We start from the raw sequence: 288,358 nt of genomic DNA, 5'->3' as shown, positions 1-288,358 counted from the left end.
TCTGGAGGACCCAGTTTTCCTGGGACTTACCCTTATGGGGCTACAGGGAAAACTCAAGTTATCTAGATTTTAAGCTTTGTCTTTCCTCTGTTGTGTTCTGAAAGTGCTTGTCTCTGAGATTCTCCTCTCTTAAGTCCTTTATGAAATTGCTGTAACACTAAAATTTTAATAATGTAACGAAACCCATATTTAAACAAATATCCTATTTATCTAATAATTTCCACTATTAAACTTTTGACCATTTTGTGAAACATAGCACATTGCAATAATAAGAAATTATAAGATAAGGCTTCTTTACAATGCTTAGCAACAGATTACTTAATTAAACAATAAATGAGAGCATGGTGCATGATATGGAATACCGTGTAATGACACAAATCAATGCACCAAAAACCCACACAGCATTATCCACAGCGCAGCACACTCTGATGAAGTCCCACAGTGCCCAGCACTACCTTTCACAGGTGAAGACAGACTCCAATGTGGCTCCAGGCTCTCTGACAATGACCTTCTCGCAGTACCAGTGCTGCGATTTATCGTGGGCCTCACAGCGCAACAGCACCTTCTGCAGTTTTCCAAGAGACACTGCTTCCACTTGAAACATATCAGTCTGGTGCAAGAAACAGAGAAAAGCCCCACAGAAATAACTAGGCTCCAGCAGTGACAGACACAGGCAATAATGGCAGCCCACGGACTGCTGGAGCAGCACAAGTTTTTGTAAGAGATCATGTCACTACAGTTAGCAACCAAAACGGGCTTAAGGAAAGAAAAATAAGAAAATAACTTTTTTTTTTAATCTTTAAAAATATGCTTCTGGCTATCTTTTTTCTCCCTGTCAGTTTCATTTACTCCATTTTTAGTAGCATCCAATGTAATAAATGAACAGAGCCTAGTAGGAAGGCCTCCGGTCCGTGGCTTCTCTCTTGTTTCAATACCTGCAGCTGTGAAGCGGTGGTGCGGTGGTCAGGCTGCGGCCACGTGACCTGGCAGATGCTGCTCTTCTCTGAGGCATGTGGAACAGCTGTCCTCTTTCCCTCCCCTCTTTCCCTCCTACCTTCCTTCTTTTCTTCAGTAACTTCTCTTCTGAACCTTCCTCTGTAAACATCACCCAGCACATTCTTAGGTTTGTTGTGAAAGAGCGTCCTGGAATCTCCGTTCCCAAACAGAATCAGTTTGTCAAAAAACTGACTGGCATTTCTGAAGAGACTCAGAGTCTAAAGCAAATGCTAGCACATTGCAACAAAAAGAACGGCTTCACAAATTGCTTCCATTGTTGGGGAGAATTCTTTTTTTATCATTCAATCAGCTGTAACCCACAGAGGCCCCATATGTGTCAGGGTAGGACTGCCTCACAGGGTTTCCAACGGCCGATTTTTTGAGGTAGATCGCTGTGTCTTTCTTCCAAGGTCCCTCTGGCTGGACTCCAGCCTCCGACCTTTCAGTTATCATACAAGCCTTAACCTTAACCTTCTGCACCGCCTAGGGACTCTGTTGTTTAGAAAAACCACCTGAGCAAAGCGTCACAAATATAATGAAATCTGAGAGGTTCCCCAAAATGACACTTGACAGTTACCTACCTTCATGGTAAAAATGCAAATATTTATTTGAAAAAAAAAAAAAAGTATTGTTCGTATTTTCTATATGGGATGGGTTTTCTTCATTGCTGCTGCATTGTTACCATATTCAATTTCAATTCAGCATTTGAAGATATACTGCCTAGGTCTCACTGTTGGTTCCGCATTGTCGATGGCAATCCTCTCTTGTTTAGACCAGAACAAGGCCATTCAAACCCATTACCAGTGACTCAAACCTGACTCATAGCAACCCTATAGGACAGAGTAGGACTACTCTACAGGCTTTCCAAGGCTGTAAACTTACAGAAGCAGACTGCCACATCTTTCTCTCCCAGAGCAGCTGGTGGGTCCAAACTACCAACCTTTAGGTTCACAGTTGAGCACTTAACCACTGCACCACTAGGTCTCCTTCCAAGGCCATTACTAGCCCAATAATGATGCTTCTGTAAATCACATCAGGATGGTTTGTGCAGCTTATTGGGTGTGCTTGATGGTCTCATTGTCACTATCTTGCATTACCAGTGTGCCTTTACAAAGCACATACTATGAGGTACATCACCTGTTACAGCGGATGTGCTTGATGCCCCACTTCATGTCCCAGGGCCCATTTGGGGGTTCATCTAGTGCTCTGGTTCATAGTTTAAGCATGCCATCAGCTTTGTGTCTTAATTCCTTGTGTCTCACTGCTTCTTTGCCTGAGGGCTTCTCCCGGGCAAATAATTCTAAGGGATGTTCTTCAAGGTTCTTCTGAAGGTCCCTCGCAAGAAGGAACCCTAGTAGTAACCAGCTCTTTAATATCCCTATATTGGCTTTTCTCCCTTTCCCACCTTACTTTACCCAGTCCTTTAAACCCTGGTGGTATAGTGGTTAAGTGCTACTGTTACTAACCAAAGGGTCAGCAGTTCAAATCCACCAGGCGCTCCTTGGAAACTCTATGGGCAGTTCTACTCTGTCCTATAGGGTCGCTATGAGTCTGAATCGACTCAACAGCAATGGGCTTGGCTTGGCTTACTTCCTAGGTGCTTACTAGGTAAATGATCTGCACTCAAGTCTTCATCTCATGATCTGCTTTGGGGCAAACCCAAACTAAGATACTTCATCAAGATCCAGATATATTGCCTGAATTAGCTTTATGGGTTTTTCTTGTATCTTAAAGTAATTTTAGTTTTGAAGGCAATTAAACCAGGTCTATTATGTACATCTCCCATGTGTCTGTCAGTTTGTCATACTGTGGAGGCTTGCGTGTTGCTATGATGCTGGAAGCTATGCCACTGGTATTCAAATACCAGCAGGGTCACCCATGTCAGACATGTTTTAGCTGAACTTTCAGACTAAGACAGACTAGGAAGAAGGAACCAGCAGTCAGCTTCTGAAAATATTTATCCAGCAAAAACCTGATGAATATTAGTGGTACATTATTTGATATAGTGCTGGAAAACGAGCCCCTCAGGTTGGAAGGCACTCAAAAGACGACTGGGAAAAAGCTGCTTCCTCAAAGTAGAGTAAGCCTTAATGATTAGATGGAGTCAAGCTTTCAGGACCTTCCTTTGCTGATGTGGCATGTCTCAAAATGAGAAGAAACAACTGCAAACATCCATTAATAATCAGAATGTGGAATGTACAAAGTATGAATCTAGGAAAATTGGAAGTCATTAAAATTGAAACATCAACATTGATAGCCTAGGTATTAGTGAGCTGAAATGGACTGGTATTGGTCATTCTGAATTGGGCAATTATATGGTCTCCTCTGCAGGAAACAACAACTTGAGGAGGAATGGTGTTGCATTCATCGTCAAAAAGAACATTTCAAGATGCATCCTGAAGTACAACGCAGTCAGTGATAGGATAATATCCATACACTTACAAGGAAGACCACTTAGTATGACTACCATTCAAATTTATACACCAACCACTAAGGTCAAAGATGAAGACATTGAAGATTTTTACCAACTTCTGCAGTCTGAAATTGATCAAACATGCAATCAGGATGCATTGATAATCACTGGTGATTGACACTGGAAAGTTGGAAATAAAGAAGAAGGATCAGTAGTTGGAAAACATGGCCTCGCTGATAGAAATGATGCTGGAGATCGCATGATTGAATTTTGCGAGACCAAAGTCTTCTTCACTGCAAATACCTTCTTTTACCAACACTTGTTGTTGTTGTTGTTAGGTGCCATCAAGTTGGCTCCGACATGTAGAGACCCCATGCACGACACAACGATACATTGCCTGGTGCTGCGCCATCCTCACAATTATTGCTATGCTTGAGCCCATTGTTTCAGCCATTGTGTCAATCCATCTTATTGAGGGTCTTCTTCTTTTTTCTGACCCTCTACTTTGTCAAACATGATGCCCTTCTCCAGGCACTGATTCCTCTTGATAACATGTCCAAAGTATGTGAGACGGAGTCTCACCACCCTTTCTTCTAAGGAGCTTTCAGGTTGTACTTCTTCCAAGACAGATTTGTTTGTTCTTTTGGCAGTCCATGGTATATTCAATATTCTTCACCAACATCACAATTCAAAGGCATCAGTTCTTTCATAAGAAATCTGGACATGAATAAGGAAGACAGAAGAAGAACTGGAGCATTTGAATTGTGATGCTGGCAAAGAATACTGAATATGGACTGCCAAAGGAAAAAAGAAATCTGTCTTGGAAGAAGTACAACCAGAATGCACCTTAAAAGCAAGGATGGTGAGACTACATCTTACATACTTTGGACATGTTGTCAGGAGAGATCAGTCCTTGGAGAAGGATGTCATGCTTGGTGAAGTGCAGGGTCAATGAAAAAGAGGATTGACACAGTTGCTGCAACAATGAGCTTAAGCATAATGATTGTGGGGATGGTGCAGGACTTGGCACTATTTTGTTCTGTTATACCTAGGGTCACTATGAGTCAGAACCAACTCAATGGCACCTAACAACAAGAACAACTATTCTTCTTCGGCTTTCCTTATTCATTGTCCAGCTTTCACATGCATAGGAGGTGACTGTCAGGTGCACCTTAACCCTCAATGTGATATCTTTGCTTTTCAACACTTTAAAGGGGGTCTTTTGCAGCAGATTTGCCCAATGCAATGGGTCTTGTGATTTCTTGACTGCTGCTTCCATGAGTGCTGATTGTGAGTCCAAGTAAAAAAAAATCCTTGACAACCTCGATCTTTTCTCTGTTTATCATGATGTTGCTTATTGGTCCAGTTGTGAGGATTTTGATTTCCTTTATGTTGAGTGTAATCCATCCTGATGGCTGTGGTCTTTGATCTTCATCAGTAAGTGTTTGAAGTCCTCTTCACTTTCAGCAAACAAGGTTGTGCCAGCTACACAATGTAGGTTTTTTAATGAGTCTTCCTCCAGTTCTGAAGCCCTGTTCTTCTTCATATAGTCCAGCTTCTCGGATTATTTGCTCGACATACAGATTGAATAGGTATGGTGAAAGGACACAACACTGACACACACTTTTCCTGGCTTTAAACCGTTCAGTATCCCCTTGTTCTGTTCCAACGGCTGCCTCTTGACCTATGTACAGGTTCGTCATGAGCACAATTATGTATTCTGGAATTCCCATTCTTTGCAATGTTATCCATAATTTGTTATGATCTACACAGTCGATGCCTTAGCATAGTTAATAAAACACAGGAAAACATCTTTCTGGCATTCTCTGCTTTCAGCCAGGATCCATCTGACTTCAGTAATGATATCCTTGGTTCCACATCCTCTTCTATATCCAGCCTGAATTTCTGGCAGTTCCCTGTCGATATAATGCTACAACTGCTTTTGCATGATCTTCAGCAAAATTTTACTTGCGTGTGATATTAATGATATCGTTCAATAATTTCCACATTTGGTTGGGTCATCTTTCTTGGGAATAGGCATAAATATTGATTGTCTTCAGTTGGTTGGCCAGGTAGCTGTCTTCTAAATTTATTGGCATAGAAGAGTGAGCACTTTCAGCTCTACATCAGTTTGTTGAAATATCTTAATTGGTATTTCATCAATTCCCAGAGCCTGGTTTTTCACCAATGCCGTCAGTGCAACTTGGACTTCTTCCTTCAGTACCATTGATTCCTGATCATATGCTACCTCCTGAAATGGCTGAACACTGACAGGTCCTTTTTGCTATAGTTACTCTACGGATTTCTTCCATCTTCTTTGATGCTTCCTGTGTCATTTAATATTTTCCCCATAGAATCCTTCAATATTGCAACTCAAGGCTTGAATTTTTTCTTTAGATATTTCAGCTTGAGAAATGTTAAGCGTGTTCTTCCCTTTTTGTTTTCGATCTCCAGGTCTTTGCACATGTTGCCATAATACTTTACTTTGTCTTCTCCAGCCACCCTTTGAAATCATCTGTTCAGCTCTTCTACTTTATCATTTTTTCCTTTTGTTTTAGCTGCTTGATGTTTGAAAGCAAGTTTCAGAGTCTCTTCTGACATCCATTTAGGTCTTTTGTTTCTCTCCTCTTTTTAATGACCTCTTGCTTTCTTCAGTATGATGTCCTTGATGTCATTCCACAACTCATCTGGTCTTTGGTCACAAGTGTTCAACACGTCCAATCTCTTCTTGAGATGGTCCCTAAATTCAGATGGGATATACTCAATATCGTATTTTGGCTCTCATGGACTGTTTTAATTTTCTTCAGTTCCAACTTGAACTTTTATATGAGTAATTGATGGCCTGACCCACAGTCGGCCCCTGGCCTTGTTCTGACTGATGATACTAAGCTTTTCCATCCACAGATGTAGTCAATTTGATTCCTGTATATTCTATCTGGTGAGGTCCATGTGTATAGTCACTGCTTATGTTGATGAAAAAAAGGTACTTGCAATGAAGAAGTCTTTGGTCTTGCAAAATTCAATTACGCGATCTCCAGCACTGTTTCTATCACCAAGGCCATATTTTCCAACTACCGATCCTTCTTCTTTGTTTCCAACTCTCACGTGCCAATCACCAATAATTATCAGTGCATCCTGATTTAATGTTCAGTCAATTTTAGACTGCAGAAGTTGGTAAAAATCTTCAGCTTCTCCATCTTTGGCCTTAGTCGTTGGTGTGTAAATATGAATAATAGTCATACTAATTAGTCTTCCTTGTAGGTGTATGGATATTATCCTATCACTGACAATGTTGTACTTCAGGATAGATCTTGAAATGTGCTTTTTGACAATGAATGAAACGCCATTCCTCTTCAAGTTGTTGTTTCCAGCACAGTAAACCATATAATTGTCTGATTCAAAATGACCAATAGTAGTCCATTTTAGCTCACTAATGCCTAGGATATTGATGTTTATCTGTGCCGTTTTATTTTCGACAACTCCAGTTTTCCTAGATTCATACTTTGTACTTTCCACAGTCTGATTATTAATGGATGTGTGCAGCTGTTTCTTCTCGTTTTGAGTTGTGCAATATCAGCAAAAGAACGTCTCAAAAGCTTGACTCCATTCATGTCATTAACGTTGACTCTACTTTGAGGAGGCAGCTCTTCCCCAGTTGTCTTTTGAGTGTCTTCCAACCCGAGGGGCTCATCTTCTGGCACTATATCAGACAGTGTTCCATTGCTATTTATCAGGCTTTTGCTGGCTAAGTCTTTTCAGAAGTAGACTGCTGGTTCCTTCTTCCTACTCTGTCTTAAATCTATAAGCCCAGCTAAAACCTGTCCACTATGGGTGACCCTGCTGGTATTTGAATACCGGTGGCATAGCTTCCAGCATCACAACAACTCTCAACCCCCCACAGTACGACAAAACTGACAGATGCGTGGGGGTTCATCAACATAAACAGTGGCTATACACATGGACCTCACCAGATGGAATACACAGGAATCAAATTGACTACATCTGTGGAAAGAGATGATGGAAAAGCTCAATATCATCAGTCAGAACAAGGCCAGGGGCCGAATGCAGAACAGACCATCAGTTGCTCATATGCAAGTTCAAGCTGAAACCAAAGAAAATTAGAACAGTCCACAAGAGCCAAAGTATGACCCTGAGTATATCCCATCTGAATTTAGAGACCATTTCAAGAACAGATTGGATGTGTTGAACACTAATGACTAAAGACCAGATGAGCTGTGGAACGACATCAAGGGCATCATACATGAAGAAAACAAGAGGCCATTAGAAAGATGAAAAGAAAGAAAACACCAAAATAGCTGTCAGAAGAGATCTGAAACTTGCTCTTGAATATCAAGTATCTAAGGTGAAAGGAAGAAATGATGAAGTAAAAGAGCTGAACTGACGATTTCAAAGAGCGGTTCAAGAAGACAAAGTAAAGTATTATGATGACATGTGCAAAGACCTGAAGATGGAAAACCAAATGGAAGAACACGCTTAGCATTTGTCAAGCTGAAAGAACTAAAGAAAAAATACAAGCCTCAAGTTGCAGTATTGAAGGATTCTATGGGGAAAATGTTAAACAACTCAGGAAGCACCGGAAGAAGATGGAAGGAATCCACAGAGTCACTATACCAAAAAGAATTGGTTGGCATTCAACCATTTCAGGAGGTATCACATAAGCAGGAACCAATGGTACTGAAGGAAGAAGTCCAAGCTGCACTGAAGGCATTGGTGAAAAACAAGGCTCCAGGAATTAATGGAATACCAACTGAGATGTCTCAACAAATGGATGCAACACTGGAAGTACTCACTCCCCTGTGCCAAGGAATTTGGAAGACGGCTACCTGGCCAACCGACTGGAAGAGATCTATATTTATGCCTATTTGCAAGAGCAGTGATCCCACCGAATATGGAAATTATTGAACAATATCATTAATATCATACGCAAGTAAAATTTTGCTGAAGATCATTCAAAAGCAGCTGCAGCAGCGTATCGACAGTGAACTGCCAGAAATTCATGCCAGATCCAGAAGAGGACACGGAACTAGGAATATCATTGCTGATGTCAGGTGGATCCTGGCTGAAAGCAGAGAATACAAGAAAGATGTTTGTCTGTGTTTTATTGACTATGCAGAGGCATTCAACTGTGTGGATCATAACAAATTATGGATAACACTGCAAAGAATGGGAATTCCAGAACACTTAATTGTGCTCATGAGGAACCTGTACATAGATCAAGAGGCAGTCGCTGGAACAGAACAAGGGAACACTGTGTGGTTTAACGTCTGGAAACGTGTTCATCAGGGTTGTACCCTTTCACCATACGTATACAATCTGTATGCTGAGCAAATAATTCGAAAAGCTAGTCTATATGAAGAAGAACGGGGCATCAGGACTGGAGGAAGACTCATTAACAACCTGCGTTATGCAGATGACACAACTTTGCTTGCTGAAAGTGAAGAGGACTTCAAACACTTACTAATGAAGATCAAAGACCACAGCCTTCAGTATGGATTACAACTCATCATAAAGAAAGCCAAAACCCTCACAACTAGACTAATAAACAACATCATGATAAACAGGGAAAAGACTGAAGGATTTCATTTTACTTGGATTCAGAGTCAACACTCATGGAAGCAGCAGTCAAGAAATCAAAAGACACATTTCATTGGGCAAATCTGCTACAAGAGACCTCTTTTAAAGTTTTGAAAAGCAAAGATGTCACCTTGAAGACTAAGGTGTACCTGACCCAAGCCATGGTATTTTAATCACCTCCTATGCATGTGAAAGCTGGAGGATGAGTAAGGAAAACCAAAGAATTGTGGTGTTGGCCAAGAATATGGAATATACCATGGATTGCTAAAAGAATGAACAAATTTGTCTTGGAAAAAGTTTAACTAGAATGCTCCTTTGAAGTAAGGACAGTGAGGCTATGTCTCACATACTTTGGACATGTTATCAGGAGGGCTCAGTCTCTGGAGAAGGACATCATACTTGGTAAAGTAGAGGGTCAGCGAGAAAGAGGAAGACCCTCAATAAGACGGATTGACACAGTGGTTGCAACAATGGTCTGAAGCATAATGATTGTGAGGATGGCATAAGATCAGGCAGTGTTTCATTCTGTTGTACATAGGGTTACTATGAGTTGGAATCGACTCGATGGCACCTAACAACAAAAACAACGTTATGTATGTTGCTGCCTTTTGATTACACCGCTGGACACCTTGTGGAGAAAATGACACCAAGGATCCCAATCAGTGGTTAAGACAATGCTCTGTACACTATTGGCCTCAAATAGATATGTTCATTTACTGACCGACCAGACACTCTTTTATGAAGTAGAAACACTTGAACTTCCCAGGGCAACTGAAATGGCCTAGTAACTATTTAAGGTTCAGTCTGTTAAGGGCATCTAGCCAAATCTTTGGAACATCTGTGAATATATGTAGTTTCTAAATCTTGGTACTATTTCTTAAATACAGTATCTTGCAGCTGGTGTCACACTGGTGTTTCATTAGCTCATGGTTAAAGATGCGGGTTGTGGCTGGTGTGAAATAATTCTTGAAGTTATCTGGCATTTTCGGTACATTACATTCATTACAAGCATTGAGGAAAATCATAGAAAACATACAAAATCTAACGTAAATCAGGGAAGAAAAACACTTTCATATCTCTGATTCCAAACTTCAGAACAGATACCATTAAGCCCCACATATTTACTCTTTTTTATACTCTGATTGCAACTATACCTCCCACCAAATTTTAATGTCAGTCCATATATATCCTCCCCACTCTGGTAAATTCTATACGTAGTGATGACTTCTAAAAGATTAAACATGGAAATGACTTGCAGAAGGCAATATGTAAAGAAATCTCAGCATGCCGTTGCACGTGGTACAGCACTGCTCCAAAATGTTCCATGCTAGCCAGTGGAGCCAACTCGCTCACAGCCGAGGCAGGCAGAGCCTGAACACGGACTGGAAAGTGGCTTAATGAGAGGGCCTTGGACTGATGGAAAGCTCTGAAGGTTTCAGGCCATAACTCCACCGATCACTCAGCATAATACCAATATTAGTATCATGGTATCTAAATTTTTGTTCCTGGTCAGAATTAATAAATAATTCACTTATAATAATCAGCAAAAGTTGGGCCTCATTTTATTTTTGTCTCATCCAAAGCAGAACTAATTTTCCTACTTATTCTCATGAAGATGTTGGGTAATCTGCAGTATCAAATAAAAGAAAGGCATAGGTGAACTTTGAGATCTTTGATGTTTCAAAATATTCCACGCGTAACAACAACAAAAGTTTGAGAAACAACACTCTCAAAGTGGTTTAGCAGTCTTCTTTCTTAGAATTATACCCTTGTGTTACATTATCTGATTCTTAATTTCAGACCCCCGAATAGTACCTTCTATTTATATACAACAAAATAACAACATCACAAATTAATTAGATTGATGTATATTCCACTGCAACTTCTCAAACCTCTCAAACATAAAGATACTCTTGGTTATACACAAAAGAAAGGAAATTGTGAGGAGCTTTAGTGTAAAAACAATGTAGTTACCCTGTTCAAGATGTTTTAAATAAAGGTCACTGTGTTATTATATGAAACATACTCTAACGGCCCTTATATGACCTGATCTCTTTTGTGCCTTTCATTCCTGTCTGGACATGTTCCCTGGTATCTTCTCAACTTTTTTTTTTTTTCCTTACACTGACTAATTTTTTGTATCTTTTTCTTTTTTACTAGTATTCATTACTGGTTTAGTGTGTTCCATTTTTCTTTCAAGAACAAATTCTAAAATAAAGCACATTAGGAAGTCAGGTCAAGGAAAACTCGTGTTAAAGATGTCCTAAAACCAAAGCTTGAAGAGTATCAAGCACCTCTTAAATTTAAATCATATGTGGTCATCTTCAGAGGGATTGCTAAGAACACAGAAAAGATTCACACAGACTTACCTGTCCTCTTTGAAATTTTATTGGCATGTTAGATTTGTACATGAGTCTAAGACCAGAGTCTCCTCTCTCTCCGTAGAGACACAGGTAAACTTCAGACTCCGTTTCTGCTTGCTTCACTTGCCCAGTATGAACATAAACATGGTATCTTACTACTGGCAAAGCAAAGGGGACAGACGACAAGAGCAAATCAACTACCTTGGAATTCACACAAACAGAGCCCAGATGCAAGGGTTCCCAGGCTATAGTAAAAAAATTACATGAAAATTCCTCTCTCTTCTGGAATTTCTATATCTACTGAGAGTCTTTTTCATCCGTTTATTATTAATTTTACTTCTATATATAGGAATTTTTACACTACAAATCCTCAAAGGATTTATAGTTTTATCAGAAAGAGAAATAAAAGATTTAAAAAAAGGCTATTCTCCTCCGTATGACATAAAAATTTTTTATGACATTAAAAAAAAAACCCATTGCCATTGTGTTGATTCCGACTCTTAGTGACCCCATAGGACAGAATAGAACTGCCCCATAGGACTTCCAAGGAGCACCTGGTGGGTTCGAACTGCAGATCTTTTTGGTTAGCAGCTGTAGCTCTTAACCATTATGCCACCACTATGTCACAGGAGGGCATTTTATGCCTAGTATTTCAGTAGCAAGGGTGACAGTATTATTGTACATAATGCTTAAAGTTTAAAATAACTTCAGTTTTGATGAGGACATAAATCAAAAGTGAGGTGATGGCACGAGGCGGCCACTGTATGGTCCCAGCAAAGCCAGAAGAGGGGCAGCCGTGATCCTTCTTTGCTCTCATAGCCTCAGCCTCTGTGACTGTAGCTGGGTCCTAAGAACCCAGATCTACCAGGAACTCACAGTGTGATGCTGAAAAAGTCACTTCTCAGTGGGTAAGACAACTTCTTAGAAGTAGGGAAAATATTCTGTAACTAAATAGTTCCAAAGTAAATTTAAGTGACTATAAAACAATTCATATATGTAATACATGCTACTGAAGATTAATAACACACATGGAAAAACAGCTTGTCCTTCTTTCACTACAGGAAGCTCACAGACGATACCCCCATATGCTCGGGTGCGAGATAACCACGCGTTAGCTGCAAAATCTACGGTCTTCTTACTCTTCATATGGTGCATGGTCACCTGGAATTAGAAGAAACAGTGGCCAAATTATGCGATTCCCAGTTTCTCATACAATTCAGAAATGCAGCCCAAGAATTGCTAAAATATACTGTACACTCTGATGGTGGTGGTGGTTGTTAGTAGTAGTAGTAGTAGAAGCTATTGCTTATTAGCCAGGTGTTATGCTAAGTGATTTATATTAATTATCTCTTTTAACCATCACCAATCTATATACTGAGTACTCGATACATGTTTATTAGTAACAGTGGTGTCGTTAGCTGCCATGAATTGGCCCCTGATTGATGGTGACCCCATGTGTTACTGAGTAGAACTGTGCTCCATAGGGTTTTCTTGGCTGTAATCTTTATAGAAACAGATCACCAGACCTTTCTTCCAATTATTATTAGTAGTAGTATCACACTTAATTATAGAGATGAGAGGTCAAAATTCTTAACTAATATTTGGGATTGTTGTAGTTCCTGTCTAGTACCCTCATCCAGGATGCTCAGGTTTCCTACAGACAGTACAAGAAAAACCTCGTCCAAATAATCAGCTTTTTATTATCAGAAAGTGAAATTCTATTCCAAAAATCCCGACTCCTACTCAGGTGAGCTGACCAAGCCTTTTTGGGAAGACAGATAAAAGCCTCCTTTGCCTCTCCTGGGCCCCAACCTTAATTGTCTAGCTCATCAGTAAAGGGGTTTCATAAACAAAAGGCAAAGCCTCTAATGTTGAAAGAAAGAGATCTCCAAAATCTTTGGAATCCCAAAGCTATTTTCTAAGCCCTGTCTCCCACTCATCCCATTTCCTCAGTAAAGCTCTTCAGCACTTCTAGTCTCTAGATGCCTCATTGTATAATCTCTGCATGCTTTCTCTCAGATGGCCATTTGTACCTCAGGCAGGAACATGTACAGAAAAGGATGTCCAGTGTCCTCTAACAGCAGGCACTGACACGGTCTTAATTCTTCTCTGTGGGTTTACCTCCTCTGCCAATATTCTCCCTATTTAGCACTTCCGTGCCCATCTTTAATGCCAACCAGGACTCATAATGGAGTAGTGACCAGGTGAAGTGGGGTAGAGGGTAAAGACATCACTGTGGCTGGAGCAGCCAACTTCCTCCCTGGCCTATCTTGCCTGTTGGAATTGAGACTAAGTATAATTAATAACTAACAATAATTTTTTTTAACAATAATTAGCACCATCTATATGTGTGTGTCCTACTTTGTTTCACATATATTGTTTAATTAAACATAAATTTAACCTGGATTTTTTAGAGGAGAAATTATACCCAATCAAAGTCTCAAACATTTCCTGAGAGCTAAACATGTGTGCTGTTGTTCTTAGTGGCCATTGAGTCAACCCAGTCTTGCACCATTCCCATGATCAGCTGCAGATCGGACAGTTATGCAGATTTTTGGAAGTGGATTCCAGGCCTCTCTTCCTAGCCTGTCTTAGTCTGGAAACTCTGCTGAAAGCTGTGCAGCATCATGGAAACACACAAGTCTCTGATGGCAGGTGAGAATTTTACCCCTGAACCTCCACTGCCCTGTAGTTGTGTGTTAGACACTGTGTGTTAGATAAAGAATATATTTGGATGAGAAAGGTTGAGAAAAAAAGTGCTTTTAGAAATCCTACTCTAAAATGCCACAAATCATTTTATTAGAAAAATGTGTAATATCGCTACCCACATTATATACTCAATATATATATATGTATGTATGTATTTTACATAAAGGCAAATAGTCATCAACACATGTGTTGGGCACTTAAAGTGTTTACAGTATTATACTAGGGAGGGGGCAGGTAATAATGTAAGTCATTAGTATTTTCTTTTTGAGTTAGAAATAGGAAAATATAATAAGGTTTAAATGTACTCATTCTCAGAGGTAACAGCAAATTATATATAAAGTCAAAGCTTGAAGCTCATCCTATGCCTTGTGATAACACCCTGTTTGTTACAAGGACTCTATAAGGATTAACTATGGTGTTTACAATGGATTGATGGACTATCAAATGCAAAATGCATGAATTTATCTTTGGTTCCAATAAGCTGGTACAACTTTTAAAATGTTTCAATAAACTGCTGGAGTCTTTTGAGATTAAACATTTGACTGGAGATTTTGTGAGAAGAAGTGCTTCCTGCTGTTCATTGAACTAGAAAATCCTCAAAAATTGTTTTTCTTACTGCATTTCAGAACTTGCTTTTTCCTTTCTGTGGTTCTTTCTAGAACCCAGAAATGAAGAAGTAAATGAAAAGGAATTGAAAACATTTAGAAGATGCTATAAAACATCAATAAATAAATAAATAAATATAGTGATTTCTTGCCTAGTTTACTCTCAAGACTGCCTGGAGCTCACGTGAAGCTTCCTATGGCAGAAGGTTAAAAATAACAACAAATGCACTAGAGAGGCAGTAGGGCCAAGGTGAGACCATGGCAGAGAGCTAGGAGAAAGGACTCTGGCCTTGCTTCAGCTACTAGTTTTGTGTGAACTGGCCAAGGCACCAAGCGTCTCCAGACTTTGTCTTCATCTGCCCCTCACACATGCCAAGGATTAGTCGTGAAAGATGACACTTCCCCCTCCCACTCCCTAAACACCAAGCAAGGGCTCCCTTCACTGAGCACTTACAACTTACAAAGTATTTCACACATATTCCACATATTTGTTAAGTAAACTAAATGTCTTTTATTCATTCCACAGATCTTTATTCAATACCCACTACAAGGTAGGAATTGTTCCTAGGAGTTGAGGTTATACTGTTGAATAATACAAAGTTCCTATCTCATGTGGCTCACTTTCTAGTGGAGAAAAGACAATAAACAAATAGATAAAAAAAAATATATATATAAGGTATTAGATAAGTGATGTGTTATAAAGAAAATCAAACAGGTTGTGTGATAGAAAGCAATTGAGTGTTTACTGTAGTTTGAGTGGCACAGACCACACTAGAAAGCAGAAAGCCAGTGTACCTGAGCACCATGAAAAAGGGGAATGTGGTTTGAAAAGAGGTTGCGATCATTGACGTTCTGTGTCAACTTGGCTGGACCATGATTCTCAGTGGTTTGGTGGTTATGATGTAGTTTCACAGCCGTATAATGCTGTGATCACCTCCATGATAGGAGCTAACATAATAACGAGATCACCTCCATGATGGGATCTGCTGTGAATAGCCAATCAGTTGAAAGGGAATTTCTTTGGAAGTGTGGCCTGCATCCAATATAGGTGGACTTTCTGGCAAAGCTGGTGAACTTTTGCTCACTCTGGATCCTACAGCTGGCTCCTGTTTATCCAACCTCTGGTTCTTGGGATTTAAGCTAGCCACTTACCTGCTGTCTTGCCTGCCATTCAGTCTTTACAGCCTGCTGTCTGACTTTCCAATCTTGGGTTTGCCAGCCCCTGTGGCTACATGAGTCAAGAGAAGCCTCTAGCCTGACCCATGGATTTGTGACATTCCAGCATCTGCAGCCAAGTGAGCCACTTCCTTGATATAAATCTCCCTCTGTATATGCGCTTTACTGGTTTTGCTTCTCTGGAGAACATAGCCTAAGACAACTGACTAAGTTTTCCTGTTCCTCATTCAAGAGGAAATGCCTCTTTTGAACTGCATGAAAAAAATGTGTGGCCCTCACAAACTTAGCTCTTAGCCTCTCTGAGCCTCAACTTTCCATCAGTAAGATGGGCACAACAGTAGTATCCACTCCATGGAGGACAGTCTCTAAAAAGTGTGACAGTCTCTAAAAAGCGTGGACACAGTATCTGTGCCAGGGAGGTGTTCCCTAAGTGTCATCTCTGGTCTCTTCTGGGGCCACTGCACCAGATGGCAGCATCTCTGGAACACTGGACATGACCAGGACATCACAGGGAGGTGGGGGGTTGGGTATCTCATGCCACCAAGAATGAAGAACAAGGAAAGGGTTGTATCCTTGGGACCCAGGGTCCCTGCACTGAGAAGCTCCTAGGCCAGAGGAAGATTGATGACAAGGACCTTCCCCCAGAGCTGACAGAAAGAGAAAGCCTTCCCCTAGAACTGGCACCCTGAATTTGGACTTGCAGCATCCTAGACTGAGAGAGTAAATTTCTCTTTGTTAAAGCCATCCACTTGTGGTTTTTCTGATATAGCAGCACTAGATAACTAAGACAGATCAAAGAGGCAGGCAGGAGGAGGACATGATCTGATTTTTAAGATATCACTCTGACTACTATTTGGAGGCTGGATACTAAAGGAAAAAAAGAAGACTTGTAGGATACTTGTAGTAGAAAGGAGAGAAAAAATGGTGACATGGACTAAAGCGATGGTAGTAAGATGAAGAAAAATAGTCTCAAGATACGTTTTAGAGTTAGAAACAACAGGGAATTCCTCAGGGACTGGGTTTAGGAGGCAAAGGAAAGAAAGCACTCAAGGAAAACATGTAGGTTTTGGTTTGGATAACTGGGTGGGTGGTGATGCCATCTACTCAACAGTAAGACTGGGTGAGAAGCACGTTGGGTGGGGAAACAAGAGACCTAATTATGCTTTATCTAATCTATTCACTTGATATTCACAAGAACTTGTGAGATAGTCAGGGCAAGTATTTTGGGGCCCTTTTTTAAGAAAAACTCAAGCCAATGAACACACAGATAAAGCAGTCGAGGAAATTAAGATGGTTATTTAAGACCACAATGACAAATTTAATATGCCACAAGAACCCAGAGAAAGCATCAGAAATTCAGAAGAGTAACAATATATTTTCAGAATTAGATAACTCAATAGAAAGTCAGAAGAGCAGAATTGAGGAAATGGAAGTCAGAATTAGTGAGACTGAAGACAAAATACTTGGCACCAAAATATTCAAAGAAAAATCAGATAAAAGAATTATAAAAATTGAAGAAACCCTAAGAATCATGTGGGACTTTATCAAGAGAACTAACCTACAGGTGACTGGAGTACCAGAACAGGGAGAGAGAATATAAAACAGAGAATTGTTGAAGATTTGTTGGCAGAAAACTTCCCTGATACCATGAAAGATAAGAATATATCTATCCAAGGTGCTCTTCGGACCCCACATAGGGTAGATCCCAAAAGAAAGTCGCCAAGACATATTATAATCAAACTTGCCAAAACCAAAGATAAAGAGAGAATTTTAAGAGCAGCTATGGATAAACAAAAAGTCACCTACAAAGTCAATAAGAATAAGCTTGGACTACTCGGCAGAAACCATGCAGGCAAGAAGGCAATGGAATGACATATATAAAGCATTGAAGAAAAAAAATTGTCAGCCAAGAATCATATATCCAACAAAACTGTCTCTCAAATATGAAGGTAAAATTAGGACATTTCCAGATTAACAGAAGCTTAAGGAATTTGCAAAAACCAAGCCAAAACTACAAGAAATACTAAAGGAAGTTCTTAGGTTAGAAAATCAATAATATCAGATAACAACCCAAGAGTAGAACACAGGACAGACCAACCAGATATCAGCCCAGATAGGGAAATCACCAAAAAAAAAAAAAAAAATCAAGGTGAAAAAATGCGTAAACCAGGGAAACAGTGATGTCATTATATTAAAGATGACAACATGAAATCAATAAACAGGGATTAAAAAATGTAGTCATAGGTCATACATATAGAGAGGAAGCCAAGGCGATATAAAGATATAAAAGTTTGGTTTAAACTTAGAAAAATCGGGGTAAATATTAAGGTAACCACAAAGAAGACTAAAAATCCTACACAACAAAATAAAATACAAAAAAACCCCATAAAGACTCAGCAAAAGCAAAATCAACAACAATGAAAAACAGGGTAAGGCAAAAAAATTAAGTGAAAAAAAGGAACTGTCAACAACACACAAAATGACAGCACTAAACTCATATCTGGAAACTCATATCAATCCATAGTTACACTGAGTATAAATGGACAAAATGCACCTTATATAATAAAGAGACACAGAGTGGCAGAATGGATAAAAAACACACACTCCATCTATATGCTGCCTACAAGAGACACACTTTAGACTTAAAGATACAAACTAAAACTGAAAGGATGGAAAAAATATATCAACCAAACAACAATCAAAAAAGAGCAGGAGTGGCTACGCTAATTTCTGACAAAATAGACTCTAAAATGAAATCCACCACAAAGGATAAGGAAGGACACTATATAATGGTTAAAGGGACAACATACCAGGAGGACATAACCATATTAAATATTTACATACCCAATGATAGGGCTTCAGGATACATAAAACGAACTCTAACAGCATTGAAGAGCAAGATAGACAGCTCCATAATAATAGTAGGAGACTTCAGGACACCACTTTTGGTGAAGGACAGAACATCCAGAAAGAAGTTCAATAAAGACACGGAAGATCTAAATGCCACAATCAACCAACCTGACTTCATAGAGATATACAGAACACTCCACCCAACAGCAGCCAAGTATATTTTCTTTTCCAACACACAGGGAACATTCTCTAGAATAGACCACATATCAAGTCGTAAAGTAAGCCTTAACAGAATCCAAAACACTGAAATATTACAAAGTATCTTCTCTGACCAAAAAGCCATAAAAGTAGAAAACAATAACAGAAAAAGCAGGGAAAAGAAATCAAACACATGGAAACTGAACAACACCTTGCTCAAAAGCTACTGGGTTATAAAAGAAATAAAGGATGGAATAAGGAAATTCAGAGAATCCAATGAGAATGAAAACACTTCTGTGTTAGTCATATAGTGCTGTTGTAACAGAAATACCACAGGTAGACGGCTTTAACAAAGAGAAATTTTTTTTTTTTTTTTTTTTTAGTAGGCTAGAAGTCAAAATTCAGCTCCAAGGGAAAGCTTTCTCTCTCTCGGCTCTGGAGGAAAGTCCTGTTTGTCAATCTTCCCCTGGACTAGGAGCTTCACTGCACAGGAAGCCTGAGTCCAAATGATCTGCTCTGCTTCCACTGCTTCTTTCTTGATGTTGTGCGGTCTCCCACTCTCTGCTTGCTTCCCTTTTGTTTTTATCTCTTGAGAGATAGAAGGTGGTGCAGGCCACACCCCAGGGAAACTCCCTTTACATTGGATCAGTGATGTGACCTAGTAAGGACGTTATAATCCCACCATAATCCTCTTCAATATAAAATTACAATCACAAAATGGGGGACAACCACACCACACTGGGAATTACAGCCTAACCAAGTTGATACATGCATTTTTGAGACAACATAACTCAATCCATCACAACTTCCTATCAGAACCTTTGGGACACAACTAACACAGGGCTCAGAGGTCAATTTATAGCAATAAATGCACACATCCATTAAGAAGAAAGGGCCAAAATCAAAGAATTATCCTTACAACTTGAACTAATAGAAAGAGAACAACAAAAGAAACCCTCAGGCACCAGAAGAAAGCAAATAATAAAAATTAGAGCAGAATTAAACGAAATACTGAACAGAAAAAAAAAAACTGAGTTAACAAGACCAAAAGCTGGTTCTTTGAAAAAAATAACAAAATCGATAAGTCATTGGCCAAACTGACAAAAGAAAAACAGGAGAGGAAGTAAATAACTCGAATAAGAATGAGATGCATATCAACAACAGACTGAATTGAAATTAAAAGAATCATATCAGATTACTATGAAAAACTGCATTCTAACAAATTTGAAAACCTAGAAGAAATGAATGAATTTCTAGAAACACACTAGCTACCTAAACTAACACAAACAGAGGTAGAACAACTAAATAAACCCATAACGAAAGAGGAGATTGAGAAGGTAATTTGAAAACTCCCAATTAAAAAAAAAAAAAAAGCTTTGGCCCTGAGAGCTTCACTGGAGAATTCCACCAAACTTTCAGAGAAGAGTAACACCACTACTGCTAAAGGTATTTCAGAGCATAGAAAGGGATGGAATACTCCCAAACTCACTCTATGAAGCCAGCATATCCCTGATACCAAAAACAGGTAAAGACACCACAAAAAAAGAAAATTACAAACCTATATCTCTCATGAACTTAGATGCAAAAACCCTCAAAAAAATTTAACCGATAGAATTCAACAAAATATCAAAACAATAATTCACCATGACCCACTGGGATTCATACTAGGTATGCAGGGATGGTTCAACATTAGAAAAACAATCACTGTAATCCATCATATAAATAAAACAAAAGAAAAGAACCACGTGATTTTAACAATTGGTGCAGAAAAGGCATTTGACAAAGTCCAACACCCATTCATGATAAAAAAAAAACTCTCTGGAAAATAGGAATAGAAGGAAAATTCCTCAATAAAATAAATGGCATTTATACAAAGGCAACAGCCAACATCACCCTGAATGGAGAGAGTCTGAAAGCATTCTCCTTGAGATTGGGAACCAGACAAGGATGGCTTTTGTTACCACTCTTATGCAACATTGTGCTGGAGGGTCCTAGCCAGAGCAATTAGGCTAGATAAAGAAATAAAGGGCATCCAAATTGGAAAGGAAGAAGTAAAAATATCTCTATTTGCAGATGACATGATCTTATACAGAGAAAACCCTAAAGAATCCACAAGAGAACTACTGAAACTAGTAGAAGAGTTCAGCAGAGTATCAGGATTCCTGATCCAAACTGATCCAAAAATCAGTTGGATTCCTCTACATCAAAAAAGAGACCATCAAAGAGGAAATCACCAAATCAACACCATCTACAATAACCCCCGAGAAAATAAAATACTAAGGAATGAATCTAACCAGAGATGTAAAAGACCTACACAAAGAAAACTATGAGACACTACTGCAAGAAACCAAAAGAGACCTATGTAAGTGGAAAAATATACCCTGCTCATGGATAGGAAGACTCAACATTGTAAAAATGTTATGCTACACAACGTGATCTACAGATAACAATGCAATCCCGATCCAAATTCCAATGACATCTTCTAATGAGATGGAGAAACAAATCACCAACTTCATATGTAAAGGGAAGAGGAGCTGAGTAAGTAAAGTGTTACTGGAAAAGAAGAGTGGGAAGCCTCACACTACGTGATTATAGAGCATATTATACCGTCACAGTAGTCAAAACAGCTTGGTACTGGTGCAACAACAGATACATAAACCAATAGAACAGAATTGAGAATGTAGACATAAATCCATCCACATATGAGAAGCTGATATTTGACAAAGGCCCAAAGTCTGTTAAATGGAAAAAACACAGTCTCTTTAACAAATGGTGCTGGCATAACTGGATACCCATCTGCAAAAAATTGAAACTAGACCCATACCTCACACCATGCACAAAAACTAGCAAAATAGATCAAAGACTTAAATATAAAATCTAAAACGATAAAGATCATGGAAGAAAAAATAGGGACAATGCTAGGAGCCCTAATACATGGCATAAACAGTACAGAAAACATTACTAAGAATGCACACACACCAGAATAGAAGCTAGATAACTGGGAGCTCCTAAAAATCAAACACTTATGCTCATGCAAAGACTTCACCAAAAGAGTAAAAAGATTACCTACAGACTGGGGAAAAGTTTTTGGCTATGACAACTCTGATCAGCATCTGATCTCTAAAATCTACATGATACTGTAAAACCTCAGCACCAAAAAGACAAATAACCCAATTACAAAATGGGCAAAGGATATGAACATGCACTTCACCAAAGAAGACATTCAGGCAGCTAACAGATACATGAGGAAATGCTCATGATCATTAGCCATTAAAGAAATGCAAATCAAAAGTACAATGAGATTCCATTAAGGCTGGCATTAATCCAAAAAAACACAAAATAATAAATATTGGAGAGGTTGTAGAGAGACTGGAACACTTATACACTTCAGAACTCAGTGCCATCGAAGTTGATTCCGACTCATAGCGAAACTACTGGTGGGAATGTCAAATGGTACAACCTCTTTGGAAATCAATTTGGTGCTTCCTTAAAAAGGTAGAAACAGAACTACTATATGATCCAGCAATCCCACTCCTTGGAATATATCCTAGAGAAATAAAAGCCCTCATACAAACAAATATGTGCACACCCATATTCACTGCAGCACTGTTTACAATAGCAAAAAGTTGGAAGCAACCAAGGTGCCCATCAATGGATGAATGGATAAATAAATTATGGTATATTCACATAATGGAATACTAGGCAACGACTAAGAACAATGATGAATCTGTGAAACATCTCATAACATGGAGGGATCTGGAGGGCATTATGCAGAGTGAAATTAGTCAGTTGCAAAAGAACAAATATTGTATGAGACCACGATTATAAGAACTCAAGAAATAGTTTAAACACAGAAGAAAATATTCTTTCATGGTTATGAGGGTGGAGAGGGAGGAGCAGGGGTGTTCACTAGATAGTAGACGAATTATTTTAGGTGAAGGGAAAACACACAGTACGGGAGAGGTCAGCACAACTGGATTAAACCAAAAGCAAAGAAGTTTCCTGAATAAACTGAACGCTTCGAAGGCCAGATGGGGGGATGGGGACTGTGGTTTCAGGGGACATCTAGGTCAATTGTCATAACAAAATGTATTAAGAAAACATTCTGCATCCCACTTTAGTGAGTGGCGTCTGGGGTCTTAAACGCTAGCAAGCAGCCATCTAAGATCTATCAATTGGTCTCAACCCACCTGAAGCAAAGGAGAATGAAGAACACCAAAGACACAAGGTAAATATGAGCCCAAAAGATAAAAGGGGCCACATAAACCAGGGAGTACACCAGTCTGAGACCTGAAGAACTAGACGGTGCCTGGCTACAACCTATGACTGTCCTGACAGGGAACACAACAGAGAATTCCTGATGGAGAAGGAGAACAGTGGGATGCAGGTCTCAAATTTTTGTAAAAGACCAGACTTACTGGTCTGACTGGGACTAGAGGGATCCCGGAGACCATGGTCCACGGACCTTCTGTTTGTCCAAAACTGAAACCGTTCCAGAAGCCAACCCTTCAGACAGGAATTGGTCTGGAGTATAAGACGGAAAATGGTACTGGGGAGGAGTGAGTTCCCTGGCTGAAGTAGACAACATGAGACAGAGGGGGATAGGAGCTGGTTGAATGGCCGCAGGGAATACAGGATGGAGAGGAGTGTGCTGCCTCATTAGAGGGAGAGGAGCTAGGAAGTACATGGCAAGGTGTATACACGTTTTCGTACGAGAGACTGACTTGATTTGTAAAATTTCACTTAAAGCACAATAAAAAAAAGGAAAAAAATAGGAAAAGCTTAGAGAAACAGTAATGAAACGACTGGCTAGAAATTAAACATCTTTTCAATCTTTTAACTCTAAGTCTAAAGTTTATCACCACAATTTGAAAGACTCCAAGTCAATTGCTGAAAAGAAAAATAGAAATCCTAGGATTCAAAAATGATTCTTAGCTTTACATGACAGTATTTGCTAACATGTGTTCCTGTCTTTCATTTTTTCAATGTTCAAAGTTAATTACTATATTTATTTTCAGTTATAAATACACTCATATACATAATATTCAGTTAGTATATTTAATATATAAAATTTATATTATTATTATTATTAATTATAATTATTGATCATAATATTATATATCAATACAAATATATAGTAACCACTTTATTTTCAGTCCAAACAACCTGTTACCTGGATTCAATTCAGTGATATGGGTTAATATTTTATAAAAAGATTTTGGAAGCTAGATAGCACAATTGTGAATGTGTATGAGATTGAAATCAGACTTCCAAGAGGGCCCTTCCAGTGTGCTTAAGGAAACAAATGTTTTCAAACTCTGAATTGCTTCACAGATATATCACTAGATCAACATTCCCAAGCTGCCAAAATGTCATAAAATCTAAATTAAGCAAAAAGCAGGCTTTCACACATTTTAACTTTAGGCACTGAGAGTAATTTCAATGAACAGTTATTAGAAGCCTTGCCTACCCCAAGCAACAATGTCCCATAAGTGCTCTCATTGATCATCTCAAGAAGCTTTATCATGAACAGTTTATCATGATTGATGGCAAAAACAAAACAAAACAACAAAAAATCTCATGTCCTAATAATGGCAGGCTTTAAGATTTTCTCAGTCTACGAAGGCAGCTTTTGATCATTACAGAATCAACCTTTTTTTTTTTTGAAAGTGATATTTTCTTTTAACTTTCAGATTGGATCATCATCCATTATTCCTTGTATACTAAAAAGACTCAAAGCCCTGACTTTTGCTGTATCTCTATACACAGCGTAAACTACGAGTACCATGAAAAGTCCAATGAGGCTGAGAGAAAATGTACTACTATCAAACTTCAAAGCCAGACTTTCTTAGGATAGGTAGAGGAAAAAGAAAAAGGTTGAGTTCCTGGAAATATGTTTTCATTGAAGCATACACTCATTTTCCTTTAAAAAAAAAAATGTAATGTTTAAGGAAACAGCAGTATCTTTATCCCGTAAAATCTTCAGCATTTGTCTTAATTTCCTAAATGAATAGAAAACGATTTTAGGAACACCCTCAGTAGAAACTAAACTTCATTTGCTGAGCTCCCACTGCCAATATAAAGCAGCAAATATTAGTTCTTTCACAAGAGACCATTATCATATCACTCTTGGCTTCTTAGAAACTTAAAATACCTGGATTACTTTAAGAAATTTCAATCAAGTAGTTAAATACATATCTTAAAGATAGCTGACTGGAACAGACAATGATACTTGTAATGTCTGAATTTACATATTAGAAATCAACTGAGGTTATAAAGCCTCTGTTAGGTTACTCAATCTTTCTGCTCAGAATCTGAGAGAAAGTAAGAAATTTAGCTCTTTCCATAATACTATTGGAAGAAAGATGCAAAGAGAGAGAGGCATTTTTACTAAGCTACAACAATAAAAATAAAAACTAAATAACAATCCAGTTTATAGTTGGGTATCTAAGGCTGGGTTCTTTAGAGAAACAAAACCAGTAAAGTGTAACAATGTGTATAGAGAGAGATTTATATCAAATGGCTCACACGGTTGTAGACACTGGAACGTCCCAAGTCCATGAGTCAGGCTGAAGGCCTCTCCTGATTTCTGTAGCCACACGGGCAGGCGAGCCCAAGACTGGGAAATCAGAGAGCAGGGCTCTGTGGCTCACAGACTGTAAAAACTGATGAATCCCAAGATCAGCAAGACCGCAAGTAAGCTGCCAGCTCAAGTCCCAAGAACTGGAGGTCTGAAGAACATAAGCCAGCTGCAGGATGCAGAGACGGCACAAACCACGAGAGTTGCCAGAATGACCACTTATATCCGATGCAGGCCACATGCCCAAGGAAAGTCTCTTTCAACTGATTGGCTACTCACAGCAGATCCCATCATGGGGGTGATCATAGCATAATTTGACTGCCAAACCACTGAGAATCATGGACTAGCCAAGTTGACACATAACCTTAAGCATCATAGTCTACCCCTTGTCAACTTGGCACCTGTACACATCACACATAATCTCTGAATAAAAACAATTATAAAGTCATCTTTGTGCCTAATATGATATAACGAACACACATACAACTGAAAATGCACTAGCCCTGTTTACATCTTATATTTTATAAGTGAAGAAAGCAAAAATATTTGATGCACACATACAAAGGAGAAATATTCAGAACAATTACAGTCCTTGTTTCGGCAACTGGTCACATTGTCATAACTGGTATTTAGGACTACCTTCCTCCACCACCCATTTCATATCCTCTTTGCCCTCTTTTTTTTTTTTTGCCCTCAGCAAGCACCTCAGCTGGTCATGGCTCTTTGCCTGGTGGGGTGACCCAAACCTTCATTCCTGAAGGGTTTGGGCCATTAGTAGTCATGCTGGAATTGGGTTGCTGTAGTTTTCCACTGACTTTAATCACAGGGCATGGTAGTACTTAGAGACACCCTAAGGGATCTCCAGCATTCCAGACATGCTCTTCTTTACCTCCATTATGTAATATCGATCTTGTTTCCACTTGGCAATCAGAATCAATCACACCAGCCAGTATGGTAACCCCCTTCTTTGCCTGTTGATCCAGAGGCATAAGGAGCCCAAAGTGACCAGGTGGCATTCTTAGCTTTCAGTTCAATGGAATCAGTGACATGTCTCCACATGGGAGCATTCCCACCCTTGGAACTGAGACCTCTAGAACTGCAGACCAGGGACAGAAAGCAAAAATTCTGTCAGTGGGTCCCTAGGGGTAATAGTGAGTGATGCTACTCCCGTTTTCAGCCCTCGATTCCTGGACCCATGAATCCCAGCTATTGGAGAAATAGTACCATACACTGGACACTGGTTTAGAGCACATACAGTCTCCTGGAGAACAGTGCCCCAATACTGCAAAGTATTGCCACCTAGTTGGTGACGTAATTGTGTCTTTAGAAGTCAATTCCATCATTCTATCAAACCAGCTGCTTCAGTATGATGGGAAACACAGTAAAACCAGTGAATTCCAAAAGCACAGACCCATCGCTGCACTTCTTTTGCTGGGAAGTGAATTCCTTGATCAAAGGAGATGCTGTATGGGATACCATGATGGTGGATAAGCCATTCTATAAGTCCACAGATGGTACTTTTGGCAGAAGCATTACATGCATGGAAGACAAATCCATATCCAGAGTAAGTTTCTATTCCAGTAAGAAAAAAACACTAAATTTTCCATGATGGAAGTGGTCCAATGTAATCAACTTGCCACCAGGTTGCTGGCTGATCACCTTGAGGGATGGTGCCGTATCGGGAATTCAGTGTTGGTCTCTGCTGCTGGCAGATTGGGCACTCAGCAGCGGCTGTAGCCAAGTCAGCCTTGATGAGTGAGCATCCATGTTGCTGGGCCCATGCATAATCTCCATCGCTGCCTCCATGGCCACTTGGTTCATGAGCCCATTGAGCCATGATATAAGTAGCTGGGGGAAAGAGGATGAGTGGTTTCCACAGAACACATCATCCTTTCCACTTAATTGTTAAAATCATCCTCTGCTGAGGTCACCCTTTGGTAAGCATTCGCATGAGACACAAATATCTTCACTTCTTTGGCCCATTCAGAGAGGTCTATCCACGTAACTCTTTCTCATAACTTCTTGCCTCCAACTTTCCAATCATGTTCATTCCAAGTCTCTGACTGCCCAGCCAAACCACTGGCCACAGTCCATGAATCAGCATACAATCACATATCTGGCCATTTCTCCTACCAAGCAAACTGAACAACTAGGTGCACTGCTTAAAGTTCTGACCATTGGGAGGATTTCCCTTCACCACTGTCCTTCAGGGAGGTCCCAGAAAGTGGCTGTAGTGCTGCCATTGTCCACTTTCAAGAGGTGCCTACATATCATGGAGCACAATTTGTAAACCAGGCATGAGTTTTCTCTTCTACAGTCAACTGATCATAAGGAACTCCCCATGAGGTCATGGGTGCAAACAGGGAGAGGGCAGATAATGTAACAGGAGTGGGGGCCAGGGGCATTTGGGCCACTTCCTCATGCAACTTACTTGTGCCTTCAAGTTCTGCTTAGGACTGATCTTGTGTATACCACTTCCATTTGATGATGGAATGCTGCTGTTCACATCCAACTTTATGACTCTGTAGGTCAGACAACACCCAGTTCATGACGGGCAGCTCAGGCTGCATGGTGACTTCATGGCCCATGGTTAAGCTTTCAGTCTCTACTAAGGCCCAGTAACAAGCCAAAAGCTGTTTTTCAAAAGGACAGTAGTTATCTGCAGAGAATGGCAGGGCTTTGCTCAAAAATCCTAAGTGTCTGTGCTGTGATTCACCAATAGGGGCCTACCAAAGACTCCAAAAACTTCTCCATCTGGGACTGAAACTTCAAGCACCATTGGATCAGCTGGAGCATATGGTTCAAGGGGCAGAGTGGCTTGCAAGGCAGTCTGAATCTGTTGCATAGCCTCCTCTTTTTCTGGGCCCAACACAAAACTAGCCACTTTTTCAGTCACTTGATAAATAGGCTGGAGTAGCACATCCAACTGAGGAATATGTTGCCTCAAAAATCCAAAGAGGCCACCAGGAGTTGTGCCTCCTTTCTAGTCCTGGGAGGAGCCAGATGCAATAACTTATCCTTTACATTAGAAGGAATATCTCGACATGCCCCACATCACTGAACCCCTACAAATTTCACTGAGCTGGAAGGTGCCCGAGTTTTTGTGGTATAAATTTCTCACCCTCTAGCACGCAAATGTTTTACCAATAAGTCCAGAGTCATTGACACTTCTTCTTTACTAGGTCTAATCAGCATACTGTCATCAAGGTAATGGACCAATATGACCTCTTGTGGAAGGGAAATGTGATCAAGTTCCCTGCAGACAAAACTATGACATAGGGCTGGAGAGATGATGTAGTTCAGAGATAGGCAACTGAAGGCATCTTGCTGACCTTGCCAGTTGAAGGCAAACTGCTTCTGATGGTACTTTGAAATAGACTTTGAAATAGGTATGGAGAAAAAGGCATTAGCCAGATCAATAGCTGCATATCATGTACCAGGAGATGTATTAATTTGCTCAAGCAATAAAACTACATCTGGAACAGCAGCTGCAATTGGAGTCACCACCTGGTTAAACTTTCAATAATCTACTGTCATTCTCCAAGATCCATCTGTTTTTTGCACAGGCCAAATGGGTGAGTTGAGTGGGGATGTGGTAGGAATTGCCATCTCTGCATCCTTCAAATTCTTGATGGTGGCAATAATCATTAACCCTTAATAGCCATTCCCACACATGTTCCCCAGGTCTCTCTTTGCACATATTAGAAAAGTCAAGCAGTTCTTTGGGAGTGTAGCATACCTTCTCCTGTGTCACATTTTGTACTTCCACTTTTGGGACTCACTGGGACTTAAGTCTAGTTATAGGTCTAGACGCCAAAATAGGTAGGGATGTGTTTTGAGAACATTTAGCATTGTCTTGTAAAGCATCTACCTCAAGCAATGCCCCAGGCAATGACTCAAACCCTCTTTAGATGCACCTGGGTTAATCTCATTAGATGGAGGGGCTAATAATTTTACTAGGGAGGGTGGTTTAGCAGACAAACATGGAGTAATCTCTTCAGATGGCAGTGAGAGGGCTGGTTCTGTTGTTAGGAGTGATTCAATGGAATTTAGGGGCTCAGTGTCTCCAGCTTCCTGATTATCTGCCCATATGTCCCCACCCCAAGTTTCAAGATCCCATTTCTTCACAATCAATTCCCTCAGTTTAACTTCAGACACTTCTTGAGGTTGACAATTGAGTTGGCGGAGTAATACAGCCACTTGTACAATAAGACTCTGGGTTTGTTTTTCAGCAATATCAGCTCTGTTACTACAAGAAATCAGGCCTCTTCCAAGGCACAAGTAGAAACATCAAGGTTATTTATGTAGCACTTGAGCTTTGAGTCTGAAGCCCTGAGCTCATCTCTTTCTTGCACCAGTTTATCTACTGAAGGTAGGACCAACCAACCTGCTCCCTTATTCTTCTCATTATGACAAAACTGTGGAAAGGAATTACATGTGTTCACTCAGAGCCTCATCTTTCACCAATATCTGATCTATTGGTGGTGATATTGCATATGTGTATTACCACCTCATGCCATGGATTAGCAATATCTTCTTTACTACTGGAAGCAGAGTCATCAACATCTTTACAACTAACCAGAATTGAGAACCAATTTAGAAAACTCACCCATACGGTTCTGTTTTCTAGAACTACTCTCAGTACCAAATGTCTTAGTAAAGTGTATATATATATAGAGAGAGAGATTTATATCAAGAAAATGTCTCACAGAGTTGTAGAGACTGGAATGTCCCAAGTCTGTGGGTTAGGCTGGAGGCTTCTCCTGATTCATGTAGCCACAGGGGCTGACAAACCCAAGATCAGCAGGTCAGAGAGCAAGGCTGTTACTCACACATCGAAGGTCAATGAATTCCAAGATCACCAGACAAGACCACAAGTTGTTAGTTCAAGTCCCAAGAATGGGAGGTCAGGAGAACAGGAACCAGCTGCACGATCCAGAGTGAGCAAAAGCCACAAGTTTTGCCAGAATGTTCACTTATACTCAATGCAGGCCACACACCCAAGGAAAATCCCTTAAACTGATTGGCTACTCACAGCAGATTCCATCATGGCGGTGATCACAACATAATACGACAGCCAAACCACTGAGAATCATGGCCCAGCCAAGTTGACACACAATCTTAACCATCACATTGGGCTAATTGCGGAATTAACTTTTTGAGGGTAATAAGTACATCTTAGACATGTTTGTATGCTCAAATATCTAGCAGAACCCCTTCCACCCTACCACATGGGTGTCCTAGTAATACTTGATGAGATACTTTGAGTATGAGCACAATTGTAGATGTTTTTATAAAAATCTGTGCTATTATGTATTTTAGCATCGAAGTCCAAAATGAAAGGCCTGCCTCTCCCTCCCTCCCAACACATCAAAGTATAAAAGAAAAAGTATGTTTGTACTGTCCTATCCTAAAATATAGAGTTAATTTGACTAGCATAGTCCAAGCAATACATTATAAAAGGGGAAATATTAGTTAAGATTACTGAATTGTGCTACTGAGCAAACACATACAAATGAATAAAAATTTGGACTTCTGATTTCTGGTCTGGCATATAAAGAGCTTGGAATTCATCACTGCCATCCTTACAACAGGAAAAAAGCTGAACAAACTGAAAATCAATAACTCTTCTAAGATCCATCAGAGAATTCCAATCACAGGGCAAGGCAGCTGGAGAGAAAGGCAAATACAGAGAATCACAGCTCACCACGATCAGAAGCCCAGAAGTAGCTCACCACTGAAGCCAATTCCAGTAGGAACACTTAAAAAATGTAATTGATGCATTGCTGGAGGCTCAGTGTCGATAAGCTTAAGAACTAAAAACTCTAGGACACCCAGCCTTAGTGGGGCCCCTTCATGATAAACACAGGTTCTCAGAGTAAAGATGAGAGAAAAATTCTCTTGTTCTTCCAGGAGGCAGAGGAAAAAAAGTAAACATTCTGAAATATGTGCAGAGGTCTCTGTTCTCCTTAACTAGGTCTGTCTTCAAGGGAAAATATTTTACCAGAGCCAAACCAACTTGAGTTTTATCACAGCCTAATCAGCCTGCGGGAAGGGAAATACTGAAAGCCAGTCACCTCTAACCTTCAAAATGGGGAAAGGAAAATATGGGAAATAATGGAAAGAAACATAATTGAAATGTTAAGAGATAAGAGAAAATCAAATTATATAAAAGGCTCAATTAAAACCACAGAAGGCAGAAGAAGAGTGGAAGGCAAAAAGAGAAACAAAGAAGAGGATAACAAATAGAAAACAGCTATAAATATGGTAGATATAAGTACAATTAGATTAATAGTCACTTTAAATATAAATGGTCTAAATATACCAATTAATAGACAGAAACTGTCAAAGTGAAAAAAACAAAAACAATACCTAATTTTTTTTTGTTTTTATCAATATGTTGTCTACAAGAAGCCCACTTTAAATAAAAAGACACAGACTAAAAGTAAAAAGATGGAAAAAGATATACCATGTTAATATTAACCAAAAGAAAGCTGGATCAGCTGCACTAATTTTCAGACAAAGTAGACTTCAGAGCAAGGAAAACAATCAATGAAAAGAGGGGCATTACATGATGATAAAGTAGCCATTTCCCGAGAAGATATAACCACCAACCAGTTGCCATCAAGTCAATTCCAATTCATGGCAACCCATGTGTGTCAGAGTAGAACTCGGTGGCTTATTTTTGGAAAAAGACCATCAGGCCTTTCTTCCAAGGCACCTCTGGGTAGACTCCAACCTCCAACCTTCAGCTGGAGCCAAGCGTGTTAACTGTTTGTGCCACCCAAGGACTCTCAAAAAAGAAAAAAACAGTCCTTAACCTGTATATGCCTTACAACAGATCATCAAGAATACATGAGCAAAAACTGATAGACCTCAAGGAGAAATAGATTTTTTTTACTACTATAGTTGGAAACTTCCACACCCCTCTATCAGTAACTGACAGATCCAGCAGACAGAAAATCAGTAATGACATAGTTGAAATGAAAAAAGCACCATCAATCAACCGAGTCTAATTGACATTTATAGAATACTTCATCCAACAACAACAGAATATACATTCTTCTCAAGCTCACAGGGAATAAAATCACCAAAAGAGAACACATCCTGGGCCATAAACGCAACTAAGCAAATTTAAAAGAACAGAAATCATACAAATTATGCTCTCAGACCACAATAAATATCAGTTACTAAAAATCTGTAACAGAGAGCTAGAAAATTTCAAAATATTTGGAGATTAAACAACATGGTTCTAAATAAATAGCTCAAAGAAGAATTCTCAAGAGAAATTAATAAGTATTTTGAACTAAATGAAAACATATTTGTCAAAAATTTGGGGATGCAGCAAAAGAAGCATTTAGACACCAATTTGTAGCATATAATTCATACATTAAAAAAGAAGAAAGATCTAAAATAAATAATTTTAGCTTCCACCTTTGGAAACTCAAAAAACCTATTGCCATCGAGTCAATTCCAACTCACAACAACCCTATTGGACAGAGGAGAAATGCCCCATAGAGTTTCCAAGGAGTGGCTGATGGATTTGAACTGCTGACCTTTTGGTTAGCAGCCAAGCTCTTAACCACTGTGCCACTAGGACTCCACTCAAAAAAGAGGAGTCAATTAAATCCAAAGTAAGCATAAGAAAATAAACAATAGAAATTAGAGCATAAATCATATAAAATTGAAAATAGGAAGTCAAGAGAAAATCAATGAAACCAAAAGCTGGTTCTCTGAACAGATCAATAAAATTGATAAACCTCTAACCAACCTAACCAACAAAAAAAGAGAGAGAAGATACAAATTACTAATATCAGAAATAAAGATGGGGGCCTCACTACTGATCCCACAGGCATTAAAAGATAGTAAGGAAATATCATGAACCTAAAAATTTGATAATTTAGAGAAAATAGACCAATTCCTAGAGAAAGACAATGTACCAAAATGCACACAATGAGAAAAAGATAATTTGAAGAGGCTTGTATTTATTAAAGAAGTTGAATCAATGCTTAATAATGTTCCAAAACAGAAATCACCAAGTCCAAATGGTTTCACCAGCAAATTCTAGGAAGTATTTAAGGAAAAAACGATACCAATTGCAGTGAAATGAGTTCGTTTACGTGGCCTTTTGCCTTGATTCTTTGGAAAAACAGTCTGAGAGATTTTTTTCCACTAAGCCCTGAGGAGTAACCTTCACCCTAGTTTTCTGTCCCTGAGGGTTTGTTACTTATGTCCCAGTAGATTGACATTTCCTGGGTAAGCTGTAAAAAACTTGTGGTTTGATACTTTTTGTCTGCTCCTTGGCTACAGTCTTCCCTGTGACTGGTCTATTGTATGCACCTTGCAGGGATTGCTCAATATACCTATGTGAATGAAGTGACTATAGCCTACCATGCAAATGAAGTGGCTGTGGCCTACTGAGAGGGGATTGGTCAGTTCATGGCCCTGGTGCCTTGAAATTGATCAGGAGTTTACTTATATATTCAGCAATCCCACAGAAGTTAGCAGACAGAAGAAGGAAGAAAGAAGCAGGAAAGGAGAAAACGGGAGAGGCAAGAAAAGAGAAGACAGAAAAAGCAGAGAGAGAGGAGGCAAAGAACCTTCTAAAAGAGCTGTAACACAGGTCAAGTGTTGTAATACTGAAGACGGTGAGAGGCCCAGAAGGGGCCCTGCAGCAGAGGTGGTGACAGCAGAAACTTGCTGCTAGGAAAGCAGCTAAGAGAGCTGAACAAAACTGCTACACTGGCTATGAGCTGGGTTAGTTAGCAGTGCAGAGGATGATGGCAGGAAGGCTGAATGCAGAGAGGCCTGTCTGCAGGGGGCAGAGAGGAGCCTGTCTCCAGGAGATCCAAGAGGAGCCTGGCTGAGGGGGCAGAAAGCAACTGATAAGAGCTGTCCTGCACTGAAGAAGGGAGGAAAGCACTCTCTTCTTTGAGGGAGCCTTTCAGACCTTGTCTGTGTGCCTCCTGAACTTGATCCTGAATTATAGCCTGTTGATCCTGATCCTGAGTTGTACTTGTTGCTTCTTTTATAAACCACTTAACTGTAAGTATGGTCTGTGAGTTCTGTGCAGCCACTGCAGTAGATTATTGAACCCAAAAGAGAAGTAGCGACTGCCATGGGAGGGATGGCTGGTGTCAGAATTGGTAAAAAGTTTAGAGAGTGGAGGAATGTTTGACCTCCACCTCAGAGGGATCAGCCTTGGGCTGATCTTGTTTCACATTAACCCTCCTGCAGTTAGACAGGTTCTGGCGCTACTCCTTCCATTTCACACCAATTCTCTACGATCTCTCCCAGAACACAAAAGCAGTGGGAATGCCTCCTATCATATTCTATGAGATCAGCCTTGTCCTCAAGCCAAGTCAGACATTACAAGAACAGGAACATAGATGCCAAAATCCTTAAAATATTAGCAAATCAAACCTAACAATGTATACACCATGACAAAGTGGGATTGATTCTAGGTATTCAAGGCTGGTTCAACATATGCAATTCAATTAATTTATTTCATCATATCAACAAGCTAAATAAGAAAAATCATATATCAATAATGCATAAAAATCATTTTTCAAAGTCCAACACTCATCCATAATAAAAACTCTCAGCAAACTAGGAATAGAGGGAGACTTGTTCAACTTTATAAAGAAGATCTACAAAAAAACCACAGCTAACATCATACTTAATGGTGAAAAACCAGATGTTTTTCCCCTAAGATCAGGAACAAGACAAGGTTGTCCAGTCTTATCATTCTATATTCAACATTGTAATGAAAGCCCAAGCTAGAACAATAAGAAAAAGAAATAAAACACATACTGATTGAGATGTAAGAAATAAAACTGTCTTTGTTCACAGAAGATATGATTGTCTTATGTAAAAAAGCCCAAGGAATCTAAACCAAAAAAAAAAAAAAAACTTCTGGAACTAATAAGAGATTACAGCAAGGTTGCAAGATACAAGCTTAACATAAAACAGCCAATTGTTTTCCTATATAGCAGCAATGAACAGTTGGAATTTAAAAAAAAAAAAAAACACTACGCCAGACGTTATTTTTTTGTTGTTCTATGCCACTGAGTCAATTCCAACTCACAGCAACCCTAAAGGGCAGAGTACAACAGCCCCATAGGGTTTCCAAGGAGCAGCTGGTGGATTCAAACTGCTGACCTTTTGGTTATCAGCCTGACCTCTTAACCACTTCACTACCAGGGCTCCACACCAAACATTAAAAAAAAAAAAAAAACCAAACCCACTACCGTCCAGTTGATTCCAACTCATAGAGACCCTATAGGACAGAGTAGAACTGCCCCATAGAGTTTCCAAGGAGCGCCTGGCAGATTCGAACTGCCAACCTTTTGGTTAGTAGCCATAGCAATTAACCATTATGCCACCAGGGTTTCCATACACCGAACATTAAAAAAAAAAAATTAGCACCCCCTAAAAATGAAAATTTAGATATGAATCTAACAAAATATTTTAAGATGTATATGATAAAAACTACAAAACTCTGATGAAATAATCAAAGAAGATTTAAATAAATAATGAGATAGCCTATGTTCATGAATAGAAAGACTTAATATGTTAAGATGTCAGCTCTTCCCAAAATGATCTATGTATTCAATACTTCAAGACTTCCTATAAAGCTATAATAAGCAAGACAGTGTGGTACTGGAGAAAGACTAGACAAATCAGTGTAAAGCCCAGGATTAGACCCACACAAATACAGTAAACTGATATGTGACAAAGGAACAAAGGCAATTCAATGGAAAAAGAATAGTCTTCCCAACAAATGGTGCTGGAACAACTGGACTGCTATATGCAAAAAGAAAATCAATCAAGCACGGACCTTACACTTTTCAGAAAAGTTAGCTCGAAATAGGTAATAGGTCTAAATGTAAAATGCAAAGTTATAAAACTTCCAAAAGATAACACAGGAGAAAATATAGGTGATCTTTGATTCAGCAATGAGTTTTTAGACACAACACCAAAGCACCAAAAGCACGAGCCATGAAAGAAAAAATGGATTAACTTTTTATCAGTTATTCATTAAAACGAAAAACTTCTGCTCTGCAAAAGGCATCATTTAGAAAATGAAAACACAAGCCACAGACCAAGAGAAAATATTTGCAAAACGCATACCTGATAAAGGACTTGTATACAAAATAAAGAACTCTCAAAACTCAACAATATGGGGGAAAAAAAAACAATTACAAAATGGGCAAGCAATCTAAACAGACACTTCACCAAAGAAGATACACAAATGGAAAATAAGCATATGAAAAAATGCTCATTATTATAAGGAACTGCAAAATAAAACAAAAATGAGATACCACTACACACCTATTAAAAAAAAGAACACTGACAACACCAAACTCGTTGGCAAAAAAAAAAAAAAAATTAAGAATGCAAAATGTTATAGCTACTTTGGAAGACAATTTGGAAGTTCTAACAAAGTTAAACGTAGTCTTACCCTATGATCCTGCAATCACGCTTCCTGTTATTTACCGAAATGAGTTAAAAACTTATGCCCACAAAAAACATCACATGAATGATTGTTGTTGTTGTTAGGTGCCATCCAATCGGTTCTAACTCATAGCGACCCTATGTAACATAGAACGAAACACTGCCCAGTCCTGCACCATGCTCACAATCGTTGTTATGCTTGAGTCCCCATTGTTGCGGCCATTGTGTCAATCCATCTTGTTGAGGGTCTTCCTCTTTTTCACCGATCCTTTACTTTACCAAGCATGATGTCCTTCTACAGGGACTGATCACTCCTGATAACATGTCCAAAGTATGTAACATGTACTCTTGCCATTCGTGCTTCTAAGGAACATTCTGGTTGTGCTTCTTCAAAGACAGATTTGTTCATTCTTCTGTCAGCCCATGGTATAGTCACTATTCTTCACCAATGCCATAATTCAGAGGGATCAATTCTTCTTCAGTTTTCCTTATTCACTGTCCTGCTTTTGCATGCATGTACATCAACTGAAAATACCATGGCTTGGGTCAGGCACACCTTAGTCCTTAAAGTGACATCTTTGCTTTTTTAACACTTTAAATAGGTCTTTTTAACACTTGGAAACTTTTTAACTCCTTGAAAACTCCATAGGTCATTTCTACTCTGTCCTGAAAGGCTGCTATGAGTTGGAATTGACGGCAAAGGGTTTGGTTTTTTTGAACACTTTAAAGAAGTCAGTAGATTTGCCCAATGCAATACATCCTTTAGTTTTTTGACTGCTGCTGCCATGGGCATTGATTGTGGATCCAAGTAAAATGAAATCCTTTACAACTTCAATATTTTCTCTGTTTGTCATGATGCTGCTTATTGTCTTGGTCATCTAGTGCCGCTGTAACAAATGCCACAAGTGGATGGCTTTAACAAAGAGGAATTTATTTTCCCACAGTCTGGAAGGCTAGAAATCCAAATTCAGGGCATCGACTTCCTGGGGAGTTCTTTCTCTGTTGGCTCTGGATGAAGATCCTTGTCATCAATCTTTCCCTGGACTAGGAGCTTCTCTGCAGGAACCCCAGGTCCAAAGGACTCACTCTGCCCCTCAGCACTGCTTTCTTGGTGGTAAGAGGTCCCCCTGTCTCTCTGCTCAATTCTCTCTTTTATACCTAAAAAGAGACTCTCTAAAGACACAATCCAATCTTGTAGAATGAGTCCTGACTCTAACATAACTGCTGCCCATCCCCCCTCATTAACATCATAGAGGCAGGATTTACAGCATATAGGAAAATCACATCAGATGACAAAATGGTGGACAATCAAACAATACCAGGAATCATGGCCTAGCCAAACTAATATTTGCATTTCTTGAGGGACATAATTCAACCCATGACATTCCACCCTTTGGTCCCCCAAAAATTACATCCTTGCAAAATGCAAAAATATATTCACCCCCATTATAGCATAGCAAAAGTCTTAACTCCAAGTCCCAAATCCAAAAATTTCTCTTCATCTATGAAATCTACAACACAAGTTGTCTGCTTCCAAAGGTACAATGGCAGAACAGCCACAAGCTAGACATTTCCATTACAAATGGGAGAAACTGGAGGAAAAGAAGGTATAACAGATACTAAGCAAGTCAGCAGAACACATTACATTAGCCCTCAAGGCTTTGAAAATAATCCTCTGTTCTCTGAAACAATTTACACAATGGCCCTGCCCCCTCCAGGTTCTAGGTATTGGCCACACTCTCCAGATTCTGAGTGGAGGCCCCTTGGCTCTGGGCTTCAGGTCCACCTTCCAAACCCACTGGGACAGCAACTCTGCTCCCTCTGCTTTAGGTGCACCATTCTTCTAGAAACACCAGAGGCCATGGTTCCACAACCCCAGAGGTCCTGGTTATACCTTTTCAGACTGAGGCAGCTCGGCTTCTCATGTTCCTTGTCTTTTCAGCTTCTGCTTCCTGGTTTCTTGGCATCTCAGCTCCTCAGGCCTCACACCTGCATCTGCCCTGCTGGGACAAGTGTTCCAAGCTCTGTAGCTCCACTGATAAGTGACTGGAGGCACCCTGCCCTGCCAGGAAGCCTTCTGCACACAGGCACTCAGCTCTCTTGCTCCGTGGGCCTGTAAGCCTAACTCTGCCAATACATGCCTGGAGGTACTGCACTCCACCAGGAAGCCTCCAGTGCACAGGTACTCAGCTCTCTCTCAGAGGGTTGGCTCCAGTGCCATCTCATGCTAGTCTCCTGGTTCTGCTGCTGCTGGTTCTCTGCCTCTGCCACTTCTCAGCCACTTCAGGTTCTTTGCTGCTGCTGGTTCTCTGCTGCTGCTAGTTATCTGCTGCTGCCACTCCTCTATTCATTCACAGTTTCAAAACAATTTCCACATTTTAGGTATCTGTTAGAGCAGCATCCCACTCTCAGTACCAAATTCTGTCTTAGTCATCTAGTGCTGCTACAACAGAAATACCACAAGCAGATGGCTTTTACAAAGAGGAATTTATTTTTTCACAGTCTAGTAGGTTAAAAGTCTCAATTCAGGGTATCAGCTCCAGGGGAAAACTTTCTTTCTCTATTGGCTCTGGAGGAAGGTCCTTGTCATCAATATTCCCCCAGAATAGGAGCTTCTCCATGCAGGGACCCTGGGTCCAAAGGATGCACTCTGCTCCTGGCACTGCTTTCTTGGTGGTATGAGGTCCCCCTGTCTCTCTGCTCAATTCTCCCCTTTATACCTCAGTAGAGGCTGCCTCAAGACACAATCCAATCTCGTAGATTGAGTCCTGCCTCACTAACACAACTGCCGCCCATCCCCCCTCATTAACATCATAGAGGCAGGATTTACAGCATATAGGACAATCACATCAGATGACAAAATGGTAGACAATCACACAATACCAGGAATCGTGGCACAGCCAAATTGATACAGGCATTTTTGGGGGGACAAAACTCAGTCCATGACACTTATTGATCCAGTTGTGAGGATTTTTGTTTTCTTTACATTGAGGTATAATCCATATGGAAGGCTGTAGTCTTGTTCCTAATCAGTAAGCGCTTCGAGTCCTCTTCACTTTTAACAAGCAAGGTTGTGTCATCTGCATATCGCAGGTTGTTAATGAGTCTTCCTCCAATCCTGATGCTGCATTCTTCTTTATATAGTCCAGCTTCTTGGACTATTTGCTCAGCATACAGATTGAATAAGTATGGTGAAAGGATACAACCCTGATGTATAGATTCCTCATGAGCACAATGAAGTGTTCTGGAACTCCCATTCTTCTCAATGTTATTCATAATTTGTTATGATCCACACAGCTGAATGCTTTTGCATAGTCAGTAAAACAAAGGTAAACATCTTTCTGGTATTCTCTGCTTTCAGCCAAGATCTACCTGATATCAGCTATGATATCCCTTATTCCAAGTCTTTTTCTGAATCCTGCTTGAATTTCTGGCACTTCCTTGTTGATGTACTACTGCAACTGTTTTAGAATTACCTTCAGCAAAATGTTACTTGTGTGTGATATTAATTATATTGTTCAATAATTTCTACATTCTGTTGTTTGGCCAGGTAGTGGTCTTCCAAATTCCATGGCATAGACGATTGAGCACTTCCAGGGTTGCAACCATTTATTGAAACACCTCAATTGGTATTCTGCCTATTCCTGGAGCCTTGTTTTTTGCCAATGCCTTCAGTACAGCTTGGACCTCTTCCTTCAGTACCATCGGTTCTTGATCGTGTGCTACCTCCTGAAATGTCTGAACATTGACCAATTTGTTTTGACACAATGACTCTGTGTATTCCTTCCACTGTCTTTTAATGCTTCCTGCATCATTCAATATTTCTCCCAATCTTTCAATATTGTAACTCAAGGCTTCAATTTTTTTAGCTTGAGAAAAGCTGAGCATGCTCTTCCTTTTTGGTTTTCAAACTTCAGGTCTTTGCACATTTTTATAATACTTTGTCTTCTCAAAAGCTTCTGTTCAGCTCTTTTGCTTCATCATTTCTTCTATACGCATTAGCTACTCTAAGTTCAAGAGTAACTTTCAGAGTCTCTTCTGACATCCATTTTGGTCTTATCTTTCTTTTCTGTCTTTTTAATAACCTTTTACTTCCTTCATGTATGATGTCCTTGATATCATCTCACACTCCTCTGGTCTTTGGTCATTAGTGTTCAGTGTGTCAAATATATTCTCGAGATGGTCATAAATTCAGGTGGGATATACTTACAGTCATACTTTGGATCTCATGGACTTGTTTTAACTTTCTTCAGCTTCAGCTTGAACTTGTATATGAGAAACTGATGATCTGTTCCACAGTCGGCCCTTGGCCTTGTTCTGACTGAAGATATTGTGTTGCTCCATCATCTCTTTCCACAGATGTAGTCAGTTTGAGTCCTGTGCGTTCCATTCACGAAGGTCCACATGTATAGCTGCAGTTTATCTTGCTGAAAAAGGTATTTGCAATGAAGAAGTCGTTGGTCTTGAAAAATTCTATCATGTGATCTCTGGTGTCATTTCTATCACCAAGGCCATATTTTCCAGCTACTGACCCTTCTTTGTTTCCAACATTCACACTCAAGTCACCAGTGATTATCAATGCATCTTGATTGCATTTTTTAAATCAATTTCAGACTGCAGAAGTTGGTATTAATCTTCAATTTCTTCATCTTTGGCCTTAGTGGTTGGTGCTTAAATTTGAATAATATTCATACTAACTTGACTTCATAGTAGGCATATGGATGCTTTCCTATCAATGACAGCATTGTACTTCAGGATAACCCATTGTACTTCAGGATAGATCTTATAATATTCTTCTTGACAATGAATGCAATGCAATTCCTCTTCATTTTGTCGTTCCCAGCATAGTAGACCATATGACTGTCTGACTCAGAATGGCCAATACCTGCCCATTTCTGCTCACCAATGCCTAGGATATTGGTCTCTATGTGTTCTATTTCATTTTTGACAACTTCCAATTTTCCTAGACTCATACTTCATACATTCCACAACCTGATTATTAACAGATGTTTGCAGCTGTGTCTTCTCATTTGGGGTCATGTCACATCAGGAAATGAAGTTCCCAAAAGTTTTACTCCACCTACGTCATTAAAGTCCACTCTACATTGAGGAGGCAGCTCTTCCCCAGTTGTATTTTAAGTGCCTTCCTACCTGAGGGCCTCATCTTTTGGCACTCTATCAGACAGTATCCTGCCACTACTTATAAGGTTTTTACTGGCCAGTTCTTTTAGAAGTAGATTGCCAGGTCCTTCTTCCTCATCTGTCTTAGTCTGGAAGCTCTCCTGAATCCTACCCACCATGGGTGACCTTGCTGGTATTTGAACTACCAGTGGCGTAGCTTCCAACATCACAGCAACATACGAGCCACCACAGTACAACAAACTGACAGGCAAGTGGTGACATTCTGGAAAAGGCAAAACTATAGACACAGTGAAATCAGTAGTTGCCAGAGATCCAGGTGGAAGGGATGAATATGTGGCTCACAGGGCATTTTTAGGGCAGTGAAACTATTCTCTTTGATACTGTAATCATTGAGACACGACATTACACATTTACCAAAGTCCATATGAGTATACAACATGCGGAAACCCTGATGGCACAGTGGTTAAGTACTATGGCTGCTCATCAAAAGGTCAGCAGTTCAAATCCACCAGGAGCTCCTTGGAAACTCTATGAGCAGTTCTACTCTGTCCTATAGGGTCATTGTGAGCCGGAATCGACCCAACGGCAATGGGTTTGGTTTGGTTTGGTTTATGTAACATGAAAAATGAATGCTAACATAAATTATGGACTTAGTTAAGAATAATGTATAAATACGCATTTAGTCTTTACAAACATAGCAGTAATGTAAGATGTTAATAATAGCAGAAACTGTGAGCAGGGGAAGAGGAAATATGGGTGCTTTCTGTATTTTCTTCTCAATTTTTCTGTAAATCTAAAACTGTTTTAAAAAATAAAGTCTATGAAAAAAATTGTATTGCATAGGAATAAACTTCCAGTGCAATCATGAGATATTGACAGAAAAAATAATGACTGAAGCCTAATTATCAAACAGAAGATGGTAGTCATCTACACAGAACTTTTTTCAACACACTAGAGTACTAATGCAAGACAGGTGATGAAAAATTTGTAAGCCAATGTATTTTATCAACTGACTCTACCTAAACAAGATCAAGCAACTTATGTCTGACAAATTCTAGGCTACCAAAAGGCCATTCAAACTCAAGGGAACTATTTTGGCTTTGCAAATAGAAATTTATCCTGACAATGGGGAATAAATAATTTTACATATGTAGCTATACAATATTTCATGATAATCCATGTGAACCAATGGTAACTGAAATGGGCAATCTCCAAATTACATTCTACTCTCTCCCTGTTCTGCCCTTATTCATACCTTTCCATCTTTTAAGGTCCTCCTTGTCCCCAGAGCTGTCCCAGTTCCTGCAGCGCACACCTTATCTTTCTTCTCTGAACTCTATTGCTATAAGAGCCTCTCATGCAGTCGGGCCTCGAACTGCCTTCTAAATGTATGTTTGCTTTTTGATCTAGTTTCTCCACCCAGGTTGAGAGCAGAGTCCACGGCTCATTCTAATTTTGTATCATTGCAATGATAAGGCTAAGGTCAGATCTACAAAGAGATCATCATATTCTCTTAGATAGATATCATAACTCAATAACTCATCCCAGCCGTTTCCAGGTGAAAAGTCATTTCTTTGGATCTCATGTTGACCACTTTCTCAGAACTCTTCAAAGTTCTGGAGAGTTCAAAAAAGTAGATTAGCACATAAGCTACTCATTTTTGCTACACCCAAACCAAACTCAATGCCATTGAGTCGATTCCAACTCATATTGACCATTTAGGACAGGGTAGAACTGCCCCATAGGGTTTCCAAGGCTGTAAATCTTTACGGAGGCAGGCTGCCACATCTTTCTCCCACAGAGTGGCTATCAAGTTCGAACTGCTGTTGACCTTTTGGTTAATAGCCACGCTCTTTAACCACTGCTCCATCAGGGTTCCTTTTGCTATATCCAGCAAATCATATAAATTACAAATCTTTTATGTTGTTAACTATGATCTGGTCCAGAGCAACATAAGTTATTTCCTGGTTTCTAATGTACAATATTCATTTCGTAGGATTCAAGAGATTTTACCTGAAGAATATGGTTCCCATAGTGAATTTAGTTTGGGAAATACTGTTAAACAGGTTTCTTTACCATAGGCCATTCAGGGCCTCTAATATATGCACTGTGTATCTACAAGAGAAGTATGAAGAATTCAGTGTTTCACAAGCTCATTTCAACATGGAGCCGTTTTTTGGGCAGAATCTTGTGAAAGCAGAGTCATGGCCAGGTTCTCACCTCAGGGAAAGTGGCATCTGGGCTGAAGTGAGTGAGCATTATTTGGGGAAAGTAACTTCTCTGTGTGTCTCAAACAAATATTGGTTTCTAAATACCATTTTCTACTAAAGTAAACCAGTGCTTCTTGAGAAACAGCTGATTCCAGGGCTGGAGAAGAGAAAGTACAAGATAAGCCTGAAACATCATGTTTGTACCAGGAAGTAAAGAAGTACGCAGAGAATAATGGTGACATGTCAAAATGATATAGGAGCTTGCAAGGGCTCCCACTAGCCAAATCTAGGATGATTCCAGCATCAAAATGACTTAAAAAATGTGTGTATATATTATAGACACATATAGAATGATAAAGCAATGGGGACAATGTTAACAGTTACAATGTTCGTTGCAGAATTTAGGTGAAATTGGAGTTAATAGTTCTATTCTTGTAATTTTTCTATAAATTGAAATTATTTCAAAGTTAAAAAAATAAGTAGCTGTAGGAAAACTTCCTTCTTCCACTTCACTTTGGTGGTTCAACTACATCTCTAGTTGCTCAATTCCTTTGTTGAGTGAATTAATTAATGTTCCACACACTTTGCTCTCCACAGAATTCTTTACCATTGACCAGAGGAGCCAATGACACTTCCCTGGGAATCCAGACCTGAGTGTTACCTCCTTGACAGTCTCTGCTGGGGATGTGTGTCCACCCAGCTGGAGAATCACCACACAGTGACCTTGCTCTCCCCTCAAACACTATTCTTACTCCAAGGCCACAGAGAAAAAACAAGCCATGCTGGTGACTATAGCCCAACTTTAACACATGGATAAGTCTGTTCTAAAATATTCTGACTCGTCTTTCCCAGTAATTCACTAATTATTCACTAGTATAGAATTTTTTTTTTTTATAGAATATGCAATTTTGCTAAACATTGCAGGTTCCAGGGGGTTTGCATCTTCTTCTTAAAAGGCCAGTGCTTATCTTTTCTTTTAAAAATTTTTCAGTGCTCTTGAGCAGAGAAACTTTAAAGTCAACATATAGTTTCCTCTCATTCTTCACAGCATCTAACACAGTGCAGGTTATATATTAGGTTCTTATAAAATAGTCCTTGACTAATCACTGGAATATACTGACCTGCTCCTGTGCCATAAGAATGCCAGTTTTCATTATATTCGGTATGTGCTAAGAAATGTTGCAAGATGGAAGCCAAGATGGTGGCTTAGTCAGAAGCACCATACTGTCCCTCTACAGCAAAGACCCAAGAAACCAAGTGAAATGGACTCAAATAATAATGCTGGAACCCTAAACATTGGAAAGGAAGGATAAAGAATTGAACTGAACACGAACTGGTACAGAAGCTTGAACAAATGCAGCAAAAGAGAAATGACAGAGAGGAGAGGCTCTGCCAGCCATCCCAGCTCACTGTAGCCATTTTGAGACAAAGCCAGTAGTGACCCCGGGTGAGAGGCATAGGAAGGCAACATCACAGCATTCCCATAAGAGACAGAGAAACTGTATAAACACACCCAGAGAGAAGCAAGGTGAGCAGATCACAATCCGGAAAATACAGAAAGGAGAGTGAGAATTCCAGGGATCCTGCCATCCACAAAGCAGGAAGGGAGCCAGGATCCAGAGTCAGGCATAATGATAAGTGGCAGGCCCTGACCTCTGGGGTGGGTGGCACGCTCAAGGTGGTGGATCAGCAGAGTATTGGCAGGAGGTTCCCCAGCTGACCAAACTACAACCATCTCCCCTTTCCTCAAACTTGGTTAGGGGCAGGTCCTGACTGCTGGCTGAAGGGGACAAGAAGTGCTAGGGCACTCACATCTACTAGCCAAAGAGGCACACTCCCCCTCATCCTACCTTCCTGATTGGAAGCAGCAGAGGGTCTCATGCCCCAGCCACCCTGCCAGGTCAGAGACCACAAAATAAGCCCCTCCTCCCCCTCACCAAACCCTGTCTTCTGCCCCCCTACCATTTAAAGAGTGGCAGTAAGCACCCTCCTACGTGTTCATCTGCCTGCCACTCACCCCCCATGACCCAGTGAGTGGTAATGGCTGCGTGACCACACACAAACCTGCCCATCACCCACCCCCTGCACCCAACCTAGCAAGCACTGATGACTGTACTCCCCCACTCATCCTCCACACCCACTACCCACCACTCCAGCAGCCCCATCCACTTGCTAAGCACCACTGACCACTCCTGCACCACTGGACCAACAACAGACAGTGGCCAACACCTGACCAGCCTGCCCTCACCTGCTCTGCATGACCAGCAAATAGAGACTCACACTCCTAGCCACTGCCCTACCCACCCACAAATAGGTGGTGAATGCTCCAGTGAGGCCAGACTAGTGACCAGAGTAGCATACCTGCCCCACCTGCCTGGATCTATCAAAACAAAAGAAAATGAAAAATCAGCACAAAGCAAACAAATATAAAAATCAATAAAGAAATATATTAAAACCTTACTGTCTCAAAGACAACAGACAATATTAAATCACATAAAGAAGCAGGACAAGATGGCTCAAGCAAGTGACCAAAATAAAGGGCCAGAAAACCATCCTGAGGAAGAAATGGTAAAGGAACTCCATAATAAGAAATTAAAAAGACATATATAGGGTCCACCAAGCAATTAAGAAAGAGTTCAAGGAAAATACAGACAGAACTCTAGAAGAATTCAGGAAAACAAGAACAAACTGACAAAAAGAAAATTAGAAACCATACAAAAGCAGCAACTGGAAGTCCAAAAGATCAACAATAAAATCTCAGAAATAGATACCTCAATGGAGGGACATAGGAGTAGAATTTGATTAATGGAAGACAGAATCAGCAAAATAGAGGACAAACCTCTTGATACTAATTTGTCTGAGGAACATTCAGGAAAAAAAAATGAAGAAAAATAAAGCGATCCTCAGATTTATTTAGGACACTATCAAAAGGAATAATTTCCACATGATAGGAATTTCAGAACAGCAGACAAAAAAAAAGAAAGTATAGAAAAAAACGTAGATTCGCTGGAAGAAAAAAAAAAGCTTTCCTAATATCATGAAAGACGAGAAGATATCCACCCAAGAATCTCAACGAACCCCATATAGGACAGACCCCAAAAGAAAGTCACCAAGACACATCATAATAAAACTTTCTAAAATCAAAGACAAAGAAATAAAAAGAAACTCAGGAAAAAGGAATTTTTACCTACAAAGGGGAATTCATAAGACTAAGCACTGATTTCTCAGCAGAAATCATGTTGGCAAGAAGGGAATGGAATGACATATGTAAAACCCTTAAAGGAAAAGATTGCCAGGCAAGAATTATATATCCAGGAAAACTGTCTCCCAAATGTGATGATGAAACTAGGATGTTTCCAGATAAAGTGAAATTAAGGGAATTTGTAAAAGCCAGACCAACCTTACAAGAAATATTAAAGGGAGTCCTTCAGACAGAGAACTAAGAACATCAGACAACTACCTGAGATTAAGACAAAAGACAACATCATCTAGATACTAGGCAAGATGAATAATTCTCAAAAATAGAATAATGCTACAAGACTGCAAACAGGGAACCAGAGATGTTAATGTGGAAAGGATGACAACTTCAAAATAAAAGGAAGTAATAAATTGTATAGCTACATAACTTCCTTATGGAGAGGAAGTCAAGGCGATATCAAAATATAACCGACTGTTTTAGATTTAGAAAGATAAATGTAAATTTCACGGTAACCGCACAGAAAATTAATAAGCCTACTCACTAAAATGAGTAGTGAATTTAGCACTCTATTAGACACTATCCCACTGCTACTTACAAGGTTTTCACGGGCCAGTTCTTTTAGAAGTAGATTGCCAGGTCCTTCTTCCTCATCTGTCTTAGTCTGGAAGCTCTGCTGAATCCTGCCCACTATGGGTGGCCCTGCTGGTATTTGAAATACCAGTGGCATAGCTTCCAGCATCACAGCAACACACAAGCCACCACAGTACAACAAACTGACAGACAAGTGGTGACATTCTGGAAAAGGCAAAACTATAGACACAGTGAAATCAATAGTGGCCAGAGATTCAGGGGAAAGGGATGAATAAGTGGATCACAGGGCACCAAACCAAATCAAACACGTTGTCATCGAGTCAAATCCAACTCACAACGACCCTATAGGACAGAGTAGAACTGCCCAGAGTTTTCAGGGAGTGCCTGGTGGATTTGAACTGCATTTATCAATGCATTTTGATTGTATTTTTTTTTCATCAGTTTCAGACTGCTGAAGTTGGTAAAAACCTTCATAAAATCTTCATAAACCGTAAAGACTTGGTAAACAGAAAACCAGCAACAATGAAGGAAATGAAAAGGAAAATCACAAATGGACGCAGCACAGAAAAGTGGAACAAGGAAATCATCAACACCACACACACACACACACACACACACACACACACAAACACAACAAAATGGGTTGAATGCACTAGTCAAGAGACAGAAGGTAACAGAATGAATTAAAAAAAAAAAAAAGATCCAACAATATGTTCCCTATAAGAGACACACCCTGGTCACAAAGACATAACTAGGTTTAAAATCAAAGACTGAAAAAACATATCAAGCAAACAGTAGCCAAAAGAGAGCAAGAGTGGCAATAACAGTCTCTGATAAAATAGACTTTAAATCAAAATCCATTATAAGAGACAAAGAAGGGCATTATGTAACGATTAAAGGGTCGATCAACCCAAGAGGACATAATTATAATAAATACTTACACATCCAACAACAGACCTCTAAAATACATGAAACAAACTCTTAACAGTATTGAAAAGAGAAATAGACAATGCCACAACAATAGTAGGAGACTTTAACACACACTTTCAATGAAGGACAGAACAACCAGAAAGAAACTCAACAAAAAAATACGGAAGATCTAAACACCACAATCAAGCATATACAGAACACTCCACTCAACAGCAGCACACTACACTTTCTTCTCCAGTGCACGTGAATCATTCTCCAGAATAAACTACATTTTAGGTCACAAAGCAAGCCTCAATAAATTCAAAAATATCAAAATAATACAAAGCATCTTCTCAGATCACAATGTTAAAAAATTAGAAATCAATAACAGGAACAGCAAGGAAAAAAATTGAATACATGGAAACTGAATAACATCTTGCTTAAAAACCACTGGGTAATACAAGAAATTAAAAGTGAAATTTTAAAAAAGTCTTAGAATCAAATGAAAATGAAAACACAACATGCAAAAACCTTTGCGACACAGTAAAAGCAGTGCTCAGAGGCTAAATTACAGCAATAAACACACACATCAAAAAAGGCAAAAAGGCCAAAATCAGCACTTTAGCCATACAATGCAAACAAATAGAAAAAGAGCAGCAAAAGAAGACCACAGCTATCAGACGAAAGGAAATAATAAAGATTAGAGCAGAAATAAATGAATCAAAAAACAGAAAACAATAGAAAGAATCAACAAGGCTACAACTTGATTCATTGGATCAATACCATCAACAAAGCAGGGGCCAAATTAACAAAAGAAAAGAAGATGCAAATAACCCAAACAAGAAATGAGATGGGTGACATTACAACAGAACCAACTGAAATGAAAAGGATTATAATAGAATATTATGAAAAATATTACTCCAACAAATTTGAAAACCTAGAAGAAATGTACATATTTCTAAAAACATACTACCTATTCAAACTAACACAAACTGAGGTAAAAAATCTGAACAAACCCATAACAAAAGCAGAAACTGAAAAGGTCATTAAAAAAAATCCCAATTAAAAAAAAAAAAACCCTGGCTCAACGGCATCACTGGAGAATTCTATCAAACATTCAGAGAAGAGTTGACATCAATACTACTCAAACTATTTCAGAACATAGAAAAGGAAGGAAAACTCCTGAATTCATCCCACCAAGGCTGCATAACACTGATATCAAAACCAAGCAAAGACATCACTAAAAAAGAAAATATACACCAGTATTCCTCATGAATATAAATGCAAAAATTCTAAACAAACTTCAGGTCAATAGAATTCAATAGTGTGTCAAAAAAATAATACATCATGACTGTCATGGATTGAATTGTGTTCTCCAAAATTATCTGTCATCTTAGCTGGGCCATGATTCTCAGTATTGTGTGATTATCCACCATTTTATGTGATTTTCCTACATGTTGTAAATCCTATCACTATGATGAAATGAGATGGATTAGTGGCAGTCATACTGGTGAGATATACAAGATTAGATAGTGTCTTAAGCCAATCTTTTTGAGATATAAAAGACAGAAGTGAGCAGAGAGACAGGGGCACCTCATACCACCATGAAAGCAGCACTGGCAGCAGAGGCATCCTCTGGACCTGAGGTTCCAGCACTGAGATGCTCACAGACCAAGGTAAGGCTGATGACAAGGACCTTCCTCCGGAGCTGACAGAGAGAGAAAGCCTTCCTCTGGAGCCAGTATCCTGAATTTGGACTTCCAGCCTACTGGACTGTGAGAGCATACTCTGTTAAAGCCATCCACCTGTGGTATTTCTGTTATAGCAGCACTAGATGACTAAGACAATGACCAAGTGGGTTTCATACCATGTATGCAAGGATGGTGCAACATTAGAAAGTCAATCAACGTAATCCACCACATAAATAAAACAAAGAACACGAATCACATGATCATCTCAATCGATGCAAAAAAGGCATTTGATAAAGTTCTTGATAAAAGCTTTCAGCAAAATAGGAACAGAAGGGAAATTCTCAATATAATTAAGTGCATATATACAAAACCAATGGCCTACATTATTCTCAACAGAGAGAGACTGAAAGCATTCCCCTTGAAGAAGGGAACCAGATAAAGATGCCCTTTATCACCACTCCTATTTAACATTGTGCTGGAAATCCTAGGTAGAACACTAAGGCAAGAAAGGGAAATAAATGGTATACACATTGTCAAGGAAGAGGCAAAATTATACCTATTCACAGATGAATATGACCATGTACATTGAAAATTCCAGAGACTCCACAAGAAAGTCTCAGAAACTAACAGCAAAGTGGCAGAGTACAAGATCAACATTCAAAAATCAGTTGGATTCCTCTACAGCAACAAAGAGAACTCTGAAAAGAAAATCAGGAAAACAATATTATTTATAATATCCCTCAAAAAGATAAAATATTCAGGAGTAAATCTAACTAGAGACATAAAAGACTTAACAAAACGCTATTGCAAGAAACCAAAAAAGACCTACATAAATGGAAAAACATACCATGTTCATGGATAGAAAGAATTAACATTGTGAAAATGTCAATACTACACAAAGCAATCTACGAATATAATGCAATCCAAGCTCAAATTCCAACAACACTCTTTAATGAGATGGAAAAACTAATCACCAACTTTATATGGAAAGGAAAGAGGCCCCAGATAAACAAAGCATTACTGAAGAAGAACAAAGTAGGAATCCTAACACTTCCCAATCTCAGAGCCTACTATACAGCCACAGTAATTAAAACATTCAGGGACTGGTACACTGACAGACGCATAGACCAATGGAACAAAATTGAGAGCCCAGAAGTAAATCCATCCACCTATGGACAGCTGATCTTTGACAAAAGGTTGAAGTTCATTAAATGGGTGAAGAGAAAGTCTCTTTAACAAACGGTGCTGGCAGAACTGTATGTCCATTTGCAGAAAAGTAAGATTCACACCTCGCACCTTATACAAAAACTAACGCAAAACAAATCAAAAACCTAAATATAAAACCAAGAAATGTAGAGATCACGGAAGAAGAAATAGGGACAATGTTGTTGTTAGGTGCCGTCGAGTCGATTTCGTCTCATGACAACACTATGGACAGCACGACAAAACATTGCCCAGTCCTGCGCCATTCTCACTATCGTTACTATGTTTGAGCTCATTGTTGCAGCCACTGTATCAATCCATCTCATTGAGGGTGTTCCGCTTTTTTGCTGACCTTCTACTTTACCAAACGTGATGTCATTCTCCAGGGACTGGTCAATCCTGATAATAAGTCCAAAGCATATGAGTGAGAAGAAGCCTTGCTATCCTTGCTTGTAATGAGCATTCTGGCTATGCATCTTCCAAGACAGGTTTGTCATTCTTCTGGCAGTCCATGGTATATTCAATATTCTTTGCCAACACCATAATTCAAAGGCATCAATTCTTCTTCAATCTTCTTTATTCACTGTCCACCTTTAGCAATTGAAAACACCATAGCTTAGGTCAGCTGTACCTTAGCCCTTAAAGTGACATCTTTACTTTTTAACACTTTAAAGAGATCTTTTGCAGCAGATTTTCCCAATGCAACGTGTCATTTGATTTCTTGCCACCGTTTCCATGGGTGTTGATTGTGGATCCAAATAAAATGAAATTCTTGACAAATTCAATCTTTTCTCCATTTATCATGATATTGCTTATTGGTCCAGTTGTTAGGATTTTTATTTTCTTTATGTTGAGGTGTAGTCCATACTGAAGGCTGTGATCTTTGATTTTCGCCAATAAAGCTTCAAGTCCTCTTCACTTTCAGCAAGCAAGGTTGTGTCATCTGCATATCGCAGATTGTTAATGAGCCTTCCTCCAATTCTGATGCCCCATCTTTCTTCATGTAGTCTAGCTTCTAGGATTATTTGCTCTGCATACAGATTGCAAAAGTACAGTGAAAAGATACAACCCTGATGCACACCTTTCCTGACTTCAAAACATGCAGTATCCCCTTGTTCTGTTCGAATGGCTGCCTCTGGGTCTATATACAGGTTCCTCACGAGCACAATTAAGTGTTCTAGAGTTCCCATTCTTTGCAATGTTATCTACAATTTGTTGTGATCCACACAGCTGAATGCCTTTGTGTAGTCAAGGAAACACAGGTAAACATCTTTCTGGTATTCTCTGCTTTCAGCCATGATCCAACTGACATCAGCAATGATATTCCTCATTCCACATCCTCTTCAGAATCTGGCTCAACTGGCAATTCTCTGTCAATGTACTGCTGCAACCACTCGTGAATGATCTTCAGCTAAATTGTACTCGTGTGTGATATTAATGATATTGTTTAATAACTTTTGCGTTCTGTTGGATCTCCTTTCTCTGGAATGGGTACAAATCTGGATTTCTTCCAAGCAGTTGGCCAGGCAGCTGTCTTCCAAATTTCTTGGCATAGACTAGTAAGTGCTTCCAGCGCAGCATCTGTTTGTTGAAACATCTTAATTTGTATTCTGTCAATTCCTGGAGCCTTGTTTTTCACCAGTGCCTTCAGTGCAGCTTGGACTTCTTCCTTCAGTATCATTGGTTCTTGATCATATGCTACTCCTGAAATGGTTGAATGTCAACCAGTTCTTTCTGGTGTGGTGACTCTGTGTATTCCTTCCATCTTCTTTTGATTCTTCCTGCGTCATTTAATATTTTGCCCGTAGAGATCTTCAACTAGAAATATTGCAAATAGAAGCTTGAACTTTTTCTTCAGTTCTTTCAGCTTGAGAAATGCTGAGCATGTTCTTCCCTTTTAGCTTTCCATCTCTAGGTCTTTGTACATTTCATTATAATACTTTATTTTAGAAAATAATATATTATAATACTTTACTTTGAATGAGGACAATAGGGGCTTAATATGTGGCATAAATGAATACCAACCATAACTAAAAACGCACAAACAGCACAAGATAATGTAGATAACTAGGATCTCCTAAAAATTAAACACTTATGCTCATCAAAAGATTTCACCAAAAGAGTAAAAAGAAAACTTATAGAATGGGAAAATCTTTTGCTACAACATGTCCGACAAGGGTCTAGTCTTTAAAACGTATAGAAAACTCAAAACCTCAACAACAAAAAGACAAACAGTCCAATTAAAAAATGGGCAAAGGACATGACCAGACATTTTACCAAAGAAGACATTCAGGAGGCTAAAAAACACATGAAGAGATGCTTGTGATCCTTAGCCATTAAACCAAACCAAACCAAACCCACGGCCGTCAAGTCGACTCCGACTCATAGTGACCCTATAGAACAGGGTAGAACTACCCATAGGGTTTCCAAGGCTGTAATCTTTATGGAAGCAGACTGCCACATCTTTGTCCCATGAAGCAGCTGTTTGATTTGAACTGCCAACCTTGTCGTTAGCAGCTAGGTGCTTAACCACTGTTTCACCAAGGCTTCTCGTTAGCTATTAGAGAGATGCAAATCAAAACTACAATAAGATGCCATCTCATGCAGGCAATAATGATACTGATCAGAAAAACATAAAATAACAAATGCTGGCGAGGTTGTGGGGAAACTGGCACTCTTATACACTGCTGGCAGGAAAGTAAAATGGTACAATTACTATGGAAAATGGTATGGAGCCTCTTTAAAAAGCTAGAAATAGAAATGCCATATGATCCAGCAATCCCACTCCTAGGTATATATCCTAGAGAAATAAGAGCTGTTATAAGACTAGATATATGCACATTCATGTTCATTGGAACATTATTCACAATAGCAAAAAGAAACAACCTAAGTACCCATCAATGGATGAGTGGATAAACAAACTGTGGTACATACACACAACGGAATACTACGTGTCTTAGTTATCCAGTGCTGCCAAGAAATACTCAAGTCGATGGCTTTAAGAAACAAAATTGCTTCTCTCACGGTTTAAGACTCAGCTTTAGGCACCCCATTCTCCTCATCCATCTGAGTGGCAACTCCACCCTTGGAAACACCAGGGGACATGGCTCCACCCTTTGAAATCCCTGAGGTCATGACCATACCTTTTGAGACTGAGGAAGCTCTACTTTTTGCGTACCTTGTCTCTTTAGCTTCTGTTCTCTGGTTTCTTGGCACCTGGGTTCTGGGGGGCCTCACTATCTGCCCCACTGGGACAAGTGTTCCAAAGCTCAGTAGCTCCACTGATAAGTGCCCAGAGGCACCCTACTCCACCAAGAAGCCTCCTGGTGGCAGCAGCAGAGAACTGGCAGCAGCAGAACAAGGGGACCAGCGTGAGACGGCGTTGGAGCCGACCCATAGAGCAAGAGAGCTGAGTGGCTATGTGCAGGAGGCTTCCTGGTGGAGTGGGATGCCTCCAGAGAATTATTAGTGGAGCTACTGAGCTTTGGAACACTTGCCCCAGCAGGACAGATGTGGGCATAAGGCCCCCAGAGCCCAGAGACCAAGAAACCAGAAAACAGAAGCTAAAGAGACAAGAAACCAAGCTGCCTCAGTCTCAAAAGGTATGGCCAGGATCTCCGCGGTTTCAAAGGGTGGAGCCATGGCCTCTGGTGTTTCTAAGGGTGGAGTCGCCACTCAGATGGACTAGGAGAATGGTGTGCCTAAAGCAGAGGGAGCAGAGTTGCTGTCCCAGTGGGCCTGGAAGGCAGACCTGAAGCCCAGGGCCAAGGGGCCTCCACTCAGAATCTGGAGAGTGTGGCCAATACCTAGAGTCTGGAGGGCAGGGCCATTGTGTAAATTGTCTCGGAGAACAGAGGATTATTTTCAAAGCCTTGAATGTAATGTGTTCTGTTGACTTGCTTAGTGTCTGTTATACCTTCTTTTCCTCCAGTTTCTCCCATTTGTAATGGAAATGTCTAGCTTGTGGCCGTTCTGCCATTGTACCTTTGGAAGCAGATAACTTGTATTCTAGATTTTACAGATAAAGAATTTTTGGATTTTTTACTTGGAGTTAAGACTTTTGGTATGATATTACGGGATGAATATGTTTTGCATATTGCAAGGATGTGATTTTTGGGGGGCCAAAAGGTGGAATGTCATGGATTGAATTATGTCCTCCCAAAAATGTGTGTATCAACTTGGTTAGGCCATGATTCCCAGTATTCTGTGGTTTTCCTCCATTTTGTGATTGTAATTTTATATTAAAGAGGATTAGGGTGGGATTGTACCACTCTTACCAGGTCAGATCCCTGATCAAATGTAAAGAGGGTTTCCCTAGGGTGTGGGCTGCACCACCTTTTATCTTTCAAGAGATAAAAGGAAGGAGAAGCAAGCAGAGATTGGGAACCCCATACCACCAAGAAAGAAGTGCTGGGTGCAAAGCATGGCCTTTGGGCCTGAGGTTCCTGTGCTGAAATGCTCCCAGACCAAGGGAAGACTGATGCATCCCAAGAACCTTCCTCCAGAGATGACAGAGAGAGAAAGCCTTCCCTGGAGCCTGCGCCCTGAATTCAGACTTCTAGCCTACAGGACTGTGAGAGAATAAACTTCTGTTTGTTAAAGCTATCCACTTGTGGTATTTCTGTAACAGCAGCAGTAGGTAACTAAGACAGTTATCTAGCACTGCTACGAAATACTCAAGTCAATGGCTTTAAGAAACATAAATTGCTTCTCTCACAGTTTAAGAGGCTAGAAGTCCAAATTCAGGGCACCATCTCCAGGGGAAGGCTTTCTCCCTCTGTCAGCTCTGGGGGAAGGTCCTTGTCATCCTTCCCCTGGCTAGGAGATTCTCAGTGCAGGGGCCCCAGATCCAAGAACTTGCTCCACTCCTGGCTCTTCTTTCCAGGTGGTAATGATGTCCCTCTCCTCTCTGCTTGCTTTTCTTTTTTATATTTCAAAAAGAGATTAACTCAAGATACAACTTAATCCTGTAGATTGAGTCCTGCTTCATTAACATAACTGCTTCAAACCCTGCTTCATTAGCATCATAGAGGTTAGGATTTACAACACAGAAAAATTACATCAGATCACAGAATGGTGGACAACAACGCAATACTGGGAATCATGGCCTAGACAAGTTGACACACATTTTGGAGGGGGACACAACTCAATCCATAACACTAAGCAATGATAAGGAATAATGATGAATCTGTGAAACATCTCAACGACATGAATGAATCCGAAGGACATAATGTTGAGTGAAATAAGTCAATCAGAAAAGGACAAACATTGTGTGAGACCACTATAATAGTCAAGAAAAGGTTTACACAGAAAGAAACATTTTTTGATAGAAGGGGGAGGGAGGGAAAACCACTAATTAGAGAGTAGATACATGTTAACTTTGGTGAAGGGAAAGGCAGTACACAATATGGGGGAAGTCAGCACACTATACCTAGGCAAGGGAAGACACTGAGAGCTATGCAAGAATAAAAGGCAATGACGATAAATATTATAACATATATAATCCTGCAACAACAGTAATAACAAACAAGAATTTATCAGAGGATACATAGGAAGATAAAAACAAAAAAACCCACTGCCGTCGAGTCGATTCCAACTCATAGCGACCTATAGGACAGAGTAGAACTGCACCATAGAGTTTCCAAGGAGCGCCTGGCAGATTCAAACTGCCGACCTCTTGGTTAGCAGCCATAGCACTTAATCACTATGTCACCAGGGTTTCCACATAGGTAGATAGGCACGCTGAATAGGTGTTGGAGGGCATATGGGAGTACTCCTATTTGCATATACAGGTTCGAATGTGGGTATTTCTACATAAATATTTGTATATGCTGCATGTATATTCATACACATAATAGAGCACACAAAGGGGCACAGTCATGGAAACATCCCAGACATAACAAAACACCTTTCAGGACTGAGCTACTAGGCTTGAAGGCTAGGGACCATAGTCTTGGGGGGCATCTAGGTCAACTGGTATAACATAGTCCATAAAGACAATGTTCCACATCCTACTTTGGTGGGTAGCGTCTGGGGTCTTAAAAGCTTTCGAGCAGCCATCTAAAATATTGGTCTCCTTCTGTCCAGAGAAAAGGAGGATGAAGAAAACCAAAGATTCAAGGAAACAATTAGCCCAAAGGACTAACGGACCACAGGAACCACAGCCTCTACAAGTCTGAGATCAGAAGAACTAGATGGTACCCAGCTACCACTACCCAGTGCTCTGACTGGGGTCACAACAGACGTTCACAGTTAGAGTAGGGAAAAAAATGTAAAAAAAAATTTAAATTCATAAAAAAGACTAGATTTACTGGTCTGAGAGAGACTGCAGGAACCCCGAGACTATTGTCCTTAGACACATTCCTAACTTCAAACTGAAGCCATTCCCGGAAATCACCTTTCAGCCAAATAGTAGGCAGGCCTATAAAATAATAACATCTGAGAGGAAAGTGCACCTTAGAAAAATCATCTATATGAGACCAAAAGGGCAATATCTGCTCAAAAGCAGTTATGAGTAGGCAGAAAGGGCCAGGAAAACCAGACAAATGGAAATGGGGAACTCAGGTTGGTAATGGGGAGAGAGCAGAGATTTGTGAACAATGTCACAGAACATTTTGTCTATAAACTATTGAATGGGAAACTAATTTGCTCTGTAAACTTTCACCTAAAGCATAAAACAAAAAGCTGCAATAAACAATTCAGCAAAATTAACATTTTCTCATTTACTTTCACTATATAAAAATACAATAATAAAAATCACAGATAATATTAAAGAAACATTTAAAGTAAAAAAAAAATGATAACATTTGTAGATTCTATCAGTGGTATTCAAACTTTAAACAGAAAATGTTTGTAAATAACACGTCATGCACTGTAAAGAAATAATTGACAGACATTATTTAAAGCTAGAGAGAAGAGACGTTCTAAGATTCAAACCTGGTCTTCTGACTCCATTTTAATCTACTCCTTCATCTACTGCTTCTGTATGGAAAGCTCATGGTTTCTAAGAGTACAATTGCCATCTATTTTTAAAAAAACGCCACCCTTGTGTCAGTTTGTCATACTGTGGTGACTTGTGTGTTGCTGTGATGCTGGAAGCCATGCCACTGCCATTTCAAATACCAGCAGGGTCACCCATGGTGTACAAGTTTCAGCAGAGCTTGCAGACCAACACAAACTAGGAAGAAAGGCCTGGTAATGTACTTCTGAAAACTAGCCAATGAAAACCTTATGGGTCATAACAAAACATTGTCCAATTTGCTTGCTTTGAATGTGTCATCAAGATAAATCAATCACTGGAGGAGGATATCATGTTTGGTACAGTAGAGGGCCAGTGATGGAGACAGACCCTTGGTGAGATGGACTGGCACAATAGCCACAGTAATGGACTCAAACATGCAGCAATCATGAGGATGACACAAGACCAGGCAATGTTTTGTTCTTCAGTACACAAAGTCATCATGAGTCAGAGTCGGCTTGAGGGCAGCTATCTAGCTATCTATCTTTAAAAACAAATTCGGGGTCCAAAAATAGTGGTTAAGTCCTTGGAGTCTAAAATACAATAAGACTACTTCCTAGGTGACCTCAGTCAAATTATTCAACTTTATTTAGTCTCAGTTTTTTAATCTATGAAGTAGGGATATTAATGGTACCTAAATCAGAGTTGATATTTAGCAGAAATACGATAATATTTGTAAGGCAGCTAGCATGTGGTATGCCCTCAATAAACATTTACTATTAGTATAACTATTGTTGTTATTATTGCCATAGTTAAGTAAAATAATATGAACAGGATCCCAAAGTGTACACATAAAAAAAAATTGTACACATAGAATGATTCAATTTCATTAAAAGGGAAAAATGCATATATGTGTGTGTAGGTGTGTGTGTGCATGTGTGTAAATACATGCACATACAGAGAGAGAGAGACTCACAGAAAAAAGATTTGAAGAAAATGAACCACCAGAATGATCATCTAATGACTGATGAATAACTAACTCATTTTTGTTCTTATGTTTCACTGTATTTTTTAGATTTTCTTCCATGAACACAGATTACCTGTGTAAATAAAACAATGATAAAAATGCTATTTAGAAAAAAAAAATCCACAAAAATGAATCATATTTGTTTACAGTGTTATGTTAACAAAAATATTATTTACATTATTTGCAACAATTAGGAAAATATTCTATTCTTCTCATTGCTTTAAGGAGCCTGCTTACTTCTTTTCATCATAGAATATCTATGAAACACAAAAGCAAACACATTACCTTCTGTAAGCTCCATTCAGGTTGTTCGCTAGTTCCGTCATGGCCTATCCTGATCTTATATATCTCTCCAATGCTTTTTATTTCAACCTGATTGAGATGTAAAATAGAAAAAATTAACAGAAATTTAAATTAAGCACGTTAAGAAATTCTTCTTCTTCTTCATACTAAATGCATTTTGTGTTCCTAAAAGTTGAAAAGCTCTCAGGGACCCTTTCAGACTCTAATCCTTTCAAGAAGCTATCAGTGAACCTCACAGACACAGAACATAAGGCAGAAGTTTTTTTTTTTTTTTAACCTGTGACTTGACTAAAAATGTGCGGAGGAGTCAGAGAAAAGAAGAGAATTAAGAACCCAGGTATTCTTGGTCGTCTGACTACCACTCATTTCTCACTGAAAGCCAGATCTTCTGAAGCTGAGTTTCAATGACAAAAGATGGGCTCTTCTTTTAAGAAGGAAAAGAAAGCAATTTGCATCAAAGAAAGGCTGAGTATAGTTATTTCTATGAGCTTAAGGAAAAGTACATGTGAGTCTAGAGCTTCCTTCTACTATGAAAATCCTTTCTCCTTTGATTCATAGGCTAAGAAGAAGATGTTCAGGTTCCAAGGGAAAGAAACAAACCTGACCAATAGAATCTGTGTACATTGTTTTTTGATAAAGCCCAAGAGTATTTATTAATTCAGGTAGCATTTTGGAGAACAAGCTTTGGATTCACTTTGAACTAAACTGGAATCCTACCTATTGCAAACTGAGTAAAACATGGTGTCTTTACATCTCTGGTCCTCAATTTCTTTTTCTGTTGAATGGATATAAGGCCTATCAAATAAAAGTCCCAGTTCAATAAAATAAATATTTATTAAACACGATAAACGAAGCATTACGAAAGGCAGCAGGTATACAAAGATGAAAATGACAACACAGTCCCTAACTTGAAGAAATATATAGTATGGTGAGGGAGACATACATACAAGCAGATATCTTCAATATGAGAGCCTAGGACACTGAACTGGGAGGATTAAATAAGGTAATACCCCAAAAACCTAAACCCACGGCCATGGAGTTGATTCTGACTCATGGTGATCCTGTAGGTCAGAGTAGAACTGCATCACAGGGTTTCAAAGGCTGTACCTCTTAACGAAGCTGACTGTCACATCTTTCTCCCGTGGAGTGGCTGGTGGGTTCGAACCGCTGACTTTTTGGTTAGCAGCCAAGTGCTTAGGCACTGGGTCACCAGGGTTCCTTAAGCACCTTATTATTAAATGACTTAAATAATCTCCATTATCATTATTTCTCCTATGGCTGCCTGTCTACCTCCACAGAACAGAGACGTGAATGGCACTGGCACTTTAGGTTTGACTTGCATCGTTGTGTACCTATGACTAGACCTGGAATGGGCTGGGATGGCCAGGTGACCCAGAACTCATAAGAACTACTCTTTCGCATCACTTCCATGCTTAGAAATCCTTTTTTTTTTGGCAGTAATCCCCTTTCCCCTGTAGAGTGTAAAGGGTAAAGAGGGACTATGCTAGCACTGACAGAAAGGAAGAGAACTCCCCCATAGCCAACCTCCCATCACTTTCTTATTCCCATAGCTGGTCCGAGTGCAGAACCCAGAGGCTTGCTCTTCGCACCAGAGGAATTGGGAAATAGTCCACAGTATGCAGTATGAAACCTTAGCTGGCCTTTAGATATCCTTTTGTTGTCCCAAGAATGCAAACTTCCTCTTTCTACACATTTCAAGTGAAAAATAATAACGTGATAACTGAAAAGCTGAGTTATTATGTGTCTGTGGTTTTATGCCTGTTTGCCTGTTATTTCCAGAGACCAGAGTGAACAGGACTGAGTTCTGACATGTGTTATTATCTTCTTTTTACTGAGGAGAAAACAAGATTAGTGAGGATAAGTGGCTTGTTCAATTTAGAGAACTAGCAAGTGGTAAATCTGGATTTGAACCTGTTCTTCAAGGCTCCAAGCCCCTTAGTTTTAACCAATTTACTACATTTCCTATAAATCAATAATATATGCGTGTGTGAGTGTATGTGTATATATATATGTATATATACACACACACACACATATCTTTTCTCTTTTTGTCATCAGATCACCCTGGAATTTAGAAAGAGCCGGATATTATTGCCTCCATTCTACATGTAAAGATAATGTTGCCCTGGAGAAATTAAGGTCACAGATCTAATACATGGAAATCCAGGACTCTAATCCATTTTACCTAATTTGCTGTCCAATCCTGTAGCTGTGATTCTTAACCTTGACTACACTTTAGAATCACTTGGGGAGTTTCCAAAAACCTGAGTGCCCAGGATGTACTCCACATGAATTAAACCAGAATCTCTGGAGGTGGGACCAGTGTTTTCTTAAGCTCCACAGGTAATTCCAACATGCAATCAAGATTGAGAATCTATATACCACGAATTCCAAGATTGAACCCTGGGTAAATTTTTCCAGAAAAACATGGATAGATTTAGTAGCATATAAATACATATACCACAAGGTAGATTAAGGGTAAAAGTGACTTTTTAGGGTAGACTGGGGATCTAATCATAAGATATAATGCCATTGATGGGAATCCATTCTGAGTTCTAAATAATGATTTTCAAACAATCTTTGGAAACACATACATTGCATAAGCTATGCCTGCATGTGCATTCAACCAACGTGCTCCCTCATGAGTACAGATAACTGCTTTTCTCCAGTGCCACTTAATTTAATGATTGCAAAGGAGGTCTGACAGTCTCAGGTCTAAAGATGTAAAACTATTTGGGTATTAGTGATCACAAGTTGCCACAGCCCAAAACATTGGCATGGCTTTCTGGTGATTCAAGCTGGCCTCAGCTATTCCTTATTCTGTATCCTATGATGCAGAAGGATGTCAACACTCTCCAGGGAGAACCACTGCTGTTTAACAGTGCACCACAGAACCACACAGCTGTCACACTGAGGGGGTTTGGGTGGAATTAGTGGAGTGAAGTGTAATTGTCCTAACTGAAATTCGGCCAAAGCCCTGAGGAACCAGGAGAGGCAACAAGCAGTACTCACAATAAAGCAGCCCAGAGCTCCCTCACACCAAGAAGTAAAGGAGGGAGGCATTAGAGGAGCATGGGCAGAGCTTCAAACACAGCCTACCAAGATGCCAAGAAAATAATTTGACACCCATACATCTACAGGTGTATGTGAATATACAAAAGAAGGGTTTCCATCACCAGCAAAATCTTTAGATGGCATATAATCTGGATATGATTTGAGATTAGGCTGATGGCTTGGGGAGCCAGTTTCAAACCAATAGCCTAAAACAAAGTATCTTTAAAGAAAGCACATTACTTCTATAACTTTCCTCACTTATATAAGATACATGAGAAAGAAGTATTTCCTTTGCTGATTATAATCAGCATTAAGATAATTTATGGGAATTCTAACAGACCAGAGATTTATTTTACATAAGGCACACATCACACAACACACACACATACACACACTCTCTCACACATAAACACAATCTTCTATATTATAAAGCCAAAAAACCAAACCCATTGCAGTTGAATCGATTCAGACTCACAAAGACTCTATCGGACAGAGTAGAACTGTCCAAATGAGGCCCTGGTGGATTAGAACTGCTGACCTTTTTGGTTAGGAGCTGTAGTTCTTAACCACTGTGTCACTAGTTTTCCCTCTATATTATAGAAATACCTTTAAATTACTAGAAGAATAACATTACTGCTATTTTTTTTTTACCTGAAACTCATCCTCCTGTCTTGGCAGGAAAAGCTGATCTCGGTTTTCCTTACTGAGACTTATTGGTCCAGTGGCTCCTTCATCTCCATATACCCAGAGTGTGACATTGGCTTGAGTCCCTGTATATCCCGTCAACACATACACCTTCCATTCATCTTCTGACAGAAGATTCTCACAGCTTTGGGAACGACTGATTTCTTCTGTGGGAGGGGGAAAGGCATTAGTGGCAGTTCAGATGCAAGGTCAGGCTGACAGAATCCTGTGTCTGTCTGAGCCCAAGGACATCAAACCTGGGCAGGCGCAGGGGACTGGGGAAGCAATGAACTGTTGCACCTCCTAGGAGCTGATCTGTGCCTTGTCTCCTCACAGCAAAGTTCTGGTCAACTGAAACTAAACTATGGAAGCAAATTAAATGAGAACAATAAACATCTGAAGTGCCTGGCGATCCTTCACTGTCCTCAGCACTACAACATGGCTGGGCATACTAGAGTTTGCAGTCTGTGTCCCCAGATTTTTCATAAAGGTGTCTACTTAAAGACTTTTAGATAGAACTCCTTACGGGGTGAAACTCTATAATATAAAGTAAAAGAAAGTGGCCTTAAAACACACTTTCACCTAAAAATCAAACACCTATGCTCATCTAAAGACTTCACCAAAAGAGTCAAAAGACCACCTACAGACTGGGAAAGAATTTTCAGCTATGACATCTCCGACCAGCGCCTGATCTCTAAAATCGATATGATTCTGTCAAAACTCAACCACAAAAAGACAAACAACCCAGTCAAGAAGTGGGCAAAGGATATGAACACACACTTCACTAAAGAAGATATTCAGGCAGCTAACAGATACATGAGAAAATGCTCTCGATCATTAGCCATTAGAGAAATGCAAATTAAAACTACGATGAGATTCCATCTCACTCCAACAAGGCTGGCATTAATCCAAAAAACACAAAATAATAAATGTTGGAGAGGCTGTGGAGAGATTGGAACTCTTATACACTGCTGGTGGGAATGTCAAATGATACAACCACTTTGGAAATCTATCTGGCGTTATCTTAAACAGTTAGAAATAGAACTACCATACAACCCAGAAATCCTGCTCCTCGGAATATACCCTAGAGAAATAAGAGCCTTCACACAAACAGATATATGCACACCCATGTTTATTGCAGCTCTGTTTACAATAGCAAAAAGCTGGAAGCAACCAAGGTGTCCATCAATGGATGAATGGGTAAATAAATTGTGGTATATTCACACAATGGAATACTACGCATCAGTAAAGAACAGTGATGAATCTGTGAAACATTTCATAACATGGAGGAACTTGGAAGGCATTATGCTGAGCGAAATTAGTCAGAGGCAAAAGGACAAATATTGTATAAGACCACTATTATAAGATCTTCAGAAATAGTACAAACTGAGAAAAACACATAATTTTGTGGTTACGAGAGGGGGGAGGGTGGGAGGGAGGGAGAGGGTTTTTTTTACTGATTAGTTAGTAGATAAGAACTACTTTAGGTGAAGGGAAGGACAATACTCAATACATGGAAGGTCAGCTCAACTGGACTGGACCAAAAGCAAAGAAGTTTCCGGGATAAAGTGAATACTTCAAAGGTCAGCGGAGCAAGGGTAGGGGTTTGGGGACCATGGTTTAAGGGGACTTCTAAGTCAATTGGCAAAATAATTCTATTATGAAAACATTCTGCATCCCACTTTGAAGTGTGGCATCTGGGGTCTTAAATGCTAACAAGCAGCCATCCAAGATGCATCAATTGGTCTCAACCCACCTGGAGCAAAGGAGAATGAAGAATACCAAGGTCACAAGATAACTATGAGCCCAAGAGACAGAAAGGGCCACATCAACCAGAGACTTACATCATCCTGAGACCAGAAGAACTAGATGGTGCCCGGCCACAACCGATGACTGCCCTGACAGGGAGCACAACAGAGAACCCCTGAGGGAGCAGGAGATCAGTGGGATGCAGACCCCAAATTCTCACAAAAAGACCATACTTAATGGTCTGACTGAGACTAGAGGAATTCCAGTGGTCATGGTCCCCAAACCTTCTGTTGGCACAGGACAGGAACCATTCCCGAAGACAACTCATCAGACATGGAAGGGACTGGACAGTGGGTGGGAGAGAGATGCTGATGAAGAGTGAGCTATTTGTATCAGGTGGACACTTGAGACTGTGTTGGCATCTCCTGTCTGGAGGGGAATGGGAGGGTAGAGAGGGTTGGAAGCTGGCAAAATTGTCACGAAAGGAGAGACTGGAAGGGCTGACTCATTAAGGGGAGAGAAAGTGGGAGTATGGAGTAAGGTGTATATAAACTTATATGTGACAGACTGACTTGATTTGTAAACGTTCACTTGAAGCTCAATAAAAATAAAAAAAAAGTACTTTCAAATGAGATATAAAAATGACAAACTAAGGAGAGATTAAAAAAAAATCTGAAAATATTTCTCAAAACAATGCCCTATTGGAGAGGGCAGTGGAAGGTTTGGAACTAAAGATGAAATTTTCACACCTGCAAATGGTTTCTGAGGTGCTTAGAAAAGGCGAGTCCTTGAAGGCCTGGACTACACAGCAATAGTGTTTCACAAGGGCAGCCTCCGTCAGCTAGCAGTTCCCAGACATTCATTCCTTGTTTGTAAGGAATGCTGATAAAGTCCAGAACTAAAATGATCATCTTCTTCACATTATCTTTTGCCTGGTGCCTCATTTAAAGAGATACTGGGGCTTGCAGTGCTGAGAACATCTCCCAAGCTACTCTGCATTGGTTGTCTGGAATTGCTCCAACTGGACTGTCTTAGTCATTCAGTGCTGCTATGACAGAAATACCAAAAGTGGATGGTTTTAACAAAGAGAAATTTATTTCTTCACAGTAAACTAAGCTAAAAGTCCAAATTCAGGGCATCAGCTCCTGGGGAAGGCTTTCCCTCTCTGTCGGCCTGGTCATCAATCTTCCCCCAGACAAGGAGCTTCTCCGCACAGGGACCCCAAGTTCAAAGGACATGCTCTGGTCCTGGTACTGTTTTCTTAGAGATATGAGGTGCCCAACTCTCTACTCACTTCCCTTTCCTTTTATCTCTTGTAAGATAAAAGGTGTTTCAGGCCACGCCCCAGAGAAACTCCCTTTACATTGGATCAGAGATGTGACCTTAGTAAGGGTGAAACAATCCCAGATATTCAAGCCTAATTCAGAAGAGGAAGGATATATATCATTGCTGATGTCAAATGATTCTTGGCTGAAAGCAGAGAATACCAGAAAGGTGTTTACTGTGTTTTATTTACTATGCAAAGGCATTTGACTGTGTGGATCAAAACACATTATGGATAACGTTGCAAAGAATGGGAATTTCAGAACACTTAATTGTGCTCTTGAGGAACCTGTACACAAACCAAGAGGCAGTCATTCGAATAGAACAAGGGGAGATTTAAAATCAGGAAAGGTGTGTGTCAGGATTGTATTCTTTCATCTTACTTATTCAGTCTGTATGCTGAGCAAACCATTGAGAAGCTGGAATATATGAAGAAGCACATGGCATCAGGATTGGAGGACGACTCATTACCAATATGCAGATGACACAACCTTGCTTGCTTAAAATGAAGAGGGCTTGAAGTACTTACTGAAGAAGATCAAAGACCACAGCCCTGAGTGGGGATTATACCTCAAGATAAAGCAAACAAAAATCCTCACAACTCGACCAATAAGCAACATGATGATAAACACAGAAAATATTGAAGTTGTCAAGGATTTTATTTCATTTGGATCCACAATCAACACCCATGGAAGCAGCAGTCAAGAACTCAAATGATGGAGGGCATTGGGCAAATCTTCTGGCAAAGACCTCTTTAAAATGTTAAAAAGCAAAAATGTCACTCTGAGGACTAAGGTGAGGCTGACCCAAGCCATGGTGTTTTCGGTAACCTCATATGCATCTAAAAGCTGGACGATGAATACAGAGGACAGAAGAACTGACGCCTTTGAATTGTGCTGGCAGAGTATGGAATACACCACGGACTGCAACAGGGTGAACCCGTCTGTCTGGGTAGGTGTTCGGCCAGAATGCTCCATACAAGTGAGGAGAGTGAGACGTCATCTCACATAGTTCGGACATGTCATCAGGAGAGCGACCAGTCCCTGCAGAAGGACAACATGCTTGGTAAAGTGGATAGCAAAGAAGAGGAAGACGAGATGGATCGACACAGTAGCTGCAACAATGGGCTCAAGTGTAGCAACGATTGTGAGCTTGGTGCGGGAACAGGCAGTATTTCTCTCTGATGAACACAGGGTTGCTTTGAGTTGGAACTGACTCAATAGCACCTAACAACAACAACAACAACAAAGATTTTGGTATTATGTGTTTTCAGTTTCATTTGATTGTAGAATTTTTGATTCACTTTTTGATTTCTTCTATTACCCAGTGGTATTGAAGCAAGGTATTATTCAGTTTCTGTGTTCTTTTTTTTTCCCCTTGCTCTTCCTGTTATTAATTTCTACTTTTATGGTGTTGTGATAAGAGAAGATGGTTTGTATTATCTCAATGTTTTGGATTTTGCTGAGGCTTGCTTTGTGGTCTAAGATATGGTCTATTCTGGAGAACATTCCATGTGCTTTGGAAAGGAAAGTATACTTTGTTGCTGTTGTGTGGAGTGTTTTATATATGTCTATGAGGTCAAGTGGAGCCCTGGTGGTGCAGTGGTTAAGAGCTACAGCGAGTTACGGCTGCTAACCAAAAGGTCAGCAGTCCAGATCCACCAGCCGCTCCTTGGAAACTCTACGGGGCAGTTCTACTCTGTCCCATAGGTTGCTAATTGACTCCAAAGCACTGGGTCAGATGAGGTAAGGTATGAGGTCAAGTTGGTTGATTGTGACCTTTAGCTCTTCTATATCTTTACTGAGTTTCTTTCTAGATGTAAAGTTTCCTAGTATTTATTGTGGAACTGTCAATTTCTCTTTTCAGTGCTGTCAGCTTGTTTTATGTATTTTGAAGCCCCGTCATTGGATGCATAGATATTTATTATGGTTATATCCTCATGGTGGATTGACACTTTAATCATTATATGATGCTCTTCTTTGTCCTTTTATGTTGGATTTGCCTTCAAGTCTACTTTGTCTGAGATTAGTTTTACCACTTCTACACTTTTTTGGTTGTTGTTTGCTTGATATAATTTTTCCATCCTTTGATTTTTCATATATTTATGTCTCTAAGGTTTGTCTCCTGTAGACAGCATATTGATGGGACATGTTTATTTTTATCCCTGCTTTCACTCTGTATATTTATGGGTATATGTTTTAGGCTGTGTTCTTCAGAGAAGCAAAACTACCAAAATGTATATATACGTATATAAAAAGAGACTTATATCAAGGAAATGGCTCACACAGCCCCCAGAGGCTGTATATTCCAAGTCTGTGATGTAGGAAAGAGAATTCTCCTGATTCATGTAGCTGCAGGGGTTGACGAACCCAAAATCAGAAGTCTGGAGAGCAGTGCCATTGCAGGCCATGAAGATCAAGGAATGTGAAAATCAGCAGGCAAGACCACCAGCAAACCGCCAATCCAAGTCCCAAGAACCACAGGCCAGACAAACTGGAGCAAACTGCAGCATCTGGGACAAGCAAATGCCCCAGCAAAGCAAGAAGGAAGGAAGTACGCAGAGGAGGGCAGAGAGATGAAGGCCGAGGGAGCAGTGAACCACCACAGGCCCCGCCCCCACCAGTACCACTCAGCAGATCCCATCATGGGGGTGATCACATATCAAGTTTCAACAGGGAAGTGACCACAACATTATACAACTGCCAAAACACTGAGAATCATGGCCCAGTCAAGTTGACACACAACCTTAACCATCACAGTCCACATTTCGTCAACTTTGCTCCTGTACCCATCTTCCCAAACCATACATAATCTCTGAATAAAGACAATTACAAAGGCATACTTGCACCTAATGTGATACAACTCACGCACACACAACTGAAAACACACTAGCCCTGTTCACATCTTATATTTTATAAGTGAAAAACCCCAAGGAAACAAAAATATTTGATGCAAACATACGAAGTAGAAGTACTCATAACAGTTACAGTTCTTGTTTCTGCAACTGGTCATGTGGATATAACTCGTATTTAGAACTACCTTCTTTCACCAACCATTCCATATTTCCTTTGCCCTCAGCAAGCACCTCAGCTGGTTGTGGTTCTTTCCCTGATGGGGGTGAATCAAACCTTCATTCCTAAACGCTTTGAGTCATGCCGAAATTGGGTTGCCGTAGTTTCCATTGACTTTAATCACGGGGCATGGTAGTACTAAGAGACGCACTAAGGGGTCTCCTGTATTCCAGACATACTCTTTTTTACTTCCATTATATAATATCAATCTTATTTCCTCTTGGTAATCAGGATCAAACATACCAGCCAGTATGGTAACTCCCTTCTTTGCATTTTGATACAGAGGCATAAGGAGCCCAAAGTGGCCAGGTGGCAATCTTAGCTTTCAGGTCAATGAAGACAGTGACAGGTGTCCAGGTAGGGGCATTCCTTCCTTTGGAACTAAGACCTCTAGACCTGCAAAGCATAAGGCCACAGAGACAGGAAGCAAAAACCTTGCCAGTGAGTCACTAGGGTAATAGTGAGTGATGTCACTCCCATTTCCACACCTTGATTCCTGGACCTAAAATCCTGGCTATGGGAGATACAGCACCATATTTTGGACACTGGTTTAGAGCATATACAACCTCCTAGAGAACATTGCCCCAACCCTGCAAGGTATTGCCATCTAGCTGATGCTGTAATTGTGTCTTCAGGAGACCATTCCTTTGCTTTAAAAAGCCAGCTGCTTCAAGATGATGGGAAACATGGTAAGACCAGTGAATTCCATAATCATGGGTCCGCTGTTGCACTTCATTTCCTGTGAAGTGAGGCAGTGCTGTGTGGGATACCGTGACAGTGGATAAAACATTCTGTGACTCCATGGGTGGTACCTTTGGCAGAAGCACTGCATGCAGGGAAGGCAAATCCATATCCAGAGTAAGTTTCTATTCCAGTAAGAATGAAATGCTGTCCTTTCCAAATTGAAGTGGTTCAATGTAATCAACTTGCCACCAGGCTGCTGGCTGATCACCTCGAGGGATGGTGCCATATGGAGATTCAGTGTCGATCTCTACTGCTGGCAGATTGGGCATTCAACAGTGGCTGTAGTCAAGTCAGCCTTGGTGAGTGGAAGTCCATGTTGCTGAGCCCATGCATAACCTCCATCCCTGCCACCATGGCACTTTATTCATAAGCCCATTGAGCAATGACAGAAGTAGCTGGGGAAAGAGGATAAGTGGTTTCCACAGAATGTGTCATCCTATTCACTTGATTGTTAAAATCCTCCTCTGCTGAGGTCACACTTTGGTGAGCATTCACATGAGACACAAATATTTTCACTTCTTTGGCCCATTCAGAGAGGTCTATCAACATACCTTTTCCCCATACCACCTTGTCACTAATTTTCCAATCATGTTCCTTCCAAGACCCTGAACATCCAGCCAGACCACAGGCCACAGTCCATGAATCAGTATATAATTGCACATTTCGCCATTTCTCCTACCAAGCAAAGTGAACAAGCAGGTGCACTGCTCAAAGTTCTGCCCCTTGTAAAGATACCCCCTCAACACTGTCATTCAGAGAGGTCTCATAAAGGGACTGCAGTGCTGCCACTGTCCCCTTTAGAGTGATGCCTGCATATTGTGCAGAACCATCTGTAAAACCAGACATGAGTTTTCTCTTCCTCAGTCAACTGATCATAAGGATTTTCCCATGAGGCCATAGGCACAGACTGGGAGAGGAAAGGTAACATGACAATTATGGAGACCATGGGCATTTGGGCCACTTCCTCATGAAACTTACTTGTGCCTTCTGATCCTGCTTGAGCCCAATCTTGTATATACCATTTCCATTTAATTATGGAGTGCTGTTGTGCACATCTGGCTTTATGACTCTGTGGGTCAGACAACACCCAGTTCATGATGGGCAGCTCAGGCTGCATGGTGACTTGGTGTCCCATGGTCAAGTGTGCAGTCTCTACTAAGGCCCAGTAACAAGCCAAAAGCTTTTTCTCAAAAGCAGAGTAATTATCTGCAGAAGACGGCAGGGCTTTGCTCCAAAATCCTAAGGGCTGTGCTGTGATTCACCAACAGGGGCCTGCCAAAGGCTCTAAACAGCATCTCTGTCTGCCACTGACACTTTAAGCACCATTGAATCAGCCAGATTATATGGCCCACGTGGCAAAGTGGCTTGCACAGCAGCCTGAACCTGTTGCAAAACCTTCTCTTTTTCTGGGCCCCACTCAAAACTAGCAGCTTTTCAAGCCACTTGATAAATAGGCCAGAGCAGCACACCCAAATGAGGAATACATTCCAAAGAGGCCCACTAGGGTTTGTTCCTCCTTTTTCATTGTGGGAGGAGCCAGATGAAATAACTTTTTCTCACTTTAGAAGGAATATCTTGACATGCCCCACAGCACTGGACCCCTAGAAATTTCACTGAGGTGAAAGGTGCCTGAATTTTTGTGCGATTAATTTCCCACCCTCTAGCATGCAATGGAAACCCTGGTGGTGTAGTGGTTAAGTGCTACGACTGCTAACCAAAAGGTTGGCAGTTTGAATCCACCAGGCACTCCTTGGAAACTCTGTGGGGCAGTTCTACCCTGTCCTATAGGGCCACTATGAGTTGGAATCATCTTGATGGCAACGGGTTTGGTTTTGGGTTTTAGCATGCAAATGTTTTACCAGCAAGTCCAGAGTCATTGGCACTTCTTCCTTACTGGGTCCAATCAGCATAATGTCATCAATGTAATGGACCAGTGTGACGTCTTGTGGAAGGGAGACCCAATCAAGTTCCCTGCAGACTGAATTATGACATAGGGCTGGAGAGCTGATGTAGTAGTACTGAGGTAGGCAACTAAAGGTGTATTGCTGGCCTTGCCAGCTAAAGGCAAACTGCTTCTGATGGTCCTTCAAAACAGGTATGAAGAAAAAGGCATTAGCCAGCTCAATAGTTGCATACCAGGAGGTATGCAGGTACAGGAAATGTATTAATTTGCTCAAACAATGAGACTGTATCTGGAACAGCAGCTGGAATTGGAGTCACCACCTGGTTAAGTTTTCCATAATCCACTGTCATTCTCCAAGATCAGTCTGTTCTATGGACAGGCTAAATAGGCAAGTTGAATGGGCATGTGTTGGAAATCACCACTCCTGCATCCTTCAAGTCCTTGATGGTGGCAGTAATCTCTCCAATCCCTTTGGGTTTACTATTTTCCTAGACAGGGGCAGTTCTAATGGCTTCCACTTGGCTTTTCCTACCATAATACCCTTACTTCATTTGTCAGGGATCCAATGTGGGGGTTCTGCCAGATGCGGAGTATACCTATTCCAATTATGCAATCTGGAACTGGGGAAATCACTACAGGATGGGACTGGAGACCCACTGGACCCACTGCGAGAAACATGTGAGCTAAGACTCCATTAATAACCTGACCTCCATATGCTCCCACTCTGAGTGTTGGGCTGCAGTGATGTTTTGGGTCTCCTGAAATTAGTGTCAGTTCAGAGGCAGTATCCAGTAATCCCTGAAAATTCTGACTATTTCCTTTTCCCAAATGAACAGTTACTCTCATAAAAGGCTGCAGATCACTTTGGGAAAGGCTGAGAATGAGATTAACAGTATAAATTTTTGGTAGTCTTTTGGAGTCCTTCCTCTAGGGTACCTGGCCTCCCATTCAATCAAAGGATCTGTAAACTTGCTCAAGTCTGAGAATTGACTGAGGGGGCATGCCTCCATTCTGGCGACTCAAGTTAGACTGCTGCTCACATGACCTAGAATTCATGCACTTGTACAGATCAAATAAATATTTAGTAGATTTCCCATTGGTTTCACTCCTAGGGACACCATGACTAAGTAGCCAATGCCATAAATACATATGAGTCAGACTATTCTGATTACTGCTTTGACTCTGCTGTCTATTATAGTAGCCACGCCCACCTTGTCTTTGTTGATTGAGTACCACCACTTGGCCCCTACCCACATGGTCTCCAGTCTGCCCCATTGTAGTTAGGTATCTTAATTCAGTTACGGCAGTTTCCACTGTCAAATCTGACTTACATAAAATAGCAATCATGGCAGTCTTCAAGGATGCTGGGGTCCATTCACAAATTCGTTGTTCACAGTTACGGTAAAAGGTGTGTCCTCTGGGCACTCCATGTGTGGATCTGTGGGTCTAGCCTGATAAATTCACTCTGGCATGCCAATTTCCCTAAGCCTTTGGATACCTTCTTCTACAATATACCAAGGCAGGTCTGGTACTTCAACTTGATTTAGTGTAGGCCATCACACAATCCATGCTTCAGCAACCCAACCAAATGAACTATTAGATCCTTTCCTAACTTCTCAAGCTAAAACATTTAATGAAGAAGCTGTGCTTAGTGAGCTCATATCAATAAACTCAGACTGATCCATCTTTATGTCCCTTGCTCCCATTATCCTACACACTTAATAGACATTACCACATATAATCCCCAGATTTCGGCTTGTACATAATAGAAAAGTCAAGCAATTTTTTCAGAGTATAGCATACCTCCTCCTGGGTTACACTTTGTACTTCAACTTTTGGGACTCACTGTGACTTAAGTCTAGTGATAGGTCTAGAAGCCAGAATGCGTAGTGTGGAATTGTTTTAAGAACATTCAGCATTATCTTGTAAAGCATCTGCCTCAGATGATGTCCCAGGCAATAACTCAGATGAAGGCACTTTAGATGTAGCTGGATTAATCTCATTAGATGGGAGTGGAGGGGCTAATGGTTCTGTTGGCAGGAGTGAGTCAATGGAATTTAGGGGCTCAGTGTCTCCAGCTTCCTGATTATCTGCCCATATGTCCCCATCCGAGGTCAGGATCCCAATTCTTCCCATTCAATGCCCTCACTTTAACTTCAGACACCTCAAGACTGGAAATTGAGTTGGCGTTGTAATTCGGCCACTCTTACAACAAGACTCTGGGTTTGGTTTTCGGCAATATTAGCTTTGTTACTACAAGAAAAAAAGCTTTCTTTCAAGGCACAAGTGGAAATTTTGAGGTCATTTATGCGGTGCTTGAGCTTTGACTCTGAATCCCTGAGCTCATCTCTTTCTTTCAACAATTTGTTAGCGAAAGTAGGACGAACCAACCAGCCTTCCTATACTTCTCCTTATGACAATATTGTAGAAAGGTATCATCCATGCTATCACCCAGATCCTCACCTTTCACTAACGCCTGATCTATTGGTGGTGATATTTTGTATATTGGAATTGCCACGTCATGCTATCGATAACCAGTGCGCTCTCTACTACTGGAAGCAGAGTCATCAACATCTTTAAGACTAACCAGACATGAGAACCAATTTAGAAAATTCATCCTTATGATTTTGTTTCTCTAGAACCACTCTCGGTACCAAATGTCTTAGGCTGGGTTCTCCAGAGAAGCAAAACATATATATATATATATATACACACACACATATAGATGTTTATATATACACACACACATATGTATATATATGTGTGTATATATTTACACATATGTGTGTATACATATGTGTATATATACATATATATAAAAACCAAAAACCAAACCCAGTGCCGTCAAGTCGATTCCGACTCATAGCGACCCTATAGGACAGAGTAGAACTGCCCCATAGAGTTTCCAAGGAGTGCCTGGCAGGTTCGAACTGCCGACCCTTTGGTTAGCAGCTGTAGCACTTAACCACTATGCCACCAGGGTTTCCATACATATATATGTGTATGTATACATACATATGTATATATGTGTGTGTGTATATATATGTTTATGCACACACAACGAAATGGTTCATGTGGCCCCTAGAGGCTGTACGTCCCAAGTCCGTGAGAGAGGAAAGTGGCTTCTCCTGATTCACTTAGCTGCAGGGGCTGGTGAACCTAAGATCAGCAGGCCAGAGAGCATTGCTATTGCAGGCCATGAAGATCAACGAATGAAGATCGGCAGGAAAGACCACCAGCAAGCCGCCAGCCCAAGTCCCAAGAACTGGAGGCCAGGTGAATGAGAGCAAGCTGCAGGATCTGGAACAAGCAAAAGCCCCAGCAAGGCGAGCAGGAAGGAAGTAGGTGAAGGAGGGCAGAGAGATGAAGACAGAGGGGGCGGTGAGCCACCATAGGCCTCACCCCAGCCGGTACCACTCAGCAGGTTTCATCATGGGGGTGATCATGTATCAAATTTCAACAGGGAAGTGATCACAACATTATATAACTGCCAAACACTGAGAATCAATGCCAACAAAGTTGACACACATTCTTAATCATCACAGTGTATTTAAGCCATTTACGTTCACTGTGATTATTGAAAGGTGTCAATTTATTACTGTCATTTTGTAGTGCTTTTTTGTGTGTGTGATGTTGATGTTTTCTTTGTTCCTCCTACTCTCCTGTGCTGAGTTCCTTTTGTTTGTGGAATTTCTTTTTTTTTTTTTAGATTTTGTGTTTACTGAGACTTTTTTTTTTTTTTTTTTGATAAGTAGATTTGTTAACTTTCTTTGTGGTTGCCTTGAAATTTACCCCATCTTCCTAAGTCTGAACGAGTCTTTTATTACTTGATATCATCTTGACTTATTCTATGTTTGAAAGTTCTATACCTACATCCTTTATTCCCTTTTATTGTTCTGATGTTGTTGTCATTTACATATTGATGCCTTTGGTTCCCTGTAGTAAATCTTTCTGTTTTGTTTTATCCTTGAGAGTCCATTACCTAGGATGATATCTGGTTGGTGCTCTCCTGTGTCCTCAGACGCAGGCCGTTGTCTGATGTTGTTGGTTCTCTAGTCAAAAGACTTCCTTTAATAATTCTTGTAAGTTTGGTTTGGTTTTTATGTATTCACTTAATTTCTTTTTATCTAGAAATGTCCTACTTTCGCCATTATATTTGAGTGAGAGTTTTGCAGGATACATTATTCTTGGTTGGCATTTATTTGTTTCAAGGTTTATATATGTCATCCCATTGCCTTCCTGCCTGCATTGTTTCCGCCACATGATCAGAGCTTAGTCTTATTGTTTCCCCTTTGTATATGACTTTTTGTTTTTCTTGAGCCGCTCTCAGGATTTCTTTGGTTTTGGCGAGTGTGATTATGGTATGCCTTGGTAACTTTCTTTTGGGGTCTATTTTATATGGAGTTTGTTGAGCTTCTTCGGTGGTCAGCTTTTCATCTTTCATGACATTAGGGAAGTTTTCCGTCAGCAAATCTTTAATGATCCTCTCTGTGTTTTCCGTTTTCTCTCCCTGTCCTGGAACTCCAATCATACATACATTTTTGCTCTTGATGTTTTATGCACTTTTCTTCATTCTATTCTCTGATTTTTCCTCTAACAAAGCAATATCCATGGATTTGTCTTCAATTTTTCAAATGCTGTCTTACATTGTTTTGAATTTGCTCCTAAAACCTTCTACTGCATTGTCCATTTCTGAAATGATGTTTATCTTGGACTTCTAATTGCTGTTTTCGTATTTCTAATTTTATTTATTTTGACATTTTGTCCTTATATTATTTTCTTGAATTCTTCCATTCCTTTGTCTGTGTTTTCCCAGATATTGTCTATATTTTCCACTATTTTTTTCCTTAGTTTTGTCTGTATTTTCCTTGATCTGTTTCCTAATCTGTTGGAGAGCCCTGAATATTAGACTTTTGAATTAATTCCCTATCAGGTAGTTAGGAGCCCTGGTGGCACAGTAGTTAAGAGTTTGGCTGCTAACCAAAAAAGTTGGCTGTTTGAATCTACCAGCCGCTCCTTGGAAACCCTATGGGGCAGTTCTACTCTGTCCTTGTAGGATTGTTATGAGTCAGAATCAACTCGATGGCAATGGTTTGTTTTTTTCTCTCTCTCTTTTTTAAAATCAGGTTCAACGCCTTTTCTTCTTATGGAAGGTCATCTTGTGTTTTATTGTGTTCACTTACTGGAGCCATCTTGTCCTGTTTTTTCATGTTTTGATATTGTCTGCTGTCTCTGAGACAGTCAGGAATTATTTTCTTTGTTTATTGATTGTAGGTTTGCTTCATCCTGCTTTTTTCATTTTATTTGATTATGTCTGGGAGGGCAGGCTGGGACTGGTTTGCTGCTTGCTCATCTGTGGGCATGATAGTTCTCACTACCTTGTCCAGGTGGGCAGGGCTGGTCATTCAGATATGGTGCAGCAGGAGAGGTCCAGTGGAGGGGAGGGGCAGGGTTGGGTCATTTTTCTGCATTAAGAACCTGGGCTGGTGGAGTGGGTCTGGGGGCAGAACAGCAGAGTGCAGCCAAGGGTTTAGAGGTCTGTGCTGGTCCAGCACAGGGATGAAGCCATTGGTGAGGCAGAGTCACGGTCAGCCTGGACTGGGGTCTGGAGGCCTGGGGGTCCACACCAGTGCCTCTTAGGGACACAGCACTTTACAAGGTGGTGCCGGGGGTCATCATGGAATGGGTCCAGGGCCAGGGGTTCATGCCAGTGCCACTCAGTGCAGTGGGGCTGGAGGCAACACAAGGTGGGGTTGAGGGGTCTGGAAGTCTACCCCAGTGCCATTCAGGAGCACAGCACTAGCAGGACAAAGCCAGGGGTGGCATGGGGTGGGGGTGAGGGATCTGGGGGTCTATGTTAGTGATGGTCAGGAGGGGCACAGGCAGGAAGTGGCATGGGCTGGGGTCTGGGTGTCCACATTGGTGCCACTTGGGGGTGTAGCCCTGGGTGGGGAGGGGCCTGGGATCCAGAGTTCTGCCACTCAGAGATGTGGCACTCAATGGGCAGGGCCAGGGGCAGCATGGGGTGGACTCTGGGGGGTTGGAGGTGCAGACGATGCCACTCAAGGGCATGGAATTTGGCAGAGTGGGGCTAGTGGTCAGTGCAGGGTGGGATCTGGGGGTCCTGATATCCACACATGGCCTCTTGGAAGTGTGTATTCACTGCGCAGTGTAGAGAGGCAGGAGGAAAGGGACAGGATGCGATGTGTGGATCTAGGTAGGAGGGAGAAAGAAGAGAGAGAAACGAAAGCAAAATAAATGGTGTGTGGCAGAAGCCAGCAAGTGGGAGTAAGGCAGGCCCAGGGAATTCATGTACTGGTGGCTCCAGCCCAGTGATGCAGTATGCCCCATCGAGAAGGAGCAAAGATGGTGAATGGGGATAGGTGGGTGGGACAAAGAAAAAGAAGGAAGGAAAAGAGAAAGGGGAAACAAAAACAAAAAACATATATGGTGCTGAGAGAACTGCTCACTGGGGGCAAGGCAGAACCCAAGTGGCTGCAAGCTGGTATCTCTCTCACCAGGTGCTGTGGCACGGCCCATCAGGAAGGGGCAGAGGCAGCACAGTGGGGTAGGTGGAAAAAAAAAAAAAAGGTGGAAGGGAGGAAGAAAAAGAATAAAAGGAAAGAGAAAAAAAATATGGCACTGAGGGAGGTGGCCACTGGAGGCAGAGCGGACCTGGGGTGGCAATGAGTCAGTGTCTCTCTGGCCAAGTGACCGTGGCCCATTGGAAAGTGGCAGAGGCAGTATACAAGGCAGAAGAGTGAGGGGTGGGAAAACATGTATCTCTGGTTAATGGGTGCTCTATCTCCTGTTGGGAGCTCTGTGAAGTTGCCTTCCCATACCCCCTGTCCCAGATCATTGCTGGATGTGGCCCAAGATAGTGAAGCTGTGCCACGTTAGCTGGTAGGGGACCTTCACTATGTAGCTCTCCTCATTCTCTATTCTTTGTCAGTTTCTTCTTCCATTCAGTGCTTGATCTAGTTGTTTATCCCTTCATTTGATGCTTAGGGTTCCAGGATTGACTTATGTACCTGTTTTACTTTTTTTTTTTCCTGGCCATTGCTGCAGAGGGATGGCATGGTGCTTCAATTTATAGCACCACATTGGCTTCCTTGCCTTTTATGGTTGATTTTGCCTTAATGTCTATTTAATCTGAGATTAGTATTGAAACTCCTGCTCTTTTTTGGTTTCTGTTTGCTTGATATATTTTTTCCCATCCTTCGATTTTTAATGTATTTATCTCTTACCATCTAAGGCATATCTCTTGTAGACAGTATATTGATGTCATTTTTTTTTAATCCATTCTGCCACTCTCTGTCTCTTTACAGGCACATTTAAGAAATTTACATTCAGTGTGATTATCAGTAGGTAAGAGATTATTGTTGTCATATTGTGCCTGTGGTTTTTGTTTGTTTTGTGGTGTCAACATATTCTTTGTTCCTCTTACTTTCCTGTGCTGAGTTCCTTTTGTTTGTGGAGTGTCTTTTCTTTTGTTATCATATATTTTGTTTTTTCTGAGTCTTTATGTTTTTATTCTTTTTTATTTTGGTGGATAGGTTTAACTTTCTTTGTGGTTACCTTGAAATTATCCTTATCTTCCTAAGCTTGAATTAGTCTTTTATTACTTGATATTGTCTTGACTTACTGTCCATTTGAAAGTTCTATACCAACACCACTTATTCCCCCTTATATTTGATTGACATTATCAACCTTTATAGATTGATGTTCCTGTTTCCCTGTTTTAAGCCTTTTAACTTTGTTTTATTATTGGGAGTTCTTTACCTAGGTTGGTATCTGACTGATGCTGTCCTGTGTCCTAGACTCAGGTTGTTGTCTGATTTTGTTGGGTCTCTAACCAAAGATTCCCTTTAACATTTCCTATAAGTTTGCTTTAGTTTTTACAAATTCTTTTAATTCTGTTTATCTCAAGATGTTCTAATTTTGCCATTGTATTTGAGAGGTAGTTTTGCAGGATATATTATTCTTGGTTGGCAGTTTTGGGGTTCTTTTTTCAAGGTTTTATATAAGTTATCCCACTGCCTTCTTGCCTGCATAGTTTCTGACAAGTAATCAGAGCTTAATCTTATTGATTAACCTTTGTATGAAACTTTTTGTTTTTCACAAGCTGCTCTCAGGATTCTTTCTTTGTCTTTGGTTTTGGTGAGTGTGATGATATGTTTTGGTGACTTTATTTTGGGGTCTACCCTATATGGTGTACACTGAGCTTCTTTGATGGTCAGCTTCTTGTCTTTCATGATATTAGGGGAAAATTTTGCCAGCAAATATTCTGTATTTTCCATTTTCTCCCCTTGTTCTGAAACTTCGATCACACAAATTTTTGCTCTTGATTGTGTCCCACATAACTCTGAGCTTTTGTTCATTCTTTTCACTTATTTTTTTCCTCAGAGAAGTGGCCTCCATGGATTTCAATTCAATCTCATTGATTCTGTCTTCCATTGTTTCAAATTTGCTCCTAAAGCCTTCTGTTGAGTTGTCCATTTCTGAAATTTTGTTGTTTATCTTTCGGATTTCTAGTTGCTGCTATTGTATGATTTCTAATTGCTTATTTTGACTTTTAGTTCTTGTATTATTTTCCTGAATTCTTCTATTGCTTTGTCTGTGTTTTCCCTGATTTTAGCTGTGTTTCATTTGTTTTGTCTGTGTTTTCCTTTATCTCTTTCCTGCTCTCTTGGACAGCCCTAAATAATAGCCTTTTGAATTTCATATCAAGAAGTTCCATCTTGTGTCTGTCAGTTTGTCATACTGTGGTGACTTGCATGTTGCTGTGATGCTGGAAGCTATGCAATCAATATTTGAAATACCATCAGGGTCACCCATGGCAGACAGGTTTCAGTGGAGCTTCCAGACTAAGAAAGACTAGGAAGGACGTGATGAACTACTTCTGAAAAAATAGGAAAGTGAAAACCTTATTGTCTGATATAGTGCTGTAAAATGAAACACTCATCTTGGAAGGCCCTCAAAATATGACTGGGGAAGAGCTGTCTCCTCAAAGTAGAGTTGACCTTAATGACATGGAAGGAGTCAGTATTTTGGGATCATCACTTGCTGATGTGGCACAACTCAAAATGAAAAGAAACAGCTGCAAACACCCATTAATAATGAGAACATGGAATGTACAAAGTATGAATCTAGGATAATTGAGAGTTATCCAAAATGAAATGGAATGCATAAAGATTGACATCCTAGGCATTAGTGAGATGAAATGGACTGGTATTGGTCATTTTGGATCAGATAATCATATGGTCTACTATGCTGGGAATAACAACTTGAAGAGAAATGGTGTTGCATTCATCATCAAAAAGAAACATTTCGAGATCTACTCTGAAGTACAGTGCTGTCAGTGATGGAATAACATCCATACACCTTCAATGAAAACCAGTTAATATGGCTATTATTCAAATTTAAGAACCATTCACCAATGCCAAACAAGAGGACATTGATGATTTTTAACAAATTCTGCAGTCTGAAATTGATCAAACATGCCAATAAAGATGCATTGATAATTCTGTTGATTGGAATGCAAAACTTGGAAAAAAGGATGAATCGTTGGAAAACATGGCCTTGGTGAGAGAAACAATGCTGGAGATCACATGACAGAATTTTGCAAGACCAATGACATATTCATTGCAAATACCTTTTATCAACAATGTAACTTAATTGTGCTCATGCAGAACCTGTACAGACCAAGAGACAGTTGTTTGAACAGAACAAGGGGATGCTACATGTTTTAAAATTGAGAATGGTGTATGTCAGGGCTCTATTCTTTTTCACCATACTTATTCAATCTGTATGCTGAACAAATAATACGAGAAGCTGGACTGTATGAAGACCACTGCATCAGTGCTGGAGAAAGACTTATTAACAACCTGCAAGATGCATATGACACAACCTTTCTTGGTGAAAGTGAAGAGGACTTGAAGCACTTACTGATGAAGATAAAGACTAGAGCTTTCAGTATTGAATTACACCTCAGCATAAAGAAAACTAATATCACAACCGGATCAATAAGCAACAACATGATAAATGGAGAAAAGATTTAGGTTGTCAAGGATTTTGTTTTGCTTGAATACACAATCAATGCCCATGGAAACAGCAGTCAAATCTGCTGCAAGAGACATCTTTAAAGAGTTGAAAAGATGTCACTTTGACCCAAGCCCTGATATTTTCAATTGCCTCATATGCATCCAAAAGCTGGATAATGAAAAAAGGAAACTGAAGAAGAACTGATTCATTTGATTTATGGTGTTTAGAAGAATATTGAATATACCATGGACTGCCAGAAGTACAAACAAGTCTGTCTTGGGAGAAGTACAGCTAGAGTGCTCTTTGGAAGCGGGGATGGCAAGACTTCATCTCACATACTTTGGACATGTTATCAGGAGGAACCAGCCCCTAGAGAAGGACATCATGCTTGGTAACGTAGAGGACCACAGAAAAAGAGGAAGAACCTCAATGAGATGGACTGATTCAGTGGCTTTAACAATGAGCTCAAACATAGCAACAATAGTGTGGATGACACAGGATTGAGCAGTGGTTCATTCTGTTGTGCAAAGGGTTGTTATAATGTCGAAACGGACTCAACAGCACCTAGCAACATCATATAGCTCCACTGCCTTTTCTTCTACCAGGTTATTGATTATTTTCTTCACTTGCTGGAGCCATGTTGTGCTGCCATTTTGTGCTGCTTTTTCATGCGCTTTGATATTATCTGTTGTCTCTGAGACATTAAGGTATTATTTTCTTTATGTATTGATTTTATGTTCATTGTTTTGTCCTGCTTTGTTTTGTTTTGCTATGTTAGAGTGGATGGGCCAGGCATGCTTTACTTCTTGCTCATGTATGGGCACAATAGCTCTCGCCACCTTGTCCAGGTGTGCAGGGCAGCTGCAGGCAGGGTGAGCATGCTTCACCATACACTGGTTTGGGAAGGTAGCTGAGGGTGGACTAGGCAGACACTGTCTTCTTCCTGATGTTGGTCCAATGGTGTAGAGGCATTCACAGACCCTTGCCAGATGGGCTGGAGTATGGGATGGGGAGAGGTACAGGCTCACTTGCCACCATTCAGCAACTAGTGTGGCATTTAAGGGGAGGGGCAGTGCCATCCTTGTATGCAGTGGGCCTAAGCACCAGGGATGCACTAATCACAGGTGCTCAGTTGGGGTCGGTGGGAATGGGGAAGGTGGCATACAGTGTTAGGTGGGAGAAAGAAAGAAAAGAAAAGGGAGAGAAAGAAAAAAAATTGGGGGGTGGTACCTGGTGGGTGGGGGCAGGGCTGGTGAGAAGGGTGGGAGGTGGCATACATGGCTAGGTGGAAGGGAGAAAGAAAATAATAATAAAATAAAATGGTTGTACAGTGGGGTGGAGCATGTAGGGGTGGAGAGGACTTGGTACAGGGCAGGCCATTGCTCTGGTGGCTCTCTAGCCACGACTGCACAGTAGGGGCCAGCAGGAAGGGGGAGGTGGTGCACAGGGCTAGGTAGGAGTGAGAAAAGAGAAAAAGGAAAAACAAAAGAATGGCAGCACAGTGGGGATCGGAGAGTGGGGATGGGGCAGACTTGGGGACCAGTGGGAGGGCAGGGGAAGTTACATGCTTAGCTAGGTGAGAGAGAGAAAGAAAAGAAAGAAAAAGAAGAAAAAAGTAGTGCAGTGGGGCCCTCTGACCAGTGGGGCGGGGCAGTGGCGGTCTGGTGCACCTGTGGCTCTCTCGTCAGTCCCTGCCCCGCAGCAGGAGCTGGCAGGAAAGGGAGGGGGGAGGTTGCATACAGGCTAGGTGGGAGGAAGAAAGAAAGAGAATAAAGAAGAAAAGGAAAAAAATGGTGGTGTGATGCAGGCTGGGGCATGGAGACAGGGCAGACTCAGGGGTTGGTGGGAAGCACGGAGAGGTGACATACAGAATTAGGGGAAGAGGGAGAAGTAAAGGAAAGGAAAAAAAAAATGGGGAGTGGCACCAGCCGGTGGTCGGGGCGGGACGGTCCTGAGGTGGCGGTAGGCTGGTGGATCTCTAGCCATGGCCGCTTGGCAGGGATAGGCGGGAATGAACGAGACGAGGTGAAGTATGGAGCTAGTTGTGAGGGAGAAAGAAAAGGGAGAAAGCGGAAAAAGGAAAGAAAAATATGTGGCAGCAGGGTGGGAGCCAGCAAGTGGGGATGGGGCAGACCCAGGGTGGCAGTAGCCTGGTGGTTTCTAGCTGCAGTGGCGCAGCGGAGGCTGACTGGAAAGGGGGTGGTGTATTAGGGGAGGTGGGGGGAAGAAAGACAAAAAAAAAAAAAAAACACAGTAGGAGGGATTGGGGCTGGCCCAGAGAGGGTGGCTGGTAATTTCAACCCCAACTGTGGGAGCTGCCAGGGATGAGGGGGTCCTTGCTTCTACTCACCAAAACAGTGAAGGGTGGGAAAGCACGATTCCCTGGTTACGGAGTGTTCTGTCTCCTGTTGGGAGCTCTGGGAAGTTGCCTTCAGGTACTCCCTGTCCATGATGGTTGCTGGCTGTGCTTCAAGATGGCCAGCTGTGCCATGTTAGTTGGCAGGGGCCCTCCACTTCCTATCTTTCCTCAGTCTCCATTTTCAGTGAGTTTCTTCTTCCATTCAGTGTTTGATCTAGTTCTGTATCCCTTCACTGGATGGTTAGGGTTCCAGGATTGACATTTGTATCTGGTTTACATAGTTTTTCAGGTTTTTGCTGCAGAAGGACGGCATGGATGCCACATTGATCTGAGGGCCATAAAAGCAGTTGCTTTTGTTGACTGGAAGTTTAAATACTCTGGACTGAAAGAATATTTGATGGGGACTCTGGATTAATCAGTAGAGTCTTCAGGGCTGCCCTGAATTAAATCTATGCTACCTAAAATGTATTTGGATGACTCAAAAACATCCTCTATGGGGGCGGCAGAACACTTTAATTAAGCACCAATCAGAGTGATTCAGAAAAACGGCAATAAAAAAAACTAAGCTACATTTGTGCTATTGGTCTCCTGATGGCCTGAAGAAAAAAATTACTCATAGAAATAAATAACAAGTTACCTAATTCTAATAGTTCTTGGGTTGATCAAAGTTGAGGTCAATTTAGGGTATGAACCACCATCAGAAAGTGTGGACATAAAAGGATAAGTTGTACTAAACCTGTGTGTGTTTTATCAAGACAGTGCATGAAAAAGCCAATTTATACTGAAAAGTAAAGTAGCAGTTGAAAGTAAGTGTCCCTTAGAGTTGATGATGCAATATCTTGCAAAAATATCATTGTTTAAACCTGATTTTTAGAAGTGTGAAATCATCTAAGTAAAAGAAGTTAAAGCATTCTTCTTATAGATATTTTACAGTGAAAAATACCTATTTGTGCAAAATTAGCATAAACAGCCTTGCTTTATTCATGAATTAATCAGTTTCATGATTTAAGATATGATAGGCATTTATACAAAACACAGAAAATACAAAGCTGGTAGGGATAGCCCATATATAGAAAACAAGATCAAATAAAGCTATCTTAACATGATGGAATGTTAGATTGTTAAAAAATATAAGATAAAAATGAGTAAATATCAAAGTAATGGCCTTCACCTTGGTTCAAAAATAAGTTATATATTTTGGAATGAGAGACATTTGCACTGAAAGGATTTTATGAGTAAAATATCCTTATGATATGAATATAATCCAAGAATGCAATAAAAAGGCCTAAAACATGTATTCCAAACTAACACAGTGTTAACAGTTGTATAGGGTTCAGCTGTTCAGTGTATTTGTAAAGATAGGTTCCTACTTGGTGAATCACACTGTAATACAAATATTCACAATGGTTGTTGTTGTTAGGTGCCATTGAGTCAATTCTGACTCATAGCGACCCCATGTGCAACAGAATGAAATACTGTCCAGCTGTGCACAATCCTCACAATCATTGCTATGTTTAGGCCATTGTTGCAGCCACTGTGTCAATCCATCTTGTTGAGGTTCTTCCTCTTTTTCACTGATTCTCTACTCTACCAAGAATGATGTCCTTGGCCTGGTCCCTCCTGATGACATGTCAAAAATATGTGAGATGGAGTCTCATCATCCTCACTTTTAAGGAGCATCCAAGACAGACTTGTTCATTCTTCTGGCAGTCCATAGTATATTCAATATTCTTCGCCAATACCACAATTCAAAAGAATCAAGTCTTCTTTGGTCTTTCTTATTCATTGTCCAGCTTTCACATGCATATGAGGCCACTGAAAACGCCATGGCTTGGGTCAGGCGCACCTTAGACCTCTTTGCTTTTTAACACCTGAAAGAGGTCCATTTGGTCTTTTCTTTCTTTCCTGTCTATTTAGTGACGTTTTGTTTCCTTCACTTATGATGTCCTTGATGTCATCCCATAACTTCCCTGGTCTCAGTCATTAGTATTCAATGCGTCCAATCTATCAACTAGCTATTTTTGACAATACTGAAGAAATGCTGAGAGACCTGCACTTCAAATTAAAAATAAATGATGGGAATCTACAATCCAGTCACCCAAATCCCACTGCCCTTCAAGTTAGGCAGCAGAAGATGGAATGAGTGAGCAGAAGCTGATTTTACTTATAAGAGCAAGGTAAGACCAGCACACAGCATTTTTACTGTGAAGACAAGATGGCTCATAGAAAAAATATTAAACCTTAAAAGTTACGCTGTTTAATGCCTTAATTGTAATGATAAAGAAACTGAGTTATAGAATAGTCATGTGTCATAGCCAGTATCCCACAGATATTTGAGGGACAGAACAGATAAAATGCACAGTTCCTTTGAATCCCAGTTCAGTGCTCTTTTTACCAAACCATGCTTCCTGGAGGTTTTCTATAATCAAGTTTATTTTATGTATAATTTCTAATCCTCAAAGCTACATACATCCAGCACTATCTTGAAAGTGTACTGAAAAATGTAAGCGCACTCTTTGGGAACTGATAGTTGTTTTCAGATGCTTTAAAAGCATGAAATAAGTTTTCTAATTACTAACATGTATTTTAACATGAATGGCTAGTATAATATAAATCTATCTAGCATGAGATGGTTACATTGCAAAACCAAGAAGAAAGTATTTCTTGTAAAACACAACTTTTGACTACTGCAGATGTTTGGTAGAGGTAGAAAGAAGACAACTAAAGGGAGTAATGATCTAATTGCTAAGTAATGAATGAGAACCTTGTAGTTAGTATTCATACACGAAAATGTTTTTCCCACCTGAAGTCATAGATGCTTATAAAACCACCCCGACTGCAATCAGTTGTTGTGAGGTGGCGTTGAGTCAGTTCCGACTCATAGCGACCCTATGCACAACAGAACGAAACACTGCTCGGTCCTGCACCATCCTTACAATCGTTGTTAGGCTTGAGCTCATTGTTGCAGCCATTGTGTCAATCCACCTTGTTGAGGCTCTTCCTCTTTTCCGCTGACCCTGTACTCTGCCAAGCATGGTGTCCTTCTCCAGGGACTGATCCCTCCTGACAACATGTCCAAAGTATGTAAGACGCAGTCTCGCCATCCCTGCTTCTAAGGAGCATTCTGGTTGTACTTCTTCTAAGACAGATTGTTCGTTCTTTTGGCAGTCCATGGTATATTCAATATTCTTTGCCAGCACCACAATTCAAAGGCATTAATTCTTCTTCGGTCTTCCTTATTCATTGTCCAGCTTTCACATGCATATGATGTGATTGAAAATGGCTTGACTCAGGCGCACCTTAGTCTTCAAAGTGACTTTTTTGCTCTTCAACACTTTAAAGAGGGCCTTTGCAGCAGATTTACCCAAATACAATGCGTCTTTTGATTTCTTGACCGCTGCTTCCATGGCTGTTGATTGTGGATCCAAGTAAAATGAAATCCCTGAGAACTTCAATCTTTTCTCCATTTATCATGATGTTGCTCATTGATCCAGTTGTGAAGATTTTTGTTTTCTTTATGTTGAGGTGCAATCCATACTGAAGGCTGTGGTCTTTGATCTTCATTAGCAAGTGCTTCAAGTCCTCTTCACTTTCAGCAAGCTAGGTTGTGTCATCTGCATAACGCAGGTTGTTAATGAGTTTTCCTCCAATCCTGATGCCCCATTCTTCTTCCTATAGTCCAGCTTCTCATATTATTTGCTCAGCATACAGATTCAATAGGTATGGTGAAAGAATACAACCCTGACGCACGCCTTTCCTGACTTTAAACCAATCAGTATCCCCTTGTTCTGTCCAAACAACTGCAATCAGAGAAGATAAAATTTAAAACATCTCATGGACATTTTGTAGATGGTATTTTCATAGTGTATTTGCATTAAGGGGAGTTTCACCATCTAGATTAACAGGATTTCATGTCCAAGTCCAAAGCCTGTGTTATTAAACACTCAACTTCACTCTTTCTCTGGAAGAAACCAGCAAGTCCAATCTGGACAGGTAGAGGCAAAAGTGGTTCATATAAGATGTGCATTATACCCAGAGTGTAGAAAGAAGATCCACATCAGGATCAAGAGCAACAACCTAACTAAGGCTTGTCCATGGGATGCTAATAGGAAACAATTGCTTATCAACACCCAAAAAGACATTAGACTTAAAAATGATTCTTCAGTTACTTTATATGTTTTTAGCGATCTTTTTAATGCATTCTATTTTTTTATTGTGTTGGCTCAATTCTTCTAAACTAATCCTTTTTTCATATTTATAAAATCATCAACTAAAAGAAGGCTTTTATTAATAAAATGTACCTGATTTAGCTCATCCTAACCAATATTGCAAGAAGCCCTGGGGGCAAAGTAGTTAAGTGCTCTGCTGCTAATTGAAAGGTCTGTGGTTCTAACCCACCAGCTGCTCTGCAGGAGAAGGATGTGGCAGCCTACTTCCATAAAGATTACAATCTTGGAAATCCCATGGGGCAGTTACTACTCCATCCTATAGGGTTGCTATGCTAGTTATCTAGTGCTATTATAACAGAAATACCAAAAATGGATGGCTTTAACAAACAGAAATTTATCCTGTCACAGTCTAGGAAGCCTGAAGTCCAAATTCAGGGCACCAGCTCCAGGGGAAGACTTTCTCTCTCTGTCAGCTCTGGGGGAAGGTCTTTGTTATAAATGCTGGTTGAGGAGCTTCTCAGTGTGGGGACCCTGGGTCCAAAGGATGTGCTCTTTTCCTGACTTTTCTTTCTTGGTGGTATGAAGTCTGTCATAGATTGAATTGTGGCCCCTAAAGATATCTGTGAACTTGGCTAGGTCATGATTCCCAGTATTGTATGATTGTCCACCATTGTGTCATCTGATGTGATTCCCCTATGTGTTGTAAATTCTATCTCTATGATGTTGATGAGATGAGATTAGGGGGAGTTACGTTAACTCATTCTACAAGATTAATCTACAATTGAAGCCAATCTCTTTTCAGATATAAAAGAGAGAAGCGAGCAGAGAGATGGGGCGGGGGGACTCATACCACCAAGGAAGAAGCACCAAGAGCATAGCGTGTTCTTTGGATCTGAGGTCCCTGCACTGAGAAGTTTCTAGACCAAGGGAAGATTGATGACAAGGACCTTCCTCCAGAACTGACAGAAAGATAAAGCCTTCTCCTAGAGCTGGTGCTCCATACTTATACTTCCAGCCTCCTAGACTGTGAGAGAAAAAATTTCTCTTTGCTAAAGCCATCCACTTGTGGTATTTCTGTTATAGCTTCACTAGATGACTAACACAAGGTCCCTCTCCTCTCTGCTCAATTCTTTCTTTTATATCTCAAAAGAGATTGACTCAAAACACAATCTAATCTTGTAGATTGAGTCCTGCCTCATTAGCATAACTGCCTCTAATCCTGCCTCATTAGCATCATAAAGGTTAGGATTTACAACCCATAGGAAATTACATCAGATCACAAAATTGTGGACAATCATATTACTGTGAATCATGGCATAGAAAAATTGACATACATTTTTGGGGGACACAATTCAATCTCTAACAGTTACTATGAGGCAGAATTGATTCAATGGCAATGTGTTTAAAGTTAAGGTGATCCCAGCATGTACATTATAGAAAAGTCTCACTTTTTTACCTTTGGGATGCCACATTTGACATTTATATGTGTCAAGCAAGCAGGGGAAATGGCCAGGCAGCCCCAAAACTTCAGGAGCTGGGATGGCAAAGGTGAGGAGTAACTCATGGAGAAATGTGCAGTGGCAGGTGTACAGATATCTTGGTGCTGACTGAATTCTGAGACAGTGTATAATGATCAAACATGGCCAGGTGGAAGGCTTTGGGTGTTGGACCCTAACCACTGTGTATAGAGCTTTTAAGATGCATGATTATTGAATCCCAAATAACTACCCTCCCATATACACTTATAGCCTGCAGCTCTGTTCTACCACCTTGCCCTTATGCTTAGAGATGTATTCCCCTCCTATGACGGGAGAGGTGAGGCTGGGGTGCAAGTTTTGCAGTTATACCTTTGTGACACGGCAAGCCAATGGCCAGATCTGTTATTTCAATAGTTTGGAAGGATTAAGTACTCAGCTACAGTAGCTTTCCAAGAGGCAAACTTCTTCTGTGGAAGGTCAGCCTGTATCGAAGCTCAGTTACATGCTTGTGCACAGTCACCACATAAAGGCGTGAGGTAATCTCTGTAACAAGACATGCCTTATATCTCTGCAATGCCTGCCCTAACATGGTCAGTACCTATCACAAGGCAGGCACACAGCAAATGTCTGTGGAATGACTGCAGTCCTGCACATCAGCGGTTCCTCACACACAGCAGCACATGAATACTTGTTGAATCAATGTTTTTTTAGAAAGCTCATTAATAAATTCATCTCAGTCATTTTTTCTCAGTCTTTGGCTCACTCTCCAAAGTTTATACTGTATTATCATTGAACTACAAGGAGGAATGACCTTCTTAAGTGTTTTCACAACGAATCAATAACTTAAATTTCAAGTGTTTAGCCCTTGCTAATGTTTCCTTCATATTAGTTGTCAGTTTTTAACCCTATGTTTTGTGTGATGAATTTTCAAGGTCTATTTGACCTAGAAGACTGTAAGCTTCAAGAGGACACAGATCATGTCTGTATTGTTCATCACTAGTGACATCTGGTATCACACAATCAATATTTGATGATTGGTTAAATTAAAAAATATTTGAAAAGGTCTCTATCACAAGGCCTAATTTTATCATTTTTGTAAACCACATGGTCTGTCTCAATCAAAACCTTACCTTTATACACCCCAATCTCTAAAAATTTAACAATGGTAGCATTTTAAAAATGCTTTGCCAGAACAGACAAATTTTCATAAGGCTTATAGAAGCTTTTCTCTTAAGCATTTTGCTACTCCTTAAAAAAAGTCTATTCTTAGAGATTTTAGCTAACATGCTATTTTCAAACAACTCAGATTTTACTTGAGGAGGCCATCCCTGATTTAGGTGCCATTATTTTTACTTCCTGTCATAAAGACTAAACTCTCCTTCTGTCAAAAATTTTTAACTAAGCACGTGTTTCTCATGCAATGTGATTCTTCACAGTGCTCTACGGATTCATGACATGGCACGGAAATATGCAACCGAGACTAGTTCAATGAGGCAAAAATCAAAAGGCTAATTTTTCTTCTCTACGGTTGTGTGATAGTACTGCTGAACTGTCAGCAAGAGGCATCTATTACCTGTTATTTGTTGAAAGATAAAGGAGTACACTCAACAACTAATTTTCAAAAATGACTTTTCTTAAGATACATTATAATTTATCTCTCATGAGGATTTTTTTTTAAAAAATCGTTCAGAAACAGTAGTCCACTATTTCATTTCCCCCAAAGCTGCCTGGATTCTGATGAACAGGATTTGTCAGATATCATAATTTATATTTCCCAGTCAGATGGGAACACATTTAAGAGAAGAAAAACGATCAGATAGATGAAGAGAGAAACTAGAAATTCAAACCTTGAGGCCTAGTGTACTTTATTTGTGCCTCAATTTCTATATCAGAGAAGTGAAAACGATTTTTTTGTTGTTACTTAGACTGTGATGATAATTTACTGTTGTCCATAAAATATATTCATAAAATATTTTGTAGGTGATAGTCCAATATGCTCTCAATAATTTAATACTATCTTTTTCTCAGGTAATTGCTCTGGAGTGAACACTGATTTCAAGACAAAGAAATAGACTCATTTTAAAATACATGTATTATTTGCAATATAAAACCATAAAAAGCATAATAATAGCATATAAGCAGTTCATGTGATATACACCCATTCCTCACGTACACACATGGTCAAGTTTCCAAAGACCAGGTCATTATACAAAAATCAGCGCTATTTAAAAATGCAGGATGACCACATCAGATCACAAAATGGAGGATGACTACATCATTACATAACTGCCAAATTACATCATTACATAATTGCCAAACCACTGAGAATCACAGCCCAGCCAAGCTGACACATAACCTTAACCATCATAGCCAGTGTTACTCTCGCCTCACACCTCAGCATTTGTTACTGCCAGATGTACATGATTAATGTGCAAAATCATTGGCTAATAGATTTTTTACTACTGTAAATGTGAAGTGTTAGATAACAAGATAGTTGGTAAGTGAGGAATAGGTGTAATGTAACCTTTATTATAAAAACAATTTAGTACTTTCCCTGGAGTAGCCACAAAGCAGTAGCAATACAGACAAACAAAACATAAAAAAAAAGAAAAAAAATTTGTTGATTACTTGTGGTTGGAGAAGATAAGGGATCCCCCACCTCTGATTTTGGTGGTGTTTTTGTCTGGGTTTTTTTCTCATTTATCTTTTGCTCCTCTTGGCTGGGTGTTGCAGACGTCTCCACCGGGTTTTCTCTGCCAACTGAAATTAAAATGTTAAAAGATGCCATCCTTTCAAAATCACTCTCAAATTCACCATACGCTAGGCTATGCAAGTTAAGTTTTTGTATCGTTTCCATTTCAATGCCTAGTCAAGTCTTTGTACCTGGCATTACATAGTTACCAGAAAATGACTTTTTATTCTTCACAGCAGGCTGCACATGGATGGCTTCCCATAAAACCTATTCACTGTTTTGTAAATCCAAGTAACACTTTAACACCACAGTACAGATCAAATGACTTATTCAAGATGTTTTTCTTATTAGATTCTAAATGAGAACTCCTTTGATAACATGGTACTACACTTTTCTCAAAAGGGGAAACTAAAACTTCATTCGAACAGAATTTTATACGGCCTTACTGAAATATGGCAAAGAAATATACACAAACACATAAATGAAGGAAAACATTGGCTGTTTTTCTGCCTTTTATTTAAAAACAATTTCTTTTGGTGTCTTGATCAGAAATAGACATCTCCAACTTAACTGAATAAGTACTTCAATTTTAGAGTATATGCTTATTGTGCTATTTTAATTTAGGATTTCAGTGTTAAGTTGTTCATGTTCTTCATTAGGATCAGGCATAGGACTGTTATTTACTTTTTGAATGGAAGTTATTCACACATTGCCACACTACAATTGCCACATTTTAGAGGACTCAACAACAACAAAAAACTGTATTGATGTCTAACTCTATATAAATAATAAAAAATTATAACTACTTTATACCACAATTGTAGTCAATAATTTAAGGTAATTCATGAAGTAAATGTCAACATATGAAGATGGAATGACAGAAATTAGAGACACTTAATCATTTGCAGTGACAACCTAGACTATACAGTACTAATACCTGACCACAGTGTCATTTATATCCTCAGGATCATAAGATATAACTTTTTACAATAGTAAGCTTTTGAATACCAAACCCTATAAAACTTAGGTTTTTCCAATAATGACTTCATTACAATACAGTATTTAGACAACAGAGATTGATATTAAAAAAGGAACATTAAAAAATGAAAAGATCAGAAATAACTATAAATTTGTTCACTGAGGGTAAATGCACAACTAGAGGGAAAAATAAAAAAAGACTCCTAAATGTAATTGAGGGCCCATTACTTACATACAAATAAGTTGGAAATCCAGAATTTACAAAGAGAAGATAAATGACCTTTCAGTTACTGCTATAAACACTAGAAATAGCACAATGCATAAGACACGGCTTTGATGGTGATGAGGCTGCAGCCCAAATGGGAAACACATAAACAATGGCCTCTGATCTGTCTTGATGAGTGCTATACAGACACAAGCATCAAGTCATCAGGGAGCACTGAGCAGGAAACAGCGTGCCAGTGTAGAGATCCAGAACAAGCACCGGGAGCGCTGCATAACAGGATCAGCCTGAGCATCATTGTGAAATACAGAATGATCATCTCTCATCCTCTCCCCTCCACCTCATTGGCGATTCAGCACTCTACTTAGCCTTTCAAAAATGACATCGATATTCTTTTATATAACACAATAGTTACTTCAGTAGTAGGAAATTCAGGGCCTGAAAGACATTTCTGGAAATGTGTAATGATTTTAGCCAACTTTACAGTTAGAGGGAGCAGTCCCTAACAAGACCACTCTCACTTTGGACGCTAATTGTGAGTATGGGGTTTGCAAAATTACCCTCTGATCTGCTAATTTGCTAGAAAGACTCATAGAACGCACTGAAAGCTGTTATAGTCACGGTTATGGTTTGTTACAGGAAAATGATACAAATTAAAATCAGAGAAGGAAAAGATAGATAGGGTGGTATCCAGAAGGGGTACAAATGCAGAGTTTTTGGCCATCCTTTCCGCATAGAATCATGAACAGTGTTGCTTCTTCCTGGCCACATGTGTAACAATATACACATAGTATAGCCAACAAGAGAGTTCTCCTGAGCTTTGGTATCCAAAGTTTTTACTGGGGCTCAGTCACATACTGCCTGTGTGGTTGACCTTTAGTCTCCAGATCCTCCCAGTGGTCAGGATAATATCTTTATTCTCCAGTGCCTCCAGAGGTTGAAATTGATATGGCATGGCCCAAAGCACCCATCATAAATCACACTGTTAAACTGCTCAGTAGCCGACGTCCCAGGCAAACTAAAGACTCTTCTCCCAGGTAGGGCATTTCAGGGGCCTAGAATCATTTCCCAGAAGCCAATAGCAAAGGCCAGAATTCTCTATGGGTAAGGTTAATTCTTCACTACTGTTATGGATTGCATTGTGCTCCCACCTTCATAATATGTGTTGGAATCCTAATTCCTATTCCCCTGGATGTAATCTAATCTAATGCAAAGTAATAACTTTCCATAATGTAATGTAATCATTCAGTTGAGGTCATACCAGTGTAGGATGGATCCTACACCTAATCATTTCTGACTTCTATCAAAGACAGCATAGACACAGACACACACGCATACACACGAGGGAAGAGAGATGCCATGTGAGTATCACCAAGAACCAAGGAATGCCCAGGGCTACTGACAAGGAAGAAATCAACACGCTGAGACCCAGATTTGCACTTTTAGCCTCTACATTTCTGTTTTTTAAAGCCACTCTCTTGAGGTATTTGTGTTACAACACAGCACTGGGTAGTACTAGCTAACTAAGACAACTACATAGAAGTCATGCAGGAGTTCCTCATATCACTGTACAAAAGGATGCCTTTCGGTCAAGTGGGTCACATATGGAAGTCCAAAATTCAAGTACCAAAAGGGCCTTCAATAATACGCTAGATTGGAGCAACATTTATCAGCATGTTCTCTCTTTCTGACTTCCAAAATTTAATAAAAATTACTGTGAAAATTTATTATCTGCAATATTAAAATAAAACCTGTGTCAGAAAGTGAAAAAATCAGAATTGCTAGTTGGAAATATTATTGAAAGTTACGTATTATACATATAGTTGCATTTGGATGATTAATTATTCTTCAAATTGTGTCTCCTTATATCAAAAAATTTAGAAGTATCAGTAACCACTAGACAGGAGATCGACTTCAGCATGACAGAGCAAGGGGCTCTGCAGACCCATTGTCCATGGAAACTGGTAAAAATCTGTTTTAAAAAAGAAAAACACTAACTATTTTAAGGCCTCCAAAAATGATTGTAAGGGCAGACGGTAAATGAAGGCATATCTATTCTAGAAAATCTACAAGAAACCAGTAATTGAAACAAGAGTCTGAGATATTTAAACAAAGACCGCTTCCTCCCTTCCCCATACCAGCTCTGCAAGGTGGAGACTCCACTAGACTGCTGCAGCCAAGAACACAGGGCTTTCTCTCTGCCTAGCTTCCAGTCAGAGGACTTTTTTCCTATGAGGAGCACAATGGCAGCATTTTTCATACTGTCTCCAGCTACTTATTGCTGTAGCTATAGGCAAGTGTGGTTGAGAATTGGAAGCTTCCTTCTTTGCCCACCCCCCACTCACAGAATGAAGATCCTACCTTGGGGGCACTGCACTGAGAATACTGGAGTCCTGATCACCTTTTTTCCCAGCTCGTAAGACAGAGTTTCCTTGCCAAGAGCACCTCAGAATATTTCCCTACCCCACTCACCAGGACACTGAAAAAAGAAGAACAAATTAAACCTAAAGCAAGCAGAAGGGAAGAAATAAAGATTATAGCAAAGATTAATAAAATGGAGAATAGAAAAGAACAATGGGACCAAAAACTAGTTCTTAGAGAAGATCAACAAAATTGACAGACCTTCAACTAGACTGACCAAGAAAAAAAGATTTAAATAGTTAGAATCAAAAATGAAAATAAGGACATTACTACAAACCTTACAGAAATGAAAAGGATTATAAAGTAACACTGTGAGCAATTTTATGTCAATAAATCAGATAAAATTGACAACTTCCTAGAAAGATAAACTAATGAAATTGTTTCAAAAAGTAGACAATACAAATACACCTATAACAAATGCAAAGGTTTAATCAGCAATCCAAAACCTGCTCAGGAAGAAAAGGCCAGGACCAGAGGGCTTCGCGAAACAACTCTACCAAGCATTTAAAGAAGAATTAATACCATTTTCAAAACTCTTCCAAAAAACAGAAGTGGAGGGAACATTTCACAACTCATTTTACGAGACCAGATACTAACACCAAATAAAGGCACCACAAGGAAAGAAAACAGACCAACATCTCCTACGCAAAAGTCCTCAACAAAATAAAGCAAAAATAATTCCAGCAACATATAAAAAGAATTATACATCATGACCAAGTGGTATTTATCCCAGGAATGCACAGTTGGTTGGTTTAGTATCCAAAAACCAATTAATGTAATACATCATATCGATAAATTTTTTTAAAAGTCATAGATTATTTTAACAAATGCAGAAAAAGCATTTGAAGAAAATCCAACACTCTTTCATGATTAAAACGCTCAACAAACTGGAAATAGAAGGGAATGTCCTTAATCTGATAAAGGGAACCTATAGAAAATCCAAAGATAACATCATACTTAATGGTAAAAGACCAGAAAACTTCATATGTCAATCTCTGTCATTAAGGGTGTCCCTCATTTTTGCTGACCCTCTACTTTACCGAAGATGATATCCTTTTCTATTGATTGTTCTTTCCTGATGATGTGACCAAGGTAAGTGAGTTGAAGTCTCGCCATCCTCACTTCTAATGAGCATTCTGGTTGTATTTTCACTAAGGCTGATTTGTTCATTCTTCTGGCAGTCCTGGGTATATTCAATATTCTTCACCTACACACTACAACTAGAATAGATAAATTCTTCTTCTGACTTCCTTTTTCATGGTCCAGCTTTCACATGCATAAGAGGCAAATAAAAAGCATGTATATTTTAAACCCATGTAGTCTATTTTATTATCTGAAAGCTATTTTTGTCATATTTTTCTAAATAAGATTTTAATTATATATCCAAGATCTGATGACATGGGTGTATGACAGTAACTCATTTATATTTTGATGCTTAAATTAATGATCTTAGTACAATGGTATGAAATGAAAAAATGAATTTTCTAAACATATTTTAATACAAACTTGCATAAGACTTGTGTCTGAAAGAAATCACTTTTATTGTACTAAAAATTAAATATCTGGATAATATCTTCAGTTTTGCGCTTTTTCAGACTACTAATACCCAGAGCCTCACAATTTGTATACAGAGCTTGGCTCATAACATAAAACTGGGCTAGAATTAGAGTAAGAGGAGGCAATTTTTTGTGTATAGTTTAAGTCTCTCTCACGATAGCTATAAATATTTGAATATGCTCACTGTTACCTAGATGTTCTATAAGAAGTGACACTGCATTGGCTGATGACGAAGTTACTACTTCCTTAAACAATACCTAGCACAGTATAATCTAATTATATCGAAGCATTGGGAATGAACAAAACTTCCAAATAATCCAAACATCCAGATAACGCAGAAAGAATCTTCTCCATGGGCTCACTATAATAACTGGTCATACAAGCACACGAGGTCGGATCTCTTCTTGCTTTCTCCTGGATATTAAGTTCATAACCCACCAAACCAACCCCACTGCCGTCAAGTTGATTCCAACTCATAGCGACCCTATAATGTAAATTCATGAAAGAGAGAAGGAAGATATTTTGCTGTACAACCTGGCTAGCACAACTAAATATACTTCAACAAATTATCTTTTATTATAAATTCTTAATACATATTAACAATTTGGTACCGTTAAGTGCTCAGATACTAACCTAAAGGTTGGTGGTTCGAATCCACTCACAGGTGTCTTGGAAGAAAGACCTAGCAATCTACTTCTGTAAGATCACAGTCATTCAAATCCTATGGAGTATAGTTATATTCCGAAACACATGGGTTCACCATGAGTCAGAATTGACTTGACTGGCAACTGGTTTTGGCTTTAACCAAATTGTGAGTGAAGAAAGTAAGATACGGATAAGTTAAGTGATTTGTTCAAAGTATTGGAAAAGATGATAGATGGTATCTCTTGTCTTTCAATAATTTATCGACTCTATTTGAATTGTAAAAGGTACACCACGAGGTACTCTTCCTTTCTTTAATAATTATAACAGCAAATAGCTGTACAGCATCTTATACACGTTAACTGATTTGTCACCACACCCCTGAGTTTGGCACTCTTTGTCCTCCTTTAACCAGTACCAGTGACTGTCAAGTTGATTCTCACTCACTGCAACTCCATGTGTGTCAGAGTAGAACTGGGCTCCACAGAGTTTTCAATGGTTGATTTTTTTTTTTTAAGTAGATCACCAGGCCTTTCTTTCAAGGTGCTTCTCGGTGGTCTCAAACCTCCAACCTCTCAGTTAGCAGCCCAAAAGTGGCTCTTCTCCTTTTACAGAGGAGGTTCATAACCGCTTGAGGGCACACACCTAGCAAGAGGCCACACCAGGATTGAAACTTTGGCAATCTGGCTCTCAGATTTTGTGCACTGAAGCACAACACTTACCTCTCTACCTTGCTATGCTTTTGAGCATTTCACTGTTTCATGGGTGAGCTCTGTAAATGAGACTGCCCTCAGCATTGGTAGGCAAAGCCATGCTCTCTGTGTGAGTGTGAAGAGGCCCAGAGCCACTCAGTCAGCTTTGGGACAACAGGAATGATCTCCACTGGATGCCCCTTGAAATACAATCTTATTGCTATCTTCCTACTAGTATCTCTTCTTCCACTCAAGTCTTTTTATTGTTCAGGGTGCCTCAAAATTTGACATCTGCTTTCCTAGAAATTATGAGGAAAATGTAACGCTGTAAAATAGCTATGGAGTTGGACTGGTCTATCTGTATCTAATACAAACAACTCAAAACTCTCAACCTTTTTCAGGGTTTTGTTGGTGGTGGTGGTGATGGTGGTTTTTTGTTTTGTTTGTTTGTTTATAGGGCAAGTTCAATTTATCATATGTAGATAAACTTGTTAGAAAAGATTCCAAAAATGATAAAATGATTTGGGCCATTACTATAAACTTTTTACAAACATTCTGGCACACTTCACAAAACCCTATAATACAGACATTTGTAACACTTTCTGAGTTATTGATTCCTTTGAAAATCTAAAGAAGGGCATTTGCTTCTTTCCACCGCAAATGTACACTCATTCATATTCGCATAAAATTTACTAAAAATAGTTCTCACAGCTTCATTCAAAAGGTTCACAAATTCATCCTAAAAATTCTGACTGTAATTCAATATTATTATTCTCATTTACAGATGATAAAACAGAGACTCAGAAATACAAATTAATTAGGGATACACTGCTAGCATATGAAAATAAAATGCAGACATTCCTGATATGAAATCTCACACACTTTATGTGACACCATTCGTTCGTTCAACAAATAAATACACCCTATGCACCTACTCTGAGCCAGGTACTGTGTGGGTTCTGAGGATTTAATTGGGAGCGTATGTAACCATTTGGAGCCCCAACAAATGCCACTGGGTAATACAAAATTCAATAGACAGAAAGGACTTCAGGGAAGTATTTAAATTCCATGCTAATCGTCAGAAGATCAAGGTTATCTGACTGAGCTTCAAAAGAGGTTGAGTTATATTCAATCAGCTTATCATCACTGTTTTTCTTTTAGGTGTGGTCGAATTGGTTATGACTGATAGCGACCCTATGTCTACCTGACCTGCAGCATCCTCACAATCTTTGCTATGTTTGAGCCCACTGTTGCAGCCACTGTACCAGTCCATCTCATTGATGGTCTTCCTCTTTTTTGCTGACCCTCTGCTTTACCAAACATGATGTCCTTCTCTAGGGACTGGTCCCTCCTGATAACATTTCCAAAGCATGTGAGACAAAGTCTCACCATGGTCACTTCTAAGGAGCATTCTGGCTGTACTTCTTCCAACACAGATTTGTTCACTCTTCCAGCAGTTCATGGTATATTTAATATTCTTCACAACACCATAATTCAAGGCATCAATTCTTTTTTGGTCTTCGGTCTTCCTTATTTATTGTCCAGCTTTCACATGCAAATAAAGTTATTGAAAATACCTTGGCTTGGGCCAGGTGTACCTTAGTCCTCAAAGTGACATTTTTGCTTTTTTACACTTGAAAGAGCTCTTTTGCATACGGTTTGCCCAATGCAATGCGTCATTTGATTTCTTGACTGCTGCTTCCATGGATGTTGACTGCGGACACAAGTAAAATGAAATCCTTTACAACTTTAATATTTTCTCCGTTTATCATGATGTTGCTTATTGGTCCAGTTGTGAGGATTTTGGTTTTCTTTATGTTGAGGTGTAATCCATACTGAAGGCTATAGTCTTTGATCTTCATCAGTAAGTGCTTCAAGTACTCTTCACTTTCAGCAAGCAAGGTTGTATCATCTGCATGTTGCAGGTTGTTAATGAGTCTTCCTCCAATTCTGATGCCACGCTCTTCTTCATATAGTTCAGCTTCTTGGATTATTTGCTCAGCATACAGATTGAATAAATATGGTGAAAGGATACAATCCTGATGCACACCTTTTCTAGTTTTAAACCACTCAGTATATTCCCCAAACTCATTAGAAATCCATTTTGGTGCCTTGTTCTTCACTGCCATGAGCAATAATTGGAAAGTAGATGAAGGGGCTATTGGTTCACATGTTCTGATCCAATAATCTGGTTTGTTTTTTTTTTTTTTGCTCAGCATCTAGAACAAGAATTTTACATACCTTACAATGGAAGGTTTTGAAAGGGAACTGGCAGCAAGTTTAGATAGCTGAGAGGCAAGTCCCATTTACGAAGATGTTTTTATGTGTTCTAAATTTTGTGCTACACCATGTTTTCCTGATCTGACAGGCATTCAGCATTACATGAAAAAGTAAGGGAAAGTGTCAATAAAATAAAAACAGATACTTACAGAAAACAGAATTTCAAATTGTATGCACCAATACATGAAAATACTAGCCTTTGTTTAGTAGCCATTCTTCTTGTACTTTCTTTTGCAGTGTTTGGAATCTAATGATAAATTACAGTCAAAATAAATTCCTTTGAGTAGTCTGTAGCATGCACCCTCTTCATTACAGTCATAAGCTGAGAAAATGCTAACTTGTTGATATGGAAGCCAAAGGGCTCATGGTGCACATATATAATTCTTTAACATTGACATTCTTTCTGAAAATGGAAAATTATTACTAGAAATTGTATTCTGAAAAAATGTCTTCATCTGAATTCCTGGGATTCACTATGCTGTAATAAAATCTCCAAAGCAATGTCTCCAGCAAGGACATCATTAAAACAGGAAATTTTCTCAGTATATTTAGAAACGACATCTTTAGGGTTGATATTTCTTGGAAGAGTCTAAAGAAGAGTCTAGATCTATAAAAATAATGACATTTATGCTACCAGTGGTGAGATTCCTCTAGATCAATGAGAATTTCTTGGTCGATTTGGAAAAGTCTATGTCAGCAAGTAGAGAACTACCTTGCAAACTTTCAGCATCAAATTTTCCCCAGATTTTGGGGCACATATAGAGCACAGTACCTCAAGGCAACATATAGAACACATTACCTCAAAGATAGCCCTAGCCTTAAAATTGTAAGCCAAGGCCACAGAAGGTCAACTAACTTGTAGTTATGTTCCAAGAATCCTTGCTTGAAAGTAAATCATCAAGTATCTTCATGTCTGTTGTTGTTGTTAGGTACCATTGAGTCGGTTCCGACTCATAGCGACCCTACGCACAACAAAACAAAACACTGCCCGGTCCTGAGCATTCCTCACAATCGTAGTTATGCTTGGGCTCATTGTTGCAGCTACCGTGTCATTCCACCTCGTTGAGGGTCTTCCTCTTCTCTGCTGACCCCGTACTCTGCCAAGCATGATGTCCTTCTCCAGGGACTGATCCCTCCTGACAACATGTCCAAAGTATATAAGATGCAGCCTCGCCATCCTTGCCTCTAAGGAGCATCCTGGTTGTACTTCTTCTAAGACAGATTTGTTCGTTCTTTTGGCAGCCCATGGTATATTCAACATTCTTTGCCAACATCAAAATTCAAAGGCATCAATTCTTCTTCGGTCTTCCTTATTCATTGCCCAGCTTTCACATGCATATGATGTGATTGAAAATACCATGGCTTGGGTCAGGCGCACCTTAGTCTTCAGGATGACATCTTTGCCCTTCAACACTTTAAAGAGGTCCTTTGCAGTAGATTTACCCAATGCAATGCGTCTTTTGATTTCTTGACTGGGGCTTCCATGGCTGTTGATTGTGGATCCAAGTAAAATGAAATCCTTGAGAACTTCAATTTTTTCTCCATTTATCATGATGTTGCTCACTGGTCCAGTTGTGAGGATTTTTGTTTCTCTATGTTGAGGTGCAATCCATACTGAAAGCTGTGGTATTTCATTTTCATTAATAAGTGCTTCAGGTCCTCTTCACTTTCAGCAAGCAAGGTTGTGTCATCTGCATAATGCAGGTTGTTAACGAGTCTTCCTCCAATCCTGATGCCCCGTTCTTCTTCATATAGTCCAACTTCTCATATTATTTGCTCAGCATACAGATCGAATAGGTATAGTGAAAGAATACAACCCTTACGCACACCTTTCCTGACTGGTTTAAACCAATCAGTATCCCCCTGTTCTGTCCGAACAACTGCCTCTTGATCTATGTAAAGGTTCCTCATGAACACAATTAAGTGTTCTGGAATTTCCATTCTACTATCTAGTATCTTCATATATAGTATTTATACCAATTCTTATAAAATGGGTTCTCTGCCTTTAGTTCTAGTAATTTCTTCTTCTGACTGAATCCACATGAGAGAATCTTAACTCTCACTTTTCCATGACTTTATCCCGGACCCTGAATTATCATACAATGACAAGATACATAATGAGCCATACATAATGCATGTACATAGTTTGTTTATCACAGGAATGTATATATAATCACAGGGATACCTGGTGAAATTTAAGCATGACAGTTGACAACCCAAAGTCAGAGCAAGAGAAAGGTCTCTCTACAGCTGGGACACACAGAAGCCTCTATGTAATTCCTCCACAGGATTGACAACTAGTTCTAAAATCACACTTCTCATTTCTGAGACTGTTCCAATAACTGTGGGACATTCAGATTGAAAAACTCTATTGTTATCAAAATTGAGCTAGCAACTCCACTTCTAGCAATTCATGGTAAGAAAATTTTCAGACCACTGTAAAAATATGTATGTATGTGGATAATCATCATAACATTGTTAATAAACTAAAACCAAACCCATTGCCCTTGAGTTGATTGGTACTCATAGAGACCCTATAGGACAGAACAGAACTGCCGCATAGGGTTTCCAAGAAGCAGCTGGTGGATTTGAACTGTTGACCTTTTTCCTAGCAGCTGAATGCTTAACCACTGACCACCAGGGATCCAACATTGTTAACAATAACAAAATTTCAGACAATAAAATTCACAACATCAGAGGATTGGTTCAATAATTCATATTCAATAAAATACTCCTTTGAAAATATTGTAAGGATCTTTTTTTCAAGAAAAAAAGTAGATAAGATTGCTTTTTACACTGCCCTGCAGCCCCATTTTTGCTGAAAAATATACTTTTGGTATGTTTAGAGCAAAAAAGTATATAAACATATGCTACACATACCTTTATAGAAAAAATCATGAAAAAATATAAATTAAAATGTAAATATTGTTTACCTCTGATTGGATAAGTTATTATATGAGTATCTTTTCAAAAAAAATTCAGTTACATGTATTATATGTATAATAAAAATACTAAAGGAGAAAAACAGAAAGTACATAAACATATTACACTATACTATAATAAACTTTCATCAATATAGTATGAGATGGGGAGGCAGGTAAGATGGTGGAGTAAGAGTCACTCCTATTTATCCCCCTGCAACTAACCCACTGAACAACAAATGAAAACAGGCACAGACTGAGATCTCAGAGCTCCAGATTGCAGTTGAAGCGTTTGAGAACTGAGGTGAGTCACAAAACAGGGGAGATAAGGAGTGGAACTGGCAGAGAAGCTTGGAGTTTCTGACCACTGGCATCCAGAGGTCTTGGCTCACTGTGGCCATTTTGGGATGGGGATGGAAACACTCTGAACAAAGAATGCAGGATGGGAGCTAAACTGAGGAAAGTATAGCCTGATTAAAGTGGTGCAATTGACTAGGAGAATTCACATGCCACACACTTGGAAAGGTGGAAAGAGAAGCTGAGATGCTGCGAGTGACTGCTGTAGAATCTCGCTAAGACCTGAGGCTGACAGTCTCTAGGACACAGGGCAGCAGAAGGGCTGAAGGAGTCATGCATCCCAAGATTAGAGAAATACATTGAATAGGCAATACTGCAGGAAACAACTAGTCACCTATCTGCAACTAACCATTGCATGAGAGCCTATTCAGGGTCACCCATGAAGGAAGGACATAAAGCATTCCCTTCACTCCCCTCAGGAAAGATGAGTACCACCACTTCTACCTTCAATTAGTTACAGAGGGTAAACTGTGCCCCCATCCCACAAAACGAAATGAAAGAACACAGCCCCAGGAGTGCAAATATCTGGGGAAGGCTTCAGCCAAACCCACAGAAGACAGAGAGACCCTCACCATTAAAGTCAGCCATCTTTGGGAAAACCAGCCAGAGTAAATACTCAGAGACTTTCCAAAATTTTCCAAAACATTTAAAACCTGTGGAGACAAGCTAGAACTCAATAGTAATAGAGATAAACACGCAGACAAAACTGCTGACACAGCACTGAAAGAACCAAAGGGTCAGAGTGCTCTCTACTGGGATTTAAGAAAAGACAGTGGAGGTAAATTTAATAAATCATTAAAATACAAAAAACTCCAAATTTCAAATTACCACAATAAGATATTAAAAAGCCACATGGTCAAACAAAAATAATAAAACATACAGGATCACAAGAGAAGACAGCCCAATCAAAAGAAAAAACATGAAGAAGTGGAAATTTCTCTTACTGAGACTAGGATAATGGAAAAAAATAGAATACTTTCAGATAATAGTGTCAAACATGCTTAAAGAAAGCAAAGAACACACAGAAAACAAACCAATGGAGATCAGGAAACAAAATGAGAAATTCAATAAGGAGATTGAAAACACTGGGGGGACAAAACAAAGACAAGAAATGGAGCTGAAAAATAAAATAATTGAATTAAAAAATACAAGAGAAACATTCAACAATAGATTCAAGCAGACAGAAGATAGAATAAGTGAACTAGAAGACAGTGTAACTGAACTTATTAGGTCTCAAGAGAAACGAGACAAAAGAACAAAGAAAAACAAACAGAGCCAAATGGAAATGTGGAATTCAATTAAGAAATCTAAGGTTAGAACTTTTGGAATTCCAGAGCATCGTGACAATAATAAAGGTATAGAAAGAATTTTCCAAGATGTAATTACAGAGAATTTCCCATACCTGAATAAGGAACTAAGTTTGCAAATACAGGAAGCTACACAAACTCCAAACAGGAGAAGATACAATGAGATCCACTCCAAGACACATCTTAAAAAACAAAATGCTTGAAAACAAAAGGTAAGGAGAGAATTCTGAAAGTAGCAAGTGAAAAGCACAATATGACATTATATAACACCATAAGAATTACTCTGGATTTCTCCCCAGAAACCATGGAGGCCAGAAGATAATAGAGTGACATATAAAATATTAGAGGAAAACAATTGCCATCCAAGAATTCTTTACCCAGCAAAATTCAAAAATGAGGGGGAAATCAAAACATTCCAAATAAATATAAGCTGTGGGAATTTGCCACTACCAAAGCAGCTCTGCAAGTATTACTTAAGGGCATTCTCCAACTGGAAAGGAGAGAACATTAAATATTCAAACCTACACATGGGAAATAAAAATAAAAGAGAGCTCTCAAAAAAAAAAAAAAAAAAAGTAACAGCATGGACAAATACAAGGATGAAATATACAATATTTTCAAGAAATAATCTCAATAGCTAAGTTCCACAAGCAATACAACATCAAGTGTGTAAGGAATATGTACAAATTAAACTTATCAGATATAGGAAATATAATGATGTCAATGGAGATTTACCAATAGCAAAAGGGGAGGTAGGAGCAAAACAGGAATAGGTATGATATATTAATGTTGTATGTTATTTGTATGCTAAATTTTGTTTCAATTACAAGTTATGTAACACAATATTTGTGGTAACTACTAAGAAAACACCTAGACAAAATACACATGAGAAAAAAATGAAGAAATATAGACTCATCACAAAAAAGGCTAAAAAAAAACAGAAAAATGAGAATAAAAAGTCAAAGGAGATATAAGACACTCAAAAAACAATAAGCAAAATGAATGAAGTAGATAATTTGTTTTCAGTAACAATCTTAAATGTAAATGGTCTAAGCTCCCCATGCAAAAGGCAGACAGTGATAGAATAGATTAAAAAACATGACCCATACTTTTCCTGCCTACAAGAAATGCACCTTAGACACAAGGACACAGACAGACTGAAAAGAAATGGATGGAAAAAAAATATTCCATGCAACCAGTAACCAGAAAAGAGCAGAGGTGGCCATACTGATATAAGATAAAATAGGTTTTAAATAAAAATCTATTACTAGAAACCATATTACCATATTACTTCTCTGACCATAATGGTACGAAGCTAGAACTAAACAAGAGAAAGAATGGGGGCGGGGGGGATTACATGGACACTAAATAACACAATACTAAAAAACTATTGGGTCATAGAAGAAATCAAAAGTAAAATTGTAAAATATTTTCGATCAAATAAAATGAAAACACAATTTATCAAAACTTTCAGGATGCAACAAAAGCAGTCCTCAGAGGGGAAATCATAGCAATAAATACCTACATTAAAAAGAAGGAAGAGCCAGAATTAATAACTTAAACCAACAACTTGAACAAATAGAAAGGGAAGACCAAAAGAAGCCCAAAGCTACTAAAGCTACCAGAAGAAAGGAAATAATAAAGATCAGAGCAGAAATAAATGTAGTAGAAACCAGAAAAGCAACAGAAAGAATCAACGAAACCAGAAGTTAGCTATTTGAAAGGATCAGTAAAACAGACAAATCACTGGCTAGACCAACAATAGAAAAAAATGAGAAGAGGCAAATAACAATTGATGGACAAAAGGTATTTAATAAAATCCAATATCCTTTCCTGATAAAAACTCAGCAAAATAAGAAGGGAAATTTCTCAACATAAATAAGGGTATATATCCAAAACCACCAGCCAACATTACACTGAATGGAGAAATCAAGAACAAGACAAGGATGCCTACTATCACCACTCTTATTCAATATTGTGGTGGAAGTTCTAGTCAGGTCAAGGTAAGAAAGAGAAATAAAACATATCCAAATTAGAAAGGAAGGAGTAAAACTATCCCTATTTGCAGAAGACATGATCCTATATGTAGAAAACCCTGAAGATTTCACAAGAAAGCTGCTAGATTTAATAGAAGAACTCAGCAATGGTGCAGAGTACAAGATCAACACATAAAAATCACTTGGGATCCTTTACACTAACAAGGAATATTCCACAAAGGAAATCAAGAAAACGATACCATTTACAATCACCACAAAAATGATAAGATACCTACTAATTAAACTAACCAGTGACATAAAAGACTTACACAATGAAAAGTGCAAAGCACCACTACAAGAGACTAAAAGAGACCTACATAAATGGAAGGACATTCCACGCTCATGAATTGTAAGACTTAATATATTGAAAATGTCGATACTATTTCTCTTAGGCTGGGTTCTCTAAAGAAGCAAAACCAGTAAAGCATATAAATATATATATGTAGAGAGAGATTCATATTGGGGAAATGGTTCACAGAATTGTAGAGGCTAGAATGTCCCAAATTCTTGGGTCAGGCTGGAGGCTTCTCCTGATTCATGTAGCCAATAGGGACTGGTGAACCCAAGATCAGCAGGTCAGATGGTAGGGCTCTTGCTTACAGGCTGTGAAGACCAACAATTCCCAAGATCAGCAGGCAAGACAGCAGGTAAGCTGCTAGCTCAAGTACCAAGAACTGGAGGTCAGACAAACAGGAGTCAGCTATAGGATCCAGAGGTAGTGAAAGCCCACAAGCCTTGCCAGAAAGTCCATGTCTATTGGATGCAGGCCATATCCCCCCACTCCCAAAAAAATCTCCCTTTCAACTGATTGGCTACTCACACCAAATCCCATTATAGAGGTGATCACATCATATCAAATCTCATCATATGACTGCCAAACTACATCAAAACTGCCAAACTACTAGAATCATGGCCCAGCCAAGTTGACCACAATCTTAATGAATGATCACATTACCTGAAGTGATCTACAGATGCAATGCAATCCCAATACAAATCTCAACAGCATTCTTCATGGAAATGGCCAAACTGACAACCAAATTTATATGGAAAGAGGTCCCAAATAGCCAATACACTAAGAAGAAGAAGAAGAAAGTAGGAGGCCTCACAGTTCCCAATATCGAAACATAATAAACAGCCTCTGTAATAAAAACAGCCTGGTATTGATTCAATAGTTGACACATACACCAGTGGAATAAAATTGAGAACCCAGAAGTAAATCCATCCATTTATGGACAACTGATTTATGATAAGGGTCAAAATTCATTCAATGGGAGAAGAAACAGTCTCTTTAATAAATGGTTATGGCAAAACTAGATGTCCACTAGCAGAAAAATGAAACCAGACCCATACAGTACATCATACACAAAAACTAGCTCAAAATGGATCAGAGACCTATATGTTAAAACTAAAACTAGAAAGTTCCTAAAAGAAAACATAGGGAGAAATATATGGGACTTAATTTTTTGAAAAATAGGCTAAAAAACATAACTACAAATGCACACATACTAAAAGGCAGATTAGATAATAGGGTTCTCATAAAAATTAAACACTTATGCTCATCAAAAGACTTTATCAAAAGAGTAAAAGGACAACCTACAGAATGGAAAAAAATCTTTGGAAATAACATATCCAATAAGGACCTAATTTCTGAAATATAAAGAAAACTTCAACAACTCAACAAAAAAAAAGACAAACAAACCAAATAAAAAAATGGACAAAGGACATGAACAGACACTTCATCAAAGAGGAAACTCAAGTGGCCAACAAACACATTAAAAGGTGCTAGAGATCTTTATCTATTAAAGAAAAAAATTTTTTTAGGGATACGCAAATCAAAACTACAACGAGATACCACCTCACCCCGGCTAAATGACACCGGTAAGAAGATTAAAAAAAAAAAAAAGACAAATGTTGAGGATGTGGAAAGATTGAAACACTTATCCCTGGCTGGTGAGACTATCAAATGGTATAACCACTATGAAAGATGGTACTGTGCCTCCTCAAAAAACTAGAAATAGAAATACTTTATGATCTAGCAAAGCCACTCCTAGGTATATGCCCTAGAGAACTAATAGAAGTGGCACGAACAGACATATGCACACTTACATTCATTGCAGCATTATTCACAATAGCAAAAAATTGGAAACAGCATATGTACCCTTCAAAGGATGGATAAGCAAAATGTGCTACATACATACAGTGGAATACCACATAACCATAAAGAACACTGATGAGTCCATGAAACTTATTATAACATGTATGGATCTTGAGGACATAATGCTGAGCAAAATACATCAATCATATAAGGACAAATATTGTAGGATTCCACTTTTATAAGAAGCCAAGAATAGATATATATACAGAGACCAATGTTCATTGAGTCAGGGGGAGGAGAATTCACTCTCTAGATTGTAGATACTTGTTATTTTTCAAAATGGGAAAAGTCGCACAGAATGTGAGTGTAATGAGCACAGCTTGATCAAAGTAAAGGATCCCACTATGAAGTCCACAAGAGAAAATTATGCTTTTGCTAAAGAATATGACATATATAATTTGGCAACAACACCAACAATAACCAAAAAATGAGTGTATGGTCACATATGTAGGTATATAGGCATAGATGTGTACAGGTAGGTACAGGTGAGTTCATACGTGTGCCCAGAATTATCTATATGTACATGTACACACAGATATGTGTGTGCACACATATATATTCTTACAGGACACAGAGATACTTCTCAGACATAACCAAACAACTTATAAGAATGGTTTGCTGGCTTTGAAGGCTTAGGTCCTCAGTCAATTGGTACTACAAAGTTCATGTTCTGCATCCTAGTGATATGAGTAGCATCTGAGGTATTAAAATCTTGTGAGTAGCCATCTAAGATACAACTTTGGCCTCTATTCATTAGGATCAAAAGAGAAAGAAGGAAATCAAAGTCTCAGAGAAGAAACTATTCTACAGAGCTAATGAGCATACATAAGCCACAATCTCATCTACCCTGAGACCAGAAGAACTAGATGGTACCCGGCTACCACTACTAACCATTCTGATCAGGGCCACAATAGATGGACCTGAACATATGGGAGAAAAACGTGGAACAGAACTCAAATTTTTGAAAAATCCAGACTTACTAGACCAGTTGAGAATGGAGGAATCACTTAGACTAATGCCCTGACGTATCTCTAAACTTTGAACTGAAACTATCCCTTGAGGTCCCCTTTTAGCTAAATAGCAGATTGTCACACAAAATAAGGATATTACCCATGAGTATGAGGCTCCACTAAAAAAAAAAAAGTCTATATGAGACCAAAAGGTCAAAAATTACTCTAAAGCAAAGGTGAGAAGACAAAGGGGGCAGGGAAATTAGAGTACTGAAAATGGAACACCAGAATGCAATTAATGAGAATGCTGATATGTTGTGAAAAATGTAATTAATGTCTCTGAACAACCTGTGTAGAAATTGTCAAACAGGAACATAATGTACTGGGTAAATTTTCACAGCAAACACAATAAAGTAGTATTTTATATACAAAACCCAGTGCCGTATGAAAACCCTGGTAGCGTACTGGTTAAGTGCTATGGCTGCTAACCAAGAGATCGGCAGTTCAAATCTGCCAGGCGCCCCTTGGAAACTCTATGGGGCAGTTCTACTTTGTCCTATAGGGTCGCTATGAGTAGGAATCGACTCGACGGCCGTGGGGTTTGGGATATATATATATCATACTAGACGAATCAGTCATAGTTTGATTGGCTATAAGGTTTTAAAATTAATTCACTATCGCTAGTAATATTTACTTCTTTAAAAACAAAGAAACAAAATTGCCAAATAAGAGTTCACAGTATAATAGTAATATATCTATTTCCTCTAAGGGTAGGACAAGACAAATGTATCCCATTTCACTGCTGTTATTCAACATTGTACTGGAAGTTCTAGCCAGAGTCATTAAGATATAAAGCCATCCAAATCAAAAAGAAGAAACATTATCTCTATTCACAGACGACATGATCTCATATATAGAAAATCCAAAACAAATGACAGGAAAGCTACCAGAGCTGATGAATGAATTCAGCAAAGTTGCGGAGTACAAAGTCAACACACAAAAATCAATTGTGCTTCTATAGACCATCAATGAACAATGTGAAAAGGAAATTAATAAAACAATTCATATACAATAAATTTTAAAATAACAAAATGCCTAGGGATAAATTTCATTAGGGAGATGTCTTAGTCATGAAGTGCTGCTATAACAGAAATACCACAAGTGGATGGCTTTAACAAAGAGAAATTTATTTCCTCACAGTAAAGTGTGCTCTCCTTGCTTCCATTTCCTTTAATCTCTTGAGAGATAAAAGGTGGTGCAGGCCACACCCCAGGGAAACTCCCTTTACATTGGATCAGGGAGGTGACCTGAGTAAGGATGGTGTTACAATTCCACCCTAATCCTTTTTAACATAAAATTACAATCACAAAATGGAGGACAACCACACAATGCTGGAAATCTTGGCCCAGCCAAATTGATACACACATTTTGGGGCGGGGGGGGATAATTCAGTCCATGATAGGAGGTAAAAGACTTGTACACTAAAAAGTATAAAACATTACTGAAAGAAATTAAAGAAGACCTAAAATAAGTAGGGTCGCTATCAGTTGGAATCAACTCGTCGGCACTGGCTTTGGTTTTTTTAGTTAAACAAATGGAAAGACACCCTATTCTCATTGATTGGAAGATTTAACTTTGCTAAGATGTCAATTTCATTTACTTGGATCCACAATCAACAGCCATGGAAGCAGTGGTCAAGAAATCAAAAGACACATTGCATTGGTTAAGTCTGCTGCAAAGGACCTCTTTATAAAGTGTTGAAAAACAAAGATGTCACCTTGAAGACTAAGGTGCGCCTGACCCAAGCCATGGTATTTTCAATTGCATCATACACATGTGAAAGATAGACAATGAATAATGAAGACTGAAGAATTGATGCCTTTGAACTGTGGTGTTGGTGAAGAATATTGAATATACCATGGACTGCCAAAAGAACGAACAAATCTGTCTTGGAGGAAGTACTACCAGAATGCTCCGTAGAAGGATGACGAGACTGCATATTACATACTTTGGACATGTTATCAGGAGGGATCAGTCCCTTGGAGAAGGACATCATGCTTGGCAAAGCAGAGGGTCAGCAGAAGAGAGGAAGACCCTCAACAAGGTGGATTGACACAGTGGCTGCAACAATGAGCTCAAGCATAACAAGGATTGTAAGGATGGCACAGGACTGGGCAGTGTTTCATTCTGTTGTGCATAGGGTTGTTATGAGTCAGAACCACCTTGACAGCACCCAACAACAACAAAGATGTCAATGCTGCCCAAAGCAATCTATAGATTCAATATAATCGCTATCAAAATTCCAAGAGCTTTTTTTTTCTTTGCAGAAATGGAAAAGCTAATCCTCAAATTCATATGGAATTGCAAAAGTGTCTCGAACAGCCAACACAATCTTGAAAAAGAAGAATAAAGTAGACCTCCTCCCCAAGATGGTGACATGAGCAGAAGCTGGTCTCAAATCCCCTCAACAGTTATAGGAAATAAACAGCAAAACGGCACCAACAAGAAGATAGAATCATGAATGTAGAACCCTGGAAACCAACCCAAAATCTACCCAGGAGCCAAAAGAGAAATGAAAACCACACATAAAGTAATAAGATTTATCTTTCTCTCTGTCATCTGGGAAATTCTTCAGTTCAACCCTCAATGCAGTGAAACCACATTTGGTGGCAGTAGGAGATAACTTGCAAACAAAAATGGCCACTGATAAGAGGCAGACCTTAGGACACAAATAAAATGAGAGAATTCCTCCCCCTAGGAGCAGGAAAAAGGCAGCAAAACTTACCTTATGCTGAGGAACTGATTCAGCAAAGACTGGGGCCTCAGCCAGAGAAAACAGTAACACCCTGCATTCAAAGACTTGAAACATTCAGAGTAAAGGAGAAAAAAAAATGGAAAAGAGAAGAGGCTAGAGAGCCATGTCAAAACAAAACACATAAACGACATAAAAAGAGTAGAGGAGAAAAGTGGGACCAAGATAGCAAAGTAGTCAGATGCTCCCAGAGGTCCCTCTTACAAAAAAAAAAAAAAAAAAAAACAATAAAGACCCCCCAAAAAACAAGCGAATTGATTATATATGTGACAAGCTGGGAGATCTGAACAAAGTTAAGAAACCGGACTGAGCAGAACAGGGAGGAAGAGGCGGTTCAGAAGCATCAAGGAGTTACAGGACCTGACTTGGCAGGAACTGGTGCCCTGCAGTCCTGATCCCCTGGTGTGACCGTGGCAGGGCTGGCAGTAGGGTTTGGGATGCATATTCCACAGCTGGAGAGAGCAAGTGGTGCAGAGTCTACTCATCCCTCCAGAATCAGTGAAGAACAGTGCTCTCAGCAGAAGATAGGTACTTGTGTCTAATTTACCATGCTGACCAAAAAGCACCCTTTTCCAAAGAACTCTCTCCCATTTATCTGATCCCTCCTGTCTCTGCGGCAGCCTCTGAGCTGGCTTCATTGGTGGTTGTTTTCCCTGGGCCTGAGCTAGGTTCTGCTGAACAGTCTGGGCCATTGTCCTGGGCAAGGAGAAGGAACAAATAAACAAATGGAGAAAAAAAAAATCTGCCAGCTCCCCTAAGCTGGGAACCTAGGCCAGAAGCAGCTCCTTTGCCTGGGCTCAGGAACAAGTGGTCCATGGACTTTGAATGCCTTTCACCACAGCACGGACCTGTGCAGGCCCACTTCATCAGCTTAGGCCCTCATCACCAGAGTGCAATAGCATAAGTGCCTGAGGTTTGACTTCAACTGTTTCAGCTGTGAGGTGGAAAGGTGGGTTTTTGATGTTTGATACCACTCTGCCTATTAAGCAGGGTCCTCACCTACCCACATCAGGGGCCTGAGGACTGGTAGCTCCAACCATGCCACCTAGCCACCTGCGACGGGGGTCCAATGATAAGTGATGCTTCTCAGTCCTTACAACCAAAAGCATTGGGTGCCCATGGTACAGCTTCAGAGCCCACCCACCTATGCACTGTAGGGAACAGGGAAGCACTTTCCTCATAGACACTTCAAGGATGGTTGTCAGCCGCCAGCCTTACTCAGAGCGTGAATCCCTGCTGCAGCCGGATACCTGTGCCTATACCAATCAACCCAGCTCCCCTAAGACTGTAGGTGAGAGCCTGAACCACACACTTGGTAACTGACTATCTGGACACCTGAGCTGAATCCATACAAGAAAAGTGAATGGACTCCTGAGCTCACACACCTGGTAACAGTTCTAGTCATCTGGTGACAGGACATTACAGCTTCAAAGATGCAAGTAATCAAACCAGCTCACTCGAGCAGCATATTTGGGGATATCAAAAAAAAAAAAACAAAGCAAGAAGCTAGGACACAGTAAGCAAACATAAAATGAATTAATACAATAACTTATGGCTTCCAGAAAACAGTAATTAACAAATCACATAGAGAAGCAGACCACGATCACTTCAACAAGCTCCCAAAGCAAAGAATCAAGGAATCTTCTGGATGAAGATATCATCCGGGAGTTATCAAAAGCAGAAGACTAGAGATTAATATACAGAGCTCTTCAAGAAATCATGGAGCACAATCAGACAAAATGCAGAACAAGCCAAGCAACACACAAAGCAGTGGAGGAAATTAACAAGGTTATTCACGAGTATAATGGCAAATTTAATAGGCTGCAAGTATCCAGAGAGAGACAGCAAACAGAAATTCAAAATATTAACAATCAAATTTTATAATTAGACAACACAATAGAAAGCAGAGGAGCAGAATTGAGGATATGGAAGTCAGAATTAGTGATATTGAAGACAAAACACTTGGCACCAATATATTCGAAGAAAAATCAGATAGAAGAATTAAAAAAAAAATGAAGAAACCCTAAGAATCACGTGGGACCCTATCAAGAGAAATAAATGACAGTGACTGCAGTACCAGAACATGGGAAAAATCAGAGAACACAGAGAGAATTTTTAAAGATTTGTTGGCAGAAAACTTCCTTGTATTGTGAAGGATGAGAAGGTATCTATCCAAGATGCTTATCAAACCCCACATGAGGTAGATCCCAAAAGAAAGTCACCAAGACAATAATAGTAGGAGACTTCAAAACACCATGTTCGATGAAGGACAGAACATCCAGAAAAAAGCTAAATAAAGATACAGAAGACCTAAATGCCATAATCAACCAACTCGAATTCATAGACATATAGACAATACTCCACCCTACAGCAGCCAAGAATACCTTCTTTTCCAATGCACATGGAACATTCTCCAGCATAGACCACATACTAGGTCATAAAGCAAGCCTTAACAGAATCCAAAACATCAGAATATTACAAAGCATCTTCTCTGACTGTGAAGTCATAAATGTAGAAATCAATAACAGAAAAAGCATGGGAAAGAAATCAAACACATAGAAACTGAATAACATCTTGCTCAAAAAGTACTGAGTTACAGAAGAAATTAAGGACAGACCAAAGAAATTCATAGAATCCGGTGAGAATGAAAACACTTCCTGCCTGAACCCTTGGGATACAGCTAAACCACTGCTCAGAGGTCAATTTATAGCAATAAAGGCACATATCCAAAAAGAAGATAGGGCCAAAATCAAACAATTATCCCTACAACTTGAATAATTAGAAAGAGAGCAACAAAAGGAAGCCTCAGGCATGAGAAGAAAGCAAATAATAAAAGTCAGAGCAGAATTAAATAAAACAAAAACAACTGAAAGAGTAAATAAGACCAAAAGCTGGTTCTTTGAAAATATCAATAAAATTAACAAACCACTGGCCAAACTGACAAAAGAAAAACACAAGGGGAAGCAAATAACCCAAGCAAGAAATGAGATGGCTTATACCAAAAGAGACTCAACTGAAATTAAAAGAATCATATTAGATTTCTATGAAAAACTATATACTCTAACAAATTTGAAAACCTAGAGGAAATGGACAAATTTCTATAAACATGCTACCTACCTAAACCAAAACAAACAGGGGTAGAACAACTAAATAAACTCATAACAAAAGAAGAGAATGAAAAGGTAATTTTAAAACTCCCAACAATAACAAAAAAAAGCCCTCACCCTGACGGCTTCACTGGAGAATTCTACCAAAATTTCAGAGAAGAGTTAACACCACCACTATTACTGAAGGTATTTTAGAGCATAGAAAAGGATGGAATACTCCCAAACTCATTCTATGAAGTCAGCATATCCCTGTTAACAAAACCAGGTAAGAAACCACAGAAAAAGAAAACAATACACCTGTTTATCCTTCAAGAACTTAGACACAAAAATCCTCAACAAAATTCTAGCCAATAGAATTCAACAACATATCAAAAAAACAATTCACCATAATCAAGTGGGATTCGTACCCGGTATGCAGTGATGGTTTAACATTAGAAAAATAATCAGTGTAATCCATCACATAAATAAAACCAAAGACAAGAACCACATGATCTTATCAATCGATGCAGAAAAGGCATTTGACGAAGTCCAACACCCATTCATGATAAAAACTATAAGCAAAATAGTAATAGAAGGAAAATTCCTAAACATTACATAGGGCATTATACAAAGCCAACAGCCAACATCATCATAAATGGAGAGAGACTGAAAGCATTCCCCTTGAGATCGGGAACCAGCAAGGATGCCCTTTATCACCACTCTTATTCAACAGTGTGCTGCAGAGCCGAGCCAGAGCAATTAGGCTAGATAAAGAAATAAAAGGCACCCAAATTGGCAAAGAAGAAATAAATGTATCTCTGTTTACAGATGACAAGGTCGCATACACAGAAAAACCTAAAGAATCCTCAAGAAAATTGCTAAAACTAATAAAAGAGCTTAGCAGACTATCAGGATACAAGATAAACATACATAAACTGTTGGATTACTGTACAATAACAAAGAGGACATCGAAGAGGAAATCACCAAATCAACATCATTTAAAATAGCCCCTAAGAAGATAAAATACTTAGGACTAAATCTAACCAGAGACATAAAACACATATACAAAGAAAACTATAAGACACTACTGTAAGAAACCAAAAGAGACCTACATAAGTGGAAAAACACACCTTGCTCATGAATAGGAAGACTCAACATAGCGAAAATGTCTATTCTGCCCAAAGCAATCTACAGATACAATGCAATCCCGATCGAAATTACAATGACATTTTTTAATGAGATGAAGAAACAACTCACAAACTTCATGTGGAAGGGAAAGAGGTCCTAGAAAACTAAAGCATTACTGAAAAAGAACAAAGTGCGAGGCCTCACACTAACTGATTTTAGAACATATTATACCACCACAGTAGCCAAAACAGCCTGGTACTGGTACAACTACAGATACATAGACCAAAGGAACAGAATGGAGAATCCAGACATAAATCCATCCACAAATTAGCAGTTGATATTTGACAAAGGCCCAAAGTCTGGTAAATGGGGAAAAGACAGTCTCTTTAACAAATGGTGCTGGCATAACTGAATATCCACATGCAAAAAAATGAAACAAGACACGTACCTCACACCATGCACAAAAACCAACCCAAAATGAATCAAAGATCTAAATACAAAATCTAAAACAAAAAAAGATCATGTAAGAAAAATAGGGACAACATTTGCAGTATGAATACATGATGTAAACGGTGTACAAAACTTTACTAGAAATGTACAAACACCAGAAGAGAATTAGATAACTAGGAGCTCCTAAAAGTCAAACACCTATGTTCATCCAAAGAATTCACCAAAAGAGCAGAAAGATTACTTACAGATTGGGAAAAAGTTTTTAGGTATGACGTTTCCGATCAGTATCTGATCTCTAAAATCTACATGATACTGCAAAAACTCAACAACAAAAACACAAATAACACAATTAACAAATGGGCAAAGGATATGAACAGGCGCTTCACCAAAGAAGACATTCAGGCTCCTAAAAGATACATGAGGAAATGGTCATGATCATCATCTACTGTTGTTGTTGTTGTTAGGTGCCGTCGAGTGGGTTCTGACTCATAGCGACCCCACGCACAACAGAACGAAACACTGCCTGGTCCTGAGCCATCCTTACAATCGTTACGCTTGAGCTCATTGTTGCAGCTACTGTGTCAATCCACCTCGTTGAGGGTCTTCCTCTTTTCCACTGACCCTGTACTCTGCTAAGCATGATGTCCTTCTCCAGGGACTGATCCCTCCTGACAACATGTCCAAAGTATGTAAGATGCAGTCTCGCCATCCTTGCTTCTAAGGAGCACTCTGGTTGTACTTCTTCCAAGACAGATTTGTTCGTTCTTTTGGCAGTCCATGGCATATTCAATATTCTTCACTAACACCACTATTCAAAGGCATCAACTCTTCTTCGGTCTTCCTTATTCATTGTCCAGCTTTCACATGCATATGATGCGATTGAAAATACCATGGCTTGGGTCAGGCGCACCTTGGTCTTCAGGGTGACATCCTTGCTCTTCAACACTTTAAAGAGGTCCTTCGCAGCAGATTTGCCCAATGCAATTCGTCTTTTGATTTCTTGACTGCTGCTTCCATGGCTGTTGATTGTGGATCCAAGTAAAATGAAATCCTTGACAACTTCAGTCTTTTCTCCATTTATCATGATGCTGCTCATTGGTCCAGTTGTGAGGATTTTTGTTTTCTTTATGTTGAGGTGCAGTCCATACTGAAGGTTGTGGTCTTTGATCTTCATTAGGAAGTGCTTCAAGTCCTCTTCACTTTCAGCAAGCAAGGTTGTGTCATCTGCATAACACAGGTTGTTAATGAGTCTTCCTCCAATCCTGATGCCCCGTTCTTCTTCATATAGTCCAGCTTCTCGTAGTATTTGTTCAGCATACAGATTAAACAGGTATGGTGAAAGAATACAACCTTGACACACACCTTTCCTGACTTTAAGCCAATCAGTATCCCCTTGTTCTGTCTGAACAACTGCCCCTTGATCTATGTAAAGGTCCCTCATGAGCACAATTAAATGTTCTGCAATTCCCATTCTTCACAATGTTAACCATAGTTTGTTATGATCCACACAGTCAAATGCCTTTGCATAGTGAATAAAACACAGGTAAACATCCTTCTGGTATTCTCTGCTTTCAGTTAGGATCCATCTCACTTCAGCAATGATATCCCTGGTTCCACGTCCTCTTCTGAAACCGGCCTGAATTTCTGGCAGTTCTCTGTTGATATACTGCTACAGCCATTTCTGAATGATCTTCAGCAAATTTTTCCTTGTGTGTGATACTAATGATATTGTTCTATAATTTCCACATTCGGTTGGATCACCTTTCTTGGGAATAGGCATAAATATGGATCTCTTCCATATGGATCTCTTCAGTTGGCCAGGAAGCTGTCTTCCATATTTCTTGGCATAGATGAGCGAGCACCTCCAGTGCTGGAACTGTTTGTTGAAACCTCTCAATTGATATTCCATCAATTCCTGGAGCCTTGTTTTTCACCAATGCCTTCAGAGCAGCTTGGACTTCTTCCTTCAGTACCATCGGTTCCTGATCATATGCCACCTCTTGAAATGGTTGAATATTGAATAATCCTTTTTGGTATAATGACTGTGTATTCCTTCCATCTTCTTTTGATGCTTCCTGCGTCGTTTAATATTTTCCCCATGGAATCCTTCACTATTGCAACTCGAGGTTTGAATTTTTTCTTTAGTTCTTTCAGCTTGAGAAATGCCATGTGTGTTCTTCCCTTTTGGTTTTTCATCTCCAGCCCTTTCCACATGTCATTATAATATTTTACTTTGTCTTCTCAAGAGGCCCTTTGAAATCTTCCGTTCAGTTCTTTTACTTCATCAATTCTTCCTTTTGCTTTAGCTGCTCAATGCTCAAGAACAAGTTTTAGAGTTTTCTCTGACATCCACCTTGGTCTTTTCTTTCTTTTCGGTCTTTTCAGTGACCTCTTGCTTTATTCATGGATGATGTCCTTGATGCATTCCACAACTCATCTGGTCTTCAGTCACTAGTGTTCAATGCACCAAATCTATTCTTGAGATGGTCTCCAAATTCAGGTGGGATATACTCAAGGTCATATTTTGGCTCTCGTGGACTTGCTCTGATTTTCTTCAGCTTCAGCTTGAACTTGCATATGAGCAATTGATGGTCTGTTTCACAATCGGCCCCTGGCCTTGTTCTGACTGATGATATTGAGCTTTTCCATCATCTCTTTCCACAGATGTAGTCAATTTAATTTCTGTGTATTCCATCTGGTGAGGTCCATGTGTATAGTTGCCGTTTATGTTGGTGAAAGAAGGTATTTGCAATGAAGAAGTCGTTGGTCTTGCAAAATTCTATCATTCAATCTCCAGCATTGTTTCTATCACCAAGGCCATATTTTCCAACTAGTGATCCTTCTTCGTTGTTTACAACTTTCACTTTCCAATCGCCAGTAATTATCAATGCATCTTGATTCCATATTTGATCAATTTCAGACTGCAGCAGCTGATAAAAATCTTCTATTTCTTCATCTTTGGACCTAGTGGTTAGGTGCATAAATTTGAATAATAGTCATATTAACTGGTCTTCCTTGTAGCCGAATGGATATTATCCTATCACTGACAGCACTGTACTTCAGGATAGATCTTGAAACGGTCTTTTTGACGATGAAAGCAACATCATTCCTCTTCGAGTTGTCATTCCTTGCATAGTAGACTATATGATTGTCCAATTCAAAATGGCCAATACCAGTCCATTTCAGTTCACTAATGCCTAGGATATCAAGTTTATGTGTTCCATTTCATTTTCAATGATTTCCCATTTTCCTAGATTCATACTTCATACATTCCAGGTTCCCATTATTAACGGATGTTTGCAGCTGTTTCTTCTCGTTTTGAGTCGTGCCACATCAGCAAATGAAGGTCCCGAAAGCTTTACTCCATCCATGTCATTAAGGTCGACTCTACTTTGAGGAGACAGCTCTTCCCCAGTCATCTTTTGAATGCCTTCCAACCTGGGGGGCTCATCTTCCAGCACTATATCAGACAATGTTTTGCTACTATTCCTAAGGTTTTCACTGGCTAATGCTTTTCAGAAGTAGACTGCTGGGTCCTTCTTCCTAGTCTGTCTTAGTCTGGAAGCTCAGCTGAAACCTGTCCTTCATGGGTGACCCTGCTGGTATCTGAATACTGGTGGCATAGCTTCCAGCATCACAGCAACATACAAGCCCCCACAGTATGACAAACTGACAGACACACAATGCAAAAAGTACCTAGATACAATTACTGACTGTTCTGATCAAGGACCATTAGATGAATCCTGATCCAAAAGAGGAAAAATGTGGAAAAGAATTTAAAATCTTATACAAAGCAGACTTATTGAACCCATTGGGACTGGTGGAACCCCCAGATTTATTGCCCTGAGGTAATCTCTAAGCCTTGAACCGAAACTATCCCATGAAGTCAGCTTTAAACTAAAGAACAGTTTGGTTCAACTAGTAAAGAATGTTTCCCTTGAGAAGTGCATGCTTTTTAAAGAATTATCTACATGAAATCAAATTGACAACAGTAACTCCAAAACACAGAGGAGAAGTTCGGGGCACAGAAAGTTAATGGTGGTGAAGAATATGAGTAGAGATAGTGAGAATGGTGATATGATGTGAAGAATGTAACCAATGTCATTGAACAGGAGATGCAGAAAATGTTGAATGAGTGTTTCGTTATGTATATTTTCACCAAAAATAAAATTAAAAGAAAAACAAAGTAAGAGGATTCATACTTCCTGACTTCAAAACGTTCTATACAGCTACAGTAATAAAAACAGTGTGGTACCAGTGTAAGGACAGACATAGATCAATGGAAGAGAACTGAGTATCAAGCTATAAACTCATACATCTATAAACAACTGATTTCCAACAAGGGTGCCAAGTCCATTCAATGAGGGAAGGAACAGCCTCTTCTATAAATGGTGTGAACTGTATCTCCACATGCAAAAGAATGAAGTTGGACTCATACCTCACACCATGTATGAAAATTAACTCAATGGATCAACTACCTAAATATAAGAATTAAAACCACAAAATTCTTAGAAGAAAACATAAGGGTAAAGCTTGAGGACCTTGTTGAACAATAGATTCTTAGATATGACACCAAATGTTGAGCAACAGCAACAAAAATTGATAAATCACACTTTATCAAAATGAAAACTTTTGTGCATCAAAGGAGTTTATCAAGAAAGTGAAGAAACAACCTAGAGAGTAGGAAAAAAATACTTTGGAACCATACATCTGATAAGAATTTAATATCCAAATACATAAAGAACTCCTACAACTCAACAACAAAAAGACAAACAATGTAATTAAAAATGGGCAAAAAACTTGAATAGACATTTCTCCAAAACAGATCTACAAATGGCCAAGAAGTACATGAAAAGATGCTTGGTGTCATTAATCCATTGTCATCAAGTCGATTCAGACTCATAATGACCCTACAGGACAGAGTAGAACTTCCCTGTAGGGTTTCCAAGGAGTAGCTGGTGGATTCAAACTGCCAACCTTTTGGTTAACAGCTGGGCTCTTAACCAGTGTGCCACCAGGGCTCCAAATGTCATGTTAATGTCATTAGGGAAATGCAAATTAAAACCACAATGGGATACCACCTAAAACCCATTAGAACAGTTATCATCAGAAAAAAGGAAAATAGAAGTGTTGGTAAAGCTTGGGAGAAATTGGAACTCACATTCTTCGCTGGCAGGAATGTAAAATGGTGCAACTACAGTGGAAAACATTTTGGAAGTGTCTCAAAATTTAAACATAGAGTTGCCACATGACCTAGAAACTCCACTTCTAGGTATATACCCTAAAGAACTGAAAACAAGGACTCAAACAGATATGTGCACACTAATGTTCACTGCAGCCATATTCACAGTAGCCAAAAGGTGGAAACAACTCCAATATCCATCAATAGATGAATGGATAAATGAAATGTGGTATATACTTGCAATGGAATATTATTCAGCCATGAAGAAGAATGAAGTCTTGATATATGCTATGACAGGGGTGAACCTTGAAAACATTATGCTGACTAAGTCAGACACACACACAAAAAAACAAATATTGTAAGACCCCACTTACAAGAAATACCTAGAATAGGCAAATGCATAGAAACAAAAGTTTTTTAATGACTATAATGGACTAGGGGAGCGGGGATGGGGAGTTACTGATGAAGGGATACAAAGTTTCTGACTAGAGTGATGAAAAACTTTTGGAAGCACAGAGATGCTTGAAGATGGCTGACTAGGTAGAAGCTACCTCGGATCCCTCTTGCAACAAAGACTCGGAAAAACAAGTGAATCAATCACATACATGACCATCTACGAACCCTGACCATCAAACACAGATCTAAAGAGTTGACCTGAGTGACAGAGACTGAGTACGAAAAACCAAGGGGAAGCAGCGCCTGTTTTTGGAGCCTGGAGCCAGCGTCCCGGTCAGAAAACCTTGGCGCCGGGCTTTGGACTGGGCACAGGGGAGCTGAGCATGGCATACTGAGATGGCGCAAACACAGGGCGCAGCCCTACCCCCCTGAACTGACCTTGGGGGAAGCCCCGCCAGTGCACGCAGGCAGCGCAGCAACACGGCTGACAGGAGGAGAAGTCACCGGGAGGCAGCGACTGGTTTTGGAGCCGGGAGTGCAGCATCCCAGCTGGGCAACCTTGGTGCTGGGCTTTGGACTGGAAGCGGAGGAACTAACCGGGGCTTCTGAGACAGCGCAAGCACAGGACGCGGGCCTGACCCTTGGAGGCAATCTCTACCCAGCCAGCGCGCACAGTTAACGCACCCCTCGGGAAACTCAGATAAAATGGTCATCCCAAGCAAGATAAGTAACTTTGTTTATATTCGGGGTGCTACTCTCTCCTATTTTTCTGAACCCTCCCCACCCCTTCCCAGGCAGCTTCATTAACATTGGAATTTCCTGAGCCAGAGAGAGAACCGCTTGCGGTTTTTCTTTCTTTGTGGTCTTTTCCTAACCCATTCTCCTGGCCTGAGAGAAGCAGCTACAAAAAACCCACGGACCAAAAATCCTTCCCTAATTGGACTAAAAACACAGAACCAGCTCCAGCCAAGCATATGTGAGCCACAATCTTGGGCTTTCATCCCTACAGGGAACAAGGTGGCTATTATAATGCAAAGGCAATTCTGATAGGGATCTGACTGTAATTGTTTTTAGCGGATTACTGGAAAGACAAGTTTCCCAGGTCTGATATCTCTGCATATTCAACAGATCCCTGACTGACCCACAACAGGGAACTGAGGGCTGAAACTCCCCCCAGACCACCTAGCCTCCTGCCTTAGGGGTCTAAGGAGGGTGACACCTATCAATCTGTAAAGGTACTTGCATTGGGGGCCTAAGGTACACCTGCAGAGCCCACCCACCAAGGTGCTTTAGGAACAGAGACACACCTACCTCACTGACACTTGGGGGAAGCCTGTCAGCATCCTGCACCCCCTGGAGTGTGAACCCCTGCTGCTACTAGAATCTGGTGCACACAACTATCACCACTACCTCTCTAGGTGGATAAGTGACAGTCTGCTCCACACACTTGATGACCCAAAATCATATTCTACTCAAGAACAGTGAATGGACTCAGGCTTATATATCTGGTAACAGCCCAAACCAGCTGGTAATAGGACATAAGTGAGTCAAGGGCTACAACATTCAAGACAGCGCAATCTAGTAGCCCATCTACGTATATTGAAAGAAAACAAAACAAGATAAGACTCAGTGAGCAAATACAGAATAAATCACTACAATATCTTAGGGATGGCTCGGAGACAGCAGTCAGTATCAAACCACATAAAGAAGCAGACCATGATTTCTTCTACAACTCCCCAAACTAAAGAATCAAAATCTTTCCCAAATGAAGATACAATCCTGGAATTCCCAGATACAGAATATAAAAAACTAATTTATAGAATGCTTCAGAACATCAGGGATGACCTCAGAAATGAAAGAAGGCAAGCTACAGAAAAAGCCAAGGAACACACTGATAAAGCAGTTCAAGAAATCAAAAAGATTATTCAAGAGCAGAGTGGAAAAATTAATAAGCTGCAAGAATCCATAGAGAGACAGCATTCAGAAATCCAAAAGATTAACAATAAAATTACAGAATTAGACAATGCAATAGGAAGTCAGAGGAGCAGACTCGAGGAATTAGAATGCAGAGTGGGAGCTCTGGAGGACCAGGGAATTGACACCAATATAGCTGAAAAAACATCAGATAAAAGAATTTAAAAACATGAAGAAACCCTAAGAATCATGTGGGACTCTATCAAGAAGGATAACTTGCGTGTGATTGAAGTCCCAGAACGGGGTGGGGGGGGGATATCAGAAAATACAGAGAAAATAGTTGAAGATCTGTTGGCAGAAAACTTCCCTGACATCATGAAAGACGAAAGCATATCTATCCAAGATGCTCATCGAACCCCATATACGACTGATCCAAAAAGAAAATCACCAAGGCATATTATCATCAAACTTGCCAAAACCAAAGATAAAGAGAAAATTTTAAAAGCAGCCAGGGATAAAAGAAAGGTCTTCTACAAAGGAGAATCAATAATAAGTTCAGACTACTCAGCAGAAACCATGCAGGCAAGAAGGCAATGGGATGACATATATAGAGCACTAAAGGAGAAAAACTTTCAGCCAAGGATCATATATCCAGCAAAACTCTCTCTGAAATATGAAGGCGAAATTAAGACATTTACAGATAAAAACAAGCTTAGAGAATTTGCAAAAACCAAACCAAAGCTACAAGAAATACTAAAGGAAATTGTTTGGTCAGAAAACCAATAATATCAGATACCAGCACAACACAAGGTCACAAAACAGAACATCCTGATATCAACTTAAATAGGGAAATCACAATAACAAATTAAAATTAATTAAAAAAAAAACAAAAATGCTCAAAACAGGGAATCACTGAAGTCAATATGTAAAAGATCACAGTAATCAAAAAGAGGAACTAAATACAGGCGGCACAGAACTGCCACATGGAGAGGGATACAAGGCGATATACGACAATACAAGTTAGGTTTTAATTAGAAAAATAGGGGTAAATATTAAGGTAATCACAAAGAGGTATAACAACTCCACAATTCAAAACAAAAAACCAAGAAAAACGTAACGACTCAGCAAACATAAAGTCAAATACTATGAAAAAGAGGAACACACAATTTACAAAGAAAAATGTCTCAGCACAAAAAAGTAAGTGGAAAAATGAAATTGTCAACAACACACATAAAAAGGCATCAAAATGACAGCACTAAACACATACTTATCTATAATTATGCTAAATGTAAATGGACTAAATGCACCAATAAAGAGACAGAGAGTCTCAGACTGGATAAAGAAACACGATCTGTCTATATGCTGCCTACAAGAGACACACCTTAGACTTAGAGACACAAACAAACTAAAACTCAAAGGATGGAAAAAAATACATCAAGCAAACGATAAGCAAAAAAGAGCAGGAGTAGCAATATTAATTTCTGACAAAATAGACTTTAAAGTTAAATCCACCACAAAGGATAAAGAAGGACACTACATAATGATAAAAGGGACAATTGACCAGGAAGATATAACCATATTAAATATTTATGCACCCAATGACAGGGCTGCAAGATACATAAAACAAACTCTATCAGAACTGAAAAGTGAGATAGACACCTCCACAATTATAGTAGGAGACTTCAACACACCACTTTCGGAGAAGGACAGGACATCCAGTAAGAAGCTCATTAGAGACACGGAAGACCTAATCGCTACAATCAACCAACTTGACCTCATTGACTTATACAGAACTCTCCACCCAACTGCTGCAAAGTATGCTTTTTTTTTCCTAGCGCACATGGAACATTCTCTAGAATAGACCACATATTAGGTCATAAAACAGACCTTTGCAGAATCCAAAACATCAAAATATTACAAAGCATCTTCTCAGATCACAAGGCCATAAAAGTGGAAATCAATAACAGAAAAATCAGGGAAAAGAAATGAAATACTTGGAAACTGAACAATACCCGCCTGAAAAAAGACTGGGTTATAGAAGACATTAAGGAGGGAATAAAGAAATTCATACAATGCAACGAGAATGAAAACACTTCCTATCAAAACCTCTGGGACACAGCAAAAGCAGTGCTCAGAGGTCAATTTATATCGATAAATGCACACATACAAAAAGAAGAAAGAGCCAAAATCAGAGAACTGTCCCTACAACTTGAAAAAATAGAAAGTGAGCAACAAAAGAATCCATCAGGCACCAGAAGAAAACAAATAATAAAAATTAGAGCTGAACTAAATGAATTAGAGAACAGGAAAACAATTGAAAGAATTAACGAAGCCAAAAGCTGGTTCTTTGAAAAAAATAACAAAACTGATAAACCATTGGCCAGGCTGACTAAAGAAATACAGGAAAGGAAACAAATAACCCGAATAAGAAACGAGATGGGTCACATCACAACAGACCCAACTGAAATTAAAACAATCATATCAGATTATTACAAAAAAGTGTATTCTAACAAATTTGCAAACCCAGAAGAAATGGATGAGTTCCTAGAAAACACTACCTACCTAAACTAACACAATCAGAAGTAGAACAACTAAATAGACCCATGACAAAAAAAGAGATTGAAACGGTAATCAAAAAACTCCCAACAAAAAAAAAAGCCCTGGCACGGATGGCTTTACTGCAGAGTTCTACCAAACTTTCAGAGAAGAGTTAACACCACTACTACTAAAGGTATTTCAAAGCATAGAAAGTGATGGAATACTGCCTAACTCATTCTATGAAGCCACCATATCCCTGATTCCAAAACCAGGTAAAGACATCATAAAAAAAGAAAATTGCAGACCTATATCCCTCATCAACATAGATGCAAAAATCTTCAACAAAATCCTAGCCAATAGAATTCAACAACATATCAAAAAAATAATCCACCATGACCAAGTGGGATTTATACCAGGTATGCAAGGCTGGTTTAATATTAGAAAAACCATTAATGTAATCCACCATATAAATAAAACAAAAGACAAAAACCACATGATCTTATCAATTGATGCAGAAAAGGCATTTGACAAAGTCCAACACCCATTCATGATAAAAACTCTCGGCAAAATAGGAATTGAAGGAAAATTCCTCAACATAATAAAGGGCATCTTTTTTTTTTTTTTTATACAAAGCCAACAGACAACATCATTCTAAATGGAGAGAGCCTGAAAGCATTTCCCTTGAGAATGGGAACCAGACAAGGATGCCCTTTATCACCGCTCTTATTCAACATTGTGCTAGAGGTCCTAGCCAGAGCAATTAGGCTAGACAAGGAAATAAAGGGCATCCAGATTGGCAAGGAGGAAGTAAAATTATCTCTATTTGCAGATGACATGATCTTATACACAGAAAACCCTAAGGAATCCTCGAAAACTACTGAAACTAATAGAAGAGTTTGGCAGAGTCTCAGGTTATAAGATAAACATACAAAAATCACTTGGATTCCTCCACATCAACAAAAACAACATCGAAGAGGAAATAACCAAATCAATACCATTCACAGTAGCCCCCAAGAAGGTAAAATACTTAGGAATAAATCTTACCAAAGATGTAAAAACCTATACAAAGAAAACTACAAAGTACTAATGCAAGAAACTAAAAAGGACCTACATAAGTGGAAAAACATACCTTGCTCATGGATAGGAAGACTTAACATAGTAAAAATGTCTATTCTACCAAAAGCCATCTATACATACAATGCACTTCCGATCCAAATTCCAATGACATTTTTTAATGAGATGGAGAAACAAATCCCCAACTTCATATGGAAGGGAAAGGAGCCTCGGATAAGTAAAGCATTATGGAAAAAGAAGAAGTGGGAGGCCTCACTCTACCTGATTTTAGAACATATTATACAGCCACAGTAGTCAAAACAGCCTGGTACTGGTACAACAACAGGCACATAGACCAATGGAACAGAATTGAGAACCCAGATATAAATCCATCCACATATGAGCAGCTGATATTTGACAAAGGCCCAGTGTCAGTTAATTGGGGAAAAGATACTCTTTTTAACAAATGGTGCTGGCATAACTGGATATCCATTTGCAAAAAAATGAAACAGGACCCATACCTCACACCATGCACAAAAACTAACTCCAAGTGGATCAAAGACCTAAACATAAAGACTAAAACGATAAAGATCATGGAAGAAAAAACAGGGACAACATTAGGAGCCCTAATACAAGGCATAAACAGAATACAAAACATTACCAAAAATGGCAAAGAGAAACCAGATAACTGGGAGCTCCTAAAAATCAAACACCTATGCTCATCTAAAGACTTCACCAAAAGAGTCAAAAGACCACCTACAGATTGGAAAAGAATTTTCAGCTATGACATCTCCGACCAGCGCCTGATCTCTAAAATCTATATGATTCTGTTAAAACTAAACCACAAAAAGACAAACAACCCGATCAAGAAGTGGGCAAAGGATATGAACACACACTTCACCAAAGAAGATATTCAGGCAGCTAACAGATACATGAGAAAATGCTCTCGATCATTAACTCTTAGAGAAATGCAAACTAAAACTACGATGAGATTCCATCTCACTCCAACAAGGCTGGCATTGATCCAAAAAACACAAAATAATAAATGTTGGAGAGGCTGTGGAGAGATTGGAACTCTTATACACTGCTGGTGGGAATGTCAAATGGTACAACCACTTTGGAAATCTATCTGGCGTTATCTTAAAAAGTTAGAAATAGAACTACCATACAACCCAGAAATCCCACTCCTCGGAATATACCCTAGAGAAATAAGAGCCTTCACACACAAACAGATATATGCACACCCATGTTTATTGCAGCTCTGTTTACAATAGCAAAAAGCTGGAAGCAACCAAGGTGTCCATCAACGGATGAATGGTTAAATAAATTGTGGTATATTCACACACTGGGATACCACCCATCAATAAAGAACAGTGACGAATCTGTGAAGCATTTCATAACATGGAGGAACCTGGAAGGCATTATGCTGAGCGAAATTAGTCAGAGGCAAAAGGACAAATACTGTATAAGACCACTATTATAAGATCTTGAGAAATAGTATAAACTGAGAAGAACACATACTTCTGTGGTTACAAGGCGGGGAGGGAGGGAGGGTGGGAGAGGGTTATTTACTGATTAGTTAGCAGATAAGAACTACTTTAGGTGAAGGGAAGGACAATACTCAATACACGGAAGGTCAGCTCAACTGGACTGGACCAAAAGCAAAGAAGTTTCCGGGATAAAGTGAATGCTTCAAAGGTCAGTGGAGCAAGGGCAGGGGTTTGGGGACTATGGCTTAAGGGGACTTCTAAGTCAATTGGCAAAATAATTCTATTATGAAAACATTCTGCATCCCACTTTGAAGTGTGGCATCTGGGGTCGTAAATGCTAACAAGCAGCCATCTAAGATGCATCAATTGGTCTCAACCCACCTGGATCAAAGGAGAATGAAGAACACCAAGGTCACACAAAAACTACGAGCCCAAGAGACAGAAAGGGCCACATGAACTAGAGACTTACATCATCCTGAGACCAGAAGAACTAGATGGTTCCCAGCCACAACTGATGAGTGCCCTGACAGGGAGCACAACAGAGAACCCCTGAGGGAGCGGGAGATCAGTGGGATGCAGACCCCAAATTCTCATGAAAAGACCAGACTTAATGGTCTGACTGAGACTAGAGGAATCCCAGCGGTCATGGTCCTCAAACCTTCTGTTGGCCCAGGACAGGAACCATTTCCAAAGATAACTCATCACAAAATGGAAGGAAGTGGACAATGGGTAGGAGAGAGATGCTGATGAAGAGTGAGCTACTTGTATCAGGTGGACACTTGAGACTGCGTTGGTGTCTCCTGTCTGGAGGGGAGGTGGGAGGGTAGAGAGGGTTAGAAACTGGGAAAACCGTCACGAAAGGAGAGACTGGAAGGAGGGAGCGGCCTGACTCATTAGGGGGAGAATAAGTGGGAGTATGGAGTAAGGTGTATATAAGCTTATATGTGACAGACTGACTTGATTTGTAAACGTTCACTTAAAGCTCAATAAAAACTGTTTAAAAAAAAACTTTTGGAAGCAGATAGTGGTGATGATTTTACAACCTGCTGAATGTAATTAATGTCACCGAAGTGTACTCTTAAAATGGTTACAATATCATATTTTATGTTACATATTTTTTTTTATACTTTACCACAATACAATTTTAAAAGAATAATAATACATCTACTTGTCAGAGCTGTGAGATTAAATTATATAACCCAGGCTTTGCAATATCTGGCTTAAAATACCTGCCCCACAAATACATGGCTATTCTTATTGAAACAAGAACTTTCACACAGATTTACTCTTTTGGGTCCCAGCAGCTCTACTGCGTCAATATGGAAAGTATTACTGTTATACCTCTTAACAGTGCCAATGCTCTCCAGTGTTAGTTGACTTGACTAGTGCCACACAGCTAGTAAAGGGAGACAAAAACCCAAGCCACCCATGCTCTAGTAATAGAACTAAACTGGACATACTGGAAAGAATTACCTTATTTCTCTTGGCTGTATTGATACTAAGAACCTAGGTTTACAAAAGTTGCTTTTTATTCTCTCTCTGTATTTCCACAAATTATTTTTTATTCTCATCTCCTTTTCTAATTATTGCTATCTCTTCTTTCTCCTCTTCTCTGTTCCTTCTTTTGTATTATTTTTCCTTTCTTCCTGTATTCTTCCACTTTGGTTGCTATCTTCTGCTAGCTATTTCTTACTGCCTTTTTCTTCTGCTTTACCCTGTATATATTTTCTTCCTCTTAGTCATCTGCTTCCCCGAAAAGCTTCAGGGACAGATGGCATACCCATTTTGTTGAGTAGGAGTGCCACTCTATGCTAGCCTGTGGAGAAACAGAGGGTGGAGTGAGTGTGGTATGGAGGGCAGCAAGGTACAGTGTACCAGCCCAACAGTTTGCAGTATTTTAAGTATGGTAACTAAAGGCTTAAAAGGAATTGATGCACATTCCAAAAATGTTAAATAAAACTCTTTGTGTTATTTTAAACTATCTTCTGTAGGAGATTTTATATATGCATATACACACATATAAAGTACAGATGTATTTTGACAAGAAAAATGCAGTTAAATGAGAATCAAACTGATGAAAATCATCAAGATTTAGAGTAAGCCAAAATCAACTGGACCAGATCAGATACACTGTAAACTGTATGAGGTAGAAATTAGAGGGCATATTAATCTTAGAGACAATGTAACAACAAAATAGAATTACTTCATTAGCCTCTATGTTCAAGCAAGTACATTTTAAGCTTAAATTGTTTTAAAAAAGTTCCTACATACTCACTTTAATTTTCTAGAGAACCTGAACCTAGGAGATAAACCAGTTTCAAAAATTCTCATTTCAATACCTTCAGATTTTTTTTTCCAAATTCTGTTTTCAATCCAAATACTATTCATGTTGATTGGCTTTACCACCTCTTTTTATACCATGAGCTTTACAAATTAAAAGCAATGAAGCTGAAGACATTTGTAACAGTTGCATCCTCTCTCAGTATATATGGAGATAACCCTAAAAAAGATCCCAATACATACACATGCACACACACACACACAAATGAACATACAAAAAATTTTAAAAGATATTAAAGGAATTCAATGTAGCAAAAACTGTATACCTAATTATTTTATATCCAATGTTAATTATTTTAGAATTTGAGGAGTCCCTGGGTGGTGCAAATGATTAAATGCTTGGATGGTAACTGAAAGGTTGGAGGTTTGAGCCCACTTAGAGGTGCCTCAGAAGAAAGGCCTGATGATCTACTTCCTGAAAACCCTGTGGAGAACAGCTCTACTGTGACACACATGGAGTCACCATGAGTTGGGGATCTACTCAAAAGCAATTGTTGGTCTAGTCATCATTATATGTTGGTTTGGTTTTTTTTCCCCCCAGAACAACAACAAAAGCCTAACAGCAGAGATTTGATTAGTAAACGTGAGATCAAGTTACCAGACAATATACACAAACAACCACAAAGCAAATTAAAATCGAAGTATTTTAGAATAAACGTACATTGGATGACTTGTGGATAGAAGAAAACACTCCCATCCTTGGTATAAATAACTGGCTTTGCTTGTCCATCTGACTGAAGTCCAACAAACAACCCTGGGCTCTTTGTAGATTCCAGACTTATGGATCCATTTTCCAAGTTCTTCTTAATTTTAAAATGACAGTGAACATCTCCTGTACCCTACAATCAATATAACATGATTTCATAAACGTGAGCAAAAACTGAAAAACAGAATTTAAAACTCCTCACTTCCCAAGAATATGATTTTGCTTCATTTACAAATCCTCAAGATAAATCTAGAAACTTTTTGTTTAAATTGCACCATGTTCTTCACCTTGTTCCATAAGATTCAGAACCAGAGACCAGGTGATTGACAGAAGCAAGAACGCACACTTTGGACAAAGAATTCTGAATCACGGAGGAGCTTCTTCACCTTAGTACAGTGTGATATATCCTGTATGTTTACAATTGTTCACCTCAAGAGTGAAATTTTCCTTTTGGAAATACTCTAAATAATGATTAAAAAAAAAAAAAGCAATTCTTGCTGTAAGTCCATTTACATTTAAACATAAGCCAATTCTCTCATTTTCTATGTTGAACTTATACCAGTAAATAAAAAAAAATTACTCAAAGACTGTATAGTAAAGCTGTGTAGCAAAAAAATTAACCTTGCTCAAATAGAGATCAGGCAGTTGCCCTTAGTTTCAGGGAGGGAATCTCTAAACTCTTGAAATTTTGCACTTAATAGGAGACCAGTGTCTCCAAGCCTAATCCATTAACATTATTCCCGCTTCCTTCCCTTGCTTATCTGTATACTCCCACTCCAACAGTGAGAAAACTGGCTCCCAGTAGCTGCTGTCCGTTTACATAATAGTTCCTTTCCAGTATACATGCATAGCAGTATCAGAATTGTTTTACCCCCGTGAGAAACAACTTTATCAGCTAGAGTGCAGTGCTTACGTACAGTTCCTTTTGCCTTTAGTCTTACAGACTAGGCTCATTTCCAAAGATACTTAGGTCAGTACCCCTCCCCCGCCCCCATCTCCTGAGGTTATTTCATACTTACGTAATACAGTTAGATTTTTCTTGCCACAGTCTGAATTCCTTCTTGGAATTCCTCAACCTTCTAAGTACACCTTTTAAATTTGCATACATTAATATGCTCTCTTCGTGACGTACAGTTCTATGGGTTTTGACAAGTACCTAATGTCTTGTACTCACCATTTACGATATTGGATGTAATGATTTAAAAAAAAAAAAACTGCCCTAAAAATCCCCTGTGCTTCACTCTAGTCATCTCTTTGTCCCTCCTCTAAAGCCCCTGACAACCACCGATCATTTTATTGTCTTTACACTTTCACATTTTCCAGACTGTCATATAATTGGAATCATGGATTACGTAGCCTATTCTGCCTTCTTTCACTTAGCAATATGCATTTAAGGTTCTTCCAGGTCTTTTCATGACATGACAGCTAACTTATTTTTATTGCTGAATAATACTGCATTCTACCACATTTTGTACATGTCATTGTATCAGTTTGTTTATCCATTCACCAATTGAAGGACATCTTGGTTGCTTCTAGTTTTGGCAATTAAAATCTGCTAAAATATTCGTGTGCAGTTTTTTCATGTGGACATAGGTTTTTCAATTCATTTGGATTAATACCTCGGAACACAATTGCTGGATGGTATGGTGACTATGTTTAGCTTTGTAAGAGACTTCCAAACAATCTTGCAAAGTGACTGCACCATTTTGCATTCCCACCAGTGATGGATGAGAATTCCTGTTGCTCTACATCCTCAGCTGCATTTGATATCGTCTCAGTTTTATTACTATCATTAACTATTGTAATAGGTGTGTAGTGGTTGGTATCTCATTGTTGTTTTAATTTGCAATTCACTGATGAAAAATGATGATAAGCATCTTTTCATGTACTTTTTTCCCATCTGTTTATCTTTGCTGACAAGATGTCTGTTCAGATCTTTTGCCCATTTTTTAACTGGGCTGTTTGTTTTCTTATTATTGAATTTTAAGAATTCATTGAGGTGCAGTGGTTAAAGCTCAGGTTATCAGTTCGAATTCACCAGCTGCTTCTTGGAAACCCTATGAGGCAGTTCTACTACATCCTACACAACTTGACAGCAAAGTTTTTTTGTTGTTGTTGTTTTTTGGTTTTTTGGTTTGAGCATTTTGGGTACAAGTCATTTATAGATATGTGCTTTTCAAATATTTTCTCCCAGTCTATGCATTGTCTTTTGATTATCTTAACAGTGCCTTTTACAGAAAAAAAGTCTTTGATTTTAATAAAGCCCAATTTATCAATTTTTTTTATGATCACACTTTTGGTGTTGTATCTAAAAACTCACCACCAAACTCCAGGTTACACAGATTTTCTCTGACATTTTCTTCTAGAAATTTTATAGCTTTACATTTTATATTGGTGTTCTTGGGTGGTGCAAATTGTTAAGCACTCAGCTACTAACTGGAAGGTTGGTGGTTTGAATCCACCCAGAGGTGCTGTGGAATAAAGGCCTGGTGATCTGCTTTCAAAAACTTACAGCCTTGAAAACCCTATGGAGTTCACTTCTACTCTGCACACATAGAGTCGTCACCACAAGTCAGCATCAACTCAACAACCGATTTAGTTATTTTTTTATGATCAATTTTGAGTTAATGATGTAATGTCTATGTCTAGATTCATTGTATTGCATATGGACGTCCATTTACTCCTGCACCATTTGTTGAAAAGACTGTCTTTTTTCCATTGAATTGCCTTTCCTCCTTTGTCAAAAATCAGTTGACTGTATCTGTGTGTATCTATTTATGGGGTGCCTATTCTGCTCCATTGAGCTATGAGTCTACTCTTTCACCAATACCACACTGTCTTGATTACTATAGCTTTATAGTATGTCTTGCTGTTGAGCAGTGTCAATCCTCTGACTTTCTTCTTCTTCAATATTATGCTGGTTATTCTGGATCTTTTACCATTTTATATAAACTTTAGAAATAGTTTGTTGACATCCACAAAATAGCTTACTGGGATTGTGTTGTAGCTATAAATCAAGTGGGGAAAACTGACATCTTAACAACTGTGAGTCTTCCAATCCAGGAATACAGACTATTTCTCCATTTATTTAGCTCTTATTTCTTTTACCAGACTTTTATAGTTTTCTGCATCTAAACCCTGTATATATTTTGCTAGGTCTACAACTATTTCATTTTCTATGCTATTGCAAATGATATTGTGTTTCTATTCATTGCTGGTATACAGGAAAGTAACCGATTTTTGTATATTAACTTTGCATCCTACAACCTTGCTATTTCATTTATTAGTTTCAAGAGTTTTTGGTGGATTCTGTGGGATTTTCTACATATAAAATCAAGTTATTTGCAAACAAAGACAATTTTATTTCTTCCTTCCAAATAGAGGAAGTTTTCTCTTTATTCATAATTTGCTGAGTTTTTCTTTTTATTTTCAACACTAACATTCAACCGACTATTAAGACCCATCAAATATTTTAAAACAATATCAAATTTGACTCACACTTTCCAGTCTCTTTATCATTTTCCCTAGGTGAGGCCCCCATTACCTTATACCTGGATACTAAGCACTAGTTAAAGTGAGAATAATATTTTTGGATTATTAAACAAATGTACTTATGTACTTTCACTCCTAATTGCTCCAGTGTTCTCCTACCTACTGGATCAATAATGCTCATTGCTTTATGGATAAGTAGAATATGGCCTAAAACAAATAAATCTGCTCAGTTTGAGTTTCCAAAAAGAAAAGGGCTTTTCTTCTCCTTCTCCTCCCCACTCCCCTCCCTCCCCGCCCTTTTAATCTTTAACGAGGAAAGAATCAGAAGGAAATGGTTTTTGAGTTGCACGACCAAACTTAATTGAGGGAGAAAACAGTTGCCAAAAAAGGTTTCAAATCTGGACCTCATATACCTATTTAAACTGTATATTTACCTACTGTTTAAATGGTGAAGCCATTGAAAAAGTAGATACAGCATGTGACAAAGAGGAAATTCCTACCCTATAAGAAGAAGAAAAGTCCATCTGGCACTGGGATGAGGGGTCTAGGAAAGATGGTGATGGAAGAAAGACATGAGTGTCCATATTTCAACTCTACTTGTGTCGGGTGTAGCAAAGAACTAATAGTTGGTAGAAAAATCCATACATTTGGGGGAGAATCTGAAGAGCTGAGGGGCTAGCAAAGGATTTACAAATTTTACTTACGGAATTTCAGTGTTCGATATAGTACCAGAGCAACAAGGAGCCATTCAGAGTAAATGTCTGAGGAAGGAATCTGGGGCGATGACACTGCCATAGCCTCGTAGCTTCTCCACAACCCACCTGGGGACACTGTGTGGTTGCTATAAGTCAGAAGCGACTCGATGGCAGTGGGTTTGTTACATTAATGAGCTCATACAAGAATGGTATTCTGAGTGGTGTTTTATAAAAAAGAGCAGGATACAGACATGCTGTCTTAGTCATCTAGTGCTGCTATAACAGAAATACTACAAATGGATGGCTTTAACAAGGAGTTTATTTTCTCACTGTAAAGTAGACCAAAAGTCCAAATTCAGGGTGTCAGCTACAGGGTAAGGTTTTTTCTCTCTGTCGCCTTCTTATCAATCTTCCTCCAGGCAAGCAGCTTCTCTGTGCAGGGAGCCCGTGTCCAAAGGACACACTCTGCTTCTCGTGCTGCTTTCTTGGTGGTATGAGGTTCCCAATCTCTGCTTGTTTCCCTTTCCTTTTAGGCCACAACCCAGGAAAACTCCCTTTACACTGGATCAGGGATGTAACCTGATAAGGGTGTTACGATCCCACCTTAATCCTTTTAACATATAATTATAATCACAACATGGAGGACCACCATAGAATACCGGGAATCATGGCCTAACCAAGTTGATACACACATTTTGGGGGGGACATAATTCAGTCCATGACACACACACACAGGGGAAGACAGACACCATGTGAAGATATATCTACAAGCAGTCAAGGAATGCCAAGAAATGTCCAGGGCTACTGACAAGGACCGTCTCCTAGAGCTGCTGTCCTGATTTAGACTCCTAGCCTCCAAAACTATAAGACAGTAAATTCCTACTCTTTAAGGCTACCCACATTGTGGTATTTTGTTATGGCATCCCTAGGAAACTAAGAGAAGTCTCATTTTAAGTTACTCAAGATTGGGATGTCCAAGGGCAAATCAGATCAGCCAGACTGCAGCACAGACCAGTGTGGCTGGAAGAATAGTTTATGTCTAGTGACCCCTGCCCATGATTTTTATTTTTGACTTTTGTACCCAGTTACCATCCAAGGGTGAAGGAAAGAAGAAAGAAAAAAAAAAAAAAAAAAAGAAACCCTGACTTGTTATTGACCTGCAATGGACTAACCTTTGAACTGGAGAGCAACTGAGATTCACAACCATTATTTTGACTCAAAAAAAGCCACTCAGCTGCACTAAGAATACTGGAACATGCTAAAACTACTAGTTCATTTTAGGTAAACTGTGGGCTTTTGAGTCAAGTTGTGCTTAGTTATAGAATCTGTCTTAGTTACCTAGTGCTGCTATAACAGAAATACTACAAGTGGGATACTCTAACAAAGAGAAATTTATTCTCTCACAGTTTAGGAGGCTAGAAGTCCAAATTCAGGGTGCCAGCTGTAGGGGAAAGCTTTCTCTCTCTGTCAGTTCTGGGGGAAGGTCCTTGTCATCAATCTTCCTATGGTCTAGGAGCTTCTCCATTCAGGAACCCCAAGTCCAAATGATGTGCTCTGCTCCTGATGATGCTTTCTTGGTGGTATGAGGTCCCCCATCTCTCTGCTCACTTCTTTCTTTTATATCTCTTTCTGCCTTACATTAAATTCTCATTCATTTTTTTTTTTCCTCCTGTTTCTGCCATGGATGACTCAGATTTATCTAGTCTGATCAGGCTGAGTGAATGGAAGAAGGTGTTCAACTGAAAGACTATGGTGAGCATAGGAATATGGCCGAAACTTACAAACTGATACATGGCAGTATTATCGTGCCACTTAGGAAATGTTGGTATGCTCATCCTTCAGATGGAGAAACTGAGTGGGGCCTGGTCAGGAGACTTGCCAGCGTCCCACAGGCAGTGTCAGAGCTGAGTCCCAGTCCAGATCAGCCACCCCCAGAGCCCTATTTTGGAGTATTCAAGATAACAGATGAGAAACTGGGACGGCCCCCATGAGGAAATCAGAGTCAGGATACATGAGAGGAGTTGATTCCAAAAACAGTTTTCTTCAGCATTTTTCCTAGAAACACCCTTGTTGCCATTGGTGAGGTGAATGCTGGGGTCAGGAATGAATGGGTGGGAGAACACCCTGTGTCCCATCCTGTGCTGTGCTTTGCATCAACACTGGGAGCCCCTTTGCTTTCCCTCCCTGATGAACTTCTCAAGTTTCAAAGCTAGGTTCAAGATTTCTATGCACTTCGGAGCTGAAGTGGGCAATTATGTATGGGAGTTTCAAACCTATCCTTAAAGATATTTTACAACCTGACAAAAAATAAAAAACAACAACAACAAAAAAAATGGAGACATCTATTCTCTTTTACTTTGGATGGGGATAGCCAAAATGGAGAACCCAGTAAGATGATAAAATCAAAGGAACATAAATGGTTTAATTATACAATATTTGATGTACGGAACATCAAAATAAGGAATTCAGGTCATTTTGAGCATAGTGCACAGAGATTCTCTAGACGTTTTGGAGTTCTGTGTGCCACCTCTTGGTTGCATGTAATTTGTTCGTTGGTCTAAGGTCACTCCTCAGAGCCCTCCCAAGGTAACACAGTGTTATTGTTAATTGCCATAGAGTTCATTCCGACTCCTGGTGGCCCCTTGTGATCAAAGTAGAGCTTCCCCATAGGGTTTTCAAGGCTGTGACCTTTCAGAAGCAGATCACAAGGCCTGTCTTCCAAGATACCCCTGGGTAGGTTCACACTGCAAACCTTTTGGCTAGTAGTTGAGCACTTACTGTTTGAACCACTCAAGGACTCTGTATGGAGCAGTAGGTGAATGGAAAGGAGGCTGATAAGAGGGTCATCTCAAAGGGCAAACCAGAAGTAACAGGTCCATGTAAGTTGAGTGATATTCAAAATTCTACTTTCACCCACAGTTCAGTACACTGAAACTTCTACCAGTGCCATGTGAGGGCAACTTAGGGAAGAGCAAGGAGTGAAGAGCCTTGGTGCTCAATGGCGATGCGGCATTCCTGGCCATGGTAAGAGGGCACCTTTTCTCCTACTGGGACACAGCATCCGCCCCTACTCGGGCGGAGGACAGTGATCTCCGGGGGGTGGTCCCATGCTGGGGCAGCCAGTGCCCTGAGGAGGCACTTGGGGGTCAGGCCAACTGACCACCTCAGATGGAAGTATTTCAGTATTTTAAAGATGGATGTGGCTCTACTGACATGTACTAGTTAAATATCAGCCCTGCATAAGTTCCTAGGCTAGGATGAGGTGGGTGTAATCCTTGAGGGCTGCAGAGGAAACCTTGTTACTATTTTTTTTTTTTTTTAACATCAGTAAAAAGCTTCAGTTTAAGGAAAGGTTTTTGGGGTCCCGTTGGCCTGTGAAATCCTAATACCATAATCATTTTTGCCCAACTGTCTCACCAAACTGGGGCCTCACACATTACGCAGAGGCCTCTAACTCTCGGTATTTCTGTTAAAAATTCCAAACCTGTTCTTGGAAAAATTATTTCATTGGAAAATTATTGCTAGAAGATTTGAAATTTTAAACAGCCTGTCCATGAAGCCAGAGGCTCCCGAATGCTCTGTAAATCAAAGAAAAGTGTACCCCTGGGGTCATTTTTGTGTTACTCCCTCTGACATTGTCTGCGGTGCAGATATTCCGCCCCCCCCCCCCCCCCGTGGGTTACAACACTGCTGAGGAAAGCAAAGGGAGGTCAAGGACTAATAGTTTTGAGCCAGTACAGTGTGGCAAAGGCTGAAGTGGCTTATTTATATCTGTAATGATCTTTCCTAGCCCCTACATTCACACAACAAAACAACTAACCAGGCAAGCAAACAGCAGCAGCATAAAAACCAAACCTGTTACTGTCAAGTGGATTCCAACTCATAATGACCTTATAGGACAGAGTAGAATTGTCCCATAGGATTTCCGAGGAGCACCTGGTGGATTTGAACTGCTGCCCTTTTGGTTAGCAACCATAGCTCTTAAACACTACACCACCGGGGTCTCCAGCATGTCCACCTAAAACTTCCCATGTGAATGGCCTAATAACATCCTTTGTGTGGTCATCAATCATTGGTGACTGGAGGGAGGGAGAGAATTTCTACTCTGAATGTAATGTTTTCAATGATCAGACACAGTCCAAATCAGTCATTCTAGCTTTTCATTTGCCGTGGGCTTGGCCCCTTGGCTGCTGGCCTCACACACGTGGTCACAGGACATCAGGGTCAGCAAGGGCTTCTCCTCTGTGTCATTAACTGAGGGCTGGAGAACTCCAGGCTAGCCCCTGATGATGTCATTTCAACAACATTGAGTTCTATCTTTGCTCTGGCACTTTTGAATAGAACAGCCCTATACAACCCTTATCGTTTGTATTTTATTCCTGCTACTTAAGTTACCGTGTTTTCTTTATGCTATGAACTTATTCACTGAACCATTGATTTGGTTGTCTGACTTTAAAATTTTGCATCTGAAGTTTTAGTAGCAGGTCTTTTCAGTCACTTTGCTCTCAAGAAACAATATTGATGCATATTATTTTTCATATTCACTGTATGGGATCAGAAATCACCAGGCTGGAATGACGCGACTCTTGAAAACAGAGTGTAACATTCATCTTAATCACCCTGATTTGCATAAGGCTATCCTAATGGCGCTTATTTGCATAAGGCTATCCCATAAGGCATACTTGGAATCTCAAAAGGGCTTTAAGACACATTCAAAGACAAATATAAAGAATGCTCACACTAAAAAGCTAACAGTCCTGGTAGCTGCTCAGCCAATACTTCTGACATAAGTTGAACTGAATACAAGATTAATGTTTCCCACGTGCCTGCATTGTGCACCTGAAAACATTCCATACAGGCAAACACTCTTCTGTTTAAATCAAGTGGTGCTGATTCTGTAACAAATGTTTCTATTTCTGTTACAATAAAATGCTTATGCTGTAGAAGTAAATCACTTGAATAGATTTTAAGGTAGTAGATTCAAGTCAGCAAGGAACAGCATGCAGTTCACTAGGGACAATTGTAAGGTTGTTAATTTAACAAAGAAAAACAGGCCTCAAAACAATATGGGCTGAACTAGCTAAGCATGAACACAAAGGAAAAAAGATGTAGGAGTCCGAGGCAAAACAAATTAAAGAATGATGAGTGTACCAAAAGATACACACAAAAATGCCGCTTGCGCACATGTGTGCACACACACACACGCGGTGCTTGTGTATGAACAGGTTTAGTTTGTATAAAGTAGGAAAGAATTATCTCATCATAGATTTGTCTAATTCTGCCTCTGCACTCAAAATGTATTTCTACATATGCAAATTCCTACATGTGTAAGAAATTGTATATGAAGCATGTACTTGGGCTAGGTTTATGCAATGCTGCATTAATGGGTTGAAAAGCAAAACATTCAGTGAAAGTCTTACTTGTTGTTGCTATTGTTGTTAGGAACCAACTCGAGGGTACCTAACAACAACAAATATTAAATGAACAAATGAATGAATGAGAAGTTAAAATGCCACTTGGATGTCGGTGACTAGGAGTAAGACAGAAGGAAATAGGCATTAGATGTTGTGTTAACCGGCAGTGGTGAGAGCATACATCAGATAGTCCAGGCTTTGTCCAGGCGGTACTTGCTGACAATGTGAAGGGGAACATACAAAGTACAACGACCATTTGCCTCCAGAAGCCATATATTTTCTTTTTTCTCCCATCTCCAACCCTTTACTCAGTTTGTATTTGGTTTGGGGATGAAGCAGAGATTTTAAAATGAAAGAAGAAAGAGGGAATAAAAGAAACTAAAGGTTTATTGTTTTGAAGTTTAGTTATATTGTTTTATTTTCATTCTGTTCTTTTCTCTAGTTATACTTAATGGAGTATTAAAAATTGCTATCTCTTTAAGTGATTGCAGTCTAATTGGAGGGAACAAATATGCACACATGAGTGACCCAGAGAACAACAGCAAAGCAGTTGGTAACCTAATTCAAATTATGGTTCAACTGCTTGTGTGAGGGCTCAAGAGAGGTAGATCGATTCCACAGAGAGGTGAGTCAGCAGAAGTTTCCTGTAATGGTAATTTTAGAGGGAAAAGTCGCTCTGTTCATAACTAAAGAAGAGATGGAAGGACATTATATGAACGAATATATGAGGTTAGAAATTAGTGAAAAAAAAAACTTTTTGCAGTAAACAAACACTGAGCTTCTACTACAAGGCAGGAACTGTGCTAAGTACTAATGGTATAATAGATGCTAAGACACACCCCTGCCTTAGGTAACTTGCAATTTAGAAGGGAAAAAGAGGAATGTAAACAGATAATTAAAATAACAAAGGTAAGTACTAAGGTCAGTGTTGGCATAAGGAAGGAGATGTGTTATAAAAAGCATTTTTAGTTGTTGGAATCATGAGAAGTTGCTTGAGATCTTTAATATAAAATGACACCTATTTTCAACAGGGTACCTGTCTTGGTCATCTAGTGCTGCTGTAACAGAAATACAAGTGGATGGCTAAGTTGATTCTCTCACAGTCCAGTAAGCTAGAAGTCCAAATGCAGGGGAAGGTTTTTCTCTCTCTGTTGGCTCTGGAGGAAGGTCCTTATCATCAGTCTTCCCTTGGTCTAGGTGCATCTCAGCGCAGGAACCTCGGGTCCAAAGGACGTGCTCTGCTCCTGGCACTGCTTTCTTAGTGGTTTGAGGTCCCCCTGTCTCTCTGTTCACTTCTCTCTTTTATATCTCAAAAGAGGTTGGCTTAAGACTATCTAATCTTGTAGATCTCATCAACACAACTGCCACTAATCCATCTCATTACATCCTAGTGATAGGATTTACAACACATAGGGAAATCACATCAGATGATAAAACGGTAGACATTCATACCACACTGGGAATCATGACCTAGCCAAGTTGACAGATATTTTGAGGGGACACAGTTCAATCCATGACAGTGCCTGTTCTAAGTTTGGTGAGATGATGGGTTGGAAATAATGTTAGAGTTCATAAAGCTGGAGTGTATACAGAAAATGGACTGGTTTATGGAAAGCCTGAAGTTTGCAAAAACAGGTGTAAGATGCTATTATGGATTGAATTGTGTACCCCCCCCCAAAATGTGTGTCAGCTTGGCTAGGCCATGATTAAATTGTATTCTCCTGGAGGGACAAGATAACTAGGACACTGAGAGAAGTGGAAGAGACGAAGAACAGCCACAGAGACTAAAAAGGAGGAATGGAAGAGCCAAGAAAATCGCCATCCAACTTGAGTATGAGGCAGATAAATGGGAGCTGACTGAGTATAGAGCTGCCCCTTTGCAATGTCAGCCCATCACCCACTTTGGAGTGACACATCTGTGCCCCCAGAAAATCTGCCCAGCAACATCCAAACACACATACACTAAAACATGTGCCATGTAGTAACATACCATCTCATGGTTCTGAACACTCCTAAGAGCCCCCAGAAGAGAAAGAGTTGTATGTCTGTGGATGTTGGTGATACAAGGGGAAACCTCCTTCCTGATCTTATTCTTGTAGAGTAACTGAGTATTAGAAGAAATTGTACTCTTAACTGGCCTGGCCATAGTAGTAATGTTACCTATTGTTATCCCAATTAGTTCTTTAGTAGTTTAAAGATCATAAGCATGACACTCTGTCTCTTAAGCTTGGCTTCCTCGTGGATGACTTGGTGATATTACCTACTTTATAAAGCTATTGGGAGTCTATCAGGGATGTACGTGCGTGTGCACGTGTGTGTGCATGGGTGTGTGTGTGTGTGTTTCTCTTTTGCACTGTGGATCATCAGTGCAGTTTTCCAGACACAGACTTGCCAGCCTGGCACAAAGACAAGGGCCCAGAGGACCATGAATGGTCTAAGACCTCCCTCTCCCCACCCCCACAAGCTCATAAAGTTCTCCCATATATCCATATGCCATACAGGTAAGGAGAAAGGAGAGACTGGGACCTCTGAGCATTTTCCTGAAAGATATAGTTTAAACTAAACCAACTGTTTCAAACAAGAATAGAGTAGAGAGCGTTAATAAAAAAGTTTAATGTGTAACTTTATCTGCATCTTCCCTTACAGAAGAATTATGAATTCAGAAAAAATGTTATATTAGTTGCCTTCCACATCTCTTCCTAAGATTTAAGATGTTAAAGAAGGAATCCTCAAATTCAGAATTTAAAATTACTTCCTTACTCAAAGTACAGAATTTCCAGTAGTGGAAATGCAGACACCCAAAGAGACAGTTAAGGAAGCGCTGTTGAGCTGGAACTTCTAGAGTCTGGGTTCTCCAAGTGTGGTTTATGGATCAGCATCATCAGCGACAGCTGGGTACTTGTTAAAAATGCAGACACTCAGGCCCTACTTGAGTCCCTCTGAGTTAGAATCTGCTTTCTAACAGGATTCCCAGGCAACTTGCATGCACATTATCATTTGAGAAGCAATGTGCTGGAGGGCCCGGGTGTCTCACTCACGACACAAAACCTGGCTGCCTACCCTACTTGCTAAAGTTGCCAGCCAGACCATCTTGTATAAAATCCATTTTCTAGAATGTATATGTATTAAAACTAAAAAGCAAAACATTCAGGAAGGGCCATTCTCACGACTACTACCAGAAAAGTTCTTAAACACGTGATAAGAGAAATACGAGCAGACGCTTACTGTTCCGTCACATCGGTCATCCTTAATCCTCAGATACATTTGTGCATTCTTCACACTTTCAAACATGTAAATCCCAGAGCTGATTTTATGCACTTTCCAGTGGGATTTTGCAGACTGATTCCCCACTCCAGTGCAGCTCCCATCAGGCTGGAGACACAGGGCCTGGCGCAGGCTTGTAGCAAGCAGAACCACAGCACTGTCGAGAAACACATCCTTCAGAGCAACAAACAGGACAGAAAGAGGGTAAATTACAAGCTTGCATTTCACTAGAGGGAGATGGCTATAGGGTATAGAGGTTCCAGGCTTTAGGATCTTACTGGAAGCCAGATGGCTAAAAACAAGCAAAAAAAGGATATAAATAATTTAATTGCTATGCAAAGCTAAACAAAATTGATTGATTATAATTTACATTAATCATTATTTATTGAGAGTGAATTAACATATAAAGGTCAGTATCAGGTATTACAAGGATTAAAAACAAAGGTACACAAAACGATTACTTCTCTTAAGTAATTTATAATCTCTTTAGACAAATAGGAGTCCCTGCGTGGCACAAACGGGTAAACAGTTAAGTGCTTAACTAGGAATTAAAAGGTTGGTGATTCGAGATCTGCTTCTGAAAGGCCATAGCCTTGAAAACTCTATGGAGCGCAGTTCTACTCTGTGACATATGGAGTCACCGTAAGTCAGAATCGTCTCTATGGCAACCGATTTGGTTTGGTTGGTATCCCACCTCTTGTTGCCTTCCAGTGGATTCTGACTCATAGCGACCCTATAGGACAGAGTAGAAGTGCCCCATAGGGTTTCCAAGGAGCAGCTAGTGGATTCTAACTGCCAACCTTTTGGCTAGCAGCCGGAGTTCACTGTAGCTGTCAACCACTGTGCCACCAGGGCTCCTTGGTTGGTATAGACAAATAATTTTAAATAATAACACAAAGCAGAATAAAACCAGTGTTCTGTAAGAGTACCTGAATTATGAAATGTACTCTATGGATATTAGTTGACTGTATACATGAATGAATGAATGAAAAAAGAGGTATAAAAGTACAACTAAATATTTAAGTAAATGCTATGCAATCAATAACTTAAGAAGATATAAATAGCTATTGAAAGTTAATTAGAAATATACTAACATAGTAAAGAAATGGAAAATGGATATAAGTAGACAAATCACAAAAGATAAAATACAAATAGTGAATAAACACGTGGAAATATTATCCACATTTGTAATTATAAAAATGTAAGCTAAAATTTTTTTTAATATTTATTCCTCCAGAAAATTGTCAAACGTTTTCTCTTTAATAAATCAACACTGAGGTCAATGAGATAGGTATTGTTCTACATACAGAAGGGAGTAAGAATTAGTACATTTCTGGAAGGAAATTTGGCAATATGCTTCAAAAGCCTTAAACATTTTATATTCTGATTCTTAAATATCTAAGCCTAAATTAAATTATCAAGGCTAAGAAAACAAAGATGTTGTCAAAGACATATCATGATGCAGAAGTGATCAAATGAAAATAGATCTAATGTCCAATAACAAGAGTTAAACATATATGTACACATATATTTGGAGTCATGGTGGTACAGTGGTTAAGCACTTGGCTGCTAACCAAAACGTTGTCAGTTCAAATCCACCAGCTGTTCCTTGAAAACCCTATGGGGCAATTCTACTCTGTCCTATAGGGTCATTATGAGTCAGAATTGACTCTACAGCAGTGATTTGTTTGTTTTTTAATATACACACATTTGTAGTAAAAATTCTTATGTTTGAATGTCATGCATCATTAAAAATCATGTTACTTGGGGAAATAAAATAACATGAGAAAGTGTTTATTATTTAAGGATAAAATTTGTAAGTACAAATTTATGAGTACAAAAAGTTTTCAAAGAAACAGATTTGGGATTCAATCATGTGACACAACTTACTAGCTATGCTATATTAGACAAGATGCTTCTCTGAGAAGATTTCTCCTCACCTGTGAAATACAGATGACAATATCTGTCAGTATTTTTATGATTAACTTTAGTTTGTATGTGGTAAAGGACTCTGTAAAGTTTCTGGCACAAAGTAGGCAATCTCATAAATGATAGCTATTATATAAATATAATAAACTTATTTTTAAGATAAATTCGAAAGCACATACTGTAAAGAAAGACACATCACATGTACATAATGCTCAAAGGCTGTAAATTCTACTTATGTTAGAAAAGTTAAATATACACATTTGTATGGGCACGAGATGTAAGACGCTCTAATTTTTATTAAGAAGCACCACATCCATAGTTTTAACTACACACTTCAATGGCATATAGGATGTTTTGACAATCCCCATTTCCTTGCTGTTAACACTGCGATTCCTATTGCCTTTCAGTCTGGATCAAACAGGACTGCTGCTGTTGTTGTTAGGTGCCCCTGAGTCGGTTGCGACTCAGAGTGATCCTATGTACAACAGAATGAAACACTACCCGGTCCTGTGTCATCCTCACAACTGCTGTTATGTTTGAGCCTATTGTTGCAGCCACAATGTTAATCCATCTCCTTGAGGGTCTTCCTTTTTTTCACTGACCCTCTACCTTACCAAGCATGATGTCCTTCTCTAGGGACTGGTTTCTCCTGAAAACATGTTTCCAAAGTATGTGAGAGGAAGTCTTGCCATCCTTGCTTCCAAGGAGCATTCTAGCTTGCTTCCAAGGAGCATTCTAGCTGTACTTCTTCCAAAGCAGACCTGTTCATTCCCCTGGCAGTCCATGGTATATTCAATATTCTTCAACATCATAATTCAAAGGCATCAATTCTGCTTTGGTCTTTTTTATTCATTGTTCAGCTTTCGCACGCATATGACACCATTGAAAATACCATGGCCTGCGTCAGGTGCACCTTAGTCCTCAAAGTGACATCTTTGCTTTGAACACTTTAAAGAGGTCTTTTGCAGCAGATTTGCCCAATGCAATATGTCATTTGATTTCTTCACTGCTACTTCCATGATCTAGACTATGGATCCAAGTAAAATGAAAGCCTTGACAAGTTCAATATTTTCTCCGTTTATCATCATATTGCTTACTGGTCCAGTTGTATTTTTGTTTTCTTTATTGTTGAGGTGTAATACATACTGAAGGCTATAAAAAAAAAAAAGAAGAAGGCTATAGTCTTTAATATTCATCTATAAGTGCTTCAAGTCCTCTTCACTTTCAGCAAGCAAGGTTGTGTCCTCTGCATATCACAGGTTTTTACTGAGCACATCAATCCTTATGCTGCGTTCTTCTTCATATAGTCCAGCGTCTTGGATTATTTGCTCAGCATAAATTGAATTAGTATGTTGAAAGGATACAACCCTGATGCACATCTTTCCTCAATTTAAACCATGCAGTAACTCCTTGTTCTGTATGAATGAGTGCCTCTTGATCTATGTACAGGTTCCTCACAAGCACAATTAAGTGTTCTAGAATTCTCATTCTCCCCAAATGCTATCCATAATTTGTTATGATCCACAGAGTGAACACCTTGGCATGGTCGATAAAACACAGGTAAACTTCTTTCTGGTATTCTCTGCTTTCAGCCAAGATCCATCTGACATCAGCAGTGATATCCCCTGTTCCATGTCCTGTTCTGAATCCAGCTTGAACTTCTGGCAGTTCCCTGCTAGTGTACTGCGGCAACCTTCTTTGAATGATCTTCAGTGAAATTTTACTTGTGTGTGATATTGATATTATTCAATAGTTCCTGGATTCTTATTGGATCACCTTTTTTGGATCTCTTCCAATCGATTGGCTAGGCAGCTTGTCTTCCAAATTTCTTGGCATAGACAAGTGAGCACCTCCAATGTTGCATCCATTTGTTGAAACATCTCAAATGCTACTCCATGAATTCCTGGAGCCTTGTTTTTTGCCAGTGCAGCTTGGACTTCTTCCTTCAGTACCATTGGTTCTTGACCATATGGTACCTCCTGAAATGACTGAACTTCTTTTTGGTATAGGATGGTAATGGGCATGAATGTCAGTTGGTGGAAGGAAGTGTGATTACTGCACTGTGAGTCAACTCATCAAGTTTTCCTCAGTAAAAGCAAATGACAACTTTGCTCCATTTTACCTTGACATAAATCACGAATTCTTTTGAAAGATCTGCATAGCCAGTTGATGATTTATCAGCTATTTTGCCATGATGATCAAAAACGACTGTGTGACCAGGAACTAGTGTTGACTCAAGAAGGGCAAAACGATTGGGCTGATACAGCACTCGAAGTTCACTGGCGGCAACACCACTGGCCTAAAAGACAAAGAAAAAAAAAAAAAAGACTTTGAATTGGTAATGAAAAACATTAAGTAAAAAGTATCTGGACATATTTGTAGGTACCTGTCTGTTCCACTCAGTTCAACACCTTGTTCTCTCTAAACAATTTCATGCTTTGGTAATTCACTCATTTGGCTTCCCTAGCCTGACTTACAATGACTTGCTCCAAGGACTTTCTTCTTCTCTTGATTTCTCAGAACCAATTGCAGAATGTTGGGTAACAGTAAAAATAACTCCAGCAGCAGGATAATTTAACAAGATATTAGTATGTATTTTATCACGTATAATTTTCATTTCTTCATCTGTGTTCTTCTAACTCAAGCCTTTCTGGGGATGAAAGCTGAAATTTCCAGAAGTCATTGCCTCATTCCTAGTTTTTGCTTTCAAAAGACTAAACAAATTGAGGGGGTTATGCTACAGGGAAACATTCCTCCTTCTGGGAGGGTTAGGGGTCCTACCCCATCTCCCCTCAGTGACCTGGGGAAGTAGTTGAGTCTGAAGATGGCTGGACCCATCTTCAGACTAAGGCTACCAACCTCAGCCAAGTTCCCTTGTCCAAGTATGGCATGGAAGCACAGAACTATTCACCTTCAAGAAACTATGTGGTGCTTCATGACTGTATCAGCCTGGCCAGTGTGAATAGAAGCTAAGAAGGTTGTCTCCAGATATTCTGAGACCCCATATCAACTGAAACCTTGTGTAAAACAAGAGGAATCTCTTAATGACTAAAACAAAATCTTACACCAACCTAGTGGAATAGGGGCTTAAAGGTAGATTTAATTTGATTCTAGAAAAATACAGTAATGGTGCATTTCTTGAACTCTTAATTCAATTGAGTAGACATCATATGCACTGGGTTTGAACTTATTAAGCACATACTATAACCAGGCTCTGTACTGAGCAGAACGTGCTATGAAGTACAGCATAGGGTACATTGCTAAGTTAGGAGCAAAGGAGAAAATGCTTCATGGAGGAGGTATGACTGATTTATCATTTAGCCTGAATTTTAAGCCCACAAATTATATAACTTTTTATAGAAAAAAGAATTTATTCCTTAAGTTGCACACTGTGTGTTAAAAACTTGATGTAATATTATATAACATTATATGAGGAAGCCGTCGCATAAGTGCTGGATCAGACTGCCTGTGTTCAATTCCTGGTTGTACATTTTTACACTAAGTGACCTTGGGCAAGTCACTTACTCTTTCCATACTTGAGGTTCCTATTCAGAGAAACAGGAATAACAGTGGAGTCTCTCATAGGACTACAGTAAAGGTTAAATGTTATAATGCACATTAACCACTTAGAACAGTACATGACTGTCATGGATTGAATTGTGTCCCCCCAAAATATCTGTCAATTTGGCTAGGTCATAATTACCAGTATTATATGACCGTCTACCATTTTGTCATCTGATGTGATTTCCCGATGTGTTGTAAATCCTATCACTATGGTGTAATAAGATGGATTAGCAGCAGTTGTATTGATGAGGTCTACAAGATTAGATAGTGCCTTAAGCCAATCTCTTGAGATATAAAAAAGAGAAGCAAGCAGAGAGACGTGGGGACCTCATGCCACCAAGAAAGCAGTGCCAAGAGAACAGTGCAGCCTTTGGACCTGAGGTTCCTGTGCTGAGATGATCCCAGACCAAGGGAAGACTGATGCATCACAAGGACCTTCCTCCAGAGCCAACAGAAAAGCCCTGAATTCAGACTTCTAGCCTACTAGACTGTGAGAGAATAAACTTCTCTTTGTTAAAGCCATCCATTTGTGGTATTTCTGTTATAGCAGCACTAGATGACTAAGACAATGACCCTTATCTTATGCTGTCTCATTTTTCAAAATAATCAGTATTTTTTCATAATAACTAACATATATTTTAAAAAGACAGCTTTATGTATTAAAACTACTGTTCAAACCCACACTAAGTGACACTTAAGGCATAATTAGGTGAAACTATTATTTTTTTTTTCCTACCCATACAGTCCCAGAAGGAGTCTTTGAAAAGTCAGATGGTTCCTGTTAGGGATTAAATTGTGTCCCCGAAAATATGCGTTGGAACCCTAACCCCTATACCTGTGGTTGTGATCCTCTTTGGAACTCAAGATTTCTTTGTTACGTTAATCAGATCATACAGAGTAGGGTGGGTTCTAAATCGAATCACTTCTGAGTTCTAAAAAGAGATTAGATACAGACAAAGGGGAAAACAAGCTGTCTGATCACAGAGGCAGATGAATCTACAGGCCCAGAAACTCCAAGGATTGCTGGCTACTAGAAGCTGAAATAGACAAAAAAAAAAAAAAAAAAGGACCTCGCCCTACAGCCACACCTTGAATTTGGACTTCTAGCCTCCTGAACTGGGAAAAATACACTTCTGTTCTTTAAAGCCACCCATGGTGGCGCTTCTATTACAGCGGCCCTCAGACACTAAGATGTCTCCTTTTGGAAAAGCTCCTTTAAATTCTAAATGTTATCAGAGAGGTGATCTGATTTCTCTTGTTCAGTTGCTGTAAATTAGAACCATTTATGCATCTGAATCTCAAAAATCAGTCAGAATAATGAAAAAATTGAAAGTATAAGCCAAAAGCAAATACGATTTAATAATCTTATAAAAGCATCTTACGCAAAAAAAAAAAAGAAAATTTATATATGGGTACAGTACGATTGCTATATGGAAAAGGGAAAAATTACTACATACCATTCCAGTGACAAGGCCATTGTCAAGAGCAAGAGAAAGATGTCGCATCTGACGACTTTGGAAAATGCACGTATTCCCTTTGTTAAAAATAACATCAAAGAGACCTGGAAAACATTTTAAGCATTAGCAAATAATTCTTGATTTTAAAGCTTTTTTTTCTTACTCAATTATATATTGAATCTCCTAACAATACATCTTAGGTTATCTCTCAATTAAATGCGTTAAAAGGTAAAGTACCAGTAATCTTTGATTATGTGTATGTTGCTTGGCAATTTGGTGGATTTTCATGGAAAATCTCTAATGCCTTCCCATGCTAGGCAGTAAGCCTCTGAAACAAACCTCCCCTACTCACCCTTCCAAAAAGAAAAAAAAGAAAAAACTGCCCCATAGGGTTTCCAAGTAGCGGATTGTACATACTATACACAAATATAGAGCCCGGGCTGCACGGTGGTTAAGAGCCAGCTGCTAACCAAAAGGTTGGCAGTTCAAACCTATTAGCTGCTCTGGAGAAGAACGATGTGGCAGTCTGCTTCCGTAAAGATTACAACCTTGGAAACCCTATGGGGCAGTTTTACCGTGTCCTATAGGGTCAGTATGAGTTGGAATCGACTCGACTGCAACAGGTTTGGTTTTTGGTTTTAGTGTGCAAATGGTTTAACCATAAGTCCAGAGTCATTGATACTTCTTCGTCACTAGGTCCAATCAGCATAATGTCATCAATATAAAGGACCAGTGTGACATTTTGTGGCAGGGAAAGGTGATTAAGGTCCCTGCAGACTAAATTATGACATAGGGCTGGAGAGTTGATATACCCTGAGATAGGACAGTGATGGTGTACTGCTGGCCTTGCTAGCTGAAGGCTAACTACTTCTGGTGGTCCTTCAAAAGAGGTATGGAGAAAAAGGCACTAGCCAGTTCAATAACTACATATCAGGTAACAGGAGATTAATTTGCCCAAGCTATGAAAGTCCATCTGGAAAGCAGCTGCAATTATAGTCACCTTCTTGTAAATTTTCAATTATTCACTGTCATTCTCCAAGATACGCCTGTTTTTCTCACAGGCCAAATGGCAAGTTGAATGGAGGGTGGTGGGAATCAGCACACCTGCATCCTTCAAATTCATGATCATGGCAGTAATCTCCGCATCCCCTTCAGGAATGTGGTATTGCTTTGGGTTTACTATTTCCCTAGGTAGGGGCAGTTCCAATGGCTTCCACTTGGCTTTTCTACCATAATAGCCCTTACTCCACTTGCCAGGGATCCAGTGTGGGGGTTCTGCCAGTTGTTGAGTATGTCAATTCCAATTATGCCTTCAGGAACTGGGGAAATCGCTACAGGATGGGTTTGGGGACCCAGGGGATCTACTCTGAGATGGACGTAAGCTAAGGCTACATTAATAACCTGATCTCCATATGCCCCCACTACGAATGGTGGGCCATAGGGATATTTTGGGTCTCATAAAATTAGTGTCAGTCAGAACCAGTATCCAGTAATCCCTGAAAAGTTTGCCAAATGAACAGTCATACTCATAAAATGTCCTAGATCCCTTTGTGGAAGGCTGGGAGAAAGGTTAACAGTATAAATTTTCGGCAATGTAGTGAGGTCTTTCCTCAAGTGGACCCCACCTCCCCTTCATTCAGGGGGTTGTGGGTCTTTAAACTTGCTCAAGTCTGGGAATTGACTGAGAGGCTGTAAATCTCTCTTTTGGCAATTCAAGTTAGACTGTTGTTCACTTACCTAGAATTGTTTGTAAAGATCAAGTAAATATTTAGTAGATTTCCTATCTATCTCACTCCTAGGGACACCATGACTAAAATAGCCAACACCATTAGCCCATACGAGTCAGACTATTCTGATTGCTGCTTTGACTCTGCTGTCCATTATGGTAGCCACGCCCACCTTGTCTTTGTTGACTGAGTGCCGCCACATGGCCCTTACCACCACATGGTCCAATCAGTCCCACTGCAGCTAAGTGTCTTAGTTAGGCATTTCCCGCTGTCAAATCTGACTTAAAATAGCAATCACATCAGTCTTCACAGATGCTAGGGTTCCCTTCACAAATTTGTTCCTCACCATTGTGGTAAAAGGTGTGTCCTCTGGGCTCTTCATGTGTAGGTCTGTGGGTCTAACCTGATAAATTCACTCTAACATGCCCATTTTCCTTCTACTACAGTATACCAAGGCAGGTCTGGTGCTTCAACTTGATTTAGTGTGGCCCACTTCATAATCCATGCTTCAGTGACCCAACCAAATAAACTATTAGCTCCTCTCCTAACTTCTCAAGCTGAAACATTGAATGAAGAATCTGTGCTTACCCGTTGCTGTCAATTCTGACTCATAGAGATGCTATAGGACAGAGTAGAACTGCCCCATAGGGTTTCCAAGAAGCTCCTGGTGGATTAGTAGCCATGGCTCTTACTCACTACACTACCAGGGTTTCCTGAATCTGTGCTTAGCAGGCCCGTATCAATAAACTCAGACTGCTCCATCTTTATGTTTCTTGCACCATTAACCTATACCCTTAATGGCCATTTCCACACATATTCCCCAGGTTTCTGTTTGTACATATTAGAAAAATAAAGCAGTTCTTTTGGAATGTAGTGTGCCCCCTCCTCGGTCATACTTTGTACTCCACCTTTTGGAGCTTGCTGGGACTTAAGTCTAGTTACAGGTCTAAAAGCCAAAATGGATGCTGGGGATGTGTTTTGAGAACATTCGTCATTGTCTTCCAAATTATCTGCCTCAGGGAAGGCCCCAGGTAATGACTCAGACAAAGGCTCTTTGACACAGCTGGGTTAATCTCATCAGATGCACGTGGAGAGGCTAATGGTTTTACTGGGGAGGGTGGCTTAGGAGACAAAGGTGAAGTCATCTTTTCAGATGGGAGTGAGAGGGCTGGTTCTGTTGGCAGTAGTGATTCAATGGGATTTAGGTGCTCAGTGTCTCCACCTTCCTGATTACCTGCCCATATGTTCCCAAACCAAGTTTCAGGATTCCATTTCTTCCCAATCAGTGCCCTCACTTTAACTTCAGATACCACTTGATGTTGGGAATTCAGCTGATATTGTATTTCAGACACTCTTATAAGAGTCTGGGTTTGGTTTTCAGCAATATCAGCTCTTTACTACAAGAAATAAGGCTTTCTTTCAAGGCACAAGTGGACCTTGAAGTCATTCATGCAGCACTTGAGCTGTGACTCTGACGCCCTGAGCTCATCTCTTTCTTTCACAACTTTGTCTAGCGAAAGCAGGACCAACCAACCAGGTTCCTTATACTTATTATAACAAAATTTTAGAAAAGTATCAAACATGCAATCTCACTGATACTTGACCTATTGGTAGTGATATTTTGCATATTTCTATTGCCAGCTCACGGCATGTAACAGCAGCACCCTTTTTACTATCAGAAGCAAGTCATCAACATCTTTGAGACTCATCAAACTAGAGAACCAACTTAGAAAACTCATCCTTAGAATTTTGTTTCTCCAGAACCACTCCACTCTCGGTACCAAAGGTCTTAGGCTGAGTTCTCTAGAGAAGAAAAACCAGTAAAGCGTATATATGTATATATATATATATATATATAAAAACACCACCCAGTTCTGGGCCATCCTCGCAATTGTTGTTATGCTTCAACCCATTGTTGTATCCACTGTGTCAATCCATCTCGTTGAGGGTCTTTCTCTTTTTTGCTGACCCTCCACTTTACCAAGCATGATGTCCTTCTCCAGGAACTGGTCCCTCCTGATAACACGTCCAAAGTATGTGAGATGAAGTCTTACCATCATTGCTTTTAAGGAACATTCTGGCTATACTTCTTCCAAGACAGATTTGTTTGTTCTTCTGGTAGTTCATGATATATTCAATATTCTTCACCAACACCATAATTCAAAGCCATCAATTCTTCGGTCTTTTTTATTCACTGTCTAGCTTTCACTTGCATATGAGATGACTGAAAACACCATGATTTGGGTCAGGTGCAACTTAGGTTGTTAAAGTGATACCTTTGCTGTTGTAAAAAAAAAAAAAAAAACTAGAGGCTGGCAATTTACATGTCTGTGAGTCAGGCATCAGGCTTCAGGCTGGAGGCTTCTCCTGACTCACATAGCTACAGGAGCCGATGAGCCCAAGATCCACGGGTCAGTGTCTGATGGCTCACAGGATCAGCATTCAAGATCAGCAGGGAAGATGGCCCAAGTCTTAAGAACTGAAGATCAGATGCTGGAGAGCCAAATGCAGGATCTGGAGCACAGCAAAAGCCAGAGAGCTTTGCCAGAAAGTCCAAATGTATTGGATGCAGGCCACACTCCCAAGGAAACTCCCTTTCAATTGATTGGCTACTCACAACAGGTCCATCACAGAGGTGATCACATTATATCAGATTTCATCATGGAGGTGATTACATTACGGAATTGCCAAACTAAATCAAAACTGCCAAAACACTGAGAATCATGGCATAGACAAGTTGACACACAACCTTAAGGATCACATATGTTTTAAGTTAAAATTTTAAAGCATGGATTTTTTATTATTGTTGTATTGTTGTTGTTAGGTGCCACTGAGCCAGTTCCAACTCATAGTGACATTATGTTAACAGGATGAAACATTGCCTGGTTCTGAGCCATCCGCACAATCATTGCTCTGTTTGAGCCCACTGTTGCAGCCACTCTGAGTCAAAGACAATCAGGCACCACTGTTGAATGCGTAAATTGATGTAACTCTTCTGGAAAAAGACGTGGCATTATGTATGAGGAGCCTTAAAATCATCTTTATCTTTAACCTAGTAATTCAATTTTTAGAGCTCTTTGCCAAGAAAATAATCAGAGGTGAATAGGTATATCAGACATAATGCAACATTTATATTTACCAAAAAAGGGAAGTATCATATCCATGTGGCAAAACTGTACAATGGAGTGTAAATAATTTTAATGCCATAAAATATTATTTCATACTATGGAAAAATACTCACATAATAATATTAAGAAGAAAAATAAAAATTTTATGTTGAATATTCTGCCTAGACAACTGTTTTTAAAATTATTATATATATGTTCATATATATATATTTATCTTCTTGGAAGACTAGAAGGAAATGCACCAGATCCACTAGTTTATTATCACTAGGTAATGGGTTAGCAGATGATATAAATTTTCATACTTATGCTTTAATGTATTGCTCCAATATTTGACAATAACTATTATTAATTTAATAATTAGGGAGAAAAGTTATATCTAATAAAATTTTCTAAAAGGTTTTTTAAAAAGATGAATAACTCCAAATATGGAATAGAAAAAAAAAGTCTGTTTAGGAAAAAAAGGAAGTAGATCCTCATAGCAAAAGACAGAAAGGAAAAGAAACAAAAGCATAATACAAGATGTCAAAAGATCAAACATATAATCTTTGACTGTAAATGAATATAAACTCTCCCACTAAAGCAAAAGATATTCAGTATCAGGTTTTTTAATCTAAATATATTACATATTTTGTTTACAAGAAGAACACTCAGAAAGGTTAAAAATCAACAATGCATAAACGTGCATTGTTGTTGTTGTTGTTTGTTACCATCTAGTCAATCCATAAAGATGCTTTAGATTTGCATAAACAGCACTTTCTAGCTGGAGGATGTAATCACTTTGTGTCTCAGTTTCCTCGTCTGTAAAATGAGGATAATAGTATCTAATGCATTAGAATTGTTGTGAAGATTAAGTTAATATTGGTAAAGCTCTTACAACAGTGTCTGCCATATTCAAAGTGATATAACTAAAATATATATACAAATCGACTCGACGGCACTGGGCACTGGGTTATATATATATACCAAACGTGCTGCCATCAAGTCGATCCCAACTCATAGTGACCCTACAGGACATTAGAACTGCCCCTTAGAGTTTCCAAGGACTGCCTGGTGGATTCAAAAACTGCCAACCTTTTGGTTACCAGCTGTAGCACTTAGCCTCTATGCCACCCAGTGCCGTCGAGTCGATTTCGACTCATAGCGACCCTATAGAACAGAGTAGAACTGCCCCATAGAGTTTCCAAGGAGCACCTGGCAGATCTGAACTGCCGACCCTTTGGTTAGCAGCCGTAGCACTTAACCACTATGCCACCAGGGTTTCCAATTATATATATAGTGTATCTATACATATACATGTGCAGATAACATATATATGATTTTATATTCTGCAAATAGAAAACGTATTTTAAGAGAATATCTAAGTAACAATTACAGAAATATAATTTATACCACAAAGAAAACATAATTAAATTTTTTTTTAATTTTAAAAAAGGCTTTAGAGTGTAGACAAAATTTTCTGAATATAATGCAAATAAGGCAGTAACCATAACAAAAGTCTAAAAGGAACAACAACAGAGAGAATGAGAGATATTAAAAAAAAAAAAAAACATGCTACCAAACAACTCTTAGTCAATGAAGAATATAGCCAGAATTGTAATTAGAAGTTAATGTGCAGTCTGAAATCAGCAATGTGCAGTTCAAGGGACCACTGTTGAAGAGCATACCAGAACAAACAAACAGATTCTTTTTTCTAAACTGCATATATCTTCCTTCTGTGGATTCTGCTATTTGCCACCCTAGTGGAATGACAGAGAGTAACTGCACTAAAGAGCACCTATTAATGGTGGATTAACGGTGGTTCTCGTTTGTATCCTTCAGGATCATTTGGACATAAAATAAACAAACAAACAAAAAAAACTGAAACCTGTTGTCACCATTGCATTCAATTAAAATTTCAGATTCAGACTGTTTTTGTGCAAATTCTACTTTCAAGAAACAAATACTTCTTGTGCTATAATAACTGTTGTAGGGTAGGAGAAAACAGTACAAAGGTCCTCAATGCATTTCCTGGAGTTAGAATAAACTAAAATCAAAAGTTGGCAAGAGGAGGTGGAACCAAGATGGCAGAATAGACAGATGCTTCCGATGAGCCCTCTTAGAACAAAGACCCGAAAAAACAAGTGAAACAAGTATATTTATGACAAGCTAGGAGCCCTGAATATCAAAGGCAAGCTTAGAAAATGAACTGGGGGTAGGGGGAGGAAGACATGGTTCAGAAGCAGAGAGGACTTAACGGACCTGAATTGCGGTGAGCTCTCAGACACCATTCCCGGGAGCAGCGGCAGCAGGCTGGTACTGGCGATCGGCAGCAGTTTCCTCAGGGAGAAGCAGCCAGCCACACAGCCTACTCACGCCTCCGGAACCAGAGAAGAACAGTGCCCTTGAGACAGATAGGGTTAACTGTGCTGGTGGCTAAACAAAAGAGCTTTTAAAAGATTATTATCTACAAGTTGGGTAAACAGGACCCACAATATATCGTGAGACAGACAGGGTTAACTGTGCTGGTGGAACGAAAGAGCATTTAAAACGATTACCATCTAGAAGTTGGGTAAACAGGAACCCACCCTGTCAACATGAAATAGGATTGGGGCAGCCCATGAATCACTATCTCCTTCTTAATGTCTTTCTAGTCCCCTCGTCCTTTGCAGGCTCCTTATACGTAGAAGAGCAGAGTGTGACTGCTGTTTGACCTTCCTTAGCCCCCTAAAGATGGCGATGCAGTGCTGAAGATAAAGTGCACTTGCGCTATATCCCATAATAAGTGAAGCCAAGGGCAGCCAAGAGGACTCCATCTTGAATATCAGCGGGTTCCAACTTAGATTCCAAGATGTGCATGCAACTAATTAACATACACTGCCCCTTGAAAGAAGCCCACTAAATATTCATTACTCTGTTTTCTCCACCGAACCCATATAGAACCTAGACTTGCTTCCCTTTTCAAGTCAGTCTTTTGGAGAAGCTTAGATCCCCACTGACTCCTTTTGCTTGACTCAAGCAAAATAAAGCTTGCTGAAGATAAAGTTTGTCTTTCGTGTGTATTCTTACTCGGGAGAAGACAAGGACCCATTGTGTTAGATTGGCAATGGGTAACACTCTCGGCAAAAACTAAGTACTTGTGTATATTTTACCACGCCCTCCCCCCAAACCAGCTTCAGCGGCTGATTTCCTGGGGCCTGAGATAGGCCCGGTTGAGCGCCTAGAGCCATCCTCCTGGCCTTGGAGAAGGAATAAATTTGCAACTGGGGGAAAAGATAATTTGCCAGCTTCACTAGCCAGGGGAGCTCAGGACAGAAGCAGCTCCTGTCCAGGCATAAACGGTCCATGGACTTTCAGTACCTTTCCCTCTGCAGGAACTGGTGTGGCCTTATTTCAGGGAAACAGGCCCTTGTTGGCAGGCTACAACCATTTCAGCTGTGCAGCAGAGAGATGGGTGTTTGATGCTTTATGTTGCTTTGCCTATTAAACAGGGTCTTCACCTACTAACATCAGGGGCCTAAGGACTGGTGGCTCCACTCAGGTCACCTAGCTGCCCACAACAGGGGTCCAAGGATAACTGCTACCTCCCAGTCCTTACAACAAAAACATTGGGTGCCCACGGTCCATCTGCAGAACCCACCCACCTGTACACTCAGAGACACTTGGGGGACTATTCTCAGCCCCCTGCCTTATTCAGAGCATGACACCCTGCAGCACCCAGATACCAGTACCTACACCAATCACCCCAACCCTACAAGACTGTAGGACAGAGCCTGTACCACGCATTTGATGACCAGCTACCTGGACACCTGAGCTGAATTCATCTGAGAAAAGTGAATGGACTCCTAGACTGATATACCTGATAACAGCTCTAGCTATCTGGGGACAGGATGTCAGAGCTCCAAAGGTGAAAATAATCAAGCTAGCTCACTCAAGTAACCCATTTGGGCATATCAAAACAAAACAAAGCAAGAAGCTACGACACAGTAAGCAAACATAAAATAAACTAATACAGTAACTTATAGATGGCTCAGAGACAACAGTCAATATCAAGTCACATAAAGAAACAGACTATGATCACCTCAACAAGCTCTCAAAACAAACAGTTAAAGGATCTTCTAGATGAAAGTGCATTCCTGGAATTACCAGGGGCAGAATACAAAAGATTAATATACAGAACCCTTCAAGACATCAGGAAGGAAATCAGGCAATAAGCAGAACAAACCAAGGAACACACAGATAAACAAAATGAAGAAATTAAAAAGATTATTCAGTAACATAAAGAAAAATTTAATAAGCTGGAAAAATCCACAGACAGGGTCACAAATTCAGAAGATTAACAATAAAAATACAGAATTAGACAACTCAATAGAAAGTCAGAGGAGCAGAATTGAACAAGTGAAAGGCAGAATTCCTGAACTTGAAGACAAAGCACTTGGCACGAATATATTTGAAGAAAAATCAGATAAAAGACTTTAAAAAAATGAAGAAACCTTAAGAATCATGTGGAACTCTATCAAGAGAAATAACCTATGAGTGATTGGAATACCACAACAGGGAGGAATAGCAGAAAACACAGAGAGAATTGTTGAAGACTTGTTCACAGAAAACTTCCCTGATAACGTGAAAAATGAGAAGATATCTATCCAAGACACTCATCAAACACCATATACAGTAAATTATAAAAGAAAATCACCAAGACATATTATAATCAAACTTGCCATAACCAAAGATAAAGAGCGAATTTTTAAAAGCAGCTAGGGATGAACAAAAAGGCACCTACAAAGCAGGGTCAATAAGAATAAGATCGGACTACTCGGCAGAAACCATGCAGGCAAAAAGGCAACGGGATGACTTAAACAAAAAATTGAAGGAAAAAAATTGCCAGCCAAGGATCTTATATCCAGCAACACTGTCTCTCAAACATGAAGGTGAAATTAGGACATTTCCAGATAAACAGAAGTTTAGGGAATTCGTAAAAACCAAACCAAAACTACAAGAAATACCAAAGGGAGTTCTTTGGTCAGAAAATCAACAATATCAGGTATCACCCCAAGACTAGAACACTGGGCAGAGCAATCAGATGTCAAACCAGACAGGGAAATCGCAAAAATAAATCAAGACAAAAAACACTCAAAACAGGGAAACAGGGATGATATTACGTAAAAGAAGACAACATTAAAACAATAAAGAGAGACTGAGAAATGTAGTCATAGATCTTTCGTATGGAGAGGAAGTCAAGGTGATACAGAGAAATAAAATTTAGGTTTAAATTTAGAAAAATAGGGGTAAATAATAAGGTAGCCACAAAGGAGACAAACTACGTTACTCATCAAAATAAAATACAAGAAAAAGAGACTCAGCAGAAACAAAGTCAACAACAACAAATATGAGGAAATGACAAAATATAAAGATAATCTACTCAGCACATAAAATTAAGTGGGAAAAAGAAACTGTCAAGAACACACAAAAAAAGACATCAAAATGACAGCACTAAATTTATACCTATCTGTAATTACATTGACTGTAAATGGACTAAATGCAGCAATAAAGAGACAGAGAGTGGCAGATGGATTAAAAAACACAATCCGTCTATATGCTACCTACAAGAGACACACCTTAGACTTAGAGACAAAAACAAACTAAAACTCAAAGGATGGAAAAAAATATAACAAGCAAACAACAATCAAAAAAGAGCAGGAATGGCAACATTAATTTCTGACAAAACAGACTTTAAAGTTAAATCCATCATAAAGGATAAGGAAGGACACTATACAATGATTAAGGGGACAATATGCCAACAAGGTATAGCCATGTTAAATATTTCTGCACCCAATGACAGGGCTGCAAGATACATAAAACAAACTCTATCAGCATTGAAAAGTGAAATGGACAGCTCCAGAATATTAGTAGGAGACTTTAACATAGCACTTTTGGTGAAGGACAGGACATCCAGAAAGAAGCTCAGTAAAGACACGGAAGATCTCAATGCCACAATCAACCAACTTGACCTCACAGACATATACAGAACACTCCACCCAACAGCAACCAAGTACACCTTCTTTTCTAGTGCACACGGAACATTCTCTAGAAGAGACCACATATTATGTCATAAAGCAAGCTTAGCAGAATTCAAAACACTGAAACATTACAAAGCATTTTCTCTGACCATAAGGCCATAAAAGTGAAAATCAATGACAGAAAAAGAAGGGAAAAGAAATCAAACACATGGAAACTGAACAATACCCTGCTCATAGAAGACTGGAATTTAGAAGACATTAAGGATGGAATAAAGAAATTCATACAATCCAATGAGAATGAAAACACTTCTATCAGAACCTTTGGACACAGCAAAAGCAGTGCTCAGAGGTCAATTTATATCAATAAATGCACACATCCAAAAAGAAGAAAGGGCCAAAATCAAAGAATAATCCCTACAACTTGAACAAATAGAAAGAGAGCAACAAAAGAAACCCTCAGGCACCAGAAGAAAACAAATAATAAAAATTAGAGCTGAACTAAATGAAATAGAAAATGGAAAAACAATTGAAAGAATTAACAAGACCAAAAGCTGCTTCTTGGAAAAAATTAACAAAATTGATAAACCATTGGCCAAAACGACAAAAGAAAAACAGGAGAGGAAGCAAATAACCCGAATAAGAAATGAGATGGGCGATATTACAACTGACCCAACTGAAATTAAAAGAATCATATCAGATTACTATGAAAAACTGTACTCTAACAAATTTGAAAAGCTAGAAGAAATGGATGAATTACTAGCATACTATTTTTTACCTACCTAAACTAACACAAACTGAGGTAGAACAACAAAATAGACCCATAGCAAAAAAAGAGATTGAAAGTGTAATCAAAAAACTCCCAATGAAAAAAAGCCCTGGCCCGGACAGCTTCACTGGAGAGTTCTCTCAAACTTTCAGAGAAGAGTTAACACCACTACTACTAAAGGTATATCAGAGCATTAAAAAAGGATGGAATACTCACATACTCATTCTATGAAACTACCATATCCCTGATACCAAAACCAGGTAAAGACACCACAAAAAAAGAAAACGACAGACCTATATCCCTCATGAACTTAGATGCAAAAATCCTCAACAAAATTCTAGCCAATAGAACTCAACAACATATCAAAAAAATAATTCACCACGACCAAGTGGGATTCATACCAGCTATGCAGAGATGGTTCAACATTAGAAAAACAATTAATGTAATCCACCACATAAATAAAAGACAAGAATCACATGATTTTATCAATTGATGCAGAAAAGGCATTTGACAAAGTTCAACACCCATTCATGATAAAAAACTCTCGGCAAAATAGGAATAGAAGGAAAATTCCTCAACAAAATAAATGGCATTTTTTTTTTTTTTAATAGCCAACATCATCCTAAATGGAGAGTCTGAAAGCATTTCCCTTGAGATCGGGAACCAGACAAGGATGCCCTTTATCAACACTCTCATTCAACGTTGTGCTGGACATCCTAACCAAAGCAACTAGGCTAGATAAAGAAATAAAGGGTACCCAGAGTGTCAATAGCAAAAGATGGAAGCAACCAAAGTGCCCATCGATGGATGAATAGATAAATAAACTATGGTATATTCACACAATGGAATACTACTCATTGATACAGAACAGTGATGAATCTGTGAAACATTTCATAACAGAGGAATCTCGAAGGCATTATGCTGAGTGAAATCAGTCAGTTGCAAAAGGACATATATTGTATGAGATCACTATTATAAGAACTCGAGAAATAGTTTAAACAGAGAAGAAAATATTCTTTGATGGTTACAAGAGGGGGGAGGGAGGGATGGAGGAAGAGGGGCATTCACTAATTAGACAGCAGATGAGAACTACTTTAGGTGATGGGAAACACAACACACAATACAGGAGAGGTCAGCACAACCGGGCTAAACCAAAAGCAGTTTCCTGAATAAACTGAATGCTCTGAAGGCCAGTGTAGGAGAGGCGGGGTTTTGGGGACCATGGTTTCAGGCGACTTCTAAATCAATTGGCATAATAAAATCTATTAAGAAAACATTCTGCATCCCACTTTGGAGACTGGCATCTGGGGTCTTAAAAGCTAAGCTAGCAAGTGGCCATGTAAGATGCATTAACTGGTCTCAACCCACCTGGACCAAAGAAAAATGAAGAGTGCCAAGGATACAAGGTAATTACGAGCCCAAGAGACAGAAAGGGCCACATAAACCAGAAACTACATCAGCCTGAGACCAGAACTAGAGGGTGCCTGGATACAACCGATGACTGCCCTGACAGGGAACACAACAGAGAACCCCTGAGAGAGTAGGAGAGCAGTGGGATGCAGACCCAAATTCTTGTAAAAAGACCAGACTTAATGGTCTGACTGAGATTATTACTATAATGGTCTGACTGAGATTAGAAGGACCCCGGTGGTCATGGCCCCCAGACCTTCTGTTGGCCCAGGACAGGAACCATTCCCAAAGCCAACTCTTCGGACAGGGATTAGACTGGACAATGGGTTGGAGAGGGATGCTGGTGAGAAGTGAGCTTCTTGGATTAGGTGGACACTTGAGACTATGTTGGCATCTCCTGCCTGGAGGGGAGATGAGAGGGTAGGGGGGTTAGAAGCTGGCAAAACGGACACAAAAAGAGAGAGTGGAAGGAGGGAGCAGGCTGACTCATTAGGGGGAGAGCAATCGGGAGTATGTAGCAAGGTGTATATAAGTTTTTGTGTGAGAGACTGACTTGATTTGTAAACTTCCACTTAAAGCACAATAAAAATTAAAAAAAAAAAATGTTGGCAAGAATCTAATATAGATCAGGCTTATTGGAATGTAAACTTTACACAGGCAGAAATTTTTATCTGCTTTGTTTGCGGCAATATCCCCAGCACCTAGTTCAGAACCTGGCATACAGTAAGCAGTTGTATTTAGTGAATCTTTTCTGGGAATAGGATTTATAATTTCTTTTTTTAATTTCCATTTCCAATAGCAACCAAAAACCTAGAAATAACACTAACAAAAAAATTTAGATATGCTTGTGAAGAAAATAAAACAATATAAAAGAAGTCTGAATGAATAAAGACAAGAGATTGGACAAATTCCTGAAGGAAAAGACTGAAAAGTATAAAAACATCAGTTCCTTCCAAGTAAATATACAGAGTGAATGTAATTTTAACAAACCCTTCAAGATTTCTTGTGGAATTGATAAAATAATTCTAAAGGGAAGAACCTTTTGAAAGAAAAACCATACTGATTTTCTCTCTGATCAATGTCCTGTGCTCTGGTTTGGTTATTATACTCTTAGTCATAGTCTGAAAGTTCAAGGCTCCTCTCACCTCAGCTCAGATGAGGCTTAATGCGCAGCTGCCCGAAACTCTAAGAGGGGAAAGGATTATAGCCTGCTCTCTCTCTCTCTCAGTTGCATCACTAGGTTGCTCTCTCTCTCGCATCACTAGGTTGCTCTCTCTCTCTCTCCCCATCTCCCTCTCTCTCCTGCCTCCCTACAACTCTGCTGGCCTCTCCATATCTTTAATGCATCCACCAGAAGGAGAGGCTGGTGAGGTGGTTCACCTGCTCACAAGAGTTACCGAGGAGGCAGACTGCAGGCCCTCCTCTGCTGGGCGCTGCCACGTCCACCCCACGCTGCAGAGAGCAAGCCGCTGGCTTCTGTGTGCCACACTGACTGTGCTCTTGTGGTGCTTTCTCAGCAGCCTGATACTGCGGGAGCCTATTCCTTTGTACCGTCTGCCATTTGTGATGGCCGAAGGGCACCTACTCACTTATCTGCCTGTATCTGGTCTAGAATCCCTGGAACCCAGAATCCAGGGCTCAGATTCTCTAGGGATTAGGGGCAGGGGCACTGTGTGACAGCTCTTGCTTTGCTGTGCTTTCCAATACTCCTTGTCCTGTGAACTCGTGGCTCCGGGTCCTGTTAGATATCTTGCCATTCAACACACAGCAGTCTGGAACAAGACAGCAGGTGTACCCAGCAGTCAAGCAGTCCCTGAGCAGCGGCTGGGCCAGCTCACATACTCTGGCCAGTGAGCACACAGGGAATGCGTGCTGTTGCTGGTTCCTGACCCAAGCCCCACAGGAGCAACACAGAGTGGGCCTAGGAGAAGGCTTGCACACACAAGGCTGGGATCACAGCACTGACCCCGAGCTTCGGGGACCCTGATCTCATTAGGGAGCTGCCAGCAAACCTTCCATCCTCTGGCCCACAGAGACATTATCTTGGTCGGGAAACAAATCTGCTCCAGGAGAGGAGGGAGGTCTCCAGGGAGAAAGGTGTTCTCTATTTTGGAATACTTCCTTGTACAGACGTTCTTATAGTGACGGTAAACACATTGGTGCAGAAGACCCACATCATGTAGAAACACAAGAGATCAGAAGGCTGTCTCCCAGAAGTACTCTGTTCACATGGACACCTCCAAACACCTCAGTAGGGAAAGGGAAGAGGACAAAGTGCTAGGACAAGGTGTAGAACCTTTCCTCCACTCTCTCCCTGAAAACCTGCTCTAGCCCTAACTTGCTTCCCGTGAAACCACTTAGGGGCATGTGTGACTGTGGAGTTCCCTCAGGAGGGGCTGGTATGGTACTTGACACCTTCCTGTTACAGATGCTTATTTGCAACAAACTCCATTCAACTAGATTGCCAAGTGAAATGATGCCTTTGTGAGGGTTAGAAAAAGCTGCCGTTTCTTAAAACTCTTTACTGTCTGCATTAGTTTCCTAAGGTCACTATAGCAAATTACCACAAACAAAACAAAAGGAATTTATTCTCCCACAGTTCTGGAGACCAGAAGTCTGAAATCAGTTTCCCTGGACTAAAATCGAGGTGTCAGCACGGCTGCGCTCCCCTCGAGGCTCTAGAGGAGAAACTGTTCCTTGCCTCTTTTAGTTTCTGGTGGCAGCTGGCATTCGTTGGCATTTCCTGCCTTATGGCCACATCACTCCAGTCTCTGCCTTTGTCTTCACATTGTATTCTCCTTTGCTTTTGTGTCTAAACTTCCTCGACCTCTCTCTTCAGAGATACATGTGATTGTACTTAGGGCCCACCTGGAGAAACCAGGATGAACTCTGCCTCTCAAGACCCTTACCTTAATCACATCTTTTGCCAATAAGGTAATATTTACAGGTTCCATGGAATAGGCCACTACTCGTCTGTCAGTCTGTCAGTCTGTCATATTGTGGTGGCTTGTGAGTTGCTGTGATGCTGGAAGCTATGCCACCAGCATTTCAAATACCAGCAGGATCACCTATGGTGGACAGGTTTCAGCAGAGCTTCCATACTAAGACAAACTAGGAAGGAGGACCTAGTGGTCTTACTTCTGAAAAAACTGGCCAGTGAAAACCTCATGAATAGCAGCAGAACATTATCTGATATAGTGCCAGAAGATGAGCCCCTCAGATTGGAAGGCACTCAAAATACAACCAGGGAAGAGCTGCTTCCTCAAAGCACAGGTAATCTTAATAATGTGAATGAAGTAAAGCTTTCAGGACCTTCATTTGCTGATGTGACATGAATCAAAATGAAAAGAAATAGCTGCAAACATGCACTAATAATCGGAACATGCAATGTACAAAGTATGAATCTAGGAAAATTGGAAGTCATCAAAAATGATATGGAACACATAAAAAAAATCTATATCCTAGGCATTAATGAGCTGAAATGACTGGTATTGGCCATTTGAATCTGACAATCATACGGTCTACTATGCCAGAAGTGAAAAATTGAAGAGGAATGGGGTTGTGTTCATCATCAAAAAGAACATTTCAAGATCTATCCTGCAGTACGATGCTGTCAGTGATCAGATAATATCCATATGCTCACAAGTAAGAACAGTTAATACAACTATTATTCAAATCTACACACCAATTATTGATACCGAAGATGAAGAAATTGAAGATTTTTACCAACTTCTGCAGTTTGAGATGGAAACACTGGTGGAGTAGTGCTTAAGCGCTATGGCTGCTAACCAAAGGCTCGGCAGTTCGAATCCACCAGGCATTCCTTGGAAACCCTATGGGGCAGTTCTACTCTGTCCTATGGGGTCGCTACGAGTTGGAATCGACTCGACGGCACCGGGTTTGGTTTGGTTTCGGCAGTCTGAAATTGATGGAACAGGCAATTAGTATGCATTGATACTTACTGGTGATTGGAATGCGAAAGTTGGAAACAAAGAAGAAAGATCGGTAGTTAGAAAATATGGCCTTGGTGACAGAAATGATGCCAGGGATCACATGATAGAGTTTTGCAAGACCAATGACTTCTTCACTGCAAATACCTTTTCTCAACAACATAAATGATGACTATATACACGGACCTCGCCAGATGGAATACACAGGAATCAAATCAACTGTATCTGTGGAAAGAGATGATGGAAAAGCTCAATATCATCAGTCAGAACAAGGCCAGGGGCCGACTTTGAAACAGACCATCAATTGCCATCAATTGCTCATACGCAAGTTCAAGTTGAAGCTGAAGAAAATTAAAACCAGTCCACAAGAGCCAAAATATGACCTTGAGTATATGCCGCCTGAATTTGGAGACCATCTCAAGAGTAGATTTGACACACTGGACAATAATAACCTAAGACCAGATGACTTGTGGGATGACATCATACATGAAGAAATCAAAAGGTCATTAAAAAGACAGGAAAGAAAGAAAAGACCAAAACGGATGTCCGAAAAAGATTCTGAAACTTGCTCTTGAAAGTAGGGTAGCTAAAGCGAATGGAAGAAACGATAACATGAAAAAGCTGAATAGAAGATTGTCTGCTCGAGAAGACAAAGTATTATAATGAAATATGCAAAGACTTGGACTTAGAAAACCAAAGGGAAGAACACGCTCGGTATTTCTCAAGCTTAAAGAACTGGAGGAAAAATGCAAGCCTCCAGTTGCAGTTTTCAAGGATTCTATGGGCAAGATATCGAACGATGAAGGAAGCATCAAAATAAGATGGAAGGAATACACACAGTCACGGTACCGGAAAAAAAAAAAATGGTCGATGTTCAAACATTTCAGGAGGTAGCAGATTATCAAGAAGCTGTGGTACTGAAGGAAGAAGTCCAAGCTGCACTGAAGGCACTGGCAAAAAACAAGGCTTCAAGAATTGATGGAGTACCAATTGAGATGTTTCAGCAAAAGGATGCAACCCTGGAGGTGCTCACTCGTTAGCCAGGAAGACAGCTACTTGGCCAACCGACTGGAAGAGATCCTTATTTGTACCCGTTCCAAAGAAAGATGATCTAACAGAATGCAGAAATTATCAAACAATATCATTAATATCACAAACAAGTAAAATTTTTTCTGAAGATAATTCAAAAATGAATCCAGCAATACATCAACAGGGAACTGCCAAGAAATCAAGCCGGATTCAGAAGAGGACACGGCATGAGGGATACCATTGCTGATGTCAGATGGATCTTGCCTGAAAGCAGAGAATACCAGAAAGATATTTATCTGTGTTTTACTGACTTTGCAAAGGCATTGAATCAATGTCAATCATAACAATTATTGATAACATTTTGAAGAATGGGAATTCAAGAACCTGTACAAAGACCAAGAGGCACTTGTTTGAACAGAACAAGGGGATACTGCGTGGTTTAAAATCAGGAAATGTGTGCGTCAGGACTGTATCCTTTCACCATACTTATTCAATCTGTATACTGAGCAAACAATCTGAGAAGCCTGACTATATAAAGAAGAATGGGGCATCAAGATTGGAGGAACACTCATTAACAACCTGTGATATGCAGATAACACAACCTTGCTTGCTGAAAGTGGAGAGGATTTGAAGCACTTAATGATGAAGACCACAGCCTTCAGTATGGACTACACCTCAACATAAAGAAAACAAAAATCCTCACAACAGGACCAATAAGAGACATCATGATAAACAGGGAAAATATTGAAGTTGTCAAGAATTTCATTTTACCTGGATCCACAATCAACACTCATGAAAGCAGCAGTCAAGAAATCAACGACATATTGCATTGGACAAATCTGCTGCAAAAAAAAAAAAAAAAACGTTTAAAGTCTTGAGAAGCAAAGATGTCACTGTGAAGACTAAGGTGTGCCTGACCCAGGCCACGGTGTTTTCAATCGCCTCATACGCATGCGGAAGCTGGACAGTGAATAAGGAACACCGAAGCAGAATTGATGCCTTTGAATTATGGTGTTGGTGAAGAATACTGAATATACCATGGACTGCTACAAGAATGAACAAGTCTATCTTGAAAGAAGTACAGCCAGAGTGTTCCTTAGAAGCAAGGACGGCAAGACCTCATCTCACATACTTTGGACATGTTATAAGAAGAGATCAGTCCCTGGAGAAGGACATCATGCTTGGTAAGTAGCGGGTCAGCAAAAAAGAGGAAGACCTTCGACGAGATGAACTGACACAGTGGCTCAACAATGGGCTCAAACATAACAATTGTGAGGATGGCGCAGGACTGGGCAGTGTTTCATTCTCCTTTACACAGCGTCGCTCTGAGTCGGAACCAACTCAATGGCACGTAACAACAATATGGATTAAAAACATGGATTAGAAAGTGAATATATCTTTGGGGGACATTTTTTCAGCCCACCACATGTCTCTCTGTTAGAGAACTGATAATAAATATATAAATCTGTAAGAACTACAAGTGGGAAGAATACCCCTTCCTGTTGTGCAGTACACTGTGCCTCATTACTTCTATATGGGAAATATTTTTTGTTGAAGAACAACATCAAATGTTCACGACTTCTCATTGCACCAGTGCAGGATGTAGAATAAATCAGCAACATAAGAAAGAAGGTGAGAATTCAGATTAGAGCAGGAGAGACAGCCCTTGCCACCCAGACACAGCTTCATGAGAAGGGACAGTAAACTCATCCTTTGCCTGAATTCCTTCAGTTACGTGATATAGTAGAAATTTTAAAATAAAAGTCTAACCCTTTTAGGGATATAAATCAAATACATCTGAATCTAGTTCATGAGTTTTTTTTTCTTTGAAAAATTACTACTGTAAAATGAGAAAACTATGTGAATCTATATTTTAAAGTGATTCTTTTAAAAACTCCAGGGTGGGAAGCTTATACTTACAGAAGAGTACCTGAGCTGCTCATTAGTGATCTATTGCTGAGTAAAATCCTACTCCCAAACTTAGCAGCTTAAAACTACAACCATTTATTACCTTTCAGTTTCTGTGGGTCAGGAATTTGGAAAAGCTTAGCTGGGTGGCTCTGGCTCAGGATCTCTCGTAAGGCTGCAATTAAGTTTTTAGCTGGGGCTGTAGTCATTTGAAGGCTTGAGGCTGTGGGGTCCTGTGCATGATTGCTCACTCACCTGGCTGTCAGCAGGCTTCTGCTTCTGTTCCTTACCACATCGGCCTCCCCATAAGGCTGCTTCAATGTTCTTATGTTATGATATGGCAGCTGGCTTCCCTCAGAGAGAATGATCCAAAAGAAGGTAGAAAGAATCTCTAATGCTTTTTGTGACTTACCCTCAAAAGTCACACCATATTCTATTTGTTAGAAGCAAGGCACTAAGTCCAGCCCATAATCAACCCTCCTAAAAAAACCAAACCTGTTGCTCTCGAGTCGATTCCGACTCATGGTGATCCTGTATGACAGAGTATAACGGCCCCATAGCGTTTCCAAGGCTGTAATCTTTACAGAAACAGACTTCCACATCTTTCTCCATGAGAAGCAGCTGGTGGGTTCCAACTGTTGAACTTTTCATTAGCAGCTGAGCCTTTAACCACTGCACCCCGAGGGTTCCCTAGCCCATACTCAAGGGAGGAGTAATTAGGTTCTACTTTTCAAAGACAGGAGTATCAGACAAATTCTGGACATATTTTTAAACCTCCACTTTTGAAAAATGCAGTCACCTTTTCCATATGTACTAGTCTGGCATGGCAGTAAGTAAATACCCCCCAAACAGAAATCTACTACCAAAACCTGGAAAAATATTCACACAGACTCATCAAAGACAATACAGAGGAAAATAATCACATATTAGATACTTTTAGTTAAGTGACATATTAGAAATTTTAAGATAAATGTTTATTACCTTTAGGAATATAAATCAAATATTCTGAATCTAGTTCATGAAATTTTTTCTTGAAAAATTACTACTATGGAATAAGAAAACTATGTGACTCTATATTTTATAATAAATTTCTTAAAAACTCATGGGTGGGAAGTTTGTGAAACTGGCACTGACATAAAAGCAGCCATCCGGGATTCCGTGGTAAAACTGAGCGGATCTGGGCACTCTGGTCCTTCCTTTTAGTTATCGGGTCCCACACTAGAGACAAGATGTGTCTGTGATTGCCATTGTCAAAGTTACGGTATTGTTTTTAGTAACCAAGAGTTTACAATCATAAAACCAAGCTCCCTGTGACATTTCAAAGATCTTCTCATGCTACGTTTCTGCTTTTAGGTCCTGCATTGCCAAGATATGTTTCAGTAGTTCTCAGAGAAATGAGCATTCTAGCCGTCCGAGCACTGGAATAGCTAAATTCACAACCAGCTTGATAACTAAATAGAAGGGTTTGTACATGGTGACAAAAACAATACTGTTTTGTGGAGTAAAAATCATAAGCCAATATATCTCAGGAACATGTTCTTAAAATATTCCTTTGATAGATATCCACAGGTCAGCATTGTTCATCACAACACTTTCCAGGCATGTGGAAACTGATTCATGAATGTGAATTCATGGGACACTGAGCATAGCATCAGGAAATAACCCTGTGAGTAATTATCACACATAAAAGATCTCCTGTTGCAAAAATGTCAGTTTCGCTGAGGAAAATTACTCATGCTACTCTGCACCTGCCTTTTTAGCCTGCTCATTCTAGTTTCTGTATTGCAGGACTAGCACTGCCTCATCTGTCAGTGAGTTTGATCTACCCACAGGTGCTCAGGCAGTAGTGCGGGTGCAGGCTGGGTACCTACCAGGGCAGTCAATAGCCTGAGTTCTCTTCCATAAGGGCCTCTCTGCAGGGCTGTTGGGGCTTCCTCACAGGATGAGGGCTGAGTTGCAAGGAGGCTGATCCAGAAAATGAAGGTGGAAGATGCAGATCTTGGAAGTTAGAGTGTTGCTTCGGCTGTGTCCTATTACTCACACATGTACCAGGACCAGCCCAGCAAGGAGTGGGAAAATCAACTTGGCTTCTTGATATAGGAGTGTCAAGGTTCTTTTTGTAAACTAGATGGTGAGATGAGTGTTAGAAGACAACTTCCCCTAGACTCTTCATATTCCTGCTCAGTCCAGTTCCTCCGAGCAAAGGTATTTACAAAATGTTTATATAAGGAGACATTCCAGGGAAGTAAATCTTAGAGACGGAGCTCTCCCCAGAGACGCCCAAGCATAGTAAAGATGCAAACCTTTCCTTCCCCTCTCTAGAAGAGATGTGCTTACAATCCAGGGTAATAAACCCTGAGACACCTTCTCCCTGTGCCCTGGAGACATCTGCTCACATTCCAGAGTAAAGTTCCTTCAAAGCCAGGAATGGGCAGGTCATCCACAGCACTATATAAGATCAGAATTTCCTAATTCCAGGGTTTTTGTCCTTCGATGCACCACACTCTAAGTGCAGGTACCATCTGGCCCTCACCACATCACCCTGTAGGAACTGGGGTTGGGCAGCCAATGCAGAATATTGCTCTGGTGGTTGCTTTTGCCGTGAGAAATAAATGGTCTTGTACTTTCTGCAAGTCGGGTAAAATCTCGGAGACTTCACAGTTTCTGACTTAACAAGGAGTGACATTGTTGTGACCATGTTATTGGAAATAAAATCTACCATACTCAGGAAAAAGAGCATCAGCATTAGCAGAAGGAAACCCAGGGAACAGGAATATGAGAGGTCTTTCTGAGTGATCTACGTGGGTAAGTGATTCCAAGAGGGAACCTATCAGTTAGAAACATGTCTAAGGAATAGATTAACTTTGGAAAGAGAAGCTACTAGGAGGTATTCTTAGAATGTAACATATTTTCATAAGGGAGAAAAATGGATTATTTCTTGGAATCTCTAATATGAAGGCCACATTTTGATTAAATGCTACAGGTTAGCACCTCTGACACTCCCTAGAGGCTATCTGCACAGTACAGTTTCTAAAAAAGTGTAGCAAAGTTACACTTATACATAAAGCAGGCAATTTTTTAAAATAGCAAGGTCCAAATTTCAAGAAATGCTGGAGGTTTATATATACAGTCAAAGAGCTTCTGTCATGAGTTTACTCATTTATTAATTCTTACAGTCATGGGTTCCTATTTAACATCAAATAAAAAAAATCTAGTTTTTCTTTGCCTAGTGTTTTCTTTGTACCTTGATTATGACACTAGCTACAAACCATTATTAGAATGGTATATGTCTGCTTCATTATATTATGAATCTCTGAAATTCAGGGATAATGTCATAGTTATGTCTCAAATTATTTAACATAGTGTTTTGAAAACAATAGGCACTCAGTAGTGTATTTAATAGAACTGACTTAATTTCTTAAATGGTTACACTGTTCAAGAGCTACAAATGCTGCTTTTTATGAACCATTAATGTTAACTGCCTACATTTTATTCTACAATTAAGTGATACCAAACATAATTTTTTCCTGGTGTACTATTTTGCATAACGACATTGTCTGCCCAGATTTAAAGCCTGTCATCTATTGATCACTCGTTTTAATGGAGATAGTGAATTATTTAAATGGTCTAACGTTGGCCTAAAGCCATCTGAAAAAGAAGCAAAACTATAAACAGGGTCTAGAAAAATCTGCCTTCCTCCAGCTCCTAGACCTGCCACAGCTCCACGCGCTTCACCCAATGATCTTACCGTATCTGTCTGTCTTCTCTCCAGCTGCGTCAACTGTGCCATCTGGGTGCAGGCGGACAAACCCCCCAGTAAGCTTGTTGTAGAACTGAAGAGTATTTCCTTTCATAAACTTCCAGCTTTCTGCAGCCCACTGAAAGGAAACAAAACAAACAAAAACATCAGCATGAGAAGACACAAAGAAAAAAAAAATCACAAAGAAATATCCCACTACACATAGGCTATTTAGCTTTAACACACCAAATAGCTAGAACATTTTTTACGCTAATTACTTTAAGGCCAAAAGCAAAGTCTTACTGTTTCTTTTCTCTTAAGTTCTAACTTCTGCCCTGAGGAAAGAGAGGAAAGAGAGGGCCATTATTTCAACAGTGTTAAGCCTTCTTCAATCAGTTTTCTGCAATAAAACAGAATTTCCCAAGACGTGTGAACATGGCACTCACTTCCAAACAAGGTGCTGTTCTCACTGGCATACAGCTCTCTGGCAATTTTGCCATCATCTTCCCCCTGATCCAGCCATCTGTATAAATGAAAGAGTATCTATTCAGGCTCTATATTTACGTGAACCATTGGTTCTTATCCACTCAAGTCAGGAGTGATGGATAGCAGGAGTCGGGAAAAGCACTCAGGAGTAGAGAATGCAGAAGGAAATGCTAGCAATGACTGTGAAAGCGTCAGGAGTAGGAGAATTCACTACCCGGTAAAAATTAAATTTGTTAATCCCAAATCCACAGGTGAGTTACTCAGTCAGCTAGCCTGTTAAACGTGAAAGAGGCCAGGGTCATGTATTTTACATCCATTGGACTGGTTATTTTATTCGGTTCTTTGGCAACCAACTACAGTTCAAACTTTATCCAGTTATTTCATAAATGGCCACTATTGGTTTGATGAAGAAAGAGACAGGAGAGTGTTGAAGGAAAGGTTAAATCTATCACACTACTAGAAAAACAACTCAAAAGCCAAGGCCTATTGACAATGGGTCAGCAATGTCATCGTGTGACATTTATTTTGTACATTTATTATTTTTGAAACAATTGGGAGCTAGTCCAAAGGTAACAAGCTTTTTACAGAGACTTTTTATTTCTCCTAACTGATATGTAAAGAAAGAGAAATCATACCAAAAAAGAAAAAAAAAAACCTATCTTCATTTACGAAGAAAGATTTAAATTTACATCACCAGGAATGATGATAAACATAGCAGATGCCTTTCTCAAAAGAAGCAGCCCCTAAAATTAATATTCATGGAAGTTTACCAACAAAGTATCACCAACCTTATAATAACTGAGTAAGCACTCTAGTTCTCAAAAATACATGATCTTCGAACTGACTAATATGAAATTTAATTGCTCGATGTAAGAGCACACCTACAAACCTGTGACAGGAGAAGGCATGTTCATGGTTTGTCGTGGGATCTCTGATCACAATATCATCAAGAAACCAGCCATTTCCTAAACACAAATTAAAGAAAGGAAAATGTGGTGTGAGTATATATGGTCCCTGTATTGTTTCAAGTTCTGAGAAGCAGGTTCTAGCCTCCAACACATGTAAAGTCCTTGTACAACTTCAAGCTTCAAATAAAGTAAAATACAACAGAAGTAAACGTAAGCAGCATTTTAAAAATACTTCATATGCTTGTAACGAAAACACAGCATTATTTCAAGGCTTTCTGTTTTGTGATATCTATTTCAGTTTGATTTTCGAAACAGTTGAAAATAGAACAGCTCTGGGCTTGCTATTTCATATACTGCATTCATCATCCTGGATCTAACCTCTCTCAAAGAATACATATTTTATGAGTTAGTAATACTTTTTATTTCTAAAATAAACAGATAGAAAGTTATTAAAGTTCAAATTTGGACCAAGTCTATATGAACTAAATACATATGTCTTCATAGGTTAAAAATCAGCAGTCATTCAGAAACCCTGCCCAAGCATACAAAGTGAGATAGCATTCATGAAGGTAGTAATCTCTTTTCCAGTGTTTAATATTACTTCAATTTGCAAACTGGAATTGATTAAAATACAATTCTATTTTATTTATAGATAAAATGAAATATTTTAACTTGTCACATTGCCTGATCTCTGCTTACTATTCAGTTTCGTCACTCATCACATGCTCCTGCAATGCAGCCATACAATGAAGTCTCCTAGATCAGTGCTTCTCAAACACTTTTTGCTCAGTTTGTTCCAAATTCAGGGCATTTCCTGGGATGGGAGCTTTTAGTGCTAAAACCAGGACAGTTGGTCATTGTAGATAAACCCCAAGACTTCTGTATTTCTAACAAGTCCCCAGGTGATGCTGATGGCCCAGGGATCACACTTTGAAAACAACTTTCAGAAATAGTTCATATCCACGTTCCCATGCTTTGCACATGCTATTTCTTCTGCCAGAAATGTCATCCACAAACTGCTTTTGTTTTATTCAATGTTACTTTCAAGTGCTCAGGGAAAACAAAAGGAAGAATTACTTATCTCTGTTGGAGAAATACAAATGTTACCAGAATCTGAAATGGATTTTAAGAGCTGCTGAGGAGTCTGCAAAGAAAACACACTTGGAGGTAATGAAGTATTTAAAAAAAAAAAAAACTTTGTAAGTTGGTTTAAAAGTATTGACATAAAAATGTAAATCAAACTTACTGTCTGTGTCCTTTTTATATGTTTTTCCCTTTAGTAAAAAAGACCCAGGATTGAATTTAGAAAGAGAAAAAATGAGTTCCTGAAGAAAGCCAGTCTGTCCCTAAGAGGAGGAGTTAAAGGAGTTAAAGAACTATATAAAGTTCTACTGAAATGTGTTACTTTCTTATATAACTCATATAATAAGTAGTTTATATTATTGGAAACTTTATTCATTCTTAAGGTAATACTTATTTTTTATTCCGACTGATTTTAGGAAAATGCACAAAAAGTGTTAAATTAAAAAAAAAAATGGGAAAAAAAGTTAATTTCCTCTATACATTTTCAATTTTTTTTCTACGATAGTATGTGACATGCCTATATGTAATAAAACTTGGATCACACTATGTAAAGAATTGGTGTCCTGGTGTCCTGGCAGGGACAAGGCTATGTGCCACTTATGCTGTTTCCTCTTTCTGCTTAAACAAAGAGGGCTGCTTTCTCCGTCTCCCCTGCAATTACATTGAGAGCCATATAACTCAATTCTTGCCAATGGAATGTGAACAAAGTGAATGATATAAGTCACTCGTAGGTCTGACCATTAAGACCATCCCACACAATTCCCGGGCAGACTCCACCCTCTGTGGTCACCTCTGACACGCCCACAGGGCGTAGCCACAGGGTGAGTGGGCCTGACTCCTGGTGTGTTGCTTAAAGAAGATCCGCCTAGGAGACTTTCAGACTCCCATCAGACTGTGGTATGAACAAGTAAATCTTCGCTGTGTAGAGACCTCAGATTCTGGAGTAGTTTGTAACATCAGTTAGAGAGTCCTAGTGGTGCAGTGATTAAACCAAAAACTCTGTGTGCTGGAACCCAGAAGCCCACTCCTTCTGCGAAAGATGTCGCAGTCTGATTCCATAAAGATTACAGCCTTGGAAACCCTATGAGGCAGTTCTACTCTGTCCTATAGGGTTGCTACGAGTTGGAAGGCAATGGATTTTGTTTGGGGTTTGCCACATGACCTAATTAAAAAAAAAAAAATTGCCGTCAAGTTGATTCCAACCCCTGGAGAGGCTACAGGACAGAATAGAACTGTCCCACAGGGTTTCCAAGGCTGTAATGTTTACCAAAACAGACTGTCACATCTTCCTCTGCCAGAGCCCCTGGTGGGTTCCAAGTGCGGACCTTCCTCTTAGCAGCCCAGCGCTTAACCACTGTGCCGCCAGGGCTCCTTGTTACAGCAGCTAGTGAGCATTAATTACCTAAAACATGTATTTGCTTTGTTCACTTGACATTACATATGAGCATTACCCATTTTTTCTAAATATTCTTTTACAACATGATTTTTAAAGATTATGGAATTTCAGTATATGAATGTGCTGTTATATAATAAATTTCCTGTTGGAAGATAGGAAATATTTACTATTATGTGTAATATCACCACAATTTTTTATTGTGGTCTAAGTATATATATTACAAAATACTTGCCATTACAACATTTTTTGCATGTACAATTCAGTAACGTCAATTACATTCATCATATTGAGCAACCAACACAACTACCCATTTCCAAGTTTTTCCATCACCTTATCAGAACCTCAGCGCCCTCCTAAGCAATGACTCCCCTTTTGCTCTCTCTCTCATCCCTGGGTACTCTAGATATTTCATATAAGTGGGATCATACAACATGTGGCCTTTTGTAATTGATTTATTTCACTCAGCATAATACTTGCAAGGTTCATCCATGTCAGAGCATGTATCAGGGCTTCATTTCTTTTCACAGTACAGTAATACTCCATTACATGTATGTACCACATTTTGTTTATCCATTCATCTGTAGATGGACATTTAGGTCGTTTCCATTATTGGGCTATTGTGAATAGTGCTGCAATGAGCAAACATTGGTGTACATGTAGCTGTTTGTTTTCCTGTTTTCAATTATTTTGGGTATACACCTACCAGTGGGCTTTGCTGGATTGTTTTGGTAATTCTGTATTTAACTTTCTAAGGATCCTCTAAACTGTTTTCCACAGCAGCTGTACCATTATAAAGTCTCATGAGCAATGGATGAAGGTTCCAATTTCTTAATATCCTCACCAACCAGATGCCTTGGTGGCATAGTGGTTAAGAGCTCAGGCTACTAACCAAAGGGTTGGCAGTTCAAATCCACCAGCTGCTCCTTGGAAACCCTATGAGGCAATTCTACCCTGTTTTGTAGGGTCACTGTGACTCGATTGCAATGCATTTTTTTGCTCACCGACCACAAACAGTTCTGAGCACAGATTTTATTTGTATCTCTCAATATTTCTTTTGGATAGTGTTCTAAAAGTGGAACTATTGACTAAAACATTAAGGAACTTTCAAAGACTTTTAAATAAAATACCAAATCACCATATCAGTAGTGCTTAAGTAACTTAAAAGAACAACTACTATCATGGAATATTATATTTTTGCCCACAATTCTTTCTCCCCTCCCCAACCCACTGACTTTGGCCTTGGCCTCTGATTTGATTTGGCCAGTGGAATGTTGCACTAAGGAGAGGGCAAAGTGGGCACATCTCACCTTTACTGTTAACTGGTGGTAAGAATCAACATGGTCTACTCCTCAGCTTCCCATATCTCCATCCTCATTACTAGTTGCCCAAACAGCACTCCCTCTGACCCCAGGCACCTGGAGCTGGGTCAGAGCTCACAAGTTAGAAGGACACTTTCTTTGAGAATGCCAAACAGGCAGACGTCAGCCCCTGCTGACTCTCACTGCCCTGTGGGTTTGATAATTTACTGAAACAATTCACAGAATCTCATGGAAAGTATACTATATTTGTTGTTGTTGTTAGCTGCCATTGAGTCAATTCTGACTCACGGTGACCCCCTGTGTGCACAGTAGAACTACTCCATAAAGTTTTCAAGGCTGTGATCTCTCAGAAGCCAACTGCTAGCTGCAGCACCTCTCAAGGGGTTTGAACCACCAACATTTCAGCTAGTAGTAGAGTGCTTAACCATTTGTGCCACTCAGAGACTCCTATACTATACTTACTACACACTTACTGCAACCAAAACTGATACAAATAAAGAGACACATAGAGTGAGGTCTGAGTGAGGCCCCAGTGCAAATATTCCATGTCCCAAAGGGTAGCATTTGCATGGTCACCAACCAGGAAGCTCATCTGAGTCTTAGTGTTCAGGCCTCTTATCAGCCTTCCCACATGGCCATGATAGATTATATCATGCCTCCTGAGGCTTAGTCAACATCAGGTCCCCAGATGGTCCCTCTTGGTCTGGCCAGCCCCCACTCATTATCCTCAGGAACCAAAACCAAAAGCCAAATTGCTTTTTTGCCACTTCACAAATGTGGACAGAAATGACCATCTTCCAAGTTCCAGATAAGGCCTTCAATCATGAGAACATATTTCAGGTAGTCACTCACCCTGGACCCAGGAATAAAGACATCAAAGCCAGGAACCCAGACAAGCTGAACTGAGACAAGCCAAGAAGAGACATCAGCCAAAAGACACCATAAGCATGAAATAAATGTTTCTCAAAATTAACTAACGTTTGGGAATTGTTTTCTACGTACTAGTTAGCTCTGTGGGTTTTTTAAATTAAATCTTGACAAATTTTATAAGAAAAAAGTTAAATTTAAACATTGTATTTCTTTGAATAATACTAAAGATTTACCTTTTGGCCATTTTGAATAACTTATTTTTAGAAACTATTGTTCTTTTTTCCATTGGATACTAATTTTCTCTGCTTATTTGTGAGTTGCCTATTATATATTAAAATATGAGCCCTTTGCCAAGTTTGTGGATTAATTTTTAGTTTTTTATTGTGGATTTGATAGCTACATACTTTGACATTTATGTAATCAAATTCATCATTATCTTTTTATTTTTATCTATTCGAAAAAGACCGTAGAAAGCTTGAGGTCAGTTATCTGTCTATATTTTCTTCCGTTTGTTTTAAAAATTTATTGTTTTTTATGGTTAATGTTATGGATTGAACTGTGTCTCCCAAAAATGCATGTCAACTTGGCTAGGCCATGATTCCCAATATTGTGTGGTTGTCCTCTATTTTGCGACCTGATGTAATTATCCTATTTGTTGTAAATCCTAACCTCTATGATGTTAATGAGGCAGGATGAAAGACAGTTATGTTAATAAGGCAGGACACAATCATTCTCTTTCGAGATATGAAAGAGAGAAGCAAGCTGACAGGAGAGGGACCTCATTGTCACCAAGCAAGAAGAGCCAGGAGCGGAGCACATCCTTTAGACCTGGGGTGCCTGTGCTGAGAAGTTCCTAGACCAGGGGCAGACTGATCACAAGGTCCTTGCCCCAGTGCCAACAGAGATAGAAAGCCTTCCCCTGGATCTGGTGCCCTCGATTTGAACTTCTAGCCTCCTAAACTGTGAGAGAATAAATTTTTGTTTGTTAAAGCCAACGACTTGTGATATTCCTGTTACAGCAGCACTAGATAACTAAGCCATCTGTCTTAGTCAAGATTCTCTGGAGAAATAGAATCAGTGAGATATACGTATACGTAGACAGAAAATTTTACTTCAGGGGATTGTCTCCTGTGATTGTGAAGGCTAGCAAGTCCAAAATCCATAGGTCAGGTGACAGACTGGTGACTTCTGCTGATTCACAGGGCTGTAGGTGGCTGAAAAGTTCAAAATCTGTAGGTCAGGCTACAGGCTGGAGACTTCTACAGGCTTATGTACAGTGTAAGGAATTTTTAAATTAGGGTGCCTGGTACTTCTGAGGGGGGCTGGCTCAGGTTTAAGCCTGACTCCATCTTGTGTCTTTTAGGACCCCATATTGCTTGTCGTGCTTTTTTTAGCAACAGTTAACCTTTGTATAGGCTACTTACACACCAAGGAAATGTTTTTCTCCTCAAACTATAACTGACCTTTAGAAACAGTTTGTCTAGTTTCATATAATTGTATTTAGGTGATCAGGCTCACAGAAGCACTTGACACTTGTTCTTTCAGAAAACAGTAGACGATTAATGAACATGTCCTGTTTCTAAGGATCCAGAGGTCTTACAATCACAGCTCACTGATCTTGCGATTGTCTTAACAAGGTTTCTATTTTTCTATTCTTTATAATATTTGAGCACATGCTGCTCTCTTATAAGCCATAGCCGGGCTACAAATAACAAAGGTACATCATGTGAAACCAGGATGAGGGAGCTAGCAAAACCCATTGTCTAAAATGTTCTCAAAAGAACTTTCCCTTAAGCAAGTTAATATTTACCACCTGTTCTCAGTACACAACCCATTGTATAAAATGTTCTATCATTTGTTCTCACAGGAATTCCATCATGTAAACAGCTTGTGACCACCTTGTGCTGCACTACATCGAATCTCCATAGCCCACATATACTCTACAAACCAATCATAGCCAGATAACTGGCCCTCGGCTACCTTACCTCACCAAGCACCAATCATAATATTGCACCTCGGAGTTACTGGTTTTACTGTATAAATATGGTTATGTGACTCCAGCACACTGGAGCTCTGACTTCCACATTGTGAGAGTCAGTGTTTTCCCCAGCTCAAGCTGCCTTTCTTCTCAATAAATGTCTTGATTTTACTTTAAACGGAGTATGTGTCATGACTCTACAACAGTTCCAAGATTTGTAGGTCAGGTGCCAGGAAAAATGCGGAGTGGGGAGAGAGCAAGTTCTCCCAAAACATCTACAGTTTGGAGGTAGAACATATCCTAAGTAAACTCCCCTTTCAACTGATTGATTGATTACATTATATATTACACTATGAAAGGTGATTACATTACATGGAATTAGATTACATTATGCACAGTAACTAGTCGAGTGTTTAGCCAAACCACTGGGAACCACTGTCTAGCCAAGTTGACACACAACGTTAAACATCACATCATCCAACTGACCCAACATTATACTCCTTGAATATATAATCCATTGCCTTTGAATGGCAACCCATGGCGACCCTATGGGACAGAGTAGAACTGCCCCATAGGGTTTCCAAGGCTGTAAGTCTTTATGGATGCAGCCTGCCACATCTTTCTCCCATGGAGTGGCTGGTGGGCTCGAACCACCAACCTTTTGGTTAGCAGCCAAGTGCTTAACCACTGTACCACCAGGGCTCCTTCCTTGAGTATACAGAGGAAGAAGATTATATGTCACATTTTAAGGTAAAAATTCTAAACCTTACAAATCTTTCATTCTGTATTATAAGCTTTTATATATGCTTCTTTGCTTCAGTCCTGAAAAACCATGAATGGAGCCATATATTTCAACTGTCTAATTAGGAGTTGTGAGTGAAATTTTTTAGGGTTTGACACAGATGTTTTTAAGAGACAAAATTCTGAATAGCGTAGCAATTTAGAGGCCAGTGAGATAAAGTTACAAACTGATAATGGTCTTCATGTCTTTCATTTGGGAAAATGAAAACTATAAATCTGACCTAATGTTGTCCCCAGCTTATGACGTATGTGAGTTATGACAAAACACACTTTGGACCACAAAGAGGCAAAGTCAGTGCCTGGTTCAAGACATTTAAAGACAGGATCAAGCTCCTGATTTGAAGAAATGCTGCTGGATTTAAATTAAAACTTCTTGTTTTTGTTTACTGTTCTGAAAACCCTCAAGCATTATAAACACTGACAAAAATTAGCTGCCCATCTACTCTACAGAGTCTCTCCAAGGCCTGGATGACGGTTGTGACAACCGGTTTTTAAATTGTTTCATCCCAGAAGAGCGTACCCACTGCCTTAAAAAGAGCAGTCAAGATTCTGCTGCTACTTGACAATGGCCCAGGGTGTCCTCCTCATGTAGATGATTTAAATCAAGTTTTGAAAGTGGCGTATATACATCCAAGTACTACTGCTGTGATTCAGCCTATTGATCAAAGTACAATCACCACCTTCAAGGCATACTACTCATGGACTACATTTGCTCAGGCAATAGCTGCCAACAGACAAAAGTATGGTAATATTTTGTGATTTCTGGAAGAATTATAATGTTCTTCAGTGTATCTGGAAAGTTGCATCTTCCTGGGACAAAGTTATAGGAAAATGCATGCAGGGGATATGGCAAAAATTGCTGAGTTATATGAACACAATCCAAGCACCTGATCAGGATATGATAGAAGAGATTGGTGGGCAAATCATCCATATGGCAAGAATGCTGAATTTAGAATTTGATATCACCAATCAGGAAGAAGGGGAACTGACAGATCAGGACTTAATAGATTTTGAAGAGGAAAAAAGTGCTGAAGAAGAAATAAATAATGCAGAAGAGGAAGGAGAGAAGTTGTCAAATATTTTACAGTGAAAGGAATAGCTGAAGTTTTTTTAACCTAATCAGGGGCTTCTGTTGCTTAAAAACATGAACCCAAGTGTCGATCGCTATGCTAAAGTCCATAAGCAGATTGAGGAAGCAATGAGATGTTACAGCAAAATGTATGAAGAAAAAAAGAAAAAAGCCATACAGACAACTCTCACTAATTTTCTGACTAGAAATATTATCCCTATTCCCAGGGATAATCCAGATAATTCAGAACCTTCCACAAGTGGAGTTATTACTGTAACTGACAAAATGCCAACATCACCCAACTCTTCAACACTGAAGTAAATTTTTATGATTCGTGTATTTTTTATATTTGTATTTTTTCTTTTTTTGTATTTTATATATGTATTAAAATATATCTGTAAGTTTATATGCAATGTTTCCAACCCCCAAAGACAAATAAAGATCAGATTTATACTGATATTAAAAGTGAATGATAATGAAAACTAAACAAAAAATGAGGTATTCGGCTTATGTTAGAACCAACTTATGATGGAGTCATAGGAACAGAACCCTGTTGAAAGTCGGGGACTACATGTATACATTATTTCTGTAACTTGCAATCATGAAAGTGTCTGTATTAGGTTGTTTTAAAGATGTCCCCATTAAGACATTTGGATTTCAAAAGTGTAACTATTAATTCTTGGGATTTACATCCTAATTGATTGTTATAAAAAATTTTTTTAGGGATTGAGGGTACTAACATATAAGCCCACTTGTACCCATCTATGTCTGCAGCAAAATGAGAGACAGACATAACAGTCAGATAAATGGAGATCAAAATATTTTAGTCACTGATAGTTGAGACTAGATCTTGCTAATCAAGTGTGATATGCTGAATAACGGTCCCCTAAAGGTTATTTATTTTTTTTTTTTAAAGATGTTCACATCTTAATCCCCGAAACCTGTGAATATTGTTACATTATATGGCAATAGGGACATTTTAGATGTGATTAAATTAAAGCTCTCAAAATGGAGAGATTATCTTGGATTATCCAGGTGGGCACAAAGTAATCACAGGGTCCTTATAATAGGAAGGTGGGAGGGTTAGTGACAGACAAAGAGAGAGAGTGGAAGATGGTAGACTGCTGGATTTAAAAATACAGAATGAGACCATGAACAAAGAATGCAGATGGCCTCCAGAAGCTAGAAAAGGCAAGGAAACATATACTCTCTTAGAAATTTCCGAAGGAGCACAGCCGTGCCAACACCTTGATTTTAGGACTTGTGACCTCCAAAACTGTAAGATGATATATTTTTGTTATTTTAAACCATTAAGTTTGTGGTAATTTGTTACAGCAGCATTAGGACATCAAGTACAACAACATCAAGTAGCCTTGAGCATAATTTCTCCACCCAGTCACAAGCTGCTCTGGAAAACTGCAGGCCTTACCTTCAAGAAAGTGAACCTGTAAAATCTACCACATGCAAGAGCAGAACAAATCATTCCTGCAGGCTCACTGGCCACAAAGAGGGGAAGAGAGGAAGGACCTTAACCTCACATAAACCTGTCACATGAACAATAGTGTTGCTATTGTTATTAGGTGCCGTTGAGTCAGCTCCTACTCATAGCGACCTTATGTACAGCAGAACGAAAAACTGGTCCTGCACCATCCTCACAATCACTGTTATACTCGAGCCCATTGTTGCAGCCACTGTGTCAATCCATCTTGTTAAGGGTTTTCCTCTTTTCCGCACACCGTCCACTTTACAAAGCACAATGTTCTTCTCCAAGGACTGATCCCTCCTGAAGACACGCCCAGCGTATGTGTATCTCTTAGCTATCCATGATGTAACTTCTTTTTAAATGTGACTATAATATTAGTGATTGGACACAAAAATGGTGTATGACATTTTAGTGGGATGAGATGAACTGGATTATAAAATTTTTAGTGGATGTGGGGTATTAAGATTTTTACTATATACCACATCTTCTACAAAAAAGAATATTCATTCTACAGTTCTGTTGATCTCTCACAATGAAAAACTGACTTTCACCAATTTTGCATTATAGCTAATACTTCAATTTTGATGCTTATTTCCTAATAAATGCTATAAGTTAACAAATGAAAAGGTGTCATAAAAGAAAATTTAATGATCAGAAAATCAAATATTACAATCAAACCCAAACCCAAATAAATTACTATATTTTATTTTTAGATAGATCTTTCATCTCTAATATGTTATAATTAAAAACATTTTTATTCTCTGCTCTTATAAATTTTTCAATGATTTTGTCACAATTAAGCTGCCAAACAATATCCACTTCCATACATAATAATAATAAATTGAGTCTTGCATCTGTGTCATACGCTGAGAGTTTCTGAGTCTCTTTAGGGACGAAAATGAGTGTTCTACTGTGCAGTTTGTGATCATTAAAGTTAGGAATCTGCGTAAAACAATTTCAACATTGGGAAATATGCATTGTATTTTATCTTCTATTATGGAATTATGTATACCCTGGTGGCACGTGATTAAGAGCTGGCTGCTAACCCAAAAGTTGGCAGTTTGAACCCACCAGCCACTCCCGGGAAACCCTATGGGGCAATTCTACTCTGTCCCGTTAGGTCGCTGTGAACTGAAATTGGATCAATAGCAATGGATTTGGTTTTTTGGACATGGGTAAAATTTGTCTTTCCTGAATGTGTAAACTTAATTCTCATGTAAGAATGAAATTGTCGCACTTCTTTGTAAAGGTTTGTATTTAAGTCATCAGGATAATTGTGCACTAATTTCTCAGATGTCTTCGTGTATTCTTCATCAGGTATGTCTACATTGTTTAAGAAGAAAAATCTATTTGAAAGAACTTCATACATTTTTGCCCTTCTTTTCATGCAAGATTCAAGTGTGTTGACAATGGTGTAGTATGTGGTTATATGAAATTGAATTCTGATACTCAATGATAGTTCTGGAGCACTTTCATTGTTTACTTGTTTCTAACGCTTCTGCAGTGGTGAGCTGCTTGATAATCAGTATTTGGCAGTATTTGTTTTATTGTGTTTTCAAAATGTTCAAAATCTTCTCTTAAATTATGTAAATATCCTGTAAATGACTTGAAGAGATCTGTGCATGTCTTTAAATTTACGTCTGAACCTAAGAGAGCTTCACTTGCCCAAAGAAAATTCTTCAATATGTTATTCCACAAAACCAATGTAAATACATACTCTAGTGTTTGTATTTTGCTGGCAATGTTTTCAGTTTTTCTTTTGGTACCTTCTTTTCATGTCTCTTCTTCAGCAATATTTTCTAAGGCATCTAGAATCTAAGTATATGATTCCAGGACTGTGCCTGTTGCTACAGCATGTGCTTCCCAGTGTGTATTAGAAATAATTCGAAAACTTGATCATTGCCTAAATATGTTTTAAGAACTGCCCATTGGTGAGTAGAGGCAGCAAAAAATGTGTAGAGTAACTGAACAGTAGAAAAAAAAATCAACTGCTTCTGAACAAAAATCTACTGTGCTAGATCCTATCAAGATTAATTGAATGCACAGCAATGGCATGGAAATGACATACTCATTACGTTCTAAAATTTTCTGTTGCGTGCCTTTATTATGCACTGATGTATTGGCAGCATTGTCATGGAACTGGCCTCTGCACTTAGAAAAATCAGTTTTGCAAACTTCACAAAAACAGTGAAATACTCGATTTGCAGTTTCTTCACTGGTATGATTTTTTAAGCCAGTAAATGTGATACATTGCTCAACAGGTTTTCCCTCTGTTGGAGATATGTATTTTTCATGGCCTGTGGACACATGGTATCCCATCCATTTTTTCATCTCTCAGGTTTCTTGGGGCTCTACTTTTCCCACTAAAAGTATTTGCTGCCCTCCAGTGGGGACTCCAGTAACACTGAAATGTGAAATAAGTGTTTTTTTGAAGCAAAATAGTTGGAGTATCAGACTTAAACATGAGGTGGTACATCCAGGAAGTGTGACTGGATAAAAATTTTGTCTCTTCTGGCTTTTGTACAGGTAGATAAGCCTTGTAAGTATATTTATGGTTTTCTTGTGGTAGCAAGGGAGCCCTGGTGAGTTTTGTTTTTGTGTGTGGCAATACATCCTGCCACCCATGACCAGTGAGACAGACAGGTACCCACTAATCCTGGTACCTGAAACCGATCCCCCCACCCTGAGGTTTGTGGAATCCATGTATTCTGAAATAATATTCCTTAAAATCCACATTACCAACCAAAGATTTAAACACACTCTATAACTCAGCATGCTCCCATTAATGAAAGCACATGGTATCAAACAAAAATTCAAGGCAGGAAACAGTAAGTCTTCACAGGGTTAAAACAATACTTAGCTGATCTGTATGAGAAAGATACAGGAGTAGAATCTACAGACAAACTAAAATGTCAAGCTATATTTATTTCATTGAAAATAGTTGATCGAATTTTATCACTTATTAAGTTAATTCTTCACACATTGCTTTAGACATACACAACGGGTTACCGTTGGAGGAAACATCTGTATCTATGCCTCCCATCCAGGCTGCGTAAGTAAAGGCCTTGGGTCCAGAATGTTCTCTGATGAAGAGGCTGAGAGTTGGGTCACCTTCTCTCTCCCAGTTCCTTCTCCTTATCAAAGAAGGCTTTCCCCTCTTCTGGACACACTGTACCTTTCTCTGTCTTGCATATGCGTGGGAACCACACGGCACCTGGCCAACTCCACTGCTATATCTGTTCCCAGCGATGAGGGAACAGGGTCTCTTATGCTATAGTACGAGAGGGGGAATGTGCCAGATTGTAAGAGTCAGCTTCAAAGAGTGGACTGAAAGAGAAACAGGTTTTGCAAGGCCAAACGTGAGCACCCTTGTATGGTTCACTAGCTCACTACCATTTGCTAGGTCGTTCTTACGTAAGCCCCTAGCTTGTAGCCAACATTGTCCACGGCCATTATAAAACCTCTGCCTCCCACTGCAGGGTACGGAGATCTGCTCTCGTCCTGCAGCCGCCCAGGACTTGGCCTTGTATTAAGTCTCCCTAATAAACTCCTTCACCACTACACTGGAGCTGCCAGCCTCCTTCTTTGGCCTCTCAGCACCCTCCATTTCTGGAGGCAAGTTTCATGATATTGGTCCACGCCTGGACAACTGTTGAGCTACCCATAAGATCAATGAAATGGCACATGGGAGCGAGGCATCTGTGGGGAATCCCAGGTTGGTCAGTGGCCTCCATGTGGGAGGTCTGGCCCATATGCCTTTCTGTGGAGGAAATCCTGGTTGGCCAGCAACCTTCATGTGGCAAGTTTGGACCATATGCTCCTCTGCAGGGAAAATCCCAGGTTGGCCAGTGACCTCCATGTGGAAAAGTCTGGCCTGTATGCTTTTCCACATGAGAATGGGAACACCCCAAAAACTCGAAGCAGCATAGCCTAGTTGTGAGCAGATGAGCACCTTCATAGGTATGGAAAAGAAGCCAAGAGAGCAGCAGCGGCTACGGGATGGTCACTGCTCTGGGCTGCCCAGCTAGCAGCTGAAGTGCACACAAGTGCTTGGCACGAAGAATTACAGATGGAAAGGGATGTGCCACAGGCATAAGTGGCCATGACTGATGTGTTGAGCCACTGCGTCCACAAAGAGGATGAGCAACTAGAAATGCTTGCCTGCAGACTTGTAAAGATGGGAAATTCAAGAGCTACGGGAACAATCCCCTAGCCGTTGCTCAAAGCCCTCCACAAAGGGAACAGAGATAGTTGGAGGGGCCAAGCAGTTCCCTGGCACTGAGAACACCCTGTAATACCCAGTGCAAAGCTAGAGTTAAAATAGCAGGAAAAAAAAAAAAAAAAGCAATAAACAGTCTTTCAAGATACCTTGTGTTGAGTGGCCTTGAAGAGATATTAGAGACCCTCTCTGGAATCCTCTGATAACTGCCCTCGCCAAGATAACTGGGCAGCAACATTGTCGCAGCTGCAACAGTAAGGAGAAAACTAAAATAGGGGGAATCACCTCCAGGTTACCAGGCAACCGGGCTGAACCCATGCTTGGGCTTGGTATGGTGAAGACATGGCTCCACAAATGACTGAGGCCTCTGCCAACTTTGCCCAGATCTTCTGACTTTCAGAAATAGACTGAGGATTAAGCCTAGGTCCTTCTGTCACCAGGGAGAACAAAAGACCTTATGTTACAATCAAAGTCCAGTGAGGAAATGGAAAGAACTGCATGTCTTGGGTTTTTAGATACCATTGCACAGGTGACAGTGATCTCAAAAATACCTGACACCAAAATGAAAAAAAAAAAAAAAAAAACTCTGAGGGAAATTACTGCCATTAGGGCCATTTTAGGGGGGCAAATTGAAGCTGTGACATAGGCTATTGCTAATAGCCTGGCTATTCAATCTGGCTACTGGCAACTCTCAGGCTGACATATAAAGCAAGCCCCTATGGGGATGAGACATATGGAAAAAAAAATCAGTTCTGCTCCTGATAAGCTTTTGTTACTCATGTGGATGGTCACAAGAAAGGCTCCTATAATGACAAGGGAAAACAACAAAAGAGCAGACCGCTCTTGCCAACTGACTGCAGAGGCTCAAGCATCCTTTGCTCCAGAGCAAAGAGATGTGCAACTGACCACCTCCTGGATTTAAGAGAGGACAGCCCGTGGCGATTCACACACCATCCTAGACTGGGCCTACATGCATGGACTGCCACTGTCATCAGAAAACGCCAAACAGCAAGACCCTGGCTAAAACCTTCCCAGGGACACATTCCCAAGCCAACAGACCAGGGTGTTCTCCGTACGTAAATCATATCGGGGCCTCTTATCCTGTACAGAGGCTTCCACTGGATCTTGAATGAACTCCACGTTCTACATCACCCTCAAGCCATAGAGGAGATTGATCACTTCAATGGACAGGCTTAAATGGCCGATGGCAGGGGACAAGACAACCTCAGCCTCAACTATACATCTCAGGCAAGCAGCCTGGGTCTCAATGCAGCAGTTTCCTGCAAGGGCATTTCTCATTTGTGCCATACATTTGATCCAACTTATCTGTTCTATAAACCGTTGTTATTTTTGTATAAAACTGTTCCTGACAAAAGATCTGCATTCCCACAGAGGTCACAGCCTGGGTGGCTATACTCCAGCAACCCTCAACTCAAGTCCCACAGGAGAGAGAGGAGGAGAGGAGGGAATTGTTAATGTATCTCTTTTTCTTCCCAGATTATCTCACAAGGATGGACAGGCCCCTCATCCATGGGCCCCAATGATACAGGCTTTTGCTAGAGCTACCAATCAGACCAACTGTTGGCTCTGTCAACATCTGAACCGAGATGATGAGTCATCTCTCCACATTGTTCCAGGTGATCTGTCAACAAGGAGGGCACCTCGTGGACCAACTGAATGTGTAACCTGGTGTACTGAGAAGAACATGTGGTAAATGAGTATGGCCAACTCTACTACTCACGAAAAAAATTTTAAGTATGAAAGCTCCCTGTGGGGAGCTTTGTGTTAAAAATGTAAATGGTACGAGACTGGATGGTTTGACTCTGAGAATAGTACTTTCAAGACTGAGTTTGCCATTACTCTGGGTATGGAGAACTTGCAGAATACGATCAAGTGGTCCAATGCTCATTGACTGACTAAACCAAGTCTGAATTAGCCTGATCTCGCAATGGAAATACCTTGTTCAATTTTCATGAGAAAGAGAGCTTTTGTACTACTTGTACTGAAATGTGTACTATTCGTATAATGTGCCATGTATAGGGTCACTATGAGTCAGAATCAACTCGATGGCAATGAGTTTGTTTTGTTTTGTTTTTTGGTTTGGGGAGAAATATGCTGTTTTAACGTACATGTATCTGCACATGTTATACATACATAAGATTGGACAAATGCAGCCCTTTGTTCTATTCAGTTGGCTTGGATTAAGCCACAACAGGGGTGGCTGGTTGGGATCTCTACTCTAAGCTGGCCTGATCAACCTGCTTAGGACAGTCCTACTAGTAACCCTCATTAAATGTTGCCTCAAATGATGCACAGATATAACATTCACCAGAGTTATGCACCAAACCATGGACATGCAGCTTAACATCAAAAACAGGTGATGCATGAACCAGAGTCTTACATCATCCTGAGACCAGAAGAACTAGATGGTGCCTGGCCACAACTGATGACTGCCCTGACAGGGAGCACAACAGAGAACCCCTGAGGGAGTGGGAGATCAGTGGGATGCAGACCCCAAATTCTCATAAAAAGACCAGACTTAATGGTCTGACTGAGACTAGAGGAATCCTGGTGGTTATGGTCCCCAAACCTTCTGTTGGCCCAGGACAGGATCCATTCCCGAAGACAACTCATCAGACATGGAAGGGACTGGACAATGGGTTGGAGAGAGATGCTGATGAAGAGTGAGCTACTTGTATCAGGTGGACACTTGAGACTGTGTTGGCCATCTCCTGTCTGGAGGGGAAATAGGAGGGTAGAGAGGGTTAGAAACTAGCAAAATTGTCATGAAAGGAGAGACTGGAAGGGCTGACTCATTAGGGTGAGAGTAAGTGGGAGTATGGAGTAAGGTGTATTTAAGCTTATATGTGACAGAATGACTTGATTTGTAAACGTTCACTTAAAGCTCAATAAAAGTTATTAAAAAAAAAAAAAAAAAACAGGTGATGGACATACCAAGACTTGGTACTGCTTTGCTTCTTTTTCTGGAACCTTGATGGAAGTGGGGCTGGGGGTTTGGACTTTTGGAGAATGATCTGTCTCTGCACCTCCCATCCAGGCTGCCTAAGTAAAAACCTTCGGCCTAGAACATTCTCTTGATTGGGAGGCTATGAGTTGTGTTGCCTTCTCTCTCCCAGTTGCTTGTCCTTATCAGAGAAGCCTTCTCCTGTTCTGGGCACACAGTAACCTCCTCTGTCTCTTGCACATGCGTGGTCACCACATGGCACCGGGCCAACTTCACTTCTATATCTGTTCCCTGCAGGGCGGGAATAGGATCTCTCGAGCCATGGCACAAGAGGGGTGTTAGGGATTGAACTGTGTCCCCTAAAAACGTGCATCAACTTGACTAGACCATGATTCCCAGTATTGTGGGGTTGCTCACCATTTTATGAACTGATGTGATTATCCTATGTATTGTAAATCTAACCTCTATGATGTTAATGAGGCAGAATTAGAGGCAGTTATGCTAATGAGGCAGGATTCAATCTACAGGATTAGGGTTGTAGACCTCTTTTGAAATATAAAAGAGAGAATCACGCAGAGAAAAGAGGATAACAGAGGCCTAGGCAGTGTTTCCTTCTGTTGTAGATAGGGTTGCTGTGAGTTGGAAATGACACGATAGCATCTAACAACAACTACATCAACCAAGAGAAAGGCATTTTTAGCCAGATCAACATTTGCATACCAGGTACCAAGAGATGTATTAATTTGCTCAAGCAATGAAACCATATCTGAAACAGCAGCTGCACTTGGAGTCACCACCTGGTTAAGTTTTCAATAAGCCACTGTCAATCTCCAAGATCCAACTGTTTTTTACACAGGCCAAACGTTGTTGTTCTTAGGTGCCGTTAAGTCGATCTTTTGGCAGTCCACCATATATTCAATATTCTTCGCCAACACCACAACTCAAAGGCATCAATTCTTCTTCAGTCTTTCTTATTCATTGTCCAGCTTTCACGTGCATCTGAGATGATTGAAAACACCAAGGCTTGTGTTAGGCACACCTTGGTCTTGAAGGTGACATCTTTGTTTTTCCACACTTTAAAGAAGTCTTTTGCAGCACATTTATCCAATGTAATGAGTCATTTGATTTCCTGACTGCTGCTTCCATGGGTGTTGATTGTAGATCCAAGTAAAATGAAATCTTTTATAACTTCAATATTTTCTCCATTTATCATGTTGCTTATTGGTCCAGTGGTGAGGATTTTTGTTTTCTTTTTGTTGAGATGTAACTAGTTTTTTTTTTTTTAATCCATACTGAAGGCTGTGGTGTTTGATCTCCATCAGTAAGTGCTTAAAGTCCCCTTCACTTTCAGCAAGCAAGGTTGTGTCACCTGCATAACGCAGGTCGTTAATGAGTCTTCCTCCAATTCTGATGCCCCATTCTTCATATAGTCCAGCTTCTTGGACTATTTGCTCAGCATACAGATTGAATAAGTACGGGGAAATGATACAAACCTGACACACACCTTTCCTGACTTTAAACTACTCAGTATTCCCTTGTTCTGTTGGAATGACTGCCTCTTGATCTATGTACAAGTTCCTCATGAGCAAGAATAAGTGTTCCGGAATTCACATTCTTCAAAATGTTATCCATAACTTGTTATGATCCACACAGTCAAATGCCTTTGCATAGTCAATAAAACACAGGTAAACATCTTTCTGGTATTCTCTGCTTTCAGCCAGGATTCATCTGACATCAGCAATGATATCCCTGGTTCCATGTCCTCTTCTGAATCTGGCTTGAATGTCTGGCAGTTCCTTGTTGCTGTACTGCTGCAGCAATTTTACTTGTGTGTCATATTAATGATATTGTTTGATAATTTCCACATTCGGTTGCATCACCATTCTCGGGAATACGCATAAATATGGACCTCTTTGAGCTGATTGGCCTAGTTGAATGGGGATGTGGTGGGAATTATCACTCCTGCATCCTTCAAGTCCCTGATGGTGGCAGTAATCTCTGCAACCCCTCCAGAAATGTGGTATTGCCTTTGGCTTATTATTTTCCTAGGCAGGGTAGTTCTAATGGTTTCCATTTAGCCTTTCCTGCCATAATAGCCTTTATTCCACTTGTCAGAGATCCAGTATGAGGGTACTGGCAATTCCTGAGTATTTCTATTTCAATTATGCATTCTGGAATCACTACAGGATGGGTTCAGGGACCCAATGGACCTACCGTGAGATGGACACGAGCTAAGACTCCATTAATAACCTGACCTCCATATGACCCCACTCTGACTGGAGGACCACAGAGACATTTTGGGTCTCCTGGAATTAGTGGCAGCCAGAGCCAGTATCAAGTAACCCCTGAAAAGTTTAATTATTTCCTTTTCTTTAATGAACAGTCACTCTTTTAAAAGGCCATAGATCCCTTTGGGTAAGGCTTGGAGAAAGATTTAACAGTATACATTTTTGAAAGTGCAGTGGGGTCCTTCCTCAAGGGGGTCAGTCGAGTTAGACTGCCACTGGCTTGGCATAGAATTCTTCCACTTGTACAGATAAAATAAATATTTAGTAGATTTCTCTTCTATTTCACTCCTAGGGCCACTATGACTGAATAGCCAATGCCATGAGTCCATACTATTCTGATTACTGCTTTGACTCCACTGTCCACACGGTAACCACACCCACCTTGTCATTGTCAACTGAGTGTTGCCACTTGGCCCCTACCACCATGGGGTCCAATAAGCCCCATTGTATTTAGGTGTCTAATTCAGTTAGGCCAGTTCTCACTGTCAAACCTGACTTACAAAAAATAATGATCATAGAAGTCTTTAAGAATGCTGGGGCTCTTTATTCTCCACTATTGTGGTGAAAGGTGTGTCCTTTGGGCACTCCATGTGTGGGTCTCTGGGTTTAACCTGATAAATCCACTCTAATATTTCAAAATCTGTAAGCTTTTGGATTCCTTCTACAGTACACAAAGGCAGGTCTGGTATCTCTACTTGATTTATTGTAGGCCACCATGTAATCAATGCTTCAGGGAACCAACCAAGTAAATTATTAGATTCTTTTCTAACCTCTTGAGCAGAAACTTCTTGAATGAAGAACCTGTGCTTAGTGGTCCCATATCAATAAACTCAGACTGATCCAACTTTACGTTCCTTGCACCACTACCCTACACCCTTTATAGCCATTCGGATGCATAGTCCCAGCTTTCCATTTGTACATATTAGAAAAGTCAAGCAGTTCTTATGTAGTGTAGCATACCTCCTCCTGGGTCATACTTTGTACTTCACCTTTTGAGGCTCGCCAAGATTTAAATCCATTTATAGGTGTAGGAGCAAAAATGGGTGGTGGGTATGTGTTCTGAGAACATTCAGCATTGTCTTATATGGCATCTCCCTTAGGTGATGCTCCAGGCAATAACTCAGACACCTCCCCTGGGGATGACTCAGTCAAAGGATCTTCAGGCATATCTGGGTTAATCTCATCAGATGGGGGTTCTGGGACTAATGGCTTTCCTGGGGAGGGTGGCTTAGCAGACAAAGATGGAGTAATATCTTCAGATATGAGTGACAGGGTTAATTCTGTCCCCAACTTCCTCATTATCTGTTCCTATGTCCCCATCCCAATTTTCAGGGTTCCATTTCTTGCCAATCAATGCCCTCATTTTAACTTCGGACACCATTTGAGATTGGGAAGTCAATTGGAGTAATTTAGCCACGCTTAACGATATGATTCAGGGTTTGGTTTTCAGCAAAATCAGTTTTTTTTTTTTTTAATAATTTTTATTGTGCTTTAAGTGAAAGTTTACAAATCAAATCAGTCTCTCACACAAAAACCCATATACACCTTGCTACCCCTACACACTCCCAATTACTCTCCCTTTTTTTTAATGAGACAGCCTGCTGTCTCCCTCCACTCTCTCTTTTCGTGGCCTTTTTGCCAGCTTCTAACCCCCTTCACCCTCTCATCTCCCCTCCAGGCAGGAGATGCCAACATAGTCTCAAGTGTCCACCTGATCCAAGAAGCTCACTCCTCACCAGCATCCCTCTTCAACTCATTGTCCAGTCCAATCCATGTCTGAACAGTTGGCTTTGGGAATGGTTCCTATCCTCGGCCAAAAAAAGGTCTGGGGGCCATGACCCCCGGGGTCCTTCCAGTCTCAGTCAGACCATTAAGTCTGGTCTTATGAGAATTTGGGGTCTGCATCCCACTGCTCTCCTGCTCCCTCAGGGGTTCTCTGCTGTGTTCCCTCTCAGGGCAGTCATCGGTTGTAGCTGGGCCCCATCTAGCTCTTCTGGTCTCAGGATGATGCAGTCACTGATTCATGTGGCCCTTTCTGTCTCTTGGGCTCGTAATCACCTTGTGTCCTTGGTGTTCTTCATTCTCCTTTGATCCAGGTGGGTTGAGACCAATTGATGCATCTTAGATGGCTGCTTGCTAGCGTTTAAGACCCCAGATGCCACTCTTCAAAGTGGGATGCAGAATGTTTTCTTAATAGATTTTATTATGCCAATTGACTTAGATGTCCCCTGAAACCATGATCCCCAGACCCCTGCCCCTGCTACGCTGGCCTTGGAAGCATTCAGTTTATTCAGGAAACTGCTTTGCTTTTGGTTTAGTCCAATTGTGCTGACCTCCCCTGTACTGTGTGCTGTCTTTCCCTTCACCTAAAGTAGTTCTTTTCTACTAATTAGTGAATACCCCTCTCACACCCTCCCTCCCTCCCTCCTCTAGTAACCACAAAAGAATGTTTCTTCTCAGTTTAAACTATTTCTCAATTTCTTATAATAGTGGTCTTATACAATATTTGTCCTTTTGCAACTGACTAATTTCACTCAGCATAATGCCTTCCAGGTTCCTCCATGTTATGAAATGTTTCACAGATTCCTCACTGTTCTTTATCGATGCATAGTATTCCATTGTGTGAATATACCTTTACTTATTTATCCATTCATCCATTGATGGAGACCTTGGTTGCTTCCAGCTTTTTGCTATTGTAAACAGTGCTGCAATGAACATGGGTGTGCATATATCTGTTCCTGTAAAGGCACTTATTTCTCTAGGATATATTCCAAGGAGTGGGATTGCTGGATCATATGGTAGTTCTATTTCTAGCTTTTTAAGGAAGCACCAAATCAATTTCCAAAGTGGTTGTACCATTTTACATGCCCACCAGCACCATATAAGTGTTCCAATCTCTCCACAGCCTCTGCAACATTTATTATTTTGTGTTTTTTGGATTAATGCCAGCCTTGTTGGAGTGAGATGAAATCTCATTGTAGTTTTGATCTGCATTTCTCTAATGGCTAATGATGGTGAACATTTCCTCATATATCTGTTAGATACCTGAATGTCTTCCTTAGTGTAGTGTCTATTCATATCTTTTGCCCATTTTTTAATTGTGTTATTTCTCTTTTTGCAGTTGACTTTTTGCAGTATTATATTTATGTAGATTTTAGAGATCAGGCGCTGATCAGAAATGTCATAGCTAAAAACTTTTTCCCAGTCTGTAGGTAGTCTTTTTACTCTTTTGGTGAAGTCTTTGGATGAGCATCGGTGTTTGATTTTTAGGAGCTCCCAGTTACCTAGTTTTTCTTCTGCATTCCTTATAATGTTTTCTATACTGTTTAGGCCATGTATTAGGGCTCTTAACGTTGTCCCTATTTTTTCTTCCATGATCTTTATCATTTTGGATTTTATATTTAGGTCTTTGATCCATTTTGAGTTAGTTTTTGTGCATGGACTGAGGTATGGATCTTGTTTCATTTTTTGCAAATTCCAGTTATGCCAGCACCATTTGTTAAAAAGACTGTCTTTTCCCCATTTAGCTGTTTTGGGGCCTTTGTCAAATATCAGCTGCTCATATGTGGATGGATTTATGTCTGGATTCTCAATTCTGTTCCATTGGTCCATATATCTATTGTTGTACCAGTACCAAGCTATTTTGACTACTGTGGCAGTATAATAGGTTCTAAAATCAGGGAAGTAAGGCCTCCCACTTTGTTCCTCTTTTTCAGTAATGCCTTATTTATCTAGGGCCTCTTTCCCTTCCATATGAAATCGGTGATTTGTTTCTCCATCTCATTAAAGAATGTCCTTGGGGTTTGGATCGGAATTGCATTAAATGTATAGATAGCTTTTGGTAGAATAGACATTTTTATAATGTTAAGCCTTCCTATCCATGAGCAAGGTATGTTCTTCCACTTATGTCAGTCTCTTTTGGTTTCTTGCAGAAGTGTACTGTAGTTTTCTTTGTGTAAGTCTTTTACACCTCTGGTAAGATTTATTCCTAAGTATTTTATCTTCTTGGGGGCTACTGTAAATGGCATTGATTTGGTGATTTCCTCTTCGATGTTCTTTTTGTTGGTGTAGAGGAATCCAACTGATTTTTGTATGTTTATCTTGTATCCTGAGGCTCTGCTGAACTCTTCTATTAGTTTCAGTAGTTTTCTTGAGGATTCCTTAGGGTTTTCTGTGCATAAGATCATGTCATCTGCAAATAGAGATACTTTGACTTCTTCCTTGCCAATCTGGATGCCCTTTATTTCTTTATCTAGCCTAATTGCTCTGGCTAGGACTTCCAGCACAATGTTGAATAAAGTGGTGATAAAGGGCATCCTTGTCTGGTTCCCAATCTCAGTGGGAATGTTTTCAGGCTCTCTCCATTTAGGGTGATGTTGGCTGTTGGCTTTGTATAAATGACCTTTATTATGTTGAGAAATTTTCCTTCTATTCCTATTTTGCTGAGAGTTTTTATCACAAATGAGTGTTGAACTTTGTCAAATGCCTTTTCTGCATCAATTGATAAAATCATGTGATTCTTCTCTTTTGTTTTATTTATGTGGTGGATTACATTAATTGTTTTTCTAATGTTGAACCATCCCTGCATACCTGGTATGAATCCCATTTGGTCATGATGAATTATTTTTTTGATATGTTATTGAATTCTATTGGCTAGAATTTTGTTGAGGATTTCTGCATCCACATTCATGAGGGATATAGGTCTATAATTTCCTTTTCTTGTTTTTTTTTGTGTGTGTGTGGTGTCTTTACCTGGTTTTGGTATCAGGGATATGGTGGCTTCATAGAATGAATTTGATAGTATTCCATCCTTTTCTATGCTCTGAAATACCTTTAGTAGTAATGATGTTAACTCTTCTCTGAAAGTTTGGTAGAACTCTGCAGTGAAGCTGTCCGGACCAGGGCTTTTTTTTGTTGGGAGTTTTTTGATTACCTTTTCAATCTCTTCTTTTGCTATGGGTCTATTTAGTTGTTCTACCTCTGTTTGTATTAGTTTAGGTAGGTAGTGTGTTTCTAGGAATTCATCCATTTCTTTTAGGTTTTCAAATTTGTTTGAGTATAGTTTTTCATAGTAATCTGATATGATTCTTTTAATTTCAGTTGGGTCTGTTGTAATATCGCCCATCTCATTTCTTATTCAGGTTATTTGCTTCCTCTCCTGTTTTTCTTTTGTCAGTTTGGCCAATGGCTTATCAATTTTGTTGAGTTTTTTAAAAAAACAGCTTGTGGTCTTCTTAATTCTTTAAATTGTTTTTCTGTTCTCTATTTCATTTAGTTCAGCTCTAATTTTTATTATTTGTTTTCTTCCGGTGCCTTTGGGTTTCTTTTGTTGCTCTCTTTCTATTTGTTTAAGTTGTAGGGAGAGTTCTTTGATTTTGGCCCTGTCTTCTTTTTGGATGTGTGTGTTATTTGATATAAACTGGCCTCTGAGCACCGCTTTTGCTGTGTCCAAAGGTTCTGATAGGAAGTGTTTTCATTCTCATTGGATTCTATGAATTTCTTTATTCCATCCTTAATGTCTTCTATAATCCAGTCTTTTTTGAGCAGGGTATTGTTCAGTTTCCAAGTGTTTGATTTCTTTTCCCTGCTTTTCCTGTTATTGATTTCCATTTTTATGGCCTTAAGGTCAGAGAAGATGCTTTGTAATATTTCTATGTTTTGGATTCTGCTAAGGCTTGCTTTATGACCTAATATGTGGTCTATTCCAGAGAATGTTCCACGTGCACTAGAAAAGAAAGTATAGTTGGTTGCTGTTGGGTGGAGTGTTCTGTATATGTCTACGAGGTCGAGTTGGTTGATTGTGTCATTTAGATCTTCCGTGTCTTTATTGAGCCTCTTTCTGGATGCCCTGTCCTTCACCAAAAGTGCTGTGTTAAAGTCTCCTACTATTATTGTGGAGCTGTCTATCTCATTTTTCAATGCTGAGTTTGTTTTATGTATCTTGCAGCCCTGTCACTGCGTGCATATTTAATATGGTTATATCTTCTTGGTGTATTGTCCCTTTAATCATTATATAGTGTCCTTTCTTATCCTTTCTGATGGATTTAACTTTAAAGTCTATTCTGGCAGAAATTAATATTGCCACTCCTGCTCTTTTTTGATTGTTGTTTGCTTGATATATTTTTTTCCATCCTTTGAGTTTTAGTTTGTTTTTGTCTCTAGTCTAAGGTGTGTCTCTTATAGGCAGCATATAGACAGATCCTGTTTTTTAATCCATTCTGCCACTCTCTGTCTCTTTATTGGTGCATTTAGTCCATTCACATTCAGGGTAATTATGGATAGGTATGAATTTAGTGCTATCATTTTGATGTCTTTTTTTGTGTGTTGACAGCTTCTTTTTCCCACTTGATTTTATGTGCTGAGTAGATTTTCTTTATATATTGTCCTTTCCTCATATTTATGGTTGATTTTGTTTCTGCTGAGTCTGTATTTTTCCCTTGTATTTTATTTTCATGTGTAGGATAGTTTGTCTCCTTTGTGGTCACCTTATTATTTATCCTTACTTTTCTAAATTTATAAGTAACTTTTATTTCTTTGTTTGGCTGTATCTTCGTCTCCATATGGAAGGTGTATGATTATATGCCTTAGTCCCTCTTTATTATTTTAAAGTTGTCTTCTTTTACATAATAACAGCACCGTTACCCTGTGTTGGGCTCTTTTTTTTTTTTAATCTTGCTTTGTTTTTTTTTTTTTTTTTGCATTTCCCTGTCTGGGTTGACTTCTGGTTGCTCTGCCCAGTGTTCTAGTCTTGGGTCGATATCTGATATTGACTTTCTAACCAAAGAACTCCCTTTAGTATTTCTTGTAGTTTTGGTTTAGTTTTTATAAATTCCCTCAACTTGTGTTTATCTGGAAATGTCTTAATTTCACCTTCATATTTAAGAGACAGTTTTGATGGATATATGATTCTTGGCAGGAATTTTCTTCCTTCGATTTTTTTAAATATGTCATCCCATTGCCTTCTTGTCTGCATGGTTTCTGCCGAGTAGTCTGAGCTTATTCTTATTGGCTCTCCCTTGTAGGTGGCTTTTCTTTTATCCCTCGCTGCTCTTATAATTGTCTCCTTATCTTGGGTTTTGGCAAGCTTGATTATACCATGTCTTGGTGACTTTCTTTTAAGATCTACCTTATGTGGAGTTTGATGAACATCTTGGATAGATATCTTCTCATTTTCACAATATCAGGGAAGTTTTCTGCCAACAAATGTCAACAATTTTCTCTGTATTTTCTGTTATCCCTCCCTGTTCTGGTACTCCAATCACTTGTAGGTTATTTCTCTTGATAGTGTCCCACATGATTCTTAAGATTTCTTCATTTTTTTAATTCTTTTACCTGATTTTTCCTCAAATATATTAGTGCCAAGTGATTTATCTTCGAGTTCAGAAATTGTAGCTTCTACTTGCTCAATTCTGCTCCTCTTTCTATTATCTAATTCTGTGATTTTATTGTTAATCTTCTGAATTTCTGATTGCTGTCTGTCTAGGGATTTTTCCAGCTTATTAAACTTTTCATTATGTTCCTGAATAATCTTCCTGAGTTCTTCAGTTGCTTTATCTGTGTGTTCCTTGGCTTGTTCTGCGTATTGCCTCATTTCCTTCCTGATGTCTTGAAGGGTTCTGTATATTAAACTTTTGTACTCTGCATCTGGTAATTCCAGGAATGCACTTTCAACTAAAAGATTCCTGGATTCTTTGTTTTGAGAGCCTGTTGAGGTGATCATGACCTGTTTCTTTATGTGACTTGATATTGACTGTTGTCTCTGAGCCATCTGTAAGTTATTGTATGAGTTTACGCTTGCTTACTGTGTCGTAGCCGCTTGCTTTGTTTTGTTTCGGCATACCCCTATTGGTTGCTTGAGTGAGCTAGCTTGATTATTTTTGCCTTTGGAGCTCTGGTGTCCTGTCCCCAGCTGGCTAGAGCTATTATCAGGTATATCAGTCTAGGAGTCCATTCAGTTTTCTTGTATGAATTCAGCTCAGGTTTCCAGGTAGCTGATCATCAAGTGTGTGGTACAGGCTCTGTCCTACAGTCTTAGAGGGGCAGGGGTGATTGGCGTATATACCTGTATCTGATTGCAGCAGGGGGTCACGCTCTCAACAAGGCAGGGGCCTGAGAACCGACCCCCAAGTGTCTCTGAGGAAAATGCATCTCTGTTCCCTAGAGCATGCTGGTGGGTGGGCTCTGCAGAGGGACCATGGGCACCCAAAGATTTTATCGTAAGGACTGGGAAGTACTAGTTTTCCCTGGGCCCCTGTCATGGGTGGCTGGGTGACACAAGTGGAGCCACCAGTCCTTAGGTCCCTGTTGTGGGTAGGTGAGGACCTTGTTTAATAGGCAAAGAAATGTCAAACGTCAATCACCCACCTCTCCACCACACAGCTGAAATGGTTGGAGTTTGCCAATAAGGGCCTATTCTCCCAAAATAGGCCCACACAGGTCCATGCAGAAGGGAAAGGTGCTCAAGGTCCACGGACAGTTTATGCCTGGACAGGAGCCGCTTCTGTCCTGAGCTCCCCCAGTTAATGGAGCTAGCAAATTATCTTTTCCCCCTTTTGGAAATTTTTTCCTTCCCCAAGGCCTGGAGGATGGCTCCAGCTGCTCACCAGGGTCTACCTCAGGCCTAGAGATTCAGCTGCTGAAGCTGGGTTGGGGATTGGAGGGGGGGAGGCACGGTAAAATATATGCAAGTATTTAGCTTTTGCCGAGAGCGCCCTCCTCCTCAGGTTCCGGAGGTGTGAGTGAGCTGTTTGGCTGGCTGCTTCTCCCTGAGGAAACTGCGGCTGAATGCTAGTACCAGCCCACCGCCGCCACGCTGCCACTCCGGGAATGGTGCCTGAGGGCTCCCTGCGATTCAGGTCCCTTAACTCCTCTCCACTTCTGAACAGCCTCTTCCTCCCCCTGCCCCTCAGTTCATTGTCTAAGCTTGCCTTTGATGCTTAGGGCTCCCAGCTTGTCACAAATATACTCGTTTCACTTGTTTTCTCAGGTCTTTGTTGTAAAGAGGGCTTGACAGAAGTGTCTGTCTATTCTGCCATCTTGGCTCCACCTCAGCAATATCAGTTTTGTTACTACAAAAATAAGGCTTTCTTTCAGGGCACAAATGGCAACTTTGAGGCTATTTTTAAGCTGTGACTCTGAAGGCCTGGGCTTATCTCTTTCTTTTACCACTTCATCTAGTGAAAGTAGGACCAACAAACCAGCTTCCTTCTCATTTTGACAAAATTGCAGAAAAGTATCAAACATGCGATCACCCAGAGCCTCACCTTTCACCAGTACTTTATTGGTGATGATACTTCGTGTATTTCCAGTGGCACCTCATGTCATAGATTAGCCGTGCCCTTTTTACTACTGGAAACAGAGTTATCAACCTGTTTAAGACTAACTAGACTTGAGAACCAATTTAGAAAACTCATCATTACAATTTTGTTTCTCTGAAGCAGTCTCAGTACCAAATGTCTTAGGCTGGGTTCTGTATATAAGTAAAACCAGTAAAGCATGTATATATATATATATATATATATATATATATATATATATATATATATATATATATATACACACGCACACATACATATATAGAAAAAAAAATATATAGAAAGAGAGAACAAAAGAGAGATTTATCTAAAGTAAATGGCTCATACACTACTAGAGACTTGTAAGTTCAAGTCCATGGGTCAGGCATCAGGCTGGAGGCTTCTCCTGACTCATACAGCTGCAGGGGCTGATGAACCCAAGATTGGCAGGTAAGATGGCAGGCCACTGGCTCACAGGTTGCAAAGGCTGACAAATCCAAGATTAGCAGGTACGATGGCAGGTTGCTGGCTCACAGGCTACAGAGGCTGACGAATTCCAAGGTTAGCAGTTAAACTGCTAGCTCAAGTCCCAAGAACCAAGGTTAGAAGATGACAAGCTGGATGATGGATTCAGTTTCAGGTCCTTGCAGGAACATCCACTTATATACCGGAGGCAGGCTACACATCCAAGAAAACTCCCTTTCAGCTGATTGGCTGCTCATAGCAGATCTCATCATGGAGTTGATTACATCATTATATCACAGCCAAACCACCAGAGAATCTTGTCCCAGCCAAGGTGACACACAACCTTAGCCATCACACAAACCAATTACTCAAGTACACACACACACAAAAGACCAAAATTCAATCAAGATTAAATAGATGACTTGAATAGTTAGATAGCTATTAAATAAATTAAATTTGTAGTGAAGATCATTTCCAGATGGTTTTACTGGAGAATCTCCCGTGTATTCAAAAAACAACATCAATTTGACACAAACAGAAGAGGAGGGAACATTTCCCATTTTATTTTTGATAAAATATTAGCAAATTGAATTTACCAATGTATAAAAAGTATCACACATTATTGTAAATGGGATTTATTCCAGGTGTGCAAGGCTGGTTCAAAATTTAAAAATGTAATCCATCATATCAACAGGCTAAAGCAGACGGTAAATGGAGAAAATACTGACGTTACCAAGGATTTCATTTTACTTGGATCCAAAATTAACACCCATGGAACCAGTCAAGAAATCAAACAAAACCTGCTGCAAAAGACCTATCTAAAGTGTTAAAACATGTCACTTTGAGAACTAAGATGCGCCTGGCCCAAGCCACGGTATTTTCAATTGCTTTATGTGTATGTGAAACCTGGACAATGACCAAGAAAAAGTGAAGAACAATTGGTGTATTTGAATTATGGCGTTGATGAAGAATACTGAACATACTATGGACTGCCAGAAGAACAAATCTGTCTCGGAACAAGTACAGCCAGAATGCTCCTTAGAAGCTAGGTTGGTGAGACTTCGTCTCATTTACTTTGGACATGTTATAAGGATGGACCAGTCCCCGGAGAAAGACATCGTGCTTGATAACGTGGAGGGTCATCCAAAAAGACCAAGACCCTCAACAAGATAGACTGACACAGTGGCTGCAACAATGGGCTGCAATATAGCAACAAGTGTGAGGATGGTGCAGAACAAGGCAACGTTTCATTGTGTTACACATAAGTCAGTATGAGTCAGAATCAACTCGACAGCATCTAACAACAAAGAAACATCACGTGATAATTTTGGTTTAATTCTTTAGTGTACTTCTTGATTCACTTTTTACACATTTAACTTGGGATATTTGCACATATTTTTATCAGAAAGGTTGATCACCTTCTGGAGATGCAGACTGTGTGGGATACATGGTATTGTGCCAGGAATTGTGCAAATTCTCAGAAGTAACACAGCAACGATTTTGAGTATTTGGGGTATGAGGACGTGAAAACTATGTCAACTTAAAATATTACAAAATAAACATGAAAAGATTATCAAAATAGTATTTCCTTGGTTATTCAATAAAAACATAAATACACTAAAAAAAATAGTTCCTTTAGGCTATGTCATCTGAGGCTTACAGAAGTTCATGTTCACACTGGGAATATATAACAAGACAAATGCAAAAAACACTGACTCATAGTTCCATAGTTTGTAAACTTCCAAGTTTTGGTACCTGTCATGGATTAAATTGTGTCCCCTCAAAATATGTGTATCAATTTGGGTGGGCCATGATTCCCAATATTGTGTGATTGTCCACCATCTGATGTGATTTTCCTATGTGTTGTAAATCCTATCTCTATGATGTCAATGAGATGGGATTAGCAGCAGTTACGTTAATGAGGCAGGACTCAATCTACTAGACTGGATTGTGTCTTGAGCCAATCTCTTTTGAGATATGAAAGAGAGAAGCAAGCAGAGAGACATGAGGACCTCATACCACCAAGAAAGTAGCACCAGGAGCATAGCACATCCTTTGGACCTGTGGTCCCTGTGCTGAGAAGCCCCTAGTCCAGGGGAAGATTGATGACAAGGACCTTCCTCCAGAGCTGAGAAAGCCTTTCCCTGCAGCTGATGTGATGAATTAGGACTTCTAGCCTACTAGACTGAGAGAGGAAACCCTGGTGGCGTAGTGGTTAAGTGCTACAGCTGTGAACCAAAGGGTCAGCAGTTCAAATCCACCAGACGCTCCTTGGAAACTCTATGGGGCAGTCCTACTCTGTCCTATAGGGTCGTTATGAGTCAGAAATGACTCGACAGCACTGGGTTAGGCTGAGAGAGAATAAATGTCTCTTTGTTAAAGCCATTCACTTGTAGTATTTCTGTTATAGATAATTGAGGCAGGTATTAAGTCTATTTAGAAGTTTGCCAGATCTACTTTCTGAAACATTCTATATACTATTGGAAATGGCTACTTCTTGGAAATTTCAAAGAAAGTTCCCAAAATTCCAAATAGAGCCAGAGTTTTATGGGAGAGATTATTTGGCCTTTTATAAAGAATGATACTGACCATTCTTATTTTTTACTTTTTCTTGAGTAAATATTGAGTCAAATTTACTTTGTTGGGTCATTCATAATTTCTTGGAACAAATTTCATGGGTCAATTTCATACATAATATTTCTTTTCATGGAGAGCTTCACCTTTATTAGCCCCAAACTGTACATAGTATTCCCATTTTATTTTCTGTGTATCTGTGGTTATATTCACTTTCCATATCTAATTTTAGATTTTTTTCATTATCTTTTTTATTAGACATCTCTGTTTTTCTGGTTTAATGTATGTTGGATATTTTTTGTCCTAAGAACAAGTTCTTACAGGAATCAATTATAAGATCTCAACCCTGCTTTTCTATTTTCTAAGTCATTGATTTCTATTTTCATTTTTCTCAATTTTCTTTGTTCTTTATATAATTTCTTGAATGTTTAAATCATTTATTTTCATTCTTTTTAATACTAAAAGTGAGCCTTTAAGTATGCCTCTGAATTTTGTAAACGGTATTAATATTTTCTAAATAATTAATGCTGCATCAATTGTGTAGAAAGACCAGAACGCCACAGAGAACAAGGAGAAAATTTATTCTAGCACCTCCGTCCATTTAAATGTTTGGAGAAATATTTTTCTTCCCCTTTGAGTGAAATCTATAACATATGCTATGATTTTTCTCATTATCCTCAGACAACAAAAAGCCCAACGGTTACTTTCTTGTGTTTTTTATTACAACAATATACCGCCACAAAAACAGACAATATTTCATCAATTTCTACAGCTACACTTCAGTAACTGAATACATTTTTTTTTAATTGAGTTTTAGGTGAAAGTTTACAGTACAGATTAGTTTCTCATTCAAAATTTATAGACAAATCATTTTGTAACATTGGTTGCATTCCCTGTAAAATGTCAGCACTCTCCCCCTTTCTCTTTACACCCTGGGTCCTTGTGTCCATTTGTCCAGGTTTTCCATCCCTTCCTGCCTTCTTGTCTTTGCTTTGGGGCAGGTATTGCCCATTTGGTCTCCCATACTTGACTGAACTAAGAAGCATTTTCCTCACATGTGTTATTGTTTGTTTTATAGGCCTGTCTATTCTTTGGCTGAAAGGTAGACTTCGGGAGTGGCTTCAGTGCAGGGTTAGCAGGGTGTCCAGGGGCCATAGCATTGGGGGGGAGGGGCCTCCAGTCTCTGTTAGACCAGTAAGTCTAGTCTTTTTATGTGATTTTGAATTTTGTTCTACATTCCCCCCCACCCACTCTGTCCGGAACTCTCTGCTGTGATCCCTTGTCAGAGCGTCAGTGTTGGTGGCCAAGCACCATCTAGTTCTTCTGGGCTTAGGCTAACGGGGACTGTGGTTCATGTGGCTTGTGTCTTTGGTTTTCCTCATTCTCCTTTGCTCCAAACATGAAGAGACCAATAGATACATTTTAGATGGCTGCTCACAAGCTTTTAAGAACCCAGATGCTATTCACCAAAGTAGAATGTAGAATATTTTCTTTACGAACTATGTTGTGCTAATTGACCAAGATGTCCCCCAAGACCAGGGTCCCCAGCACTCAGCCCCAGTAACTTGGTCCTCAAGGTGTCTGGATGTGTCCAGGAAGCTTCTATAGCTTTACCTTGGTCACATTCTGCTGACTTTCCTTATATTGTGTTATCTTTCACCACTAAAAAAAAATTCTTGTCTACTATCTAGTTAGTGATTTCCCTTCCCACCCCTCCACTCCCTCATGACCATCAAAGGTTGTTTTGTTTCCTATGTGTAAACCTTTTCTTGAGGTCTTATAATAGCAGTCTCATACAATATTTGTCCTTTTGTGATTGACATGTCATTTAGCATAATGCTCTCCACATTCATCCAAGTTGTGGGATGTTTTGCAGATTCATCATTGTTCTTTATCGTTGTGCAGTATTTCATGGTGTGCATTTTTATGTACCATATTTTGTTTATCCATTCATCTATTAATGGGCACTTAAGTTGTTTCCATCTTTTTTGCTACTGTGAATAAAGCTGCAATGAACACAGGTATCCATATGTCTACTTGTATGATGGCTTTTTTCTCTAGGATATAATCCTAGCAATGGAATTGCTGAATCATATGGTATTTCTATTTCTAGCTTTTTAAGGAGATGCCATATCATTTTCCATAGTGGTCGTACCATTTTACATTCCTACCAGCAGTGCATACGAGTTCATATACCACCCCTCCCCCACCAACGTCTCCAGCATTTGTTATTTTCTGGTTGTGTGTGTGTGGATGTGTGTGTGTCAGTAATGACTGGGTGAGACAGTATCTCATTGTAGCTTTGATTTGCATTTCTCTAATGGCTAATGATCACGAGCATTTCCTCATGTGTCTATTAGCCGCCAGAATGCCTTCTTTGGTGGAGTGTCTGTTCATATCCTTTGCCCATTTTTAATTGGATTTTTTGTCTTTTTGCTATTGAGGTATTGAAGTATTCCATAGATTTTAGAGATTGGACCCTTGTCGGATACATCACAGCCAATTTTTTTTTTTCCCAATCTGTAGGCTCTCTTTTTACTCTTTTGGTGGTCTTTTGCCAGCAGTGACTGGGTGAGATATCTCAGTGTAGTTTTGATTTGTATAATTGTTTAAACATAAACAAAAGTGTTTAATTTTCAGGAGTTCCAGTTATCTAGCTTATCTTCTGGTGTTTGTGCACTTTTAGTTAGTTATGGTTTGTATTGAACTTATGCCATGTAGTAAGTCCCCTAGTGTCATGGATTGAATTGTGTCCCCCAAAAATATCTCTCGACTTAAGTGGGCCATGATTCCCAGTATTGTGTGAGTGCCCACCATTTTATGTGATTTTCCTATATATTGTAAATCTTACCACTATGATGTAATAAGATGGATTAGGGACAGTTATATTGATGAGATCTATAAGATTAGATAGTGTCTTAAGCCAATCTCTTTTGAGATATAAAAGAGAGAAGTGAGCAGAGAGACATGTGGACCTCATACCACCAAGAAGCAGTGCCGGGAGGGAAGCGCATCCTTTGGACCTGAGGTTCCTGCGCTGAGATGCTCCCAGACCAAGGGAAGTCTGAAGACGATGACCTTCCTCCAGAGCCAACAGAGAAAAGACTTCCCCTGGAGCTGATGCCCAGAATTTGGACTTGTAGCCTACTAGACTGTGAGAGAATAAATTTTTCTTTGTTAAAACCATTCATTTGTGGTATTTCTGTTACAGCAGCACTAGATGACTAAGACACCTAGCATTGGCTCTATTTTTCCTTCCATGATGTTTACCATTTCAGGTTTTATATTTAGGTATTTGGTCCATTTTGAGTTTTCGTGTATGGTGTGTGGTATGGGTCCTGTTTCATTTTTTGCAGATGGACATCCCGTATTGCCAGCACCATTTGTTAAAAAGACTGTCTTTTCCCCATTTAATGTACTTTGGGCCTTTGTCAAAGATCAGCTTACCACGGGAGGATGGATTTGTATCTGGATTCTTGATTCTTTGCCATTGGTCTATGTGTCTGTCATTGTACCAGTACCAGGCTGTTTTGACTACCATGGCTGTAAAGTAGGTTCTCAGATCAGGTAGTGTGAGGCCTCTTACTTTGTTCTTTTTCTTCAATAATGGTTTGCTTATCCAGGGCATTTTTCCTTTCCATATAAACTCAGTGCTTAGTTTTCCCCTCTCAGTAAAGAATGCTGTCGGTATTTGGATCAGGATTGCATTATATCTGTAGATTGCTTTGGGTAGGATTGAGATTTTCACAATGTTGAGTCTTCTTTTTCACGAGCATGGTATGTTTTTCCATTTATGTAGATCTCTTTTTGTTTCTTGCAATAATGTTTTGAAGTTTTCTTTGTATAAGTTTTTTATGTCCCTGGTTAGATTTATTCCGAAGTATTTTATCTTTTTAGGGGCTATTATCAATAATATTGTTTTCTTTTTCGAAGTTCTCTTTGTTGGTGTATAGAAATACACCAACTGATTTTTGTATGCTGAGTTTGTATCCTGCCAATTTGCTGAATCTTTTTATTAGTTCCAGTAGTTTTCTTGTGGGATCTTTGGAGTTCTCTATGTATAGTATTACGTCGTCTGTCAATAGGGATAGTTTTACTTCCTTCTTTCCAATTTGAATGCCTTTTTTTCTTTCTCTTGCCTTATTGTTCTACCTAGGACTTCCACCACAATGTTAAATAGGAGTGCTGATAAAGGGCATCCTTGTCTTATTCCCATTCTCAGGAGAAGTGCTTTCACCCTCTCACTGTTGAGAAAGATGTTGGTTGTTGGTTTTGTACAGATGCCCTTTATTATGCTGAAGAATTTAACTTCTAGTCCTCTTTTACTGAGAGCTTTTATCAGGAATGGGCATTGGACTTTATTGGTTCCCTTTTTTGCACTGTTTGAGATGATCATGTGATTCTTTTCTTTTTGTTCTGTTTATGTGGTGGATTACATTGATTGCTGAACCGTTCTTGCATACCTGGTATGAATCTCACTTCATAGTGGTATTTTTTTTTATATGATCCTGAATTGTATAGGCCAGAATTTTGTTGAGAATTTTTGTATCTATATTCACGAGAGATAACCCAAAACTCAGTGCCGTCGAGTCATGAGAGATACTGGGCTGTTATTTTCTTTTTTTGTGGTGTCTTTGCCTGGCTTTGGTATGAGGGATATGCTGGCTTCACAGAATGAATTCTGGAGTATTCCTTCCTTTTCTATCATCTGAAATAGTTTGAGTAGCACTGGTAGGCCACTTCTCTGAATGTTTGGTAGAATTATCCAGTGAAGCTGTCTGTACCAGTGCTTTTGTTGCTGTTGTCGGGAGGGTTTTTATTATTATCTCTTTAGTCTCCTCTCGTCATGGGTCTGTTCAGATTTTCTCTCTCAGCTTGTGTTACCTTAGGTAGGTAGTGTGTTTCTGGACATTTTACTCTAGTTTTTCAAATTTGTTGGATTATAATTTTTCATAGTATTTTATTATGATCCTTTTTCAGTTGAATCTGTTGTAATGTTCTCCATCCTATTTCTTATTTTGGTTATTTGCTTCCTCTCCTGTTTTTCTTTTGTCAGTTTGGCTAATGGTTTCACAATTTTGTTGATCTTTCAAAAGAACCAACTTTTGTTCTGTTGATTCTTTCTATTGTTTTTATGGTCTCTATTTCATTTATTTCTGCCTAAGTATTTATATATTCCTTTCTTCTGGTGGCTGTGGGCTTCTTTTGCTTCTCTCTTTCTATTTGTTCGAGTCGTAGGCCTCACATTTTGACTGTGGCCCATTCTTCTTTTTTGATGTGTGCATTTATTGCTATAAATTGACCTCGAAGCACTACCTTTTCTGTGTCCCAAAGGTTTTGGTATGACGTGTTTTCAATCTCATTCAAATCTAAGAATTTTTTATTCCCCTTTGATTTCTTCTATTACCCAGTTGTTTTTAAGCAAGGTGTTACTCTGTTCCCATGTATTTGATTTCCTTGCCCTTCGTGTTATTGATTTCTACTTTTACGGCATTGTGATCAAAAAAGATGCTTTTTTATTTCAATGTTTTGAATTTTCTTAATGTTTTTCAATGCTTTGTGGCCTAAAGTATGGCCTATTATAGAGAATGTTTCCTGTGCTTTGGAAAAGAATATACTTTTCTGCTGGTAGGTGGAGTGTTACAGAGAGAGAGAGAAGTTAGTCGATTTTGTCCTTTAGATCTTCTGTATCTTGTTGAGTTTCTTTGCAGATGTTCCATCCATTACCAAGAGTGGTGTGTTAAAGTCTCCTACTATTATCGTTGAACTATTTCTCTTTGCAGTGCTGTTAGAATTTGTTTTATGTACTCTGGAGCCCTCTTGTTGGGTGCGTAGATATTTATTTAAGTTATGCCTTCTTGGTGGATTGCCCCTTTAATCATTATATAACGTCCTTCCTTGTCTTTTATGGTTGATTTTGCCTTAAAGTCTATTTTATCTGAAATTAGTAATGCCACACTTGCCCTTTTTGGGTTGCTGTTTCCTTGATATATTTTTTCCATCCTTTAATTTTTAATATATTTATGTCTTTGTGTCTTAAGGTGTGTCTCTCATAGACAGCATATTGATGGATCATATTTTTTTTTTATCCATTCTGCCACTCTCTGTCTCTTCACAGGCACATTAAGACATTTAAATTTGGTGTGATTATTAATAATTATGAATTCTTAAGGTCATATCGTTGTTCTTGTTTTGTGGTGCTCATGTTTTCTTTGTTCCTCTTACTCTTCTGTGCTGAGTTCCTTTTGTTTGTGGATTTTCTTTTCTTATGTTTATAAGGATTCTTTTGTTTAATGAGACTTTGTATTTCCTCTTTTTTTATTTTGATGAACAGATTTGTTAGCATTCTTTGTGAGTACTGTGATCATTAAGTTTGTGTGTCAATTTGGCTGGGCCATGATTCTCAGTGATTTGGCAGTTATGGTGCAGTTTGGCAGTTGTAAAATGATGTAATCACATCACCTCCATGATGAGATCTGATATAATTTAATCACCTCCATGATGGGTGGGATCTGCTGTGAGTAGCTAATCAGTTGAAAGGGAGTTTCATTATGGGTGTAGCCTGCATCCAATATAGGTGGACTTTATGGCAAGGCTCACACATTTTTGCTCATTCTGGATCCTGCAATTACCTCCTGTTCATCTGACCTCCAGTTCTTGGAATTTAAGCTAGCAGCTTGCCTGCTGATCTTGGGATTCATCAGCCTCTGTGTTCTGGATTTGGGTTAATGAGCCCCTACAGCTATGTGAGTTGGGAGAGGCCTCCAGCCTGACTCAAGAACTTGGGATTTTCCAGCTTCTACAACTGTGCAGAGCCATTTCCTTTATACATAGAGATAGATAGATTAGATAGACAGACAGTCAGATAGACAGACAGACGGACAGACGGATGCTTCACTGGCTTTGCTTCTCTACAGAATCCAGCCTAGGACATTTGGTATCAAAAGTGGTTCTAGAGAAAGAAAATTGTAAGGATGAGTTTTCTAAGTTGATTCTCAAGTCTGGTTAGTCTTGAGGATGTTGATGACTCTGCTTCCAAAAGTAAAGAGGGCACTACTAAGCCATGGTGTGAGGTGACAATAGAAAGAGACAAATATCATCACGAATATCACCACAACTATTGGTGAGAGGCGAGACTCTGGTTGATTGCGTGTTTGATACTTTTTACCATTTTGTCATGACAATATAAGGAAGCTGGTTGGTTAGTCCACTTTCACTAGACAGACTGGTGAAAGAAAGAGATGAGCTCAGGGCTTCAGAGCCAAAGCTCAAAAAAGTGGCACATAAATGACCTCAAAGTTTCCACTTGTTCCTTTAAAGAAAGCCTTATTTCTTGTAGTAACAGAGCTGATTTTGCTGAAAAACAAACCCAAAGTCTTATCCTAAGAGCAGCAGGATTACAACACCAACTGAATTCCCAACCTCGAGTGGTGTCTGAAGTTGAAGTGAGGGCACTGATTGGGAAGAAATGGCATCCTCAAACATGGGATGGGGATATATGGGCAGATAATCAGAAAGATGGGGACACAGCCCCTCAATTCTGTTGAATAACTCCTGCTAACAGAATGAGCCCTCTCCCTTCCACCTGAAGACATTACTCCATCTTTGCCTGCTAAGCCACCCTCCCCAGTAAAACCATTAGCCCCACAACCCCCATCTCATGATGTTAACCCAGATGTGTCTGAAGAGGCTTTGACTGAGTCATTGCCTGGGGCATCACCTGAGGGAGATGCCTTACAAGACAATGCTAAATGTTCTCAAAACACATCCTCACCACACATTTTGGCTTCTAGGCCTATAACTACACTGAAGTCCCAGTGAGCCTCCAAATGTGAAGTACAAAGCGTGGCCCAGGAGAAGGTAGGCCACACTTCAAAAGAACTACTTGACTTTTCTAATATGTACAAACAGAAACCTGGTGACTACGTGTGGGAATGGTTCTTAGGGGTGCAGGACAATGGTGAAAAGAACATAAAGCTGGATCAGTCTGAGTTTATTGATATGGGCCCACTAAGCACAGATTCTTCATTCAGTGTTTCAGCTTAAGAGGTTAGGAAAGGATCTAACAGTTTATTTGGTTGGATGACTTACACATGGATTACACAGTGGCCTACATTAAATCAAGTTGAAGTGCAAAACCTGCCTTGGTACACAGTAGAAGAATGTATCCAAAGGCTTAGGGAAATTGTCAAGTTAGAATGGATTCATCAGGTTAGACCCACAGACCCACACATGGAGTGCCCAGAGGACACACCTTGTACCACAATGGTGAGAAACAAATGCGTTAAGGAAGCCCCAGCATCCTTGAAGACTGCTGTGATTGCTATTCTATGTAAGTCGGATTTAACAGTGAGAACTGCCGTAACTGAGTTAGACACCTAGCTACAGTGGGCTTACTGGACCCCATGGTGGTAGGGGACAAGTTGTGGCATACAATCAACAAAGACAAGGTGGGCCTGATTGCCGTAATAGACAGCAGAGTCAAAGCAGTAATTAGAATAGTCTGACACGTCTAAGCTTATGGATTTGGCTACTTAGTCACGCTGTTCCTAGAAGTGAAATAAATAGAAAATCTACTAATCAATTGATCTGTAAAAGCGGAAGAATTCCTAGGTCAAGTGAACAGCAGTCTAAATACAGCAAACAGAATAGAGAGTTACGGCCCCCTAATTAATTCCCAGACTTGGAGGAGATCAAAGACCCACTATCCCTTGAACGAAGGGGAGTTTGTGTCTCCTTGAGGAAAAACCCACTACACGGCTAAAAATTTATACTGTTAATCTTTTTCCCAGCCTTCCCCAAAGGGATCTAAAGCCTTTTATGAAAATGACTGTTCACTGGGGAAAAGGAAATAATCAGAATTTTGGGAGATTACTGGATACTTGCTCTGAACTAATTCCAGGAGACCATGTCACAGTGGTCCACTAGTCAGAGTGGGAGCATTTGGACGTTGGGTTATTTATGGAGTCTTAGCTCATGTCCATCTCACAGTAGATCCAGGGGTCCGCAAACTCATCCTGTAGTGATTTCCCCAGTTTGAGAATGCATAATTGGAACCTATATACTCAGCAACTGGCAGAACTCCCACATTGGATCCCTGAAAAGTGGAAAAGTGCTATTTGGTGGGAAAAGCCAAATGGAAGCTGTTAGAACTGCCCCTCTCTAGGAAAATAGTAAACCAAAACTAATACCACATTCCTGGAGGGATTTCAGAGATTACTGCCACCATCAAAAACTTGAAGGATGCAGGGGTGGTGATTCCCACCACATCCCCATTTAACTCATCTATTTGGCCTGTGCAAAAAAACAGGTGGTGACTTTAATTGCAGTTGCTCTTCCAGATGTAGTTTCACTGCTTGAACAAATTAATACATCTCCTGGTACCTGGTATGCAGCTATTGATCTTGCTAATGCCTTTTTCTCCATATCTGTTTCAAGGACCACAAGAAGCAGTTTGCCATCAACTGGCAAGGCTAGCAATACACTTTCAGTGTCCTACCCCAGTGGTATATCAACTCTCCAGCTCTGTCATAATTTAGTCTGCAGTGAACTTGATGGAAATTCCGTTCCACAGGATGTCACACACACTGGTCCATTACATTAATGACATTATGCTGATTGGATCTGGTAAGGAAGAGTGTCAATGACTCTGGACTTACTGGTAAAACATGTGCGTATTAGTGCATGGGAGATTAATCTGACAAAAGTCGAGGTGGCTTCCACTTCAGTGAAATTTCTAGCAATCCAGTGGTATGGGGCACGTTGAGATATTCCTTTTAAAGTGAAGGATAATTTATTACATCTGGTCCCTCCCACAACTAAAAGGGAGGCACAAAGCCTAGTGGGTCTCTTTAGACTTTGGAGGAAATTACCCCTCATTTGGGTGTGCCTCTCCGGCCTACTTGTCAAGTGACTTGAAAAGCTGCTAGTTTTGAGTGTAGACCAAGAAAGGCTTTGCAACTGGTTCAGGCTGCTGTGCAAGTTCTTCTGCTACTTGGGTTATATGATCTGGCTGATTCAATACTGTTAGAAGTGTCTATTGGCAGATAGAGATGCTGTTTGGAGTCTTTGGCAGGCCCCTATTGTGAATCACAGCACAGACCTTTAGGACTTTGGAACACAGGCCTGTCATCCTCTGCAGATAACTACTCTCCTTTTGAGAAGCAGGTTTTGGCTTTTACTAGGCCTTAGTAGAGACTGAAAGCTTAACCATGAGCCACCTAGTCACTGTGCAGCCTTAGCTATTCACCATGAACTGAGTGTTGTCTAACCCACAGAGCTCTAAAGTCGGACATGCACAGCAGCACTCCATCATTAAATGGAAGTGGTATATACGAGATCAGGCCCAAGCAGAACCTGAGGGCACAAGTAAGTTGCATGAAGAAGTGGCCCAAATGCCCATGGCCTCCACTCTTGTCACATTACCTGCCCTCTCCCAGTCTGCACCTATAAGCTCATGGAGAGTTCCTTATGAACAGTTGACTGAGGAAAGGAAAACCCATACCTGGTTTACAGATGGTTATGTAAGCTATGTAGGCACCAATCAAAAGTGGACAGCAGCAACACTACAGCCCCTTGCTGGGACCTTCCTGAAGGACAGTGGTGAAGGGAAATCTTCCCAATGGGGAGAACTTTGAGCAGTGAGTGCATCGGGTTGTTCACTTTCCTGGGAAGGAGAAATGGCCAGATGTGTGACTGTATACTGCTTCACTGGCTGTGGTCAATGGTTTGGCTGGATGGTCAGAGACTTGGAAGGAACATGATTGGAAAATTGAGACAACGACGTATGGAGAAGAGATATGTGGATAGACATCTCTGAATGGGCCAAAGAAGTGAAGAAATTTGTGTCTCATGTGAATGTTCGCCAAAGGGTGACATCGGCAGATGAAGATTTTAACAACTAAGTGGATAAGATAATGCATTCTGTAGAAAGCAGTCATCCTCTTTCCTTAGCCACTCCCGTTATTGCCCAATGGGCTCATGAACAAATTGGCCATGATGGAAGGGACGGAGGTTATGCATCGGCTCACCAACATGGACTTTCACTCACCAAACCCAACTTGGCAACAGCTACTCCTGGGTACCCAATCTGCAAACAGCAGAGTACAACACTGGGTCCCTGATATAGCACCATTCCTTGAGGTGATCTGGTGGCCGGTTGATTACATTGGACTGATACCATCATGGAAAGGGCAGCATTTTGTTCTTACTGGGGTAGACACTTATTATGGATACAGATTTGCCCTCCCTGCATGCAATGCTTCTGCCAGAACTACCATTCATGGACTTATAGATTGCCTTATCCACCGTCATATTATTCCACACAGAATCTCCTTAGATCAAGTGACTCACTTTACAGGAAAGGAAGTGTGGCAATGGGCCCATACTCATGGAATTCATTGGTCTTACCACGTTCTCTGATTCCAAAGCAGCTGGCTTGACAGCATGATGGAATGGTCTTCTGAAGGCACAATTACAGTGCCAGCTAGGTGGCAATACATTGTAAGGCTGGGGCAATGTTTTCCAGGAATATGTCCATGCTCTAAACCAGCAACCAGTATATGGTGCTGTTTCTCTCACAGCCAGGATTCATGGGTCCAGGAATCAAGAGGTGGAAATGGGAGTGGAATAATTCACTATTACCCCTTGTGACTCATGTGCGAAATTTTTGCTTCCTGTCCCACAACACGTATGGGTCTAGAAGTCCTAGTTCCAAAGGTAGGGATCCCAACACTGATTCCAGGGAACTGAAAGTTTAGAACACCACCTTGGGCAACTCATGCCTCTGGATCAACAGGAAAAGAAGAGCATTACTGTATTGGCTGGTGTGATTGATACTGATTACCAAGAGGAAATCTGATTGATATTACCTAATGGAGGTAATGAAGAGTATGTCTGGATTACGGGGAAATCCCTTAGGACATCTCTTAATAATACCATGTCCTGTGATTAAAGTCAATGGAAAACTACAGCAACTGAATTCTGACACGACTACTAATGACCCAGACCCTTCAGGCAAAGAACCACAACCTCCTGACATACTTTCTCAGGGTAAAGAGAACACGGAAAGGGCGTAGAAGAAGGTAGTTCTAAAAACAAGCTATGACCATGTGACCAGTTGTAGAAACAAGGGCTGAAATTGTTATCAGCATTTCTTCTTTGTATGTGTGCATCAAATATTTTTGTTTTCTTCAGCTATAAAATATAAGATGTAAACAGCGTTAGTGTGTTTTCAGTTTTACAAGTGTTAGTTTTACTGTGTTATACAGAAATATGACTTCATAATTGTCTTTATTTAGAGATTGTGTATGGTTTAAGTGGACATGGTATAAATTGTGATGGTTAAGGTTGTCAATTTGACTGGGCTGTGATTCTTATTGTTTTGGCAGTTATGATGTAGTTTGCACCTATGTAATGATGAAATCATCTCCTTAATGAAATCTAACATAATATAATCACCTCCATGATGAGATCTGCTATGAGCAGCCAATCACTTAAAAGGAAGTTTCCGAGGTTGTGGCCTGCATCCAACATATATGGAGTTTCTGGCAAAGCTCACTGGCTTTTGCACTCTGGATCCTCATCAGAACTCTGGTTCTTAGTGCTTGAGCTAGGACCTTACCTGCTGATCCTGGGATTTGTCAGCCTCTTCAGCCTATGAGCCAGAGGCATGCTGTCTGACCTGATGATTTTGAGTTCGCCACAGGCATGCTGTCTGACCCAATGATTTTGGGTTCGCCAGCCCCTTTAGCTACATGAATCAGGAGAAGCCTTCAACCATGTGAGCAATTTCCTTGATAAAAATCTCTCTCTCTCTCATTCTCATTCTCTCTCTCTCTCTCTCTCTCTATATATATACCCATGAGTCTGTCAGTTTGTCGTATGTGGTGGTTTATATGTTGTTGTGGTGCTGGAAGCTATGCTACTGGTATTTCAAATACCAGCAGAATCACCCATGGTGGACAGGTTTCAGTGGATCTTCCAGACTAAGACAAAGACAGACTAAGAAGAAGGACCTGGCAGTCTACTTCAGAAAAAACTGAACAGTGAAAACCTTATGAATAGTAGTGGAACTTTGCCTAGTACAGTGCCAGAAGATGAACCCTTCAGATTGGAAGGCACTGACAATATGATTGGGGAAGAGCTGCCTCCTCAAAGTAGAGTGACCATAATGACACAGTTGGAGTAAAGCTTTGGTATCTTCGTTTGCAAAGATAGTATGACTCGAAATGAGAAGAAACACCTGCAAACATCCATTAATAATCGGAACATGGAATGTATGAAGTGTGAATCTAGAAACGTTGGAAAACAAAAAAAAAAACCATTGCCATCAAGTCAATTCTGACTCATAATGACCCTATAGGACAGAGTAGGACTGCCCCATACTGCTTTCAAGGAGCGCCTCGTGGGTTCAAACTTCCAACCTTCTGGTTAGCAGCCATAGCTCTTAACCACTATGCTACCAGGGTTGAAACGGACCATATAACGATCAATATCTTAGGCATTAGTGAGCTGAAATGGACTGGTACTGGCCACTCTGAATCAGACAATCATATGTACTATTGTGCCAGGAATGACAAACTGAAGAGAAATGATGACACATTCATTATCAAAGAACATTTCAAGATTTATCCTGAAGTACAATGCTGTCAGTAATAGGATAATACCCAGAGCCCTTCAAGGAAGACCAGTTAACATGACTGTTATTCAGATTTACGCACCAACCACTAATGCTAACAACTTGGAAATTGAAGATTTTTACCAACTTCTGCAGTCTGAAATTGATCGAACATGCAATCAGGACACACTGGTAATTACTGGTTGGTGACTGGAATGGGAAAGTTGGAAGCAAAGAAGGGTCAGCAGTTGGAAAATATGGCCTTCTTGACAGAAACAACACCTGAGATTGCATGATAGAATTTTGTAAGACCAACTACTTTTTCATTGTAAATACCTTTTCAACAACACAAACGGCAACTATACACGTGGACCTTGCCAGATGGAATACGCAGGAATCAAATCAACTACATCTATGGAAAGAGACAATGGAAAAGCTCAGTATCATCAGTCAGAATAAGGCCAGGAGCCAACTGTGGAGCAGATCATCAATTGCTTATATTCAAGTTCAAGGTGAAACTGAAGAAATTAGAACAAATCAACAAGAGCCAACGTACAACCTTGAGCATATACCGCCTGAATTTAGAGACCATCTCAAAAATAGATTTGATGTGTTGAACACTGATGACCAAAGATCAGACGAGTTGTGGAATGACCTCAAGGACATCATCTATGAAAAAAGCACGAGATCATTAAAAAGACAGGAAAGATAGAGAAGTAAGAGCCTTTACACAAACAGATATATGCACACTCATGTTTACTGCAGCACTGTTTACAATAGCAAAAACATGGAAGCAACCAAGGTGCCCATCAATGGATGAATGGATAAATTATGGTATATTCACACAATGGAATACTGCGCATCAATAAAGAACAGTGAGGAACCTGTGAAACATTTCATAACATGGAGGAACCTGGAAGGCATTATGTTGAGTGAAATTAGTGAGTTGCAAAAGGACAAATACTGTATAAGACCACTATTATAAGAACTTGAGAAACAGTTGAAACTGAGAAGAAACCATTCTTTTGTGGTTACGAAAGGAGGGGGGGAGGAAGGATGGGAGAGGGGTATTCACTAATTAGATAGTAGATAAGAATTACTTTGGGCAAAGGGAAAGACAGCACACAGTGCAGGGGAGGTCAGCACAACTGGACTAAACCAAAAGCAAGGAAGTTTCCTGAATAAACTGAATGCTTTGAAGGCCAGCGTACCAGGGGCAGGGGTCTAGGGACCATGGTTTCAGGGGACATCTAAGTCAATTGGCATAACAAAATCTATTAAGAAAACATTCTGCATCCCACTTTGAAGACTGGCGTCTGGAGTCTTAAATGCTAGCAAGCAGCCATCTAAGATGCATCAATTGGTCTCAACCCACCTGGATCAAAGAAGAATGAAGAACACCAAGGACACAAGGCGATTAAGAGCCCAAGAGATAGAAAGGGCCACATGAACCAGAGATTATATCATCCAGAGACCAGAAGAACTAGATGGTGCCTGGCTACAACCGATGACTGCCCTGACAGGGAACACCCTGAGGGAGCAGGAGAGCAGTGGGATGCAGACCCCAAATTCTCATAAGACCAGACTTAATGGTCTGACTGAGACTAGAAGGACCCCAGTGGCCATGGCCCCCAGACCTTCTGTTGGCCCAGGACAGAACCATTCCCGAAGCCAACTCTTCAGACATGGATTGGACTGGACAATGGGTTGGAGAGGGATGCTGGTGAGCAGTGAGCTTCTTGGATCAGGTGGACACTTGAGACTACGTTGGCATCTCCTGCCTGGAGGGGAGATGAGAGGGTGGAGGGGGTTAGAAGCTGGTGAAATGGACATGAAAAGAGAGCAGAGGGAGAGGGCGGGCTGTCTCATTAGGGGGAGAGTAATTGCGAGTGTGTAGCAAGGTGTATATGGGTTTTTGTGTGAGAGACTGACTTGATTTCTAAACTTTCACTTAAAGCACAATAAAAATTGAGAAAAAGAAAGAAAGAAAAGACCAAAATGGATGTCAGAAGAGACTCCGAAACTTGGTCTTGAATGTTGAATAGCTAAAACAAAAAGAAGAAATGATGAAGTAAAAGAACTGAAGATTTCAAAGGGCAGCTAGAGAAGACAAAATATTATAATGACACGTTCAAAGAGCTGGAGACAGAAAACCAAAAGGGAAGAACATGCTCAGCATTTCTCAAGCTGAAAGACCTGAAGAAAAATTCAAGCCTCAAGTTGCAATAGTGAAGGATTCCATGGGGAAAATATCAAATGACGCGGGAAGCATCAAAAGAAGATGGACGGAATACACAGAGTCATTATACCAAAAAGAATTTCTCAGTGTTCAACCATTTCAAGAGGTAGCATATGATCAGAAACCAATGGTACTGAAGGAAGAAGTCCAAGCTGTGCTGAAGGCACCGGTGAAAAGCAAGGCTCCAGGAATAGATGGAATAACAACTGAGATTTCTCAACAAACGGATGCAGTGCTGGAAGCACTCACTTATCTACGCCAAGAAATTTGGAAGACAGCTACCTGGCCAACTGACTGGAAGAGATCTATATTTACACCTATTCCCAAGAAAGGTAATCCAACTGAACGCGGAAATTATCAAAAAATATCAATAATATCACATACAAGTAAAATTTTGCTGAAGATCATTCAAAAGTGGCTACAGCAGTGTATCGACAGGGAACTGTCAGAAATTCAGGCTGGATTCAGAAGAGGACACGGAACAAGGGATATCATTGCTGATGTCAGACGGATCCTGGCTGAAAGCAGAGATGTTTACCTGTGTTTCATTGACTACGCAAAGGCATTCGACTGTGTGGATCATAACAAATTATGGATAACATTGCAAAGAATGGGAATTCCAGAACACTTAATTGTGCTCATGAGGAACCTGTACATAGATCAAGAGGAAGTTGTTCCAACAGAACAAGGGGGCACTGTGTGGTTTAAAGTCAAGAAAGGTGTGTGTCAGCGTTGTATCCCTTCACCATACCTATTCAATATGTATGCTGAGCAAATAGTCCGAGAAGCTGGACTGTATGTAGAAGAACAGGGCATCAGGATTGGAGAAAGATTCATTAACAACCTGTGTTATGCTTGCTGAAAGTGAAGAGGGCTTGAAGCACTTACTGATGAAGATCAAAATCCACAGCCTTCAGTATGGATAACTCCTCAACATAAGGAAAACGAAAATCCTCACAACTGGACCAATAAACATGATAATAAATGGAGAAAAGATTGAAGTTGTCAAGGATTTCATTTTACTTGGATCTATAATCAACACCCAAGGAAGCAACAGTCAGGAAATCAAAAGACACATTGTATCAGGCAAATCTGCTGCAAAAGATCTCTTTAAAGTGTTGAAAGCCAAAGATGTCATCTCGAAGACTAAGGTGTGCCTAACCCAAGCCATGGTATTTTCAATTATATCATAAGCATTCGAAAGCTGGACAGTGAATAAGGAAGATAAAAGAAGAACTGATGCCTTTGAATTGTGGTGTTGGGAAGAATATTGAATATACCATGGACTGCCAAAAGAAAGAACAAATCTGTCTAGAAAAAGTAGAACCAGAATTCTGCTTAGAAACAAGGATGGCAAGACTATGTCTTACATACTCTGGACATGTTACCAGGAGGGATCAGTCCCTGGAGAAGGACATCATGCTTGGTAAAGTACAGAGTCAGTGAAAAAGAGGAAGACCCTCAAGGAAATGGTTTGACACAGTGACTGCAACAATGGGCTCAAGCATAACAATTGTAAGCATGGCACAGGACTGGGCAGTGTCTCTCGTTCTGTAGTACACAGGGTCGCTATGAGTCAGAACCGAGTCAATGGCACCTAACAATAACAACCAAAACAGGCAAAACATTTAACAACATAGAAAGTATCAAAAAAAAGACGGAAGGAACACACAGAGTCAGTATACCAAAAAGAATTGGCTGATGTTCAACCATTTCAGGATGAAGTCCAAGCTGCCCTAAAGGGAATGGTGAAAAACAAGGCTCCAGAAACTGATGGAATACCAATTGAGATGTTTCAACGATTGGATGCGGTGCTGGAAGTGCTCACTTGCCTACGCTAAAAAATTCTGAAGACAGCTTCCTGGTCAACCAAATGGAAAAGATCCATTTTGTGCCCATTCCAAAGAAAGGTGATGCAACAGAATGGGGAAATTATCAAACAATGTCATTAATATCAACACAAGTAAAATTTTGCTGGAGATCATTGAAAATCGGTTGTAGCAGTACATCAAAATGGAACTGTCAGAAATTCAAGCTGGATTCAGAAGATGACATGCAATGAGGGATATCATTCCTGAGGTCAGATGGATAGTGGCTGAAAGCAGAGAATACAGAAAGATGTTTACCTGTATTTTACGGACTATGTAAAGGCATTCGACTGTGTGGATCACAACAAATTATGGATAACATTGAGAAGAACGGGAATTCAAGAACACTTAATTGTGGCCAAGTGGAACCTGTACATAGAGCAAGAGAGAGTCATTCGAACAGAACAAGGGGATGCTGCATGGTCTAAAATCAGGAAAGGTGTGCACCAGGGTTGTATCCTTTCACTGTACTTTTTTAATCTGTATGCTGAGCAAATAATCAGGGAAGCTGGACTATCTAAAGAAGAACACAGCATCAGGATTGGAGGAAGACTTATTAACAACCTGCAATATGCAGATGACACAACCTTGCTTGCTGAAAGTGAAGAAGGTTTGAAGCACTTACTGATGAAGATCAAACACTATAGCCTTCAGTACGAATTGCACCTCAACATAAAGAAAACAAAAATCCTCACAACTGGACCAATAAGCAACATCACGATAAAGAGAGAAAAGACTGAAGTTGTCAAGGATTTCATTTTACTTGGATCTACAATCAACACCCATGGAAGCAGCAGTCAAGAAATCAAACGACATGCTGCAATGGACAAATCTGCTGCAAAAGACCTCTTTAAAGTGTTCAGAGGCAAAGACGTAATTCTGAGGACTAAGGTGCACCTGACCTAAGTCATGATATTTCCAGTTGTCTCCTATCCATGCGAAAGCTGGACAATAAATAAAGGAAACCAAAGGAGAGTTGAGGCCTTTGAATTATGGCATTGGTGAAGAATACTGCACATACCATGGCCTGCCAGAAGAACAAATAAATCTGTCTTGAAAGAAGTACAGCCAGAGTGCTCCTTAGAAGCGAGGATGGTGAGACTTTGTCTCACGTATCAGGAGGGACCTGTCCCTGCATCATGTTTGGTAAAGTAGAGGGTCAGCAAAAAAGAGGGAGACCCTAGACAAGATGGATTGACACAGTGGCTGTAACTGTGGGCTCTAACATAACAACGATTGTAAGGATGGTGCAATACCAGGCGGTTTTGAGTTTCGTTCTGTTGTACATATAGTTGCTATGAGTCGGAAATGACTCAATGGCACTTAACCACAATAACAACACATATATATGTTGTTGTGTATACATGTATGTTGTAACATATATGTGTAACATATGCATATACATAACAACATATATATCTTGTAACAATATATATGCATACATATTACAACATACACACACACACACGTGTGTGTGTGTATGTGTATGTATATATACACACACACACATACATATGCTTCATTGGTTTTGTGGAGCCCTGATGCCACCGTGGTTAACAGCTACGGCTGCTAACCAAAAGGTCAGCAGTTGGAATCCACCAGCTGCTCCTTGGAAACCCTATGGGACAGTTCTACTCTGTCCTGTAGAGTCACTATGTGTCAGAATCCACTCGATAGCAACAAGTTTGTTTCCGCCCCCCCCCCGCACTGGTTTTGCTTCCCTACAGAACATACCCTAAGACATTTACCTAACCTTTCATTTTTTTTTAATACTTTTTATTGTGCTTTAAGTGAAAGTTTACAAATCAAGTCAGTCTGTCACATATAAGTTTATATACATCTTACTCCGTACTCCCACTTGCTCTCCCCCTAATGAGTCAGCCCGCTCCCTCCTTCCAGTCTCTCCTTTCGTGACCATTTTGTCAGTTTCTAACCCCCTCTACCCTTCCATCTCCCCTCCAGACAGGAGATGCCAACACAGTCTCAAGTGTCCACCTGATACAAGTAGTTCACTCCTCATCAGCATCGCTCTCCTACCCATTGTCCAGTCCCTTCCATGTCTGATGAGTTGTCTTCGGGAATGGTTCTGTCCTGGGCCAACAGAAGGTTTGGGGACCATGGCGACCGGGATTCTTCTAGTCTCAGTCAGACCATTAAGTCTGGTCTTTTTATGAGAATTTGGGGTCTGCATCCCACTGTTCTCCTGCTCCCTCAGGGGTTCTATGTTGTGCTCCCTGTCAGGGCAGTCACTGGTTGTGGCCGGGCACCATCTAGTTCTTCTGGTCTCAGGATGATGTAAGTATCTGGTTCATGAGGCCCTTTCTGTCTCTTGGGCTCATAGTTATCGTGTGACCTTGGTGTTCTTCATCCTTCTTTGATGCAGGTGGGTTGAGACCAATTGATGCATCTTAGATGGCCACTTGCTAGCATTTAAGACCCCAGACGCCACACTTCAAAGTGGGATGCAGAATATTTTCATAATAGAATTATTTTCCCAATTTACTTAGAAGTCCCCTTAAGCCATAGTCTCCAAACCCCCGCCCTTGCTCCACTGCCCATTGAAGCATTCAGTTTATCCAGAAACTTCTATGCTTTTGGTCCAGTCCAGTTAAGCTGAACTTCCGTGTATTGAGTATTGTCCTTCCCTTCACCTAAAGTAGTTCTTATCTACTAACTAATCAGTAAATAACCCTCTCCCAGCCTCCCTCCCTTCCGCCTCTCGTAACCACAAAAGTATCTGTTCTCATTTTATACTATTTCTCAAGATCTTATAATAGTGGTCTTATACAATAGTTGTCCTTTTGCATGTGACTAATTTCACTCACCATAATGCCTTCCAGGTTCCTCCATGTTATGAAATGTTTCACAGATTCGTCACTGTTCTTTATTAATGCGTAGTATTCCATTGTGTGAATATACCATAATTTATTTATCCATTCATCCGTTGATGGACACCTTGATTGCTTCCAGCTTTTTGCTATTGTAAACAGTGCTGCAATAAACATGGGTGTGCATATATCTGTTCGTGTAAAGGCTCTTATTTTTCTAGGGTATATTCTGAGGAGTGGGATTTCTGGGTTGTATGGTAGTTCTATTTCTAACTTTTTAAGAAAACGCCAAATAGATTTCCAAAGTGGTTGCACCATTTTGCATTCCCGCTAGCAGTGTATAAGAGTTCCAATCTCTCTACAGCCTCGCCAACATTTATTATTTTGTGTTTTTTGGATTAATGCCAGCCTTGTTGGAGTGAGATGGAATCTCATCGTAGTTTTAATTTGCATTTCTCTAACAGCTAATGATCGAGAACATTTTCCCATGTATCTGTTAGCTGCCTGAATATCTTCTTTAGTGCAGTGCGTGTTCATATCCTTTGCCCACTTCTTGATTGGGTTGTTTGTCTTTTTGTGGTTGAGTTTTAACAGAATCATATAGATTTTAGAGATCTGCCGCTGGTCGGGGATTCATAGCTGAAAATTTTTTCCTTATCTGTAGGTGGTCTTTTTACTCTTTTGGTGAAGTCTTTAGATGAGCATAGGTGTTTGATTTTTAGGACCTCCCAGTTATCCAGTTTCTCTTCGTCATTTTTGGCAAAGTTTTGTATTCTGTTTATGCCTTGTATTAGGGCTCCTAACGTTGTCCCTAGTTTTTCTTCCATGATCTTTATCGTTTTAGTCTTTATGTTTAGGTCTTTGATCCACTTGGAGTTAGTTTTTGTGCATGGTGTGAAGTATGGGTCCTGTTTCATTTTTTTGCAAATGGATATCCAGTTATGCCAGCACCATTTGTTCAAAAGACTATCTCTTCCCCAGTTAACTGATACTGGGCCTTTGTCAAATATCAGCTGCTCATATGTGGATGGATTTATATCTGGGTTCTCAATTCTGTTCCATTCGTCTATGGGCCTGTTGTTGTACCAGTACCAGACTGTTTTGACTACTGTGGCTGTATAATATGTTCTAAAATCAGGTAGAGTGAGGCCTCCCACTTTCTTCTTTTTTTTCAGTAATGCTTTACTTATCCGGGGCTTCTTTCCCTTCCATATGAAGTTGGTGATTTGTTTCTCCATCACATTAAAAAATGTCATTGGAATTTGGATCGGAAGTGCATTGTATGTATAGATGGCTTTTGGTAGAATAGACATTTTTACTATGTTAAGTCTTCCTATCCATGAGCAAGGTATGTTTTTCCACTTATGTAGGTCCTTTTTAGTTTCTTGCACTAGTACTTTGTAGTTTTCTTTGTATAGGTCTTTTACATCTTTGGTAAGATTTATTCCTAAGTATTTTATCTTCTTGGGGGCTACTGTGAATGGTATTCATTTGGTTATTTCCTCTTCCATGTTCTTTTTGTTGATGTAGAGGAATCCAAGTGATTTTTGTATGTTTATCTTATAACCTGAGACTCTGCCAAACTCTTCTATAAGTTTCATTATTTTTCTGGAGAATTCCTTAGGATTTTCTGTGTATAAGATCATGTCATCTGCAAATAGAGATAATTTTACTTCTTCCTTGCCAATCCGGATGCCCTTTATTTCTTTGCCTAGCCTAATTGCTCTGGCTAGGACCTCTAGCACAATGTTGAATAAGAGCAGTGATAAAGGGCATCCTTGTCTGGTTTCCATTCTCAAGGGAAATGCTTTCAGGTTCTCTCCATTTAAAGTGATGTTGCCTGTTGGCTTTGTGGAGATGCCCTTTATTATGTTGAGGAATTTTCCTTCAATTCCTATTTTGCTGAGAGTTTTTATCATGAATGGGTGTTGGACTTCCTCAAATGCCTTCTCTGCATCAATTGATAAGATCATGTGGTTTTTGTCTTATTTATATGGTGGATTACATTAATGGTTTTTCTAATATTAAACCAGCCTTGCATACCTGGTATAAATCCCACTTGGTCATGGCGGATTATTTTTTTTGATATGTTGTTGACTTCTATTGGCTAGAAGTTCGTTGAGGATTTTTGCATCTATGTTCATGAGGGATATAGGTCTGTAATTTTCTTTTTTTGTGGTGTCTTTCCTGGTTTTGGTATCAGGGAGATGGTGGCTTCATAGAATGAGTTAGGTGGTATTCCATCATTTTCTATGCTTTGAAATACCTTTAGTAGTAGTGGTGTTAACTCTTCTCTGAAAGTTTGGTAGAACTCTGCAGTGAAGCCGTCCGGGCCAGGGCTTTTATTTGTTGGGAGTTTTTTGATTACCTTTTCAATCTCTTTTTTTGTTATGGGTCTATTTAGTTGTTCCACTTCTGATTGTGTTAGTTTAGGTAGGTAGTGTTTTTCTAGGAATTCATCCACTTTTTCTAGATTTGTAAATTTGTTAGAGTACACTTTTTCGTAATAATCTGATATGATTCTTTTAATTTCAGTTGGGTCTGTTGTGATATGGCCCATCTCGTTTCTTATTCGGGTTATTTGTTTCCTTTCCTGTATTTCTTTAGTCAGTCTAGGCAATGGTTTATCAATTTTGTTAATTTTTTCAAAGAACCAGCTTTTGGCTTTGTTAATTCTTTCAATTGTTTTTCTGTTCTCTAATTCATTTAGTTCAGCTCTAATTTTTATTATTTGTTTTCTTCTGGTGCCTGATGGATTCTTCTGTTGCTCACTTTCTATTTGTTCAAGTTGCAGGGACAGTTCTCTGATTTTGGCTCTTTCTTCTTTTTGTATGTGTGCATTTATCAATATAAATTGACCTCTGAGCACTGCTTTTGCTGTGTCCCAGAGGTTTTGATAGGAAGTATTTTCATTCTCGTTGCATTGTATGAATTTCTTTATTCCCTCCTTAATGTCTTCTATAACCCAGTCTTTTTTCAGCAGGGTATTGTTCAGTTTCCAAGTATTTCATTTCTTTTCCCTGATTTTTCTGTTATCGATTTCCACTTTTATGGCCTTGTGGTCTGAGAAGATGCTTTGTAATATTTCGATGTTTTGGATTCTGCAAAGGTTTGTTTTATGACCTAATATGTGATCTATTCTAGAGAATGTCCCATGTGCGCTAGAAAAAAAAGTATACTTTGCAGCTGTTGGGTGGAGTGTTCTGTATAAGTCAATGAGGTCAAGTTGGTTGATTGTAGCAATTAGGTCTTCCGTGTCTCTACTGAGCTTCTTACTGGAAGTCCTGTCCTTCTCCCAAAGTGGAGTGTGGAAGTCTCCTACTATAATTGTGCAGGTGTCTATCTCACTTTTCAGTTCTGTTAAAGTTTGTTTTATGTATCTTGCAGCCCTGTCATTGAGTGCATAAATATTTAATATGGTTATATCTTCCTGGTCAATTGTCCCTTTTATCATTATGTAGTGTCCTTCTTCATCCTTTGTGGTGGATTTAACTTTAAAGTCTATTTTGTCAGAAATTAACATTGCTGCTCCTGCTCTTTTTTGCTTGTTGTTTGCTTGATATATTTTTTTCCATCCTTTGAGTTTTAGTTTGTTTGTGTCTCTAAGTCTAAGGTGTGTCTCTTGTAGGCAGCATATAGACGGATCGTGTTTCTTCATCCAGTCTGAGACTCCCTGTCTCTTTATTGGTGCATTTAGTCCATTTACATTCAGCATAATTATAGATATGTCTGTGTTTAGTGCTGTCATTTTGATGCCTTTTTATGTGTGTTGTTGACAATTTCATTTTTCCACTTGCTTTTTTGTGCTGAGACATTTTTCTTTGTAAACTGTGTGTTCCTCATTTTCATAGTAGTTGAATTTATGTTTGCTGAGTTGTTATGTTTTTCTTGGTTTGTATTTTGAATTATGGAATTGTTAGAACTCTGTGTGGTTACCTTAATATTTACCCCTATTTTTCTAAGTAAAAACCTAACTTGTATTGTCCTATATCGCCTTGTTTTCCTCTCCATATTGCAGTTCTATGCCTCCTGCATTATGATTATTGTGATCTTTTACATACTGACTTCAATGATTCCCTGTTTTGAGCGTTTTTTTCTTTTAAACTTAATCTTAATTTGTTTTTGTGGTTTCCCTATTTAAGTTGATATCAGGATGTTCTGTTTTGTGATCTTGTGTTGTGTTGGTATCTGATATTATTGATTTTCTGACCAAACAATTTCCTTTAGTATTTCTTGTAGCTTTAGTTTGGTTTTTGCAAATTCTCTAAGCTTGTGTTTATCTCTAAATGTTTTAATTTCACCTTCATATTTGAGAGAGAGTTTTGCTGGACATATGATCCTTGGCTGGCTGTTTTTCTACTTCAGTGCTCTATATATGTCATCCCATTGCCTTCCTGACTGCATGGTTTCTGCTGAGTGGTCTGAACTTATTCTTATTGATTCTCCTTTGTAGGAGACCTTTCTTTTATCCCTGGCTGCTTTTAAAATTTTCTCTTTATCTTTGGTTTTGGGAAGTTTGATGATAGTATGTCTTGGTGATTTTCTTTTTGGATCAATCTTATATGGGGTTCGATGAGCATCTTGGATAGATATCCTTTCGTCTTTCATGATGTCAGGGAAGTTTTCTGCCAACAGATCTTCAACTATTCTCTCTGTATTTTCTGTTATCCCTCCCTGTTCTGGAACTCCAATGACATGCAAGTTATTCTTCTTGATAGAGTCCCACGTGATTCTTAGGGTTTCTTCATTTTTTTTTAATTCTTTTATCTGATTTTTTTTCAGCTATACTGGCGTCAATTCCCTTATCCTCCAGCTTCCCCACTCTGCATTCCAATTGCTCGATTCTGCTCCTCTGACTTCCTATTAAGTTGTCTAATTCTGTAATTTTATTGTTAATCTTTTGGATTTCTGAATGCTGTCTCTCCACGGATCCTTGCAGCTTATTAATTTTTCCACTATGCTCTTGAATAATCTTTTTGATTTCTTCAACTGCTTTATCAGTGTGTTCCTTAGCTTTTTTCTGTAGACTGCCTTATTTCATTTTTGAGGTCATCCCTGATGTCTTGAAGCATTCTATAAATTAGTTTTTTATATTCTGCATATGGTAATTCCAGGATTGTATCGTGGGAAAGATTTTGATTCTTTAATTTGGGGAGTTGTAGAAGCAATCATGGTCTGCTTCTTTATGTGGTCTGATATCGACTGCTGTCTCCGAGCCATCTATAAGGTATTGTAATGATTTGTATTTGCTGAGTCTTATCTTGCTTTGTTTTCTTTCAGTATACGTAGATGAGCTACTAGATTGCGCCGTCTTGATTGTTGTAGCCTTTGAATCACTTATGTCCTATTACCAGCTGGTTTGGGCTGTTACCAGATATATAAGCCTAACAGTCCATTCACTATTCTTGAGTAGAATCTGATTTTGGGTCACCAAGTGTGTGGTGCAGACTGTCACCTATCCACCTAGAGGAGTAGTGGTGATAGTTGTGTGTACCAGATTCTAGTAGCAGCAGGGGGTCATACTCCAGAGGGGGCAGGATGCTGACAGGCTTCCTCCAAGTGCCAGTGAGGTTGGTGTGTCTCTGTTCCTAAAGCACTTTGGTGGGTAGGCTCTGCAGCTGTACCTTAGTCACCCAGTGCATGTACCTCTACAAATTGGTAGGTGTCACCATCTTCAGACCCCTAAGGCAGGAGGCTAGGTTGTCTGGGGGGAGCTTCAGCCCTCAGTTCCCTGTTGTGTGTCAGTGAGGGCTCTGTTGAATACGCAGAGATATCAGACCTGGGAAACTTGTCTTTCCAGTAGTCTGCTAAAACAATTACAGTCAGATCCCTATCAGAATTGCCTTTGCATTATAATAGCCACCTTGTTCCCTGTAGGGATGAAAGCCCAAGACTGTGGATCTCATATGCTTGGCTGGAGCTGGTTCTGTATTTTTAGTCCAATTTCAGGAAGTCAGGGAAAGATTTTTGGTCCCTGGGTTTTTTTGTAGCTGCTTCTCTCAGGCCAGGAGAATGGGTTAGGAAAAGACCAAAAAAAAAAAAAAAAAAACGCAGAGTACTCACTCTTTGGCTCAGGAAATTCCAATGTTAATGAAGCCGCCTGGGAAGGGGAGGGGAGGGATCAGATAGATAGGAGAGAGTAGCACCCCAGAATATAAACAAAGTTACTTATCTTGCTTGGTGATGACTGTTTTATCTCAGATTCCCGAGGGGTGTGTAGCCTGTGTGCGTTGGCTGGGTCGAGATTGCCTCCGAGTGTCAGGCCTGCGTCCTGTGCTTGTGCTGTCTCAGAAGCCGTGGTCAGCTCCTCCGCTCCCAGTCCAAAGCCCAGCGCCAAGGTTCCCCGGCTGGGACGCCGCACTCCAGGCTCCAAAACCAGCTGCTGCCTCCCAGTGAGTTCTCCTCCTGTCAGCCACGTTGCTGCACTGCCTGCGTTCACTGGCTGGGCTTCCCCCGAGGTCACTTCTCGGGGGTAGGGCTGCGTCCTGTGTTTGCGCCATCTCAGGATGCTCTGCTCAGCTCCCCTGCACCCAATCCAAAGCCCGGCGCCAAGGTTTTCTGACTGAGACGCTGGCTCCAGGCTCCAAAAGCAGTCATTGCTTCCCCGTGGTTGTTCGTTCTCAGTCTCTGTCACTCGGGTCAACTCTTTAGATCTGTGTTTGATGGTCAAGGTTCGTAGATTGTCATGTATGTGATTGATTCACTTGTTTTTCCGAGTCTTTGTTACAAGAGGGATCCGAGGTAGCTTCTACCTAGTCAGCCATCTTGGCTCCACCCCCACTTTTCATTTTTAATATTACTGGGCCATTCATTTTTAACTATGTCTCTTGCAGAGAGCACATAATTAGACATGGAAATTTTTCAGTCTGAGGGCTCTGGCCTTTGTTTAGAAAAATTGTCAAAAATTTGGAAATAAGGCAAAAAGATGACTGCATGTTCTTCAATGCCCTATTAGCACGCTTCTAACAAGTCTGCTTAGGGGTCATATGATTCTCTGTGGTGCTCCTTGGAAACTCTATGGGGCAGTTCTACTCTGTCCTACAGGGTCACAAGGAGTCAGAATCGACTGGATGGCAACAAGTTTTGTTTTTGTTTTCATAGGACATAAACCATATTTGTAACCTAACTTATCAATTCATCTTTTTTTAGTGATGGTTAATTTTATGTGTCAACTTGGCTAAGCTATAGTGCCCAGTCATTTGGTAAAACACTAGTCTAGTTGCTATTCAAATTAGTTAAATTCTTAAATCAGCTGGCCTCTGGTAATTTAATCCATAATCAATCAGTTGAAGGCCTTAAACAAAAGAAGGAGTTTCCCTAGGGTGCATTCTCCATCCAGACAGTAAATAGACACTTAGCCAAAACACTCTTAGTCTTCACTCTTCTCACTGCCTGACCTACGAATGTTGGGGCACAAGCCTCCCAGAGTCTCTAGCCTGTCATCTGACCTACAGATCTTAGATTTGCCGCCACCCCATAATTGCATGAGCTAATTCCCTGAAGTAAATCTCTCTCTGTGTGTGTGTGTGTATATATATATATATATATATATATATATGCATTGTTTCTCTACAGAATCCTAAGATCAATTTTTTTTAAATAATTTTTGTTGTTGTTACTAAGACCAGTTCATTCATTGTATTCTCCTTTGAACCAACTTTGTGTCCTGCTAATTCTGTCATAAATTATTTAAAAACATGATCATAATATATTTGTATGAGAATTTTGTTCTTTGCATTTTGGGAAACATAAGCTTGGATACTTTTAAGTTGGCAAGTTTACCACATTTATGCTAGTTATCTTTTTTAGGTTTTTTTAAATTACTTTTTTTGGTCTGTGCCCTTTAGTACTCTATCTTTTGTTAAATAAATTATGTTTTTGTTATGGTTGTTTTATATACCGACAGAAAAAGAATTTATTGGAAAGACATGGGTCATCTCATAGATCTGGTGGGAAAGCTGAGGAACACATATCAACAAAATAGAAGCAGAAAACACACCTGAGATCCTGCTGCCAGGACAGTCTCCTTAATATGTCACTGTTGGTACTATCCTCAGCACCAGCTTCATGGAATGTCACCACCAGCAGATGCTTGCTACCTCCTAGATTCATCCTAGATTCATGCAGGGTTTTGTATAAATATAGTGGACTCAGACCTTTATTAATTCTCTGTGGGAAAGTCTTACCTGGTCCAAGGCCGTCATGACCTATGACAACTTTGTACAAATTCCCAAGGTGCACAGCTTCCAGGGAGAAAGTGTCAGTCTATAACCAATCAAAGCAGTCTAATTAGATCTAGAATATTAACTCTGATTTCTACCAAAAGTATAAATTAAGGTTGTAAAAAGAGTAGGTTCACTTAGGAAATACACAAATCCATCCAGATTAAGAAATTAAGGGCAAAACATTTTAGGGAACAACTGAACAATAACAATTTTTCAAACATACCCCTCTCTTCTTTGTTGCCAACTTTTAGTTGTAAAAGTATAGCTTTGGGGACTCTCTACAACTATATTTTTAAAATAATCATGGTATAAATGTAATAATTATAAAATATACAATAAGTTTACATTCATCAAAATATACAAAACTCTAGTCTGCATTGGGAAGGAATTATTTTGCTTTCACAAGCAATGCCTATGGACCACTCGTAACTACAATGCTTATTAATTTTAAGATATGGATGCAAAAAAATATTAGAGAGTTATAGCATTTATTTGGAGTCCCACTGTGCTGCTACTATCAAAACTAGACATGTATGTGCTCCCACGGTTTGTGGGTAAACTTGAGGAAAGCCCAGAGTTCCTATCTAAGATAATGCTTCAGTTAAAACACACACAAAAAAAATCCACAGTGTAGCATATTACCTGAAAAGAACCCAAAATCAGACAAACAGACCAAAAAACCCTTTGCATTTGTATAGTGTCTTAATGTTTCAAAGTGTTTTCACATACATTTCATTTTATCCTCAAAAAAGCTCAGCAAGAAAAACATATCCTTGTCTACAGACAAGAAGGGTGAAGCACAGAGTCAGGATTCGAGCTCAGCTCTTCTGACATGCAGTGAGGCTATTTTCCTTTGAACCACTCTGCCTGTGCATGAAATACACTGCTAAGAATATATGCAATGAATAACAAAATCATTAGCATTCATCAACCAAAAACACTCTCCATGCTTCGTACAGGGTAATTAGTTAACATATAAGGTGCCTAGGTAGCACAAATGCTTTGTTCTTGACTGCTAACCTAAAGGTTGGTGGTTCAAACCCATCCAGTGGTACCAGGAAAGAAAGGACTCCATTAAGATTCCAAAACTTACAGCCACGAAAATCCTCTGGAGCAGTTCTACTCCGTAACACATGAGCTCGCTATGAGTCAGAATCAACTCAATGGCAACAGATTTTTGTTATCCCTTTATCCTTCAAACAGATCTGCTAGAAAAGGAGGACTTTCTATGCAATAACAGAATATACTGGCAGAGAAAATTATGAACTATGATATTTAATGATAATTTGGACTTTCTATGCAATAACAGAATATATTGGCAGAGAAAATTATGAACTATGATAACTAATGATAATTTATATAGAGGCTCTAAAAAGAAAAGGATATGCAATGAAAATATCCTGATACACTCAAGAACTGGCTGGGTCATCAAAGAAAGCTGATATAACTGAAATGTGGAGAATGACTTAAAAAACTATAACAAAAACAAAACAAAACCTCTACATATTACTTGTGTAATATTACTTGTGTTATCGTTCATTGTTGTTAGGTGGCATTGAGTCAATTTTGGCTCACAGTGACCGCATGTGACAGAGTAGAACTGCCCTGTAGGGTTTTCTAGGCTGTAATCTTTATAGAAGCAGATTGCCAGGTCTTTCTCCTGTAGAGCCGCTGGGTGGGTTCCAACAGGCAACCCATCGGTTAGCAGCTGAGCAGTTAACCGTTGCACCTCCAGAGCTCCTTACTTGTGTTATCAGTAACAGTAAAAATGATGTAATGTATTCAAGTTCAACATTTAACAACAAAAAGTTGTTATACATAAAACTTTTTCTCACTTACTTGTCCTCTTAAAAAATTGAAGGAACTCTTGGATCTAAATAGTTGTCTAGATCCTGTATCTCCCTTTTCCCCATAGACAGAAATACAGACATTTGCTTTTGTTCCAGCATTCCATAGCTCACCAGTTGCCACATGCACTTCATATACTGTCACTGACAAAAAAAGAAAAATAAGCTTTATATGCCAAGTCGTACTCATATGATAGAAAAACAAGCACATAAATATAATATAATTTCTCTAAATATAATCGAGAGTTCCAGTTCCAGTCGCTCCCACTAAATATTCCTATATAACTTGGATAAAAAAATGCAAGAAATAGCTATATAAAAACTTTGACAAGTAAATAATATCAGGACGATTGAGGAAGAAGGCCAGAATTTGAAGTATGCCAAGCTGGCAGTGAGTTTACCATTTTTCCTCCTACAGTATACCCAGCCTGGACTTGATGCACTAGAAACCTGGAAGTAGGCCCTGAGGCTCAAAGAGGGAGAGCTCCAGGAGAAGCTCTCTAGATCTAGCTCCAGAAGCAGTGAAGGGAAATTCCAATGCATAGAGAAAGTACTAACCTTCTCCTTCTTTAAAAAAAAAAAAAACTCATTCAAAAGTTGTGTGATAGACACATTTAAAACAATGACAAAAAAAAAAAAAAGAATACCTACTGAGGCTGCTTATGTACAACTAAAAACCTCATGGGATTTGATTCCTTGGTTTGGAGGTTTAGGGTCATGGTTTCATGGGGCATCCCAGTTAATTGGCCTAATAACATGTTTAGTATTTCTGTTCTACCTCCTATTTCACTGTGTAGTACCTGGGGTCTTAAAAGTTTGCAAGAAGCCATCCAAGTCACAACAATTGCTCTCTATTTGCCTGGAACAACAGAAGAAGAAGGAGAGTCAGGAATAGGAGGAAGATATGGAATATGTAGCTAATTGGTCCCATGAACAACTGCCTCCTTTGCCATGAGATCAGAAGAACTGGATGGTGGCCAACCCTCATTACTGAACATTTTGATTAAAGATTCCATTGAAGAATCCTGATCAAAAGGGGGAAAATGCAGAACACAAAAGGGGGAAAATGCAGAACACGATTTCAAATTCTCACAGACTCTAGGCTTTCTGGAGCCATGGAGGGTGGATGAACCCCTGAAACTACTGCCCTGAGATAATCTTTAACCCTCAAACCAAAAAATCCCCTGAAATCATCTTAAAACCAAATAATAGTATAGCTTAACTAGTAAAAAAAAAAAAAAAAAAAGGTCTGCCTTGAGCATTATGCTCTTTTAAGAACTATCTATATGAGATCAAATAGATAACAGCAACTCAAAAGATTACACAGGAATATTACAGGGCAGTGAATTTATGTTAATGGGGAAGAACAACTCAGAAAAGGAGGGTGAGAATGGCTGCATAACTCAAAGAATGTAATCAGTGTCACTAAATGGCATGTGTAGAAACTGTAGAATTGGTGTATGTTTTGCTGTGTATATTCTCAACAACAACAAAATAAATAAAAATTTTTTAAAATCTCTTTCATTTCTCTGGTCTCCCACATCCCAATGCTGGGAAAAGGAGTACATAGGAACCACAACACTCTGAGGGAAGGAAACTTCTTCTATGTTCAGTAGAGCTGGGTTCCAAGAGAAAGGGCCAACTCCAGTTGCTTTCTTTTCTTTCCTTCGTCCTACTGCTGCTTAGTCCTGGACATGCCCATACTGGAGAAATTCAGGGAATGGGATAAATACGGCTTCAGCTTTCTAGCTGGAAGATCAAAAAGAGAATCTTAGGGGATCAAATGCCTAAATATAAAGCCAAAAACTATGAAGCTCATAGAAGAAAAAATAGAATCAACACTAGAGGCCCTAATATACAGCATTAAAAGGATACAAACCACAACGAACAACACACAAGCTCCAGAGGATAAGCTAGATAACTGGGATCTTCTAAAAATTAAACACTTAGGCTCATCAAAAGACTTCACTAAAAGAGTAAAAAGAGAACCCACAGACTGGGAAAAAAAAATTTTGACTATTAAAAATCAGACAAAGGTCTAATCTCTAAAATCTACAAGAAAATCCAACACTTCTGCAACAAAAAGACAAATAAGCCAATTAAAAAATGAGCAAAGGAAATGAACAGACAATTCACCAAAGAAGACATTCAAGCAGCCAACAGACACATGAGGAAATGCTCACATCTCTAGCCGTTAGAGAAATGTAAATCAAAACCATAATGAGTTACCATACCACTCCAGCATTACTGGTACAAATCAAGAAAACAGGAAATAACAAACGTTGGAGAGGCTGTGGGGAGATCGGAACTCTTATGCACTGCTGGTGGGAATGCAAAATGATACAACCATTCTGGAAAATGATACGGCACTCCCTTAGAAAGTTAGAAATAGAAATACCATGTGATCCAGCAATCCCACTCCTAGGAATATATCCTAGAGAAATAAGAGCTGTCACACGAATAGCCATATGCACACCCATTTTCATTGCTGCATTGTTCACAATAGCAAAAAGATGGAAATAACCTAGATGCCCATCAACAAATGAATGGATAAACAAACTGTGGTACATACACACAATGGAGCATCATGTAACAATAAAGAATAGGGATTAATCTTTGAAGCATCTCATAACGTGGATGAATCTGGAGGGCATTATGCTGAATGAAATAAGTCAATCACTGAAGGACAAATATTGTATGACACCACTACTATAAAAACTCATGAAAAGGTTTACATACAAAAAGAAACAGTCTTTGATGGTTACGAGGAGGGGAGGGGTGGGAATGGAAAAACACTTAATAGACAATAAAAAAATAGGTAAGTGGAAACTTTGGGGAAGGGTAAGACAGCATACAATACTGGGGAAGCCAGCATAACCTGTACAAGGCAAGGTCATGGTAGCTCCATAGACACATCCAAACTCCCTAAGGGACCTAATTGCTGGGCTGAGGGCTGTGGGGACCATGGTCTTGGAGAACATCTAGTTCAATTGGCATAACATTTTATAAAGAGTATATTCTACATTCTACTTTGGTGAGTAGCATCCAGGATCTTAAAAGCCCGTGAGCAGCCATCTAGGATACTCCACTGTCCTCACCCCTTCAGAAGAAAGGAAGAATGAAGAAAACTAAAGATACAAGGGAAAGATTAGTCCAAAAGACTAATGGACCTCATCTAACCATGGCCTCCACCAGACTGAGTCCAATAGAACTAGATGGTGCCTGGCTACCACCACTGACTGCTCTGACAGCAATCACAATAGAGGGTCGTGGACAGAGCTGGAGAAAAATGTAGAACAAAATTCTCACTCAAAAAGAAAGACCAGACTTGCTGGTCTGACTGAAATTGGAGAAACCCTGAGAGTACAGCCCTTAGACACCCTTTGAGCTCAGTAATGAGGTTCACCTTTCAGCCAAAGATTGAACAGGCCCATGGAACAAAACAAGACCAAAGGGTGCACCAGCCCTGGGGCAAGGACTAGAAGGCAGGAGGGAACAGGAAAGCTGGTAATAGGGCACCCAGGGTTGAGAAGGGAGAACGTTGACATGTCGTGGGGTTGTTAACCAATGTCAAACAACAATGTGTGTACTGTCTGATGAGAAACTAGTTTGTTCTGTAAACCTTCACCTAAAGTACAATGTAGAAAAAAAAAAAAAAAGAGGATCCTAGGGAACTGGAAAGTACCAGGGAGGTTATGAAGTGGGAAAGAATTCAGAGAAGCAAACCTGTACAGCTGTTTATGAACTCCTGGACACCCTGAGCTGCAAAGGCACAGATCTGATCCTATTACGCATACCAAAGACTTTGAGATCTTAACTACAAGGTAAAACCTCCACCCAGACCCTAGCCTGGCTACTGAGTAGTACACACATGGGACAGATCTAAATAGCACTTCAAAGGCTTCAAAACTAGAACTGAAACTGGAACCACAACCCACAAAAGACAGGTTGGAATCCATGGCCTGAAACTAACCAGTGGTCAACTGGCTGCTAAACCAAAAATATGTACATTCCACATAGGATTTAAATAAGATCTACTGTTTCATATAATGCTATAACAAATTTCCAAAACATAATCCAAAATTACTCAGTATATGAAGAACCAGAAAAATTCTAACTCATATGGGAAAAGACAATGAAAAGACACATCAACCCTGAGATGACACAGGTATTGGAATTAACTGACAAAAATTTCAAAACAGCTATATTATACAAATGCCCCAGCAAACAATCACGAACTCTCTTGAAACCAATGAGGGGAAAAAGTCTCAGAAAATTTAAAGGAAAACCAAAAGGAAACTTTATAATGGGAAAAAACACAAAAATCAAATTTAAAAACTCATTGGTTGGGCTCAAGAGCAGAATGGAGAAGATAGAGGAAAACATCACTGAGCTTGTTTATCAATCAAAATTATCCAATCTAACAACAGAGAAAAAAAGTTTTTTTTAATGAACAGGGCCTTGGGGACGTTGGGACACTAACAAAAGACCTAATATTCATGTGATGGAGTCTCAGAAGAGAGGATATTTGAAGAAATAATGGCTGACAACTTTCCAAATTTGGCAAAAGACAAACACGCACAAATTCAAGAATATCAGTGAACTCCAAATAGAATGAGCCCAAAGAAATTCATGTCCAGAAATATAATCAAACTGCTGAAAACAAAAGACAAAGAGAAAATCTTGAAAGCAGCCAGAGAAAACAATATAGGCAAACAACAACTCAAATGACTATGGATTTCTCATCAGAAACCATGGCGAAAGTAAGGAAGTGGAGCTGAAAGCAAAGAAATGACAACTGAAAATTCTATATCCAGCAGAAATAATTTTCAGGAATGAAGGCAACATAAAGACATTCTCAAACAAAGGAGAATTCCTTGCCAGAAGATTTGCTGTGAAAGAATTGTTAAAAGAAATTCTTCAGACAAAAAGCAAATGATACCAGAAGAAATTCGAAATGTGAAGAACGAAGGAAAAGCAACAAAACTAAACGTGAAGAGAAAAAAATAGAATAAACATGAAGCTGAGTTCATGAGGTTAGCCATTTCTTGGGGCATGGAAATGGTGTAAGAAATGGTAAGTCAGGAGAAATGACCCCAGCAAACCACCCTGAGATCCTCTGACCTCAAAATCCAATTTGTGACATTCAGCAGCCACCTGTGGACAAAACCCTATTTGTGATCTTCTGCAGCACTTGGTGGCAAAAAGTTTTCAAACTGCAATGCAAATTCCAAAAAGCCAATGATTAAAACTGGTGTTAATGTCACATACCTTTATTTCCCTGACTGTCCTGAGAGCATCATCAAGGGCACCTTATTAAACTCTGGTTGAGTTTCTAAGTCACAAAGCCAGTTTCTGAGGTCAAAGCATGCTTTTACCACAGGAGCACTTCTGGCCTGAGATGATTCTACACTGGACCAGTACAAGAGGACACCAGGGTCCAACACGGTCAATATAAGAAGTTAATAAAAAATAAGAAATTCAATTTGTCTAGTCGAATTCCTCACGGTATGGGTATGAGGTTAGAGAAACCCAGGCAAAGTGTGCAGACATAAAAGGAACTGGAACCAGCTGCAAGAAGCCTACGGACTGCTGTATAAAAGCCATCTCTCCCACCAAGAGCACCATCCTCAGGCCCCACCTTGCACCCTCTGCCATCCCACCTGGTTTGATCTAATCCCTGTTACTGCCACATACTTTCAGGGGCCCAATCTTATCAATACATCTACTCTCAAGGGCAGACAGTGAGGAAATATTCTACTTCACAACTCTCACAAATTCCCTCAAATGACTTTTTTTCTGAAACTATTAAAAAAGACTTTTTTTTTTGTAATGGGAAGGGGGAAGAAAAAGCCCAGCTGTGGAACTCTTAACCTTAAAAAAATGCTTCAGTTTCCTCATGTCCAAATGGAAGTATTAACAGAGTCTATCCTCCTGTGGTTGTTGTGTTGATTAAATGAGATAAAATATGTACAGACTTGCTCCAGAGTCTAGTTAAAAAATGTTTAAAAACAGGAGAAAAAATTATAAGCAGACTAACTATTCTTAGGGTTCTCAAACATGCCCAACCACCCCAGTGCAAAAAACTAAATAAGCTGATCAGCACTGGCAATGTGATGCTTGAAAATTCCACACAACCACACCCCTTCTACCCCCCCACCCAACTCTTCAAGGCCCAGTCAAGTCCTTCCTCCTCCCAGACTAGTCCTCACCATGCACTTATTCCTCCAAAATATCCCTAGCCCCACAGTCTATGCCATATCCTTTGGTACCCATTGGTCATGCCCCCCAGTGCCCTCTAAGGGGGTTATGGTACCTTCTCAGCACCCTGATAGAATGATAAATACTTGAGAGCTGACATTCCCCAGTCCCTGCATATTCTCATTTTGATCCCCAGTGACCAATACAGAGCAGGGCAGAATACCAGGCAGAGGCTAACTGACAAATGGTTTACTCACTGCAATACTGGGCAGATGCCACTTCCTTTCTGACCCAACAGAAGGTTCCGCGCAAGGCAGAAGGCTAACGGAAAATCAAATACTAACTACAGTCTTTCGGGGGAAAATGCTGTCCACTGGTGAAGTTTCCAAAATTAAAAAAAAAAAAACTTTTAAAACAGTATGGTGAGTGCTGCAAATGTTTCATTTCACATGGCCAAGGACTGGAAGAATAAACCCAGTACATGCCTCAAGAACAGTAATACCAATAATTCACACCCACCCATTAGAGTAAGGCTACTGCATATTTTGGCTTTCGTGCATAATTATTTAGCAAAAATGGTAGAAAATGCAGTGGCATAAAACCTTGCTTAAATTGTTTAGGTATTTTTCCCTGGGATGCCACAATACCAAAAACCAAACCGATTGCTGTCAAGTCGATTCCAACTCATAGCAACCCTACAGGACAGAATAGAACTGCCCCATAGGGTTTCCAAGGAGTGGCTGATGCATTCGGACTGCCAACCTTTTGCTCTTAACCACTGCACCATCAGGGATTCTGGGATATCACAATATGAAATAAAATTCAAAGAATCAGATTAAATGAATCATAGCTTAGTCCTGCAGCATCATTTAGAGTAATTTTTTAAAGTAAAATATCTCAATTTTAAAAACTTCTAAAAAATAATATTCCTTCATATTTGGGCATACATTAGAGGCTACAAGGCACTTCCACATATATTATTTCATTTATTCTTTGCAACAGACTTGTAATATAGGCAGAACAAAGATTATTATCTCAGTTTTAAAGGCCAGGGAGCTGAAGCACAGAGGGGTAAGTAATTTGCCAGAGGTCACGGTTAATTAAGTGGCAATACCTGGACTAAAATATATTTTTGTAGTCAGTAGGTACTTTATACACATAATTATTTTAATTATCTTTTAATGATAATTTAATTTTAATACATTATTTTAGAATTTTAATAGTATGACATACATACTATTATTATACCCAATTAATAGGTGAATAAACTAGGAAGTCTCTCAAATAGGGTAGATAATGTCCTAGAAGGTGAGCAAGATGATCCACTGAGGTAGAAATTTTATAACTTTACAAATATTTATATTTTTGTATGTTTCATAATAATAGAAGCCAGGATCAAAACCTAGGCAGCCTGGTTCCAGAGCTCTGGGTGCTGTTGAGCATGGCACCACACTGTCTTGCCACATTAAATGCATTCCTATAGATTTTCACACCAGTGGTATTTTCATATACTCTACTCTCTCCAGCATGTACAGAAAAATGATTTATAGGTAGAAAGCACTGAAAGGAATTTTATTTATTTTCAAGTATTGTTACCTTGGCATTCCTCCTCTGAATATTAATAACTTCTCCCTATTATTTCCTACCCAAAATTTCATTTTCTTCTTTTTTATTTCTAAACCAAATAGGCAATATTGCTAAAATGGGAGAAGGGAGCAGAGTAAGAGTGGGCCTTCACTTTTGTATTACTCTAATCACAGGAGTTCTTTTATTATTTTTTTTAATAAGAATTTAGCAGACAAATATGTAAGGAAATGGAACTGAAGTCCTCCTAATTAACTGACATATTAATCCAGGAGTCAACTGTTTAAACTGAAATGCAAAATAGTTGTTTTATTAAAATAGCCCTCACAGCCTGGGAGAGCCTGTTTTTGCTTTGGTTTTCTTCGCAATCCTTATCTTTCCAGGAAAATAATTTCCATAATTAGAAAAATATTTTTTAAATACACATACTGGTAAACCAGATAAACACTCTTAGAATTATTTTTTATCTTAAACAACAAATGCTATCTTAACTCTTTATGAACTCATACGAAAACAATTTTGAAAAAAACACTGTGACTCAGTCTATACTTCTTTATACCACCTAGAACTGATGTCTCTACCTCTAGTGAAGGCTGCTGCTTGTCTGTACTGACATCACTTCAGACACAGCATCAATATTTGCTAGAATAGTAAGTAAAAATATGACTGGGATCAGCTATCATTCAATATGCCTATGACTAACCACGATAAATAAAGGCTTACCAAGTTAATACACAGTGCCTGAGGGGATTAACTACATGTCTGTCAGTTTGTTGCACTACGGTGGCTTGTGTGTTGCTGTGACACTGGCAACTTTGCCACCAGTATTTCAAATGCCAGCATGGTCACCCTTGGTGCACAAGTTTCAGCAGAGCTTCCAGACTGAAGACAGGACCAGGAAGAAGAACCTAGCAGTCTAATTCTGAAAAAATTGGCCAGTGAAAACCTTATGAATAGCAGCGGAACATTGTCTGATATGGTGCTGGAAGATGAACCCCTCAGATTGGAAGGCACTCAAAATACGACTGGGGAAGAGCTGTCTCCTCAAAGTAGAGTCAACTTTGATGATGTGGATGGAGTCAAGCTTTCGGAACCTTCATTGCTGATGGGGCATGATTCAAAATGAGAAGAAACAGTTGCAAACATCCATTAATAATTGGAATGTGGAATGTATGAAATACTAATCTAGGAAAATTGGAAGTTGTCCAAAATAGAGAAGAAAACGTAAAGATCAACATGCTAGGTATCAGTGAGCTGAAATGGACTGGTATTGACTATTTAGAATCAGACAATCATATGGTCTACTATGCCAGGAATGAAAAACTGAAGAGGAATGGTGTCACATTCATCATCAAAAAGAACATTCCAAGATCTATCCTGAAGTACAACACTGTTATTGATAAGATAATATTCATATACCTACAAGGGGAATACTAGTTAATATGACCACTATTCAAATTTATGCACCAACCACTGTCTTAGGCGGGGTTCTCTAGAGAAGCAAAACCAGTAAACCCTATAAATATACACGGAGAGAGAGACTGATATCTAGGAAACGGGTCACGCAGTTGTAGAGGCTGGAACTTCCCAAGTCTGTGGATCAGAATAGAGGCTTCGCCTAATTCACGTAGCCGCAGGCGCTGGCAAATTCAAGATTGGCAGGCTGGAGAGCAGGGCTCTTGCTCACAGGCTGCGAAGATTGATGAACCCCAAGTTCAGCAGGTAAGCTGCTAGCTCAAGTCCCAAGAACCGGAGATCAGATAAACAGGAGCCAACTGCAGGATCCAAAGTGAGGAAAAAGCCAGAACATCTGCTTCTATCCAGAGGTAGGCCACGCGCCCAAGGAAACTCCCTTTCAGCTGATGGGCTGCTCACAACAGGTTCCATCATGGGAGTAATCACATATAAAAGCTGAGAATCATGGCCCAGCCAAGCTGACACACAGTCTTAACCATCAAAACCACCAATGCCAAAGATGAGGAAATTAAAGATTTTTACCAACTTCTGCAGTCTGAAATTGATCAAACATGCAATCAAGATATATTGATAATTACTGGTGATTGGCATGTGAAAGTTGGAAACAAAGGAGGATTGATAGTAGAAAAAAAAAGAACTTGGTGATAGAAACAACACTTGAGATTGCATGACAGAATTTTGCAAGATCAATGACTTCTTCATTGCGAATACTTTCTCAGCAACATAAATGGTGACTACACACATGGATTTCACCAGAGAGAAAAATAGGAATCAAATCGACTACATCAGTGGAAAGAGACAATGGAAAAGCTCGATATCAACAGTCAGAACAGGGCCAGGGGCCGACTGCAGAACAGAGCATCATTTGCTCATACGCAAGTTCACGTTGAAGCTGAAGAAAATTAAAACAAGTCCATGAGAGCCTAAGTATGACCTTGAGTATATCCTGCCTGAATTTGGAGGCCATCTCAAGAAAACTTTGACGCACTGAACAATAATAACCTAAGACAAAATGAGTTGTAGAATGACATCAAGGATATCATACATGAAGAAAGCAGGAGGTCATTAAAATGACAGGAAAGAAAGAAAAGACCAAAATGGATGTCAGAAGAGACTCTGAAACTTGCTCTTCAATGTCAAGTAGCTTAAACAAATGGAAGAAATGATAAAGTGAAAGAGCTGAACAGAAGATTTCAAAGAGGAGCTCAAGAAGACAAAGTATTATAATGAAATGTGCAAAGATCTGGAGTTAGAAAGCAAAAAGCAAGTGCATGTTCAGCATTTCTCAAGCTGAAAGAACTGAAGAAAAAATCGAAGGTTTGAGTTGCAATTCTGAAGGATTCTACAGGCAAAATATTGAATGATGCAGGAAGTATCAAAAGCAGTTGGAGGGAATACACAGAGTCACTGTATCAAAGCAATTGATCAACGTTCAACCATTTCAGGAGGTAGCGTATGATCAAGAACTTACGATATTGGAGGAAGCAGTCCAAGCTACACTGATGGCACTGGTGAAAATTAAGGCTCCAGGAATCGATGGAATACTAATTGAGATGTTTCAACAAAAGGATGCAGTGCTGTACGTGCTCACTCGTCTATGCCAAGAAATTTGGAAGATGGCTACCTGGTCAACCAACTGGAAGAGATCCATATTTGTGCCCATTCTAAAGACAAGTGATCCAACAGAATGCGGATATTATCGAACAATATCATTAATATGACACACAAGTAAAATTTTGTTGAAAATAATTCAAAAACTGTTGGAACAATACATTGATAAGGAACTGCTGAAATTCAAGCCAGATTCAGAAGAGGGAATGGAACAAGGGATATAATTGGGATGTCAGATGGATCTTGGCTGAAAGCAGAGAATACCAGAAAGAGGTTTACCTGTGTTTTACTGACTATGCAACAGCATTCGACTGTGTGGATCACAACAAATTATGGCTAAAATTGCGGTCATGCAGAACCTGTACATTGACCAAGAGGCAGTCATCGGAACAGAGCAAGGGGATACTGCATAGTTTAAAATCAACAAAGATATGTGTCAGGGTTGCATCCCTTCACCATACTTATCAATCTGTATGCTGAGCAAATAATCTGAGAAGCTGGACTCTACAAAGAATAATGTGGCATCAGTATTGGTGAAAGGGTCATTAACAACCTGCGATACGCAGACGACACAACCTTGCTTGCTGAAAGTGAAGAGGACCGGAAGCACTTACTGATGAAGATCAAAGACTATAGCCTTTTATATGGATTATACTTCAACGTAAAGAAAATAAAAATCCTCACAACTGGACCAATAAGCAACATCATGGTAAAGGGAGAAAACATTGATTTGTCAAGGATTTAATTTTACTTAGAGCCACAATCAATGCTCATGGAAGCGGCAGTCAGGAAATCAAAGGATGTACTGCATTGGGCAAATCTGCTGCAAAAGATCTCTTTAAAGTGTTCAAAAGTAATGATGCCAGTTTGAGGACTAAGGTGTGCCTGATTCAAGCCATGGTGTTTTCAATAGCCTCATATGCTTGTGAAAGCTGGACAATGAATAAGGAAGGCTGAAGAAGAATTGACACCTTTAAATTATGGTGTTGGCGAAGAATATTGACTGCCAGGACAATGAACAAATCTGTCTTGGAAGAAGTACAGACAGAATGCTCATTATAAGCAAGGATGGCAAGACTTGGTCTCACATACTTTGGACATGTTATCAGAAGGGACCAATCCCTGAAGAAGACCATAATGCTTGGTAAAGTAGAGGGTAAGCTAAAAATAGGAAGACTCTCAACGAAATGGATTGACACAGTGGCAGCAACAACGGGCTCAAACACAGCAACAATTGTGAGGATGGTGCAGGACCAGACAGTGTTTCGTTCTGTTGTACATAGGGTTGCTATGAGTTGGAAGTGACTCAGTGGCACCTAACCACAACAACATGAGAGGATACGATTAGAATACCAAGGCATGTGGAGAAACCAGGAAAAAAACTGTTTATTAATAGACCACAAGTACCAAGTACTACAGGGAAGACAAGGGAAATCAGCACATCTTTGCACAGTATGCTTCTTTTGAGCAGAATTTTACAACTCAAATGGAGTGAGGAAGACGTATGAAGTGGCCTTGCATCATTACTAACAGTGGGTTAGAATGGGGCACCTGGTTAACACCTCCCCCTGGGTGAGATGTATAAGCCAAAGAAGAAAAAAAAATTTTTTTTTTTTTTAGAATAATGTTTATATATGGTGATTACAATGATCATGCACCTCTTTATTTTTCAGTAAATAAGGTTACTTATTGAGAAGTATCTTAACTTCAGAAACAATGAATAAGGAAGACTGAAGAAGAACTGACACCTTTGAATAGTGGTGTTGGTGAAGAATATTGAATATACCATGGACTGCCAAAAGACCGAACAAATCTGTCTTGGAAGAAGTACAACCAGAATGCTCCTTAGAAGCAAGGATGGTGAGGCTGTGTCTTACATACTTTGGACATGTTGTCAGAAGGGATTAGTCCCTGGAGAAGGACATCATGCTTGCCAAAGTACAGGGTCAGTGGAAAAGTGGAAGACCCTCAACGAGGTGCACTGACACAGTGGCTGCAACAATGAGCTCAAGCATAGCAACGACCGTAAGGATGGCGCAGGACTGGGCAGTGTTTTGTTCTGTTGTGCATAAGGTCGCTATGAGTCGGAACCGACTCGACAGCACCTAACAACAACAGCAATATCTAATTTTAAAAACCACAAAGGAATCAGCAATCTGTAAAAATGTTTTTTTTCCTAGTCTATGTTCCCTAAAAAACATATTTGTTGGTATGTACCTAAGCCTAATGTTAGAGTATATGGCATTGTGAAGCTCTTCTAAATCTTCAGGTAATATTTATTACGTACTTTTAAACAAAGACTATCACATTTTCAGTAGAATATAGTCTGAATTGTAGAAAAATCTATTTTTTAGCAATTGCCCATTTAATAATTCTCATAAACCATTTTCCCATTCTTTTCCATAGCAGAGGTCAGCATACCCAAGTCCAAAAGGTCCTTAAGGGCAATGGACATAAAAACCAAAAAAAAACAAAAAACCCCACTGCTGTCTAGTCAATTCTGACTCATAGTGACCCTATAGGACAGAGTAGAACTGCCCCATCAGGCTTTCCAAGGCGGGCCTGGTGGATCTGGACTGCCAACCTTTTGGTTAGCAGCTGTAGCTCTTAACCACTATGCCACCAGGGTTTCCACAATGGACATAAAAAACCAAACCAAACCCAGTGCGGTCAAGTCGATTCCCCCTCATAGCGACCCTAAAAGGACAGAGTAGAACTGCCCCATAGAGTTTCCAAGGAGCACCTGGTGGATTCAAACTGCCGACCCTTTGGTTGGCAGCCGTAGCACTTAACCACTACACCAAAAGGGTTTCCACAATGGACATACACCCAGTAAAACCCAGTGCCATCACCCTGAGTTCTGATGGTGGAGTGCAGTAACTGCCTAACTCTGAGGTAAAGAGTCAGGAGCCCATTTCTCAGTCATATTTATACAAGGTTTGAACATGCCTCTGCTCCTGGCCAAATGCTTAGGAAGTCATGAAGCAATTGTTCTCATTTCCTGATTAAATAGACACATTTTCAAGAATAAGGTGGAGCTTGGTGAGAAAAGAACACAGTGACTTGCATTTCTTAGCCCTGGAGTAACTTCATTTGACATTGAATATTCTCATGAGCTTCTAAGAATTAATTTTCTTGTCTTGATTAAGAGGAATTTCAGTTGTCCTTCCTACAGGGCAAACTGTTGACAGGAACCTATTCCTAAACGCCAGCATGTAAAACCAACTGAGAAACATTTAGATGCAGCTGTCACACCAGCAAAGACAACTGATAGGAAATGAGCAGTTCCTTAGTCATTCATTCATTCAATTATTCATTTACTCAACTTCTGTTCATTGAGTTTCTTGTCCTGCAGCATTTAGGTAAACAAATATTATTGGTGTTGTCTGGAGTTGGATCTACTCTACCTGGAAGGACGGGTTGTCCTTTCTTTAAAATAGGAACTTCCCGACAGATCTCCCCATCCTCTTGATCTCGTGCTAACCATCGCTGAACAGGTATATAAAACTGTTCTCCAGAATATAGGTTCCACAACTGTACCTACAATCACAACAATATTAATTACAAGATACTTAAGAAAATTATAGCAAATAGTCAAATAAAAATCTTAACCCAAGCCACTTAACTCATAAAAAAAAAAAAACTCATAGATCATTTTTATTACCAAAACTTATCAGTATTTTCCAGTTTAGAAGCGGTATTTACAATTTCAAATCTATTATTTTCCTGTTTTGACTGTTAGAAATGAATTCTCTTTTTAAATATTAAAGTGATTTTATAAAATATTAGCATAAGGTTATATTTCAGGCACTAGAGATTCAAACCGATAGAGTTCCCTCCTTAAGTGTATCCTTGAGTCATTCATGAATGAATCAGTTCAAGCAATAATTATTTATTGGCACCTAAAAAAAAAAATTTTTTTTTATCATGTTATATCTGATCAATGAATTCTGGTATGAACAGATAAATATAAAAAATAATCAAAAAGCAGAAATTTATTCTGATTCTAAAATCTAGTCTTTCATGAGTTGTTGTTCTTGTTAGCTGCCATTGAGTTGGCCCCAACTCATGGAGCTCCTGACGCATAGCAACCCCATGCACAACTGAACAAAATATTGCCCTGTCCTGTGCCATCCCCATGATCCGTTATGGATCAGACCCTTGAGAGCCACAGGGTTTTCATTGGAGATGCTATTATTCTTTTAAAAGCTTCAGTGAGGAATTATTTCATCTGTTAATCTCACTTTCTTTAAACTGTCTGAAATCAGAGACTTTCAACTTTGTTTAAAAAATAATCTTGTTTTATAGGCAGAATTTCAGTCTCCAAATCTAATTTTGTGGTTCTTAGACAGGTGCAGGAAGATCCGTTTACAAATACACATCAGGTATGATTCTGATGTAAGTGGGCACTGGATGTCACTTTTAGAAACGCTCCCTGAGAACCACATAGAATAACCATTGGTTTCCAAAGCAGCTGCCTTGACTTTTGATCTGGTTATTTTTTTCAAAGCCCAAGCAGACCATTTGAGAAATACAAAATAAACAAACATTTGAAATGTGTTATTTTGTGATCTTCCCTAATTAAAGTTGAAATCAAGATTAAGGTTCTGTCAATAGTATCATTGTTATCATTACGGAATCAGTGATTTTATTCAAATCAGTGATTTTAGGAACAAGTTGGCTTACTTAGATTTTAAATTTCCAATTTCTGAACTATATTGTAAGAATTGACTAGGAGGAAGAAATGGAATGTGTAGCTAATTGCCTCCATGAACAACTGCCTCCTTTGTCATGAGACCAGAAGAACTGGATGGTACCCAGTTTTAATCAAAATTTCAATAGAAGAATTCTGAGCAAATGGGGTAAAATGGAGAACAGAATTTCAAATTCTCATAGAATTCTGACATTCTGGAGCCATGGAGGCTGGATGAACCCCTGAAACTATTCCCTTGAGAAGATAATCTTTAAATCTTAAACCAAAAATAGCCCCTGAAGTCTTCTTAAAACCAATCAATAATTTAACTTAACTAGTTAAAAAATGTCTACCTTGCCTATTGTGCTCTTTAAGAACTATCTATACGGGGTCAAACTGACAACAGCAACTCAAAAGATTAAGTAGGAAACTTAGGGGCAGTGAGTTTATGTAAATGGAGGAGAAACAATTCAAAAGGGAGGGTGAGAATGGCTGAAAATGTAATCATTGTCACTGAATTGTACATGCAGAAATTGTTGAATTGGTGTATGTTCTGATGTGTATATTCTCAACAAGAGCAACAAAAATAATTTTTTTAATTGAATAGGCAATTCCAATCCCATTATCTAGCTTCTTAATTTAGCCAAACGGGTAAATTATATAATGGCTTTGTTGTTTTGTTAAGCACTGGTGGGTTGATTTCAACTCATAGCAACCCCATAAGTCACAGCAGAACTGCCCCTTAGGGTTTTCTAGGCTGTAACCTTTAGGAGAACTGATCACCAGGTCTTTCTTCTGTGGAGCTGCTGGGTGAGTTCCAGCCACCGACCTTTTGTTCAGAGGATTTTGCAAAGTATGGGAAGGTATTAATATATCCTTACCTCCTTGCAGTGCCAGGCAGGAGAGAGTCCAGAATTGGTATGACCAATACGAATCTTAAAAAGTGTCCCAATATTTCCAGTAGTGATCTAAAAGGAAACCCAGAGAGCATCTTTTGATGACATTATATATCAAAAAAAGGGTCATTCTATTAGGGACATATAATAATTATATATATATATATCTCAAAACAGATCCACAAAATATTTGAAGCAAAAATTGCTAAAATTGAAGGAAAAAATAGTTCTAACAATAATTGGAGATTTCATCATGCAGCTCTGAATAACTGATGTAACATATAGACAAAAAAGAGTGTCAATAAATACATCAAATAGACAACATGAACGACACTATAAACCAAGCCTAACAGACATATATACAACACTGTACCCAACAATAGTAGAATATACATTCTTCTTCAGTGCGTGTGGATCATTCTCCAGAATAGGCCACGCTTCGGATCATAAAAAAAGTCTTAATAAATTAAAAAAAAAAAAAAAAGGAAACCATACAAATCATCTTCTCCGACCACAATGGAATGAAACTAGAAACCAATAAAAAAAGAAACTCTACAATGCAAAAATATGTTGAAATTAAACCACACACTATTAAACAATGAATGTTTGCTTAATAAACACATGGTAAACAAATAATAAATCACAAAAAAGGCTAGGAAATACTTTGAGACAAATGGAAAACAAAAACAAATAAAAAAAAAACAGAACTTATGGTATGTAATGTGCAATGTAGGTAATCCATAGCAGTAAATGTATACATTAAAAAAGATGATCTCAAATCAATAACTTTATACCATAAGAAACTAGAAAAAGAAGAGCAAACCAAACGTTAGAAGAAAGGAGGAAATAATAAATATTAGAGCAGAGATAAATGAAACAGAAAACCAAAAACCAAACCCACTGCCGTCGAGTCGATTCCGACTCATAGCGACCCTATAGGACAGAGTAGAACTGCCCCATAGAGAATAGGAAAACAATGAAACCAAAAATTGGCCCTTCAAAAAGATCAACAAAATTGACAAACCTCTATCTAGACTGATGAAGGAAGAAGATACAAATAACTAAAATTAGAAATGAAAGTGGGGACATTACTAGTGAACTGTCAGGAATAAAAGAATTAGAAGAAAACACAATGTACACCAAGAAATTAGATAACCTAGATAAAATAATTTCCAGAAACACATAAACTACCAAAACTGATTCAACAAAAAAATAGACAATCTGAACAAGTGAAGAGATTATATCTAATATAAAAACCTCCCACCAAAGAAAAGATCAGGATCATTCGGCTTCGCTGGTGAACTCTACCAAGCATTTAAAGAATAGTTAATGTGAATCCTTAAAATCTTCCAAAAAAGAAGAAAGCAAAAAACAAAATAACAAAGTGCACTTCCTAAATCATTCTATGAGACCAGAATTACTGATATGAGAGCCAGATAAAAACATAATGAGAAAAGAAAACTACAGGTTAATATTTCCTTAACAAAATGCTAGCAAACTGAATCTAGTAACATATTTAAAAAAATATGCAATATGACCAATCGTGATTTATCCCAGAAATGCAAGAATTATTCAACATAAGAAAATCACTGGTGTAATATACTAAATTAACAGAATGAAGGGGGAAAAAAAAACAGGAAATAAAACATTTACAAAATTCAACACCTTTCAACAACCAAAGTGGCCATCAACAGATGAATGGATAAACAAATTATGGTATATTCACATAATGGAATACCACACAACAATAAAGAACAACGATGAATCCTTGAAACATCTCCTAACATGGAGGAATCTGGAAGGCATTATGCTGAGTGAAATTAGTCAGTGGCAAAAAGACAAATATTGTATGAGACCACTATTATAAGAACTCAAGAAAAGGTTTAAACATAGAAGAGAACATTCTTTGATGGTTACGAGGGTGGGGAGGGAGGGAGAAGGGTATTTACTAACTAGATAAAAAGATAAGAATTATTTTCGGTGAAAGGAAAGACAACACACATTACTGGGGAAGTCAGCACAACTGGACTAAACCAAAAGCTAAGAAGTTTCCTGAATATAACCAAACACTTCGAAGAATAGCAGGGGTGGGGGTCTTGGGACCATGGTTTCAGGAGACATCTAGGTGAACTGGCATAACAAAGGGTATTAAGAAAACGTTCTGCATTCCATTTTGGTGAGTGGTGTCTGGGGTCTTAAAAGCTAGCAAGTGGCCATATAAGATGTATCAATTGGTCTCAACCCACCTGGAGCAAAGGAGAATGAAGAACACCAAAGACACAAGGAAAATATGAGCCCAAGAGACAGAGAGGGCCACATAAACGAGAGACTCCATCAGCCTGAGAATGGAAGAACTAGACGGTGCCCAGCTACCACCAAGGACTGCCCTGACAGGGAACACAACAGAGAATCCCTGATGGAGCAAGAGAAAGGTGGGATGCAAACCTCAAATTCTAGTAAAAAGGCCAGACTTAATGGTCTGACTGAGACTGAAGGGACCCCAGAGGTCAAAGTCCCCGGACTCTCTGTTAGCCCGAAAGTATAACCATTTCCTAAGCTAACTCTTCAGACAAAGATTAGACTGGACTATAAGACATAAATGATACTGGCAAGGAGTGTGCTTCTTACCTCAACTAGACACATGAGACTATGTGGACAGCTCCTGTCTGGAGGCAAGATGAGAAGGCAGAAGGGGGCAGAAGCTGGTTGAATGAACACAGGAAATACAGGGTGGAGAGAAGCAGTGTGCTGTCACATTGTAGGGAGAGAAACTTGGGTCACATAACAATGTGTGTATAAATTTTTGTAGGAGAAACTGACTTGAATTGTAAACTTTCACTTAAAGCAAAATTTTTTAAAAAAGACAAAAAAATTCAACGCCTTTCATGACAAAAATACTCAGCAAACTGGGAATAGAAGGGAAAATCCTCAACATAATAAAAGGCACTTATGAAAAACTTACAGCTAACATCATATTCAGTGATGAAAGACTGGAAACTTTCCCCTAAGATCAGGAACAGGACAAGGATGCCCACTTTTGTCACTGCTATTCGACATTGTATTGAATTTCTAGCCAGAGATAGTAGGCAATAAAAGAAATAAAATGCATCCAATAGGAAAGGAAGAAGTAAAACTGTTTCTATTCACAGATGACACGAGCTTATATACAAAAATCCTAAAGAATCCATACACAAAAAATATTAGTTAATTTAAAAAATTCAACAAAGTTGCAGAACACAAGATCAGCACACAAAAATCGGTGGTATTTTTACATACTAGCAATGAACATTCTGAGAGGTAACTAATAATATCTACAAGATTAAAATATCTAGAAATAAAATTAAACGAGAAAGTTGTCATGGACTGAATTGTGTCCCCCCAAAATATGTGTCAACTTGCTTAGGCCATGATTCCCAGTATTGTGTGACTGTCCACCATTTTTTCATCTGATGTGATTGTCCTATGTGCTGTAAATCTTATCTCTAGGATGTTAATGAGGCGGGATTAGCAGCAGTTACGTCAATGAAGTGGGACTCAACCTACAAGATTAGGTTGTGTTTTAAGTCAATCCCCCTTAAGATATAAAAGAGAGAAGTGAGCAGAGAGACAGGGGGATCTCATACCGTGAAGAATGTAGTGCCAGGAGCAGAGTACATCCTTTCAACCTGGGGTTCCTGGTCCAGGAAGCTCCTAGTCCAGGGAAGACTGATAACAAGAACCTTCCTCCAGAGCCAACAGAGAGAGAAAGCCTTCTCCTGGAGCTGATACCCTGAATTCTGACTTTCAGACTGTGAGAGAATAAACTTCACTTTGTTGAAGCCATCTGCTTGTGATATTTCTGCTATAGCAGCACTACACAAATAAGACAGAAGTAAAAACTCATATGCTGAAATCTATAAAACATTGCTGAAAGGAAGTGAAGAGCTAAATAAATGGAGAGACATCCCATGTTCATGTATTGAAAGACTTAATATTAAGATGGCAATAATACCCAAAGTGATGTATAGCTACAATGCAATCCTTACCAGAACCTCAACGGCATTTTCTGCAAAAATAGAAAATCTAATCCTAAAATTCTTATAGAATTGGAAGAAACCCCAAATAGCCAAACAATCTTGAAAAAGAACAAAGTAGGAAGACTATCGCTTCTTGATTTCATAACTTACTACAAAGCTATAGCATTTAAAAGAGTGTGGTGCTAGCATAAGAACAGGCATATACTCCAATGGAATAGAATCAAGAGTTCAGAAATAAACCCGTACTAATATGTCAATTGGTTTTTGACAAAGGTGGCAACACAGTTAATGGGGAAAGAATAAATGCTTTAACAGGTGGTGCTGGGACAGCTGGATATACACATGCAAAAGAATTAAGTTGAAGCCTTGCCTCACACGATAAACAAACACTAACTCAAAATGGATCAAAGACCTAAATGTAAGAACCAAAACTATAAAACTCTTAGAACAGACATATAGGTAAATCTTCATGACCTTGGATTTGGCAATAGATTCTTAGATATGATACCAAAATCATACCTAAACAAAAGAAAAAAAATACAGATAAATTGGACTTCATCAAAATTAAAAACTTTTTGTACATCAAATGACACTATCAAGGACATGAAAAGATAACTCACAGAATTTGAGAAAGTATTGGCAAATCATATATCTGATTAGGATGTTGTTCTTGGGTACCACTGAGTCAATTTCAACTCACAGTGACCTCATATGACAGAGTAGAACTGCCCTGTACAGTTTCCTAGGCTGTAATCTTTACAGGAGCATATTGCCAGGTCTTTTCTTCAATGGAGTGACTGGTGAGTTCAAACTGCTGACATTTTCTTTAGCAACTGAGTGCTTAACCATTGTACCACCAGGGCTCCTTGATTAGGTCTAGTATCTAAAATATATAAAGAATTCAACAACACAAACAGTCCAACTTAAAAAATGAAAAAAAAAATGGGTAAATGAATAGACACTTCTCCAAAGATGTGCAAATGCCTAACAAGCACAAGAAAAGATGCTCAACCTCATTAGTCGTCGTTGTTGTTAGTTACCGTCAAGTCGATTCCAACTCGTGGAGACCCCATGTATGCAGAGTAGAACTGCTATGTAGAGTTTTCAAGCCTGTGACCTTCCAGATGGAGATCACCATCTCTGTCTTCCGGGGAGCCTCTGGGTAGGCTCAAACTGCCAACCTTTCAGTTAACAGTTGAGTGCTTAACTGTTTGCAAGATCCAGAGACTTATTAGGGAAACGCAAATCAAAACCATAATGAGATACCATTTCACACCCACAAGAATGGCTATTATCGGAAAAATGGAAAATAGCAAGTGTTGGTGAGGATGTGGAGAAACTGGAACACTCATTCATTGCTAGTGAGAATGTAATATGGTGTAGCCACCCTGGAAAATATTCGGGTGGCTTTTCAAAACGTTAAACATAAAATTACCATTAAAAAAATGACCCAGCAATTCCACTCCTAGATATACACCTAAAAGAATTAAGCATAGGTGTAAAACAAAAACTTATACATGAATGTCACAGCAGCACGATCCGCAATAGCCAAAAGGTAGAAATAACCCAAATGTCCAGCAACTGATGAATGGATGAACAAAATGTAATATATCCACACTACGGAATCCACCAGGCGCTCCTTGGAAACTCTATGGGGCAGTTCTACTCTGTCCTATAGGGTCGCTATGAGTCAGAATCGACTCGACAGCACTGGGTTTATTGGGTATGGAATATTAGCCATAAAAAGGAATGAAGTACTAATGCTACAACAAGGGTGAACCTTGAAAGTGTTATGCTATGTGAAAAAAGATGCAAAAGAGTGTATCACTATATAACTTCATTTATATGAAATATTCAAAATAGGCAAATCCATAGAGACAGAAAGCAAAATAGCGATGGGGTTTCCCTTTTTGGCTGATGAAAAAATTCTGGAACTAGATAGGTGTGATGGTTGCACAACACTGTGAATGTACTAAATATCACTGAATTGTATATATTCAAATGTTTAGAATGGTAAATTTTATATGTATTTTACTGCAATTTTTTTTAAAAAAACAGATTTTTACAAAGAAATTACAAGGGAAGACAAAGATTACCTAAGAACACTAACAAACAATTCATCAAAATGAATAAAAGCTATTTTCAAAATCACCAATAGAATTACTAAATTTAATGAAGCTATCGCCTTTCCAAACAAGAGACACATGTAGAGATCCCGTGGCTCAGGCAGAAGAGGACAAGACAACAGAAGTTAAATGTAGGCAGCAACATTCAGAAAAAAGAAACACAGAACTATGGAAATAGGTTCCTGTGGGAGAAGAAAATGGAATAAGGGGGTAAAAAGGTACTCCTTTCTTACTACGAATTCAATAACAATTTACCCCTATAAACTAAGTGAATGTATAATTTGACTTAAAAGTAAGCGTTAAGCAGAAACAAAAAAAAAATTTTTTTAAAAGCTTAGACTGCTCTTGGTAGAGTCACTTTTAAAACTATTTCTTACATACGCAAAATAATGACAAAGTCTTCTTTTTTAACTTTTACTTGTAGTGATCATCAACAAAAGAAAGAGTTTCTCTAAATATTGACTCATAGAGAAAGCATGGAAAAGATAGTTCAAACTAAACTAATGGGAAGGATGTTCCCATGTGACTCAGCTTCTCCTGTGACATACGTGGGCTGAGCACACAGGTAGGAGCGAACTGAACACCTAAAATTAATGGAGGCGGATGATCTGTAAAAATTTAAGATATTAAGGACATGGTTTTCTGACTGTGATCTTAGTCTCTATCTCCACGTCGTTCAAATCCATCCTTTTATGTATCCATCCATTCACTCAACAAGCACTACTAAACACCCATAAAGTGCCAGAGGTTTGACTCATTTCAAGACTTGTCTTCGATTGCTAATATTTCTGACAACATGAAACTGGCCTCCTCAATTCATCTTTGCTACCTGTTTCTCCCTAGGTCCTAATCTCAATGTGTTTAATCACGACCTAATAACTTGATGAAAACTTCATTGCACACCTTGTTTGAAAATTTTATTTTGCCTTTTTTGACCTTGACCATAAGCCTTACCCATAAAGCTTTAAAGGCATAAACCCTTGCTCCTGACAACCACACATATACAAACAATAAATATTGGCCACCTAGCATTACTCTGTAGCTGTTGTTCCTTATAACGCTGAGGCTCTATTTGTGTTTAATCTGCTTGAGCAAATACTGCCATGAACTACTTTTGATTGATCTTCTACAGGGCATGTAATGCTATAATAGGAAGAGCCAAATTCCACAGATTACATTCATTCCAAAATACCTGCTAGCTGTATCACTTACAATAACAAGCCATACTCAGTTGTATTACTTACAATAAAGATGTCTTCATGGCCTTCCTGAAATTGAGCCCCATCTGTTCCATAAAGATATATGGGGGCTGAACTTCTATGTTGTCCATATAGTACAATATAAATCTGTGAGCTAGTTCCTGCATTTGGCAAGTCACTGGTGATTATGGAAACTTCCCATTTACCACCTATAGGAAGACAAACAGCATTAGAGCAACTTACAGAAATGGAAGACTTAGAACCGCAGGTCATCATAAAGGTCGGAGAGATCAGGAGAAACATAACTTATACTTTTCCATCTCACCTGGAAAAATGCTTGAAGATTTTTAATAATAAGGTTAGAGAGATATTATCCTATTACAGTTGGTCATGCCTGGACTCAGGGGAAATAACTACATAGCTTCTCTGAAGCTTTCAACATTTTTACAAAATATAAACAACATTCTTAGCTCTATCGTGCAATATATGCCTTTTAATATACTTTCAGTTTAGATATTTATTTCTCTAAAATAAAATGATTATGTAATATATAGAGATAACTATGAATTAGAAGCAAATAAGTTGGAAGGAATTTGAAAAGTCATCTGGTACAATTTCCTCATTCATTATTTTAAGTACCCCTGATTACTAAAGAAACTGGGTTTCAGAAAAATTAAGTAAATTTTGTATCATCCAGAAACAAAAGGTGCTAGAAAATATATGCTTCATGGTGAACTGAACTGATATTAATTATTATAGCATATTAATAGTGGTATGATATTACTACCTAGGACTTCAATTTAACTTAGTCATTGCAAGGAATTTTGCCGTATTTCTTTGAAGCAGACAATACAGAGTTGATCTGTAAGAAAACTGAAGGAATGAGAAATTAGGGAACACACTCAAGATTGTCCAAATATGAGCTTAAATAGCATTGTACTCATTTGACTGTGATTTTCTCGCCTCCAGAATTAAACTATAGTCCTTTTCCCATCTTCATCATTCAAATAAGTAATCAAAGTCTAGATTTAAATGTTACTTATATTGCACAATAAACATATGTTAAATTAATGGATGTTTTTTAAAAATCTACTTTAAAACAGAAAAGTCTATTTTATTTGTCCAATACATGGTAAAAAGCCATATTAGGCTACCAGAGCATCTCAGTAGATAATCAGTCGGTAAATAAAAACGTAATTGAAAAAAAAAAAATTTAGAAAATTTAATCTAACAATGGCATATGCAGTTAGATTGCAATTACAAATTATAGAACTGGCGAAAGTCCACTCTTTCCTCAGAAACATTGGTGTATTAGTACTTGCTTGAATAAAATAAAATAAAATAAAGCTCTCTGGATTGTGCTCTCTTAGAAATGGAGTAAAAGACTTCAGGGGAGAATCACTACAAGGATGTAGTGATCAAATCAACAGGAAAAAAGATGCATTTCCAACAATGAATATGGAAAAGAATTTTTAAAAAACATGAATGTAAAGAATATTGAAGAAATATGATGTATGTTTAACACAGGTTTTTACACTTCCTTAAAATCCTGAATTTATTAAAACTTGGCCTTGGAAGGAAGTGTTGTAGAAAATGCAGTAGAATATAAAGATTATGGCATAAGATTAATCTTTCATATTATAACTACCAGGTCAATCAATCATTAGCAAGCAAGTTTTCAGTGAGTCATTACTAGGTGTTCAATATTATGAAAAGTGGGGGAGAAAAAGCTAAGAAGATAACCTTGTTGTTTATTAGCTTGTGATCCATATGAGGTAAAAAGGCCAAAATACCAAAAGAAAAAAGGTCACACATTTCTTATAAGATTTTCCTAAAGTGAAGTCAGATCATAGGTTCTCACCCAGAAAAACTAACAAATAACAGACAAGAGAAAAAACGAAGGAAGAAATGGGAGTGGGAGGGAGAGAATCTGCAGAAATTAAACACGACATGCAACCTCATGTTGTAACCTTTGTTACATTGAAGCCAAAAGGAGAGTGAGACATAAAATTTCAGGATTTGGAGCCCCGGTGGTGCAGTGGTTAAGAGCTCAGATGCTAATCAAAAGGTTGGCAGTTCAAATCCACAAGCTGCTCCTTGGAAACCCTATGGGACAGTTCTACTCTGTCCTATAGAGTCACTATGAGTTGGAATAGACTCGACAGCAATGTTTTTTGTTTGTTTGTTTTTATTTTTATTTTTTAAATGGGTAGCGCAACTCGCTCAGAAATATTGGAGAAAGAAGGTGAGTAAACAAAACTAAACAAAAACAAAAAAAAAAACTTCATAATGGTCATTACCTCCCATTAGGCTGCAATTTGGAAAAATGAATGAGTTGAAGGTGTGGGTAAGTGGACTGGGGAAAACAAGGTGCCAGAGTGGAAAAATACTTTGATGAAAGGCTCAAATTACCAAAACAGACCTAAAAGAAACAGAAAAATTGAATAGCCCTGCATCTTCTTGAAAAAGAAATTACAGTTTTGTTTGTACGTTTGTTTTATTTCACAAAGAACTATAGGCCCAGGTGGTTTCACTAGTGAATTCTGCCGAACCTTTACGAAAGAAAGTGTTCTAATATTCAGAAATCAAACAATGTAATTCATCATATTAACAGGATAAAGGAGAACATGCATATGGTCAGTGCCAGAGATTTAAAAACTTTGCATTCTTGGGATAAACCTGAAGGCTGCAGTTGATTTGATTTCATAATATTTTGTTGATAATATATAATATTTAAGCTCAAGAGGGTTACAGCACAGTAGTTTCCTCAGGACATCTTTGTCTGTTTTTTGCAATCAGAATAATGCTCCTCTTATAGAATGAGTTGGAAGTTATTCCGAAGGTTTGTTTAGAATAAGTATTACTTCTCTTGTAAAGGTTTGACAAAATTCATTCCACAGAAACACTGAAAATCAAGCAGAAATGGTCAGAACCAACTTTATCAAAGCTCTGGGAAACAGTCAAATGATTACAGTATTGAAGCTAAATCAAGAAAAATGGTAAGAAACCTTTGTTTCTGCTTACCCCTGTCCAACCCCCTCCTGTTCTTGATGGTCTTCAAGATGCGAGCCTGTGTTCTCAGTATGGGACCCTGGTTCCTGGCCCCAGAGAGAGCAGAACAGACTTTGTTCACAAAGAACTGTGTTTGTGTGTTCTAGTCTGACTGGGACTACTTGAAGGACCCAGAACTCACTCATAGTGGGAGTGCAGCAGACATTTCTCAAAAACACTGAGGTAAATTAACAACCTGCAGCTGCCTGGGGCAAAAGATTACAATTAGCAGACAACAGAGCACCAAAAGCCCGGGAAGAAAAGATAGAGAGAAAGTGTCTTTGGAAAATTAAGGTACTCAAAGTGCCCATATATATTGGAAAGTTTAGAAAAACATGCACATGTCTGGGGCAGAATACATGCTCAGAAAAGACCTGAGAAGATCCTAAGCTTTCACCTCCGGCTGATATCTAGGTTCAGTGCAAGCAGGAAGTAAAGGCTAAGGTAGAGTTGTAAACACCCGCGTTAAAGGAGAACCCCCAGTGCAGAGTCAATCTGCAAAGATGGAGAGAAGTTGTACTTTTGGTTTTAGGGTGTTTCTGTCTTCTTTCTTTCTTTTTCTTCTTCTCTTTCTCACTTCCTGCTTCTCCTGCTGGCATTCAAGAAAATCTCTGTCAAAACATTAGCTGAGCACAATGAAAAGAAAGTAGTGACTTCTGAGATTACACATGACGAAGAATACAAACTATGAAAATAATTTAGAAAAGCCACTAAACAAAGAAACAGCAACAGCAAGCAACAAAAACACTCTGAGGAGGGGGAAGAATCTCATATGCAGAATTACATGATAATATTCAAAATTCCCAGTTTTAAGCAACAATAAAATATGTAAAGGAACAAAAAAGTATGGCCCACTCACAGAAGAAGTTAACAGAAACTGTACCTGAGGAAGGATACACTTTGGACTTACTAAACAAAGACTTTAAATCAACTGTCTTAAATACACGCAAGGGCCTAAAGGAAACCATGGACAAAGAGCTAAAGGAAACCTGTAGAATGACGTGTGAACAAATAGAGAATATAAATAAAGAGAAAGAAGTTATTAAAAGGACCTGAAAAGTACAATAACTGATATGAAAAATTCACTAGAAGGTTTGAGGAGGCAGAGTAAGAATTGGCAGACTTGAAGATAGGCCAGTTGAAATTACTAGTCTGAGGAACAGAAAGAAAAAAGAATTAAAAAAAAAAATGAACAGAGTCTAAGAGACCTGTGAGACACCAGCAAGCATATCCATAATGGGAATCCCAAAAGAAGAGCAGAAAAAAGGGGAAGAAAGAATATTTGAAGAAATAATGGCCAAAAACATTCCTAATTTGATGAAAGTCATTAATCTACACATTCAAGAAGCTCCAGCAACTCCAAGGTGAATATAAATTCAAAGAGATCCACATTAAGACACATTATAATCAAACATTCAAAAGCCAAAGACAATGAGAGAATCTTGAAAGCAACAAGAAAGAAGTACCTCATAACGTACTAGAGATTTTCAAAAAGATTAACAGTCAATTTCTCATCAAAAACCATGGAGGCCAAAAGGAAATGGAATGACATTTTTTAAGTGATGAAAGGGGAAAAGACAAAAAACCACTAAGAATTCTGTATCCAGCAAAGCTGCCCTTCAAAAATGAAGAAGCAATTAAGGCATTCCCAGATAAATAAAAGCTGAGGGAGCTCACTGATAGTATACCTGCCCTACAAGAAATTCTAACAGGAGTCCTTCAGGCTGAGATGAAAGGACACTAGTAATTCAAACCCATACAAAGAAATTAAATTAAAAAAAAAAAAGTAAACAACATAGGTAAATATAAAAGTAGCATTACATTTTTGGTTTGTAATTCCACTTTTTATTTCCTATATTTTTTAAAAGATAAATGAATAAAAGTAATTTTAAATGTATGTTAACAGGCACACAATGTCTGAAGATGTAATTTGTGACAACATAAAAGATAAAGGGACAGAGTTGTATAGAAGAGCTTTGTATGTTACAGAATTTAATTTGGTATCAATGAAAACCATACTGTTATATATTTAGGATGTTAATTGCAACCCTCATAATAACCACTAAGAAAATATTTAAAATATATATACATAGAAGGGAATCAAAATGGCATACCAAAAAAAATCAGCTAAATACAAAAGGAGTAACATAAGAAAAAGAGGAACAGAAAAAGGTATAAGACATAAAGAAAATAAATAAATACTAGAGTAAGTCATTCTTATCAGTAATTACTTGAATGTAAATGAATTAAACCCTCCAAACAAAAAGGCAGGCATAATAGATTTAAAAAAAACATAATCCAACTATATGCTGTCTATAAAAGACCCACTTTAGATCCAAAGAAACAAATCTGTTGATAGTGAAAGGATGGAAATAGATATTCCATACAAATAGTAACAAATAAGAGCTGACATAGCTATACTCATATCAGAAAAAAATAGACTTTAAGTCAAAAACTGTTACAAGAGGCAAAAGAGGACATTATATATGGATAAAGGGGTCAATTCATCAGGAAGGTATAACAATTATAAATCTATATGCATCAAAGAATGGAATCCTAAAATATATGAAGAAAATACTGACGGAATTGAAGGGAGAAATAAACAGTTCTACAATAATAGTCAGATACTTCAACACACCACTTTCAATAATGGATAGAACATCTAGACAGAAGATTAACAGGAAACAGGACTCGAGCAACACTATAAACCACCTGTATCTAAGGGACGTATACAACAAAATACACATCTTCTCAAGTACAAATAAAACATGTTGGGCCAAAAATCAAGTCTCAATAAATTTTAAAAGGTTGAAATCATACAAAGTATCTTCAACCACAATGGAATGAAGCTAGAAATCATTACAGAAAGAAAATTGGAAAAGTCACAAATATGTGGAAATCAAACAACACACAAACAATCAATGAGTCAAAGAAGAAATCACCAGGGAGATTAGAAAATACTTGGAGACAAATGAAAACAAAAACACAACATACCAAAACTTATGAGATGCAGCAAAAGCAGTGCTAAGAAGGAAATTTACAGTGGTAAATGCATACATTAAAAAAGAAAAAAGATCTCAAATCAATAGCCTAACTTTACACCTCAAAAGAACTGAAAACAGGAAAAACCAGAATGAAAATAATGAGAATGTTCACACATTGTGAAGAATGTAATCAATGTAACTGAAAAATGTGTGCAGAAATTCTTGAGTGGAAACCTAAGCTGCTGTATAAACCTTCATTGAAAACACAATAAAATATTATTTTTTAAAAAATAAGGAAACTAAATCCAGAGCTAGTGGAGGGAAGGAAATAGTAAAGATTAGAGTGGAGATAAATGAAAAAGAGAACAGAAACACAATAGAGAATTAACCAAACGTTACTTCTTTGAAAAGATCAGTAAAATTGGCAAGCCTTTAACTAGACTGACAAAGAAAAAAAAGATAGAAGCCACAAATAACTACAATCAGAAATGAAAGTAGGGACATTACTAAAAACCTTATAGAAATAAAAAAGATTCTAAGTGACTACTATGTACTCCAACAAAATAGACAACCTAGATGAAATGGGCATTTCTATTTCTAGAAACACACAAATTATCAAACCGAAACTGAAGAAGAAACTGAAAACCTGAACAATTGACGAGATTCAATCAGTATTTTTAAAAATTTGCCAACAAAGAAAAACCCAGGACAGATGATTTCAGTAGCGAATTCCAGCAAGCATGTCCAGAATTAACTGCACTACTGGGGTCAGGTGGGCTAATTCCACCTCTATTGCTACCTTCATGGTAAGGATCAGCATGAATCCAATTTCCACCTGGAGGTGGATCTAGTCCTCACTTTCTCACATCTTTTTCCTTGTTGCCAGCCACTCCAAAGACACACTCCATCTCCAACTGTCAGTCACCCAGAGTGAAACTGCAGCTCATAAATTAGAAGAATTCTGTCCTAATCAGCTACCAGTGCAGCTACCCTGCTAAGTCAGAATACACAAGCTAGAAGGTCTCAGTCCTTCTGACCAGCAAATAGACAAACACAGCCTCCCTACTGGCTCTCCGCACCCACATTAATTCCTTGGAACGATTCACAAAATTCACAGAGCTTCATCTATATTTACAGTTACCCATTTTTTATAACCAGAAAGGATACAAATGAAGAGATACACAGGTCTTGCTCTGGCAGGGGTACAGGAAGGGGATTTCCATTGTCCCCAGGACCATGCCACCCTCTCACGAATCAAGGAAGCCCAACTGCTATGTGCTCAGGTCTTTTTATAACAATGCATATGAATGATTGGTAGTCATATTCAATCGAATCAATGAATATGCATCATCGATTGCATCACGCCCCCCTCCCTTCCTGAGGTAAGTTGTCAGGTATAGTCCCCACTCATCTGCAAACATTCTAAGGTGTTGCCTGGAGGGTTTATATAATAAAGACAACTCAATTCCTGGGGAATTCCAAGGGTTATTTTCAAGAACCTGAGACAGAGGACAAATCAAGTTCTTTGTCCCACACCTTCTCAAATCCTTCAAAAAGCAGAAGGAAAACTATGAAGTCAGTACTACCCTGATACCAAAACCAAGCAAAGACACCGTGCACACAAAAAGCTACAGACCAATATCCTTATTAATACAGATTAAAAATCTCTCAAACGGGAAACAGAGGGTTTGGTTTCACAACACTGTTTGATGTACTCGACGCCACTGATTTGTCCACCTTGAAATGGTTAATTGTATATCAGTTTCACCTTGATAAAAAAAAATCACAAAATAAGGCAAATGAGTGTTTTCCTAAGGCCAGGGGTGAGGGAATTACGTATAAAGGGCATGAAAAAACTTTTTGGGAAAATTGTATTGCTCTACATCTTAATTGAGGTGGTAATTACACAGATGAACAAAATTGTTAAAATTCATCAAACTGCACACTTAAAATATACATTTTATTAACGTAAATTATACTTCAATAAAGTTAATTTTTTAAAAAAACTTGTAAAAGCTATAACAAAAATGGCAAAGTTGGAAAAAAATTGCCACACAACTGAAAAAAACTAATTTCCTGCATTTACAAACAGCTCATACAATCAATAAAATACAACTAAAAAGAATAGCCCAACAGAATAATGGGGAAGACTATGGACAGACAGTTCACAGGAAAAAAAGGAAACAAGCGGAAAGAAACAGAAAATACGCTCAACCTCCCTTACAACTAAAGAAAGGCAAACAAAAATGAGACCATATTTTCTATCAATCAGACTGGGAAAAATCTTGAAAGTTTTAGAATATTTCCTGCTGTGAGAGAGTGAAGAAATGAGACTTGTTACACAGTTTGGTATCAGTGTAGCTTCCTATACTATTTTTGAGGAGCACATTGGCAGTATTTACCAAAATATACAACGCACAAACCTTTTGATCTAGTAATCTTATTGTTACAATTTACTGTATAGTATACTGACAAAGATTGCGATCTATGTGTACCTAGTATATTCTTTTTTTTAATTTTTGCTAAATTACAATGGCATTTTTTTAAAATCGTGCTTTAGCTGAAAGTTTACAGCTCAAGTTAGTTTCTCATGCAAAAATTTATACACATACTGTTACGTGAGCCTAGCTGCTATCCCTATGACGTGAGAGCACAATCCCCCTTCCACCCCGGTTTTCCTGGGCCCGTTCAACCAGCCGCCGTGCCTTCTCATCTCGCCTCCGTAGAGGAGCTGCCCATTTAGTCTCACGTATCTACTTGAACTTTTTTTTTTTCATCTACTTGAACTAAGAAGCACACTCTTCACCAGTGTTGTATTATGTTTCATAGTCCAGTCTAATCTTTGTCCGAAGAGCTGGCTTCGGGAATGATTTTAGTTCTGGGTTACAGAGAGTTCAGGGACCATGTCTTCTGGGGTTCTTCTAGTCTCAGTCTGACCATTAAGTCAGGTCTTTTTATGTGAATTTGATTTCTGCACCCCACTTTTCTCCTGCCCTGTCAGGGACTTTCTGTTGCGTCCCCTATTCAGGGTGGTCATTGGCGGTAGCCAGGCATCCTCTACTTCTTCTGGTCTCAGGCTAATGGAGTCTCTGGTTTACGTGCCCCTTTTTGTCTCTTGGGCTAATGTTTTCCTTGTGTCTTTGGTGTTCTGCATTCTCCTTTGCTCCAGATGGACTGGTAAAAATTGATGCATCTGAGATGGCCATTCACTAGCTCTTAAGACCCCGGATGCCACTCACCAAAGTGGGATGCAGAACATTTTCTTAATAAACTTTGTTATGCCAGTTCACCTAGATGTCCCCTGAAACCATGGTCTCCAGACCCCTGCCCCTGCTACTCTGTCCCTTGAAGTGTTTGGTTCTGTTCAGGACTTCTTAGCTATTGGTTTAGTCCAGTTGTGTTGACTTCCCCTGTATTGTGTGTTGTCCTTCCCTTCACCTAATTTTTATCTATTATCTGGTTAGTGAATTCCCCATTCTCTCCCTCCCCACCCTCATAACCATCAAAAGAATGATTTCTTCTGTGTTTAAACTTTTTCTTGAGCTCTTATAACAGTGGTCTCATACAATATTTGTCCTTTTGCAACTGACTAATTTCACTCAGCATAATGCCTTCCAGATTCATCCACGCTGTGAGCTGTTTCGAGAATTCATCATTGTTGGTTATCATTGCATAGTACACCACTGTGTGAAAATAACATAATTGGTTTATTCATTCATCCATTGATAGGCACCTGCGTTGTTTCCACCTTTTTGCTATTGTGAACAGTGCTGCAATAAACATGGGTGTGCATAGATCTATTCGTGTGACAGCTCTTATTTCTCTAGGATATATTTCAAGGAGTGGGATTGCTGGATCACACGGTACTTCTATTTGTAGCTTTTTAAGGAATTGCCAAATTGATTTCAAAAGTGATTGTACCATTTTACATTCCCACCAACAATGTATAACTGTTCCAGTCTCTCCACAACCACTCCAACATTTATTATTTTGTGTTTTTTGGATTAATGCTAGCCTTGTTGGGGTGAGATGGTATCTCATTGTAGTTTTGACTTGCATTTTTCTAACGGCTAATGATACTAAGAATTTCCTAATGTATGTTAGCCACCTGAATGTCTTCTTTGGTGATATGTCTGTTCATATCGTTTGCCCATTTTTTAATTGGGTTATTTGTCTTTTGTGGTTGAGGTGTTGCAGTATCTTACAGATTTTAGAGATTAGACCCTTGTCGGATATGTCGTAGCTAAAAATTTTTCCCCAATCTGTAGGTTGTCTTTATACTGTTTTGGTGAAGTCTTTTGATGAGCATAAGTGTTTCATTTTTAGGAGCTCCCAGTTATGTAGTTTCTCTTCTGCGTTTGTCCATTGTTAGTTATGTTTTGTACTCTGTTTATGCCATGTATTAGAGCTCCTAGCATTGTCCCATTTTTTTCTTCTATGATCTTTATCATTTTGTATCTAGGTCTTTGATCCATTTTGAGTTTTTGTGAACGGTGTGAGGTATGGGGTCTTGTTTCATTTTTTTGCAGATGGATATCCAGTTATGCTAGCACCATTTGTTAAAGAGACTATCTTTTATCCATTTAATGGACTTTGGGCCTTTGTCAAATATCAGCTGCTCATAGCCAGATGAATTTACATCTGGGTTCTCAATTTTGTTCCATTGGTCTGTGTATCTGTTGTTGTACCAGTAACAGGCTGTTTTGACTACCTTAGCAGTATAATAGGTTCTAAAATCAGGTAGTGTGAGGCCTCCTACTTTGTTCTTTTTCAGTAATGCTTTACTTACCAGGGGCCTCTTCCCTTTCCCTAAGAAGCTGGTGATTTGTTTCTCCATCTGATTAAAAATGTCATTGGAATTTGGATCGGGATTTCATTTTATCTTTAGATTGCTTTGGGTAGAACTGACATTTTCACAATGTTGAGTCTTCCTATCCACGAGCAAGGTACGTTTTTCCACTTATGTAGGTCTCCTTCAGCTTCTTGCAGTGCTGTCTTGTGGTTTTCTTTGTATATGTCTTTGAAATCTCTGGTTGGATTTATTCTTAAGTATTTTATCTTCTTGGGGGCTACTGTAAATGGTACTGATTTGGTGATTTCCTCTTGAAGGTCTCTTTGTTAGTGGAGAGGAATCCAACTGATTTTTATGTTTACCTTGTATCTTGAATACTTTGCTGAAACCTTCTATTAGTTCCAGTAGTTTTCTTGTAAATTCTTTGGGGTTTTCTGTCTATAAGGTCATATCATCTGCAAATAGGAATACTTGTACATCTTTCTTAGCAATTTTGATGCCCTTTCTTTTTCTTGCCTATTGCTCTGGCTAGGACTTCCAGCACAATGTGGAATAAGAGTGGTGATAAAGGACATCCTTGTCTGGTTCCCATTCTCAAAGGGAATGCTTTCAGACTCTCCACTTAGGATGATGCTGGCTGTTGGCTTTGTATAAATGCCCTTTATTATGTTGAGAATTTCCCCCTTCTATTCCTATTTTGCTGAGAGTTTTTATCATGAATGGGTGTTGGACTTTGTCAAATGCCTTTTCTGCATCAACAGATAAGATCTTGTGGTTCTTGTCTTTTGTTTTATTTATACAATGGATTACATTAATTGTTTTTCTAATGGCGAGCCATCCCTGCATACCCGGTATGAATCCCACCTGGTCATGATGAATTATTTTTTTGATATGTTGCTGAATTCTATTGGCTAGAATTTTGTTGAGGATTTTTGCATCTATGTTCATAGAGATATTAGTCTGTAATTTTCTTTTTTTGTGGTGTCTTTACCTGGTTTTGGATCAGGGTTATGCTGGATTCATAGAATATGTTCGGGAGTATTCCCTCCTTTTCTATGCTCTGAAATACCTTTAGTAGTAATGGTGTTTTTTCTGAAAGTGTGGTAGAATTCTCCAGTGAAGCAGTCAGGGCCAGGGCTTTTATTTGTTGGGGGTTATTTAATTACAACTTCAGTCTCTTCTTTTGTTACAGGTTTATTTACTTGTTCTACCACTGTCTGTGTTAGTTTACGTAGGTAGTGTGTTTCTAGGAATTTGTCCATTTCCTCTAGGTTTTCAAATTTGTTGGAGTACAATTTTTCATAGTATTCTTTTTAATTTCAGTTGGGTCTGTTGTGGTATCACCCATCTCATTTCTTATTTGGGTTATTTGCTTCCTCTCCTGTTGTTGTTTTTTTTTTTTTTTTTTTTTTTGGCAGTTTGGCCAATGGTTTATATCGATTTTATTGATCTTTTCAAAGAACCAGCTTTTGATCTTGTTGACTCAATTGGTTTTCTATTCTGTTTCATTTAATTCTGCTCTAATTTTTATTATTTCCTTTCTTCTGGTGCCTGGGGTTTCTTTCGCTGCTCTCTATGTGTTCGAGTTGTAGGGTTAATGTTTTGATTTTGGCTCTTTCTTCTTTTTGGATCTGAGCATTTATTGCTATAAACTGACCTCTGAGCAGTGCTTTTGCTGTGTCCCAAAGGTTCTGGTAGGATGTGTTTTCATTCTCATTTGATTCTGTGAACTTTATTCTGTCCTTAATTTCCTCCATAACCCAGTAGTTTCTGAGCAAGGTGTTGTTCAGTTTCCATGTATTTAATTTTTTTCCCTTCCTTTTTCTGTGATTTCCACTTCTATGGCTTTATGGTCAGAAAAGATGCTATGTAATATTTTGATGTTCTGGATTCTGTTGAGGCTTGCTTTGTAGCCTAACATGTCGTCTAACCTGCAGAATGATCCATGTGCGCTGGAAAAGAAAGTATACTTGGCTGCTGTTGGGTGGAGTGTTCTATATGTCTATGAGATCAAGTTGGTTGGTTGTGGCATTTAAATCTTCCGTGTCTTTACTGAGCTTCTTTCTGGATGTTCTGTCCTTCACTGAAAGTGGCGTGTTGAAGTCTCCTACTATTGCTGTGGAGCTATTTCTCTTTTCAATGCTGTTAGAATTTGTTTTACATCTTTTGGAGCTGTCTTCGGATGCATACATACTTACTACGGTTATGTCCTCCTGGTGTATTGACCCTTTAATCATTATCCTTCCTTATCCTCTGTGAATTTTGCTTTAAAGTCTATTTTTTCAGAGATTAATATTACCACTCCTGCTCTTTTTTCACTGTTGTTTCCTTGAAATATTTTTTTCCATTCTTTGTGTCTTTGAGCCTAAGGTATGTCTCTTATAGACAGCACAGAGACAGATCATGTGTTTTATTCATTCTGCCACTCTCTCTCTCTTTATTGACGCATTTAGTCCTTTTACATTAAGCATAATGATTGACAGGTATGCGTTTAGGGCTGTCATTTTGATGTATTTTTGTGTATGTGTTGACAGTTTCTTTTTTCCACTTAATTTTCTGTGCTGAGTCATTTTCTTTATGTACTCTCTTTTCATCTCTTTCATTGTTGCTGATTTTGTATTTATTATCTTGATGTGTAGTTTGTTAGTTTCCTTTGTGGTTACATTAAAATTTACCTCTATTTTTCTAAGTTTGAACTAATCTTTTATTTCTTGATATTGGACAGGCGTGAAAGGCATTCAAAGTCCATGGACCCCTTATGGCTGTGCCTAGACAAATGGGCTGTGCTTGCCCTGAGTTCCCAGCTTAGGGGAGCTGGCAGATTATTTTTTCCCGTTTGTTAATTTTTTCCCTCTCCAAAGCCAGGAGAATGGCTAGGGGGGGCATGCAATGAGTCCTACTTCTGGCCCAGGGGGTGCAGCAATCACTGAGAGCATGTAAATGGGAGAGAGGTACTTCCCAAAAGGGGGAAGGAGTTTTTTGATCCACACAATAGGTTAGATGCTTGCACTTATCTGTCAGTGATTCAGCACTGCTTCTCCCGGTTCCGGAGGCCCGAGCAGCCTCTCTACCACTCGGTTTCTCCCAATGTGGGATACACATCCTCAGTGCCACTGCTTGCCTCAGCCCGCACGCACCAGCCAATCCAGCCTGCAGGGTGCTAGCAAATCCTCACGATATTTAAACTTTCTTTCTCTCCCCCTGCCGCTCAGCCCAACTCAACTTTGTCTTTGATGTTCAAGGCTCCTAGATTGTCATATACAATCAATTCACTTGTTTGGGGGGTGGTCTTTGTTGTAAGAGGGACCACAGGAAGACTTTGACTACTCTGCCATCTTGGCCCTGCCCTCAGGACATTTTTCAAAAATCTTATAATAGTGAATATTTGAACACGATCATGTATCTTTCAATACAGAATGAGTCAAATAAATTATGAAATAGCCATTCAATGAAATGCTATACAACTATTTTTTTTCTTTTTCTTTTGCTAGACAACTATTTAAAAAAAATATGTTGAACCAAATGAAATTCCCATGTTTATAAATAAAAAACTGTCAAATAATGGCAATTTTATCTGGTTGAAATATCAAATTTGCAGGGGCTAATATGGAAAGAGAGCCAAGAAATACCAACTGGTGAATAATGCAAGTTATGGCACAGTTTGCATACTATTATTTCAACTTTGAAAATAAAAAATATATATGTATAAATGCTGGTACATGCATATAAATTTTAGGAAAAAATTGAAGATACCTTTATAAATAGAGTTTAGAAACTGGAGATGCAGGGAGGCTTTAGCTTTTCATTTTATAATAACTTTCCTACACTATTTGATTTATTCTTACCATGTACCATATAACTTCTACCATATTTAGCAGGCAAATATGTAAAAATAAAAAATATATATAATTTTAAATGATTAATTTCATATAAGAAGAAAAGGTCTTCAGGAGTATAGGAAAACTATATCTGAATTCTTCCAAAACAAAACAATATTTTCACTTTGTGGTTGCAAAAATCCTCTCTATAATTATTCCTTTACATTTATACTGTAGAATGTATTTCTGGAATCCCTTAAAATCATCTGTCAACTGCTCTTCCCGGTAGACTATAAGCAACTCACAAACCAGCAAAATTTTTGCTGACCTACGGGTGATACCAAGCAGGGAGGACAGAAACATTCTGGAAAGCAGTATGTTAGGACTTTAAGCTCCACAATAAATTGTGTATCTCTGGTTGTAGAATGGTATGAGTTTTCTGTTAATTTGAAAAGTATCACTGTAAGGAATGGAATGTAGTAGGAAAAGATCCTTGATGTCAGATAAAATGAAACCTGGTCTTAAGTTAACAACTTCTCTTTCTCTTAGATTCTTCATTCAGAAAATAACAGCTTCATCACATAGTTTTCAGGAGCACTAAATCAAACGTGTTAAGAACATAGTAGAGTACCTGTTACACAAGAGCCACTCAATAAAGGAGAGTTTATTACCATTTAATTGTCATAGAATTACCTCTTTTCTATCAATTAGACCATGCATTGTCAACAGGGGCAATATCACTACCAAAGGGATGAAAATTGGCTCTTGGGAAGCAAAAAAAACCTTAAGTATTACAATGCTTTGTGGCCTTCCAAAGCTGAAACCTACCCGACAAAATTTTATTCATTATAATTTAATTTTCCCTCAATAGGGGGCAGCAATAATGACAAAAAAGGTTAAGAAACACTGAATTAGGCTAATAGCTCACTTAACAATTACATATTAAGACTGTTAATCAACCCGATAAATTTCAAAGAACAGAATAATTACATAAATGAAACCTAAGCTCTTAAAGTACAAAATTAGAGAAATAATGCTGATGCTTGCCTACATACCTGAATGATAACGATTCATATACGCAGCAATAAGAAGAAACCTGAAAGAAAGGAGATCTGCCTCCAGGGCATAGCTATGTACCAACGGAGTGACAGTGGTGTCCACAGGAAATTTGTATTTCTGGATGATAGCCAAATATAAATCACAAATAGTTGAGATTAAACTACTGAAAATCAAACTCCAAGCTTGGAGTTTGATTTTCAGTAGTTTAATGACTGATCTATGAAATCAGAAGTAGCCATAAAATAACTTCTGAGCAGTAACAGATACAGAATTAATTGAAGAGAAGGACTCTGTTTCTCTTCTCATGCCAGAAAAGCCTTCTCTTTTTCTCCCTGGCTCTTAAAGTAACAAAATGTCAATTTGAGAGTTCAAGACAATGATGAACTGCTTTACAAATGGGCAGGGTCACTGTGTGTGATTCTTTTGGAAACTCTTTGCACTGCCTCTAAGCATTACACTGAATTCACTCCTCCATCTTTCTATGCTCTTTGCTTTCACCCAGGAGTTTTAAGGCCCAAGGCTACTTCTCTGGTCGTGGACCAGGCTTCACCCGCTGCTGCAGAGTCATTTCCAACAAAAAGCAACTCTATGGGACTGAGCAGAACTGCTCCGTAGGGTTTCCAAGGAGCGGCTGATTGATTTGAACTGCCGACCTTTTGGTTAGTAGCCGAGCTCTTAGCCACTGTGCCACCATGGCTCCGTGGAAAAGGCTGAGGGGAAGAATTCCAAGCTAGGCAGTCACAGTTTTTTTCTCCAGATGCTCATTTAGCAGAGTTTGAAAAAAAGTGAAATGAAAGAACCAAGATTAGATAAAACAATTTTGAAAGAGAACAAAGTTGGAAAAATCTACATTATCTGGTTTCAAGGTTTAGTACAAAGCTATAGTAATCAAGACAGCGTGTTTTGGTGTGTGGTATAAATAAATATACGGATCAAAGAAACAGACTGGAGAATGCAGCAATACACCCACACATATATGTCAATAGATTTTCTACAAAATTGCAAGAGTAATTCAGTGGGAAAAGGACAGTCATTTCATCAAATTGTGCTAGAATAATTGGATGTCCACGTAGAATAAAATGATATGCTATATGTGGTTGTTGCTGTTAGGTGCCGTTGAGTCGGTTCCAACTCACAGAGACCCTATGCACAACAGAATGAAGCGCTGCCCAGTCCTGCATCATTCTTGCAATCATTGTTATACTTGAGCTCATCATTGCAGCCACTGTGTCAACCCACCTCGTTGAGGGTCTCCCTCATTTCCGCTGACCCTGAACATGTCCAAAGTATGTAAGATGCAGTCTCGCCATCCTTGCTTCTGAGGAGCATTCTGGTTGTACTTCTTCCAAAATAGATTTGTTCATTCTTTTGGCAGCCCACGATATATTCGATATTCTTTGCCAACACCACAATTCAAAGGCGTCAACTCTTCTTTGGTCTTCCTTATTCATTGTCCAGCTTTCACATGCATATGATACGATTGAAAATACCATAGCTTGGGTCAGGTGCACCTTAGTTTTCAAGGTGACATCTTTGCTTTACAACACTTTAAAGAGGTCCTTTAGGACAGATTTACCCAAGGCAATGCGTTATTTGATTTCTTGACTGCTCCTTCCATGGCTGTTAACTGTGGATCCAAGTAAAATGGAAATCCTTGACAACTTCAGTCTTTTCTCTGTTCATCATGATGTTGCTCATTGATCCAGTTGTGAGGATTTTTGTCTTCTTTATGTTGAGGTGCAATCCATACTGAAGGCTGTGGTCTTTGATCTTCATTAGTAAGTGCTTCAAGTCCTCTTCACTTTCAACAAGCAAGGTTGTGTTACCTGCATAACGCAGTTTGTTAATGAGTCTTCCTCCAATTCTGATGCCCCGTTCTTCTTCATATAGTCCAGCTTCTCAGATTATTTGCTCAGCATACAGATTCAATAGGTATGGTGAAAGAATACAACCGTGATGCACACCTTTCCTGAATTTAAACCAATCCGTATCCCCTTGTTTTGTCCAAACAACTGCCTCTTGATCAACGTAAAGGCTCCTCATGAGCACAATGAAGCGGTCTGGAATTCCCATTCTTTGCAATGTTATCCATACTTGTTATGATCCACACAGTCAATAAAACACAGGTAAACATCCTCCTGGTATTCTGTGCTTTCAGCCAGGATCCGTGTGACATCAGCAATGATATTCCTGATTCCACCATATAGAAAAAATAATTCTAAGTGGGTCAAATAGACCCAAAGAACTAAAACTTCAAAAATAAAATCTTATTAGGCTAGGCAGGGATTTCTTAGAATACAAAAAGCATAAACCATTAAAAAATATATGAACCATTAAAAAAGTAATAAATTAGACCATCAAAATTAAAAATGTTTGCTCTTTGAAAACAAAAAAGGCAAGACACAGACTGGGAGAAAATGTATGCAAAACACGCATCTGAATATATTACACCCAGAATATAAAAAGAAAGACGACAGCTCTAAGATGACAAACACCAAAAAGGAAATAAGATTTGAACAGACACTGTACCACAGAAAACATGTGAACAGCAGACAGCCACATGAAAACATGCTCCACATCAACAGCCGTCAGGGAAATGAAAACTATAACCTCGAAGAACTCTCATTACACATACACCCCAAAAGCCAAACCCACTGCCACCGAGTTGATTCTGACTCACAGCAACCCTACAGAACAGAGCAGAGTTGCCTCATAGGGTTTTCAAGACTGTAATCTTTACAGAAGCAGACCACCACATCTTTCTCCTATGGAGCAGCTGGTAGTTTCAAACCACTGGCCAATCAGTAACTGAGCCCTTTAACCACTGTGCCACCAAGGCCACTTACACATACACTAGAGAGGCTAAAATTTAAAAGACTGATAATATCAAGTGCTAGCAAGAATACAGAGCAACTGGAACTCTCATACATTGCTAGTGGGGATGCAAAATGGTACAGAAAGTTTTGAAAACAGTTGGCAATTTCATATAAAGATATGATCTAGCAATACCACTCCTAGGTGCTTACCTAGGAAAAATAAGCACATGTCCTGGAAAAAGACTTGTATGTTTTGTATGAATGTTTGTATTACTCATATTCATAACAGCAAACAACTGGAACCCAAATGCCTATTAATTGGTGAATAAACAAACAAATGTGGTACACCTGTACAGTCGAATACTATTCAGCCATAAAGAGGTACAAACTGCTGATTGTTTCATAAGTTATTAGCCCTGGTGGCGCAGTGATTAAGGGCTTGGCTGCTAACCAAAAGGTCAGCAGTTCAAATACAGTAGCTGCTCCTTTGAAACTCTATGGGGCTGTTCTACTCTGTCCTATAGGGTCACTATGAGTAGGATAATCCACTTAACAACAACAGGTTCATAGGTATGAATAGATATATACCTTTGGATATTGGGGCACAAAAACAGAAGCACTAGGGTAGATGAAAGGCAGAACCCTTTGGTAGATGAAAGGGATTTATTTATAGCTCCAAATGAGAAAAAGCTGCCAAGCAGAGCCACACACTTTGCACCCAAGGACAGGGTAACTGCAAGCTGGAATTGTAGGAGGCAGCTTATGCATGGCAAGCAGGGTAGGGTTAGCTAGGTTTTCCTGGCTGCCTGTGGACTGCGTATTTTGAATAATTCTGCAGGCCCAAAGAAGGGACCATCTCTGGGTGTTAGGCATCTAGTGGCCTCTGTGTGTTGTAACCCAGGAGTGTTAGAGCCTAAAAGTTTTTAGTTATCTCAAAACTGAGTCAAGATAGTACTTGTGAAATAGTATATTACAACTGATTCCTTGGTGTCCTGACATCAGTTTTGAGCTTGATTATTTGGGGTATTTGGGTGGCCCACAGGGTTAATAAGTCTTCCACGAAATAAGGCAAAAGTCACCCTATACAGTGAAGAAAACATTTTATTATGAGATTAAAAAGGAGGAAAACCAGTAGATGTGTAAGAAATACATGTAGGTCAAGCTGTAGCCAAGTTCCCCATTTATATGGCATTAGCCAGGAAAACAGCAAGACTATAGGATAAAACATGTTGACAGGAGACAACAGTCATAATAATAACGATTATAATGGTGATGGCTAACGTTTTTTGTTGTTGAGAATGTACACAGCAAAACATACATCGCTTCAACAATCTCTACGTGTCCCATTCAGTGACACTGATTACATTCTTCAAATTGTGCAACCACTCTCGCCCTCCTTTTCCGGATTGTCCCTCTCTAATTAACATACACTCACTACTCCATAGGTTTCCTATCTTTACAGAATGGCACACATAGTAGTAACGTCTGCAACATTTCCCTTTAGGTGCTGGAGTGTACAGGTGTACGTTGTAGGAGACAGCAAAGAGCATACAAGGATCATGTGCTAAGCAAACAGCAAGCTCAAAAAACGTAACAGAATCCCTAATATCAAGGGAAGAAAAGCAATAAATGTCCCATGTCCAATCTGTAAGCATCTTCGGAGACGCAGCACGTAGGCATCGCTGGAGCAGCGGTCTTAGTGTCCAAAGTGAAGTCATTTCTGGTATGAGTTCAGGGAACCCTTCCCACGTAGCAATCCTTTCAGGTTTCTGTGGGTCATACTTTTGTGCCTCTATGGTTATATATTGGTTTTGAGCCGCTTGTAAAATTTGAAGCCAGCGTTGGGCCTGGGAGCTCAATTTTCAGATATCTTTTCATTCAAGGGGCTTGCTGGTACACAGCTGGCAGAAGCATTGCTGAGATCTCTGATGTTCACTGTAAGCTGAACAAAGTGCTGGAAGGTGATTGGCACAATTAAAGTCCCGCTTGATGGTAGCTGAATCTAAGAGTTAGTTCCCAACAGTCCAAGGTTTTGCTCAGATAAGCAATGAGTGTGGCTCTTCTGCAAATGGGTTTTAAGTCATGTGGTCACCACTGGATATACTCCAGGGGTGAGGGTGGGCGGTGAAGAGTTGGGGGGGATGGGGTTTCTCTTTACTCCAATTATATTTATAAATACCTTCCTCTGGAGAGCTTCAAATCAGTATTATCAGGGTTAGGGACCTTCCCCATGGCAATGGTTGTATGATTTAAGGACTGTGAGCTTAAATTGGGTTTGAATTAACCCCCCACTGGGCCATTGTTATACTATGGGTGCTTTCCCTACACCCCTGAGGATCAGGCTTTTTGTTGCAACACAGGTACACACGGAACACAGCAAAAGATTGCTGACCCCACAGCCCAGAGGTTGGCAGGTCTAAACCACCCTCTGCTAACTATCACCATGCAGACTTTCCAAGCTTTTCTTTTTCCTCTCCTCTTGTTTTGAATTTCTAGCTGCCTAAAGCTGAGGTTTAGAGTTTCTGTCTCCATCCAGTAATTCAGAGTGCAGACCTTCTATGGGAGTACAGAGAAAGTGGGGAGGTGGGACCTCTGACATCTCTCTTTCCAAGGCTTCTCAGTCCACCTCTGAGTGGTGAGGGGTTTTCACTTAAGGGTGCTATACAGCTTCTCTCTGAGGACAGCAAGGTTAGTCACCTTATCTGAAATGTTAGTCCCTTCACACTTAATAAGGCTCAAGCACACTGGCTATGGGTCTTGCAATGTTAACCAACTAGATAGCTTTGACAGGTGTTCTGGAGGGTGCAGGGATGAGATAGACATCCCCTTTCCCTCTTTGGATTAAACACTGGGGCGCACTAAGAGGCTCAGCTGGGAGTAATATTTACATGGTAATTAAAATAAAAATTTTGAATACATATTTAACAAAAAATAATTTAATAAGGGGCACAGCGAGTGGGACGTGGAGGATATCAAAACCTAAAGCTGAAAGGAAGTAGCAGTATTTTTAGAAACTTAGAAATAAACAGCAGAAGAGCGAGCTAAAAGACTGGAAGACAGATGCCTCTGTGGAGTGAGAATTACAGCTAGAAAGGGGTCTACCTTTTTATTTAATTTTAGTCTTTGTACGTCTTTATGATTTTTAAAAGCTAGTTATACATCATAAAAATAGAAATGCGAGTGGAAAGATTCGCCATCCAAAGAAGTGAAAGTTCTTCTGAGCCTGAGAGCCTGCCAGCGCATGCCCTTAATGCCCTCCAGAAATTAGTGGGCCAGCTGTCTGCAGAGCTCGTCCAATTAGACAGTCATGGTGGACCCATTCCTATCCCACTGAAGACCAACCATAGGTCAAGTCAGTCCTACCAAGGCATTTCATATCACTCCATATATTTCATACCAGCCAGACATTGTTAACACAATCTGCTGACCAAGGTCCAGGTCTACATGATAACTATGCCTGGTAGATTGCCACCAGGGTCTACCAGGCAGGCTTCAGTATTAACCTCCTGAAAGAACAGAGCACCAGTCTGTAATTCCGATCATGCTAGGCTACACCATCCCTTCTGGAAGGATGAGAGAGGGAGCGTGGGTTCTACAGAGCATAGAACAGAGCCCAGTCTGCACACAGGTGGATATGAATGGGTATACAGAGAAAACGTTTATGCA

At 39.3% G+C, this 288,358-nt stretch overlaps 1 protein-coding gene across 1 annotated transcript; it reads right to left on the bottom strand.

The window, feature by feature from the left end:
- Window positions 1–134,745: 134,745 nt before the first annotated feature.
- Window positions 134,746–273,115, bottom strand: LOC104846845 (uncharacterized). Its single transcript, XM_064271880.1, is given in 12 exon segments — window positions 134,746–135,213; window positions 147,907–148,119; window positions 151,997–152,173; window positions 154,896–154,999; window positions 178,558–178,687; window positions 178,852–179,071; window positions 179,924–179,999; window positions 240,485–240,563; window positions 242,363–242,514; window positions 256,650–256,782; window positions 258,817–258,903; window positions 273,074–273,115. Coding segments are annotated over 12 exon segments (1,743 nt in total). The 3' UTR covers window positions 134,746–134,883.
- Between the last annotated feature and the right edge of the window lie 15,243 nt (window positions 273,116–288,358).

The sequence above is a fragment of the Loxodonta africana genome, chromosome 18, assembly GCF_030014295.1.
Source record: "Loxodonta africana isolate mLoxAfr1 chromosome 18, mLoxAfr1.hap2, whole genome shotgun sequence".
NCBI lineage: Eukaryota > Metazoa > Chordata > Mammalia > Proboscidea > Elephantidae > Loxodonta > Loxodonta africana.
This window is presented reverse-complemented; position numbering and strand designations above follow the sequence as displayed.